This window comes from Labrus bergylta, chromosome 6 (assembly GCF_963930695.1).
Source record: "Labrus bergylta chromosome 6, fLabBer1.1, whole genome shotgun sequence".
NCBI classification, from domain to species: domain Eukaryota; kingdom Metazoa; phylum Chordata; class Actinopteri; order Labriformes; family Labridae; genus Labrus; species Labrus bergylta.
Window position 1 is genome coordinate 28,119,719 of NC_089200.1, and position 215,316 is coordinate 28,335,034.

Here is a 215,316-nt window from a genome sequence, read left to right on the forward strand (position 1 = left end):
TCAACATTTTAGGAAAATGCATGTCATTATTTCAGCATTTCTTATATAAGCGTGGAGCTGCATGTTATCAAAATGTAACATTTTGTGTTTTGCAGTTGCGAAGGAACAACTTTGGTCGCTGCAGGAGGAAACATTAGAGAGAGAAGAATTGGAAACAATGAAACAACATTTTTCATGATAGTGAAACATTTTAACAATTTGTGTTTTGTGAATTGCAAAAGTGCAACCTATGTATTTGCAAAAGATTTGATCAGACATTTAGACGTCTGAGGTGAACAATATAAATGCAGGAGGGAAAATCATCTGAACCTTAAATTAAACATTTGAGTTAATGCTATAAGTTTAACATTTTGTTCAAAATTTCAGGTAAATAAAACAATTTGAGCATAGCTTTATGAAAAGATAATATGCTAATGTGTATTTTTGTATGCTGCAAAGGCAAAACACATTTGTGACTTTTAACATGAAGTCCCTTTCAAGCACATGAATCCATAGTGTAAATGTAAAAAGCAGTGGTATCTGTGAGCACTGGAATCAGTGTGTAATCGTTCCTGACACCTGATGTTGAACTCAGATTAAATGAATACACATGCTGTCTGTGCAGATAAGCTCACCTCAGCGGGTAAGAACTCCCAAAGCTCCTGCTATTAACAGAGCTACATGCTGCACAGCTTTACTGTGTCAGCATCAGGCTCTGTGTTGCTTATGAGCACTGTCATCCGTGCAGAAAAAGAAGACATGAATGCATCAGAATGTGTGTGCTTAATGAAGAAATCAAACCAAACATGGGAGGGAAAATGTTGTGATTGATTGATTGAAAATGAGATACATATAGACAGTATATGTGTGTGTGTGTGTGTGTGTGTGTGTGTGTGTGTGTGTGTGTGTGTGTGTGTGTTTGTGTTTGACAGATCTGTAAAGTATGTTCATACAGCCATGGGATAATCCACTGGATGAGTGGACTAATATTCAGCCAATCCTGCTAAAGCCAAATTAGTCCAACACATTTCCATCATATTTCAAAATAAAGCGGCCTCAACAATCTGAGCTCTCGGGAAAGTGACGGCAAATGACCGGTGAGCCCTCAGATCCCCGTGATCCCGGGATAAACTTCTCATGAAGGAGCTTACATCTCTGAACTAACACACAAATGGAAGCCAACAACAGGTCACACGGCCTCATAGGAAAACTTTGATTACTGTATTGTGCTCTTAATGTCGCTGACGGCCACGGCGAGGCAGAGAGAACCTGTGCAGGAGAGAAATAACAATAAAGACTGACTGGAGTCTGATACATGGATCCCCACCTCTTCTCTGTGGGGCTTATAAAAGGATGGCTTCAGCAGTGTATGAGTGACCTTAATCATCAGAGGGATATTTGGGTTTTATTCGGCAGCAGCGATGCGATGCACGCGGTCATCGCTGTGCTTGACTGGCAGGCATAAAAAATGAGAGGGGGGCAAGGTCGGTTTGCAAAGTGTAATCCATATCATCCCGTTATAGAGGCTGCACTGACGTCGGCCCCCGGCCAAACATTTTGATGTTGATAATGATGTTGGATTATGCTGTCATCTGATGTAATTTCGGCCTGCATCAAATAAACAAAAGAGGGATCATCCAAATTCTTTAAAAGGGACCCTTTTTACACAGCAACCTTCTAGATGCAAAATGGATTTGATTCCTGATGTGTTTATTTTAGTTTGCTCAACTCGACAGACTTATTTCTAGCTCAGTCTTTTCCTTAGAAATGTAAGATCAACTATTCACATTATCCTCGCTCTTTACAGCATGCCTTCCAGTTATTCAGACCAGCAGGGCCTGAAAAGACACATGGTCTGAAAGTTGAGAACATTGACCCCTCGCAGTCTGCACAACACTTACTGTTTTTTTTCCAAGAAAAAGAGAAGCAGTTTGTTCATTATTGAACGGGAACTAGCATACATATTTGCAGCTCTATATTTTTACTCTGGGATTCCACTAGAGTAGCGCAAAATCATTCACAGCGCAAAGAATGTGTCTGTTCTGTAGGCCGTCATGTCTAGCCTCTGAAAGAAACATAAGTTATGTCCCATTTCAGGGGCTGCATTACGTCACAGCGGCGCGTCAAACGCCGGACCATTTCGAAGGCTCCTTCAAATCCAGCCAACAAATGTGTCCTATTTTCCCTGGCCAATGAAGATGCTGACTCTCAAGCGACCAATAGTACAAATTGAAACGTAAGTAATTTGTTTAAAGTCAATTGAATAGCTACAGATAGCTTGAATTATGTGGTGTTAATTAAGTTAGAGTTTGGATGCAGCTATTGAGGTTGCTTGGTAACACGAGCAGTAACAAACGGTAAGAGCGGGGACAGCTGTTGATTCAAACAGGGAATCCACTGAAGACTAGATCACCTCAGCGGTCTATATCACCCCTGAATGGAGATACAGCTATAGACTGTAGTACAATGAACAACAAGTTAGTCCCCCAAAAGTGAAGCCAAAATATTTAGCGCTGCCCCTTGTGACTGGCTGCAGTACACTTCACATCGGGCACTTCACCGAGCCTCCTCCATGTTAACAGACGGGAGTCAAACTACAAAGTTTATTATTTTTTCTGTCATAGTTCTTAAAACCCAGATTAAAGTCAAGGTTTCCATTCTTCTGAGATGTTTACTTTTATTTTGTTTTTAGATGCTAAAAAAAGGGGGAGGGGCATAACATCACAATTGACAGCCCTGCTGAGCTGTTAAGTTTTTTTTATTGTTAATTAAATTCTGAATACATTCAAAGACCTTCTATTAACAATCTGATATATTGTGATGGTACAGTTTCCTGGAGCGTTTCCTGGTTGTCTGTGTGTGTGCGTACGTATACATAAGATAACCTTTCAAAGGCAGGGCACGTCAGGTAATTATCACATCAGTATAGGATAGTGATTGCTTGTCATTTTCACTTGCCTGTTATCAGACAGATCGGTAATCTAACTGCACTATACTATCCATTGTTGTGCCACATGGAGCTCCATGGTATCCATGCTGGCTGCTATCAGCTCTAACAAAGGTCACGACTGCCTAATCTTGTTCTTTGCATTATGGCTGGCATTTATAGAGTGAATATCTGAGAGAGACACGTTACATATAACTGATGATTGACAGTGACAGTTTTGTCATAGACATTCAAGGATTGCCTTTCTTCATGAAACACAAAAACCTCTGAGAATTCAGTGAGTTTCATTTTCAGTATCGTGAATAATTTGAGGCTTGCATGTATGTTTTGTCTCTGTGTCACTTTTCCTCAATACTGATGATGGATCCAAATAACCTAAACTCTAAGAAAGATCAAAGAAATCATATTCGTTTTTAAAAAAAGCCTTTGGTACAAATAAGTCATCTGAGTAGTAAATTCTGGTGTCGACAAAGAAGTCAATGCAGAAGTGCTAAAAAAAAAAAAAAAAAAGTTTACTGGTTGAAAAAACAAATTTGGTCACTATAGCTAATTTCTCTAATGGTTCACACCGAATGGGAGGTTAATGTTTTGAGGGCTCATCCATTTTGATTATATTAATCCTAAAACGTAATATGCTTAAGATAAGCTAAGCTCCACATATTTGCCTGTTTCTAGATTGATGGAAAGTTAGGTCGAGATAGCATTTCCCATATGGCGGCCGCCATCACTGTGCATCGTGACGAACAGTACAGTACAGTAATTTACATTATTTCACACCACTTGCATAAAAAGTAGTGAATCTTTGTAAAGATCAATTTAATTTTGTTCTTCTTTGGAATCATCCTTTATCTTTGATGTATCATTCATGATCATCAATCCGTTCCTGGTTGGTGAAGGTTTAGCCATCATATTTCAACTAAAATAGACTCTAACAATAAACTATCCAGGTGTGGACAAATGCTTCCCATTGATGACACTGCTTCACAATCAGCCTTGTTTCTTTTTCTGAGCCGAAATTACAAGTAAACTTAACTGTGACATAATTCTAAAGCCTTTAGGTATTTTTAGCAGGCAAAACTAACCCATTCATTTTAGACATCATATATTTTACATCTGCTAATATATAGATTAAAAAAAAAGAAGAAGCCTTTTATTATTTAATTTACTAACAAATATCCCTTTGAAATCAATCATTTATTTTTAAAGCTAAGGACGCCACCAATAGCTAACGTTAGCTTTGACCATTTGAAACTTCTCCTGTTCTTCTTTTGGACTTAAACCGACTCAAAGATTCAAACTGGTAAACTGCTAAGACTTGGGACTTCTTTTCATTTTCATCAGTCATCAGGTCCTCCTGTAATTCTAAGAGCCTTGGGTGACAAATATGGTCTCATCAGCAGTTTCCTAATCCTTTGTCTAGTCATACAGTCCTGAATCACCACTTAATATACAGAAAAATGTATATCTAAAACCAGCTGTGTCCGCGTTTATATTTGCTTTTAAGGGCTACCTTTCACAGAACAATTTTACATTTTGACTCACAAAGCATTTTAAAATGTGTCAAAATTCAATGATCAAAATTCACTTTTGGCTTTTTATTTAAAAAGCAGCAAATTGCTTGGTTTCAAATACTTGCAGCTTGTTTTACTGAAGACAAACAACGAATGAATGAATAAGTTATGATGCTGTCTTAACTTCACATTTCACAGGCTTTCCAAGCAAACACAACAAACAAATGGTTACATCTTGTTGGAATACTTGTGTAAATAAACGTTCTTTTGTCTTTTGTTTTAGGTAAGTAATGGCAGTCGTTTAGAAAGACTGAACTCCCACATTATTTTTTATTCATGATTACAAGCTCCTGCACAGAAATCCATGGTCTCTGTGTTTGCATGAGGAGTGCAGTCCCTTAGATTGTAGGAATGTCCTTCTGGTTTGTTTGTAATTTCACAGAGTAGGAATGTTGTTTTATGGTCAGAAGATGATGGTCCACTTGTTCTTTTACCTCATTCAGAAACAGGATACACATCAAGAACATTGTGTCCCAAAAAGAAAAACAAACATTCAGGAACTATAAACCTAATTCAAAGCCTTTGTTTTGATAAATAACAAATAAAGTTGATTTGAAAACATTTAACAAGTGTTTGACTTGTCCTTCCTTCCTCTCTGTATCCTTTTTTTTTCCTGTTTCCATTTATATTATCTTATATGATAACATGTTCTCTGAAGCAGAGATAGTTTCAGGCTCAAAAGGTTTTTCAGTGTTCAACATTGTTAAAGATAATTACTCTCACGTTTTTTAGACAACAAAGATGTTAAGGCCAAAGGAAAAAGGAAAGTTATGAATATCCAAGAAAAAGAGTAAATAGATTGCAAATTATCCATAATATTTTCTTGTCTGATCACTGGTAAAACAAATGGTGGCAGGGCACCAGTGGCCCAGTGGTTCATTTGGGCGCCAAATGTACTTGGCTGGTGTCCTTGAAACTGGCAGTGAGTTGGAATTTGGCCTGCAGCTCTTTTCATGTCAACCACCACTACGTTATCGCTCCCTGATTTCTGACTTGATCTACTGTCCTATTTCTCTTCTGAAGGCATAAAAAGCCAAAAACTATATCTTGACAAACATTTTTTTTTGCAGTTTTATAGAGATTTTTAACCAATTTTCAACATTTTCTTTCCCCATTGAGGGTAAAATATGAACAAGGTTAGCAGTTGTTTTCAATGTTCTCTGTTTCTTCACAATATTGTTATTCTTGTACAAATTCCTTCATTTCACACAGTTGGTGGCCTGGCAGAACTACAGAGGGAGTACAGGCCTCTGACTTGAAAACTAGCAACAAAATTACACCATGAATACCAAAAATGTGCAATCCATTGGATGTTTGATGTATTTATTGAAGTCAAATGCTTCCTTTTATCATTTTCTTACACTCAAGGGTTGTTCTGCAAAAGCATTTTTGGTCTGATTCAGTCTTAGTACCCATTAGCTATTGTCTGACAACTCTATATATGCCTCTGGCCAACGATAGAAAAGGCTTCCGTGTGCTGCATTGTTCGTCGTCCAATTAGAAAGAAGTGAAGTGGAGAAGTGACCATGTGTTCAGATCAAGGGCAAAGAAAATCCAGACCAAAAGGTGTCTGCAAAGTCAACACAATCATTCTTTGGCCCTTTACATCCCTCAGAGGAGCGCCTGTTCATTAGTGTTTGGTGTATTTCAGTTTAAAATGTAAATAATAAGTCACACAGAGGCTTAACTCAAGCTCACTTCAGCAGAATGAGAATGAAATTGATATTCTAATGACTTACCTGCAATTAACAGATACTAAGTTTTGATTGAAGCTTTGTTAGGTCTGTGTTCAAGAAGAGAAGAGAACTACTTTGAAAATGCTAGTTTCATGACTCAGTGTCAAGTGAATTTTGTTGCACAAGTTGATACTTAGGATCTAGAAGGGATTGATAGCTTTACTTGAATGCACATATCTATTTAAAAGACATTGATGAATCGCTGTCAGACCTCTGCAGATGGGAGGCGGGATGTCCATACTGCAGATTGTGTTACACCTTTTTTTACTCTCCTTGCGAACACCATACACCAAAGCCTGCTAAAACATGATTGGTCAATACTACTTGAACTAGAAACATAATACAAATGTAAACAGGAACAAAATGATCATAAAAAGAGAGATTATGTATGTTGTTTATGCTATATGCCAGCAAACATTAGACAACTTTAGGCAGATTGTGTTCTCTAGAGCCGTTTTCACGTGCACTCCTGAAAATATCTAGATAATTTCAGGAGGACTGCTGCGGAGATTCTCCCGACCTGGCTGTTCACGCATGCAGGTTTGCATGTGTTCACACATTTGAATATTTGCCTTTATATCAATGCTATGTGTAATCCAACATAATGACAACATCAACAAAAGAGCAGAGAACAACATACTGGAGAACAGAAAGTGTTATGCAGCGGCTTAATTACGTGCACAGAGATCGTAGTGGTCACATGCAGACACTCTTTAAACCGTGCAGCAGTAACAGTATAGAAACGTCACTCCTCCTTCTATTGGCTAGAGGTGAATTCTCCGGAGAATGTGCTGCAGCGTTCTCACATCAGCTCACTCGGACGTGCTGCGGAAAAAATACTAGTGGTCTGACAGGAGAAACTCCGGGTGAAGACTGAGCAAAATATTCAGCTGTTTGCGTTCACATATACAGCTCCTCCTGGAAATATTCTGAGTTTTTCAGGAGATTTTAGCAAGTGTTAAAGACCTACATCTGAAATGATTGACAACTTATACTGTTCCATCCCTGATGGTGTCCTGGGGTACTGTTGAACTTTTATCCTGATTATCCTGAAAATACCAACTACATTTGCAGCAGGAAACTATTCAGCAGAAACTTTTCCTGCTAAAAAACAAGCTTTAAGTCTCCAAATGCTCTCACATTACACAGCTATAGCAGTTTCAACACCATGGTTATTGATTTTTATTTAAGAAATAAATAAAAATGTTTATTTTTATTTAGATTTTTATTTAGATTTTTATTTAAGAAACACAACTGACCCCTTCTGCATCCAACACTTCAAACATTGTGCCGGCTAAGCCTGTAGGCCTCTGCTTCCTGCAACAAATTCTTATTTTCCACAGTTTTGGTTCAGAAAAGACCAACAGTTTAGTGCTTAATGTTTCTATTTGTTTTAAAGTGTTATTGAAACCATACAGTCCTGATGGCTTCATGTGTTGTCCAGGATTCCAGTCGATAATATCAACCAGACAAAGTGCTTAACTACTCTGTTGTTGCCAAGGAACAGAGCCAGCCGAATCCATAATGCTCATTGAAAGAAAAATAAATGCCATTTAAAATGGCAAAGCACAAAAAAAAACAGATTTTAGGATACAACGACAAAATCCGGATGCTTTAAAAATGCTTCAAAGGTGCAGCTTGAAGCTCACAAGCATGGATCATTTATGCTAAAACCTTTGCTGTAGGCAGGGATTGTCTCCGTCTACCGTTTTAATACATATTTACATGCTAAAACATAGGAATTAGAATTCATTAGTGTAATCTGAGGTCTAGATCTAGATTGGGAGTTGTTTGATTAGTAGCTTTGGGACATTGTTTTTGTAGTGAGCCTGCCTGTCTCCTACTTTTGTTTTTTCCTTATTTGGCATGACTCTCTGTAATATGGTTGTGCTTGAAGACTAATCTCCTCTATCTCAGCTCTAATTAACACAGCATACATAGTTCCCAGACACATTTGTTGTTTTTCCCTTTTTTTTCTGCAGAGATCTCTGTGTTGTTTTTGTGCCAAGCACCTGGACTTGCCTGCCTTCTGACAATGATTTTAGTCAGATACCAAGTGACATTTCCTCTAAATGAACAAAAACATCATTCGACTCATCTTGCTTTCACACGACAGAATGAAACCTGCATGATGTAACGTTGTCATCATCAGGTGTAGATTCCTGAAAGCTGGGCCTTTTTGAAACTCAGAGAGCAGCATTTAGAAGACAATTGCTTTCTCGTTTTCTCTTCAGCATGAAGGTGCCAAACACATGCTTTCACTCGCTGTTTAATGAGGAAGTGCACATCAACTGTGCAGCTGCTGCATTTTGTGTTTGAGGTTTACCTACTGCAGAGGAAGTGGTGTAGGGGAGAAGACAGTGTTACAACCAGCAAATAAAACAGGATATCCGACGCTGGAACAATTGAAACACTTAAAATATGACAAACGAGGTGATCGACTTTCCTTTTGGTGCTATATTTACTGTCTGAAGCTAAAATTAGTGAAGTTAAACATGCCAAAGTTAGATCAAACTTATCACCAATGTCTATCATCTATTGAGCCCGTGCGCTCATTTCTTTTCATATGTTTTGGTACAGTGAGTTAAAAAAATGAAGCCCATGATATCAATGACATGCGTAGCTACACTCCCTAACTGCCGAACATCAAAGAGCTCTTGATTTTCTCTAACCGAGCATGTTAATTGGGGCTTGATTGATAACTTGAGTTCACAGGCGATGGCATGTGTCGTCTAAACTGTTTCAGGGTGTCTTTTTGAAATCAGTGGAAGAGGAATCACTGGCGGGCCCATTAAGAAATTGCCAGTGTGCACACTTGCAAATAAGCTGTCACACATTACAAATGAGATTACCTTTTTCAGAGTGCCCTGGAACCTGGAGGAGAGGGGATGCACGCTATATAAGACACTAAAATAGCTCAAATCGTTTGGTTTTTTTTATCAGCATGCACAATCTGCAAGTGCTGTTTATGCTTCCTTCATGCACGGGGGAAAAAGTATAGTCACAGCTTGGAGCACAATGTAATCAGTTGCAGTAAAGTAAAAGATATCGCTTGAAAAATAGGTCTCTCTGTGACTGATTCTTTTTACATTTTAGTCCCTAAAAAGACTGACAAAGCTTCAATTTCTGTAAATATGTTCATCAAAAGTGTTTGAAGACACAAATCAGTAATTAGATCATTCATTTTTTGAATTTGTAAGAGATAAAGGCAACAATATCTGAACGTATTGGCATATGCAAATACACAGACAAACAGTACCAGTGTTATGAACTGTGATAAAACAATAAGAACCAAATTGGAGGTGAAAAAGCAGTTACTGTATTTGCATGCAATTGTGCGCAAACAGAGTAATTGTCTAGTTTGCATAGCAAAGATCACTGAGGTCAGGTAAAGCCTACATGAGGCAACAGCTTTGTTGGGCATCTGATAGTGGTTTGCATGTGTCAAACATCAGACGCTTTTTGAGCTTTGACATACGAGAAGCGGCAGAACAACTCCACAGTCAAGTGAAGCAGAGGATAACGAGTCGACACAGGAGATCAGTCATTATGAACTCTAGTTGTTCGGCTAAATACTAACCAGGAGAACTTCTTGAAAAAATTGTGACAATCCTATATTGAAAAAAATACTGATTAAGTGAGATATCTGCCACTGGGCCTTAAGCGCAGCACAAATCTTGACATGCAAATCAGAAGAGAAATGTGAAAATATTACCTGAAATGTGAAACTGTTTGCTCTATGTAAAGCATTAATATGGAAAATGGTAATAATCTATGAAGCAGAATACATCTGCTCTGTTCCTGTTTTATCCATCTCAATGTCAAACTACATGCTTAGTCTAGGTTTTGACAAAGTCCAGTCAAGTGAAAAAAAATAAAAAAATAGTGAAATTCTCAGTACTGTTCAAAAAGTTCCTTTTTGTTTGCTTTTTGTAAGTTTAAACAATGATGCACGGAAAAGGAATGCAGTGTCATACAGCATCAAGGAGCTACTTTCCAATGAAAAAATTCCAATCATTTTTCAGATGTTGGTGGTACAACCTTCGACGATTTTGTAGAAACAAACCAAAAAATTGATTAAAACTTCACTCTTCACTTACTTTTTTTGTGTTAACAATAGCTCTCAGAGCAGACTGAATCCACCGCGCTCAGAGTCTTTTCTTAACTTTCAGCTCTTTGTTTTGGTGTCATGGCTGCAACTTTCTTGTTTTTAATTCAGTCTCAACGCTCTCTTTATTCATCTTTATGTCACATCCAAAATATGTTTTCAGCAAAGAAACTGATTAATCCACTGTATGCTACCGAATCCCTAAGCAGACTGCTGACACACGGCAGGCAGCTAGCTGGTGCAAGTCATATTACCATGGCCACATGCCCACTTGAAATTGCATTAAGTTGTTGCGGCATATAATGTGTTAAAATAACTTTCCAGCATGACTGGAACAATTCCAATACAAGGTGCTTATGGGAGATCTATTATGCCTTTCCCATCAAAACTTCATGGTTAGGTTTGAAAAAAGATAGTGGTTTGGATAAAATAAGTGCTTATGTCAGTAAGAAACTATGTTTTGTCACGTCACATAAAGTCAAGTCCTGCACATAGCGGCATGTAGCGTCATGTAATGTCAAGTCATGTCACCATAAATTACAATAAGTTATGTTAAGTTACGTTATGTTACGCTAGTTACGCTACATTAGGCTATGCTAGGAAAGACTACAATACGCTATGCTAGTCTATGTCACTCTGCGACAATACGTAATATCACATGATGTTATCTTACCTTACCTTATATTATAACAAGTGGTCCATGATCCAAACCAGAGAAAATCAACTAACGGAGTAAAAACATCCTTAATCTCACTTTTAAAATGATTTGTGTGTCCACCATGAGGGTTCCTCTGATATTTCCATTCACATTGTTTCTGCTTCACGCAATCTTACATATGAAGCTCTACCACTACTTAATGCAGATTTGTGGTACTATCACCTACTTTAGTGAGACCTTGTTGTATCAAACACACTTTTTAAATCATCATTTATCATATAAGGAAGCAAGATATCAAACTGTCATATCATTGCTTTCCATGTAATGTTTAATGTATTACTGACACCTTGATGGACATTTATCATTTCCTGTCAGTACAATATTGTTAGGTTCATTCCCTGTATATTGATGACAGAAACAGGATACAATAATGAAAGGTAGACTTCAGGTACCGTCAGGTAGACTGGGAACCCCCAACACATACACACAAACAGGCTGCGGAACAGCTTTTTCCCCAGAGCTGTGGACATGCTGCAAACACACACACACACACACACACACACACACACACACACACACACACACACACACACACACACACACACACACACACACACACACACACAGATAGAACTCATCCCCAGAGTCAGTGCAATAACTGAAGTGTTTTAAACCTCATTGCTCCCTATATTTTTATATTCAGAGTATTTATTACATTCTTCAACACATTTTTACGGGTATGTTTGTATGAGCATGAATGTGTTAGGGTATGGGTGAGATGTGCTGGCTTGTGTTTGTGTGCGTGTGCAGGTGTATGTGTATTTACTTTAGATTTTATATGCTGCAGCTGGATTGTTCCAACAGAATCTTGTTGTATAACATTCAATGACAATAAAGATCTATATATCTAAATGAAAGATCTTCACAGAGGACATGTTGACACATCAGGTGTAAATATTACCATTAAGAATGCTTGAAATCCATTGAGCTGTAAGGGCTCCCTGGAACATGTGAACAGAATGGAACTACTGTTAATGTTATCAGTAACAACTTTGATCGTACTGCTGTGAAAGGTCAATATGTCTGCTGTGAAATCAAGTCCATCAGCAGTAAGTACTGCAGGCTACACAGTGCTTTGTAAATACACTGACTCTCTGTAATGATGGAGGCAGACTGGTGTTAGGAGAACGATGATGGAGGCAGACTGGTGTTAGGAGAACGAATAAATACTTACAGTATGAATATTTACTTAATTTATGGATATTGATCCTCTAATTCAAAGCACCCATGATTTGTTTAACCCCCCAAAACCATATTTATTCTGCTTATAAGACAGACAGGAAACACAGAAGTGATACTGTAAAAAAAAAGAAAGGTCTTCCTGTCAGATTATTTCACTCAATAAACTGTGCATCCATCGACATTTAAAAACAAAAATCATGGAGGTTGAAAAACCTTACATTGTTGACATTGTGACAAAAACATATGTGTCCAGGTTCTCATATGCAGTGCATGCATTCAAAGCAAATGTTAATTACCATTACTAAAAGGAAGAAATAAATGAGTCACACCTGACCACATTTCTATTGTGACTCATTTACCTTAATGTGTTTGATGGGTACAAAGACAGTGCATGTCACAAACAGGTGGAAAATAAATCAAATGAAAACAACACAGTCCCCTATGTATAACTGAATATGTGTGCCCAGTATACTAAAGCCAAAATAACCTTTATTATTCTGTCTGTTGTGAAATCTTTGAATATAGCAAGTCATATTTAAGTATTCACTATGGAAACCAGCCTAAAACTCAGATTATAATTTACAAATGAGTCACACTGTAACTCTGAAGTGGAAACCCCAACAAGTATTCACTCTTTCTCACGGTTCCAGGACACAGACCATGACCAGATAACACAACATCACAACACATTGTGGACGTATTTGAATCTGTTCAAATTACAGCATGTGGCAATTCACACGTCATTGGTTGAGTGATTTATGTTAGCTGAGCTGCTTCCTTTTTTCAAAACACACCTTGCATTTTCAAAGCCATTTGTTTAATTATCATGTATCGTGTTTCCGGCAAGATAAAAAAGTCACCCATCCTTATGAAGACGACCTTTTAAGTGTTTAATACAAGTAAGAATGAGCTAAATGCACAACAGTCTGAAGTCTCCCTCTCTGACTGAAATGTATAGTTTTAATTTGTATGTAATGCAGTTTAGAAGCTCATGTGCCTCTACATTTCCAGTACACTAGTCATTACAGCATACAGTGACTCTCATAGGAAATAACTGACAGTCAGAAAAGTGTCCATTAACACATACTGAATCAAGGTTTCAGTATCATAAATGTACAAACTCAAAGATATACAAGTACACGCAGATATAGATACTGATTCTTGTCCCAAGTGGAGCAAATACAGCCATGCTCTTTGTTTTAAAGGCTATATCATTTATTTTGGTAATAGACTTAAAATAATCAGTTCCCCTAATTTTCTGCAGTAATTTAAATTCAATTCATAAATAAAAACAGATAAAGTAACCTCTGCATACACTAAGATACTAAGACAACTCAGCAGTTATGAACAATATAACAACATAAACTGTGAATCGGGCTTCTTTATTTACACCAGGTGAGTGAAATAACAGCATATACAAAGTGTGCATTAATTTATTTAACAGTTATGATATTTGTATGCTAAAAACAGGATCCAAACAAAAAGGACAAAGTTGGCAACATCAAGCAAGCAAGAGCAGCAAAGAAAAACTTCCTTTAAACAGCATTAAAATGATTTGTACAGGACATTATATTGTTTAGAGTTTGTGTTTTGTTATAGCCTACACCAACCAATGAATGGCTCTTCAGTTGAAGACAAGTCTAACTGAGGGTTGATAATTGCACATTGTTAAATGGAAATTAATCACGTTAATGTGGCTCCTTTATATAATCTGTAGAAACAGGAAATATGTCTTGATGTTTCACTTCATGAAATAATGATTCAGATTTTATATACCTGGGTCATATATAGGGTACAGAAGAGGATTAGGGTCAGACATGAGGAATAAATAATGAGAAGAGGAAGATTTTTTTTTTCATTGTGCACTTTGTCAGGATGAAGAGAGAAAAAAAATATCGGTAATAAAGTTGAAATATAAGAAAAAAGTCAAAATACAGATAAAGGAAGTTGAAATGTCCAGAATGAAGTCGAAACGTCGGGAATAAAGTCGAAACACAATTCTGAGGAAAAAAGTCGAAATGTTGAGAATGAAGTTAAAATACTATTTCGTGAAATTTCAGCTAAACTTTATTCTTGACAATTCAACGTTTTTCTGATAGTGCATAATGAAAAAGAACACCTTCATCATCTCCTTATCTATTTCCCATGCTTGGCCCTAATGCTCTTCCGTAAAAAAATAAAAATAATAAAGCAGTACAACTTATATATTCTCCTTCATTTCCTCCCCGGTCCCATACATGTATGTGTGTATAAACAGAGGCAGGGTGAAGTGTTTTGGCTGGGTGACACCGCTGGCCTGCTGCCTTACATGGGCAAACCTCTGAACTGACTGAGACGGCTGGAATTTCAGAGCGTGACGTCACTGCCTACAACTCTCCCAGAATTTTGGATCAAGAAGTTTCACTTTTTTTGGTGGGATTTTCGACCTCCTGTTACATTTCCTAGAAAGCGAGGTAAGCGAAACTATCGAGCTCTCCTCTTTCGCTTTAAACTTTTCTGTGACTGTCGGCTGTGTTGAACTGCTGTAACTTATAAAATATGAGGGATTTCCTCAGTGTTGGAGCAGCTCGTCTTCAATTTGTTCGGCCTTGTTAGGCTATAATATGATCTTTTACTGTAGTTCACTATGAGGGCGTGGACTACCCTCGATAGCCGTGGCTGGTACTAATGCTACATGAGGATACTAACTAACCTAACTTGTCGCCGAGCCAGGCTCAGTCATGCGTTTGAAAATACGATACATTGTGAACAAGTTTTGCCGAGAGGGACTCTGGGCGTCTCTGGTGTTTCTGTTTTTAGCCGAGTGGTCTGCTGCTGCTGAGCAATGCGGAAGACACACTGTCACCGGGGAAACATGAGAGCCCCCATCTGCACAGAAATATGTCGCTGCATGTTACCTTAGCATACAAAGTAACCTACATTTACTAAAGCGTCCCGTTACAGGAAGAACTGGTCGCTGGGTGTTTGACTTTTGGGATAGCCGTCAAAGGTTAGCTCAATAACTGTGTGTCTGGGCTGGTTTACGACAGTGTAGATTCGCCACGTTGTTTAAGTTGTATGAAAGACATGTTTAAATGTTAAACTAGAGAGAAATGTGGGTTTAAACTGTTTGTATGACGATGTGAGTACTTTTAAAACGCTCCAACAGAGCTAACGCAGTGTTGTTGGCATGCTCTTAGAGAAGTGGACTAACATTACAGCACAGGCCTCGTGTACTTTTACCCCAGGTTTAGATTAAAAGATAGAGCAGGAAACCATCACTGCTTTGATTCGTGACACAAAAATGCACAACCAGGCCCCACCCAAGTGAAATAGTAATTTAAAGTCTCTGCAGGGGGCATCACACTCCCTCAACCTGATGCCTTAAACTGACTGGCACAGACACAGTACTGTATCTGTGACAGTGGTGACATCCTTCAAATATCGTCTGTCATGTCATTGCCATTTAGTTGAATGTTCTTTATAAAGTTACCTCACTTCCATGAAATAAAAAGTCACTTTGAATGTTTCATGAAAGAAAACCTGGTGTCCTTTAGTTGCATCCTTTCTGTTGACGAGCGTTATTTTAAAGGGCACTTCGTTAAAGCCTGGCTCAGACTACAGGATAATCCGGCCGATTTGAGGTTCAATTCCCCCTCAGGACAATCGCAGGGATGTTCCCAACTGGTAACCAATTATCTTCCCAGATTATCTTGTAGTGTTAGTGGTATAAAGGTCAAATATTAAGGTCCCTGATTTGCTCAGAGATTGTTGGGGATGACCCGATTTATATCAAATATGTTTGACATTTAGGATTTAAAATCTTGTCCTTCACAGCAGGAAGTTTTCCCTGTCGGCCGGCGAGGGTGGGAGGGCTCTCAGGAGGCAAGGATAACTTAAAAAGAATGATACAAAAGTGGCAGATGAAGCAACATTGCCTTTATATCAGTGCAGTAATAAAGTTTGACAAAATGACAATATCAACCAAGAAAGGAGAAGAACATACTGGCAAATAGAAACTATAATGAAGCATTTTCATTATGTGAAGGGCGATCGCACCTGTCATGTGCATACAGACCATTTCACATACATTTTCCAGAGTATTCCCTGCTGCGATCTCAAATCAGCTCACCCAGACTTTACGCGGATAACTTACTAGAGGGCTGGCATGAAAAAGTGAGGGCAAAGTCTGAGTGAAAAATGTAGCTGTTTGCATTCACACATGCAGCTCAACCTGAAAAACCTGAGTTTTGGACAAATGTGAAAGCACTTTAAAAGACTATTCAATCATCAGAGGGGCATCAAACTCCTGATCTTCTGATTGAAGAATGACCCACACTACCTCTGAGCCACAGCTGCCCATGAACAGAATAGGTCAATAATCAATCATTTTTTGTGAGTGAAAAACAAAACCTTTAACTGTACCTTACATTTTGTTTTCCTGCTATAAAATGTTGCCAACGTGCAAAAATGAGCCTGACTTCCTCTAAAAGACAGAATTCAAACTCTGACTTGTGTTGGGTGTCAAACCAATAACAGCTTCCTCCCCTGAGAGTGCTGTCATCAAACTGAATACATCTGCGTCACTCCGACACATTTTTCACAACATTAAACGGAAGTGTCTTTAAAATCTCTGCCTAAAAAGGACTCATTTGACAGCGTTGATGATGTTAAAGTTAAAAGATGAGTGCTTCTGCTGCCTTTGAGCTCAGGCCCCCCCGGTGTTCTCCGTAGTCATGTTATTCTACTGTTTGTGTTTCTTGGCATATTTTAATGAGGATGTCCCTCTCTGAAAGGGACTGCAGCAATTTCCCAAATTTAAAGTGTACGGTTTAAGAGTAGAGCCTCATGCCGCGACAGTTGGCTTTCAAAAAGTGTCACCTTTTGTAAGCAGCTTCAGCCCAACCAGTAGTTTGCATCTCTATAATGTTGGTACCTTTGATATATTTGTAAGATGTGCATACCTTACAATCCGATTTCATCTGAAAAAAGAAATGCCTGACAAAACTTAAAGCTCCTGTGAAGGTATTTCCAGAATCCTGAAAGACTCCTCTAATTATTTGGATGAAAAAGATTATTCCAGCTGCTGCAAGATAAGACTGGTTTGTAACCTCTGTCCAATCAACAGTGCTTTGTTGAAATGACTGATTTATGTTTTTCCAGGATAAATCTGTCGTACTGGAACTAGAACATAAAAAAAGATTTCCAGTAATGGGAAAATATTTCTGCATCTTTCTAATTATTCATATTTTGATACAAAATAAGTTGCTCGTTACCATTAATTTTCTACATTAGGATTGTCACAATACCAGAATTTGAGACTTTGATACAATAGTACCAATCAATCATGGTTTGGATACCAAGGTAACAAAGATTTTAAGTCATAGGTAGGCAACCACTATTGGGTTATTTCTTGTTTTTAGGACTAGCGTAGGACTGTCCTGAATACCATTTTTTGTTTCTGGCGCGTGCCACCAATGGCATTACGTTTCATATAGCCTACGCTGCAGGTCTATTTTTGCCGGAGTGCACTGCAGGCATGTGTCAAGCTGGAAAGAATATGACAGCCCGGACAGGAAGTCAGACAACGAAAAGCACAGAGCATCCGGTCAATTCCAAAATAAAACACAATATACGGACTCATGATTGTATTTATCAACATTATGTTAAAACAGACACCGAATGAACACCAAATCATCTTCAGAAAGACAAAGCAACATGTTTGCACATTTTTCTCTTTATATGCAGTCACATCTCTGCAAACTGGTATTTCTTCATCTCTGTGACTTGAATCATATGGTTGCGCGTTCAAGGCACACACTAACAAAGGCTCAAGTTGTTCTAGTGAAGGAGGAAATGTGTGTACAGTATATCTCCATCTTCCTCAGAGTCATGTTGATGCTTTATCTCTCCAATGGCAGTGAACTGACCTTTCATGTGCACATGAAAGGAATCAAAAACTGAGGTCTAGTGACAGATCCAAAAAACTCATTAAACTGATTTCATCTATCTTACATATGTTTTTATTTATATATATATATATATATATATATATATATATATATATATATATATAGAACCCAGAGGGAGGTTACATAATCATATTAGAGGAAAACAAACAAAGTGTTTATTCTGACACACAAACATGCATGACCAGACTCATGACACATCACACAGGGCATAGCATGGACGTGTCAGTGCCCGCCTGCTCTGTACTCACATGCACAACAATCCTGTTTTCTGTCGCTTACATTCACATGCATTTGAGAACAATACACTGTCAAACCTGCATCGCACTTATAGGACTCATCTGAAATATTTGTCCATCAGGAGGAGTGTAAAGCCTCACAGTGCTTTCTTTAGTTCTGCACTATACATGCTACTTGCAGCATCAACTCTTCACGCAGCTTGTCCCTTCCTTAAAGAAAACATGGAAGTAAAAAACTTGTGTAGTCTTATGCAATTTGTTTGCATGTTTGTTGCACCAGACGGTATGCTTCGTGTGTTTCTTTAAAAGGGCTTTTGCTGTTGCATCAGAAAAAAACCAAAAAAAACCTCACCATCTACTATCTTCAAGCTCCGTAGAAGAATTTGGGGTTTTTAAATAATGAGAGAGGAAGGATATGCACATCTTATCCAAAGTCTGCAAAACTGGTGCTGTGAAAAAAAACCCAGAATGTAATAGAGATAAGAGTTGTCTCTCAGAGTATGCTGTTGTTTTCACCATCTGGAGAGAGCCTCATCTACTCTAAACTGTTTACTTAATGCAAGTTACAATGCAAACATGATTGTTTATTACTACAGAGTGAAAGGTATCTCACAAGACGAGATCATTCTGAACATGATAATTAGACACACGCTCAATCAGGTAGATTAACGACTGAAACATCTTGTAAAAATGAAACGATTATTAGTGAACTAGTAACGGTTACTCTTTGAAGTAATTCACAACATGAAGCATTGACGCAGCTTTTCAATGCTCAGTCTGTCAGATACACTAAGCCTTTTATGGTACATTTCATAGCACATAAGCTTAATAAAAAGCATCACTTTATGAACAAGCCAACCCATACATTGCTTGTAATTAAATTTTAAACCCCACACACACATTTCAACAAAGAGAGAAAAGAACACGTGAAATGTTTCCCCACTTATCTTTACAGTCATCAGTATGAAATGAAACACTGAATACCACAATGATGTAAAAACATTAAAAACATTTATTTATAGTCTTTATTTTCCTTCTTTTTTTAAAGAGTATTTTTCAGGTTTTATTGACTTTATTGTAGAGGAGGACAGTGGATAGAGTCAGAAACAGTGGGGAGTGAAATACAGTAAATTGTTTAGGGTCGAAGTCGAACCCGGATCACCTGTGTCCTGGACTATAGCCTCTATACATGAAGTGTGCGATATCGCTGCTATAGGCTGTCCAGCAGCGCCTGAAGCTTGTGGTTTATTTTTTTTCAAAGTGTATTTTTGGACCTTTAATGCCTTCATTTTAGAGACAGGGCAGTGAGCAGAGTCAGAAATCGGTTGACAGAGAGAGAGAGAGTAGGTTCGAGGTTCATCTTTTCACTGAACAACTCTGAGTTTATCCTGAGACATGTAATCCTTCACAGTTCAACTACAGCCATGAAATCAATGTGAGTAATACAGACATGTCTATGTTTCTCAATCAACAGATTTCAACACCCAGTGAAGGCTGACGCTTCAACAAACCAGGAAACCCACACATCCAGACAGGAGGAAAGGTAAAGGAACTTTTGCTTGTATGGTTTTATAACTTTACGTGGGTTTTGTTTTGTGTTTTTACATTTCTTTTAAGGGTTATTTTTGGGGCTTTTTTATGCCTTTATTGTAGAGGTAGGAGAGTGGATAGAGTCAGAAATCAGGAGAGAGAGAGTGAGGAATGACATGCAAGAAAGGTGCCAAAGACTATAGCCTCTGTACATGGGGCATGCGCATTAACCACTATGCGACTGATGCCCCATATTATTAGCATATTATTTATTTGAAGTAAAATGAATGAACACGTCACCCTCAAAAGGCCTCACAAGTTAGCCCATCATAATGGTGTTGAACAACTGAGCCAAGAAAGATCTTTTATTCTCCAGTGTGAGGTAGTGTTGGTGAATGTAAGTGTTTGTGGGTAATCTTTAAAGTCATGTTTTGTCTTTTCATCGCTGTAATCTCTGAGGTAGCTCTCTCAAAGCTGGTGTAATGTCACTTCTGTGTTAGGCCAATCAAAACCTGGTCCTACTATTCTACTGCAATGCAAACCAAGTAGTTTAAGGCTTATTGCAGCTCCAGGGGGTTCAGGATATCTGAGAAATTACCTCATTTCATTTCTCTGAAGTTATCCTCAGTTGGGTCTGACTACTATAAAAAGTGTAGTCTATGTGTACTCACTCTGTGGCCCACTGTTCAGTTGTGTTTAAGGCTAGCAACTCAAGGCTACTTTTGTGATCCTTAGGATGCTCTTAAACATGTTTTTTTTTAAATTCATTTAGCTTTGTGTTCAAGCCTTAGAACTAGAAGTGTCATCATGTATCATCAATGAGAGGTAATCACAGGAACAACTCCTGTTTCTACCACAGGTAACCTTTGAATTGCATTAGAGTCACGTAAAAGTTATATTTATTCCTATATGTCTGTCAGGACTTATTGCCAGATGTTGAACTTTAGTAATAGGAAAGGAAAGAGAAGTATTCAAGTTCACTGAATATCTGTGAACATGAATTTCAGTCCTCTAAATGCGCTCTGTCCTTTGGGATTTTTGATGAAGTGCTGTTTAAGGAAACAAGGGCTCTCAAGCCAAATTGCTCTTCAGCATAATTCCCATCCAGGCAGGGTGGTGTAATGTTCTTTCTAAGCGTTTCTTAATGTTACCCTGATCTCCTCTGACCTTCGGCACTTGTGGGGAGTAATCAGACTTTAATTATACCTTCTTAATCATTGGAAGACAATCTGGGTAAAAAGACAGCTTCTCACGATAAACCGGCTGTCTATAATTTCTAATCGGGCAATGACAGAAAAAGATGAAGTAAAAGGTAAATAGTTTATATTTATAGACATTTTTCCAATTTTCCAGCTTCCTTTGAGCAGTTTTAAGCGACCTCTGCTTCGCTTCTCTACAAAGTGGCTGTAAAAACGGAGCTTGCAGTGCAGGCCTGCAGTGTTACCCATCTTAGGTCAGACTGAACCCAAAGCAGTTGTGAAAAGTTCTCTACAGTCATCATTATTATTATTCCCAGTGAAAGGTATGCACCACAGAGCTGGCTGTGTGGAGCGACTCCCACTCTCAGAGTTTGGCATTCCAAGTTAAAAGCAAACCAAACTGATATTGCCCCTCAATACTGGCTTCATATTTTCTCCATATTTGGGAATGTTTACCTCCTCATGATGGTTGACAGAGGTTGGAAGAGGGGATGTGAGTCATTTCAGCTGCATAAGGCTTTCTAAGGGTGAGAGTAGTCTTCCAAAAGATTGCCATTCAGTGAAGCTAGCAGCTTTCTGTGCTTCAGTGATCTAAAGAGCAACTGTGAGTATCGTTCTGTGCAACATGTCTGTTTTTAAATGTTGATTTGATGAGGGCATGTGCGTGTACAATAGGAGCGAGCTGCATAATTATATAATGAGGTTGAAAAAAAGCTCAGTTGTGTATTTTTTTTGTAGCATTATCTAGTGCTTGAACATATATGCTATGAAGGGACATGTGTAATCTTTTATCACTGCACAATCTTCTGGAGCATCTCTGAAATTATGGAAAGAAGGCATGAGTTGATTTTGAATGTTCAGATCTCCAGATAAATATTTTAAAGTTTGGACAAACTCAGCACTGCTGTAAGATTAGTTTTTTTGTCTTTAAGAGTGAGTGTATATGCAGCTGTCTGTGAGTAATATGAGACAAAGAAGAAGTGTGATGTAATCTGTTGTGACTGATTAAATTGGTTGTATTTGTATGAGCGTTTTCCTTTGGATGGTTTGTGATTGTGCCATCAGTGTGTGTTGGGGGAAGCTCGGTTCATTGAAAAATTCAGTTTTTGCACATATCCAGTCTGACTGATCTACAATTCAACAGGTCTCCCTTTACCTTCAGGCTCTTACGTTAACACTTCAAACATGTACCTTCTGGTGTCTGGCATTAGTATTGGAGGGAGGAGGTAAATGACTTGACTCAGTTCTTAGGGCTGGTGCTGCTGACTTTATCGATCATCTGATGACTTTTATCTGTAAATGAAACATATACTTTATTAATATATAACCTCAGAGCTAGTTCCCCTGTTTGCATGCCGCTGTAAATGTACAAAGCGTCTTTCTTATTAGGTAGAAACACACCTTTTTTGTTGAGCTAGGAAAGCATTGTTGTTAAGATTGTTACTTTTTCAATACTTACATTTTTGCCATGCAATTTTTGGTACCAAAACAGTTGACGTTTTTGTGCAATTTTAGACAAAGTGTAGGAGTCTGTCTGAAATTTTTGATAATTGAAAATAAGAAATTACCCAATGTTGTGTGCGTAGGAATTCTACTTTTGTTGCTGTGGCATCCAAACAGTTTTAGTTAAATTTGAACTAGAATCATGTCAAAGCTATTTCTGGAACTTCCAGAAGACAGAGATCTGCTAGTGAAATACAACAAGACTCAAATGAAATGCTTTTTGACTGGTGAATAAATTTAGTATTATCGGCGCATATCTGCGATCAAAAGTAGCCGATAGTCACTTGATATGCTAATATCGTCCGTTATTATTGGCTGGCTTATTAATCGGTCAGGCTCTAAGTGTGACAACTCTAATATGTTCATACATTTCATACAGTTGCTTTATGTTTTCTGTCTGTATAATATGAACAAATAAAGGAGAGAGGTCAAAGTATAGAAGTATATAACAATAGCCATAACTCTTCATATGAACAGCAATGGGCAAGGACAGACTGATGATCATTGAGAATAGATACATTACCTTTGCACCTTGCTCCTTAGTCTGTATCCAGATAATGCATTGTGCTGATGGACACGATCTTAATGTGCTAGCCCCATTCACTCCAGACCAGGCACGATACTTTGTTTAAAAGCCCCTGGAGTACTTTTTATGACCTGATTTCTTTTGAGTAGAGGCTAACAAATGTATAGCACATTTCTATACAACCTGTCATAGACATTGTTTATTGTAAAATTTAAAATTAACCAACAAAAACCCATTACCAGAGATCACTTCCAGTTTTACTTCAAAGTAAATTATGTTGCAGTGCAGAGTCTCTTAACAAATACACTATCAGATGGTGTTATGAGATCGTTCTATTGCGTTCCTGGTTCAACGTGAAGTCAATGATGCTGATTATTGGTTACATCAGTCACTTAATCTGGTCTCATTCTACTTCACCGTCTTTAATTTCAAGATGTTGGCATCCTCAGATTGAGAAAGATTGTCTGTTTTCAGGGCAAGCCATCCAAATGAATCTCGTCAACAAATTAAGGCCTGATTAACAAGAGCAATTACAGCGAGGATCCCACTGAGCTGAGGAGAATCCAAAGTGGAGGAGATTATCTCTCTTATTAAGGAGAATCACTTTAAGGGGTTTGATTACTTTCTGTTTTTGTGTTTAACTCCTGATTACTCTATAACTGAGGATGCTTGTAAACAGCTGTTTTTCTATACCACGGAGAGTTTAAGAGAGTGCAGATTGAACACGAGATTCTATGTAAACAAGGGCTGTGCTGCTTTTAACGCCGTTACACAAAATGTAGCTGAAATGGTGTCAAAAAGGATAGCACTGATATTTTCTGAATGGTTGTATAAGATGGAGTTTTGCTGGTTGATTTTGCTGGATGATTTCTATTCAGATGAAGAAGTATCTGTTATTCTCTTCTGAATTTTGGGATGTTTTACCTCTGTATAGCTATCCAAATGATTTTCCAAGCAATTTCACTGTAGCTATTTTCGCTTTCCTGGCATTGAGCTCAGCAGAACCAGTGATAGTTAAGAAGGAAGGACATGCTTCACTTGCAGCCTGATAGGTAGTAATACCAACTCATCTAGTGGCCTCAATGACCACAGATGACAAACCACTGCACACACCATAGCCCCTTATACACTGCCAGTTCATGACAGGATATTTACACCCCTGTTACCCCTCATTTGCAATGTGTTAACGCATTGAGGGGGAATGGTGAGGCAAGTTTTTCCACCCCTGATCTGCCATCAGAGGTAGTAACAGAGGCCGTAACAGAGGCCGTAACAGAGGCCGTAACACAACGCTCTGTGTGTGCATGCCTCAGTGTGAGTGTGTACATGAAGCTCCTGCTGTTTGTCTCCTGCTGTTTGTCTCCTGCTTCTGGCCACACTGTTTGTTAGTTCACATTGCGTTCCAACATTGACAATGCAATGTAAACATACAAAGGCGTAATGGCGGTGAAGCTTTTACGGCACTGTCGCAGACCAGCTCTTAAAGAGCCCATATTATGCCCTTTTTGGGGTTCATATATTTAATCTATGTACCTACTAAAGTATGTTCACAATAGCTAAAGTTAAAAAAAAGTGTCTGTTTTCATGTACTGCCGCTCCATGCACCGGCTCGCTTCTGACTCTCTCTCTAAGGCTTTGAAGTGCCCACGTTCAGAGTCACCATGTGGGCCAAGTCTGAACTGATTGGTCTGCCTGTCGGCTCTGCCGTAATTGGTAAGTTGCTCAGCACGGTTCTCGGAAATGTCACGCCTCTTTTACCATATTGGGAATGCAGCCACTTTGGCTCCGAGGGGAGCAAAAACATTAGCACCTTAGCACTACTGTGCTACCGCAGGCTACGGCATATCGTGGGCGTGCTACAGAAGTTAATGGGCCTGCAACATGAGCTGCAGGGCTTGCCACAACGAGCCAATGGGCTTAGATCAGTGATCTCACACTGACAATGACGTCGTTGAATTTTTTCACATAGATGTGCCTAAACATGCACAGGACACTTGGAAAACACACTAAAGAGCATATAAAACCAGAAAAAGCAGAATATGGGACATTTAAAGGGCTAATGGTAGCTGTGGCCTGAAGCTGCTTCTTTTCTGTTGTAATGCTTTTGTCCTTGTAATATGTGTAAATTCTACCATGCGCCAGATTGGTAAGAACTTTAGGAGAATCTAGTTGTTTTATTGTTAATAGTAACCCTGAAATATCCAATGTTTGGAAAATCTTAGTCTGTGAATTAACTGTTTAAAAGCTCCTGTGAGGATTTTTAGCTGAATTTAATTCTGATACCTATACATGACCAAGAAAGTAAACAAGAACATCTGCAATGAGGTTGTTCTTTTCTATATATTTATTTGTACTGCGTGTAACTGCTGCTGCAGCATAGGTGTCAGAAAAGTGAGCTACAGCCTTTGGTAAAAAATACCAACAAAGATTTACAGCGAATGATATGTTTGATATGTTTAAAGGAAGCAAAACATTTAACATGTACAGGACGAGATCAGCAAAGAGATAGGGGGTGTGTGTTTCAGTTATTATCCTTGTGAGTCAAACTTAATGGCAAATCTCACATTTGTATTTGTATTATTTTTCAATACATATTGTGCCCTGAGCTTGGTCCCTCAGTTTAATGTTGATTTAGCTGGATGCTGGTTGGCAGCTTTGTGTTTAAACATATATCATCACCTCAGTGTAAGGTCTTCGGCTCTTTGAAGGAGCCTCAAGACTCTGCCTGCATTTATTATTCTCTTTCCAACACAGAAAGTGTCTCAAAATAAAGCTAAATCAAAACTTCCATTGATTATCAATTTAAAACCCTAAAACACTTATGAAAGTTACCTTAGTTCAGCCAAAGTTGCTTCTTCCCTATTAGAAAAACCCACACATTGATGGATTAAGATAAATATATAAATATTAACCACAATGTCGTCGGCCATATTGCATGTCAAACTTGTGTACTTTTCCTTTAAGTTCTGATGTTTTTTTCAGGAATTTTTATTTCTTCTGATTTATTTCTGAGCTTTTTATGGCTCTTTTTTTGAGAGGACATGAGAGGAGGACATTGGTTAGAGTAGAAAATCAGGGAGAGAGAGTGGGTGATGATATGACCACCTACTTTGAGGACTATAGCCTCTGTACATTGGGCACGACCTGACCGCTAGGCCACATGCGCCCCAACTTTAGTGGAACTTTTCTTTTTTCTTTTTGTCGCCTGTGTAGTTGTGTAGTATCAATTTACAAATCGAGTCACTCTGTGTCTTGCTTGTTCTTGTGTTGTTCCTTACATTTCTCTTATAAAATATCTTATCCATTCTTAATGACGTTTTTGGAAATGGACTATACTGCTTAACAGCACCTGGGACGTCAGACGGTCTTAGCTCAGGGACTTTTGAGAAGCATAAACATTAGCCAAGGGACCATAACAAGAACTTTTTGATGGACTACCAGGATCAGGGAAAGTTCAGGTCATTGATACAGTTTGACCTTGCATTGAGTCCCGTTAAACCCTGAGGTGATAAACTGTATTTCTGACATCGGCCCTTTGTCACTTTCTGGTGGGTAAATGATCGTTCATCAACACTTTTTCGTGACCAGTAAACATCAGTAATCTTTAACATTGTCATAATGACAGCGGAGTGATTGTGTGCCAGAAGTGACATTTTACTCCGTGCCCCTATCATTTAGGATCAGATGCCACTAACTGATTAATCTGAGATTAGGCAGAAGCTGGAGGCTAATGGGACACTTTAGTCAAAGTGACTGATACACTTGCTTGGCATGCAGCGACAGATGCCAGCCTCTAAAGACACTCGAATTACTGAAGCATGTTGTCGGCAAAACACAGATCCATTAATGATGTGCCAAAACATATAAACAGCAAGCACATAAATCAGATTAGAATGACAACAAGATGGATGTCAGAGGACGGAGTTATTGTTACAACTTAAAACATTGTTTTACTCTTCAGTGCAACAAGAAGTTATTAAGAAATCAAACTGTGTATTTAACGTGTGAGAGTCATTTAATGTTAACTAAACTGTGAATGTCATAAAAGATTCTTCAGATGAATTTAACATAACTCGTGTCAGATCTGTTTTCCCTCTCACATGAGCGGTGAATATTAAATTTCTTTACTATTCAAACTTTTGAAAGACGGAGGGTGTAATGGCCAGAATCTATCTGAACGATTGGTCGGTACAAACCAATAAAGTGAGATATGCTGCATTTATTCAAATTTAATTTAATTCTATTTTCTCACCTAAATGAAGAAGCTGTTTAAAAATAAAACTTATTTTATTAAGTATTTTGTTTTGCTTAGAATATGTATACTATTAGTATTCTGAACAATTTTAATATAAAATGTAAAAAGTCAACATATGATTTAGCCTTTTTTTCTTCCAAAAATTCAAACAGTATTTTTTAATATGTAACTATCACAAGAGTTAACTTTTATTTATTCATGTTTCTAATCCTTTATTTTTTAAATCTTTTCCTTATTTTTTATTTCTTTTCCTTTTAAAGACCAATCTGTAATATATCTACTAAATTAAATCATACGATGATCTTACTATATGATCAGACATTAAGAAAACATGGTATGTTGTTGCTGACTTCTCTGACAACAACACAGCAGCCAGGATGTCCTCCTCCTAAGTTTAGATTCTGGTCCTGAGTGGTCTGTTTTTGTTTTGACCGGAGAAGGAGGCGGTTTTAAGGCACACCATTCTGCTGTTTTGGACCCCTCAGGTTGCCCGGTAAACGTCAAACAAACAGGTGTTGCAGCGATGGAAGCCGTCAAGCCAACTGGTTCAGATTAAACTGATTCAACCCGACCTAAAAAGCCTCTGCATGTTTCTAATAAGCTCCACGAGCAGAAACGTGGTCAAACTAGCATAAATATTGGAGATGTTTTTGAAAAATGGAGAGAGGTTAGAACACAGAAAGGTTTACAGACCGATGCAGAGCTGGATAAACACTGAAGCTTCCGTGTCCGCAATGTCTTGACGTTAACATTTTAAATGCTAGCGTTACATATTGCTGCTTTTTAAAGACAGTGAATCAACACTTTCTGGTTGGTCTCCCTGTCCACGATTTGTATTAAATTGTATAGAAATATTTTTTTAAAAAAGGAAAGGCATTTAAAAGAAAACCTAAACCTAAATTAAAAGAAACACATGGTTAAATAACGGAAATTAATAAATAAAGACCACTCTTTTGTTTAGCATTTTTTGCGCCTATTATTTTTATTTGATTATTTATTATGTAATGTATTTGACATATTTCCACATTTTTTAACTTTTCTGATTTATCCTTTTTTAGTGCATCATGATCATCTGAGTGTTTGAGATGTTAAGGCACAGCTTAATTAAGTAGGACGAGTTCTGATTTCTAACATCACACTTTTTGTTCTGCTACAATCTTAATGCGTCATTGTAGCTGTGAGCTGCACAAATTATACACCATCACTCTTTGAAAGAGCCATGCTAACAACGCTGCAGTTGTCAGACTACTGGCACGCTGCACGTGTACATATTTCATGTGGCTCATTGGCAGGATTAATTGCCAGCAGGTCTCCTGTGGTCCAGGAACGCAATTACCTACTGACCCAGATCACTCTGCTGGCTGAAAGTCTGAGTTCTGACAGAGTCACACCTGGGACTGAGTCTTCACATTGCCTCTCTCTCACCCGTACATCCAGGAAGTCTATCATTTTTACATTTGTGAGAATGGCAGGATATTTATGAAGGAGCTTTTAGTGCTTTCTATGAGTCATGCTCAGGAACTGAAGATATCCAATAGCGTTCTGATTTAATTCTGTGTTCAGGTTGATCTGTGTCAAATGTGATTTTTTTTAATTAACTGAGCCATTGATTTAAAGTAAAAAAATGTAAAAAGATTAGGGTGTTTTGCTCTGTAGTTTCACTTTTGAAGGTGACATTATAAATATGTCATCCTAGATATGAATGTTTCCCTTTTAATAAACATGAAACACAATATTTCAGAGCAATCTGCCAAATTTACAATGTCATTGCAATGGACATTTTCAAAAAATACATCATAATCAATGAAACAAGACATTGTCTCAAAGGTATCGTGGGTAGCTAGTCAGACAATCAACAATGGTGAGGAGGTCTATGCTAAGTTGTCTAAGTCTAAGTTTGAAATAAATCATTAACAGCTGGTTACACCACAAGCCTGGAAAAGCATGGGGGCCAACATATGGGTGCTAAGAGATAAAGTTAAACTAGATAGACAATGGTCATTAAAACAAAGCTGATCTTTGAAGAATTTGAATTCATTACCAGAATCCTCCTTCATGTTCTTCACAATTTCTTACATCAAAAAGCTCTGGCTCAAGACTTTTTTGTATGATCTTTGGTCTCACGCCGGGTCCACCAGATAGATAGATAGATAGATAGATAGATAGATAGATAGATAGATAGATGGATGGATATATAGATGGATAGATACTTTATTGATCCCAAGGGAAATTCAAAGTCACCAGTCTGAATGTTTAAAACAGGGTTGAGGCGCTGGTGGCGCAGTGGTCAGTGTGCGCGCCCCATGTATGGAGGCTGTCGTCTCAAGCGGGCGTCCCAGGTTCACTTCCCACCTGTGGCTTCCTTCCTGCATGTCATTCCTCACTCTCGCTCCCTGATTTCTGACTCTATCCACTGTCCTAGCTGTACAATAAGGCACAAAAAGCCCAAAAATAAATCTTTAAAAAACAAACAAAAAAAAAACAGGGTTGACAGATACCAGATTTTTAAACTTTGATACAGTTCTATTAAAAAAATGGAACAATACGTATTTCAATACCATGGCAACAAAAATACAAGGCGCCCATTATTGGATCTTTTCTTGTTTTTGATAACCAAAAATAGCCGGTGATCTTCTGCATACTGACTAAATTGCTCAAATATGTTTGAAGCGTTCCAGTATAAAATAGAAATATGAGAGAAGACCCTACGTTTTTTTTAAAGATTTGATACATGATGTTTTCTAAAATTCAAATAACTGGGCTGTTATCACTTTAAAAAGTATCTTTACATTTTGGAAATTGAGTGTCTTGGGCATGATGTTGTACATCAGACTGCTCCCACAGGCTGTACCTTTGGTGTGCTAGTTTATGTGTTATTGAGTGTTATAATAGATCAAGACGAGTCAGCCTGTGGCATCACTGAATGGAATGAACAGGACGTAATGTAAAGGACTCTGAGTAGCCTGAAGAAAGGTGCTGTATAAGTAAAAAGTGTTAAAAGGTGACGTTTATTGTTGAATAGCCTTCAACACTTCACGAGCTCTCTCACCTCAGTCGTATTGTTTGGGTTGATGATGAACCTAAATTGGATTCCACAGTAAAGAGACAAACAAACAAATATCAGAAGCCAAGGCTTAACATATATAATGGTGCTGTCAGGAGCACTAATGCCGTCTTTAGACTTTAAAGCATTGTTAATACTATTTCAAGTGTACAGAAAGAGGCTGCTGGGACTTCTGCTGTACAGATTGTTGGTTTGTCACAGCACGAAGAGAAAAGCTCCTTTGTGTTTTGCATTTACTCTCACTGTTCTCATGTCATATCTGAATACATTAGAGGTTAAAGGTTGGGATCTGTGCTCTAAGTGACTTGCCCCAGAATCTGCTTCATTAACGGATTATCCAATTGTGTAGCGTGTACTGTGGATCAAGTACTACAGTGCAGCCACTCTTAAGCACCTACACTCTGCATGTAATCTATACATTCCCTGCTTGCTATTTGAGCTCCCTGGCTGCTTTTTTAGGTTGCAGAGCGGGTGAAAGCGACCTGACGTGTCAGGTTTGAGGTCACTTGTGTTAATATCAGACAGATCCAGTGCATTAGAAGCACTCTCTAATCTCCTAAATCCCACCACTTGTCCAACTCACATTTGGTGTGGAAGCGCAAAATTAGTAAGAATCACAAAGCAAAGCTCTGCATTTGTTTTGCCACCTTTTAGGGATTGCTTTTGTTTTCCTACAATTGTTAAAGCTTTAAGTAAATATTAGAAGCATTGAGAAGCGAGCCCCAGGCATTTTTCTCCCTCTTGGGAACGGGCTGAAAATCTTTTATAACTTAATCCCAATCATAAACAGATTTTGTTCAGCTTTGGTTTCTGTAAATGTCATTATGCAACAACAATATTATTCACAGAAGTATTTTCTGGTATTTAAAGACGGCAGGGTGATTGTTTTTGCTATTAAAAACTCAAAGTGAGGTGTACTATTTCTTACAAACTCTTTATTTTGAGCAGGGGATGAAAATTCAAATATAGTTCTTCAGAAATGTCTACCACTCACTAAACTGTTTTCTAGAAAACTTCAGTCCCTATTTCAGATGTTCATTTTCTAAAATTAAAAGTTTACATTTTGTATTCTATCCATGAATGTCTGAACAGAGAAGAAAATAATGCTTCCAACGTTCAATCCTCCAGTTAGATCACTCCTTCTACGTAAATGTTGAACGGGACCAGCACAAGAGAGGGACATGTGGAAGTTTGAGACAAAGTGAATAAAATGAATGTGCTGCTGTATGAGCTTTGCAACATTTAACTTTCATGTCATAAAAGTAGTAGCAGTGGATAAGGCTAACAGGCGATCTCTCAACACCTCATTTGTTTGCAGTGTTCTTAAACAAAGAGTATGTGACTTGAAATCTGCTCCGGCTGAGTAAAGGTGAATGCTTTGAGCTGTTGTTGTTTGTTGAGCTGCAGTACAAGCTGCTTTCGTGGAGAACAACAACTACGAGAAAGGCTCATGCACACATTTCTGCTTGTTTTCTTCTTCTTCTTGTAGATTTATGTTGACCTAAACTGCCTGTGATAGTAGGTTCACCTGTTGTGTCTTAAACATTAAAAAAGAAAGGAAAAGGAAACAAAAAGATGCAAATAATAAGAAGCACAGAAATGAATAACACCTCCTGATTTCCAAATCTAAAATAAATCCAATGTTTAATAAGACAAAATAACATCTGTGACTCGAGTGAAACAGTAAGTGCAGCGGTTACTCGGGCTCAATCTCTGTACGCCATTAAAGGGCGCTGGCTCACGTGCACATGATGAGACATTGTAACCAGGCTTAAGCACTTTTAGTAACCACTAGACAGGATCCTCTAGAAATGCATATGCACGCATAGGATTAAAAATGTATTAGCTCCGGTAATGTCTTTGACCCTTTGTCTTTTTTAAAAACAGCGCAGACAAGTTGTTGACGCTTTTTTTTTTTTTTTCATGGTTCTGCCGATCGGCCCCTCTGGGTGCTGCCGTCTTGTTTTCGTTAAAATGGTTGACGTGTTTCCAATAACACACTGCACATAATCCAGAAGTTTCCTCACACAACTGAGTTGAAGATGCAAGCAGGTCTTGTTGCTCTTGAAAAGACTGATGCACCAAACTGTGATGGTTAGGGATGAGTAAAAAATGCTGTTACACCCCGAGCTACAAGTATAGTTCTTCTTCTTCTGTTTCTGCTCGTACTTCTTTTTATGTCTTTCCTCCTTCTTATTATCATCATTATGATTATTAATATGAGTTGAAATGCCCTCCACCTTTTTCACCTGTTTTTATTTTTTTTTACATGTAAGTGTAGTAATCAAACATTCATTCAGGGGTCTGAGTCACTCTGCTGCCTTCCTCCTGGGAGCACACTGTCCTGTGAGAGAGAGACCTGGCTGTACTCTCGGTCAGGGTGACGCTCTTGTGAATGGTTTGCAGGTCAGGTATAAATCAAATGAGCCATATGCTTCCTATCAGAGGTATTTCCTGCACTCCAGTGTGCCCTCAGGCACATTCCTGTAAGCCCAGTGCTTCTTCTGTAATGTACCTGGTGCAGAAAAAGGTAACATGCTGTAATTTAATTCCAACATGCCTTTCACTTTGCTGCCATGCTGTAAAGAAGTGGTTATAAATACACCATAAAGCCTAGGTAAAAGGCCAATGTGTTTCAGGGATATGTATTTTTCATCGTGCTGGACTGCCTTTTCAGGTTGTAAACATTAAGGCCCAATCAAGGCGTCCATTGTAGGAGCACTTAGAAAGCATGTGTCCACACAGGAAATGGACCCGGCACAGTTCAGGAGCGGTGGGTCCGCGTGAAGCCAGGAGACGAGGATGAGCATGGAAAAAAAAAAAAGACTCGTGACGCATGTTCACTTGTTTTTAGTCTCTTTGAATCTGTCCATCATAACCTGACAAATGAAGACCTTTTCAGGGCCTAAATTACATTTCTTTGACAGATTGGGGGTCTTTAGAAATCCTTTAATGGTCTAATGTACTTGGATGATCACTTGTGTTTGATAGCAGATGACTCCATCTGAATGTTAAATGGCTTTGATAATTTGAGTATTTAGCTCATTGTGTGTGTGTTTTTTTCTTCTTGGTCTTAAAGGCTGGAAATCATTTAACCTAAGTTATCATAATGGGTTTGGCATTGAAGGAAATTGGCTCTTATTTGACCGTCAGAAAGAAAAAAAGGTCCGAAAATTTCCAAGGGTCTGCGGTGTGACGGCAGATCTTTATGAAAAAAACTTATTAAACACATTTAATCTGATATCAAAACATGCTCTGTCTGCAGGAGGAGCACGCTTAATTGAGTGCAGTTGTGTAAGGTCACATCCAACAATAGAAAAGTAGTCCAGCTCAGATTGTGGTAGCGTGTGGTATGTGTTTGAACGGGCACAAGATATGCAAGTAGCTTTTCTACGGATAAATTAATAGCAGTTAAGTATATTTTAGCTGTGCACAGAGGGTCATAACATTAGTGCCTTTTACATTTTTAATGTCTGCGTCTCAAACTTTTCTTTGCTCTAAGATGTAATGTGTTGTAAGCCAGAGGTTTGTACACAGTGAGGGTGGGCTGAAGGACAGGGATGTGGGACAAAGATTCTGCATGACATGAAAGTGAAGCAGGTTTTTAAGAAACATCATGAACTTAGTTTTCCATCTGAACTGATGTTTTTTTTCTTCAGAATCAGAAGCTTCATCGTATCATGCGTGGTGTAAAGCTCATGGAAACATTTAAGGCACTTTAAAAAGTCCTTGGAGACTAATAGCTGTCATTTGTTTGAATCATTGTTTTTCATCCATTAACATCTACAGCCCATGATCTGAGCACAGAGACATGACTCACATCTTTTTAAAAGGTTTTATGCAACTTTTAAGCAGGGTTTCTCAACACCAGGACTTTCAAGAACCATCAAGTTTTAGGTTTTCTTCAGCAGCAGTTATATCTATGTCCCATGGAGGCTACAGGTTTGAATCCAACTTCAGCCCTTTGCTGCGCGTCACCCTCAACTGTCTCCTTCCCTCATTTCCTGTCTCTCTTCAGCTGTCCTGTCCAATAAAGGCGAAAATGGCCAAAAACAAAACACCAACAAACACTGGACTAAAGTTGTAGCCCTCCGTGCACCACTACAACTTCTCAGGGAAAGAGACAAAAGAAATCGTGCAGATATCGATGCTACTATTTGCCAAGAAAGATTTTGCTTTTTGCGAGTAGAAAATTACAAACACTGGTTTTAAAAAGTGTTTTTTTTTTCATGATCATGGTGGTTCTGCGGCTGCAGAAAGTGTGTCTTATTGTTTAAAAAAAGAGCTGTTTTTGTCTAGTGTTTGATCCGTGTTGAGTTAATTTTTCTGTGGTTGAAGATCATCCAACCTTTGATCTACATGAAGACACTTACTTTATTTCAAAATAAAAGCACGGTTGAATTCAAACAGCAGGTGAAGTACTCTCATCTTAAAACAGTACAGAAATTCAAAATAAAAGCCTAAAAAAAATTTAGATGGGAAATGATGACATTTCTAATATGCAGTTAAAAACACGATAACTGTGACAAACTATTAAAAATTGATTCAAAAATGTAATATTTATTTTATTATTATATTTTTTGCAGCAATAATATTAAAACATATATGTTCACATTGTTACACTTTCTATTTAATTTATTTGTTTGTCTGACATGGAGATACATATATAACATTTTAACCATGCACAAGTCCCAGCAAACTGCTTTTAGTGTTTATAGCAAGATTCTAAAAGCCGCAGGAGGATTTTAGAAACAAGAAATATTAAAAAAAAGACAAATAATAAAGAGAAGAAAATGAAAACAGTTCAGTTATAAAAGCAAAACAGATCAAATACAGTTGTAATTAGAAGGCAGTAAAAAATAAACTACACACACTACAAATTGTGTTTGTAGTGTGTTATTATTATAGTGTTATAATAACATTTAAAACATACATTTTCCTACAGCACCCTGGTCTATAATAATAATTAAACAATTTTTAAGCTTGATGGCATTTTCTCTGTGGGCAGTTCTCTCAGGATGTCTCATTTCTTACACTGATTTTATACAACCATTCACTTTGACAACTCCCCCAAAAAAGAGCCTTTTATACTTTTTAATAGTGCGTCACACTTTATCATGTTTTTTTTTTTACTTCCAGTAATTAAAAAAATAAAGTCCTTGCGTAGTATTTTTCCACATTAAACTGATAGAAGTAAAGAGAAACATTTTGTTTAAACTTAAACTTAATTTTAAAAGCAGGAAATGAAACTGATTCTTTCTACAATGAACACATTTAAATACCCTGAGTAGACAAGACCATACATTCTGGATAGTATCAACGTGTCAGACTAAGAATAGACACCACAATGGAGTTCATTAACATCATTCTCTACAGTCACACGTCCACAGCATCCCTTCTCCTCTGCGCCCAGCATCACGGCTGCTCGCTGTGGTTGTGGAGAACGCCGCTTCTGTAAATAGGAGGATGTGCTTCAACAAGGAGCACAACTTCAAGTAATACTTGTTCCTTAACATTAGCACGGCGTAAAGAAACTGGAGTGAACTTTAGAAAAGACTTAGTTGTCAGTTGCATGTTCCCAAAACATTGTTTTATATTTAAAAAAAAACAAAACAACGTATGCAGGAGGCCTGGATAACAATCCTGAACTGGCGCCCACCAGTAATTATGATGTGGGTACAAAGAGATTTTTGCCATTCTAAAGGGAGAAGGGGAGTGTAGGTGTATTAATTCCTATTCTTTCCTGCTTCCTCGACTTGGAAGTTCAGATTTAGAAAAATAGACCCCCCCCCCCCCCCCCCCCCTCAAAAGAAAAGAAAAAAACAACTGTCACATTGACTGACGCCGATCATATGTAGCATCTGTGTTCCCACCTCTGTTCCCCATAGTATAAGCCACACACAGCCAATGTGGGAAACTGACAATGTCAATTTATCAGAACAAAAGAATTCCTCAGCAAGAGGAATACACATCTTTGGGCCCTGGAGACGAAAAATCCTTCCACCCCCACCCTTACCTGTATCTAAACAGAATGTAGGACATTCACAACACCCGAAATAGAAAACTCACTCACAATTATCATTTTTGAATGTATCCCCTGCAGTCAAAAGTTAGGATTTCACTTTAGGAGTTAGCGCTGCACTTTAAATGCCAACTTTCTGAAAGTAAACAATCGAAAAGAAAAAAGCACAAGGATGAATTAAAGAACCAAAGAGCTGCTGCAACCCAGGATGGGACAGTTTAGACCAGCTGATCCAGATCCTTTCTGCCCTGAACAATTGTTCTTTTTTAATGACTTTGTTTAACATTTAACATTTGTGCCTCTTCCATTTTGAGCTGTTGTGCTGATAATGTTGTGTCTCTTTTCAGGTGTCAGATCCTGAAGTCCCCGCCATCACTTCAAGTTCATATTTGTAAGTACTCAACCTCATTTTCTTTATTTTCTTTTCTGTAAAAAATCATAATATTCACAGCAGAGCGAACTCGAAATACTAAACCTTACTCCACGCCTGTTTGGCTTCACAATTTCATTTTATTTGTTCAACTTAAATAAATGTGTTTTACAGTACAAAATGACATAGTACACCTGTTATAGCTTTACAGTCTGTCTTTACTTTACACTGATTACCTACAGAACGTTTAAAGTAAAATCCCTTTTAAAAAAAACCAAAACCTGTTACATTTGTTGTGGTAGCATTTGCAAAAAATGGCTTATAATTATTAGCTTTTCGGACATATGACATGCATATTGTCTAGATTGTTGAATGAAGTGTTACCTTTTTCTTGCCATTTTTTTTTTAACCGTTCAACCTCCCTCACAAACTCAATCAAAAACTGAAATGCAGCTCATGGGTTTAACTCCGATCAAATCAGAATGATCACACATTTTACAAATGGTTGGACAATGAGACTTTACGTGGTGCTGAGCAGGATGGTGTGAAGGATGCCCAATTTTTGTTTTTTTGTGAAGCAATATTTTGAGCAACAAGGGCTGCAAAGGTTTTACATAGAATATACCAAGAAATGGTTTAAAAATACAACACTGAGAACATTTTTTTCTATTATTTTTGTATGTGGCTTCCTGTTTCCATCAAGCATTTCTGCATTTGTGATAATTTAACATAAATGTTATTTTTATTTCTGCCTTTAGATTGTGGCACGAAGGAAAATAGTATTTTACATTTAATTAGTTTGATTCTACATAATAGTGTATTTATCTCAGGAATTCTGGAAATGTACGACTACTTATCATATTATACTGAATTAAATTCTTTAGTATATCAGTGATTCTGTTTTGGCATCCATATTTGTTTAAATTCCTCTGCTCAGGAGATGAATATGCATCACAGATGATCTGCAAAGTGTAGACAGTGCACTCCTGACGTACAGTAGGTCTCCTCATGATACATGATTTAATTATACTATTAGACCTGTTGAAGAGAAAAACAAAGTCGCGTGAGTGAGAAGAAAACAACAACGCTCGCTCTATTCAGATGATTTCTTGGTACCCAGCTGAAGCTTTCACCTCCAAAGGAACTTTTTCTATTATCAGATGTGACAGCGTGGTCACATGATGTCATATGGAGAGTCTGCTGGGTTGGTGAACTTGCTTTCTGATGTACTTTACATTTTATACATTTTTGCATGACTTCGGTCTATGTGATACATGAATGCACCTTATATACATTTGATCATCTCTGCACATTGCACATTTCTCTGTGTTTCAAGTTTTGCGCATTGTTCTCTAACACCTCGTTTTCCTTTTTAAAACATTTTTCTAACGTGATAAAACAACAACAAAAACATTAATGCAAACAAAAACGAGGGCATAATTTCTGTGATGTCCGGATTTTTCTTTTTGGAACTAGTCCATGTCTGAAAAGGGGGTAGGATGAGATGAAAAAACTCATCCAATTAGTTTTGGAAAGCTTTTTAAATGAATCCAAGACCCAAGCCTTCAGAATGAAGTCAAAGATTACCAATAACTATCTAAGTAACAAAAGCAACAACATGTTCCATGATCCATGATCTTGTTTATTTTAGGCTCATAAGCTTAACAGCTCTTTACTCACACAAAGAACAGATTTTTGTCTTTTTTTTTCCAGTACCTAACATATTTTGTAGTAGTTACGTCGAATACACCTTTTTTGTTGACCTTTCCTTTCATCATGACACTTGGTGTTAGATCAAGTAGACACAATATAAAAGTGAATCTGTTTCATGAAGTCAGTGCCATGTTTGTGTTTTCATCTCAACATGCTTATGCTCGTGGAACCGTAAGAGGAAGATGCCTTTTCTGATTGTTTTCTTATCCACACTTTTTTTTGTAATTCAAACCATCTATTGCATATTCATTTCTGCTAACTTAAGCCCTGCGTGCTCATAAGTGACGCAAGAGTTGTTTTGATTGGAAAGTGTCCCTTGAACATGTATAAAGGTGAAGTGATTTTACATATGGGCAGACAGACAGAGAACCAAAATATTACTTACTAACAATAAAAGTATAGTGCTAAAGAAATAGTCAACACATGATGAATCCATTTACATATCTGAAAAGGAGCGGGAAGAAGTATAGTTATGCAGTTTTACATAGTGAATGTAGGGCCAAAGAGATGGATAGGTGGATGGATGGATGGATAGATAGATACAGTATATGGATGGATGGATAGAAAGCTTTGTGGATAGATAGATAGATGGCTTGGCAGTTATATTTGATGACTTGCGTTTAAACACTCATTCAGCTTTTGCAGCACCAAAATCATTGCACAATATAGCATCTACATATTTGAAATAATATGGGATTAATTTCTAACATAATGAAACACACAGTGACCTCTTTTGCTTTAACGTTTCTGTTTGCAAAATGACTCCTTAAGACAGTAACTGTGATCATTTACTGTCTTTGTTTGGTTGATGTTATATGAACTGTCTGCTGCTTCTGATAGATGGGGAAAAATCCAAAGAAAGACCTCATCATAAAACCTTAAGTGAATAATGCAAACAGTGCTTGTAGACTTTGCTGCTGCATATTAATGAAGCGTTTTCTACTTTAGTTCAGCCTTCAGTGAGTCTTTGTTTTTATCTGCAGATTAGCGGACTCTCATTATTTTTGATAAGCTGCTGGAAAGTGCCTTAACAGCCACATCCAAATAATGGTTGCATGTCCTGATAACACTAATGGTCCTTGCTTTAATTGATTTCAGATAAAAGTCCATCAGTATTGTAATAATGCTTGAGTGTTTTAAATTTTTAAATAGAATAAAATAATAGTCATGATATGTTTTTTTTTACTTGAGTCTTCTACTTAAACTCCACTCGCCCATCTTCACTTACATTAGGACACAGTCACGTTACTCGAATGAACCAAATAACAAACAGCAGACATATGAAGACAGTATGTAAACTGTGATAAACACACATTGAATTTAGGGAGCTCTGAGGTGTCTGTGTTTAGCAAAGCATGCACCGTGGTTGAATACCAAACTTTGATATATTTTTGAAACAGATGGGAAGGTGCTCATATGGGAACCTGAGCTCTAATTCACTGAATATGAAAATGTTGAACAGGTGGTCGGAGAAGCTTCTTCCCTACGACGGCTTTCATTAACACTTTATTCTTCTAGTGATAATAATAAGTTATGTGTGCCCTCTGAGATATGGAGCACACAAAAGAGATGCTTCATTTATTATAGGGAATAAATGGAAAAACCAAGGACTTTTTTGCTATTATTACACCATTGCAAATCCTGAAAAAAGACATGCACACTACTTGCACAGTGAAAGTTTGTTTAAGGATATGATAAGGGTCCGAATAGATGGGTTTATTAGAGTAAGTGTTGCAATGTTGCAACGGAAATGTAAAACCACCCTGCAAACATATTGGCAGATTGTGTATGCCTAAAAAAAAAGATATCTGTGTCCTTTACAACTAGGGCCTGACCAATATGGGATTTTAACGATATCGCTATTAAGAAGAGAAAAAAATCCGATACCAATAAATCTGCAGATATCTTTCTTTGATTTGATTTCTGAGTGATAATGCTTGTTGTAATCCATATACGTAGCACACTCTGCTGGTGAAAGACAAATGCTAGAGTAATACAATGAAACTCAAACCTAACCCTAACCCATATTGAAAGATAACTGAAGTTTTTGTGACATTGTCACGTGTAACGTTTCAAAGCATTGTTCATGCAACAACTTGGATGAAATACTAACTCTACCAATATTCAGTTATATTCTTGTCTGTCAATGCACTTTGTTATCTTTTGTTTAATTTGATATTAAAATCATTTATTTACATGTTGACCTCAAGAACATCTCATTGGTTAATTAATAATTAACAATAGTCCATATTTCTGTTTATTTCCTCTAGCAAATTTTAAATTAGTCCTTCATTCAAATAATGTTTCAGTTTTGTTGAGTCGCCTTCATCTTTTGGTATTCATGTTGACATTTTCTTAAAAAGAGTTCTTGGTATTGTTTTTCTTGTCTGCCGATTGCATTATAGTAAATCACCATGGAAACTATAGGCAATTGTTGTCAGATAGAATATATATCAGGGTCGTCTGCGACGGTAATATCTTTTTGTCTTTTATACAATCAAAAATCTTCTAGAGTCTTTTGAAATGTTTCTCCTTTTCTTTTTCTTAATAGCAGCACAGCATCACTTCAGTTAAGACTGCAGAATGCATTGCTCAGCAGTCGAGGGATGAGTACCAGGTATAGCTTTATTAAAATGTTGTAACCACCACTGAGATGTCAGTTTACAGAATTTTATCATCAGACAAGGCCGAGCTGAGGGGCTTCCAATGAAATACATTAGACCGTGAAGATTGAGGTCCTTCATCCTTTAAAAACAGGATTATTCATCAAGAGGAACTGTTGAGCATTTCATTTGACAGATACAGCACAGTGTATGAGATCATCCTGTTTTTTAAGTCTTATCTTCATTTGGCAGCTAGTTCAATTTGAATTGACAAATGTAACTGAACTTGTCACGATATGGTCAAAATGAGCAATAACTTGCTGCTGCTGTTGATGTGAAAGTTAAAGATCTCATAGTAAACTAATTCTCACCTTTCATTTTGTCAGTCTGTGAAACCTAAAACATGCTCTGCAGTGCTGGGAGAAGAGAGCCTAGATTTCAACAGCTCAGGTGCGTGTCCAGAAGGAACTGTCGTGTGATTTGCAGAACGAGCACTTTAGAGGCACAGTGCAGATTTATCCTGGGATTACTCCCAACATACATTCACCTCATGATCTGAAACTTTGCTCATGTTTAGTTGTTTAGTTTGGGCATCCAGCGTTGTGACACTATATGTGGGTTTTAAAATAGGGTCCAGAATAATAGGTCAACTTTAAGACAAATGACAAGAAATAGTGGGAGACTTCAGATATTGAGCACCATTGTTGGATTAATTTCTTGGAAAACATCTAAAATAATCAGTGACAACGATGTTTTCACAAGTTTATATCAAGTGGAAAAAAATCCTAATTTTTATCAATAGCTCAGCCTAATAGAATAATGTTTTTCTTTCAGTCTCACTGACCTTTTTATCCACTGCTTCATTCAAATGTATGTGCTGTAACACATACAGTATGCAACCTCTAATTTCTGAGCAAAATAGACGACTCAAGCACGCAGGCTCTTATTTTGTGGTGAATCCATAGAAAAGCCTTCATATTTAAGTCCTGGTTTAAATGCATTCATCCATCCAGACGGTAATGACACTCTATGTGAATCCAACACATTTCTAAGTCCAACAGTAGAGTTGAAGTCAGCATTACACTGTAGCACAGAAGTGGATTGATGGAGACCACCTCACATGCTCGGGCCACAGCGATGCTAAACTCAGACTTGCCAAGGATGCTTCTTGGTTTGTTTGTATTCCTGGCTCACGGTCGGTCTGCTCGGGCCAGGTTCTTGAAGCACACATCAAATCGACGGATGAGTAGCGAGGGGTGTCTGCCAGCTGAATTTCAAGAACAGTTTAGCTTCACTGTAGAATTGAAAACGCTTAACTCTTTGTTGGGAGAGTTATAGATGTTCTACCGCTTTTCCTTGACACATTTCACTATAAAAATGCTTGATAAAGATATAAAATCCTTCATTGATGGCTGTACTCTCAGGGAAGTGATATACATCGTAATATAAAGCTCTTTTCTTACTTTCTTTTTTTTAAACCAAACATTTCATCCCTACCTCATACTTTAAAACTGCATGTAAGCTAAACATCTTTTAGAAATAGAACATGTTTCTCTGATTCATAGTTTTCTATACAGTTTGTAAGAATTTTGTTTTAACGGCTTACAAGACTCAAAGTGAAATCCTTGTAGAGTCTTATTTAAATCTTTGTTTTTGCTTACAATCCAAAATACCATCTGAAAATCCTCTATTTGGCTCCTATCATTTCAAGAAAGTGCATTTATGTAAGGTAACACTGTCAGAGTATCTACAATGTCTCCAAGATTCATATTTACCTTTCAGATGTGTCTAAATCTCAGAAAGGGTTGTCACAGCCAGATTTTTAAACTTTGATCAGGTCTAGTAAAAATCAGTTGATTTGATACTTTTTTTTGATACTACGGCAGTACAAACACAAGTCTTAGGCACCCAATGTTTGGTAATTTCTTGTTTCTAATGACCAAAATGTTGCAAGCAAACTCCTGCATACTGTCCTCATTTCACAAAATACATTATGCAACATTTAGAATTGAGTACAAATTTCTGAAATTTAGACAGTTCTCTCTCTTTTGCCCTTGCAGCAGCTTTTCTTTTTGCCAAAATAGCTCAGTTTAAGTCATTTTTGTGGCCATTTTTGCCTTGTTTAGAAATGGACAGTTGTAGAGAGACAGGGCATGTCAGGAGGAGAGAGAGCTGGGGATGACATGCAGCAAAGAGCCAAGGTCAGATTGGAACCCATGGCCACTGCAGGACTACAGCCTTTTTAAATGAGGTGCTAGGTTATCTTGCGCCCCAAAATAATACAGATTTAATCATTTTTAAAACACATGGTATCGAAAAGTAACTTAAGTATGTAAAATTTGACAACCTTAATGTCATAACATCTTATCTGCCTCTCCAGAACATTTAAATGGTCGTAGCTTTGTGGCCAATGAAACTACAGCATTGCTGGCAAAAGCAAATCTACCTATGTGATGTAACATGAAAAGACAAAGTAGAGCTCTTTATTTTCTGCCATGCAGGACAATGCAAAGGCAAGAGCAGTGGCTGAAGTAACATATGGCCGGCTCCATATCCAACCCATGATGATACACAAAGTGTGCTTCATGAGGTGAAGTACATTCATAGGTTGCTTTGAATGTGGATGAGACAGATGTATAAAGGAACTTGTTTGGTGACTAAAGTCAGTCCAAAAACTTGCCTCATCATCATTAATTTCAGCCTGTTGTTTTTTTTTTTTTTTTTTTTTTAAATAAAAGTGAATATCTCCCTTTTTAACCAGCCCTCACTTCACCGGCCACAATATTGTCAGGACACACTATATCAAGCAACGCCACAAGTAAATATCAAACCTACCAAGAACTTTGTTTTTGGATTCTCTCTGGAAAAACAACATAATGGTTGGATGTTAGAAACTTTCCAAGTAGTTAAAGAAAAACCCCAAAAACTACACTTTACATCACACACATATGACTTCAAATTCTGCTACATTTCAATATGAGACATGATAGTATTGCAGCATTTCTAAGACAGGAACTTTCCCTGTGGGACTCTTTCCCAAGGGACTTTCCAAAATGTTACTGCAGTGGAGGCCTTACTTTCAAAAAGTAGAGTCTTTTGGGGTCAATTGCAGCGAACACATTAACCTGATTGTTTCAGTTCATATGATTGTGGTTAAAACCCAGCTACAGACTCAAGTAACCATTTGGTACTGCAAAAAAGTAATCCCTGGAAGAAAAAAAAAATCATGTATGGTGTGTTGAAATAGTTTTGTGTGTTTTAGTTTTTATACTTTTGACCTTCTAGTCTAATTTGAAGTAATTTGAACCTTTCTTGTATGAACGTTTAAACGTTTGTTGTAAGAACGTTAAACATAACATGTCTACTGTGCTCTGATTGGATAGATCAGAATAAATGGTGTGTAAAACAGTAATATGGAAAAATAAATATGATACTCTTTGCATAAGTGGAAGCTAAAGAGTTTAACATTCAGCAGAACTCCTTAACAAAGATTCACACTGGCTCTCTTATGGCATCTTGTTTTTGGGATTGTGCTCCTAATTAACAGTAAATATAGCAGTTATTGATATATGATGCTGACAGTACAGGCCTGTAATATCACTTCTATCCCTTCTGTCTTTTCTTCCTGCCTGCTCAGCTTTTTAAAATTCTTTCCCTTTTCCTTCTTTACTCCAAAATATACACAGGGTAAGAGTTTCTGTTCAGTCTGGCTCCACGCGATAAGGATCAGTGAGTTATGATGGTTTAGGTGCACATGGCCAAACAGTCCCAGCTTTATTACAAAGCTCCTGAAGTAAATAATCGCCCCTCAATTGCTGTTCTAAAGATGCTATCACAAAGAGATGCACAAAGGGGAGGTACTCTATAAAAGAGTGTCTACTACGGTATCAACACTTAAATATCTGTATGTGCCACTCTTAGGCTAATATTTGACGCAGCATAATTAACCTTTTGTAATGAAAATTAAGAAAACAACTTTGTTCCTGAATGTCTAAGCCTCACAGATTTCTTACTCATGGTTGTACCTGACCCAAAAGCAGGTATATAACATAAAGGTCCTTCACACTTATCAATAAAATACTTGTATGTAATATTTTTATAATCAAAACTGGATGAAGGATTTTTACAATCAGTAAATCTAAATTTTTAAGCTATAAGGTCAGAAAAAGAACGTTTGTGTAAGGCACAGCTTTGCTAAATAGAAACTTTGATTACACTTTATATATTCACACAATATTATATATTCATCACAATATTCAACATTAACTTTTTGGTAATGCTCATTAGTAGCATATTGGCTGCTTATTAGTCATTATGAAGCGCTCATTAGTACTTTTTTCTACATGACCATAGTCTAAAGGCCATTAACTAAGAGTTTGTGCTCAACACTCTCCTAATTACTGCTCATTTGTAGTAAGGAAGTTAGGAAGTTGTTGAACTTGAATTATGATCTTAAAATGCCTTTGTTTACTTTCTAAATCCATTCATACACATTCACGTGCTGCCGACGAAGCAGCGGGAGCAGCTTGGTGTTCAGTGTTTTGCCCAAGGACACATCAACATATTTACTGCAGGAGTTTGAGAGATGACGGACTCTACCACTGAGCCACAGCCACCCCAGTTAGAATTCTGTTTGTCCTCAATGGTTGTTAAATACTCGCCTGGGCCTGGGTTCATCTGCATTCTCATTTAATATTGTTGACAGTTTTCCCATTTGATCAAGAATATTAAACACAAGCTTCTCAAATGATGTAACATAAAAAAAACACTTCACAGTCTGTATGCTCAGTAAGTTGTAAAAAAAAAAGAAATACAGTAAACTCTACTGAATAAGGCTGAAAACACAGCTTGTTGTTAATTTGGTTATAAAGAAGAAATCATAATTTTTAAAAGGTGAGTGTAGTATGTCTCTGAATATTTCTATGAAGTGTGGGATAGTTTGTGAAACACTTTGTTAGATAGCACAGCATTTATATATTTTAAGGATATGTTGTGCTTTTGAATGACTGTCAACTAGATTTAGGCTTTAAACAGATTTGAGAAAGATAAACTTGTTAATATAAACTGATGCTGTAAAATTGTCCTCTCTTGTTCAGCCTCAAAGACCTCATTGTGTTCCTCAGTTAGTTGCAGTTGTCATTTTTAACATATTATTAATTCAATGTCTTGTGCAGGAACACTATAACAGCAGAGGGAATATTTAGAATGCAAACACGGAGCATGAATGCATTGAACTGAATCAATTCTGCGGCTTTGTAGTGGGAGGGACCACACGCCTCAACAATGCAATGGAAAATAATGGTGTATTGAACTGGCATATGATAGAGCAATTGTTCCCTTTGTTCTCAGCTCTGCAGATATGTTTGATGCTCGCTATCAAGCTGCATGTTGATACACTGAGGATGAATGGCTGCTCTTCAACAATAACCGCAGCCCTCCACAGGATGACATTCAGCCGAGCCCCGATCACTTTCTGCACGGAAAGTGAAGAGCACAAAACAAGTAAATAAGACGTGCTTACGATGGGGAGATTAAGACTCCCTCAGAGTGATTAAGAGGGCTGACATAGATACCCCGGCTGGATTTCTATTGCTGTGACCAGTGAGCAGGGGTTTGGATTTAAGCAGCAGGGACATATAAACAGCAACAGCCATCAGTCAATTAAGTTTAAAGCCTTCCAAAAACAACTAGTTTAACTTTGCTTTTCAATTAATCCTCTGTGGGTGTCACCGAGGGTCGGAGCGCTGCAGAGTGAGCAGTGAAGTAACAGATTAAATAAGAGTCCAAACAACCGGGCACAGAGGACTGAGGGTCAAAGCGTTTAACCCGGCCCGCTGATGCTGCACAGATGCTTCTGGACAGGCAGGATTTCAGAGCTTTGTTTTCCTCCTGGAGCTCCACAAAGATCAGATTTTTGTTTTTTGAACAAGTGATCCATGGATAAATCATGGAAAACCCAATTGTGTCCATTTGTGTCCAAGATTTACACAATCGCCTACACTCTCCTGTTTTGTTCAAGGACTTTAAAGAATATGTTCTCACAATAAAAAACACACACATCTGTGGTGTTGTGTGTTTGTCAAAGGGATCTGTAAGAAGCTAAAGTCCTCTTCTGCTCTGTGAAGGACTCTGCTGAGGATCTAAATAATCAAAGCACTTTGTTTACTGAACAAATGTGACAAATCTTATTGACCTTTTTAGAATTTAAGCAACAAGGAGGTGTTTGTCATCTTAACTACACTGAACTGGTATTGTGGATGTTTTTATAGTGTGTGGGACGCGGGTGGTAAGGTTGGCTATCCCCGTGCACCTGCAAAACAGTGTTTTAATATGACATACAGAATAAAAATGGAGCATGGCTCATCTAATTGGGGTCCCTAATTTTGACGGAGTGTTGGGTAGAAACATTTTCGAGTTGCACAAACACATTAGTTAACCTAGTGGCCACATCATGTAACATGGCTGTGACTAACATTTTTAACGAACTAACATCTTTGACAACATTACAGAAAAGATACAAACAGCGGTTCCTTCTCTCCAAGCCACCAGATCCCTTTGACAAAACAGTCATTTTTATCCCACAGAACACAGGAGGTGTTGGTTTACTCTGCCTCTATTTCTCATTTTGAGTCTGTTTCTCTGTTTGTTTTTTTTAAATCGGAGCTAACCCCTCAAAACACATAAAAACAAACAAACAAACCCTGTGAGGCCGCTTTAGACCAGCACTATGTCCTGTGATTAGGTAAAGATGGTGTTTTTGTCAATGGAGTCTTGGGGCTTTGAGGTAACTAATGTTAACAGCTGGATCTGGTAAGAAGGCAAAGCATCAAAACATCCACAGTTCGCAGGATGGTCCCGGAGTGGTTGCCATGGTCACTCTTTCTTCTTTCTGCATTTTGGCAGATTTGCAAACCAACTTTGTGCATACTGCCAACCACTGTATCGGACTGGGTATATACGCTAGTGTACACATGGGTACAGAACAATGTCACTAAAGTGAACGCAGACCAGCGGTGGGGAGGGAAGGGAGGAGCAATTGTGCTCGGGCACGGTATGAAACAATCATGCCTTGCTTATTAATGAGATTGTATTGTTTTAAAACTCATGGATTTCAAAGTATAGAACATGTTGAAAAAGAAGAACCTGTTTTATGCATTCCTAAAATATCAACTTTTAATCAACCTCTTGCTCTTGTCTTTAGAATAATGTGTAGTGAGCTTAACCAGCAGTATTGTGAGAGTTGAAGAGAGTATGAGGAAACCCCGGCTCAGTGTGACATGATGAAGCTGTGGACCTAAAGCTCCTCATTGTTATGTATCTGTGGTCCTGCAGCCCAGCTCTGCAGAATATATGAAGGAAACCTCTCTGTGGCTGCCAACCCAGCGGCCCTTTCTCCGATCCTAAGAAAAGAGAGTACAATTGAAGCAATACCTGCAAGTCAAGAAAAAGGGCTAAAGCACCCTGGTTCTTTGTCGGCCTCTTTCATCGGGGCCAAACCAAATGATTTGTGTACAATTGTGATGTGAAATCTGTGTCTGCTGCAATTGCTTAAACGTCTGCTCAAGTGTTTAAAAAAGCTGAGATGAAATTGTGATGAGCTTACTCTCATTCATGTCTTTATATGGCGCGCTGAGCTAAGGGGATTCCTGAGAAAAGTCATCTGTATGCAGTAAACAAAGTGGTATTGATGAGTTGATTCTATGTGGCTTTGCCAGTGAGCGAGCCGGGGAAGGGATTATGTCCCCAAGCCAAAACCCGATACAAGTTTGAATAAGGGGATAGATGTGGCGTGCTCAATGAAGCAGAGAGGATAAGCTGTGTTCAACATTAAATAACAGCTCAATACCTGCAAAATGAAAAGGTTTTGAAACCCCAGACTCTCTTAAATGGGGGGGGGGGGGGGGGGTACATTTCAGTCTCAGAATTATAAAAGGGTAAAAGTATTTTTGAGAGGGTTCAAACTGCAGTACAGTTTCACTAGATGTGTGTGTTGATAACAGTAGAGCTGGTCAGTAACTGAAGGAGAGTTTTTTTCTCTGCAGACCTTCAATGTTCAATTTACTAAAAGACTTAAGCCGCAGAGTGAGAATGTAAAGGTGTAGCTGCAGCAGCATTTGGATGTGAGGAATCCAGAAATCCACTAATCCACCATCTATACAGTATAGGGATTATAATTCAGTGAGTTTTTTCCCCCCTCCCTCTCTGTTTGTAAGTGTTGCTTTCAATTTGTCTGTGCACAGTTCAGTTTCAGTCAGTCAGCTATGAGTGGTGTTACTTTCTGCTTGATGTTGCATCTGAACGCTGAGTGAGAAACATCTCGTTTTTAACCACTGTAGAAGATTCTTTCCACCAAGCTTTGGATTTTTGCAGCACCTAAACAGTAAGCCTCTCTTTAAATAACCTGAATGGAGTGTGGATAACACTCGTATTTTAGTCTCACTGTTCTATGAACTGGGGCTGGGTATTAGCAAGGGTCTCACGATACTTAACATGATACATAAGTACCAATACTATACTTATTGTGATACTTTGTGAAACTAAGTTGCGCACCCCATGTACAGAGGCTTTAGTTCTTGTCATAGAGGCCTTAAGTTCGAACCCGGCCTCGGCCCTTTGCTGCATGTCATCCTCCACTCTCTCCTCTCCACATTTCCTGTCTCTCCTCTGCTGTCCTATCCAATAAAGGCTAAAATGACCCAAAGAGTATCTTTAAAAGAAGTGGAACTTGGAAGTAAGCTTGCTGTGTTACTGAGTTACAAAATACATGAACTAATACCAGACTACTTGAATCTTAGATTTTAAACAAGTAAAATAAAGCAATATAAATACGTGTTAAGATACCACCTCACAGCCAACACTCTGATTAAAGGAAAACTAAGCAGGTGACATCACCGTCTCTCTCCTGTTCTCTGTCATACTCTCACAGTGACTATTGCATTTGCAGACCTGTGAACCATTTGAACGGTCTGCCCTTGTCCTGTCTGTGTGTGAAACAGGTCTGACTGAGGACGGTGCAGAGACACACACACACACACACACACACACACACACACACACACACACACACACACACACACACACACATACACACAGAGAGCAGGTGTATACAAACTCAATCTAGCGCTACTTGCATGATGAACTCGACCTCCATTGTCAATGTGAAATCTTCGATATTGTTCAGAGGATTAAATATTGACTTCAAGTTTATTTTTTATTTAGGAGAATCATACATTTTACATTGAAAATGTAACATAGCATCAGTTTGACGTGACATTATGCACTCTTATAAAATAAAACATAAAAATTGCAGCACATTGGATAAGATTTTTACAGCCTGCTTCTTCCGGAGGCTTTCCATTATAACATTAGCTTTAATTATTCACAAATAAGCACAGGAAGCTTTCAGCTCAAACGCTATAAAGTGTTGAAAAGGAGAAAAAAAAGAGGAATATTTCAAAGGTGAAACGAAAGAGAAGGCTTTTAGATGTGAGATAATATAAAAAATCAGATCGTATTCCCCTCACTTATTCTTTAAAGTCAGAAAAACTGACCGTCATTGTAGTGCCCCCAAATTTGGGGTAAAAAAAATCTTCCTTCTTGGACTAAATATATTTAAAAAATGATTCCTGTCTGTTCTTACAGAGTGTCCGGCTCTGATTTCAGCCACGTTATTCAGTTATATTACAACCATCAAATAAGTGCCACCAATGATCACTGTGACGTATCTCAAGGGAATGTCCCCTCCAAATATGTTATTCACATGTTTATGAATTTCCTACTAATATCAGCCACAATAACCACTTACTTCCAGGGAATACCATATTCATCTGTTATTTATCACATAGTCCACAAACAGCTGCCTCCACTTCCCCGTTGTTTGTTTTCTAAATTGATTTAGTCCAACAGATTTGTGCTCGTCACTTTTATCCCACAGCCCTCATCAGGAATATTATACTTTCTATTCAAAGGCAAAGCACAGCATCGAACTATAACATGTACCTTATTATTTATGGAGAGTTTCAAACTGTTTCTATCAGTCGTCTCTCTCATGATTGTGTGGGTGTGGTATAATCCCATTTGAATGACAACAACCAACAATCAATGTTAGGGACCAAGCAATAAATCAGGAGACACGGGAGTCATTTTAAAGAAAAGGCTGGTTTTTATTTTACCCAAAATGATGGGACATCCCTCCCCCTGTCGAAAACAATGGTAAAAGACAACACGTCCCCCGTCGAAAACAAAAAACCTACATATATACCTGTACCTGTGGGGGAAAAAAAGAACAAAAAAGAACAAAAACCAAAAAAAATTCGGAAAAAAGACGACAAAAAAAAGAAAAGAAAAGAGAAACATACCTATGTCAAATAAGTAGTCCAATGAGCCGGCTCCAGTATAAGTGCTTGGTCTGCCCTTGGCCACGCCTTTTGCCCAGATCAGGAAGTTCCCTCCTTCAACATCCAGGTTACTCAAAATAAATAAATAATGATGAGTACAACTGGAATGTGTGTTTCATCTTACAATGTATCAACTAATGAAATCAAAGTGTGTAAGCTGTTTGTGTGGATGAGTGCAATAACCATGTGCTGGTGAACAGTGTGGTGAGAGTGTGGGTGGGTGATATTACCCCCGTGTGGTTCTGGTCATCACATTCAGATTTTCATTCAAAGTGTGCTAAATGATGTTTTTATTCTGAGTTGGTAGAAGGTGACTCTTTCTGAGAACGTGTGGTCTTTATGAATACAGTTCCTGGTGAACACCTTCTTAAATGTAATGAACATTCATAATTCAGAGATGCTTCTTTTGTTCCCATATGCAGAGTTATTTCTATAAATATAGAAACAAAAATAAGAGTTGACACGTCTCTGTCACCTCTTAGAAATACAACAAAAGCAGAGCTGACACTCACACAGAAAGCTGCGGAGCAAAACTTGTATTGGAGTCTACACTCAAAGTAAAAGACAATTTATTAAAAGCATTTCTTGCACAATTTCAGAGCCTTCACCCACACATGTTCCCTTTGAGCTTTGTGTTAATTCAGTCTGACTTCTAGAGATCTCTCTGTGTTTGGGATGTTGGAAAAGATTACACTTTGACATCAAAGTTAAGACTTCAAGGCTTTATTGTGTTACAGAAATGGGTTTTCTCCACTTGTTACTGAACCACTGATGATATTTATCTTCTCTTTCGTTACATCGATCCTGAGTTTTTATGGGTGACAGAATTTATTCATCTGTGCATAAAAATGAGGCTGAGAGAGGAGGTGAATTGAACTAAATCACTTGGAGTAGCAGGTAATAAAATTGATAGAATTCAAACGGATGTGTTGTTATCATACGGTTAATCATGATGAGCTTATGCAAAATGGTGAGAACATTGGGGTATGGGGTATTTCCCTTAATAATAGGAAAAATCACATTTAGGAAAGTCAATATATATATATATATATATATATATATATTAATACACACACACACACACACACACACACACACACACACACACACACACACACACACACACACACACACACATATACATAGCCTACTGTAAACCTTCAAGTAAAAGCCCAGCCCATTAAGGCCCAGTCCTTTTTTTCTGGCCTCTTTCTGCACGTTTTGACAAATACAGTCAGGTCTTTAAGTGGCCCCTGTACATGTACTTTGGAAAGAGTTTACACATCAGAAATAAGGAGAAAAGGTAGAAAGATACAGACTTTCTAGCTGCATAAATTCCCATAAAAGACTTGACTTGTGTCCACAATTCTAATCTGTTAAAGATCATAAATAAGAATCCCATTGGATGAAAGGATGCTGGCAACATGATATTAGCTTTCAAACAAAACGCATATTTAGGTCTGTCTACAAGACGCCAACATCTCAAGTCACTTGTTAGTAAGCTAGGAGTTTAAATAACTAGATGGAGGGAGGTATATTAGCGGTGGCTAGCCAGATTAGCCTGTGTCTACATTTCTCAAATGTTATTATAACTTGTTTGATGAAAGGAGTTGTTCAGTTCTACTGTGTGCATGTGAAGCAAATGTACCCCCCTTTGTACACATGAAGTGTACTCCTGAAAATGTGCAGATATTATCCTCTGAGGGGCGAGAATTCAGAAGACCAAAGAGACATATGAAGAAGCCTCCCCGCTCTGAATAACGGGAGTTATACTAAGCAGCAATGTAGATTAGAGTAAAAGTAGAGCAGTTATGAAGGTGAATGTTTAAAAGACATAATGTGTTACAATGAGATCCATAGAGTGTTACAAGTCTTTGTTTAATTAGTGACCTTTGCAAATGCCTTTCAGAAGTCCAAATGAGTAGATCTGGACATTAAAGGAACGTCACCTGCTTTATTTCTTTAAACATGGCAGCGGGCTGATGTACACATTACAGTTGTCATTGGCGATAGTATCTCGCCTGTTCGCCTGTTCACACCAGGACATGGTCCACAAGTCCTGTTGTGGACCAAGTCTGGAAATTGAGTAAAATTGAATTCCCCTTGTGGGATTAATGAAATATATCTTCTTCTTCTTCTTTAGTTAATTGAGCCTTGCCTGCCTCAGCTGCCTGTGTATCATTTATTTACTCTCATGTATTGTGGATACGTCCTTGTACAGGTTGTAGTGATGTTGAGAGAATAACAGTCACAGTATCAGGAGAGTTCTCCTCCTGCTCCATGCTCTGCCCAGACGCTGTCTCTCACTTAAAGCAAACAGAGTATTTCTAATATTTGAAAAGACATGGACAGTCTTCCTATGTGATTTTAATGTGTGAAACAGCAGGTCAGGACAATGTCAGGACCTTAATGTCTCAAGTTAATATTTGGACATGGCTCTAAACTGCAACTTCTGGAACAATCTCACACCATAACGAAAGGATGTGTGGGGTTTTTTTTAGGAGTGATCAATGAAATGATTAGTTAAACATGTTAGAAGTGTAATAGAAAATGATCATAAATACATATTATCAAAAGTCGGTCATCCTGCAGCAATCCTTGGACCCAGAGCCATGTCAGCGTCTAATGGGCATCATACTTATTTTCATTTCATAGAATGGATTTAAACCTGATTAAAACTGCAGTCAGATTTCATATCCATCCCCATCACCAATGGTTTTAAAACAACATGTATTCAAAAGAGATTTACAACTCCTCCACCACACACATAACATTATAAAGATACACACAGCTGACAGTTTGATCCCCCAAATTACACACTTGGCTCCTTTTTGTCATATTTCATCTCCAGTGTCCTCCTCAAGCACAGGCGGTTACAGTCGTACGGCCAGTCGCTCCACTTGTTTGTGAGTTCAGGATCATAATTAACTCTGTCCAAGGCTAAAATGTGAACTCTGCAAGTTCATCCTTTTCTCATGAGAGGAGGAATCCAGTCTGCCTGGGTCTTCATAAATTACTTTTCAGAAAGTTTTTAGAGAGTCTTTGTGTCGACTTAATTATCACCTAGACGCGCATCGTAGACTGTCCATGAAAAACGCCCAGTTTGAATGTATCTCTTCTACAATCCAGAAGTATTTGACTTCCTTATAAATCTGTGTTACGACTGCTTCCAGCACCGAGAACAAATCTTAAGTGTGAGTCCAGCAGCAGACCGCGCTGAGAGTGACTTTTTTTTAACATCAAGTGCTCATTTCGAAATAAAAGGCAGCAATTAACACATCAAGGTTGAAGACCACACATTAATTCTTTTTTTGCAGGTAGCTACAGCAGAAAGTCTCTCAGTAGTTTGATAAGCGTTTCCTGTGCTGTGATAAGAGGCCCTGGGATAATGCCTGTCAGATGAGGCCAATTAATGATGGCTCCATGTGATGTTTTATCGGTTCAAGGCAAGTCTGCAGCTCCTCTCGCTCATTGTTGTTTCCCTCCCAGATAAGCTTTACTTTGTTGACTTTGCCCCGATCCGCTCCGACACCAAAGGCTCTTATTAGCTACCTATCCGAGAGTGACATGTGTAGCTAAAGGCCAGCGTTGGATAATGGTCCTTCATTGTCACGGCTCTAGTTTCTGGATTAACAGTTTAAATTAAATTTTCAGCCATCACAACACGGCTGTTTGACATCTTTGGAGGCAAGGACCAATGATGTCCCTAAAGCTGCTCAGAGGGGAAGTTTGGAAGTTAAATCATGCGTAACACATGTGATGCACTCTGATGAGAACTGGTTGAACAAAAAAGTTTTGCTCATAAGAGGTTTTGCTAAGATAAGGAGACCTCTATAGTCCAATTTAAACAATGAATAGAAAACATGAGGCTTCTAGTATAAAAGCCGCCAATTATTGTGAGATTTCTTTAAAGTTTTTGATATCCACAGTTAAGTTTTATACATCTAAAATATACTTTGAATACTAATTACTGGTTTAAATGTAGTTTTAGCTCTTTAACTCTTAACCTACCCACCTCAATGTCATAACAATAGTCTGTGGACTGTTTGTGAATCCTTGTGGGAGTGCCATCTCTGTTTTTGGAGCTAGAAGGGACTACATTTCCGTAAAGATCTTCAGATGTGTTTCCCTTTTTAAGTATAAAAATGGCTGTGCCCCTCAAAGGCCCACTATAAGGTCCCTCCACTGATGTGATTTTATTGTATCATGCATTGATAAGTAGCATTAGCACTAGCCTCCTGACTACCATTCGCTTTTTCAGCCTGGTATGATGCAACTTGAGGTGGGATTTTTACTAACTTCACTTACTAGAGGTCTCCATGCAGGTAAAGTCCTTAACAAATACATATTCAGTCTGCATGTTTTATTAGTTCATTTGTACAGCCAGTCTATTTTTTTGTAGCATCTTAAGAATGTGGGCTCACATTTCAAATGAAGAATGTGCCGTTTTATTCAAAATAGAGAAACCATCATTTAAAATGTTCCATTTTATTTTAAATGAAGGTTTCTATGTTCTGCTCTTTCATCCCCTGTATGAATACAGTTTTGAAGACCTTCCCCCTTCACAACCTCTTGGAATTGCATTGCTTTGGAATCATGTAACCAATTGAAATCAATTATTTTGTTTGATTTGAGGTTGCTGCAGTCTATCCATTTATTTGTCAATACAAATACAAATATCAATATGTGCACATCATTACCCGCTACAATCAAGTGAAGGTAGTACATCTTCTGTCATCTGCTATTGATTTGCTGAAAATGTGAAATATAAACATCCTTCCTTTGTTTGTTGATGCAAATATCTATATTTTAAAGTGAGCTATCTACCACAGAGGTATGTGGGAGATGGTTAAGGTTGTGTTGTGATATATTTACAGCTGTCACTCACTAACCTCCTGAGACTCAGATAAGATAAACTCCTGAGACGTCGCTTCTTACCACTTGCAGTATCAAGGAGCACATACTCCAGTCATGCAAGCCATCCGATTCTATTTGATACATCCCAAGCCAATAGCAGCTGTCAGTCAGCATTAAAGTCACATTCACATATTTACAGAAAAGTTGTGCTGCTGTCATTAGGGAGCAAAGGCCAACAACTCAAGTAAACTACTCAACAGCCGTGCTGAAGAGTCATGCAGATCTTGTTAGGAAGTTTTCAGGTGTTTATTTTAACAAACACTGTTCTTATCTGGTGGGATAAACGGTGTATTTTATGCCCAAGTGACTCAGGAATCAAGTTCTTGTTTTTTGCTCTAATTCTTGAACCCTGCAGATGAATGAAGACACATCTGAGCACAAGAGAAGCATGAAGCCAAAAGTGTACTGGAGTATTTAAACCTCTCAGACTCTCTGTTTGCTACTCTTTCAGTCTGAACGTTCGCTTTATTAGCATAGATTAAAAAAACGACTCTTAAAGAATCCCCAACTAAAGAAATGACTCAGAATTAGTGAACAAACATTTGGCGAAGTGACTACAGAAAGAGACCCCCTCTGTTGAGATCCTGGAACAAATTAAGCCCTCTGCCCTCTGAAATGAAGAACATGCTCGTACAAATCTAAGAAATGGAAGAACTTGAACTACTGTTTTCACTTCCTGTACCGACAGTAAGGCACTCTAAGACTGAGCTGTGTAGCCATGTCTGTGAATCCTAGAGGTGGGAGAAATAATTGATACAGCATAGTATCGCAATATTTTGGTGGCGATATCATATCGTCTCATTGTCGCCATTTATCTATATTTCATATGAATAGACTGAGACTGAACCGTTCTTGTTTAAGTTACATTTTGTGGACATATGATGTAGTTAAAAAAAAAAAAAAAAACTAATATAGTGTATCGCAATTCTCATCATATCGCAAAATGTTTAAAATCGCAATGATATTGAATCGTGACTCAAGTATCGTGATAATATCGTATCGTGTGGCCTCTGGTGATTCCCACCCCTAGTGAATCAATTTCTGAATATATACAGATAACAATAAAAAATAATCAATAAAGTAACTACAATATGGCAAGAATTCAATTAATCTCTTTGTCGTCTTTTTTTTGTCTTTATGTGTCTCTCTCAGGTTCTGTTGTGTCTCTTTGTTGCTATGGTGGGTCACTTTTTGTTTTATGTTGCGTCTTTGTGACCAAAGTTTTTAAATATTAAACTTAAATTGAATAAACCTATATCAGCATATCAGAGATAACATTAGCTGCTACCGATTGTCACATAGTATGCTAATGTCGGACAATATTATCAGTTGGTCTCTAGTCGGGAACAACATGCAGGGAAGGAGACACAGGTCGGATTCTAACCCGGGTCGCGTGCCTGTAGGACTATAGCCTCTTTACGCTGAGCGCGCACACTAACCACCAGGCTACTGGTGCACTCATTCAGCATATTTCTTATGGATGTTGTAGTGTTGACTCTATGTATTCCCCTGGCTCTGTCTTTTTAAAGATCCATTCAAAAATGGAAACAAACATGCAAATGCTCACTTATGAACAGGCACTAAGTAGGACGATGATTGAAGACTTCAAGGCCTCGATTGTATGAAATGAATTCACAGGCAGAAAATGACTCCTTAAACACTTCTAGTTTCAATCTTTTTTTTTTTCATTTTTTTTTCAGATTTATTTTAAATCACCATTGCGCCACCAGCGTGCCCCTCTAGTTTCAATCTTAATGTAAAGGAGCCTCTGTAATAAATGTAAGCGCTCAGATTTAATGTTGCAGAGTATTTTACACCTTGGAGTTATTTTACTTAAAATCCATCTCATGTGACGTCTAAACAGTTGAATGAAAGAAGCCCGGCCACCTTTTCATTTCTCACTCTCCTCTTTTTTTCTCTCGGCTTTGTTCAGCGAGGTGGTGCCGGGTGGTGGAGGTGGAGGTGGTGGGGTTGCTACTCTTTGTAGTAGTCACAGCTCCAAATCTCATTTGTTATGGTTATCAACTGGTTGGGGTCTTCACAATAGCTAATGGGGAAAACAAATCGGTGTTTGACATGTTTATCATCTGATTAACCTTCGTATTATCCCTCTGTGTAATTAGCCTGATTATGAGAGGCTTTACAGCGGCTGTCTGATGGTGCTTTGTACACATTTTAACAAATTGAGCCCCCCTTGTGTTTTAAAGCTGACTCTGAGCCAAGTAGCTGTAAAACAAGTTTGAACCGCTTTCACATCAGTGATGAAAGATTAATTTGCAATTTAAAACAAACTCAGTGACGGTTTAAAGCTCTGCATCCTGTCAGACCTCATTAAAGCACATCACATTGATCATTTTAAAGGTATGGAAAGGTTTTGTTGGTTCTTATAAAACAAAGAGAGCACTGTTGCGTTGCTGATATAGAAGTGGATAAGTAACCGTTGTTGTCTGTTGCTGCAACCCACCAAACAAGTTTTCTCTCACCTCTGTGGGTGAACACGTGGGCCTGTGTCACACAGAAGGCAGCCCGCTCTCATCGGCTCACCGTCTGAGTGCAGACACGATGAGTTGTGATGGAGACCCTCTTTCTCTCTGAGCTCTCTGTACACCTGCTTTGACACAACAACAAGGTGATTTTGCCTGCTAGCCTGTTGTCACGGCTGCTTTGTGTAAAGTGGCCAGTGCCTGTGCGCAGACTGATGTATAGCAGGTCACTTGCAGACAGAGGTGTTGAAACCACACGGCTTGTTGTTGGTATCAGAGGTGAAGTCACTTCACTGTGGTGTAACAAGAACAAATGTGACCTTTTTTCTCTCCAGGCAGTTTAGCCACTTGTTAAACTTCTCTGTGAAAACTCCTTTTGTTCCCTTGATACAATCTTGAAGACTTCTTTTTCTTAAAAGTTTACCTTTTTTTAACCTGACTTGTTGTGAAAATGTATTTTTCAAGAGTGTCCTAGCCAAGATACAACATAAAAGATAATGCCATTAAATAGCCATACAATAACATGTAAAACCAGCAAATGTCCGTTAAAATGAACCACAATCATAAATATATGAGGGAGAGCACACACCTGAGGGGGAAAACTGGACCCTTACAAAAGATAATATACACAGATGCATGTATGAATTCTTATTCAGTTGAGAGGATCAATTTTCTTAAAAGTTAGAGAAAACAAACTATTCAAATACAACAAGAAAGGATGCGTTATGAACCCTGGACCACCGGCCAAAAAGCCCCCAAATTTGGTGGCCTTTGAACATAGTGTTGTCACGATACCAGATTCTGAACCTTACAATACAATACCTTACCTATACAATTCTAGTCAAAGCTGTACGGGTATGGATACCATGGCTACCAAAATAAAAGTCCTGAGCGGCCAATGTTGGGTCATTTTCTTTTTTTTATATCCAAATATTGCGGGCAAACTTCTGCACACATATATGTTGGCAATGTTATGGTACCGACAAGTTGCACAACACTGTTCTCTCTTTCTCTCGCTGAAGCTTTTACTTTGAAATTTGATTGAAGTTCTATGGTCTTTTCAAGCTTTGGTACATTTACATACTGTTGTCATTAAAATCATGGAGATTTTGTTGCTTTAAACCCCAATACTGCAAGGTATTGAACATTTTAAAACCCTTAAATGTACATTTAGAAAGCCTGAGTTAGAGCTTAATAATAAACATAAAGGAATCATATAACACTTAACACAGCTGTCCCTCCTTTCATTTTGAGCCGATGTGTTTAATCAAGAACTCAACATCTTTAAAAACACTTGATATACTCTCACGTAGTCCTTTAAATCTCTTCACACACTCAAACCTGCAGACAGAAGGTGTCTGCTCTAAGTGTAAAAATCAGTGACCACAAAGAGCTTTATGTTCACACTTGATGTTAAAGCCTTTAGAATTGAAAGATAATGCTCATAAAATCTCACTGCTCAAATAATCATTATGTACATGAGGACAGTAGCAAAAAGCCCGGTACAAAACTCTCAATAACTAAGTTTCAAGTTCTGAAGCGAAATGTATACATATGTCTGATTTTCTACAGAACGGTTTCATTTTGTCTCCCCCTCTTTTTTCCAGCCCAGATTTGTCAGACATGATGAAATGTCCTCACTTTTTTAACCCCCCGGTGACTGACTGAGACCTCTCACTGTGCCGTAACTCCACACTGATGTTTTTACTTCTCATAATCCGAACCCTACACGCTTTATAGGGATAAGTCAAAATAAGTAAGTGTCTCACATTTATGCATAGCCAATCCCAGTCTCAGAGGGATAAAGAAGTCAATTCCTACTTACTTTTTACATTTGTTTGAAATGACTTGCACCTAAATCCTAAATACTTCAACTGGATAATCTGTAGGTCATTGTGTGATTAGGAACAGTCGACAATGTACAGATTACTGAATCAAGAGGCCACTTGTGCAGCAGCAGTCCATGTGTTTGCTCAAAATCATTCTGACACCGATTTCCAGTATTTGTCATTATTTCACGTTTTTAATGTCGATTATTCAGTGATGCTTGGAGCGAGGAAAAAAATACAGACTGAATTATTTGTATTTTATTTTGGCAAAAAAACATGACAGTACATAATGACTAGGAGGAAAAAAGTAAAATATAACTTCCGAAAGAAATGTGCAGGAGAAGCCAAGAAAGAGAGGGGCTTGTCGAGAGGACCTCCTAGTGTTAAACATTTAAACAGAAACCATTACACTAGTCCAAGCAAACACAATATAGTTAAACAGTAAACATACTTAACAAGTGTTAAAACTAAGCAAACAAGAAGAATTTGAAGCAGATGGAAAATGGATTGTCTGCTATTGCGCTGAATCAGTATTTTAATCCTTTGGTCCTCAGCTGGCATGAAGACGGTCTTGTCATGTAGCTGTGCTGTTTGCGGTGGCTATGTTTCAGAACATGATGTTAGACTTGCCCAGTCCTCTGATGCCCTGACACTGGTATTGCACTTCCACTATTAAACTTTTAACACTTGAAAGAGGTCCAAAACAGCTTTCTGCTTTTATTAATACGTCAACAAGGTATGGTGTCAGACTTCCTGCACTTTCAAATATTTACCCCTTTTGCACAAAACATTTCCAGATCCATAATGACCACTTGAACTCTTTGCTCTCGGCTGTTTCCAAACAGCGGAACGTTGGGGAGCGAGCTCTTGTTTGTGTAATGTCGCATTAACCTGTTCAGCCATTCAACCAGCCCTCTAAAGCAGAGCGAGTCCAACGCTGGGAAGACTCGGCAGCAGCCTCATGCAGATGGGAACCTTGAATTTTTAAAGCGTTTTCATCCGCATGGCTGAGCCTCCGCACGTTGCGTCACGAACCGTGAGTGCTAATCCCTGTTGCCTACCATCCCTCTGTTTGGTATGAAAAATCTGCCAGCCAAAGTGTATCTCCATCTTCATCTCCGCAGTGTCTCTTTGAAGCGATGTTTTGATCGGTGCCCATTGAACCAAGGCTTGTGTAGATTTTACTGAACTCCACTCATGGGACTGAGCTGAAGGTGGGGAAAAAAAAACTCCATAATTGCCCTTTAAATGTCAGTGTGCTTTTTCATGTAAACTTAAAGATATACAGAAACACAAACAGGATTATTTGGCAGCTTTTGTGCAAAGAATGCTAGATGTGTAAAGGATTTAATTGGAGGTCACTATTCTCTTCTTCAGTTAAGTCAGTTACGCTAAGTCATTTAGCAGATTGCTATCAAACTTGGATCTAAAGTATCTCAAAAATAATTTGGCATCAAAATATTAAAACTATTTATTATTTTAAGAGGTGCTGCGTGGTGGTGCTGTCGGACAGGGTCTACCTGTGTGGAGTTTGCATGTTGTCTTCATGTAATCCAGTTTACCCCCACAGTCCAAAGACATGCTTCTTAGGTTCATTTGGGACTCTAAATTGGCCGTAGGTGTGAATGTGAGTGTGGCTGGTTGTCTGTCTATATAGCTATATATCTATATATCTATATATCTCTCCTCTTGCCCAATGAAAGCTAGGAGCGACTCCAGCCCCCGCGACCCTGAGTGTAAAAAAGCGCACAAGATAATGGATGGATGATTGAAACCTTTAAGACATCATTTAAAGTATATCTACGTTGAGTTGTACTCTTAAAGGCAGACATTAGTGAACATATAAGTCTTAACAAATAGTAAAGTTGAAAAAGGCCAGACCCCTTGGTCAACCTCGTAACGAGCAAAGAGCTGAAGTTGAGATGGGCCTTAAGCTGTCTGACAAACAGCTGTAATGTCAACCACACCTCTTATTAATAACTCCTTCATTGAGTTATAAAAATACTCACCCCTTGTGGTGTGTGCCCATCAAGAAATGTGGTATTCACAACAAATACATATTTTGAACCAGGCTTTAAAGATGTTTATTTCTGCTGTCTTTTTTTGAATGGGTGTGTGATAGGCTTCTCATTCTTTTGCAGCCAGCCTCGAGTGGACACATGAGGAAATACACTTTTTTGTACATTTTTTTGTAACATTAGCTTAATTTTTTCCAACAGCTTGGGTTGCCTTTTGGACAAACCCCATTAAAAGTCCAAATCAACCAATGAAATGGTCCCTCAAAAATGATCGCCTCATTAGCCATATTGCTGCTTGGTGACATGTTCCTTTAAAACAACAAGACATACTCCTATTTATATGACAACAAATGCACTGTCCTTCTGTAAACACACAAAATGTGTATAAATTCACAGCTTGAATTAGAACCCAACAAATTCTCTATTTACTTTTGTTCTAGTATTTCTTTTCTACTAAAGATTACTTATCTCAGTGGATGTACAGAGTATTGTAAGCTCTCTAGCTTTTACTTAACCTCTGCTAAGTTGTTCATCTTTCACTTGCCTCACATTTTCAGAGTGAACAAAACACTTATGAAGGTAAAATACACTGGAGTCTACTGCAGAAACAGGAGTGTGTCGTGCATAGATCTTTGTGTATTTATCTATGTTTAGAAAGGCAAAAGAAAGAAACTATTGAAGCTACTACAGCTTTTTAGAACACTGCCAGATCAAGTTCTGCGGTTTTGTGTACGTTTTCAACATGTGATTCAGTCTCCCAGCCACAAAAGAAGATTTTCTAGACAGCATGTCATACCCCAAAAAAAAAGAAAACCTGTGAACCCCCTGCCATTTTATGTCAGAATTCTGTACTCTCTGTGGTCCTCTTTGGATGGGTTTGTTTGATAGTTTCCTTGGTGGATATGAAAGATTAATGCAGCAGAAACACCTGCAGCAGTTCCTCAATGACAGCTGTAAAAGTGCAGTGGAACAGCTGTGAGAAGACAGCCCGACTGCTGTGCCCCCATAAAGCAAACTGTTAAAACACGGTGTCACAGCTTTGTGAGTCATCGTGTAACTGCCCCGGCAATCACAATCAACTTTCTTTTCATGAGGCTTCAATACGGATGCAGCCTTTTCATCTGAATACGTGTTACTTTCGACCTGGGCCATATGCCTACACGTCAACCAATATACTGTGTGTATCTCTATGTGGTTGTGCACTGTGCACGTCTTCCTGTGGTGTGTCTTCAGGGAGGGACTTTTCATTTTCATTACAGACACAAGTAAATGTATAAATTCGCTTAGGTAGCAAAAGATCACAAAACACAGAGTCAAAGTTCAAAAAAACAGCAAGCACTTTATTTGAACATACTAATTCATACAATATTATCTGTCCTATTGCAATGGGTTCACATCTGTTGAGCCATTTAATGGGATTTTATAGGCTGTATATATTGTTTCACACATATATATGTGTGTGTGTGTGGATTTCCTCTGGGTGCTCTGGTTTCCTCCCACGGTCCTAAGACACGCAGGGTGAAATGGAAACTACCATGTTTGTGAACGTGCTCATCTGGTGATGACTGTCGTAGGAATACACTGTCACTGCTGTGTGTTAGCTTAATCTCAGACCATGCTGTATAGAAAACAGATGCAAAGAAGACGCTCTGTACTGAACGTTTTCTCTGCTCCCCCAAAGATTTACACCGCACTGTACACAGTACCACTTTTCCTTCCCAGTACAGATTCTGACCTTGAACATGTGCATCAGCAATACAGAGTACCAATATGTTTCCTGTACATTAAAAAAACATGACTCTAACAGCAGGTATATACTTTAACGCTGCAGGGCAACATTCTGTGTAGAATAATGACAACCTTTTGACATTTTGTGAACTTTCTCTTTTCTACTAGCACCACAATAATCTTAGTAGTTATTCTCACGTGTTGAATTGAATTCTGTTTTTCACCACTCGAAAACAGAAGTATGAAGTGGAAGATTAAATAAATCCCCGATGGAAGTAAAGTGAAACTTGCTGTGTAGGTTTTTATTTTTTATTTTGGAGCTGCCAAAAATATTTGCTTTCTTTTTTTTCGGGGGGGGGGGATTTGATCTATCCACACTCTTATTATTGTAGAGATAGGACAGTGGATAGAATCAGGGACAGAAAGAGAGTTGGGAACAACATGTGGAAAGTTGTTGACATGCTGATTTCTTGAGGCTAATAAATAATTGTTATCAGTCACGTTCATGTACTAGCATACCTGCTCATTCTGATTCAACATTTTAGTCAGTCTGATATATTTCAGAATATATATTGGTGAAACGGCTTAACTGGAAACCAAAATCAAAAGGAGTCTTGTACGTACGTACATTACAGTCATGTGCCTTTTATAAATATAAGAAACAAGTTTTAAACCAAATTCAATATAGTTTTTAAGGTTTTTGTATCTTTCTTAATGTTTGAATCAGATGTGGTCAGCTCAGCTCTTAACAGTGTGAGCATCATCTGAAGCTGAATACTTGACAGATGTGTTTCAGATATATTTGTAAGTTCTGTTGGTAAATGTTGGCGGGGGGGGGTTAGTTCCTTAATACAAGTTCAAAGTTGCTAACGCTTCATTTAGCATTTCAGCTGGCATTGCATGCTATGTATGCTCACTGCTTCCAATGATATCGTTGGCAATCAGAACTCGTTGAAATTCTAGTAATTTCATATGTTGCTTTGGATACATATATCTGTAGATTCTTAAAGAGACACTCCATATTTTAGCATTGCATTTCTCCTATTCTTAGCCAATGTAAAGAGCCTATGAATCTGATGTGATTAGACATAAATGATCTGTGAAATCAAAACTGGTATTCTACAAACATGTTTAATGAGAAAATCTTCTAGATGTTCAGACAAAGTTGAAAGTTTCACACAAAAGTTTGATTATAAGTTTATTGGAAGAAATGAAAGACAGCAGACAAAGAATTATGATATTTCCAACCTGCATTGAATGCCAAACAGGAAATCAGTCAGATGATCATAAATACTGCAACTCTTTGAGGAAAATGTTGGCAGTATTTATAATCACTATCATAAATCACAACACAGAGAGCGCTCTTTACAGGAGCCATTGTCAACAACATTTCTCCAGGCTGAAATAGAAGAAGCAAACCATGCTCTATCCTGAAAAAGGTCAGATAGTTTCACTTCCTGTTCTAAAACTGGGTCAGTTTGAGGATACACATATAATCACATGAAAATTCCAAGCGATCTTCTTTTTAAACCTTTAAAATGCATCTATTGTCATGACATGGTCACGCTAGACCAAAAAACTAACTCTGACTCAATCAAGGAGTTCGAAACCTGCCACTTCTCTCACATTTCTAAGCCCTTGAAGGATTCAGTGGAGCTTCCCAATCAGCAGTTTCTGTCAGGAATCTCCAGAATTGTTTGATCCAAGAAAGTCACATTTTTCGACTGAGCCTTTTTTTTAGTTTCTGATAGTGAGCTGGTACTTTTTGTTTAAAATTACATTAAAAAAACTCTACATATGTTGTAAACGAAACAACAGCATTTCTTCGAAGAGACTATTTCCTTGTAACTTACTTACAACTTTAAAGGTTTATTTGTGGGCTTTTTGTGTCTTTATTTTTAGATATGGGACAGTGGATAGAGTTGGAAATCACGGAGAGAGAGTGGGGAATTCACATAAGAGAAAGGTCAGACTTGAACCCGGCTTGCCTGCTTGGAGGACTATGCCTATTGAGCAAGCACACTAACATAAGGCTACCAGTGCCCCCAATTTTCTTGTTTCTCTTAATACTGGACTGTAGAAAAAAAGTGGATGTAGCATGCTTTCAACAACAATGCTAACATGCTGATGTCAAGTGTGTAAAACCAACAGACGGACCCAATCTACCATCTTTAGAGCTTTGCTCTTTGCTGTGGCTAAAACCAATACCTCATTACAGTAAAAAGTCATGGAGCACTAATACCGGTAATAATAATAGTGATACATGAGACTTATAGTGCTTTTCTGAATACTCAAAGAGGCTTAACAAAGAACAAAAAGAAAGAAAACGATAGGCTCATTGGCAGCTGCACAAAAGCTGTCTCAGTCTAACTTTCAGTCAACCAAACGACAGGCTGAGAGCTGGAGCTGAGGCGTGTTTTAAGCCTCCTGATGAACAGTTACATTGCGCCCACTTGTCACTTATGTCAGGTATGTGCCTAACTATCCAGGCTGTAAACGTGTATTTCTGCTGGAAGAACTTGCTTTTTTGAATGTGGTGTGTATGTGACTTCCTGGCTCTCTGAGCCAGCCTCAAGCGGAGCCTTGACGAAATGCAGGATTTTTGCACTTCCGCATTGGCTTCACTTTTCAACACCGGAGGTTGCTGCTTGATCTATATGCTCTTTGTAAACCACAGAACCTTTATTTTTGATAGAGGGTACATGTAATGTATGTTTGTCATTAGTTTACATGAGATTTATTGTGTTAAGTGGAGTTAAACTGAGGTTATCACCATTTCTGGTCCAGGTTTGTGTTCCATAAAACGAGAAATACATTTTATGTTTTGAAGGTTTCTTTCTAAATAACAGAAAATCTAGTTATTGTGGGATTATCGTGCACTTCAGGTCCCAGTGTGCATAAAATGACATCCCACTGGGAAATATTTGCCATCATCAAAGACCGTAACAGCATCCTGAAACATTCAGCATGTCGTGTATGGAGTCTTACTCACACACGCTAAGATCATTTCTTCTTTTTTTCCCCCTTCTCCTTTTAATTCATCTTGTGTTTTGTTAGCCATTTGAGCGACGACAAATGAAAGCATTTGCATTGAAAGGACAGGTGGGTGTGAGACACCAGCGCGCGTCTGAATCGCAGCATTAAGAGCAGGCAGAAGAATATCAAAAGTAGGAAGCATTCAGACGGCAGGAGGAGCAGGGATTTGAGCAGATATTAAAAGATGATTGTGCGTGGGCTTTTCTACAGTGCTCCAGAGAAAGAATGTAAACCCTGTATCAGTCAGACGGAGGATAATAAACAGCCAAAAACATCAGAACACAGCACAACAAACACAAACAAAAAGCAGGATGGGAAGAAGCGCAGCGTATAAATAGTTCAAATATTTCAAGTGATTTCAGAACGCGATGGTGAAACACTAGATTTTTGTGTCCTCAGCCAGTTGTTTTACTCTGTTGTACTGTTCTTCTCACTGTAACTGTATCCAGGTCATAAAAGTCCACAAATTCATACACAACACATAATTAGATTCTATGGTTCCTCAGTAACAGTTTCATTATAACATTAACATTTTACGTCACAATCTCAGTGTAGCAAACTAGGCGAGAATGAAAACAATAATGAAGTCAAAATGATAGGTTACCCATCTTCATGTCTTTTCTTTTAGAGTTCAACACTGATCAGATTAACCTTTTCGACAGCTGCCTCAACACTCAAAAATGATTGCAACAGTTTTCTGTTATTTCGTCTTTTTGTTGTTTTTTGTTGTTCTTTGTCTCAAACATCACTTTTTGATTTGTTATTCTGAGACATAAAGTAAGAAGAGAATGGAGTCAAAAATCTTTATGATATCAAAGTGATTTCCTTTCAACTCTGACGTCTTGTTACTTCATGAAATCGGACATGTTTATTTGTGTCAGAACACAGAGTGAATCACTCCGTCTTTTATTTCACAAAGTAGTTTCTCCAGCTAATAAAAGAAGTTTAATGGTATGTAATGGTAGTGTGAATAAAACCTCTACTCAAATTCATCAGCACATTTCATTCCTGTTTCTATAGTCAGGAAAGAGGCCCACTTCCTCCATTATCATGGAAATTTGTACAAACTGCAGGATGTCTTTGTAGTATACGTATGTGGGGTGATTTGTACAGTAGGTTTGTTCTTACAGAGTATTTTGAACAGTTTGAAGCTTAATAAATTCAGATTGAGTTGGAACAAGTATGACGAGTGTGATGAACAGAAAATAACTCTATGCTGTTACTGTACAGTAAATAATGATTTACAGCTGATGGTTACTCTCTGTTGACAAGGGGACCACAGGGTTTTAAGAAGCTGATAATTTAAAACAGCAAAAATCAAGACTTTGCTGGTACAGGAGTAGCTGAGTTTGGGGGGACCTGGGTTGGGATCTGGATGGTTTGCTGGTTCAAGACCCATCGCCGACCAAGTCTTGAAATTTGTCTGGTTGCCTGAGAGATGACAATTCACTTCCTGAGTTGAAGTTCCCTTAAGCAAGGCACCCACCAACCCCCCCAAATAAAAACAGCAGATTTAGGAAATATAGTTTGCAACTCAACTGGGATCCCACATGCTAAGTGCCAGCCCAGAGCTAGCTACCGGGCTTTAGCCAGGGGGGCCCTTAAAAATTCAATTTGAATCAGAATTATGACCTCATACAACAATGAACGCAAACATTACAACTCCTGATTTTTTGAGACCCTCTGGAGACATTTCTTAAGAGTGTTAGCAAGACATGTAGCAAATTGTTCACTCAGACTATGTTGATGGTGTAACTGGTTTGAGCTCAATGTGGCATTGAGATCTTTAAACGAATGGACAATGTCTTAAGGGGTATTATATGTGACATCCATACTCTGAATAAGCTGTTTTCCTGTTTAGTGAGGCTAGCTATAGAAGTCCAACCCATGCCCATCTGCATCTCGTCCTCCTCACATCTGCAGTTTTTAAGGTGCTTATAGGATGTTCAGAAAATGGTCCAATGCCACCCCTCTTTCTGAATTTTGCCATCACAGAAGGGTGTTTAGACCTTGTTGGAACATTAAATAAGCACTCTGAACAAGCTTTAAAAATCTTCAACCAACAGCAACAACAACTTAGGACTTCTATCTAATCTGGAACTTATCAGTAACTTTGACATCCACTGTTGGAAAAGATAATGTATGCACTATTATGGCTCGTACTCTGTTTAATGAATATCAAGAAGTTAAAAGTCTCAGCACTCCTCTTCTTTAACCACGTCTCTGTTTTAGAACTGTTTCCCCACACCACACCACACACAACCACAACACCTACAGGTGCAACCTGCCCACTCTCCAGTAATGTCATCACATTGACCTGGTGGAAACTTTCTGTAGCAGTACAGCCAGCCAGGTTTCCATCGCTTAGCATCACTTCGTATACAAATAAACAAAACTTTTATTGTTGTTCAAAGGATAGTTGCAGATTGGTTTAGGAAAAACCTCTTAACATTTCTTTTTTTTTTTTATCTTATGACTCTGTTATGTCACAATGCAGTCAAATATTTGGTTAGTTTATTGTTACCTTAGTCCTAAGGGTCTTATTAAGTTTTCAGAGTCTTAATTGCTTTTGTGTACTGACCATGAAGTTGTCAACATGTTCGATACACCAATAATTTTCTTTGCCTTTGGTTGTAAAACAATACAATCTCAGGTTTTTAACTATCAACAGTGTCAAAAAAGTGCTGAAGATGAAAAAGAACACCATAATTTCATCGGATAGGTGCGTATGAGGAAGTGAATCCATCAAAACTGAAGACAAACTCCTCCAAACATTGGCAATGTTTTGGTACCAAACAGTGCCAATGTTTTTGTGCAGTTTTGACAGTGTTCATGAGTTTGCTTGCAATTTCCAATACCTACAAAAATAAATTAGCCAATATTTGGTTCCTAGAAGGACTCCTCTTTGAGTTACCTTGGTATCACAACAGGTATTGATATCATTTGATTCTTATCAGTGTCGTATGAAAGTTTGACCTCTGGTACCATGTCAACCCTAACTGACTAACAGTCACTCTCAGATGTTTTAATCCCTTTAGTTTCTTCTCTTTCAGAACCATGTGGAACTCACCGAACAGTACCGAGCAGACGGGACAAGTGGCAGCCAGGATGGAGACTACTCCGTCTTTGGGAAGCGCCAGCATCTCTGTCTCCCAGCAGCAGGCGCCCAAGAAGTTTGCCCCTGTTGTCGCACCCAAGCCCAAGTTCAACCCTTACAGACAGATGGGAGAAGACCTGCCCTCAGAGCTTGGAGGTAAAAACAAGACACACAGAAAAAACTGTATTTGATTTCTGTGGACAGTTACAGTCTGAACAGAGCAGACCTAAACTGACAAGATGAGAATTGTCAGACTTTACATGAATCAAACTGATTTCAGGTTTCACTCTCAGTATTTTGTAGAAGTCTGCATAGATTCACTTTTGCCTAAATAACTTTTTATTGTATTTTTAGGTACAGTATATTTTTGCAGAGTATGAGACTCAGTCAGGCTGTATACTTAAAAAATCACATCACAGATTAGAGCTGGTTAAGCCTGTAAACTATGAATACATTGGTTAATAAAGACGAATAGTTATGCTACTAAGAATGGTATTATTAATGTGATAAACAGGATTTAACTGTACAAAGTTGTTCACTGACAACAGCTAAATTAGATTTAAGAAGACGCATGAAACATTGTAAAGAGAAGACTGCATCCTGTGGTTGTTAAGGCTCCTGATGTTATCAGTGAAGGAGACCGTGGTGCATGTCTAATTTCTAATAAACAAACAGTGTTAGTGCTTTTGTTTTCAGTCATGTGTGAGCTCAGGAAGCTTTGTGTTCGCTTTGTTTAGATCCCTTGGGGAGCTGAGGGTTGTTTGTGTGAAAGGTTCCTGAAATTAATTTGCAAAAAAACATTTAACTGATAGAGGTTAAGAACTGTAACTTGTACTTTTAACCCATTTAACATTTGTTTATTCCATTACAAGGATGTGACTGTAGGGCTGCTCAATTATTGAGAAAATCTTAATCATGGTTATTTTGACTGATATTGAGATCATGATTATTAAAAGAGCAATGTGTAGCGTTTACTGTAGATGTTCAAAACATGAGAGAGCTGTCTCCCCCTCAGTCCCCTCAGCCCCCTCCTCTCTAGAGTCATTGTGCACGCAGGTTGGCATGTTGTGGACACTGAAGCTTCAGTGTTTAGCCCACTCTGCATCGATCTTAAAACCTTTCTGAGTTCTAACCTCTCTCCATTTTTCAAAAGCATTTATAATATGTTTCCTCCTCCTTTTACCATGTTTCTGCGCTGGACTATTTGAAATGTAAACTCAATGAATTTCCCAGCCCTACATGACAGTCTGCCATTATTAAGAGTTACATTTCAGGTAGAGATGATTTTAAATGATGTGGAAATAAGTTGAGCAAACACAGACCAAAAGCAGAACTGTGTCTGTTTTACGAGACAGAAACAACTCCACTCTTTAAAAAAAAAAACTGCTTTTATGATCATCTTTGATTTGTCTTACCGAGAGAGAGAAAGGCTCACATATAAGATAATATTTAGTTATCTTTAAAGGACTTTTACTGAAGACAGCAGACTCCTGGTAATAAGACATATTGTGTAACTGTTAATGTACAGTATACTTTACAGTATATACTGTTTCAAATATTCACCATTAACTTCACTTATTGTCTATCTTAATGAATCCTTTTAAGTAGACATCCACCGATCCACTTATTTTCTGCTCCGCTCTGATTCTGATACATATGCACAGATACCGATACTGACTCATATTTGTTTTTAATCGTAAGTAATATTGTCATTGTTGTCGTCAGTATTATGTGTAAGGTAACATAAATCTGTAGTAAAGCCAACACTGCATTTCTTTTTTAAATTATTCCCTTTGTGCTGGCTGCACATACAAACAGGAAGCAGCAACAACCGTCAGCTTTTCAAATTCTATATTTAAAGCTGAAATGTAAGAACTGTAATTTTATCTTACAGAATTCAATTATTTTTGTATAGCATGTTTAAAACAGTCTACGCTGACCTAAGGGCTTTACAGACATGCCTTAAAAACAACAACAAAGAAACACACAATTATTTCAAAGGCCAGGGAAAAAAGATGGGCGTTGAGAAGGAGCTGTTGGGTCTTGTCTGAACGTCTTGATGGAGACGATTTGAGGGCACATCAGCCTGAATGTCTTTAAAGCGAGTTAAGAATGTTTAAAGTGCCCAAAGATCTGTCTTGATCGGTGACGTGGATCAGAGGTGTAAGACCGATATGTAAATTGACTTTATTATCGGACCCGATACTGATATAAGATCAGCTCTGTCCCCTCTTTATACTCATAATGCACTTTTTAATATCTCATTCTGCCTGGAAACATTTCTACAACTATGAAGCTGTTGACTAAGAGCAAAATGAAAAAAAAGTTCTAAATACAGATTATTGATGGTAAGTAAGGAAGTTGTTTTGCATGAATTAACCCTTTAAGAATTATTTGTTCAGTATGGACTTATAAGATGATAGAACTACAATACTCAGCGAAGCTTACTTTTCAGAAACAACACATTTCCCACTCCCTCTTATAAAGCAGTAACCAGAAGGTTATCGAGGTGAAACTCAGTTAACGTCCCAGTGTTTGTAGAGCCTGGTCCTGCATAAGAAGCCTATAATAGTTTATTATTAGTGTCTAATATAGAGCAAATATTCAACTGGTTTGTACACTAATTAGAAAGTATTTAGTGTTTATTTGGTCTACCATATTATGCAGTTTTACACAGTTTTCATAACTAATGAGTGTGCTGTTACTTTGGCTGAAGTCTTCAGTGAGGAAGTTATTCTACAGCGAAGGTAAACCATGGCACTTAGAGGATATCATCCAACCATATATCTCCCACCTCCCCATCTGCTGTGTGTTGTAATGTGAACATCATCTAAACCTCTGCCCTCAAACCCCCCTGAGAACCCTCGATTTCCAAAACACGGGAAACGGTTATGAAATTCAGCGAGTGAGCGCACTGACTGGTTAAAAAACACGGCTGCCTGTTGGGGTTTGTGGTTTGAGTTGTGGACCTGTCTGCTTTTCCAGATGTTAGTTTTGTTTTTAAAAAAGTTCTTAGATGGCTTCTGTTTGGGCTCTTACCACCGCCGCCGAGAGAAAAACAACAACATCACCAGTGTAGCATTTGTAGCTCTCCATGATGTGCTTTGTTTTTGACTCCTAATTATGACTCTTGGTGTACTTCTCAAAAATTGTAGGAAGCAAGTCATGTTTGAACGTTTTTTTTTTCAGTAACAAAATTGAAACAGAAAATTCCATTTAAGGCCGGAGACATTCACACAGAAATACCAAGCCTCGGGGCGCCGGTAGAACAATGGTTAGTGTGTGCGCCCAATGTACGTAAGCTACACCTCCAAGTGGACGGGCCGGGTTCGAATCTGACCTGTGGCTCCTTCCCCACATGTCATTACCCACTCTTTCTGTCCGCCTGATTTCTGACTCTTTCCAATGTCCTGTCTCTAAAAAGCACCAAAAAAGCCTAAAAAAATAAATACTAAGTCTTAGTCGTAGTTCTGCACCTATAAGAGGACAGTATGTCAGTCCCCCACCAGGGGGCTCTCAACCAAAACAATAACGAAAAATTACGCCAAGGCTAGCAGAGGATATTTTTAGAGTGATTCTCTCTGCAACGCCACCCCCGCCCCCGATGAAAACAAACTCCAAATTGACTGTTGTCAAGACGACCGGGTGAAACCGACCTGTGGAAGAAAATATGTTTACAGACGAGCTAATGTGTCCGAGTATAATTTACATGACATTTTTTATCACAGAAGCACATACAGCAACAGTTGACAGCTTTCAGCAGCAGTTACCACTTCCTTATGCAGCGGTCTTTGACTTGACATCTGATGTTACCTTGGCAACGATAAACATGTCGTGTCTGTCATGGCGGCGGCCACGAAAGACACGGACCACGACAACTATAAACTAAGGATTTCTCTGTCTTTGATAACTGTTGGACATGTTTGAGTTAATGTAGTTACTCAACTATAAAAACACATATAGCAAAGGTTGAGTTCATTATCAAATAGATAGTTTAGTTTAAAAATTCTACATGTTACTCCTTTAAGGAAATAATAGAAGAAAGGAACCTGGAGTATTGATGTATTAATATTTACCTTTGCTCTTACTCACAGGTTTATTTATTTTTTTAAAGCCTTCTTATTCCAAAAAGAGATTTTCCTACAAAACATTTAATCTGGATTTATTGCCACCTTCTTCTGTTCCTTTATTAATCATTGTCTGGGTGTTAAGAGGATTACAGAAACAACAGAAAGAGGCTGGAGAAGCATGTGTAGATGATATAGTGGTTGTTATGTTGGACTCTTCTTAGTGTAAAACGTTGAACTGTTGTGAGTTCAGTCATAAAAGAGTCGCTTAGTTAAGATCTCCTGACCTCAGCGACGTGCCAATAATCCCTCTCTGTCTGTTTGATCTCTGACACGGTTTCCTTTGACTGTGACTGTCATTATAGAAATCAAGTAATGCTTTGAATATTTCACATTGTAAAGCGTAGTTAGGGTCAACTTCACTGGTGACTGGAATGTAAAATCTGTAGGAAACGTGAATGAATCGATGTTTTATAGTCCCTAGAGCTGCTGTACATTCAGCGTTTTCACATTGCTTGTTACCTGCAGGTTGCACAGCTTGTGAAACTGTAGCCACATGTTCAGACTTTAAGGCTGCTTGAGCATTATTTATTAAAACCACTTTTTAATAAAGACACTGATGACTGCTTGTTGTCAACATTTGGAACATGCACATGTGTAAAGCCATCATCAGACATCTCCACTTGTCAAAAGATAAGACGTCTTTATGAGCAGATTATCTGGGTCTCGCTGTATTTATTTATTTAATATCTTTGATATCAAATGTGGGGAGCGTCTGATGTCAAATTGAGGATTAGCATAAAAAATTAGGGGCGAGTCAGTTTGGCACCGCGCCTCGCTGTCCCTTTGTCTGACAGAGGCCAGCAGCAGGGCTGCACTGCGCGCTCTGAAGACGTGTTTATTGTGCGGACAAAAGAGCCGGAACAGACGGGGCGGTGCACAGTCGGAGAGGTCTGAACTCTGATTTCTTTTAATGGGAGAACTTGTTCTGATTAAAGTCCCAGCAGGAGGAAGCCAGAGACATATAGGACTCAGAGGGTGAGCCGGCACTCTTGAGTTCTTTACAGCAGATCAGACTGTAGGCTTTAAGTTGATCTCGTATGGTACATGTACTGTAGGAGAGAACATTGATGTTAACATGTGGAGCAGCTGGTCGTCCACTTCTGTTAAGTACGCTTTGGAACTTTAAGATCTTTTCTTCTGATGTTTTTTATGGTACAGTGATACTTACTTCGGTTGTCACATTATTAGAATTTGATACGACACCAGTAAAAATAAAACAATATCAATACCAGTTTTGATAACACAGGAACAAACACTGTATTGGTTTGCACCCAAATTTGGGTAACTGTTCTGAATCACCAAACACTGAGGGCGAACACGGGCACACTGTCTTCATTAGCAGCTTATGAGACACAAAAAGGACTTGAGAAGTACTTCAGGTCGTAAAGCGAGGTGATGAATGAGTTTTTTTCAATTTTTTTGAATGTATGGAATATGGGTTCATTTCTTCCAGCCTGAGCTCTCATTGTTCATCTTAATAGGAGAGCTCTCTCAGACTCGTGTAAAATGCTCTACATGAGATAAAATGAAGAGTTTGTTCTCCTCAATTCCCTTTAAGTCTCCTGGAACTAGTTCAGTTTTACAGCAAACTACTGTCTTCTCTACTGTTTGTCTAAAGCAACACAGACATGAAGTGTGTGACACTCCATGTTGCACGAGGCAGTTGTAGTTTTGAAAACTCACTAAATATTAGGCCACTTTAGTCGATTATATCAAATCAAATTTTAAATTCCGTGAAAAAAAACCCCTCAGATTTCATTATGAAGCTGCATCACTGAGTCATAAATTGTTTGATTCAAGTCAGGAGCAGCACTAAAACTTGTGTTGGGAGAAATGGACACAACATTGTGAACACGTGCAAAAAGAAATGCAATCCAGTGCAATAGTCCTGCAATAAAAAAATGAGGTTTTTTCAGCACATTAGGTTCAGTTTTGTTCAAATAATATTGACAACAATCTGTCTTTTACTATATGCCTCTAAATGAGAAAACAATACATGATAAAGCCTTCATGTTATTTTAGTGTCAGATGGAGTTACGCATGTAACTGTTACTGCCGGCTTTCTCTTTACACTTTCTTTTAGGTTTGATTTTGAAAAGCTTCTTTGATAAAATGGTTTTCACTCATGCTATTAGATGGAATTGCAGCTGTCTTCATAGATCAACACACACCGGTGATGAGTTCGAGTGTGCTCGGTGCTCTCAGTGCAGGACTTCTCTGTTTCAGTGTCAGCTACACGTGAGGACGTTCTGGGAGTTTAGAATCTGTGGACGCTGATCAGTCATGTTTGTTTGATTTCACATCTTTTGATTTATTTTGACCTTCTCTTAACACGTGTGCATGACTTCATAATCAACCCTTTGAGAGATTTCTTGAGCTCTTAATGTTTAATTGACTCCTTTTGTTCCTTTTATGAATGATTGAAAGAGCAGCTTCAAATGTTTGTTTATACCGATTTGAGTCGAGCCATGAAACGGGGATTTCTTTTCTTTACTGTATGAAGTTAATATAAACATTGATGGAGCGTCTGACACTGATGAGAATGATTCACACAGGAATGAGTCATTGTGATCGTATCATTCAGAATATTATACTATGAAGTGATTAAAAAGGATAACATTATTAATAACAGGAAAATGAACCCGAAACCACTTGAATAAACACTGAAGTCCCTTTGTTTAGTGACTCTTTTTAGAGTGTCTCATGGCTCCCGTCCGGCTGCTGATCATGAAAGTTGGTACGTTTTTATGCGAGATAATCATATTGAAAGTTCCAAACATCCGAGAAGTGCTCTTTTTTTTAAAAAACAAACTTTTCACATTGAAGTTACCAGAAACGCGCTAATTGTTTGCTCAGAGCAGTTCAAAAGTGTCGAACATGTGCAGAATCTGTTTTTTTTTTTTATTCCTCCCTGCTTGACTGGCCAGAAGCAAACTGACTACCGGTTGTTATGTCAGAGTCCCTCATGGGTGTCACCAGGAGAATTTACAGGAAATGTAGCAGCGCGCGCGTGTCAGTGTCCCCATAGAAACCACAGGCTCCTGCTCTGAGCGTACACAAACGCCACTTTTATCTAAGTAGAGCACATACCTCCACTCTACTTGTTGTATTTTGTCTGCAGTTTATGCAAAGTCTCCATCAGTGAACTCTCTGCTGTGTTTCATCTCTGCTTCAAAGTTTTTTTTCTTCGCTTTGTTCTCACGATGTTTTTTAAAGTGTCAAACTTTTTGTTTAAGATTCAATCTGATCTGAGTCCCGAATAAGACTTTTCACTTCTCTAAATCTAACCACTGTCCTAAAAGGGTCGGAGCATTATGAAAATGTTTTTCTTCATATCCTGTCTGTTATTTCAAAGTGTCCATATAATGATCGGACGTCGAAATGCTGAGTTAGAGTTTAAAGAACGTGTGTGTTGGAAAAAAAAGGATCTTCTTCATTTTGGAAGCATCAACACACTGTTGTTCACATTTTGTAATAAATTATACATAAACTTCAAATTTAAATCATATTTTTAGTTCAACTTTACACAAACTTTGAGGCTTTGATTGAAGAAAGTTTGTAGGGGTTGAAACGATGCCAGAAGAGCAACCTGTTTGTGGTTCTTCCATCCCATTTGCTCTTGGTATTAAAATGTGATCCCTGTCTGCACAAGATTGAAGATTTGGTTTATTTGTCTTTATATACCGTAAAACTCCAAAAAGAAGCCCCAGTCCCTTTTACCAGCCTGGTGATGCCACACGTTTTGCATAATGAAAGCATATCTCAGTAAGGGGCCCTTAGATGCATTGAGTGTTGATTAGATTGTTGATCACAAATATAATAACAGGGCTTTGCTCTCTCCCCAACAGTACAGTAGGTTGGTATAGATGGGCTGTCTTACAAAGTAAGACAAAAACATTGATTTGTAATTTTAAAAAAATTGTCGATATCCTAATTTTGTGCAAATTAAAATATTGTTTTTTGTGTGAATTTTTTTTAAAGATTTACTTTTAGGCTTTTTGTGCCTTTAATGGAGAGATAGGACAGTGGATAGAGTTGGAAATCAGGGAGTGAGAGAGAGGGGAATGACATGCGGTAAAGGAGCCACAGGCTGGATTCAAACCCGGGACCGCCTGCTTGGAGGACTACAGCCTCCATACATGGGGAGGTCCCAAACATCGTCTTTCTGACTTGTCTCATGTCATTTAAAGCAACATTATGTAGGAGTTTGGTTTGTTGTTATTTGATGCCCTCCAAAGTTGAGTGCAACTGCACTGTCATAAGACCCATGTTGTGTGATAAGGGACAGTAATATGACTGGATGTTGTGCAGATATGACTCTGCTAGCATCTACAGCTCGTTGTCGAGAACTTTTGGACGTAAGACGGATTTATTGATTTATTTGTATGTAAGCCTGAGACAAAACTTGGGTTTGGATGACTTTCTGCACCCAGAAAGTCATCCAAACTTTTTATGAGTGATATATACTGCATGCATGGATGTATGTACACACTTCTTTCTCCGTCACTGTCTTAGCTTCATCTGTTACATTCTACTTCTGTCTCTAAGCCTCAGCCATTGTTTCAAACACTATCAAGACCGGCTAGTGCCATAAAACTGAACGTACTCCCCAGAGAAGGCCCGCTGCCAAACTTACAAAGTGTTAAAAATAGGTGACTGGGCTGATCTGTGGACATGGGAGACACCCTATTCTCCATGTTGAAGGTTGTTGTACTATTATATCGACTTTGAAACTTCAATTTTGAGGGTGTACAAGTTGCATACTGTTGCTTTTACATCCTCTTAAAAGCATCCAATGGGACCAGCTCTTTAAGTGTCAGCTCTTTTGCTCCTAGTAAAGGGAGCAGTTCAGTTCTTACCTTTGGAACAGATGGTCAGAAACGTTCCTGGTACCAAAGATTATTAGTTCCCGTACTCCCTCTTGATTGATGTTGGTGAAAAGGTCCAAATGAAGCAGACCTAACAGTCATAATGGTTTTAGCTTTAATACATTACAGCATAGATGAGATACCTAAATGCAATCATTTGACTCACCCTTGTTTTTAATGAATCTGAGAGGTATTTAATAAGGTCGCATAGCGCGGCTAACAAGCCCATCGGAAGTTCTCTCAGTCACATAACTTAAGACACCTAATTAATTACATTAATGACCCGTTAAATGGTAATCATGTTTAAATGTCACGTCTAGATTTACACAGTCAAAGTCTACTTGTTAGCCTGGGAACCCCCTCATAAGTATGTCGTTTTAAAGTGTCATGGAGCCACATGATACAGGTTTAAAGATGATGTATGGCCCGTCTCCTCACATGCCCTCTGAGACGCACTGTAAAGAAGAACTGGCTGTAAGTTTACTGTAGAGTCTCAGCGTGACAGAAGCTGCTTGGTAAGGCTTCATGTGTTTTTTTTTACAGCAGTGACTGACTGACTGCTGTGACATTTGACTGGCTTCATTTACTCTCTCTCCCATTTGTTTAGAGGAAATGACAGCAGCGCTCCTCCTCTCTCCGCCTTTGATGAATCACACTTTCACTCATCTGCAAACCTCACTAACATCACACTAATTCTTCAACACATTCCCTGCTTCTGCGTTGGCTTCAAACTGTTCACCTTTTCACAGAATTTGTTCCTCTGCTTTCATACAAATATCATAATCCGTCTATTGTTCCTGATCCATGTGAATTCTTCTTAAAGCAGCAGCAGCAGCCACTTTTGGTCTGCTACTTTACACTTAAAACACGTCTATCTCCAAAGACCTCAAATCCCTTCCCTGCATCTCTTAAACCGAAATGAAGCCTTAAATCAGTCGTCTATACATATCATGCTAATTAAGAGCAGGGCTCAGCTGCTCCTCTCCAGCGGAAGATGGAATCAAATGGCTCCATAATTATATCCAAAAAATGTGCTCAAACCTCTGGCCCAGAACTGTTGGACCAGTGTCTGTGGAGATAAAACATGTGGACTGACACCCAGGACTTTAACACTTTCTCAGGACGAGATTAAAGAGCCTTGCTTCTGAGCAAAGTTAAGCAACATCTGTGAATGTATTTTTCTTTTTAGTACAGATAAATTCATTTTTTGCACATATGAACAATTAGGATTCTAGAGGACAGGTAAACTGGCTTTGAATTATTTCAGCACTTGAATGCAATTGGATTTGTCAAATGATCCACGTAAACCCTGTAGATCTCACTCCCCTCCCCTTATTTGGGCTTGAGCAGCATGTGTGAATGCAAACAGAGACAAACCACTCAAGCTTTCAGCAATAAATCAAGTTCAGATTTATGTTCTGTGCAGGAATTTTTTTTTTTTATAGTGATGGGAAACAACTCTCTCCTCCCGGAGTTTCTTTACTTTCCTCTCCTCTGCTCTTACTTTTGCAAACACTTTCCCTCCACTTAACTATTGAATGCATTATGCGTATAAAAAAACATCAGTTGTCAGGCTTTGTCCTAAGTCCCTAAGGACCAGATGGCGGGACGCTAACCCACGTGTAACTCTGATAATAGTGTACATATGTAAATCTGTAAACATATGCTCAACCCTCAGCCCCCACAGAATGTACTAATCCATACCACAGAGCAGAACTACTTAAAAAAAACTCATCTGCATCCTTCAATGGGGTTTTTTTCTGACAAAAAAAAACTTCTCTCTATTTCTGCTTCACACATGAACAAAAATCCTGAACATTTTACAGAATTCTCACGATGAGCTGCATCAGAATGCAATGGATTTATTTTTCAACCCTATATTACTATACCCTACCCTGCCCTATATGTTTTTTCCTTCCAGCCCTTAGTGAAAGTAATAATAAAACCACCTGCCACTGGAATAAAACCACTTGATTATGTTTTCTGTTTTTGCCAGCATATTCTCCTGCCCTCTTTCATTGATAGCTCCCATTAATATGTCCCAAGTTCATGTGTCAGACTCTGTTGTTTCGTCCAGCATTTCTGTGTTGTTCTTTTATGTCATGTCTTGCCCTCTGAGACCCCCCATCCCCCCGACAGGGATAGTCCCTCGCTCAGGGGCAGTCTGCCTATATCTTATATACAAAAAAAACTGTACTTCATATGTGAACAGCTTATGCTGGTATTTCTCATATTTGTATTATATTGTAAAAAATAAATAGTTGTGAGGAACTTCAGGTTTGTGTTGATTCTGGCGCCCCCTGTGGACAAAGGAGTTCCTCTTTCATTTTGATGATTTTGTACTGTACATTTGTAAATCATTGTTTTTAAAAAAGAAAATCTCATCCTGCTCTCTTGTGACAGTCAACTGCATCACTCTTAGAGAATCTTTACTGTAGAGAAGAGGCTGTTTTCACTTTATAGCACTTTCTCTGGCCCCTACCCTGCAGCAGCTTTTACAGACATCAAAATTAACTTAATAGAAATAATCACTCTTCCTCTGGATGGTCTTGTTTGTTGTTGGAACTCATTTTGAGGTATCAGTATTCATTTGAGTGTGTTTCATAACCGTTAAAAAAACCCTCACAGAAGCTTTAAATATGGGATGATCTCAGTTGCCAATCATTCATCTTAAGCAGTTTCTAAAGTGTTTATTCTTACCACTCTGAAAAACAAAGTTTAATATTACAACCAGCTGACACAGCTGGATCCATCTCCTCTCTTTTATCTTCCCCTTAACAATACTCCGGTTCCCGATAACCAATTACACCTCTGATAGCCTCTCAAATAACTTTAATCACTGATTAGGATTCCTTGTTCACAAAGAAGCTACTTAAAAGTAATTGCTCAATAAAGAGAGGGGAAGTTGTCGTATTAAGTAGGTCTTCCCGCTGCTTCTCTCATTAGCGCTCACTTGGAGCTTTCAACTCCCCATTGTCACAAATGGAGCCAGCTTCATTCACAGCACAGAGAGCTGCTCTCACTCTGACTGTGTCTAAAGCACGACGGCATCAGCAGTACACAAACCCGAGCGTGTAACAGATAAAACACGTGTCTATTTTAGATACATTAAAAAAGGCGAAAAATATTGTTTTCATGAGTGATGCGGGGGGAAAACGTTTGAGGGGACAGCAGAGGCCAAAGTCTGTAGTCACACATGATCACAGTTTGGTTGTGTTTAATGGTGGGAACCAAGGGAGGGATCTTGTTTAAATCGAAAATAAAATATAATATTTTATTGTCTATTTTTGCATGCAAATGCAGAAATTTGTCTTTGGCTTATATGTGTAAATAGATGCCATTTAAAACACGAGATAACACGTTATAAAAGGTTTATAAAAAACATTTAAACCAACACTCTTAAAAACACAACATTTACAAAAGAAAAAAAAAAATGTTTAAAAAACAGAATAAAAACACAATAGAGCTACATGAAGGCAAGGCACTAGGATCTTAAAGTAGGTATTAAAGGGGTATTTAATTATAGCAGTATATTAATACTACATAACAGTCAGTGCAATGCGTTACTGTATGCATTTGGTTAATGTTTTGCCACATTGGAATTAAGTTTTTCACGATACAGAATTTTGAACTTTAGTGTGATGCGAGTAAAAATCAAATGATATCAAAACTTCGATACCACAGCAACAAACATAGAAGTCCTGGGCACCCAGTATTGGGCACTTTTGTTTTCAATTATCCAAAATAGAATCAAGGTCCTGCACACTGTCGGAAATTTGCACTGGCAACAATGTCAAAGTGTTAGTGCAATTTAGACAGTGCTCCGTCCCGCAGCGTATGGTAAAGACTGTGACTGGAGATCTAAAGTTTGTTTCAAGACTCTGTTTGTGTTCTCCCGATACTATATATTGTATTGTTTTAAAAACAGGTTGTTGAAAGTATTGATAATGTTGCCAACTTTAGGAATTGTAGCGTGTTCAAGGAAATACCAGAAAGACAACAAAATGAAAAAGATTAGTGTGTTTGTAAGATTATAAAAGCAGTAAAGTGTCAATTAAAAGGCTCTGTAGAGATTCTGGCCACTAGGAGTGCTATCGAGTGATGTTTTCATCATGCATGTTTCTGCACGTGGACATGTATTAGCAGACGGGGGGGACATCACATGTTACTGCTGCTGGTTAAACCATATATTGTCACTAGACACTTGGTGGTAATAAGGTAAAAATGCAATAGAGGCCAAAAGTAGTAAAGAAGGAGACTGCAGGCTATAAAACAAGCATGTAAAACTGCTGGATTTGAAATATTTTTAAAATCTTCTTTGCCAATGTTTTATGAAGAAGGAAATTCATTCAGCATGTTTGTCTAACCCTGAGGATACACACAGCATGTTCTGGTCAAATAAAGCACAAAAATCTCCACAGGGCGCCTGTAAGTCGCAGCTTTATGATGATGTTTTTTGCCGTGTGATAATTGTTCAGCCACAGCTATTTAAATGTGTGCATATTATGAGGTATTGTGTTGAACAGGCGTGTTTAATAGCTCTCTGGCTTCAGCACTTTGAGCTCCTAGAGCGCTTCAGTGACAGGTTCCACTTCTCAGTGTTTTGCTTCATGAAGCCAATAAAATTATTATTTGATTAGATGCTGTTATTTTAACGGAGCAGAGAAAGATCTTTTGGCTGTGATGTCTTTTCAAAGCTAGATGATTCCTTTTATAGCCGTAAAAAAAGCGATGTCTTTACTCAACGTTTAATTGAAAAAGAGCTTCTATTTGTTTCTTAGCGGACACTGATTCAGCTGGAAACAACTTCAAGGTTGAGAGCGGGCTTTCTGAGAGAAAATTGTTTTACTTGGAAGGATTACAGGCTACAAAAACACTACAAGTGATCGTGTTTAACATTAGCACATTAACACTTTTCAATCTTTTATGACTGGCATGAAGTCAGGTGCTAGAAAAGAAGGTTAAGGGGGAAGTAACCATAAGATCCTTTCAGCAAAGACGTTTAATATCCTGTGTTTCTGCAGCAAGTCTTGCTTTCCACTGTTCCACATTCAGAACTCTAAGACCTCTTCAATAAAACATGGCCCTCTGAAACATTTACAACCCTTGTGTTTCCTGAAATGATAAACCCAAAACATCTTTGATGTTCGAGAGAAATGTACATGAAACTTAATGTTTTAATTCTCTGTAAGCCACAAGTTACAAGTGACTTATATTCTGGCAAAAAGGATCCGTGCTGGAGCGCGAGGGGAGGGGGGGGGGGCGCACAGCCTTGTTGGACCAGCATATTTTATTTCCTCTCCCAGAGGTTTAGTGAAGCTGTTACACTCTGGAGTTTTAGCGGAGGTCACAAGGTTATTATATTAACAATTCACATGGAGGCCCTCGAGCACCCAGAGGGGAATGTTTAATGCAATGCTCACAATTTCTGAAATGTTGTAATGCTCAAGACGCAGACATGTGTACAATTTTAACCATGCTGCATTATCTCTCTGTCTTCCTTTTCACCCCTCCCCCCTTCCTTTCAGCTGTTTTGTCAAGGCAATGAAAACCACGCTTAATTAATTTGGTCAGCTGCCTTGGATAAACTACATTGATGACATCAATTAGATTCTAATGAAAACAGATAAAAGCCATGGAAAGCAAATAGAATTTCTGAACAGGGCTCATCAAAGTCTTAGCATTGGAACAAATTCCCATTACGTCTCATAAAAGCCTTTAATTTGCAAAGCTCATGTCTGGTTTGGTACTTAGAAGTACATGGTCAAATGATGCAGTCTTAAGTCCTGTGCCAAGAGAGGCCGAATCCCAATTTAATTTGGCACCAAACTCCTTATCCTGTGTGAAACATGTGGATGGATGCAATCCTTGGATTAGCGTGGACTTGTTTCTCGTCCTCTGGCAGAACAAACACCTAGTCCAACCCGTTTGTAACACAGTTTTTACATTTCCAATCTCAGGGAGGGAAAAAAAACACACATGCTTACTCCAGATTAGTGCTTCTTCGTTAACCAAATTGCTGCAATTATGTGTGTCAATCCATTGACGTGCGAAGTCAAGGCTTCATTTCTTTCTCTCTTTTGTAATAACTGCATAACCTCTTTCGAACGTCTGAATTCATTTGACTTTTCAAGACAGACTTAAAAGAAACTTCTTTTCTTCTCAGCATTTTATATAGATATTGGTTTTAGAGAATGGTTCACTTCATCGAGACATGTTATTCAAGTTCTTCTTTACAACACTTTGCCTTTCAAACCAACACACAAGACTTCTGAGTATCTTTCATCACCGTGTGTTTAATTTTGAGATCAGGATGATGCAGCAATCAAAAGACATTAAAGACTGGGGATTCAGCACCTGTATAGGTTAATGAGGTGAGCTCGTTTTGGGGATTTATTTTTGAGATTAGGATACATTTCTTCAAGCCTCTATGTAGCCGTTTTCATTGGCTCTTCTACCAGCACACGACTAGCCCTCCCCTGGCAACCCTGCTGTGTTCTGCCTTCATTGAAAGCTTCCAGAGAGCTGACCAATCAGGCAGTGGGCACGTGAGGAAAGGCCTTAAAGAGACAGCAGCAGAAACGAACAGTTTCACTGACGCCGGTATGAGATAAATAACGAGTTTATTGAGCTGCAAATAACGCTAAGCTACTCTATAGCTTTCACTGACGGACAAAATGAAAGGTGAACATGGTGATAATTTGGGATCTTTAATGTCTAATATTCATGCTTTTTACTCTATCAACTCCTGAGAGAAAACACTTAGCTGTTTCGCTGTTAGATGTCGCTAAAAACTCACACTGATAAAATAAAGAAGAAACAGTTTGAGGCCCAGAACCAAAACAATGAGCTGAAAGATGCTAAAGTGCTCAGGAGAGCTTTGAGAAACTGCAGAGTTGGGTCATTACTTTACTTTTATATACATATAATCATTTGATCCATTGTATTTAAAACATAATCATCATGGCATGGTTAACCTCAAGCATCTGGTGCTATAAAATAGAAATATGTTAACTACAACAAACACGAGTTCTTCCCTTTATAAAGTTCTTTATGTGTCACAACTTCCACTTTTTTTTTTAAATCTACAGTTTACAATAAACTGCTTAGAATAGGGTTGTTTTTTATTTTAATGGATGGACATGATTTCTCAAGAATGTGTGACACACATCGGCTGAGCCACGTCCATTCATATATTCAAAAACAGTCATCTCAGGAAACTTACTGTGTAATCAACATCAAACCCTGACTGTGCAGAGCATCATTGGAACCATCCACTGTCCACATCTTAAATCTTACTGGTGTCCTCATGAAACCCTTATCCAATGTCTTTTTTATAACCCTCCTATTATTTCTTTAAATTAGATTTTTCTATATTTTTGTTGTTTTTTGCTTGAAATGTGAACACAATGCTAAAATGATCTGATATCATTCCTTTCATTCAGTGTCATTATGTCTGTTCTTTTAGGTTTATGACAGTTTGAAAGTAGTAAAAAAAAAGGGGAAGTATTTGATGAGCCGTGTGTGTGTGTGTGTGTGTGTGTGTGTGTGTGTGTGTGTGTGTGTGTGTGTGTGTGTGTGTGTGTGTGTGTGTGTGTGTGTGTGTGTGTGTGTGTGTGTGTGTGTGTGTGTGTGTGTGTGTGTGTGTGTGTGTGTGTGTGTGTGTGTGTGTGTGTGTGTGTGTGTGTGTGTGTGTGTGTGTGTGTGTGTGTGTGTGTGTGTGTGTGTGTGTGTGTGTGTGTGTGTGTGTGTGTGTGTGTGTGTGTGTGTGTGTGTGTGTGTGTGTCCCAGCAGACTACCCTCCCCCTCCACCGCCGGCAGACGACTCGGCTGCTCTCCCTCCATCCTCGGGCTCCTACCCTCCTCCTCCACTGATGAACTCGTACGATTATCAGGTGAGAGAAAAGAGTTGTTGTTTCCAATGTTCTTGGTTGTCAGTAACTCTCTAAGAGTCTGCGCAGAAAGCAAACACAGCCCCGAGCTCTACACTGAGTTCATGCACCGAGTCCAGCAAAACTGTCTGTCCATTTGAGCCGCAGCCAACTGCAGAGACGTCCAGCTGCAGAAGCTGCCCGGAGCCAGACACCCTATAACTCAGGGACCCACACACAGTCTTCACTCTGAGCTCTCCTGCAGGAAGGATAGAAGGCTGACACCTATTGGTGAAGTCTGGTCACTTGTCTCTGCTTTGCCTGTCATACTACCCACAGGCATGTGTCTCTCCGGGGATATCTGGCCTCTCTGCGCTCTCACTGACGCCCTCATCACTTGACCTCTGCCGTGAAATCCTCCGATTGCTTCACATTCCTTTGTTCAATGAGAGAAGGGGAAAACTCCTCCCTCCTCAAGCTCCTTTTTTTGATCTGAAAGGTGTTCCCTAAGAGAATCCTTCCTTTGCTTTGTTTGAATCTTATATAATGTAAATAAGTTCTGCAATGTGTGTATGTTCACCCCTCTGCCCACTCAAACTGTCAGTAAGGAGCTGCAACCTGTCAACGTGATGTTACGACCTCTATGTAAAGTGCGGAGCTTTACAACTACTTTATAAGGCGCGGTTCTGATAACGGTTATAGTTATAAATCATAAATAGTTTCATATAACCGAGGCGATGTCAGTCAAAGCCAATTAACAGAACTTGTTTCACTCAATTGCCTGAGCACGAAGAAACGGGCACAAACAGTAAGACGACAAAAGATCAATGAGGAATCAAATCAAAACTGACAACTCATGTAAGAAATCTTTTCCCCAGTTTTTCAGCAAAGCATTTTATTGAAAAGTTTAACAGACAAATCATTTCATCACAGGTCGATTTAGCCAAATTCTGTGTGCCATACTGAGCAGTCTGTCTTCCATAGTACCAGATCTGTTTCTGGCCTGTATGGAATAATGTATTCCTCACTGTACAGAATCATACATCTGTGTTTATATCAATATGAGCCATTACTACCAGTTCTTTTCTTGGAAACAGTCATACACAAGTCTTCATTTCAGACTTTCACAAGGTTTAATTGAAATGTCCGATAACATTCTGCTGTTAAATTAGGAATGACCCTTAAAAGCAAATTTTACAAATCATCAGTGGAGCAGATCCTGAGAAGACTTGTTATTATACACCGAGCCATGCAGGAGCAGTCGTAGTGGAAGGTGTAAAGTTTACAAAATATCTCTCAAATAACCTGTCAGAGTTGAATCCTTGGCAGTTTTCCTCTTCCAAAGAAAACATATCAGGTGATTAAAACCAGTGCAAACAATGAATAAAGCAGTTCTTATTAAAATCCTGTGGGCTTTAGCCGAGCCTCGGCTAAGCTCAACCCCAAAACATTAGCTGATCAAAATCCTCCGTCCTGTTAAATAAAAAGTTAAAGACATCATTTGTCTGACCTGAAACACTAAAAGAAAGTCAGTTAGACATCTATTCACATCCAGCTGACTAATGAGGCTCAAGTCAGACTGATAATGGCTTCTTCTTCTTCTTCAGGTGAACATGAGACTCGTGTGGTCTGTTGTCAGAGTCGGCTGTGGCCCGGAACTAAAACCAGAATAGTGTGAGAAATAATCTGTCACACCTGTCCTGGTGATGTGTTTGAAGACGTCTGTCTGGTCATGATCGTTCTGTTTTGGGGCTTTTTGATCCTCCACCCAAAACAAATAGGAACTTTCTGTTTGTTTTAATGCGATTTATAATCTATGAACAGTATGTTGATGTGAATGGCTACTTGCAGAGCCTCCATGCACACACATACTGTACCAGACATCACATAAATGGCCTTCTTTATTCCGTATAAGATAACAACAAGTTTCCCTGTTTCATAGGATTGTGCATCATGTAAAATTCAGTTAATTGTCCCTGTCCTGTGCATTGTAATTTCTTCAGGCTAAAAGCAGTGAAAAGGTGTTTTCTATGTATTGGTGAAATGCCCGTACTTTTAAAGGACAAGTCCACAGTTTATCAAGTATGTCTTGAGACAAAGGTTACAATGTGTGCTCTTATGGTCACTGAAACAGGTGATGCCTTCTTTAATCACTTCTCCTGTTCATACTGGTCGTTAAAACATTGACTGCTAATACATTTTAAGTAAAAGGGAGACAATTTCTGGGTGCTTGTAGCGTAGTGGTTAGTCCTTAGTGCAGGAGTATGGAGGCTCTAGTTCTCCAAGCAGGGGACCTGGGTTCAAATCTGACCTGTGGCTCCTTTCCAGCATGGCATTCCCCACTCTCTCTCGCTCCCATTTCTAGCTCTATCCACTGTCCTGTCTCTAAGTGAAGGCATATAGAGCCCAACAATAGACCTTAAAAAAAAAGAGGAACAAATTGACAGTCTGCATTTCCCTCCAAAAGGACCTTCAGAAATGTAAGAAGGAATTTCCCACACTATAAAGACTGTTCTAATGGAAGAGATCCACTTCATCGATCTAACTCGGACTGTGAAGCCTCATGTGAGCCTCAGCTGAACTCTGGAATTTGTATGTTCATAAAACAGTGACTGTGTATTTGTCCCCAAATGACTTACATTTCCAGCAAATAAGAAAGAGATCGTTTATTTAGCAGACGAAAGGGGGCATTTTTCCTGCAGCCAAATATGGTCTGGATGCATTTTATTGACACACAAATGTGATTGATTAAATAAAATGTATCTTGTAAGGGCTAACTATTGGTGTCCCAGTGTGGGGGGGTTTACATTGCAATACTAACCTTATTCAGACTGCCATTTCAAAGCACCATATTTATGCCCCTGGGAAGTTTCTGCTGCAGCATGAATGTAGTGGAGGCGTAACTGGGGGGACACAGTGATCCCCCCCTCTGTATCGTCTTTGGAGGTAGTAACAGAGGAGTCCTAGGGGTGGTGTATGTGTCTTACTGTGTGTGTATGTGGAGCTCCCTCTGTGCCGTGCTCCTCTCGCACTTCCTCAGTGCCGTAACACAATCTTATGTATGTCTTAACACGTGATGACAGCGGAGCTCTGTTGTGGAATTGCACTAAGAAAAGGGCTGCTGTATTGCAGAAGAACAAAGAGGCAAGACACGTAAACAGACAGCAGGAGCTTCACATACACACTCATTAAGTCATGCGCACACACACACACACACACACACACACACACACACACACACACAGCGCAGCTCTGCCCGATCTTTCTCCCTCTGTTACTATCTCAGATGTCAGCTCAGCAGCAGAGCGACTTCACTCCACCATTACACCTAAAAGTGTTTCACATTGTGTAAGAGGCGTAACAGAGGCGTTAAAGTCCCGCCTTGAACTGGCAAAGTAAAAGGGACTAGTAAGAACTATTAGTGTTAGCATAACTGTTGGCTCAACTCTGTACCTTTTTAAATCTTCAGATATTTAATGAAGGAGAATGAATGTCAAAATGCAAAGGGTACAAGGTCTCAAAAGCAAAGTGACCTCCTGGCCGTGGCAACAGGAAACACACTTAACTTCTGTTTAGTCAAATGAACAAAGTAACACCTTGAATATTAAAACAAGGCACTTTTCTTTCTCTGGGTTTGCATCGTTTCCTCAGAACAGCTAGAATATTTTTCTAAGTCTACAGTATAACAGAGACAATCAGGCAAACAATAAAGTTAGTTTACAATTTGTTTCCTTCTGTTTTCACAGCTCCTATCTCCTCATCCGTCCTTTTTCTCCTTAAACTAAAGATCTCTGAGGTCTGAAAATGAAGAGTTCTGTACACTTTTTATCCAAAAGTTATTATCTGTGGAGTAACTCTGTCCAAGCAACATAATTCCTTAATTCCCCTCTGGTATCTTAAGTATGTGTCCTGTTGCCAGAGCTGGACTCTGTAATCGTTCAGAAAAAAAAAGGGGGGTGGATATCAATCAAAATGTCTTCATATCTTCTTCTCTGTGCCATGGTGGAAAACTTTCACACACTGAATGAATAAATCAAGGATGAAATGGTATTTCCGCTGAAGAAAGCAGAAAATATTCTCTTGTCTTTATCACTCTTTAAAGTGGGAGATGTCTGGATTGTGACGTGTTAATGCAGAAGGCAGCTAGTTCTCATCCTGACCGCTTTCTGAAGCTCTACACGGGGAACCAGCAACCATCACAAAGTCTGCAAAGTTTCCTTTCATCCTGCTCGTTATCACCGTGAAACAAGTTTGCCTGTTTTTCTTTGTGTTGATTTGAGACAAGCCATTAGTGTTTTGCTTTGTTTACCCCGCGCTCGTGATTGCTTTAGATGTTTTTAAGCAGTAGCTCGGCTCCAAATGGAGGCAAGCCCTGCCTGTAATAGATTGTGACAGGTAATCCAAACACATAACATTAGAATAAGAAGCAGTCACTGATCCAGCCAACTCAAAAAGCCCCCGCAGGCAAATTGCAAGAAGTCTTCTTGCAGTTGCAGCATAGTTCAGAAGACTAAAAATATATCTGTCATTCCGTGGAGAAATTCCCGGGAATTTTTTGCAGAAAACTGCGTGTCACTAATGGTCAAATCATTTTAACTACTTTCCAGATTTTTGGGCAACAGTTTTCTCCTTCATTTTCTACGATTTTTTTGTGTCTTTTTTTTTTTTTTTTTATAGATTTTGAAGATGTGTTTTCTCTGAGGTGAAAGTAAAAAAAAAAAAAAAAAAAAAGTGGATGAATAAATCAGTGAGAGCTCAGAGTGCTGAAGTGATCCTGTTACTGACGCTTTCAAGCCTCCTCTGACAATAAACTCGTTAAATAAAAATCGCAGCAATTCTTATCATCTTTTATGGAGCACATTTTTAAAATGTAGAATAAAAAAAAATATCTGACTTTAATTTAAAAAAATTGACCTTTTTGTTTGAAATTCTGCTTCAAGAGAGTGTGCTGAATTATGCATGAAGAATGTGATACTGTAAATCCAAGTGCGCTGAAAGGCAGGAGGTGAATAGTGCACAGCGTTATGAAAGTTGTCTCTCAGACAATACATTGCTTCTTCTTTCTCAGAGCATTTCTCGCACACAGAAGTCTCTGCTATTGATGTGTGGCTTTCAAAAGGATTGTCTGAGGTCAAGGTGAAACGTGAACTCAGAAACTGTAATCTAAGGTGTAAGAAGTGTGACAAAAAAAAAAAGCAGAAGAGAATGTCTCAGAGTTACTCTGAGACAGAAATATTTGTCATTGATGATTATCTGTCCTTAACTTTTCAGTGCCACAAGAAGAACTAAAGTTAAAGCGTAATGGCAGGCTGGTTCTGTTGAGTTCTCTCACTGTTCTGCCCTCGTTTGTCCCAGACTAAAGGACCAGAGAAGACTCTGGAGGAGAGGCGCTCCAGCCTGGATGCAGAGATCGACTCCCTCACCAGCATCCTGGCAGACCTGGAGAGTAGCTCGCCCTACAAGCCGAGGAACACACAAGTATGAGACAGACACACACACACACACACACACACACACACACACACACACACACACACACACACACACACCTGTGCAGGCCAACACACACAGACACCTGTGCAGGCCAACACACACAGACACCTGACACATGAACCTAACCTTTATTATCCCCACAGAAGTATTACATTTACTGAAATGAAAGCACTGCACTGTTTCTGGTTAGTTACACTTTAAAGTTGACTTCCACCTATTTTCAAACAAGTTCAGTTTGCTATTACATGAAGATCAACATCCAGTGTGTGAATCCAGCTGTACACAGGACGCTCTCAAAGGCTGTGCTGTGAGGCCGCGACTTGATATTTTTCATCTGTTGTTAGCACTAAAATAACTGTTTTAATGGTTCAGTAATAATAATAGTAAGGCCATGCTTTAAAGGGAAAAAGAAAGTTGACATAATATATTTCTTATTTTGCATTTCTAGAGTTACCTGAACCTTTTTAGAATTTAATCAAAAAAGTTTGCTTTGTGGTTTTCTGGAGGATTTTACATTATATGCACTTTTATTAATTAATCTTTAATTTTATCCATGATTAGTTTATATTCAGATACACACACACACACACACACACAGCTTCCTCTTTTTCCATCCTGTTCGTTTCCCTTGTCCCTCACGCCTTAATGCTCTTTGCATTTTAAACTTACATTGTGTTGTTTTTATAACGGTTAGAAACGGTCCTGTATATATGAAACCATACAGTTATTCCTTAAGAGAGAGAAAGAGAAGGGGAAAGAAGAGTAAAAGCTTAAGTGTCCTTTTTTAGGGGGCTGAGCCCTAAACTGAGGACTGTACGACCTTCATCGTCTGTCCTGAAAACTCTCCACTTTTACATTTGACATTTTGAGTTCCTTTTCTCTGATAATACTGGTTTACGTTTATTAAAGTCGTATGAAGCGTGTTCTTTTTAACTTCATACCAGCAGAAGAAGGTGATGTCTCAGGTTTGCTGAGTGTTTAAAGAAGGGCAGTGAATAAAGCATCTGCAGAAAAAGCATAGCATTGTTGAATTATTTGATATGATTGATCCCAAATGATTTATTGCACTAAATTAGGTTTCTGCATGAAAACAGACCCAGATGTTGCATCCATACAAAATGTTTTGCAGCGAAGACAAAATGAGTCATGACCTATATCATTAGTTGATATTAAACGGTATTAAGAGCAACTTCTAAAAGTCAAAGCCTTGGGCAGTTCACTAAATTGTTTGACACACAATAAATGTAGGACAGACGAATAAAAAAAAAAAACCCGAACCAATTGTGTTTGGAGAGGAGAGGCTCACAGGGGCTTTAAACAGCACGCAGATCCCATCTCTAGTGAGAGATTCGAGAAATCAGCTTTTACCTGAAAGGTTGTTCTCTCTGAGGGAATCAACGGGGAACTCAAGTTCCTAAAGGTTTAACTGTTTTTATTCGCTGAGTTATTTACTGTGTAGGAGCCATGTCTACATGTTGTCTGTGTTATTTATTTATTAAAGGATGCATATGTAAGACTGAAAACAGGGTTAAGATGATGAATTATTGACCAAGTATTCGTTTAGCTCCAGATGAGGGTTAATGCCCTTTTACAAGACGTCCACATTAACATCCACTGACCCATTATGTTACTTTCATTCTTTCATTTATTTCACATCCGTTGCACTCTTTTTTTCTTTTCCAGACTAGAAGAATGCACGTACAGGATGCTACATTTGTGGAATAAATGACACTTGAAACATGCTTATTTTGGTGGAAGTGTGCAGTGTGAAGTAGCTGCATCCTTTGGTTTGGTGTCTCCTGGCTCGCTGGTTAGAGGGAGTGAGATAGGTTTACTTCACACAAAGTGAGAATTATTGCACCACACAGGGGAATCATGGCGGACGCAGGGTGAAAAGAAGAGAACAGTGTGGTTCTTTAATAACAGACTTTAAAGAAAAGCCAGTCACATCTGACTGAATGATTTCTAGCATGTGTATTGTTGTGGTGAGTCAGTGTGTTCATGGCTGCTGATGTGAAATGTGATGCTGTAATAACATAACATTATGGGCTCATAAAATATGATAAATTGTCCCTTTTTTCACCAATCAAGAAGACAGTTTGTAGTAAAACAAATTGATAGAGTTGACCCACGCTGTGCAAAGATCAGGGCCCACACAGGGATGTGTAGGATCTCATACTGTAGATAAAGAACTGGATTCTATTCTATTCCCTGCTGTGACCCCAAAAGATTCCTTGTAGGTCCTCCACCTCATTCACTTAGTAGGTTTACATGCACAGTTAAGTCTAGCTGTTGTTTAACTAGACTACTGTTCTTGTCCCACTATTCAAGCACCGGGGGAGAATCCAAATCCGCTACAGTAGGTGGCGATATGCCCCACACAGCTAGTTACTATTTGAGCTTTTTATGGTTGACACATACCGAAAAATCAAGTCACCATTTCACATTTTCCTACCATTCATGTACTTCAACATTAACTGTCTTCTTGTCTGTCCATTACTGCATGGTTCTTGATAAAGGACTCGCCATGTTGATACTTTTGTCTTACATTTTCCCGACTTTCCTCTACACATTTATGCCGTTCAAAATCTGGGTCAAAGCCTTTTTCATGGGAACTGTGGAGCGTGCTCAGTAGGGTCTGATTGTGGTTTATACATGCAAGAGTAAATCAACCCCCAACCGTGTTATCTAGGTGTGTTAGTCCATTTGGAGACATTCAATTAGTTTTTTACATGTATTTTAAAAGTGCAGTTTTAAACAAGCTAATGCAATAAATCGGCTTTTACTAACTGCATCTCAACAAACTGATTGTTTAGCCACTTGGACTCAAATTGTTATGTGCTCACTTATTCACCTTCAACCAAGCACATCCAGATCTAATGTCTCTATGCACCTTAATAGAAAGACAAACAGTGAAACAATGACAACAATAAACATTGTTGTTTCTTCACATGTTCCCACGAGGCCTCTGCAGAGCCTAGGCCCAGGCAATAAGCCCATTCTTTTCCATGCATTAAAGCGTCAATGCTAATGTCATGTTGCAAAAGTCAGTAGTCTGTCTGAAACATTTTTTGTCCTCTTTTTAAGAAAAGCCTGCAACATATTTGGGGAGCATCTTTGTATTCTTTTTTTTCATAAGTAAGACAAGCCACTCTCAGGTAGATATGTAGACAGAGTTACATTAGCTTAGCTTAGCTTAGTTTATCTTAGTTTATTTTAGCTTAACTTAGCTTAGCTTAGCTTTGGGGGTTTCTTCGTCAGGGCTTTAACAGATAGCAACCAGAAATGTGACCTAATATTTAAAGTAGCAACAGCCAATGGGAAGCAATCACATGACCAAGATTATAGGTGACAGGTAAGATAAATATGCTAGACACCACATGGCATTAGACAAAAATATATTCACATCATGAAGTTGTATTCAAAGACAATTGATGGAAAGGTTGACTGATATGTCACAACACAAAAAAAAAATTCAGTATTCAGAGTATGAAGAGAAAATTTAAAGCAAAATATGAAAGAATTGAGGCGCAGATGGTTTTCTGGGAAAGTCGCTGTACGGCGGCTTTAGTCCTCCAAGTGAGCAGCCTCGGGTCCAAGTCTGACCCGTGTCTCCTTTCCTGCATGTCATTCCCCACTCTCTCCCAATTTTTTACTCTATCCACTGTCCTATCAAATCAAGACAACCCCCCCCCCCCCCCCCCCCCCCCCCCCAAGAAAAAAAGAAAAAAATCTTTAAAAAAAAACAAACCATCTGTTTTACTTTGTTGTTTGCTTGGTGTGTTGATTGTTTTATGTAAACAAACATATACTTTTACATAACAAGTAAACCTGGCCAAGAAGTGTGGATGATAAAGATAAACAAACGTGTTTTCAGGATGTGGTGCTGCCAGCTGATGAATCACATTTTCACCTTCCGTATTGTACCTTTTTGTTGGTATAAAAACATGTGTGCTGTATGTTAGAGCAGCACTATGAAAAGCTTCTGTCAACATGACTTGAAAAATTGATGTGCATGCACCTGTACAGCTGTGTGAGAGCCCAGCTGGCAAACGAACAGTCATACTAAGTAATGCATGGCTGTAGTGCTGCTTTTACCTGTCAGGGCCAGAGCCGCTGCAGGTTTATTTTTATCAAGACCTACTGTAAGCTTCTGGATGTATGGCTGAGGAGCCACACCACCTGTGTCTCAGCAGAGTACACATACATGCTGGGACATGTATTAACCATGAAGTGTTATGTATCAGATTTTTTGTTGACTTTACTCTGTTTCTGCAGTGTAAGGTCTGCATCTCTCTGCTTTCATGTTGCCCTTTCATCGCCACTCTTTCTTCTCTCAGATTTTCTTTCATTTTGTAGTTTTTATTGTCAGTATTGCGAGCACATGCAAACACACACGTTGTTATTCTCTCCTCATCTGACGCTGATTCTCGCTGATTAACTCAGGTTGACCTTTATCCCCCACCCAGCTGCTCCTGTCAGTCCGCACTCCCCTTCCTTCAACCTTTTATTCTAAAAACACAACGCTGTCCCGTGCCACGCTTCTTACTCCAGCTTTGGCAAAGTAATCTTCCGCTTGTATAAGCAAAGAGTAACCAGCAGTTTAGATTTACAGCTTTCTCCGCTCAAGCAATTACAGAGCCGAGTCTCCAAAATCAATAGGCCACCCCACGCTCTCCCTGCAAGTCTCCAGGAGAGGAATCCTCCTCTCCACGTTCAGTTTGGAATCAGCAAAGGGACCTTATGTGTGCTTAGCCTTCCAGATGAAATCGAAATGGACGTTGCTGCTCATTCATAAAAATCTAAGTAGCATTCCTGCAAACATTGAGCCTGCACCGATGCCTCACAGACATCAAAACAATTTAGTTTGCTTTGGTTGGTATTCTCTGTGGCATAACAGTGGGTAATGAAATGTGATCATTATATAATTCCCATTTGTTCTCTCTCCACTTGTATCTTACATGCCATTTGTTGTTTGACACAGGCAGCTAAATCTGTGTTACAGTTTGTTAGCTTCATCCTGCGACAGCAACAATCAAGGCAGACCTGATAACAACACGATGATGCTCTTTATTCTTTCTGGGCATCTTTTATTTATTCTTTAAACCCGTTTGAGTCACACATCTTTAAGTATCTTTGCACTGAATATCACAAATGTGAATTTACTGAAGAGTCTTTCTCCTCGGCAGGAGTGGTGTCAGTAAAAGAGATATAGCATCAGTTTGAAACAGACACCTTTGCATTCTCAGAATTCATGTCACACATGTGCAAGGCTATTCGAGCCATATAAACTCGCACGTTTTGCTAAAGTGATTAACAGGAGCCCTGCAGAGAAGACTTTTCAGCACATCCAAACGTCTTCTACGGCCTTGGAGGTACACATTGTAGACAGTCAGACTAAAATCCTTGTTCTGTCAAAAAGCAGATCTGCCCAGTTCACCTTAGTGTTGGCCTCACAGTCAGTGAAAGACTAAAGCTCTTTTAAGAAAGGTTCAGCCTGCTTCTGAAGTCTTCCTGAGAAAGAGGAGGAGGAGGAGGAGGGGGAGGGTTCAAGAGGCTAGACATGATGTTAAAAAAAGGAGGCATTGGATATCACAGTGTAACCTTCACAACGTATTCAAGATGATGAAGCAAAGATTCCAAGGCTACAGGTTTTTCTTTTATATCAATGCTAAATGTAATTTGCCTGGATACCTGGTTGTATCTGGTTATTAAAAACGCTGAAATGAATAGCGATGTATTTATGAGCTATTTAAACAAGTTGCACCATCAGCACTTCAGCAACCAGATTGATGATTTCTATACATTTGTTTTAATGCATGTTACACTGCTCGGGGTAGGGATCAGGCAGAAACAGCTTGTGTTTACATTTTCCACTGCAAATATTGACAGGGAGTGATGATGAGAAACACTTCTCACACGTGTACAGAACACATACAGCTAACAGGTAAGAGCTTCCGTTTGTTCACAAGAGGCGATAAAATCAACGAACCTGCTTTATTTGGTCGGGATGAAGTTGGGGTCAAAAATCCATCTGTTGCCGTTCACACATGCAGTTTCTTGAAATTTCCAGGTTTTTTATGCACGTATGAAAAGGCAATAAGGGAACTAAAGTAGTCTAAGTGGATCAAGTTTTTGTTGGTTGGTTTACCAGGAAAATCTTTGGTCCGTGGCAGCTCTTACACAGTGTCATATGACAAAGCACTGCGTTGGCCAATCAGATAAGACCAGTTAAAATTTCTTGAATGAAGCAGATTTTTTTTTCTATTTCTTCTGTTAAATTCACGTTCATACAACAAAAGTTGACGTTGATTTCGGCTGTGGTTACTAAATCATTTGGGAAATTTGGGTATCATAAGTAAGAAATAACAGTGCAGCAGTTAGCTCTACTGGTAACCACACATCCGTTTAAAAGGCACAGCTGAATAGTTACCTGTTGTCCTGCCTCAGCCATTACATTTTTTTGTCTCTCATCACTCACAAATCAAAATCTGCTTTTTGGATTTTTTTTTTTAATTCAGTTCAAAGTCTGACTCTGTGATTGGAGGGAACACAAGAGAGCGTGTTTATGCTAAATCCTCCAAGTGTACTGCCGTGCAATCTGAGCCCAACCAGCCCCGCTAACATGCAGCGTAGGCCTGTCTAAGCACATCAGATCTGTTGTGGGGGAGTTAACAAGGAAGCCCAGATGAGTGTCAAAATAGCGCTCACATCAAGCGCACAAGCAGCCGCGCTGCATGGTGGAGGCCAGAGAAGCTTTGGCCATCGTGACCTCTAATTCACACTGACCACTGGTTCATTTCTAGTAATCAAAGGCAACACAAGCTCTCTATCACTGAGTTATATCGTAGTCATGGTCTGCTTTTTAACTTAACATGGTCAAAATAAGTTAAAGGTCAGGATGATCCTTTATTGTGACACATTAAATATGGGCCTTAGAGGCCTTACTAGCAGCTTTAAAACTTAGAGCCACCATTACAACTTAAGTCCATAAGTACATCATAATAGAGGAAATACAACCCGAGCTCTGCATATGAATGTGTCACAATATTTAAATCCTCATTGGCTCTTTCACATCTGATTAGTTTATTTTTATCCTAGTTATATGTCAGGTCCAATGTGGACCTTCTTCATAAACAAAGAATCATTTTGCACATTTCTTTTAGCAGGTAGAGAATTGGTTGGAGTGTTGGATCCAAGTAAACAATCATCTCTACCTTTAAGCAATGTCAAAATACAGGTTCAGATTTCAGTAAATGACAGCAGAACTTGTAAATGTTGGAAAATGTTTTTGTTGTTGGAAGTTTTCTGGTTCTCTGAGTTGTAATGACCAACAGTATTCAGTGCTTTGGTTGTTCACAGAAAAACAGGATGAAGACAAAAGAGGCAGAAGCATCAACTCTAATTGTACATTTGATCTTTTTATAATCTATGAACATAAATCTACACATGAATCCACGAGGAGATGTTTATTACAACTCAATTTTCAGCTCTCCATTGGAGGGTAACACTGTAAACATTTACAGGCTGCTGAAAGAGGAAGTCTTACCCCAGAAATCTGTCATCATTTTTTAAAGATTTCTACTGTCTACACAGGAGGCCAAAACATATTGGCTGTCACTTCCAGAGGATGAATTGTCTTCAGACTACAGCGGGTAGATTCTGAGTTTGTGTTAAGTGTAACTGGGGTTGGTAGTCAATCTCAACATATACCTGATTTAGAGACATTCTGAAAAGAAAAAGTCACATCGAGACACAGTTCAGTCAGGAACACTCACATTTATTGCATTTAAGTATTTATTGCAAAATGGGAACGACTCCATCAATCAATCTTTATTTGTATAGCACCAATTCATAACAAATGAATGACACTTTAAAAAAGAACAGGTGACGGACCTTACTCTTTGTTATATAAGCTACACAGACACAACATTAATCCATGATCAGCACTAAGCAACATTTAGCAAAGTTACAGTGGCAAGGAAAAACTTCCTTAAAGAGACAGACACCTCTAGCAGAACCAGACTCGTGTTGAACAGCTATCTGATGAAACTGTGCTGGGTTTTGAAAGTGGGATAGAGAGAGATACTGGAAGAAGGAGAAGGATAGAAACAAGCAGAGAAACAACAACAACAATCAAGAAGGTAGAGTTCTAGCTACAATGTCAGTTATAATGGTAAAAGTATGTGAAGTATAAGCACTAATATCTAGTAATGATAATAGACTGATCAGTCTAATATTAATGTTTGTAACTGTAATGATGATAAAACAGGGAGAGCTGATTACGTTTACTATAGAGGATTAAATACTGTTACACTTTGCATTGTTAAACTCTGCGCTCAATATTCTCCCTGCGTTAGCCGAGCAGTATGCCACTTCTTTCCAAGGCGCGATGCTAAACCTAAGGTTGAACCAAAAGCTTTGAGGGTTGAAAGGAGGAGTTCGGGCTGGTGGAGGCACAGCTTTGCCAGAAGCAGCGCAGTGTGAGCAGTATTGGTGTAGCAGGGATCGGTGAGGAGGAAGTCGGGGTTAAATGTAACGCCATGTAGTGTGAATGAGCTGTGATTGGTTAGTGAGTGATAAGGAGCAATAATTCAGGTTATCAGCTGATTACAGCTCGGGTGTATGACAAAAACAATATTATTTTCCGTTTGTTTTTCTTCTATTAAACTATGAAGATCACTTAATTATACCACATTGTGTGGTTTATTTCTTGAGATGTATCCACAGTGTGGATTAAACTAGCTTATTGACGTCTATAAAATCAGTTAAGTGACCAAGTTTATAACACGAGCAGGGACAGTTTTGTCCTAATTTAGCTCTAATGCACTGCCTCCGTTAAAGCAACGCCTCATTCTGATCCGATTCCATCTGCTGTGATAAAGATCTGTGCTGAAATTAAAAAGCTCTTCCTGTCTGATTCATCGGCACGCTGCAAAATGATAATGTGCAGCATAATAAATAAAATATTGAGAGCCTCAGCCGCATGCTTGACATACACTTACCACCACGATTAACTTCCCCTGTTGAACTGCACTTCATCAAGAGGTGTGTGTGTGTGTGTGTGTGTGTGTGTGTGTGTGTGTGTGTGTGTGTGTGTGTGTGTGTGTGTGTGTGTGTGTGTGTGTGTGTGTGTGTGTGTGTGTGTGTGTGTGTGTGTGTGTGTGTGTGTGTGTGTGTGTGTGTGTGTGTGTGTGTGTGTGTGTGTGTGTGTGTGTGTGTGTGTGTGTGTGTGTATTCTGCCAGAACTTCTGGGACCTGAGATGTGAGACTCACTTACAGTCATGGTTTCACTTCAATTAACAGTTGGGCAGTGAAGTGCACTGAAGCCGTCTCTTTGTTTGTGTTCATGTTGGGAGCTGAAGTCTGTTTTCACCCTCTAGAAATGTACATGGACGAGCTGTTCGGTGCCTCGGAGGTAAGAGGTTGTGAACCAGTGGCATCAGATGTAGAGTTCATGTGTACATTATTTAAATCTGGTGGTGAACATATGTTGACTGGGGGCTTGACTTGATTATAAAGTTGGTGAGGGCTCGTTTCTTAATCATGCCAGGTCTCATGAAAATTGGCTGATTTTCTCTTTTTAATGAATAGCTACAGAAATGTTTTGACAAAAATTCTTACTGCAACTCAGGAGATTAACTTAGAACGAAGGGCGTATTAAAGCCTAAAAATAATCAGCTCTGCTTGAAATCTTGTTGATTATTTGTACGTTTGTAGAATAATCGTTTTCAGGGTTTTTTTCATACAGATTCTGCAGTCGTGCTATGACAAAGCTGCACCATTTACGCTGTTTTTTTTTCTTTTTAAACTGTCCAGACAACACTGTCATGATGATGTCCCAGTTAGTGTTTTTACACAGAGATATGATTTTGTGATTGCAATAGAAGCGAGGCGTATAGAAAAAAAAACACACTGCAGTCACACACACAACCACAGGCGTCTTTTCACCTCTAATACACCTCTGTTGCCAATTTAACAGTGAAACGACTTTGCGACACCATTTCATCTTTTTTCCTTTTACATAGTAAGGCATTACAGTCCAATGGCAATGTAATGGAATTACAGTCCAAGTTACACAGGCTGTGTAAAAGGAGGCTAATGTTCTCTTGGGTCATTTGCGTGGGACCAAGCTTTGGGACCAATCATTGCAGTTCTACTGTTGTGTTTGAAACAACTCAAAGGAAATGTCCAAGGGAGGAAAATGAACAATAATCTGTTTCAACCAATCAGTTACCTCTGGTGTTGAAAAATAAAAACAAATTGAAATGCAAAAAGTTGCAGTTCCTTGATTGTCCACTTGAGGTTCCCTATTAAACTGCCCATTTTTACAGCAAAATGTCTAAACCCTGGTTCAATGAAAGGTTTTGATCTCTGTAGCTCACTTCTTTGTGCATGAACTGCATGGGTAATCATTTTTTTCACGTTTTTTCACAACAGGTTTTTGGTTATAGCTGTTTGCCAGGAGGAAAACTACTCTAGTGTGACTGAAAGTTAGATGGAATTAGCATTTTCAATAGAGCTCCTGTCATTGTCGTAAGGCCTCTTCAGAAACACAGTGGGTGATGTCACTGAGACGTAATGATGATAAACTGTACTCAGCGGTGCCTTTCAGTCAGGTGAAAAAAGAAGGTAACACGTTTGCTTGGCTCAGTTTCAGATCCGGTCTCTAATACTGGTAATTTCCTTTCACAAAAAAACATTTTAGTTTTTAGAAAAACACACATTCCATGTATTTTTAAATGATTAAAAAACAGAGTTTTGTCCCATTTTGTGAAATGTTGGAACATGCTGCAGAGCAATGTGGGCAGTAGTTGCGTTTACTTTCTAAATACTTTTGATGCAAATCCAGTCTGCTTGTTTTCCTGGACTGTCCCAACACAGCATGAGTGTTTGCATTGAGGTCAGTAGCAGAGGCTCTGTTTGAATCACACTGTATAAAATACTGAGGAGAAGGGAATCATGTTACTGTCACTTTACGGCTACGTCAGCAGACGAGCTGCAGCATTGCACACATCGCTCTGTTTGTATTTTTACTCTGTGTCAAATAGCTTGATGTCTGTGTAATAAATTGTCATGTCCGTTCAGAACAGATGGGCATTATTGAAGTCTGCTGACAGTTTAGCTGAAGCCAAGTGCTTGAAATGCTGCTGAGATGGATCCTTCCACATGAGTGCCCCAAGGAGGCCTCACTTCACACTGTGCCAGTCAAGCCATGCCGTGACACTCCCGTCTCTCAACAGGAAAAGCATTGCAGATGGCACTTGCTGTCACAACATGGCAGAATGATAGGCTCTCGCTGCTCGCTCCCAAATCTCCCACTGATCACGGCGTCTGCTGAGCCGTCACAGAGAGCGCAGACTCCAGACCACCCTGGTGGTGTCTCTGCTCCCTGAGAGTATGATCGGGGTCTGTGACCTTTCCTCTGCTTCCCCTTTGAGGCTGAAACTCTGGAGGCATCTCAAGGGGCATCCGCACCATTTGAATTCATCGTGCCTTCAGGATCGTCATCCTCCCTTACACCTGTGAACTCTGTGTTTCTGCAGTCGAGGGGTTCAGAGATTCTTTGGTATGATTATAATCACTATTTTTTTAGATTAAAGATGCACATCATTAGGGAGCCATTTTATGTCATCACCATTTACCCAAATATTTTCATATTGCTTCAAAGAGTAGTTTGGTGAACCTGGAATACAAATCTTATGATATTGTTAATGAGTTGTGGAGGACTATAGGCTTTCACCCACATCACGTACACAGGTTTCTAAAGCAGGAGCTGGAGGATGATGGAGAAATTAATAAATTAGACCTCACCCATACTGTTTGGAAATGTAAACAAAGATTTTGTCCAAAGATCTCCAAAAACACATTTTTGGGCATTTATTTAGCATATTTCAAGAAATATGTAAACAAGTTCCACAATGATGTGGGTGTAAACATTGGAAACAGTTTTTTTTTTTTTTTTAAACTACTCTCTCCTTTAATTGGTAGAGACTGCAGTTCTGGTTGTTTGTAGCTTCTCTGACATCTCCGAGTTTCTTAAGAGTTCCTTCCTGAAAAAGTGAACATGTCTTAACTACACCTCCTGGTTTGTGTAAACAATCCCCTTGTGATTTTAGAAGGAAAGTTTTAAAATATGGAGGGTTGGTGATTGGTTTGTAAAATGGTAACTTATCTTGGGATTGGGATAATGATTGGAAACATTGGGCAATGTCTTGCCAGGCATCGTTCAAAGTGTGTGTTAGTTGCTTTTTATGAAGTGTACTTCTAAAAAGTATCACTGTTCTTGACCTCTTCTAAGCTTCTTTCTCATCAATGATACCACCTACACTCTCTACCAATGTAATCCTTTAAGCCCCTTTAACAGATAGTTGTTGCTCAAACAATGTCTTGGGTTGTGTTCAAATCAGCCTTTCATGGTTAGGAAGGTTCTTAACTGATGGACGACCCAGAAGTATTCGAGTGTCAGACACAAACTGTTGTTCAAATTCTCTACATGAGGAAAGAAGCTTCACTGCTTCCTTTATTATCTCATCTTTGCACCAACTCTATTGAAAGTTACTCACCTCTCAAACATTCATGAAAATGAGGGATCAACATGATAGTAGTAGATTAAAATGCCATCTTCACTGAATTCAACAATAATTTGGATTCAAACAAACATGTTATTCATGTGGATACGAGAGGGGGGAGGGTTAGTAGAGGAATATTCTCAACCTGTCTACTCTGTCACCTCACTTATGGTCTTTAATATTCACTTTTATTCAATCCAAAACTCCAATCCACCAATCTATCAATAATTAGGGCCCAAGCACACACAGGATGCAAGGACCCTCTTGAAACCCAAATGATTTTTCTTAGGACCCGAGCACTGACCTCGGTGGGAGGAACTTATTTTAAACCAAGGAATTATTCTTATTGTTATTATTCCGCCACTTCATTACGTCTCTAGTTAGACTCTTCCCCTCTGTAGTCCCCCTGTGGTGGGATGAATTGATGGTCACGTTGATAAATATATATATATTTTTTTATAACCACTATGCTTTGCCTCCATGCACCATCTGTCAGTACCTGTGTCAGATCGGATTCAAATCTGTTCTTTAGCACTTACTGATGTTGTTTCCTCATCTATAAATCCTTGTTCGTACTTTCTCCCAGATGCACGTTGCTTTGGACAAAAGTGTTGGCTAACTGAATTGTAGAATTTGGGACATATTAAATTAAATCATATGGCTACGCAGGTTTGCAGGATCAATTCATTTGTTGTTCCTGTCCAATCTAAACTGCATGGTCAAGGCAAGGCACCTTTATACATGCCGCACAATTTAAACACAGAGGGAAGTGTTTGACCAAAAAATATATTGTGAAGAAAATATTGTGTTTTTTAAAACCAAAATTCAGAAACCCAGCTAATCATGCCATCTTTGTTCCAAGACATTTCCAGTATATAACGAAGAAGAAGAAGATTGTAATTTTGACATTTTGGTTCAGTAAGTTCTTGAAATTATTCAAGTATCTGATTGTACTTTTTTACAAGTCCAGTCTGTTTCAAAAAAGAAGAAAAAAATACACTTTCACTCATTGTTTCAATGCACTCACCTGTCCTCTTTGCCCCCTGTGGCCAGTTTTGCAGTGTGTGCATTATGACATGTGTGTCCTCTTTTCCAGTGTATCTCTTTCCACTGTTTCCATGTGTGCTTATGTTGCTGTCCTGCCAGAATGTCAGGGACGTCCTTCATGTGTTTGGGCTGTCACAACACGGAGACATTTGGATTTAAGCTTCTCTTCGGGCTAAATATTTTTGCATCAGTCAGGAGGACATGTAATAAGGTGGATGTGGTGACACATTACGCTTCAGTTATCACCGGTGGCTTGACTTGCACAAAGGTCAGTCATAAGGGCAGCAAAGGGTCGGATACATTTTTGTTTGTGAGGATAAATGTTGCCAAGACAAATGTGATTTCAATTTGGAAATGTCTAGAAGAGTGAGAAAAAGGGGCTTTAACTTTATTGGTGACAGCTGAGGAATATTGGCTTCAATTGTTTCCAGTTATTGCTGCTGTCACAGATATGACACTAGCCAGCATCTTTTATAAAAGGTCAAAGCCATAGGCAGCTATTTGTTGCAATGGATATTCTGCACTTCAGGGCTCTGACTGTGTGTTTCAAACCGCTTATCTCCAACAGCTGCCTGAAACCGCATCAGTATGACACTCCAGCTCTGTAATTACAGGGCTCACTGGTGTTTAACTTCTTCCTCTCTGTTTGTTTTATAAGCTGCGATTCTCTTTGATTGCTTTGTTGCTGCGCGGAGCAGAGATGCTGCCACAGTGCCGGTGGCGCCTGTTGACCTTAAGGTCAATCTGGCAGCAGGTTTGGAGTTTTGACAGGAGCAGCCAACTGTGGAGAGAGGAGCACGCCTTCGGGCGCTCAATGTGTTCCGTCAATGTTTGTTAGTCAAATAAACTCCAATCAGCCCTTTGTCTTTTATTAACAGGGTGAACCAATGACAAATTTAGTTGGAGCCAGGGAGCTGTGACTGTCAATGTAAGCTGCCTCTTTACATCACAAAGTCCTGCTAACAATGCTTCTATAACATGTGCAAGCTTACAGAGGATACACCCCACACACACACACACACACACACACACACACACACACACACACGCATCTTCAGAGGGAGCAGTTACATGTCTCTTAAGATTGATGACATCCGCACACTGTAAGCGGTGGCCATTTTCCGCTGTGCAGTATTTCACCTCTTCGTGGAGGAGCTGGTCACAAGTACATGAAAAGCTCATTACAGGGATGAGTCAGGGGCCGTCCCTCAGTACAGCAGGAGTTGAATGAAACAATTAGTTTCTGCTGTGTGAGAGCGACAAAACACACATTTCCCTCTTTTTGTACAGATAGCCTGCAGAAGAGCCACGATCGCTGACTCTCGGGGACTTCTGTTTCTATCTCTTTTTTTTTTGCACCGCAGCCCAGAAAATGATTTTTTAGTTGCATCAGTGAGTAATACGCCCTACTTTATATGATGTTGTTACATCATACAAGAAATATTACATACTTTTTTTTTCTGAAATCCTTTTTTGAAGGGGATTACATAAGTGAGACTGGTGAAACATGGACTTAATGTTAAACTGCATTGTCTTCAGGTTGTCTCGGTGTTAAGACCAAAGAGTGCACACGTCATGTATTGTATATGTGACTGCTACCAAACGACAAAAATACATCTATGATAACTCTATGTTATGTATCAGATTGAGAGAATAAGCCATTCTGAAGAATCAAAAAGTGAAAGAATGAGCAATACTCTTTTATTCCAAACAAATAAGCAAAGCTGTTTAAAGCTGCAGAAACCAAACCAGAAGGTACAAACCATGCATGGACGTTTGAATTTGAATTGATTTAGTAGGATAGCCAAGACAGTAGGACTGTTACTGGTTATTTTGAATATGATTATGTCCACTGAAAGTTTTCACTGTAGTTTCTTACTTTAAGGGCTACATGGTGGTGCAGTGGATAGTGTTGTCGCCACACAGCAACAAGGTTCCTGGTTTGAACCCGGTCAGACGGGGCCTCTCTGTGTGGAGTTTGCATGTTCTCGCTGTGCATGTTTTCTCTGGCTAGTCCGGCTTCCTTCCACATACGAATACATGCTCTTTAAGTTAAATGGTGACTCGTAATTGTCTGTAGGTGTAACTGGTTGTCCGTCTCTACATGTTAGCCCTATCATTTTTTTTGGACATTAAATGGATGAAGTGTTGTTCTTGTAAATGCACCAGGTCAGTGCAGTATAGGATTACATTGCAGTTCTTTTTAATAATGTTAGCAGGCGAACCTGCGTGGTAAAGATGAACACATTCAAACTAAATAACCAAAGAAAATGTTTTTACACGGATAGTGGGGCGCCAGTAGCCTAGTGGTTAGTGCGTACACTCCATGTACAGAGGCTTAAGTCCTCTTGGCCTGAATTTGAATCCAATCCATGGCTCCTTTCCTGCGTGTCACTGCCCTATCTCTTAAAATGAAGACATAAAAAGCCCCAAAAAACAAGGATAGCAGTCACAGTGGAAGCATATTAGGACAATGTAATAGAGCACTCATTAAACATTTGTTTGAGTTTTTCTGGCGTGGGTGAAAACATCGCTGAAATCCTCATTTGTTAAAGACGACGGTTGTCATGCAGCTATCACTTGAAGGAGCCCAAAAAGAATCAGATATGCAAATATAAGATACGCAGACTGAAAAGCTCCCAATATGTGCAAAACACACATTTTATCTGCAAACTGAGAGATATTGAAAACAGCTAGAGGTCTCGCCATGTTCCACAGAGACATTGTTTAATCACATTGAATGAGCCTTATCTCAAACTATTTTAGGAAGGAAATTGATACCCTCAATGGCAGGATTATATTAAGGCAGAAAGATTGTCGAATGTGACTTTTGTGCCTGATTGTGCAGAGAAACGATGACTAAAAGTGGAGGGCAGATTAGTGAACGCCGAAGTGTTGACTGGGAATTCTTCCATGGTCATTGTGTAAGTGCTGAAGCAGACAGATGCAAATGGACAGAGGAGCCGGCAGTCGTGAGCTCTGTTTGAATAAGGAGCAGGAAAAAGTCAAGTGAGAAATATCCAAGGTCTTAGATGAGTCTGAAAAGATGCAGAACTTCTCTCTCTTTAGGGGTTTTCCCCAAGCTTGCTTATAAAAAAAATCCCCCCACCCTTGTGGTTTGAAATGCAAAGTTAACAGTTTTACTCAGACCCCCCAAGGCCTGTATAGTCTCTCCTAATCTTTTTTAATGTGTCAAAAGGCTTTCTTGAGACTCTCTGTGAAATTTCACACTTAAGTTGTTTGCAAAGTCAGTCTGAATTACAGTGCGGAGTGAGGGTTCACTTTTCTGAAGGCGTGAGGAGAAACTTTTTGAAAAACTGTGTGTTTTGTTTGTGTGTGAGGGGGTGTTGGAAACAACAACAGTGTGCATTCAAACTGACTATATGTAAGGTTGGACATCTAGATTTCACAGTTTGCCTGACAAATATATAAAAAGGTCTTTGTTATTACATTAATATGATTAAATATTGTTGTCTGTGTCAGCCTAAAATAACAAATTAAACTCACCAAATGAGTCTCTCAGGTATTTTTAAATATGTGTGAAGAGTTGTGTGTACCAAACCAGACAGTGGAACAGATTATTGCATTGCACCTCAATTTAATACATTGATTTAGAATTTGTATTCATCGTACATGTTTTATATTTTACATTTGGAGGCAGATTTGTTGCGCAGCAACATATGAGACAGATGGATGGATGGATGGATAGATGGATGGATGATAATTTATTGACCCCGAGGGAAAATTCAAAGCATCCGGTAGCAGCTTACAAAAAAATGTTACAATATGAAACGTATGTTACATCTAAACAACAAGCTCTGTCCTACATCCCATACGTATATATTAACCTGAACAAAGATTTAAAGAAACCCAATAAAAAATGCAATAAAAAATTAGACCTATACCAAGAAAATGTGCATAACCCGTGAAAAAAAAAAGAGCACTAAATTAGTGCTACAGTTTAGTCCAAGAGTCACTGTGTTCTTTCCCCCTGCCATGACAGTGAGGTGTTGGACGGTTGTTTGGCCAGAGGGACGACGATGGAAGTCACAGAAGTAATTTATGGATGTTTTACAAACATACAGAGTCGTTTTTGTTTTAACTACAATTTTTTTTTATTTATCCAAATACACTGACTTGATATTATAAACAAGACATATTTTTAATACTTATTATAACAATGATCTTTATTGACTACAAATATAGAAATCTGTTTTAGATGGCGTTACCTCTTATAGTAAACTGAAGTTCAGACTATACTGAAGACACACAGTGACATGAAACAGTTCAGGCTGTAACTAACATGCTGCCAGGATGAAGCGTGTTAATGCATTTTGTATGCTGTTGGTGGTAAACAAGACTATATTTATTTTCTTAACAAGAAAGGTTAATTGCAAAGTGAATATAATTATAATACAAAGTCACATTTTTAATAATATAATATTACATTTGAATGCCCAGGCTTTAGCTATTAAAATAGTTCCACATAAAGTGCAAACACAAGTTTTTAATTACTCTACAAAACCATGCATTTATTTTAATGTACACCAAAATATAAGAATCTGACAAAAATTAAGGCGAAAAGGCAAGAAGCCATATTTGTGGTTGTGAGTTCGAAACATCTTTTGAATTCTCTGAATTCATCTGAATTCAATCTTTTCTCTTTTACTCAGTAAACTTTTACTTTTTTGTCATGTCTTCTTCAATATCGTTTGGCTGCTGTCGTAACGTTCACACAGTGCTAAGACTACTGTGCTGGATGATTCGTGCCTTTGGGGTATTTTTACCCAGAAAGCTGTGCTGTAAAGCATTATGCACTTCTATACCATGATACATTCTTGCTTAAACCAAGTATCATAGTGCAAGAACATTATGTGTACACTACACATTTACCTTATCTGCTCAGAAGGAATACTGTTGAACGTTACCAGTGGAAGAAGACACACAGGGATGGCACAGGAAGTAATGACTTAATAGCAAGAATTAACATCTTGCTTTATAATATAATCTCAGGCCACACTCATTAACATTAAGAGGTCAAACACAAGCAGCGACTAAAACAGCAGCTTAGTCAAAGTGAAAATCCTCTCCACTACACTCACATTTTGGTTGAGATTGTTCGCATTTGATTAGTTTCATCCTCCTCAAAAAGGACTGAATCCATTCTCTTAATGTAATTTGCGGAAAATGTACCATGACAGTGTAATTATTTAGAGGGGGCCAATTTGCATTTCCACTGCTCTGCTAGCTAAATGCTACTGTAGGTTCTAAGGCCTTCAAGATAAATTAATAATCTAGAGTATTTAAAACCCATGAAACATTTAAATTAAGTAATTTCACTTCCTAAAGGGCATGGTGGAGACTTCTCCATACATATGCACACAGACACACTTTTTAAATAAACATCGGCACTAATCACTGAGACAGAAATCAGACTGAGAGCAGAAAATATCTCGTGGAGCTTTTAATGGTTCCTCAGGGGCTCCCCTCTGACTCAGATTAGATAGGATTTAGACAAAGTTGATGCATGCACCTCTTTTACCAAAACTTGGAGTTCTTTTTTTACCCACGTAAATTATAAGGATCAGAAACTAGATTTCACTGTGTACTTTTTCAAAGATAGAATAACAACACGTTTAATTTCATTACATTAAAGCAAAGATTAAAAAGATGTGCGCCCATGCAGAAAAACAGCTATATGGAGCATTTCTGTGCAGTGGCTTTGATCAACTTTTAAAGGAAATCGATTGGAATTGATGCTCTGCCCCAATTTAGAAGACATCTCATCAAACTGAGTTACTAAGGGTCCAAAGTCTACAAGTGTTCATTTTTGTTCTCTTAGTGCTGCAAATTTAGTAATTGACTCTGATTCTTGGCCTCAGGCAGTAACCTAATAAGGCCATCCAAGGTTAATGATAGACCCTTTTTAGACTGGCTGAACGTCTGACACCGATATGTAGTGGTAGTGAAAAACAATTATTACTTACATGAGAGACACTCGGGGCAGAAGCCTCTGACATCTGAGTGAAACAATGTTATTATCTGTGTTAAGCAACGCTTTATTTGTCATAGCTTGGCCTGTGCATCAAATGAAATGGTTGTTCAGATGCTGTTATTCCCAGCAGTGTTTTTGTGTTGCTGCTTTGCAGTCGGCTCTTCCCAGGAACACCATCACTACAAATCTCAGTGATTTAACATCTTTCCCGTCCAAACAGCCGCAGTCAGCACAAGTGTCATGTGCCATTGCCAATCTGCTGTCATTGCGTCCTCTGCCAAACAATTTACTGCTTCCCCGCTTGCTTTATTAGCCATAGATTATGGCTGGTCGTGGACAGCGTAGAGCCTCTGCTGTCGAGGTAGACTGGTAATTGACTTTATGGAGGCAGGCTGGAAAATCATTTGAACGTAAAGCACATAGTCTGTAAATAGCAGTTGGATATAACTGATACATTTCTACCATTCAGCAGGATTTAATTTATCAAAGTTTTCAGTTTGTCTCATTACCATTACTTGCTAATTGCAATGCGTTTTAGCCATGCTAATGCATTTCTGTCAGTCGTTCCACTGCTTCAGTCCGGACCAAAATATTGTATATCACTTTGGTGATGTCAAGAAACACCTACTTCACATTAGCTTGCTTTTCTGATTTTAGTATTTTGGATGAATTGCCAAAGAACGATTGGTCTTCTTCTTGGTTGTCACTGTTGCAACAATGTTTTTCAATGCCAGAAAGAAATTCAAGATATTTCTTCTGGAGTTTTGGCGTGTTCCCAAATCTATCATTTGTTGGTTATGAAATCCAGTCCAAGCTGACTTTAGTCATTCTTATCTTGTCTTCATGATCTGATACAACCACTGATGTTTAATTTTAATATGACTTTTTAGTTTTGGTTAATAATAATCTTAAAGTTAAATGAAATTTGTAAAAAACCTAAAGGTATGCGCTCTCCACCACCAAACAGGGAAAAGCAAAGTGTGTAAACGTTGAAGGGAATGTGGATAAAGTTGTTTCTGCTCCATTGTTAACTTTCTTCCTTCAGAATTTCTGACAGGAGTGAGTGAATAATCTCAACAAGACTCTTAATTGATGTCATGTAAATACTAACCCTGCAAGATATCCAGTCTTTGTAACGGAGTATGTATCTTACCTAATGACCTAACTATGAGAACCACCTTTTCTGCTGTTTTTCAGAACTCTGGATCTTCAGCAGCCTCCACCCCTAACGCTCCAGTGACTGGCTACAAGCGTATGGTCATTCCAACCCAGCCACCTCTAACTGCCACCAAGAAGTCTACACCCAAACCTCAGTCTCCCGGGGGAGTTTCGTCCATCCCCCCTTCATCTGCCAGCCCCATTGCCAAGCCTCAGAGCCACACGGGCCCTCAGCCTGTCCCAGCCTCCTATGCCACAGCCTCAACCCCAAGCCAGCCAACCTTCAATGTCCAAGTAAGATCAGCCCAACCTGGCCCCCAGCAAGCTCCAGGCGGGCACCAATTTGGTCAGCAGCCCATCCGCAGCCCTGCACAGGTGCATTACATGCCTGCCCAGCCCAAGGGTCCTGACTTTGCCTATGGACCACCACAGCCGGGCTTCTCCCCAATGGCTCAGGGTGCATATCAAGAACAGTACCATCCAGGAGCACCCCAAGTCGGCGGTTTGAGGAGACCTGAGCCAGCCCCTGTCCAAGCATACCAACCACCAGGCCCCAAGAAGACCTACATCACTGATGTGCCACCAAGCTTGACTCCTTACATGTCTGGACCAGCCATACCACCAAAGGTAGGAATGTTGTTATCACACAACAAGACACTAGTTATTCCAAACATGGTTGAAAAATGTATAATAATAGAGAAAATTACAGGACTTTGACAAAAACAATCCACCCATTTATTCATTCACCCATCCGTACAATTTTTATAATTCTGACACTCTTTCGTCTCCGGATTGGTGACACTTGGCCAAGCAGACTGGCACATCCATTTACCCAGCTTTCTCTACCAGCTCCCTGTGGAGAATACCAAAGCAATCCTAGGCCAGCTGGGAGATTTAATCCCTCCAGTGAGTTTGAGGTCTGCCCTGGGGCTTCCTCCCAGTTAGGTAACCCTGGAATACCTCCTCAGGGAGGAAACCGAGAGGTTTCCTGATTGGATGCTTGAACCAAGTCAGCCTGCTTATGTAAAAAAAGAGTCCTTTTTCAAACCTCTCTGGGATCTTTAAGCTTTTCTGAGCCTAGTCTCAAAGTGTAGAATACTAATTTCATCCAAAACTATTTCTTTTTAGTACATCCTAAAATTCCATCACAATAGTTATGAGGAACAAATGGTAGAATCAAAATACAGATAAGGAGCTTCACCAATACGACATCTGCTTGACTCTAATACCTTCAAAGATCAGACTGTTGAAGCCATGCTCCATTGATTGTAAAGAAACTGTTAAACGTGATTTAAGTGTTTCACTCCTTTTGGCAGCTATGGTAGAGGTTTGTTTGTATTAGCCCTCCTTGCATTTATCAAAATTACTGCGGTGAAAGCTAAAACATTCATTCTTTTTGCGTCTTTATTCATCTTGGTTTCATGTTTGATAGTATAAAACTTGGTCAGAATGCATGGTTCCATGGAGCTGCCGTACTCTAGCACCAGGGTGCACCTAGCTGTTGGCATAATCCACAAAACTGATGTAGATAAAAAACCTTAGCTGTATAAAAGATGATTTCTAGCTTTCATAGATAACTTTCATTATTTTAATAACCTGAAGTAGCCAACTTTTGTGGATATGAAGCATTTGAAGAAAATCCAAAAAATGCCATTAAAATGAGCTTAAAAAATGGTGCACTATCCTCTACTCATTACAATGAGAATATATTCCAACAAGCTCAAATAACTGATTGTAAAGACATTTTTTTTATATATATATATATATAAGGAACTAGCTCTATTATTGTTTTTCGAATCAATATGTTCATATGTTTATACTGAAAGATTAGATAAGGATCACCCCTGATATTAGTTTAGTTCTTCTATGTTACATTTTCAAAGCACCATTAGTTTGAATGGTATTGACTTGTATAACATTTTAGCTCAGATTGTACAATTTTTGGAGTTCAAAATGTTTAAAAACTTGGACAATTGTCATCATGAAAACAAAAATACCGTGGTATGCACTGGTAGTCCATTTCTGTCTGAGAGTTCAAAGGGTTAAACTCGTTCAAAGGGTTAAACTCGTTCATGTTGGTCATAAGCTTGCTGCCAGCACTCAGGCATGGCTTTAGATGAGCCCATGTTTCTGTTGAGCCCAAGACCAGAATGAATTTATTTAATACAAAAGAAATGGGTGTGTTTGATTCTCCAAGAATGGAAGTGTGTGTTTAACAATACGTGTGTCAGTGTGCTGCGTACTGTTATGCACAAATCAGAGTAGATTTTGCAGCATCAAATGGTAATGCAATGGGGAGCTGTTTGCAATCTTTCATTGAAAAACTCAACATAACCAGTTGTTTTAACCTTTATACATTTTTAAAAGCTCTTCTCTGTTGGGGGTTTACACTATCTGATTCCATTTGTCTCATAAAACAGAGCTTATATTCGTGTGTGTGTGTGTGTGTGTGTGTGTATATATATATATATATACCTACCTATTGTGCATTTTATATCAAGGGTAAAAGCTTTGTCATACTATTTAAAATATACCATTCAACATACTATTTTAATTGTTCAGAAACTAGGCAGTCTAAAAGTTGTAATAACTGACTCTTTGTTAAACCCCTAAAACAATATTGGCAAATAACAGCTGAGTTGAAACATTAGATTCTCCCACATTGAAAGCAAAGACACAGGAGTAAACGTGTAAGAAATGGATGTAACAGTGGATTGAAGAATGATTGAAATGGAAGTTAAAATCTGAAGAATGTGCGGATAACTCATTCAGCTGACAGCCTGCAGTATCAGGCTGTGGTATAATATGGTCCTTGAAAGATCAAGGACCATATTATAAACTCATTACTTTAGTTCATGGGGTTACAGGTTATGTCAAAGAAGCTCCAGCCCTTCTTACTGCTAGCATATCCACTGTGTACTATTACCCCATTGTATGAAAGCCTATCTTGGGTGCTTTATGTTTATAGGTGAAATAAGCATCTCCAATTAAAACAATCTTGCATTACATACATATTAATCAGTTGGGGGTATTATACTTGAAGCGTGTTAATGTGAACGCTGAACTGAGAACAACAAACCCAGAGGGAGTTTGACATCATTCTCACTTTAGAAAGTAATACTCAATTATTCAAAGATATAATTTTTCATTCTGATATATTTGATATCTGCTGTTTAAATATCCACATATTATACATTGAAGACAGATGTTTTACTTTTCACAAATTAAATGGAAACAGCGTTCTTTCATGGAATAAACATTAGCTTAGTTAGCAAGCTAGCAACAATTGATCAATTCTACTGGAGAATGGAAGTGAAAAACCTGGTCCGTCTACCTTAGTCTAGTATCAAGAATCTTTAGTTTAGAAATATCACAAATCATTTGTATCTCTAAGCCATTTTGCTGGTCTGATGCATATGTGCTATGAGAGAATGAAAAGTGTAATTAGCATGGCTCGTACTTCAACATCGTCATAGCTGTAACATGTATTGCACAAAAAGCAATGACGTGTATAAAATATCACCTTTAATCCAGTAAAGATCAGTATGAGGTCGTATTAGTCTTAGCCACCTGCCTTTAAAAAAACATCATAAGATGTTGTTTTCAGCTTTAGAGCTTTTTATAGAAGAGTACATGACTGAGAAGAATAAGTAAACACAGTCATCTCAGAGAACAGTGTAATCAATGCCACAGAGACAGCTATTCTAATCTTAATATATCCAGCAGTCAACAATCTCTGGAAAGTGAAAGGCCCTTGAGTTTTCCTTAATTCAAGGATTTTATGCTGGTTCAAAATACAAACTGGGCCTCTCAGCCTCTGGGAATAGCTCATCAAGGACTGTACTTTACTAAATACAAATTAGTTTCAACGTTGCAGAGAGAAAAAACTTAAAAATAAGTCTAATTATATTTGTTCAGAACAAAAGTCTACATATTGCTTGAAAAGCCGGCTTTGGTCCCAGTTTGATGCATTATTAAAAAACAAAAGGTGCCGTTTAATAGATTTGTGAGCTTTTCTTTGATTTCAGATAAAAGCAAATCACTAATTTTACAGAGATAGCATGTACGCTGTATATATTGGTCTTCTTTCCCAAGGATATACTGTAGCAGGATAATGGGCTCTGTGCCCACCTCCTCCCTCTCCCATGTGCTTTATTTGTCTGCTTTGAATCATATCAAGAACCTTGATGCTCCATACGTACACTTTCAGTTGGATGATGTGCTGTAAATGACTGTGGTTTCACATCATGTTTGACCCGGCCCTCCACTAAAGCCTTTGTATCCAAACCTTGGCTTTAATCTGAGTTTTGTTTGTGTCTAGTGTAGCAGATATTTCAAGCCAAAATCAACCAGAGACACTATAAAAGCAAGATTAGACTGAATGTAGAATCTGTCTACTATGGTTTTATCATCATCACTCCACTTGACCCAATCTCATGACATGTTCATAACCTTCTACAAATGGTGTTAAATCGCCTTAAAATAAGTGTGTTGCTCCCCTTTTAATCTGTTGTGTAAATAAACCAAAACGCAGTCAATTAAAGGAACTATTTCCATATTTGTCATAATTATCAAAAATGATCTCCACGCTCTTAGAGTTCATGGTTATTTTATGTAATACCCGTTCTCAGTAGGGGGTCTGTGACTTTGATTGAGGACTTTATTCAAGAGATCAAGAGGGTATTCATAGAAGGTCAGTTTCATTAGAAGTCCAAGATGAACTCCTTGGATGAAACACTGTGATCTAGACTTGTTCCGATTAGCTCGCACGCTCTGCGTCCCACTTCACCCTCAGTCAACCCCTGCTGCTACCCAGCACCCAATCCCTCCAATGTGCTCCGCTCACACGTAGACGGAAGGTGTAAGAACAGATTTGCACATCAACAGGCTCCAAGATGCTTAATTACCCAAATCCACCACTGTTTGATCTCCATTGTAGTCCGAAAAATTAACAGATTTCATGGCTGCCGGTTAACATCCCAATTTCCACGAGTCCCTGCGTCTTTCCCGAAATTGGAGGAAAGCTAAGCTGGATGATGACTTGTGTTATTGCTGAGCTTGAGTGACGTTTGACAGGGGGGGATTATTTTGAACCACTCGATCCCTGCAGCCAGTTAAAGCCCCCTCGAAGGTCAATGACGGTTTCAACTGTCACACATGTTAAAATATCTGACATTTCTCTGCCTTCTGGTTCCGGCCACTTTGCCTTTTGACCTGCATGACAAAATTTACATATGGTGCCATCATGACATGTTTTTATATAGTGATTGGCAGAAACCATTATTAATCTCCCTCAATTTTCTTTAAAAATGTCAAAACCCAAAAGAAAGTTATGAAAGCTTATTGAAATAAGCAATTCACAGTCTAAATATAAGCATTATTTGAGAAATACATTTGGCTTTACACTAATAGTGTTTTTAAATATACTTCGATTAAGTATGCATTTTTTACTGATAAAAAAAACCCCAGCAGCACACTGTCTGTTGCTAAATATGTAACATTTCTGTCCAGTGTGCTGAATGACCTAGCGGTTATGGCACACAAAAAAATCCTGACCGAGTTATTTTTGTAGCAAAAATAAATCTAAATTTAAACATTTGAATTAAATTTTAAAAAAGGATAAATGCAAATAAAACATGGGAAAGCTAAAAAAAATAAACGCGTTAACTAAGGTAAGAAAGGTAAGGAAAATACTAATTGAATGAAACAAGACTGAAGAACTTAAGTCAACTAAAATAAATGATGTCTGGATCACAGGCTTTTAGTGTGACTAAATTAGATAAGGCACCCAGACCAGATCAGAGATTATTAATAATGCAAGTGCTGGGACTAGGAGAGGTAATTAAAAGGATCTCTGATTTGGAGTCATTTAAGTGCAAAATCATTTAGACATCCTGTTCCCTATGTCAGCAAGTCAAGATGTAATGCAAAACTCCTGTTTATAATGAAAAGCATGCAGTGCTGTATCATCTGTATATCAATGGTGGTCAATAATACTAAATGTCTGTGGGTGATGTGCCTTGGAGAAAGAATGTTAATTGGGAACGAAAGGGGACCCAGAATATATCCCTGGGGGACTCATCCCACAAATAATTATTTCCCTGACATATTTAGTTTGTTTTCCTACTGAGTGGATTCTCAACCAATCATTCAACAGCTTTCTGTATTCCACATTGAAGTATAATAGCTACTTGTATGCCTGGAAAGACGATCGGGTCAAACACTTGTTGTGTTTACATCATACGTGATGACTTCTCCTGAGGTTATTGACCTCAGCTGCCCTCCTCTCAAGAACTCTGAGCAGCTCTTAAAAAAGCCAGCCGCCTGAGTGCAGGGTTACCAGCTCGGCTGCAGATAACCACAGAGGATTATTCGCTTGGTGCAGCGTTACCAGGTGTAACTACAAAGCGAAAGCCCAGGGCTTCGACAACACGAAGACATGTTATCTGCAGCCCTGTGATCCTTTCTGTGTGCAGAATTGCATTTTAAACAAATTGCACTTTGGTCTAAATCAATTGAACAATATTGTTATTTTAAATAATAAATCATTAGAAAAATGGTTCCATATGTTTTAATGTTTTGAAGTAGCCTTTTTGAAGAAGAGCAGGAAATTGATTCAAACCAGCAAACTGATATTACAAACATTCAAGATTTCTCTTCAGCTGATGCAGTTTGATTTTATTTATAGGGACATTGAACCATCAGATTGAGAGCTCAGACACAAATTGAATATGTTTTGCTTCAGTCCTGTCCACGAAACTTCCCTCTGGCTAGACTAAAAAGACATGAATACCTCCTCAGAATTTCTTACAGCTGCTTTTGCTTTCAATCAACCATACAGTGGTGACTGAACATAATAAAAAGGCAGCCTTTAATTCCCACTTTGTACCTATACACATGTATTTGCTATTCACATGCCATCATGTTTGAAGGACAAAATCATGAGTTCTATTTCTATACAGCAGTTTCTGCCAAATAAATGTACAGTGGTGCTTTCAGAAAAATAACACCACTTAAATAAGCTTTTGCATGTGTGTGGGTGTGATTGTGTTCACATGTATGTGTGTGATTGTGTTTGATGCATGCAATTTAGGTGAAAGGTGCAAGTAATGAAGCTGGGAACATAATTAGAATAAATTCCAGCAGTTTTTCAGACCATGATATTGTCATTACAGCACAATTAAAAGAAAAAATAAACTCTTAATTTTGAAAAAGGACACCCACTCATGTGAGTATAAATACTTCAATTACATCTGTGAGGCGCTCTGCCCTTTAAACAAATGTTCTTCTTCTTCTCAAACTGTTTAACAAATCAAGATCCTACAAAGAAGCACAAATAACAGGCCCTTTGCACTGGCAATGTCAGTGCATTAATAGTACACCTTGATGATGATTATTGCAGATAACCATGTTTTTAGAGTTTATTTGTCTGTTAACTTGTCTTCCTTTGGTTGGAGCTCGTGAGGTCGTATTTTTGTCGTGTGGGAATTAAATGCATAATTGTTCAGGTCACCAAAAGAACTGCAATTAAAATGATCATTCATCATTTATTTTGCAAAGGTGTTTTTTGACACCTTCGTCTGAATTAGAAATACAAAACATTTGTATTTTCACTTATTGTGATGTCAGTTCTTGGAGTGTCTCCTGATGCTTCATAACAGGAATTTGTGCACAACATAAAGGTTATGTAAGTTACGCTTGTGCTACGCTTTTATCTTATATGAATTGAGCAAAAAAGATTATGCAAGCTAAGATCTCCTGCTGCTAGGCTGCAACAAAAAATAAATAAATAGTAAGGTCATCAGCAAATGAACAATGGCATATCTCAAACGATGGAAGTCTCCCGCTGCAAATAGAATGAAGGCTCAAAGTATTCCCTGTTTTTTTAGATAGATTTAAAAGGGATTATGTTCCAAAAGATCTCCTTGTTTCTGTTTATCTTTTGTCTGTATATCCTTGATGCTCCACATTTTTAACTGGCATTTAAAAATCATATGCAAAGGCCAACATTCATTGTTGACACCCCTGTTCACCTGCTCACAGCGTTCTGCTTCTAAGCTATGATAACACGTTTGCTCTGGAATATGGTGGAAAATGCAAACAAGACGAGAAGTAAATAGACAACAATGTGAATAATAGTGTATACTTTTCATTTCTGTGACAGTCAACATTGTGAAGAAGACACCTCTCTGTCTCTTTTTGTCTGAGACACAGGTTTTTAGTTTTTTTTTAACAGGACATATAAGACAAGATGAACCAATCAGGGCATTGCACATTATTGCACACCCCATAAATGCTGCGTCATGTTTTACACATGAAGCTATAGAACATGTTTCACTTTGATAAGAGTCCTTATCAGTCAGTGTGAGTACGCTTATATAACACATGCTGACACAAACTTACAGAGGCAGGAATATGAAACAGAATATGAAAGAGCAAAAACTGAGGAATGATAATGTCTTTGTACTAATTTACTTTAAAAGGGACAATGTTGAAGTAAATGTAATGTCAGAAACGGGGAATGAAGCTGTGATTTGAGCATTTCTGTGTCATTATATCATCAGAAGTTCTTTATAAATAATGGAAAGGTAGCTTCTAGAAGCTCCATACTTTTAGAAAACATAAGTATATGTCATAGGTGTTGATGTCTTATAAAGAATTATCCTCTTTTCCATGTTGTTGATTCCCCAGCAGCGGGTCATTCAAGTTGATTCTTCTTCTAAATACGAGCCTCTCAAAGGCACCATTTTCAATACACATAAACATCTTAGATGTGTTTTTTTACTGAGAGCTGCAAAAGGTGCATCAGGTAGAGAGGTGCATGTCAATATCTTTTTGAAGTTTATGGCAAGGCTGTGAACTGTGTAAGGTTTCAAAATATCAATACTGAGCCAGAGGTATATTTAGGGACAGAATCTGTGAGCCAGAAGACTTTAGAGGGGCCTCAGAAGCTGTTTGTAATGTCATGCAAACACTATGTTATTATACATTCACAGAGCGGATAGAAGAAGAAACCTACGCTTTTCAAGTTAATCAAATCAGAAAAACAACTAAAATAATGACTTTCGTGTGAATAGTAAAATACTCATTAAATATTCGTATTGATTTATAGAGAATTCAATGCAGAAATCATGTCACACATGAACAAACTGTTACTAGGAAAAGCAGACTTTGCTGTAATCATATCAATCCATAGAAAGCAGTCTGGTGAATTTGACATCAGTTTGATTGCTGTTTGTAGCGGTAAGGGAGACAAAAGCAGGGGTGATAAGGGCAAAAACAGTACTCTAAAAAAAACTGAGGAATCAACCAAACTGAAGTTGGTACATGAAGTAACACGTAAATTGACGCGCTATGGGATACGGCAGTGTTTGAATGGAAGTTAAAATGTCAACATGCTCTGACATGACGAGACCGAAAAATTGGAATCAGGAGCTGTTTTATGTGTCCCTGTCCACCTTGTCTCACTTCACCATCAGAGGAAATGTTCCATTTAAAGTGAGTAATAATGGCTCGGTTAGCTAAGATTTGGCTTCAGTTAACTGTTGCTAAATCAGTTAAATCATTTACAAATTAAATATTTTGTGCAATATTGTTGTTTTCTTAAGTAAGCCATGTACTTACATGTCAGTTGACAGACTGATACCTTGTAAGCATGCAGCACACATTCAGGTCAGATGTCATTACACCTCTTATGCAGGTCAGACTGAGGGATTCCTTTAACATTACACACGTTACAAGCTCCTGTGTATATTTAGTTTTGTGCTCACACTCATGTTGTTGGATGACTTGGTGTTTGGAGGTGGTCCACACAGGCTCTGGTTACTGAATGCGCTGTAGACTAAAGGTCAGTTCACAAGAGGTGATCCTTGAAGCCGGTGTGGAAAGTGAGTCTCCTTACGTTTCGTCTTTTCACGCTAACACATCAGAAAGCTTCCTTCCAGTAGCTGCTTTAAAGCTCAACAAGGCTATGACAAACCTCAAATGCAAATCTAGCCAGAGGCGACAAAAAAAGGAAAAGCCCAATTAGCCTAACAGGGCCAGTACTGGTATTGATAAATATATCTGTTACAAGAGATGAATGGGCAAAGCTATGGACTTTTGTTTTTTACCCATAGACCTCAGCAGTTATGTAATGAATTGATTTAAAAGTAAGTTATTGTCAACATATATATGATCAGATAAATGATGTGTCAGTTGGTCCTCAGAATTATTAAAAACAAAAGGAAAGTCACTTGGGGTTTTAAGGTTTTCACCTCATTTAAATGAGACTGATAGAAGACTTTTCAAACACTTCTGAGCACTGCCAAATTAATGAATCACTAAATCACTAAATAATTGATCATCTTAATTATTTACCAGTGTTAATGACAAACTCATGAGTGGACTAAGATCCAGCCATATTGAGGGTTAAGAAGATATATGAGACCATGCAAAACCTCCAGGGCTAAATGAAGCCATCATTTGTAAACTGCAGGTCCTTGAATGACCACTGGAGGCTAGCTCATTGAAGGAGTCATTTCACCTTCAGCTCCATGTTAAAATGTCCAACTCACAGTTTGGTACAAAGATGAAAAAAAGAGACACACATTTCCCCACTCATGACAACAGCATCTTGGGTACATTTGTTTTTTTTATAAAACTAACCTGTTTAAAGCATACTAAGACCTAAAGTTTAAGGGTGTTGATGCTTTGAACGCCTTGTTTCTCCTTAACTAATGTGACTAACTGAATGAAGCCTCTTAGCTGTCTTTGAGGTGTTGGTTTCAGAGAACTGTTTAAACAAATATTCAATAAAGATGGTTTGAGCTGCAGTGAACTGTACTTACAGACTGCCAGTCATAGACTTTAACTGTGTGCACATGTTATTTTTAACCCTCTCTTCTTTTCAGCTTACATGATTGTCTAAATGTGGTCATTTCAAGCTCAGAAAAACAGAAGACAAATGGCAATAATGGCAAACTTGAGGCCTGAAAAGCAAAAGTCCACAAGCCAATAAGTTAGGTGAAGTTGACATGGTTTTGCCCATAGAAGTAAACATATAAAAACCAAGCTGCAACCGACCATTGAAAAATGAAGCCAATGCAGAAGAGTAGAAATCTGCAGTTCCTTCCTTGAGTGTCCATAAAAACAAAGACATTTCCATTAAGCCCCCATATTAAAATGTCCATTACTACAGCAAAAATAAACATGTTTAAAGCCTGGTTCAAACATTTAATTTGGTCTGAATGGCTCATTTCTTTTTAGGTAAAAACTGTGAAGGGGGTGTATTTTTTATATTCCTTTAAGAGTTATTAATAAATTAGCATAATAAGAGACCTGGTTGATTTGACAAGTGGGCACATTGTAGCTGTTTGCCAGGAGGCTTAAGACCCACCTCACCTTGACCTCTTTCCCTGTTATTTGTATATTGAAATAAGTCAGGTGGGGTCAGCATTTCCAACTTGACAACCATTAGAGGTGGGAATCACCAGAGGCCGGACAATACGATATTATCACGATACTTGAGTCAGGATGTGATATTGTTGCGATTTTAAACATTTTGCACTATGCTGAGAATTGCGATAAAATAAATTTTGATTTTACTCTTTGAACTGTGTATTATGTCCACAAAATTAGACTTAAGGAATTAAGGAAAATATCTAAAAAATATCAATACTTGGCAGCCATGAGGCGATGAAATATCGTCACAAAAAATATCGCGATAACATGCTGTATCCATTTTTTCCCCCAACCTCTAGCGACCACCATCATTGGGCTTCAGAAAACCTCTTCAGAAAACAATGGGTCATGTCACTGAGACTATGCCTTGTTTTTATACAGTCTATGATGAAAAGCAACATTTAGAAAATCAAAGCCGCACTGTGAGTTTTCGCCACTAGCAGTTCTAGAGATTAATTTTAATGAGCTCGTCCCTGTTAGGTATCTTGAGACATGTTGGTGATTTGCCAGTTCAAAGATTTAGATAGATAGAAATAAGGAATTTTAGCCCCAAAGATTAGTTTTTCTTCAAGAGAATTCAGCAGTATACCTTTAAACTTAAAATCTATAATACTATGTACCTACCACACCTCCCTCATATGTCATTCATTCATTGCAGTTCACAGTAGAAAATGGGCTGGAACCATATGTGCTGAATTACTGAAGGCTTTAATCTCACAGAGTACATTTTGATCTACACAGTTGTAGCAAATGATGTTACGTAAGGTCTGCAAGTATAAGGACCTCTACAGCATGTATGCGAGTATCCTGGTATGCCTATTTATGCAATGAATTGGAACAGAGCCATTACTAATGTTATTAGTAACATCTGTGCTTCCCCGCTGTGTCAAGGCAGGATGTTTGCTGTGGGAAAAAAGGCCTGCACACTTGTTCACTGAATTCTCCAAATATATATGTTCAAAAAACTCTGAAAGGAATGGCGGTTTCTGGAATAGGCCTCATTTAGCCTCAGATTAAGTAGGGTTAAGTAGGGTTTAAGGTTTTCTCTTGACTGAGAAATCTTTCCCTGGGATTATGGGGATTTTTCGCAATGGATTGGGTTTTATTTATTGACACAGTAAAGGTTCAATTTTTCTAATGTTATTTTTTCATATTTATAAATTTCCGTCATGTGAGATAATATTTCCTGTCAAGATGATGCTATTGAGCATGATGATCTCATCTCATTGTGTTTATATATTCCTGTATGTATTCCAGGTAATTGCATTATTACACAATGTCTGTGGTTTGTTGGTTTACAAAATTTGTGAATGTAAATAACCTTTGTCCACACAGATGGAATGAAAGAAAAAAAAGAAAAAGAAAAATCCCACATTTATCCCAGGAACAGTAGATGACTCTAGCCAGATTTATACCAGGATACTCCTCTGATTTATCCTGACTTAGAGTTTTCAAGCACTGAATGTCACAAATGAAATTCTCCCATTTTCCAAGAAGTGTAAAAATGACCACATGGAGCTTACTACATACAGGGCTTCGATGTGCAGATCTACCGTAAACCCTAGTCATCCACAAGACTGAGTTTAGTTTATTGATTTGAGATGAGAACGAAAACTAGGTCAGCATAAGTACATCTGTTTTTCAAACATTAACTTGTTGGTTTAATATTATAATAAAGGCTTGCATTGTCTCAAGGATTCTGCAAGTGTGATTGGCCGGTTCATTGGGTCACTGCTATCCCCTCAGTATAGATCAGAAGTGTTTGTCACATAAGCGTTCATAAATAAAAGGCCCTGCCACACTCTTGTCCTCTGCTCCCCTTCTGAGAGGAACAGCACGGCTGGTAAATAACTGGCCCGATCGATAGCTGTCATTGCAGTTCAGTGAGCCTCGGCAATCTAAAATGTCTGTGCAGTTTGTTTATTTTCTAGTTGTTGTTTTTTTTCCTCTCCTTGCTGACATGCAGTCAAGGGATGCACATGTAACCTGCAGCACAAAGATTACTCTGTAGATTTAAACATGGTCACATGTGATTCTGTGGCGTGCAGGAGGCTGTGCAGTGTTGGTCATATTAACTCTATTCACATACAGAAGCTATATTCTGTTAGTGTTGTATTTTTTGGTGTTAAAAAAACACTAATAACTTTATTTGCATCAAACAGGAAATCGAGCTCAAGCTGGTTAAGATTGAAATAAATACACGAACAGAGTGCGTCACAAACTAATACTCAGAATAAAGTCAAAGCAAGTTATAGTCCCTTAATAATAATACTAAGAAAAGATGGTTATAATAAGAACAATAAGATAACAAATATAATGAAAAAAGTTGCATAACATCATTGAAACCTACTTGATAAAAATAAGATAAAGGTAAAAACAAATAAATACATTGAAACCTAGCAATCAATCAGAAAGTTAAAATAAAATAGAAATGAAATTCAACATTTAAAGTGAATGACAGCAGTTCTTAAGTAGAGAGTAGCCTAATGTTTTAAGTATTTAACAGACTTACTTGAAATTGTTAGGAACATGAAAGCTATTTAAATTATAAAAAAGACAACACATTTTATTTAGATAATAAAGAAAACATATGGCTACAGTAGATGCAGCTGTTTGAATGCACTCATCTCTATTAAAGCATTTTGAAGTACAGCCTCGATGGAGGTTTGAAGTTGTTCTGGTTTGTTCACACAGCAGGCTGATCAACCACCTGCACAAACAGTGGCCCCTGCTGGCTCCTTCTGGACATGGTCTCCTGTCAGTTTAACAACTCACCCTCTGCACAGAAACACATTTTCTCTGTTTTTTCTTTCTTTTACTGTTGCTAAAACCAGATTCCTCTCTTTAACATCCTCTTCTGTCCACAAACAGCCTCTCATCTGCCCCTGGCTCAGAGTCTGTGAAACGTGTGCACTTTCGAAACATTCTTTCTCATCAAGGCAGCATCCCTGAGCGGATCAGGCTCTGTGTTTTGTTGGCTGCAGTGTTTTATTGTCTGGTCAGCTGATCAGCTTCAGGGTGTCATTCAGATAAACCATGTGGTTGTTAAGGTGGACAGGAGGAGGCTATATTATAGTTTGTTTAGAATGGAAAATTACACAGGAGATGGACACTCTGTGTGTTACAGAAGGGAAGTGCAGGATGCCAGTACATCGATTTGAACACATAACCTGTATGAATCCTCATTATATCCACCACATGGGTTTGAATATAGATCTGTGCTACCACATGAGGAAACAGCAGGGAAATACTTTGAGCTTTGACCAAAACCAGGGAAACCTGCTTCCTGTGTAATATAGTGTTTGCTCCATTCACAGGATTGTAATGATACACAAAGAGACGCCAAATAAGTTTGATCTCCGTCCCAACAATTTGTGCAGTCATTTGTTGTTGTTGTTTTTCCCCATTGCTTGTGGCTCCCCTCTCTACACTCTCAGATTTTCAAATATCTGTTTGCAGGGGGATGTGTCAGTTCCCAACAGATGACCTAGTTTTTACACACGCACAATCTTGCAAACATTGAAAGGCCCCCCTCTACATACATTACATGTCTGTGAACACGCTGAAATTCATCCCTTTATGCGTTTTTCGGTTTACAGCAAAAATTGGAGTGTCTGTGGAAAATGTCAATTACAGAATCTGTTAATTTTTAATTATGTTGGCTGCTCTGTACACAGCTGCTCTACCGTTGACTGTTATTTTTTTCCCAGCATTTAATTGGAGCTGAAACAGCATGACCTATTTTGTTTGTAGAGAATGTATACTTTATCTGTGCCTCCTCAGAAGGTGGCCTTGAGCTCAATATTCAGCACTGAGATGGTTCTTCTTTCTCAAAGTGTGATGCTTTTCAGATTATTCAGAACCTGTTTAAAACACAAGCAGCTCATTCATCACCTGGAATACATCGAGCCATTAAGATGGAGTTCTTTCACAGACTTAACAAAGTTGTCAATTAAACATGCAGCAGCTAGAAAAATGACAAAGCAGCTTTAGCACAAATATTCTGTCTATGTGTTCTTTACACTGTGGATGGATTCAAGGACTGATTAGACAGAAGGTCTGTTTTGCAAGCAGACAGTTGTAACTGAGCATAGTGAATAACAACGTTTTAGACCTGTACTTGGCTCATGCCTCCTCTATATGCATGCAGGCCTTATGCTTTATGTATACCAGGATGGTCTGCATTCGATTTCTCTATCCAATCCAATCCTTTCCGATTCTATTTCTGCAGCACATTTCCTACAAACATCAAATCAACATGCTTTAAAGGTCACACATTATGCAAATACACTACCAAGTTACTCTAACACTAATGTGTGTCTCTAGTCTATCTTGGAGATTTTCCCTTTGTGACATCACAAAGGGAAGTAACCCCTCCCCCCAGGTGGGTGACATCTCCCCAGCTAGGTGTTTGTTCTGTCCTCTGAGTCCGCCTTCTCACTGTAAACAATTGGGCATGGTGCAAGAAAGCCCAAGCCCTTCCAGAGAGGGGGCGTGGTCAGAAACAGCTAGTTTGCATTTAAAGCTACAGACACAGAAACAGCCTGTTCTGAACAGGGCTGAAATAGAGGGGTTTATAGGCATGCATGATCAAATACAGGATCAGAGTGGATTTAGAGCAAGAAACTTAACAGACATGTTTTTGGGACCTCTGAGACTGATTTACACTGGTTGAAAAGGAGGATAATATGTCACCTTTAAAGAGAGACCAAACGTCCATCCACCACGAGTGAGCACTTTGGCAGCAGTCAAAAGGAGAAACTTCCCCATAACAGGCAGAAACCCTAAGCAGAACTAGACTCATTGGAGAACAATTCAGTTTGCATTGTGTGACTCTGTATGGTCTACAAGATGTCAGATATTCAGGTGAACAGGCAAGTCAGGAAGATTTCAGGGGCAGCTTGTCATGAACTCTTCTAGAATTTTTCAGTAGTGTATGTGTGGAAAAAGGCTTGACTTAACAACACATGGGAAAAAAAACTTGACTGTGTCTGCGAACATCAATGTTTGATTCGGTTGACTATTTGAATGCAGCCTTGCTATGGGGCCAATACTTGGAACAAGCGTAACAAGACAGATATGTAAGTATTTCATTGTCATCATCTTGACAGCACCAGGTTTTCTTATTGACCCTCCAACATACTAACCATATCTATTTAAATCAGAATACTTGCTGCATGCTTCCATTGCTCAGAGTGGCATCTTGACATCACCTGTGTAATCAAAACAGAGCAGCTCTTTGTATTATTGTGAACATAACCGTGTCTGGTCAGACTTAACGTGCGAATCACAGTAATGAGGTGCTCTCTGTGGTTCCTGTTGAAGCGCTCTTCTGTGTCACAATGACACAAACAATCTGTGGCTTTTTGAGAAAATGGGTCTTCGCTGTGTGGAATCAAATAAAGCCGTCCATTATAAAGTGATGGCTCTTAAAAACACACATTTACGTAAAAAAAAAAAAAAAAATCATCTTTTAGTGTTTAACCCATATGTTTGATTCCAGACACACGATATACTGTGGTAGCCCCACTCCCCTTAAACACACACACACACACACACACACACACACACATACACACACACATTAACTCTGTGGAAGGATAGTGTGACTGATCCAGCAATCCTTTCATTGTTTCGGTAAAACAGAGTCGCCTAAGCTGCTATAATCACTCGTTTAGTGTTGCAGCTACAAACGCATTTTTTAGATGTTCCAATCCAATAAAAAAACACCAATCCCTCATGAACCCTAACTAATGCAGAGGTCCATTTCCTTTTGTTGTTGTTAATATTGCTATTATTTTAATAAGCCATTTCTCCTTTCAAAGGCTCAATGTCCATTTCAAATAATTCCATTGTGAGTTATTGAGACAAAAGCCAGGATGTCAGATTGAAAGCTGGCTAAAGCCTCTCTTCTAAAAGCCTGACTTAAAGCTTCAGCTCCATTGACACTAAAGAGCATTTGAATAGTGAAGTCCATCATCATTTAATCTGTGGATAAATATGTCTGTGAGTGATTACGTCCTGCTGATCATGCAGGAAATTTGAGCTATTGTAAAAAGAGAGACAATTGCTTTCGGTTTAAGGTGTAATTTTAACAGGAAGTGAAACAGAAGCTGTATGACTGCAGGTTTAGAGACACAGATTAGTGTTGTTTAGCACTTGTCTTTCATTGGGCTGTCTCTCTTTTATGGTGTGTGTACTTTTTCCTTCTGGTTATCACTCGCAGCTTAGTGGTTTGTGCTGTTTATGCCATGGCCCTCAAGCTCATTGTCTTTTTGCATATTGCGTTTGAGCAGTGCAAAAAAAGTGCTGGCCTAAATACAAGCAAACAGCTCCATGATTCCTCAAAAGTTGAACTGAAATTTAAAGTCTTGTCACTTTTTCTGGGAAAGGAAACATCTCTAGCTATTGCACATTTCCAAGTCATTCATTTACAACCCAGTTGAAGAGAACAGAAAGTATCTCATCATGCCTGCTTTTATTGTGAAGGCCCACGAACTGATGCAAGTATGAAATACAATGCCCTACAAATTGTACACTTTCCCTGGACTAATTAGGAAAACTGAGAGGACATGTAAAACATTTAGTAACAGTAACCACAGAAATGAATACTATGTCTTAAGTTATGAATCACATTAAGTCAAGAAGCCAGGCATCACCGCAACAATAAAGAAAATGATTGTAGGTGGTGAGCTTTGATATTTTTTTTATTCCAAGGGGTTTAGAGAAAATTTATCCAGACCCTTAAACTAATTGCAACAAAATGTGTAATGTTGTGGTAGGCTGCTAGGCCAGGTAGTTAGTTCCAACATTAAATTCATATGGCATGTGGTCCAGCATAATACACAGATTGACTTGACATAGTTTAATAGCCTACACTGTGGATCAGTGGTAGAGTCAGTCGCCTCTCAAGAACCAAGAACATGTCCGTCCTAGGGCCAGACATTGGACCCCAAATTGGTCCCGCTGCGGTGACAGCAGTGTGTGAATGTGGTGTGAATGGGTGAATGTGACCTGCGGTGTGAAAGCGCTTTAAGTTGTCAGAAGACTAGAAAATCGCTATACAAGCTCAAGTTCATTAACCATTTAAACTGTGCAGTTTGTTGTGTTTCATCCTGTTGAATGCCTTAACAGTGCCGGCCTGTCAGTTATTGTTCCTTTCATTAGATGAACAGTTTAGATTGGCCCGACCTGAATCAGGGCGGATGGAAATCAGTCTGAAGGCATCTACCTGTGCTAATGACATTTAATGGATAGAATGTTTGTTTTCGTGAGTATTTGGTATTTTGAGCTAAAACAATAAGTACACAAGTTGAAAAACCCAGAACAGACACCGTATGTGGGCTGATTTTGGGAAAAATGCAAATTAATATTAGCTCAACTGTCTCTTTTCTTTCTTTTTTTTCAAAATAAAAAGAAGTTTGTTGCCGTCTCTTTGTCTGGATCCAGACACCAGGAGGAATAGATCCACAAACTATTTGCATCCTTCTTGCGTTAATGTATATCTTCAGTGATGTTGCATCATTATTGTAACAAGGCAGAGTTCAACCATGGGTTGCTCTGCCACTAGATGTCTTGGAGATCTGTACAGTAAGTTCCCCCTGTGCTGTACCAAAGCAGGTGACGATATGTAAATAGTTCCTGCTTTCTGTTCTCCTGCTCTCCTTTGTTCCAGCGGCACTAACAAAGGTTCAGATCTGATCCCTGAGAACAGTTGTCTCTCTCGTTCACTCTCTATCACTGCAGCAGGAGCAGCAGAGACAGAGCCTGAGGTTTGGTTCTTAGCGGGACACGATGCTGTCAGGGCATCAGGTGAGAGTATGTACGGTGCCCCCTCTGCTTACCACCTCTCTAATCCACTCTCCTCACTTAATCAGTCCTGACACAATGCCAATTCCACAGTGGGAGGCGCGCACAGCTTTATTCATAGATGTGGCAGTCAGGCAATGATCAGCTCCCAGACCCTGCTCACCTTTCAGCGTCATGCTGTATCATGTTGCGTTCAAAAAAAAGTAATATTTTTCTTAACCTTTATTGTTTTTTCTGAGATCTAGTGGACCGACAGTTAACAACACCCTGACAATTGTTTGTAATGTGGATTCTCTTTTAATGCTTCCCCATTGTGTATTACTACAGATAGGATTTCTGTCACTAAAAAGCAGATGGTAGTTCACCTGAAACTATAAGCCTCGACATACGGGAAAAACAGAGGAGAATAGGTGCAGCTTTTAACCCAGTCACCGCTGAATTTAAGTGCCAACTTCAATGAAATTGCTGCTAAGTTTCCCGAGGGCAACAGCAAACAATTTACTGAATCGAGCCAGACCTAACTGAAAAATCACGTCTGCAGCACGTATAGCTGCTGTATGATTTCTATTGTTGCCTCTGAAAAGCTGACAAGGAACTGCGAAGCAATCATAAAGCATGCAGAGAAGCAATTTCTTTCTCTTATTCAAGTGAAAAATTATTCCGTGCTGTCACAAAAGACTCCCTAACAAGGTGCTTTAAACTCTCTGGCAGAGCATTGCTGCAGGGTGTCAAAGAGTGGATAAGGTATAAATGAAGCTTAAACTCAAAAGTCTGTTTCTGGTAATAGCAGCATTTCTTCCCCTCTCCAGCGAGCTTTTGATGTGGAGCTAAGATTAACAGTGTTAAATTGTCCTCTTCACTGTCTCAAAGTAACAACACAGGTATAATGAGCTGAATCTTGACAACAAGGGAACTTCTTTTGAGTCTCAGAATACTAAACTGACTTATTGTTTTTACTTGTATGCAGATATTTGTACAATAATTCAACCCCCCTGACATATAATACAAATTCATCATGATTTGTATTCATAAAAAGTCAAATAATTTGAGTTGACAATAGAGGAACCACAAAGGAATGATTCATCTGGTTCTAATGCTCCACAATCCTATCCTGGCTGTTCATGGTCCAGTAGGAGAGGACACACAAGGTGCCAAGAATTCGCAGAGCTCAGACCCAGCTGGCTCTGCAGAGTGCTCCAACAAGGCAGAAAGATTTACACATCGAAAGTGTCGATCCTTCAGAGTTAACGAGGCCTACTGTTTGGACTTCCAGCCGGCTGCATCCTGGGCCGGGCCTAGCAGAAGTCATGCTCCATAAAGTTTCAGGTGCTTTTTGATACATGGTGGACAGTGATCAGAGCTCAGCTTTGGTAAAATGTAGGGTTATATGCTAATTTAAGCACCGACCACAAAGCTCCCAAATTTGTTGGACATACTTATTTGGTGGTAAAATGTAACCTCATGTAAAGACAAGACAGAAAGCAATGTTGCTGAACTTAACACAGCCTTTCTTAACTGTGACTCAACCCTGAGTCATATGGAAAACATTAGATAGGAAACAATTCCCATTAAACATTTCCTGATGTGGACATGAATAGATTTATTTATGAGAGTTTATTTTTTTGCTTTTAAAGATCAATGGCAACCACAATAGAAACAGAGCAGGAGGATACAGAGTACAGTTTCTGTGTGAGTGTCTGCTCAACCTGCTTAAACTCTTTAACTACTGCAGTTCAAGACATACCAAATATAGTGCCCATGATTCAGGATGTTTGTGGAAATGTTATTTCATGTTGGTTAGAGCTAACGGTTAAGAAATAAGCTAACGGCTTTGAAATGACACGTAACATTTAGTATCCACAGTCACTTTTTTAAAGTAATAATTCTATGGCCAATTCCCCCCTATTTATAAATAAACACATTTAAAAATATATTGATTCTATTCAGTTAGTTAGTTGGTTGGTTAGTCTGTTGTTTGGTTGGCTCCTTTGTTATTCTGTTGATTGGTTAGTTTATTGGTTTATTGGTTGGTTGGTTGGTTGGTTGGTTGGTTGGTTGGTCGGTCGAGTGGCCCGTGTTCATTAGTTGGTTTGCTGGATTGAAATCTTACAGGTTGGTTGGTTGGTTTTATATTCTGACAGGGACAAGCATGAAACAAGTAAATCAATGCCACACACTCCAGCACTTGTAACCTCATCTAATTTTCAACGACCATCCCTAGATGAGCCTATAATACACATAAAACTTGACAACAAATACATAAGAGACAGTAAGATATAAACTCAACAATAAAACAGACAGAACAAAGAAGAATGTCAAATATACAATAAAACTCATCAAAGGTGAAGTATGAGATCACACATGATTATTTACTCTCTAAGCTTGACTGACATGTACAGCCAGACAAGTTAATGAGCATCACAAGCATACAAATGTAATCTTTAATGATTCAGGAGGTGTTTGTGACACACTCTATAATTACTGTTTCATACTGAATACAAAAACATTCAACACTCAATTCCATATTGACTAATCTGATTCTTTTATGCGACACAGTAAACCACGGATAAATTACTACAAAACCAAGCCGGTCGCAAACATTCACCCAGCTCCCCGATGTCACAATTAGGAACACCTCAAAGGTCAGCTCCGATCTCAGCCTGTGTTACAATATTGAAAATCAAATCTACTGTAAAGATCCAGACGGCTCCGGATCTAGGGAAGGTCATCCAAGAGTCACTGATTTTGTGAAAAAGCTTCACGGAACAGCACAAAAGAGTGTCAAGTTCAGGCCTCCAGGGTGTCTGCAAAGGACGCACACACCTGTGATGGGATTGGCTGTGAGATGAGGGATTGGAAGATGGGGGAATGGGGATGATTGACAGAAAATGTCAGGCACACCACATCAGCGGTGTACAGACACACAGCAGGCAGGTGTCAGCGACTGCGTGATAAGAGGGGGGGGCATGCTCACAAGGAAAGGATGGAAGTGGCCTCTTCAGAGAGTTATGTCATCCTTCTGAGATCTCTCACAGATGAGGCCTCAACACGAATCACCACTGAAGTCTTTTGTTCTGAGTGTATGACTAAACAGCCATCTCCTGACCTAAACCCCTAATGTGCAACGCTTACAAAAGTAGCTTTCTTTTCATGTGTGCCTCCTCTTTCCCTCCTCTTATCATTTAAAAAAATACAAGGATTAGCCAGGGTCACAGTTTTTTTCCCCATGCTTGTGTTGTACAGAAGGATATGCACAACCTTCTGGGCTGCAGCACCAGCGGGGCCTGAGCCAGGGTCAGATATCTCAGAGGGGAAACCAGACTCAAGATCATCTACTGCATGTTGATTACAGCCAATGCGTTCTTATATGACCTTGAGACAGCCCTACATCCTGATTTATAGAAGTCAGATTTTTTGTAAACCATGAACTCCAACCTAAACATACGCAATACCTTCATTCTCTGCAATTGATGGAGTATTTATTAAAAAATCACAAGTGATGCTCACCATTTACATTTGATCTTATAGCATGTTAAAGCCTTTTCTCCACTTCTGTTGGTCCAAAGATTTAGAACAAAAAAAAAACAGCTTTAAATATGCTGCTCTTTATTCCTGAAATAATGTTGAATATATTAAAGAGAGAGACCCTTGAGATGCAGCATCTCATATTCAAGGGTGTCCTAACACAAATACAAAGTAAAGCACAAATTAAAGTAACAAAACAGCTTTACTGCACAGACATAGACCACCATCACACAGATACAGACAGCTACAGACCATAACTTAAAGAGAAATATCTCAATGCTGATCACATTGAAGCATTTTAAGACCATTTTCAAGGTTAGAAAATTGTACTCTTGTTCAATATTATTGTTTCTAAATTGTAACTGCAACTGTTTAGAGAATGGTACCTTTTTGTAATCGGTTCTTGCCCTAGTATAACATATGAAGTTGATTTAGTGTCCCACTGGTAATTGTGTGTGATGGTTGTATTGATCTGTTTGTATGGTTAATGTTTTTGCTGCAACAGTGTTTGTTATTGTCTTTTGGATGGGTCAAAATAAATAGTTTAAGGCTTTAACCTGGTTCATTAGGAATAATATTTGTATCAGTTGTAAAACAAACTTCTAAAATGTTCTTTCTTTTTCTTTTCACCTCTTTTACTTATACAGTATATATTGACTGTAAATCACAGCTATGTTTCTCATCATGTTTTCAGGGAAGTGCTTCCATGGCTCACCCTGAAGATGAGCTGGAGCGCCTGACCAAGAAGATGCTGTTTGACATGGACAACCCCCCATCTGAGGAGTATTTTGGTAAGCAAGATAACCCACACATCATAAAGACATTTTGACATGTCATAAGAGGAAAATTCCCAGTAGGTATAAATTACAAAGTTAAAGTTGGACAAAATCTATCGTTGCTTACTGGAATTGACCAGTTGTTCTGTCAACATTAACATTAGGAGAGGTCAAACTGTCTACTGGCAAAAAGGCCTCAAGTCTTTATAATAATAATTAATTTATACTTTATTGATCCCACGAGGGGAAATTCATTTTTACACTCTGTCTAGTTAACATGCTACACAAACATAGGCCGAAATACACACACATGCACAAACAGGATGCTACGGACATGTACTAATGGAGAGGTCTCAGAGTGAGGGGGCTGCCCACAGTGGGCGCTCCTGACCTGGTGGGGGGGGTTAGGTGCCTTGCTCAAGGGCACCTCGGTAGTGCTCAGGAAAGTGGACTGGCACCTCTCCAGCTACCAGACCGATTTCCGGACTTGGTCCGTGCCGGGACTTGAAACGGCGACCCTCCAATTCCCAACCCAAGTCCCTACAGACTGAGTTACTGCCGCCCCCATAGCCATAGCATTACTACATAATAGGGATGTTCCGAGGTGAGTCATTTCCCAGTTGGTTAAACAGAAATTAAATTTAGACGACCAGTCGAAAGGTAACAAAACACTCAAACAGTTAAACAGGGTAATTTGGTTTGCAGAGTGTGGATAACGTTCAGTTATTGCACCGCCAGCCTTCAGCCCTTCTACGTTAACATCCACATGGCCGTGCTACATGTGGTTACACTTGCTCCAGTGGGTATGCAAATTTAATCTGACACAGCATACATACATTGTTATCTCCATTCTGGTGTTATCCATTCACTGTGCTTGTTTACATCCATCCAGGTAGTAGAGCACAGAGAGCAGGCCCATTAACTGGAGTTACAGCCTCAACTAGTGGCATTGAAGGCCAAAAAATATTAATAATTGGTCCAGCCGACTGGTAATTCTGATGGCAAATTGCAAGAGTGACGATGTTTAACCTTGAAGTTGATTAAAAGCACACATCTCTCTTTTGTACTGTACATCCACTCACTGTACTGTTTTGACTCACTTTTTAGCATATGAAGGTAACCAAGCAGAAGAGCTTTTCATCTGATGTATTAGCATTGACTAGTTATAGCATGCTAGCCAGACTTGGTTAGACTCTGTTTCATGCCCAGTATTTACAAGCTAGCAAATTTAAAAAGGCAGACTTTGAAAAAAATCTAATATATATGTTTTACTATTTACCACTTGCTGCTAAAAACATTTGTAGCTAGCAATACAAATGTTATAAATAGAATACCACGTACAGCTACTAAGTTGTTAGTGATTAAAACCCAAAGAGAACATTTTGTTACTTTCAAAGCATTATTTTGTTTGTTTTTAAGATATGTTTCTGGCCGTCTTTGCCTCTACGTTGTAGGACAGCTGAAGAGAAAAAGGAAATGTCAGGAGGAGAGAGAAGGGGGTGACATGCAGGACAGGGCCGAGGTTGGATTTGAACCCACAGCCGCTGCGACAAGGACTGTAGCCTCCGTACATGGGGTGTGCAACATAACCACTAGGCTTCCGATGCCCCTTTAGGTAACATGTCTCAGATGTAGAGCTGTATGAGCCAGTAAGACAAAAGATCAAATGGATAGAGCACAATTTTTTTAAACATTTGAACAGAAAACTCCACTATAAAAATAACAGTTTCAATCATCTCTTACTGTTGTCACTTTTTTAACCGGACACATACATATATCTTTATATACATCGTCTTTTTTTCAAAAGAGACATGTCCCAATTTGAGCTACGAGTAGTACCCTCATGAATCAAATATAACAGCAAACACACACAAAATGAAATTGGAACTGTTTTTAGTTTATAGTTTTTTCTCTAGTTTTCCTTATGTTGTGGGGGCTGGGGGTCCTGAATACTTTGCTTCATTTGGGAGTATCCTCATCTATCAGTTCTGCAGTTCGTTTTTTTTTTTTTTTAAAGATTTATTTTTGGGCGTTTTGTGCCTTTATTGTAGAGATAGGACAGTGGATAGAGTTAGAAATCAAGGAGCGACAGAGTGGGGAAGGACATGCAGGAAAGGAGCCACTGGTCGGATTTGAACCTGGGCCGCCCGCTTGGAGGACTACAGCCTCCATACATGGGGGCGCACACTCATCAGTGCGCCACCTGAGCCCCAGTTGTGCAGTTCTTACGTGGTGTTACATCCTGTGATCTGACACACCAGTTACTTCACATTGTAGCACAGGTGAGAGCTGCGAGGGGTGAAAATTAGCCTGTGAGTCCCTGTTTGATTCACATCTTACTCTTAAACCAGGGAAGGCTTTGCACACACATAAAAATACTTTTTAAACCTCATCATGTGGCACTCTGTGACCACATGATAAAATGCTGGCTTCAGATAAAAACAGTGAAGGTAACAGAGGAACTCAAAGAATCAAGAACCCCTGATGTTCTCTCTTTTGTTTATGTTGCAGAGGAATGACCTACACTACATCTCAATCTTATTTGACACTGTGTTTTCGATCCACATGAACTGTTTTTGTCGTTCATTGGGAGTTTCCTTTCCCTCTTTATTTTGATTTAGTTGGAGTGAACCCAGTGTTGGAACCAATCAGCTCTCATCTTACATATCCTTTGGGGGCAATAGCACATTTTCTCAGGGCGTCTGGTGCAGCAGTATGAGACTAAATTTTCTGTCTGTTGCTTTTGTTTACATAATGGATTTAAACTTGAAAAGCAAAAACTGAGGTGGTGTTGAGAACTATGAGTAAGAGCTGATTGCTTGCTGTATTTATAGCAGATACCAAAATTGTTGGAGGTTACAAAGTAACACGTTCCTCCTAACACTGTTCATACACCACGAGGAGTCCCTGTGAAAGACAAATCATTAGTTCATCACTTTGCATACGTCACAGAGCTGTAATAAATTAAATGTGTTGAAATGGCAGCTGCTCTTCATCACATTTCATAAATGTTTAAACTGGATAAAGACAATCAGAAGCCAACAGGTTCCTCAATCCGTCCAGAGAAATCCAAGAGAAAAAACCTAACACCATGTCACACTTCCACTGATAAAGGCTGATTAAAACGATGTGGAATAGTGGGTTAATGAAACAAAACTGTCATAAGGTTTCCTAGATTAGCCAACCCAATGACCCACAAATGAAGTTTTGCATGACAAGCAGCATGTTTTTGGGAAATGGTCTGGAAGATATTGAGTAAAGTGCAGGTGTGAGTGTTACAGACGAGCCTAACCTTGTATTCTTGGTGCTTCTTATCCGTTGATTTCAGAGTGTAGACACAGCAGCAGCATTTCTTACCGTCTGGGAAACAGTCCTCAAGGTAGAGTCTCAAAAATATAAATCAGTGTGATCAAAGGATAAGGCACAACTCCTGCTCCGGAAATAATGAGAATGAGAGATAGAGGCCTCGGACAGATGAAACACACTGATTTTGATAAAACTCTGTTTCTACTTTGATTGTCCAGCGGTGTTTTTTACTGTATTTCTCTGAAGCGCCTGATATTTAATTTTTCTCTCTCTGAAAAAAAATATAAATATAACTGCCAGGATTAAACAAAATAGCAATTTTTAATACTATTTCACCAAATAGGATTTAAAAGGCAAGGATTCTGTGCATTTATATTTCATTTCTATTTTTCCGCCCTCTCTACCCTCTGCTGCCAGCAAGTGCCATCCGCTCTGCTGCTGTCTCTCCTCGAGCCTTTAATCCCCTTTGCCCTGGAATTAGTTCCCATGCCCATTAGATACCTCACTCAATACATTCAATGGCACTCTGGCGCGGGCTTTATATCAGCACATAATCACACAGCACACCACGATAGCATGTGTAGGTGTATTATAGCTACAGGGACATGTATTTAACTGGTATTAAGGGATATTCGGCTCCACGTTTTTGCACACTGATGTAAAGTCCTTAATTGGTTCACATTAGACATAGGTCAAATGGATCTGCTGGCTTAGGCAAAGTGTAGTCATTTTACACAGAGATGGCCCTCCAAAGCCTGGTTGGCCTCATTTTTCGGTGAATGCGTACGCGATGCAAGCCTGGCATGAACTCTGTGTGATGCTATACCATGCGTGCACCTCCTGCTATTCGTGAACCATAATGGCGGCTGGCTGACTGCTGTTAAAACAAGGACATGGGAGTTGAGAAATGGGTCATATGTTAGCCGAGGTAGCCAGGACAAGTTAGGGATAGCGTGTGCGTCCCCAGCTGACAGCGGCTGGCTGTTTCATGGAGCAGTGTGTGGGGGGAGGAGGGGGGGAGGAGGGTCATCTTGTGGTTAAACAAGGCGACAGCTGAATTAACTGAGAGATAGAGAGAGGATGAGGGCAGGGGCCTCGGCTGAGGTGACTGCAGGGACTCATTAGGAGAGAGTTCAAGCGCAGGCACACGCTACTCTGCAAATCCACAGAGCCCCCCCGTCCTCCCCCGCTGAATAATGTACATATAGACACCACACTAATGTTAAAATCGCCTTTAGTCCGGCTTGCTCCTCCCTCTATATCCAGTGGCTGTGGGAGAATCAGTCCCAAAGCAAGAGACTTTTGTAATTACAAAGAATCTAATGGAGCACAATTCTTCCTTTTTGTTGGCTTATGGAGGGGAAGAGGGCTAGCCGTGTTAGAGACCCTAGGGCTAGCAATTAACAAGATTAATCAAAGCGGGGCTGCGATCTGTAGCGCGCTACTGGACTGGATCATTGTCTTCCTATAGCAGACTTTTATTGGTGTCACTAATGTCTTTGATGAGCTTCTAATCTGAAACAGCTATAGAGAGCTTTCATTGGTCCGGAGGGGTTTAATTGAATTGAATTAACGTTACACTCTTGCTCTGTTATGTCACAGGGAAACTTTTCATTAGACTCAACAGAAATTCATCTGTAGCTTCTTAGTTACACAACATTTATTTCTATAGCAACTCCAGTCCTGCAATCACATCAGTCACATCTTGTCAGGCTTTTTTGTAGCACATGAAAAGCAGCCGTTCTCAAATGCAAACTGTAAAAAAACCTGAAAATGATGCACTATAAAAGAACGGCTTTTCTTGTGAGAAACCCACTTTGCCAGCCAAAAATTCCTCCTATGATTGAAGCTTCTTTGAAAAGCAACTGATTAGTCCTGATTTAGAGTTCCAGATTAGATTTGAGTAATCTGAAAGAGCCTTTTCTCCAAGTGTCATCATCCGTCATATTTAATCCACTTAGGTTGTGCGTAGGTGTACTGTGTTTGTGGAAATCTAATAAGACACAGCTACTCAGCTTGCAGTACAGATGCCTTGGCATTTGTGCATCACAGGAACTTACAATATTTTGTCATCACTACATTTCTGTCAACCAAAACCAGGACATAAAGCTGAATAATTGAAAGGATGAGATGCGTTGCATTATTTACAATTAGCAACGATGATACGTATGCAGTGTAGTTCATTCTGCCGCGGAGAATCTACTTTTATTTCCTCTTTAATACCAGAATGACAAGTTGAGAGTTTCTTTATGTGATCTGAGACTACTCCACTGTATGGAATTAAGACAAATGTGCAATTTTAATATGCAATCAATATTTATACAGAGTGATTTTCCAGAGGGGGTTTTGAACAGAGGCATAAATGTTTTGGTAATGTCATTATCAGATGTTAGGGGGGAGAGAAAGTGATTGGAAGTAAGCTGAGAGATTCATCTGGGCATACTGTACTCCACGCAGGACTCTGAGCTGTCGGGAAAGCCTCTCCTCCTGCTTTGAGTTGGCCCTTTGTGTTTGTGATAAGAGCCGGAGAAGAAAAGGCAGGCTTTGCCATTTTTCCTCATAATGTCAGCAGGAGAAGCCCTCATAATTTATAAGACACCTCGCATGAAATGTTCATGAGGAATCTTGGTAGAGACACAAATGACAGTGTAGCTCCAGTAACAGCAGGCCGGAGGAGTCAGAGCAGATCAGCTAAGGTAATTGGGTCAGCGAAAAAAGTTTGGGTTCACACACAGCTGCTGCTGTTTCTTTGCAGCACGCGCGAGCATCATAACTTAGTGTATTAAGCTTCCAGTTTAGACAGCTTTGTGCATTGTCTAAGATACTCCTGTGGAAAATCATTTGCATATTACTGAGGTCGCCCTCAGCAACCTCTTAGGAGTTTGCTTTTAGATGTGTCTCTGCATGTCATAACAAGTGGGATGTGTGTCAGAGAAAAACCTTTCAGCTGGTTTAAAAACACCCCACCCTCACCCCACACATCGTCAACCTACTGCACCCCCTCCTCCACCCCTCAACCCTGTTTCCCCTCCGCCTCCACCAAATGCCTTTGGCCAACCGTCTCCCCTAATAGGGAGCATTTTTTTTTCTATTAAGTCTATGAAGATGTTCAGTTAAAGCTGTCTTCATTTGGAGCGTAGACAGAGGAAACAAATGCTCTTGTTAACATGCAGGAACAGTATGAGCCATTTCAATTATGAATTTTTTCACAAAATAAATGCAGCTTAGAGTTCAAACTATTACATTTTAAAATAAAATATACAGAAAGTTCAAATCTGTTGTTGACCACACAGAGATCTCCTATACTTCCAATGAATGTCCAGACTTCAAGTCACTGCTTATCTGACTCAATCAAGAGTATTTGATTGGATGTCTTTAAACTGATCATAGCATTTCAGACCATTTAAAAATTGACAGCAGTAGAGCCACGCCCCCTTTTTAAAAAGTTTCAAAAGAGTGTTTGGTAAGATGAAACACACAGCACATTTAAATGTGTTATGTTGTTTAAGTACAGATTTTTTGTTGAAACTGCGAGGGCATCAGGAGCTCAGTCTGTATGGACTTGGGTTGGGAACCGGAGGGTCACTGGTTCAAGTCCCTGTGCGTACCAGGTCTGGGAATTGGTCTGGTAGCTGGAGAGGTGCAAGATCACTACCTGAGCACTGGCGAGGTGCCCTTGAGCACTTGCTGGGAGCAGCCCCCCTCCCTCTGACATCTCTCCATTACTTGTCCATAGGATCCTGTTTGTGCATGTGTGTGTATTTCAAAGTGTCAGATTGAAATCCCTCGTGGGATTAATAAAGTACATCTTCTTCATCTTGTTCTTCTTTAAACTTTGAGATCTTAACTTAACATTATCAAAATATCATGTAAAAATAAAACTTTGACTGAAGATTAAAAAGTGAATCATGAAAAAACACCATTGAAATTGTTTAGGGATATAAATGTCACCTGAAGGCAGATAGTTCAATATTGTCTTGTTGTAGTGAGCTTGTGGTGCATTGTTTTAATTATGTCCAAGAATATTCACATTCAGGAGACTCTGAAGTTACTTTTTACCTCAGATAGTATTTTTATTAAAATACTAACTGCATAGAGATGTCTGTATCTAAATGTGTTTGTTAATTTTTAGTCAAGACTCAAAGTAAATCTAGCTTACCCCATGAGTCATATATGTCTATTAAGATGTATTTGTGTTCCTTGTTATGCCTTTAGAGAGACAGGACAGTGGGAAATCAGGGGAAGATCAGAGAGGGTGGGGAATGACATGTGGCAATGTAGCCACAGGTCGGTTTCAAACCCGGGCCACCCGCTTTGAGGACTGTAGCAGTTGTACATGGGGAGCGCAAAATAACCACTAGGCCACTGCTCTTCTGCAGATATGTTTACTAATGAACAGCAGTTCAGGCCTTGTTTTTGGCGTTTTATATCTTTGAATAAGATGTTTATCTTGACTTTTCAGGTGAATGTTGCTAAAAAGAATGTCAATATTTCTGACTCATACATTTGCTTAGATTTGAGTTTTTGCAGCACGCTCAGTTAGTTTTTTAGTGATGCAATTAGGGGTTTAGAGAATTTAACATCAGCACTAACCATAGTGTTTGTTTATAAAAGAGCCTCGACAATACTAAAGCCCGCCCCCTTTAACATAAACAGTTGGGATTGGCCTTACCTGGATGTAACTATGAGATCACAGATTTGTCTGCAGTTCTGAACTGTAAACACTCATCCCAAGTGGCCATCAGTGTCTCCACACCAACAACTGAAACACTGTGGAAATATTATTTATGATTGATTAGACTCCAAAAAAAGAAAAAAACAAAATGGGACAAATCAGTCAAACAAATAAAGTACTGGAGTAAAATAAACAACACCATTTCAATAGTACTACCTCCATAATTCAATTTCTACTTCCCCACAAATATGACCAAATATAATTAAAAGAGTCATTGAACTCAGTTTTAGTCTTTACCTAAAATATGACCACATCCCCTTTTTAAGTCCCAAACTGCCTCATTTTTCTCCTGGCAGTCATCTACTCACTGGCCTTTTAGCTTGAAGGGTCTGTTTCCTGGTTCACTATCACAGGATTTCCTCCAATCACAGGCGCTAAGTGTCGCCTCTTTGTTGTGCTGCGCTCTACTCTGTGTTTATGTGTATGTTTCTGCAATCTCTATGAGGCATAAGAGCATAATGCTGTGGAAGCAGGTCAGCTACCACCCAGGGGCGGAGGGGAGAGAGGGAGTGGGGGGGGGGGGCTCATATGAGGCAGTCTGGTGACATGGCAACTAGTCTAAAGCCCGTACATCACCATACCACCTACAGAGGATTATAATGTGCGACTGCAAAAGACTAGATTATACAGCACAATGGCCACGGATGATCCGTTATAGCTGCCTTTTTTAAAAAGCAAAATGCTGTATGTGTGTCAGTGTGAGGCTGCGGATTTGACTTCCAAGACCCTTTTTCACATGTAAATAATGTTCAAATACAAATTTGTCACATTGGTGAAATTCTACAAAACCTTGCAGCTGTTCAGTGTAAACTGTCTGTAAATCTCTTCTTTTATGAATGAGATCTGAGCAGGTTTTCTGCGATGTCATCATCTAGCTTGTAATTGGTCACGTGGTGTTTTCAATACTTAATTATATTTGTTTTTATTTAAAGCAGTGGGGGCAGTTTCATGAAGCATGAAGTAGTTTTTTCAGCTTAGTTTATGGGTCCTTCTTTGCTTCTTTTTTTTTCTTTCTCATTATCTTGTCCCAGCACTGCAGCTGACCTCGCTGTGCTGCTTTCTAGTTTCTCAGCGGATGCAGAGTGCCAGCATGGGGCTTCTCTTCCCTACGACAGAAGCCCGCTTTTTGGCAGCAGTTCACGTGAGGTGACCAAACCCCCTCCCCCTTCCCTCCCTCCCATCCTCTCCCTCCCCTCCTCTTCCTCCCCCGCCAGGCTCGGCGCTTGCTATCCTGCCTCGTTGAGACAGCTCCACTGAGGCTTGCAAGATCAGCTGCCGTGCGAGCCCAGCTGAGGCTTCCGGGCACTCACGTTGCTAGATTTCATTTGTGAGTGAGCGTTTGACCTCAGGAATGAGTAGACATCCGCATGCTCATGCACGCAAACGCAGACATAGTTGCAAGCACACGGGTGCGCACGGATAAACAGAATATAAACACACAGACATATTTGAACACACAGAGTCTGATGCACACACACTCACCTGTTTCCCCCCCCCCCACCCCCCCCCCCTTCTATCTCTATCTTTCACCCCATTTGGCGGCCTCCTCTCGCTCTCTGGCACCCCTCCATGTCGCTCTTGCCAACCTGCTTCTAAAACATGTAACCTACACTCAGAGCCCCTTGCTCGGCCGCCGCGGGCCCTGACAGGCCGAGCGGTAATGCTTAGTGGCACGGGCACGCCTCTCCTCCATCCTCCACCATCGCCGCAGCAGTTCTGCAGATTGCTATTTGCTGACATTGGGAATGAGATTAAAGGCAGGGGGTTAGGAAAGAGGCATTCAGAGATTGAAATGCAGCGATGACAGCTATTTCTCCCGTCATCCTAAGGCAAGCGAAGGCCACAGCATTGTCAGGCTGCACGGAGGGCAATCTGAAGCAACAAAGTAGATTAACCTAAAGGGGGAGAGATGAAACAGCGCACAAATCGTGGCCTCTGGGTGTTGAGTCGCTGGCAGTAACACTCCTAATGTGTTCCACAGACTTATTTTCTGCTGTTAACCACTCGTTGACCTATTGTTTAAGTCTTTAATTAAGTGTGAAGAACTTATCACAACTTAATACCATTTATTTTTGCACACCTTTTTCAGGCTGTCACAGTGAATAAAAGCTGTATTAGAGGATGGAAACAGTAAGTAGATAAATATGTGAACTAGAGCAAGATCATTTGTTACTGTTAGTTCTGTTAATGCATCTCTTTTAAGCAGCTCTGTGTTGTTAATTTTGAGTAGTTTTAATATCCAGTAGTTGTCTGTGTTTTTTGTGTTTTTACCACCATAACCCATCAGATATTTAAATCCAAGCACAAGAACTTTAGTGGAAGTCCCAGAATGGATTTTCTGCTTCTTTTATTAGTTTTGGATTCGAGCTACAGTTGCCGGCTTTGCCTTTGGGCTTTTGCAAGGGTTGCACCAGCAGAAATGTATTCTTTAGTAACATAGTGTGAAAAGTTTGGTCTCCCACTAAAAAAAACTTCCCTGCGATCCTTCTTTACATGCACGATCTTTGATTTTTGACGATGTAAGATCAAATTGAGCTGCAAGTGTGCTCCCTCTCTGCCTTTCATGCTGCTTCAATATCACGGCATGAAAAAACAAAGAAGGCAAAGACTGAGGGAAATCTGAAGCGTTCTGCCACTCAACATCCCCCATTCCCAAACAACGGCGTCTCACTGCCACTACAAATACATTAGAAATCAATTATTTATGGAACAGAGTCAGGGCCTCTTTAATCTTTTCCTTTTATCCAATTAAATTGTCTAACCACTCTAAGCCTCTCCAGCTCACAGGGAGTGTGCTTCTTTAAAAACAGAGAAGAAGAAAAGACTCTCTCTTCAGTCCTTCTTTTGACTTTCCATGTAACACAGAAGAGACACTTCTGAGGGCTGAGGAATGAAAGGAAAGAAAGTGAGTAAAGTGTAAATGAACTCCCCCCTCCCGCCCCGTCACCATTGCATTGGTTCTACAGGAACTATTTGAAGTTTTGATATTAAGACTCTGGTTCCATTTCCCCGCGCAAAGGGACGCTGGGGAGCCGTGAGGCCTTTCATGATTCCTTTATGCCCAGCTGAAATAGTTCGAAAGTATTTGCGATCATCTCCACGGGGGTAAATACGATGTTGCTTCAATTGCTGTCCTGTATTATTCAAGGAGTCAATTGAAGTAGTGTCTCCAAATTGAAAATGCTCACTTCTGATGCAGACTTGTGAAATAATTGATGTGAATGGTTGTAAAGCACTTCTCTATTATCACACAGTAAGTGTGTTAGAGAAGAAAAGTTACAGACGCACTAAAAAGCTTCACACTTCTACACTTAGAATCATTTCCATATTCAACAATAAAAGTCAGGAAAGAAGAAGTATTCTTCAGAGGAAAATGTGTTGTACTTTATTAAATCAAACCCAAAGATTTAAAGACTGTTTTTTAATTGGATCAGAGATGAGTCAAGACTGGAGTGAATTTACAGTCGACTTGACTGATGAAAAAAAACTTTTTAACAACAAATCAATCATAGATTCATCATTTAAAGTAACGTAACATGATCCTGCTCCACCTTCTCAAATCAGAGAATTTGCTGCTTTTTCAGGTTTTATTTGTCAGTGCAGTCGGTCAAACCAAACATTGTTTGACTGTTTGGCTCATAGAAACCAAGACACCCGGTCACATCATCAACCTGAGCAGCATACTGTAGGTGAATAACTCTTGCTTTTTATTTTGAACATTTAAGCTTCACAATCCAGGAGGGCAACACGGCACAGGAAGTGCTGCAGGTGTCGTTCTCAGGAATAAGAGAGGGCGGTTATCCTTTTTTTGTCTGGGTGATGCCACATGAGCCACATTACACCCCTATCATAGTTTAACGTACGTGTGATGATGTCCACTACGTTGCCATTTAGCACCAGTCTTTCAGACCAAACAAACTGAGAACATGAGATTTGTTTTGCTTTACCAATAGAACTGCTAAAGAGAGAGAGGGAATGTGGGGAGATGAGAGTGGGGTAGACATGCATCAAAGAGCTGTGGACGGAGACTATACTGTAGCCTCCGTATATCAAGCGGCTGCTCTACTGACTGAACTGAATTAGCACTCTTTGTCTTAAGAATTTGCAGCACACACAAATGTAACAAAAATACATGTTTAACAATTGAGCAGCAACTGTTTAACCTTTTCTGTCTGAATGTAGTATTAGAATTTTGTAATCAGTGGACGGTCATCAAAAGACAAAGTCTGTGAAGACAGAGAGGACTAGCAGTGGAAGCAGCATCATTGTCAGAGGATACAGGTGTGCACACTGCAGCAGATCAGCCAGGTAGCTGTTACACACAGTTAGAGGTCGGTCTTATTGAACATATTTTATTTTACCAGGAAGTCCCATTATAATTAAAAATCTCTTTTACACGAGACCCAGCTAAGCTAGTAGCTTTGGTGTTATTGTTATTTGATAATAATAGAAGAATAGCTGTAATAAGAGTTTGACATATGGACCAATAGAAGTCAATGTAGTTAAGACAGCGAGGCATTGTGGGTCAGGAGTCAAGTATAAATGACTGATGTACGTTACACGGTTGTCCCAGTCATATGTGTTCTTCATTGTTTAAAAACACGACAGTAGTCAATCACAAACATGTTAAAAGACACCATAACACAACATGGAAACATTTTTACCATTTTAGACTCCACATTTATCAATTGATTGAATGATAAAGAGGCACTCACAAATATTTAAATTAATATTCATTAGTTATTTTTCAAGAAATGATTATGCAACACTTTGAATAATAGAGTCGATAAGAAGTCTTTCAAAACAGTTCTCTAGATTCAGATGTTTAAAATGAAAATATTTGCTGATGTTTGTAGTATGTAAAGTCAAAAGAGGTCAGACAACGCGATCAATAGCAAGACTCTTTATTTTCAATTAAGTAAATTTGATACATTTGATAATTGTTTGCTTTACAGATTTACAATGAGAGTCAGATTTTACACCAAAAGGACAACAACTATTTGGCTTCTTTATGATTTGATTGTGTGATTGTGATTCAATTCCTTTGTTTTTTATGATAGTAAACTGAAAATCTGTTCCTAATATCCTAAAACGTGTCGTGTCTGATGAGAGATCATCAATGACAGTGTCACTTTTGTAGTCTCTTGAAAAAAATATATTTCATTGAATAATTCCTCTTCATTTTGATTGACATGTATACATAAATAAACATACAACAGTGTAAAGGCTGTAAACCTGCTCAGCTCTGCTGCTCTTTGTAACATGATGATGTGTGGGCTGTGGACGTGTGTGTGAGCAGCCTGCCATGACATGTCTGTGGGAATACATACTGTATGTGATACATGTGTCTATTTGTATATGTACTCGTCTTCATGTGTGGCATGTTTCTGTCTGACGCAAAGACATTTATTTTTTCATTGTGTATGTATTTCTGTGTGTGTATGTATAGGTATGTGTGTGTGAGTGTGTACTGTACACACAGCCGTGCACAAATAGCTCCTGAGGGCCCTCGCGATCACAGACTGCCAAAAGGAAAAGGATTTCCGAGAGGTTTCCTTCTCGCTATTTAAAGTGGGAGCCCTGTGGGACATGTTTGGCATTCTCATCCACTCACTGAAGATGGCCTGTGATCTAAAGCCACTAACAGGCTCGGCATGCTCCGTCTCTGTCTCTCGCTCGCTCTCTCTCCCTTTCTCTTTCCCTCTGGCTCTCTGAAGTGATTACCCTGCTTGTGATTCCACTGACACCCACATGCCCCCCTGAGACGTGCCTTCACCAGTTTGTTTAATCTGCCTCCCTGTACAGTAGGTAACGCAGCCATAATTGAGGTGTGGATGGAGCCGTGGGAACACATGAAACCAATAGCAGGTTTTATGAAAAACCTGTCTGCGCTACAAGTCGCTCTGGATGACAGCAGTCGCTAAATTAGTGAACAAAACGATGTCATGTAATCGCCTTTAACTGCAATCTGACAGTCGTTTGTTCCCTAATGTGTCCCCAGTCAATACACGATGATTCCTGTACTGAAAGAGTCACAAATATTGCTTCTTTAATAAGGATTTTGACATGTTTCTGGAAAAGTTGTATATCAAGTCATTTGTGAAAGAACTTTTCTTCTCAGTTTCCGCCGCGGTTGACAGTGAGATAATGAGTAATCTGAGATTAGAAAACCATTAGCAGGGGCCTCACAGTCAAGCACATATTTGATCTCAACAACATATGAACTCCAAACGTTGTTTCTGATACCTGAGACAGATTCTGCTTTACACTCTGTTTGAATTTTTTGATATGAAAACAGAAAGTGGAACTGTGAAAATGCAAGCATCAGATACTCTATCTCCCCCCGGTTAGTGTCTCGCCTCTGTCTGTAACACGCCTGAACCGCTCTGTTCAGAAACATACAGAGTGTCAATCAATGCCCAAATCAGCCGTTAGATGAAGCACACACAAAAAAAAGAGAAAAGTAACAAAAAACTGATCCGTACAACTGAACTTGAATTAATTAAATAAAACCGTGTATCACGCTTCCTCTGTGAGATTACATCTGTCCTCAGATGTGTTAAAAAATAAAACATTCTCAGATATCTTTTGAAAGCCTATTATTGTAAGATACCAGTAATTAAATTGACAGTGTTATTAATTGGGTTGAAGATAAGTTGCATTGAGTCGAGGACATCTTAAACTCAATTAAAGATATCTCTGAGTCAATTAAAGATATTCAAATGCCATGTCCCGCAGTATGCAATCAGGCTCTTTCTGGCGCAATAATATCAGTTCACTTGTGCCCCTTTTACAAAGACTTTAGTTGTACTTCTAAAGTTTTCTTTTTATCACTTAAAGCCTGATTTTCTTCTCTTTTTTTTTTTTGAAAGATGTCGTCCATGTCACACTTTAGTGATGTCTATAGTTTCTTTAATGTGGCATGATTATAGTATTTAATCCTCCCTTATCCAGTGTTTGAAATAGAAATGAAGATTAGGCACTTCTGACAGCAGGAACTGAAGCTATTAAAGGGGTAGTTCAACATTTTGAGAATCATTTGGTGTGAGTTGAATGATGGACAACAGCTCAGGGGGTTAAAGCTGTGGTTGAACACATCCCAGCAAGCACACAACCCTTCAGGCGGAAATGATCCAAAACATTTAACACAAACATCTTCAACCTTAACACTTGATCTGTCTTAAGCCACTGATTACTTGACATTTGATTATGCTTTAAGTTAGGCTTGTTTATCAATCAAAATCACCAACCGTGAACTGTTTCCAGCCTGTTTAATGTGGTGATTTGCTGATTTTCTCTTCTTGTTTGTGTATTTTTATTATTTATTTAATAAATTTTTTGCCGCCTGCAGAAAAGGCGCAGCACTCATTGTCCTTTTTCTGAGCCGGTTCCTTTTTTGAGCGGCCGCTCCAAGTACTTGTAGTTGTAACTTTTTTAACTGCTGTACAAGGAGATGATATTCTGAAATGTTTGTCTCCTTCAGATAGTGTACCCACTCCTTCTTGCTCCGTGTCCGATCCATGTCATTAAGCTTCTCATCCAAACTAAGAGTGAAGGATCTGTAACATGTTCATTCCTTCTGTCAAAATCAGCTTTTTTAAAAGGGCGTGTATGTGACTTCTGGGGCTTTTGCAGCCAACCTCAAGTGGACACTTTTGATACTGCAGTTTTTTGTTTTCCTGCATTAGCTTGGTTTTTTAACTCAGGAGGTTGCCGCTTGGTTTGTGCTGGAAACCTTTATCTTTTCATACTGTTTTTTTCTCTTTCTTCTTTTGTGCTGTTAAAACAGAGAGCTTTATGGCCAAGCAAATGTTCAAATCACTCCAACTCTTAATCATCCAGTGTGGCAAAGACATCTTCAATGTTTGATTTTAAATTGTCATTTTAAAGCTATCCTCTTAATAAGTAAGTCTTTAATAAGTAATAAGTAAATAAGTCTACGTGCATTGATATTCAAAAATGTAATTTGTGACATTCATTTTTCTTCTCAGATAAAACTATCTAGGTATCAAAAACTATCATAAAACTACCTAGGTAACAAAATATATTTAATTATACACATATGACTTTAAGAAATGTGTTAGCAAGATACATACACAAATGAATTGGACTATCATAGCTTTTTATCGGACTGGGTTCAAGCGGTTGTATCACTGACCTAAAAGGTTGTGACAGATTCACTGCACACTGTACGATGTTTCCTATAAGGTCACACTGCTGCCTTCACCAGAGAATCTGCAAGTATAAGCAAACAAAGTCACGCAGCTCTCTTATGTAACTCTTTACCTGATATGATATTTAATTTTCATCTGTGTTTTTTTTTTTTTTCAGTGACTGGAATGTGACTGTTTCCAGATGAATGTGATCTATTTTTAATATTTGTGGCTTTTTATGATGATTGTGTTCTAACCCTCCCCTCCTCTTCCTCTCCTCAGGGCGCTGTGCCAGCTGTGGAGAGAACGTAGTGGGTGAAGGCACCGGCTGCACCGCCATGGACCAGGTCTTTCATGTCGACTGCTTTGTCTGCATGACCTGCAGCACTAAGCTGCGTGGCAAGCCTTTCTTCGCTGTGGAGAAGAAGGCGTACTGTGAGCCCTGCTATGTTGTGAGTAACTTTTTTTTCTCTCCATCACATCATCTTGCCTCATCGCCTGGTCTTAGCGAACTCTGGTTATTTATGTGTCCATGGTCCATAAGTGCACATAATGATATCAGGGGTGGGTACATTGGCTGCCCTGTGCCAGGAATGTTCATATATATATTCTCTTCAGGCAACCACATTTAATTTCTTCAAAGCCCGCCGTGCTGCCACCCTCACCACACACATCTTTATTTCCCCTCTTTTGTCTTTGTTTTGTTTTTGTTTTTGGTCAAATCATTAAACCGTCTTTCTTCATTTTATGAAAGTGATTTCTTGGAGTTACACAGGGAGAGGAGCATTAGCCTCAATACATTTTTCTCTGACGTCATGCTCATGGTGGCAAGCTCAAGTACTGTTATAATGATGTACTGCTGTATTCCTGCTACAAGTAGTACAAACATACACTGTATGAAACATGGACGTAGTCTCAGTCATTCCACCCATTGATTTCTGAAGAAGCGCTATGAAGCCCAATGATGGCGGCCAACATTATGGAAATTCTATCACAACCTAACTTTTTATCATCTAGCGACAGGCAAAGAGGTGGAGCTATGTCCGGCCTTAAGCGTCCTGACACACAGCTACAACAGGATCACCTGTTAGTCAAGTGAGCCACTCAGCCATTAATATAATCAAAACAGATTTGTTTTTTTAATCACCTCCTGTACAGTTATCACTACAAAGTAAAACATAGCCAAAAACTGTTTGGCATTTACACATTGGGTTTTTTTTTGCAGCCAATCCCAAGTGGATACTTGAAGAACTGCAGGTTTTTTGATACAGGAGGTTTCCGCCTGAGTATGAACAAAAAGAAATCTGACAAACTATAACTATTTCTTCAGTTTTTAATTGATCAGATACTGAAAAGGCAATACATATTCAAAATCCAACGGGATATGAGGCCATATACGTTAGATCAATGTATTTTAGGGCCAATAAGCTTCATTTGGACAATAGCTAACTACATCATTCAAACAATTCCTAGATTATCTTACTGTAAAATAGGAATGTATCTCCTGTATAACTTTTGGAAGTTGCTAAGTGCCAACGTAAGCTTTTGCTTTATTAGCTTATGGGTTGTTTACTTTGAAATATGGCCAAAAGCCTTTCCTGCTATTAATCAATCAGGAAGCAGTTGATAACAATCTATCAGGTTCTCTTTGTTAATTCAAAGTGCAAACCCTAAACACAATAGTATTAAATATTCCTTAACATTACAGCATTTTTGCTCGTTACCCTTAGCATGTCGTCAATGGAAATGGCTTCCATCTGAATATGGTAGATGTGGAAGATGCAGTAAATAATGTTAACTACAAGATCGGTGTTCAGTGGTTTGTGTTTGATATCAACGTTTAGGCATTTTCATGTTTCAGCAGGCGCTACTACAAACTTAAGCAAAAGAGCTAGCCAGCTAGTAACAACTCACTGTTGCACTGTTAGCAGTTAGCTTGTAGCTAGCAAAAGGCACATATTTTCATCCACAGGCAGTAAAGAGAATATTGAACTTAAACTGAATTATGGATGAAAACCTACGTGTCAGAAAAGTTTTTGCTAACAATTTAGCCATGTCGACTTTCATAGAAAACTTGATTGATCTGTTAGGCTGTTATCACTAAGCGGTGATGCATGATACATTATTTTCTGAGGATTATCAGATAAGTCTTGGCTGGTGAATCCGATGATTATATTGTTTCATTTGCATTTCATTCAGAGAGATGTGGCATACAAATCAGTGAATGATAAGATGTCAGACATGTCTAAGTTTACATGAGTGTTAAAATCATGAAGGAACATGGTGTAGATGAGATTAACTCTGAGGTGATTCTGTCTGGTTTCTTTCCTCATTTTTGCTCTTTTTAAATCACTCTTCTGCTCAGAAGTTGACCAGATTGAAGAAAGCACTGACAGTAAGTTATCACAGAAGTTATTTTTTGATTTCTGGTGTTTAGTTCCTACAAAAAAATAAAATAAAATAAACTTTGACCTGTTTTCCGGTCACGATGTTGCGCAACACACAAGTATATCCTTGCACAATATTGTTCCAGAGAGACGCATCATCTCGCAATACCATAAGGAAATCATTTTGCGGAAGTATTTCCCTCATTCAGTTTCATTGGAAAATGGTTAAGAATTGTCTTCAGTCAAGTCCCTGAATATGACCTGTTCAAAGTTTCATATTGTAAGCAATACTCCGGGTAATTTTGTAGGTCATTCATGAAACTGAGACTAGAAGCAGCTGTGGAAGGCAAAAAAAAAAACATTACAGTGGACTTTTTTTGGCAATATCTTTAAGGTATTTCCCTTGTTTAAATTTAGAAGTAATTTTAGACTGTTGGATTCAGTTGTTTGCGGCCAATCTCATCAGATTACCAAATAAAGCCAGACAGAAAACGTCTACATTAAAATGGATCTGGAACACATTTTAATAATTAGTCTGTGCACATATGATTGGAGGTAAAACTCTATATTTGATAAAGTAGGCTTGTGTAAAGTTTGTCTCAAGAGGTAGCCGTGCTAAATCACAAAAACTGCCTTAAGTGATGTCAGTTAAGTCACTGTTGGTTGTGGTTCAAGACTTTAAAGTTACATTGTGGGCAACTCAGGCATATTTTATCGACAAGGATTAATCATATTTCATAGGAAGGACTTTATCACCACTTCTGTTGCTTGATATAATCATTTTGTACAAACCCATGTAAAAAGCTGCTGCTTGCTTACAAAACAGCGACAAAAACAGCCCCTCCTTTACTAAACTCTATCATCCAGGTCTACACATGTCTAATCCAACCTTCACAGGGCCCTAAGTCTCTAGCTAGACTTTTCTCCATTGTCGCCCCCTGGTGGTTGAACGAACTACCAAGCTTCATTTGATCTGCAGAGTCCCTTTGCACCTTTAAGAAAAAGCTAAAGACCCAGTTATTTCATGAATACCTACATGATGATGATGATGATGATTGTTTCGTTGGTGATGATTGTGGTTTGATAATGACGTTGATGATATTTATGATGGTTTTGATGATGATTAGAACTCTAAAGAACAGCTGTTGATGTTGTGCTTCGACTTTGTGCACTGCCTGTTAGCACCCGTGTCCAATGATCGGACTCATATCTGTTAGATTACAATTATTGAACGTTGTTTTCTCATTTCTCGATCCTTGCTTGTGTTGTTCCTACTCTCTGATGTATGTCGCTTTGGATAATAGCGTCTACTAAATTAATTGTAGAATTTAGAGCCTGACTGCGATATGATTGTTGAGACACATGCTGATACAGATTTCAAAGGAAAAAAAAGCCAGAAAATACCCTAAAGCATCTGATGTAGTGGCTTTTTCTTTTCCTTTTCTGTGTATTGTGTACTTAAATTTTGTATTTAAACAAATATGTACATGCAGATGTACTCAAAATGCTTTATGTAAAGATATAACTATATTAAAGGACATCTTACATTAACAACCAACAAGTAGTGTGAACCACTGCCTGTTGAGCTGTGAAGCTCTGCTACATTTGCAGCAGACAGTGCTGAAAGTATTCTCAAGTATGTACAATTTCGAAACCATTTCTAAATTATCCCCCTCGGCACTGTTTACTGCACTAATTGTTTTTTGGTATGATGTCACTTCTCCTCCTGACCATGCCTTCTCAGTGAGACGAGGTGGTAAAACAAGATACCGCTGCCTGGACTAATAACAGAAAAGATGGCACTTTTCCACTGATTTAAAGCCATACTAAACACATTCTTCTGCTGCAAAAACTGGATACAATTCTTTAAAAGAGACTAGAACCGGTACTAATGTTAGGTATTTTGGTTTTTGGTTTTGAAAAAAGTTGACAGTATTTTATATCCTTATAGATTTGAACTCATAAGGTAAATGTAGATTTTTCTGAACCAGAACATATTAACAAGTATGAACTCGTACACTTTGTACAATTTCCCTTCACATGAATAGCAGGAAATGTCTTAATATGCACTTTACCAGTAAAGACTTGAAGCCAAACTACATTACATTTAAACTAGTGGCAGGCCATCTCCTAAATCACCCTTTTCAGAGGCACTCACTGTGATTGTAGTTGTCTTGTCTGGAAGTTCTCCAACTCTGATACATGCGCTAAAGAGAGACGGGATAATTTAAGAACTTTATTTATGCATTTCATCAGCATAAATGTTCTTCTGGCACAAGATCAAAAGGATGGGGGAAATCTGAATTTCTTAATGAAAGTAATTTCTTCTTCTTTTATTCCCATCCTCAGGGTCATACGCCTCTGTACGATTAGAGAATGAACGTGAGGGTTGAGTCTCTGAAGAGAAATGTCATCTCCCAGAGAAAGAGAGAAAAACTTCAAGTTAGCCTTCAAGTCAGTCGGTCTAGGAATCACTGAGAGCAAATGAACATAAATCACACAGTAGAAATATGTTTTTAGACTTATGGCTCCTGTACTGTTCTCCCAACCCAACCTGCCTAATTATAGCTACAGCTAAATAAACCCTGATCAACCCTGTGTTTTCTATTTGATTTTATAGAAATGTTGTGAATGGAATAATGAAATGGGTCTTTAATCAGTAGGAAAGTAAAGAAATGTTTGGTCAGTTTTTTATTTGCTCACTTGCCTGGAGTTGGATGAGATGATTGATACAAGGCTCATGTTTATATACATAATAATGAGCTTAAGCAGGGGGTTAGCTTAGCTTAGCATAAAGACTGGTAGCAAAGAGGAAACAGTTAGCCTGAAATCTTTGAAACATTTGAAAAACTTTTGAACCATATATCCACTTTGAATGTGGCCTTTACAACATGAAGGACAAATGTGCGATTACATTCATGTTATACGGAAAAGAAGCCCGATGCCCGTTTCTGACTTTTTGCTGTTGCTCAAAAACTCAAGGGTATAACTTCTGGGATTCAGGAGGCTTCAAGAGAAGAATGGAGGCGGCAGTAGCTCAGTCTGTAGGGACTTGGGTTGGGGACCGGAGGGCCGCCAGTTTATATTCCAGTGCAGACCAAAGTATGGAAGTTGGTCTGGTTGCTGCAGAGGTGCCAGGTCACTTCCCAGCACTGCCGATGTGGCCTTGAGCAAGGCACTTACCCCAAACTGTTATGGCACGTTCCCTGTGTAGCAGTGTGTAGCAGCCCCACTCTGACATCCCTCAATGAATGCATGTCCACAGGTCATGTTTGTGCAAGTTTGTAACTCTGGCTTATGTGTGAGAGACACGTGTCTCTCAATAAAACCAGAATTTCCCCTCTGGATAAATAAAGTATGTGAAATAGAAATAAAATCATTAAATTCAATTAAATTAAAGAGCAGAGGAGAAGATATATAATACGATAGAGGTAACAGACTTTGTCTTGAGCAATCATCAGAAGGGAGAATGATGAACATTCAGAGCCTGACAGCTGGTACACATATGAAGAGTAGGAACTGGACACAATCCATTTGGAGACAAAAGTTAGAAATGGAGGCTGAGTGGTATCAAAAAATTGTGCAACTCTGACAATGCTACTTTATTATGCATTCAAATGTGTAACTGTGCCATTTAGATAAAAACATGTGGAAATAAAAAAAACATAAAGTCCTAAGCCATAAGGCCTGGAAATGCCTAAATTATATTCTGAAATAACAACAATACGAAATAAAATTTAAAAACCTCACACCTTAATTTCTGTCTCTAAGTAAACTACACTTGATTTGTATAGTTTTAGGGTTCCCCTTTAAATTCACATTTTACCAGTCAGTTTAAAGTGTGTTTTCTTGATTATTTTTTTCTTAAATTCAGTGGTTTATAAACAGATTGAAATGAGTAATAGATTTATTAAAACGAATGAATCAAACTGAACGACAGATCAATGTTAGTTTTCTTAAACAAAGTAGTATTAACCTTGTTGAACCTGGTTTTATATATCCCCCCCTATGTTTTATGTCTCGTGAGTGTGAAATAGATTCTGCTCACACCCTGTGGCGGTGTATTACATTTGATGTAAAACACCTTACAGGTAAAACAGGTCCCTGAGGAAACTCAGTGTGTAGAATCTCTGTAACAGTATGCAAAAATCCATTCATCTCTTTTGCCAGGAATTACAGGAATACATTTTGCACGCCACGCTGATTGCCATCCAATAAAGTTTTCTTCCATGTATCAAAGTAGGCGATCAGCGGCACCCCTTATCTGTCTGAGATTTTACATATTCTGTGGAACAATGCTGGCATTTGCATTAGTAACATCTATCTCTTCCGCTGGCTGATTTGCCTCATTCACACTGTTTGTCTAGATATCGTTAATTCCTTTTAGTAATGTGCAGGAACTCACCCACATCTGTTATCCTCACCCGTCTACTTCCTCATTTTGCAACCTGCTATCTCTCCGTCTAACCAACCTCAGTCACACCACCGGCCCACAAACTGCAGCGAGGCAATCAGCCTTTGTCCCTCGCTGGCTTCCTTCCACACACAACTAATCACTGCTTATTTGAATACACAACCATGCTGATAAACTCCACAGATGCACAATTAAAGCCCCGTTTTGCATGGAGCGCCTGTAATTGTGTTAATATGACAACATTGGATTGCCATTATTCTTGTTCTTGCTCTCACAGCCGGAGGTTTCCCAGCTTCGTGTTTACACACATGAAGAGACTCTAAGTGTGAGTGTGTTTGCAAACACCACCCAGCAGGCCGTCCATCACTGTTACAGAGAAACAGCAGTTTTGAGTTTTAATGCCACAAAGTCTTTTCCAAGAATGCCTTCATGTGAAACATTTTCCCACAGATTCAAAGTATTGCTGACAGTTTCCTTCAAAGTGAAAACAAATGATTCACAGGGCGTTTAAATACACAAACATGAGAGAAATCTACGGGGCTGGACAGCTGGGCAACTGTGCTTCCATTGCAGACAGTTTCTAACAGTTAAAAACCTGATTATGTCATTTGATATATGATGATTTACTGTATGATCGGCACTATAATTCAAAGAGCTATATTAGACGCAATCTGGTTTGGGGGTCTCCCAGATGGAACACAAATGAAATCTTGTGAGATGATTTCCATTGAGTTCAGCAAAGTAAACATGTAGTTTCTGTGCAGCTGTGTAGCTCTTTGTAGTACCATCAGTTTTTGCCATGTGGTTTTTTGTAATCCTGCTAGCTACCGGTACGCTAGTTGAGCTCTCAGCCTACTTAAACGTTGATAGTTGTGAAGTACAGACTCACAGCCCATGAACTATTTACAGAGAGTCGCTCTGCCCACCTCTACTGGTCACTTGTTGCCTTTAATTCAGTTTTTTTTCCATCAAACCAGCACGCCACAAGGTTTTTTTGTCTTATCAGTATACTGTTGAAAGAAATCTGTGCACACCTGAGTGTGACAGGTGAACTTAAAAGACAATGAGAAAGGCTCCCGCACACTGTCTCGCTTGAAGCTGACATATTTATTTGATCATACGACATTTTGGTCTTACTGAACTTCATCAATTAGGATATGTTTTTTTATATATATATATATATATATATATATATATATATTTATATTATATAGTTAGACTTAAATGTTGTATGATGAAATGAATATCTCAGCATAAAGTGAGACCGTGTGTGGGAGCCTGTCTCATTGTCTTATCAGTATAGCTGCATTTAAATACATAATGATGTCATAATGAGGGAGAAAAATTGTTAAAAAGTTTCACAGCCTGGTCCACATCACCATATATCCCAGCATTAGCGAAGCAAAGGAAATGATTGCCATGAACATAAATGGAGGCCTGCACATTTCTGACTATTTATATCTCGTGAAGTGATTAAAAAGCGTGCATGGGGAAGTTTACACTTCTTCTTCTGCAGAGCAATTACAGTGAAGTATAGTCTGAATTGAATTCTTAAATTTAAAAGTGTAAAAAGTAGACCAATTGAAACCAAATCTATTGACAATCTAAAACATAAAAGTGCAACAGACAAATATAGGAAGTACAAATAATGGAGATGAGGTGAAGCTTTGTGGCCTTTTTGTGTTCTTGAAAGATGTGATCTCAGATGAAGCTTACTGAAAGCAGGATATGAGAGTCAATACGTGTAAGAAGAGCACTCCACTTGAGAAGGAAAGTGGCGCCATTTCACAGTCTAGGAGCACACTGAGTGTGTCAGCGTTGTGTGCGAGCTTCAGCGTCATGTGTTCTCAACATGTTCTGCCATGTGATCAAGAGTGGAATGTTATTGTCTTCCATTTTCGCCTGGACCTCTTTCTCTGTTTCTCTAAAATGTGGTTGTAATGGGAAAAAAACGTTTAATCCTCAAGATCTTCATGACATCGAAACCTTTTTTGACACCTTTAATGCGCTGCGATTTTTCTGCAGGAACCATTCAATGTTTATTCTTTATAAACATCTGGACGAAGTACTTTTCATTGTTACTGACTCACTAGATTTGTAATTGGTATAGAGACCCTTTTTTTATACCCCAAAAACCATGCCAGTTTTAGGGTGAAAAATCAGTGCCAGAGTATCTAAGCAAGAGCCTAAACACAAACAAAAAGCCTGTATGACTCTGAAAACATAACATTTCTACAGGTAAGGGCTTATTGTAGCGATATCTCTCCATCAGGGAGAAAAAGATATTTTGACACTTAGTCTTGTCGGCTGTCGTGTTTCTTCTCCTTACGTTTTTTCTTGTACCAATGATCCCACCTAAAGGATCAGATTTTAGCCCCTACAAACGCTGACTCCTAATGACAACACTTGAGGAAATTAATAGGATAAATAGAAGATCCCCTTGTGGCCATGAAGGGCTATACATAACTTTTACAAACAGGCATGAGTAGTCCCCAAGACCTAAGAACATAGCATTATTTAATCAAATCTGTTGACTGTAGAAGACATGGATGCAGTCTCAGTGACGTCGGCCATTGGTTTCTGAAAAGGCGTTATGAAAAAAGGCAGGTAAGAGCTGTTGAAATTCTATGTCCAGCTGACTTTGGATCAATCTACAAACAGGCAAAGATGTGGGATGGCTGGCATTAAGCCCCCTAGCAAACAGACAAAACCACTTTTTAAGAACATTTTTGAATAATTCTCAGGATTAATAAAGTCAAGCTAGACGATTTTCATTTTATAAAAACACCCCGTATAGTTAATACAGAAATGAGGTATAGAGACCAAAACTGTTTCTTAACCCGACTGTAAACATGTTTATTTCAACTGTATAAATTGTGCATTTATGTATGGACTCTATTAGGGTTTCTTGGCTTTTGCAGCCAGCCTCAAGTGGACACTTGAAGAACTGCAGTTTTTTGCACGTTGACATTGACTGCAGCATTTTAACACCAAAGTTGCCTCTTGATCAAATCACAGAGTCAGATCCTCATTTAATAAAAAACAAAACATGCTTGTATTAAAAAGCCTAACCCTGGAGTTACCTCGACAAATTGCTGACGTTCAGGGTGCCACAGTTTTCACATCCTTCCTGCTGAGGCCTAAGATGCTCTTAAAGAGCCCATATTCTGCCCTTTTTGGGGTTCGTATATTTAATCTATGTACCTACTTTTGTACGTTCACAATAGCTAAAGTCCAAAAAAAGTGTCTGTTTTCATGTACTGCTCCTCCTTGCTCCCTCTACGCTCTGAGTCTGTCAGCTACACTCTGTTGAGCCCACACTGTTAGACCCCACGTGGGCCAAGTCTGCTCTGATTGGTCTGCCGATCCGCTCTGTCATTATTGGTCAGTTGCTCAGCACGCTTCTCGGAAATTTCAACATGAGCTGCAGGGCTTGCCACAACGAGCCAATGGGCTTAGATCAGTGATCTCACACTGACAATGACGCCGCATTGACACATTTTTATCGAGGGGTGGCTAGAACCGAGCGTTACATGCAGCTAATGCTACAGCTAACAGGAGGACGTAGGAGAAGCCGCGTTTCTGCAGACTTTGAATTTTTGCACATAGATGTGCCTAAACATGCACAGGACACTTGGAAAACACACTAAAGAGCACATAAAACCAGAAAAAGCAGAATATAAATCTTCATTTCAGGTTCCTTACCCCTCCGCACAGAAACAGTTCGGCATATTTCTGTCATCAGACATATTTCTGTCAAGAGGCAGCTTCATACAATAGAAACACAATGGAGGGTGATGAATTGTTTTCCAATCCTGTGTGGGCAGGATTGAATTTTGCTCTGTCTTTAAACCTCTAAAAAAATGCTTCATGTATTTGAGAATTCACTTAACGATATCAGCCTTACTATTTGTGCGAGAACCACAAGAACTGTATGAATGAACATTATTTGATTACTGGCCGCAATACAAGCTGACTTTTATTTCACTGTAAATTTAAGTCGTGGAAAAGCAGTATTTTCTTTTAATCACTCAATCAAAAGATATATGACAGTAAATAAAGACTCGTATTAAGATGTTGACTCGTCTTGACTAGTCTTTGTACCTCATAAAGAGTTCAAGCTCAAATGGTGTTGGTCAGTTGCATTACAGAAGTCTCAGATCTATTTGGATTGACACTCTAAGAAATGAAAAAGTCATTTCTGTGTCCTTTCAGTGTAACCATGTGAGTATATTGGTTAACTGAGCTGAGAGAAACAGGGACTCTTCTCAGTCTGATAGCTCCTCTGGTCTTTGGAGAAGTTCATGTGAGGGACTCTGTGTCACTGAGGTTAATTGCTTACTCAGAGTACCATGACTACTGTCCTTAAGTCCTTTCTATGTTGTCCATATCTGCAGCCTTATTAGTTCAAATGTAAAGTCCCACTGGCAGGTTTTTGTCCCAGGTAGTTTCCTGTAGAAAGAGCTCATTTGCTGCCCTTTGCTCGGAGCTCTATGATGGTAAGCAGATCCATTCAGTCTCTTTAACTGACACCAGTGGATGGTTAAAGGAGTTCCAGACAATGCTCAGTAGACAATGCTCAGTTGGTTGTTTGAGGCTAAATCACATCCCCACTTTACTGTTTATACCACCACTTCCCATGAATATAGATCATTCGAAGTGCAGCCAGTTTCAGCGTACTGTAATGAGACTGATGTTAGTAACACAAGGTCACTCCAGGAGCTCTGCTTCATATTGAAAGAGCAGTAATAAAGAGATAGGGATTTGCCCACACAAAAAACTTAATCTATTTCCGCCTCTTTTGACAGAATTTCAGTGACCACCAAGGTCACGGACGCACAGTTGCTTGAATGTAATTACGTTCATTATCTGCTGTTGTACTTGGGCTCAGTTATTTAAAATAAATGGGCTTTGGTCTCATTGGCTTCTCTCTCCCGAAGATTTCCTATTGTGCTTTTGTAAAGGAAGACTTTCACACAGCGGCCCTGACCTGCCAGTCACCAGGAAACGTTCATGATTGACTGATGAGCTTTTACCCTCCGAGGCAGTTTGTCTGTCTTGGAAAGTGGTGATGTCAGTCTCGCTGGTCACCCATTCATGCCGCCTGTTTTGTGGTTTAACTCCAGTACCAGGGTGCTTCTTTTAGGTATCATTAATTTTCACAAGCAGATCCACAGTTTGTAGCACAAACTCTTCACATGACTCATGAAGGCAAGGCATGTTTATTTCTACAGCACATTTCAGCAACAAGGCCTTTCAAAGTGATTCACACACAACTTCAAAAGCATCAAGACACAAAGAGAAAAAGAAACGTTAAAATAGAACATTTTAAAATCACCAAAACAACAATAACAATCACGGAGAAGAAAATATAAATACAGAAATATGACATTAAGAGAAATTAAGACATTGAAATCTAAAATGTATACACCATACTTTGTTGGGTCTGTCACTAATAGTGAACGATTACTCTAATAATCAGCTCTGCACTCATTTAAGAATCGATTGCTCTGAAGTCGCTGATCACTGAGTTTTACTGTCCCACCAGACACAGATTCACCTGCTGGTCTCGCCTAATGGAAATCGCTTCTGTTTGACTATCCACCTCAGAACGTCTTCCCGAGGACTTAGGCTCACAGTTTGCTCCGTCTGTGTCAAGTCACAGCTCACAGGCTGGCTCAGATCTTACACAGCCCAACTCTCACCTATTGCAACTTCCAATGCCTAGAATCTTTATAATAATTAATTAGAAATAAAAATTATTGAAATAAAATAAGAAAGAAAGAAGTAAGTAAGAAAAACATTTGCCAGTTTTGACACAATTTTAAAGACAACATGCTGCCTCTTCAGACTCTTGGTAAAGGGCTTTCAGGGTCATTCCTGTATTTTAAAATGTGGGCCCTCAATTTTGGATTTAGATGACTAACAGGTACTAAAAGTTTAATAACTTCTTCAGGAGATCACTTCAGCCTACAGACACAAACAAGACGTAACTGGTGGAACATATTCTTTGAGGCAAATGTGCTCTATCACGATACAGTTCATCCAATAAAAGTGCTGGTTTTATGACTTACAGACCCAGATTGTGTAATAAAAACAAAAACATCAAATGAAAACATTATGGAAAAGGATTTCACAGACCTTTTGGATAACGTGTTAGACCCTTCTTTTGAAACAAGCCACATCTATTATGTTGCTCTCCTCAAAGCCACCACACTCCATGAACAAAAACAATTGTTTTACTTTGCACAACACCACAGTTCATTGTCTACTTTTGGCCCAATGTGTTTGGGTTTTTTGTTTTATGTTGTGTTATGCAATCAGTCTGTTGAATCTGAGTTAACCATATCAAACACCAAAGTCACACAATAACACAAACACTTAACCAGGAAAGGAAGCTGTACACCAGCAACTCTTGTGTTCTTCAAGGAAAAATGATGTTGTTTTTTTTTATAATGGAGTCTGGTGGCCTTACAGAGAGTGACGTTTTAACTACAGACAGACAGGTGAGAGAATTAGCACAAAGTCATGGAATATGGTCGACACATTCAGCTTCTGCCGGTCACAGAGAAGCTGGTATGAATGCAAGCCAATCTAACAATGTCAATTCAAACAGACATTGTAACCTTACCAGCTCTTTAGAGCGTTATTTAAAACCTGCAGTAATCAAACAGTCCATCTAAACATGACGTGAGGTATTGATGGAGGGGTCAGTCTGATAGTGATGTACAGTGTAGGGACACCTTAGGAAACAATGATTGGATAAGGGCTGTCAAACGGATAAAAAATGTAATCTCAATTAATCGCCAAATTTCAATAGTTAATTACAATTAATCACGTCTGTCATTCTGGTCAGCCTTGCACCTAATGGATAACACGTATCATTCAATGTGTTTTAAAAGAATTCCCCTCATTAGGACATTAACTCATCAGATCAATATCTTCTTTTGTACCAGGCTGTAAACATTATAAATTATTATCAGAAATATCATATTAAGACCTGGTGAACAAGCTTTTTGGAATGTGATTTGTATTTGACACCCGGTGCTTCTGCAGCCAGCCTCAAGTGGAAACTCGATGTACTGCAGGATTTTACACGTCCACATCGGGTTCATTTTTCAAAACCGGAGGTTGCAGCTTGGCACAAAAAAAAAATGAAAGCATTCATTTCAGACCTTAATTATTCACGATAAACTAGTCAATGCTGACAGCCCTAGTTGGGATCTACTGTTGTATTTTCTGAATGTTGTTTACTGATTATTTTAGGTAGAGTGAATCCAAACACACAATGCTCTATGATGCAGTTATCAAAGGGAAGTTTCCCAGGGTGGTATAGCACCCAGAGGCGACAGGCATGTTTCCAGCTGTATTGGGGCTCTTGGTGATGAATGTCCTCCACAGCTCATCGTACACAGAATACTCTCCCACCTAACAATCGGGATATCCCCGGGTCCTCCCCTCCAGCCTCTGCTGTCATTGACAGAGGGGATTTACAAAACAATACGTCCAATCACAGTGTGATCTGCTTTCACATGCACTCACAAGTATTTAAACACAACAACACATAATGAATAAAGTTTGTATTGCTGCCTCTCTGACAGTAATAAAGCTCTAATTAGAAATGACTGCACACCACCCACACACCTGTCACTCCTCACTGATGGATATGCAGGTAGTCAGATCAGAGGCAGAGGGATGCAGCCAGCGTGGTGAGTTCAAGGCCCCCTTGTGTGCTCGTGGTTGTGTCGCTGCAGCTCACTGTTGCCAGCGCTGCACTGCATGTCTGCGAGCGGCTGCACAGCTGAGGCTCTCTCTGGGAGAGCTGCCACGCACGCCACGCACGCCACGAGCGGTGACGGCAGGTAAACACACTCCCTGCTTCTTTCCTTGTCGTCTGAGGCACGCTCACCAACACAGAGCAGCTTTTCTGCTGACTGCGTCATCAAATATTCATGGCTGTCTGCATTAGCTCGCAGAGTTCTAATTGAGTTCTGTATATTCAGACGTGATTAACTCGGTCTAATTCCTCAAAGGAGTGAGCCAATTAGATAGCACTTGCATGAATAGGATTTCACATCATAGTATGTCTCCAGACTTGCCAAGACAATTATATGTGTGTGTCTAACTGTGCCGTACAGTGGGTGTGAGCCCACTCAACTCAAGCAGGTCATTATTTCTTACTTATTACTGATCCACAGGAAATGCAGCTGTCCTATCCATTACTAACACCTAAATGAAAAGCAGGAGTGTTGTTATTAGAATACACTGTTTGGACAAGAGAAGAGAGAGCGATTCTAAACACCAGGCCCTCTAAACCACCCTCATGTTTTTTGTCGAAGCACATTTCCTCCCCCCCCCAGGAGCAAGCAGGAGAAAAATATCTGTGACCCAGTGCTGACCCACCACAATGTCATTCTAACTCATGGCATAAGAGAACTACTGCCGGGGTCTTTGTCAGTTTCTCTCTGTAACCAGAGCAGGAGACATTGCCCAAAGTCCAGAGGGGTCACATTCTGCTGCGGAGCTGAATTTAAGGCAGAGAGGCAGACGGGCAGGCCGGCCACTTTGCCCGAGCCGGAGAGAGAGATCAGGGCCCCCGCTGCCACCTTTTATTCTTTAAAGAAAGGCCCGAGCGAGGCATGATCTGTGCGACTCCTGTCCCTTCACGTTGGCTCCAGCCTGATATCATCGTCACTCGGCTAAAATAAGAAACATGCGTGAACAAATAAGGCTGCGCAGCTGAGTGTAATAGAATGTATGAATATTTAAATCTCATTCGACCGTGGCATTTTCTTTGTTATTTGGTCAGATCTCATGTTCTGAGGTGGAGGAGTGAAACCTGCACAGGCGGGGCAGCTTCTGGTGAGGATTTCAGGGTTGGGCTGCTCATAAAGCATCCAGGCAGAGATATAAAGTAAATGTTAAAGAAAACAATCTGGATAGGAGGCTCTGGAAGAACGCCATCCCATTCCTGCACACGCTGGTCATCCATAACACAGAGTGGATTTATTACAGCGACAGACAGACCGAGCTGAGCTGTGTAGACCTGATCTCAGAGGCCGTTCCAGGTCAGAGGCACTGAAACCTTGGCTGCACTCGTCCTGACTGACTGTCGTGCCCACAGATGAGTGTCACAAATGCTCCGTCTGTGAATTACACAGCTGATAGTTTCAAGGTCACTGATCTTCACGAGTTACCAAACCATTATGAGAATCACTTTTGCACTGCGTGACATGCTCGCTCACACCCACACGTAAACAACAACAACAACAAAAAAAAACTTGCACACCTCAGTCATCTGCATCCAGGCAGCGGAAAAGATACGAGTGGGTGATTTACATAACATGCTTATAGATGACAGGGTGTTATAAAGGAGTCAAGTTGTGTTACTACATCTTCATGTGCTCTCACTGTGGATCTGATGCCCACAGACTACACAGACAGGCAGAGTGAGGATGTCCGGGAATCCACTGATATATCAAATTGAATTAAAGCTGGGTGTCAGGGGCCGACGATGGGATCATGTCAGAGGGTGACCACAGGGTGCTGTTCACTTGTTAACCTGCCCAGTAAGAGGTGGGAGACACGATCATGATCGCTGAACCCACCCAGCTGAAAGAAAACTCCTCACAAAAAGTTATACAGAGAGGGAGAGAAAGAGAGAGAGAGAGGAAGAGAGAGACTTCTCCACCTCTGCGGCCTCAGCAGACCACAGATCAGGGTGCTGCTCCCACAATCCCCTTGTTAGTGTGAGATTATTTAAACAAACCCCTTAACCAAAGCAGATTTCTTTAATATTCTGCAGGTCAAGCCCTCCATGATTTGTCTTAAGAATGTGAAAAACAAGATTGTTTTTTTTTTCTTTTAAAGCCACTGAAATCCAAATCCACAATAGCATTCCAACTATGTAATTAAGGGTCTATGTACTTATTAAAAGGCATCCCAAAGTAAAAGTAATAAACTTTGATCCCAAAAACAAAATACTGTTAAGGTGTCTGTAAACATTCCTTAAATATTTTCTTTTCCTCTTTGTCACGGCCCAGGCTCAGTGAGCTGGACAAACAGGGAGTCCACGCTGTTTTAAAGCAGTTTGAACAATCATGTATGGAAAAGTAAGGTAAAACATTTTAATAAATCAGTGATGATTGCAATTGTGTGTGTGTGTGTGTGTGTGTGTGTGTGTGTGTGTGTGTGTGTGTGTGTGTGTGTGTGTGTGTGTGTGTGTGTGTCAGGGGTCGTCACACTCGGGCACAGTTATGTTGAGATATTCTTTACAGAAATGGTGCAAATAAGTCAGAAGATTAATCACACAGTAGTTTATTATCGTTTTAAACAGTGGACTGCTTATACAGCTGCAAAACGCACCTCAACCTCCTCTCATCGGTCAGGGAGTAATTCTAAATATAAAGGGTTAACATGTTGCTCATTCAGACACTGAGTCTATGTATTTCAGGATCAGGAGGAACATGGAGGATGTGGGCTTTATAACATATACATTAAATGTCTCTAAGGAGACCTCTACATATTTTGCCTTCACTTGCGGCTAGGTGTTGTGCTGTCCATTCTTTCTTTAGTCTATAATTAAACCCAGGGTATGCAAGAACATAGTTCACAGCTGAGGTCACAGGGTGTCCAAACCATTTGGTTTTTCTTCTATTTACAGCTTCACAAGTTCATTGCTGTCATTTGATAAACTATTTTCAAGTTCAGAAGCTACTATACCATACCATACCAAATGTGCCACGTGCAAGTGTGAGAAATGATCGCAACAGCAAAATAAACAGTGTTTTTTAACTAGGTGGTTAGATAGTTACAACAGTTTCTTTTGAATTCAGTTTAAAATAAATGTTGAAGCTCCTGTGAGGAGTTTGTTTTACAGTTTAAGAAACCGTCTTAAATTGATGTAAATCTACAAAAGCAAATGAGACCATCAGAGACATCAGGAGAGATATTATTTCTATATTGTTGTTTTTATTTCCTGAAACTGCTGCCGGGGGTAAAATGATTAACAATACCAACAATAACACGCTGTCATAACCGCCTTTTTTAAAATGTCCCATGCCAAAGATTCATTTTGAGTTACATGTTAGATATTTAAAATAAAGAAGGATGAAAACTTTGTCAGAAAATATGACTTAAACATGTACAGGACAAGATCAGCAAAGCCATAAATCATCAACGGGTGTTGCACAAATCAATTAAACCCAAATGTTCCTCACGGTAGCTTTAAAGAGTCTCTCAACTTTGATATTAAACATTTTTAGTGTTTCACTGCCAATTTTCAATGACTTAAACCCTGACCACCATTAAGTTATCTTTTGACAAAAAAGTGTTTTAAGGGACTTTAAGTGGATCCCAAAACCTCCTAATTACAGAAAATCTAAAACATTTACTGAATATTTCCTTGGCTGTGTGGAACCACAATTATGATTCCATTCACAGCATCAGTGTCTGTATACGCTGACACCGGGACACTTTTGCCAAATCTGCTCTTTAAATATTCATGAACAGACGCTTGTGCCAGCTAGTCAGGTGTGACTGAGAAAACTCTGCTTCTTCTTTCAGAAAATCAATTAATAGAAGACTCGCATAAATAAACTGTAGCCTGTTAAAAGCTTTTTAGTCATGACCTTTACCTTCAGAGTTTGCTGCAGAGCAATTTAACCCCGGCATGCTGATTTCAAAGAATGTGATAGATGAAATGAGAGCTTGTAGATAAATAGAATGACATGGGACATGTAGATGGGAAGTCAAACATCTCTCGTGTTATTCAGGTATTTTAATGGAGGTCAGGTGGAGCTGAGCTTGTTTACAGGTAGTCATCTTGATTGTCAGAAAACAGCAGGTGTCATAAGACAAAATACCTTAAAATAAAACTCAACCAAATAAAAGAGCACTAATATATTCAGCCTTTTTAAAGTTCATGAGTTTTTGTTGTTTTTGAGATTGTTGTTGAGTCTTTCAGAGCTGTATTAACTGTCACTTTGTTTAAAGGCAGATTTTTGACATTTTGAGAAATATGCTTTTCACTTCCTTGCCAAGAGCTGGATGAGATGATTGTCACCTCTCTTGTATCTGTGTCAAACGTTCACACGCAGCAACTGGTTTGATTAGCTTAGCATACAGACTGTAAACAGGTGAAAACAGCTGGACCTGCTCTGACCTGCTCAGTCAATCTGAATTTCAGCACAAAGGCTGGCCCATCAATATGTTTAAGGTCACATATTGTGCAAACCACATTACCATGTTTTTCTAACACTAGCATGTCCCCAGTCTGTCTACAAACCCCCCATTATGATTGAAGTCCATCCTCTCTGTCTTTCCCCTGCTCCACTTTTCAGAAAATGTGTTCTCAAACAGGCCGTTTCGAGATTTTCCCTCCATGCAATATCAAGCAAGTGCTGACTTCAACATTCTGCTAAGCTTATGCGTACAAAAGCTTAAAAATGGTTTGATTCATTATATGCATTTTAGTAAAGTGGTTAATCATTGTCCAGTCTGAGACCGCGACAATACAGAGTAAAAATGCTTTCGATGTCGAGAGGAGACCACTACAAAGGGTCTACTACGACACTATTAACAAGTATTTTATACAACCCCACTTCAAAAAAACTGAACCATCCCTTTAGGTCGTGGATACCTTGTGTCTGATAAGTTGGTTCCCTGGCAACCTGAATAATGTCATGTTCAGCATCGGTTTTCCCAAACGACACAGAATATTGGACTGCTCAATTGTTGCTGAAGTAAAGTTTTTTTTCTTTTTAAAGCTTTATTTTCCCGGCCAATATTATCATCAATCAATATCTGAGTTATGGTAACTTCAGTTTCCCCCCTTGCCAAACAAGCTAGAATCCTGTCAGCTCCACAATCATATGGTCACTTCGAAACAGAGCTTAAAAACGTGGGGCTTGGGGTGCTGGTTTAGCTCATTTGGTAGAACAGGCACCCCATGTATAGGAGCTACTGCCCTCGATGCACTGGTTCAGAATCATAATCAGAAATACTTCATTAATCCTGAGGGGGAAATTCAGTCGTTACAGTTTCTCTTAGACACAGTAGAGCAGTAGAAATATAGGAATGTAAATATAAATATTAATAAAATAAGAAATGCAAATAAGGAATAAAGCAATAAGCACAACAATAAAGAGTGTAGAAGAAGCTATGTACCAAGATAGTTGCCGCTGGTTCGACTCCCAATTTACAAGTAATTGGTTCATGTCATCCCCTCTCTCTCCTCCCCACACTTCCTGTCTCTCTTCAGTAGTCCTATCAATAAAGGCAAAACTTGAGCCTTTTAAATTCTAGTTTGATAAACCAGTGGATGACTCCACAGTTTCTATGTACACTTCTATAATGTCTAACTGAGTAAATGACTGTGAGTCAGGTTTGATGTAGTACTAACACTTTATATTGTAACCTCAGGGATTATATTTCTTTCATGTTCACAAGCGACAGACAAGGAGCGGCTGTAAAGAAAATAGACAGATTGAAAAGTCTACAAAGAGTCTGATGATGAAACTATTTTGAACCTTTTCACTTGTGCTCACAGCAGGTCAGGGGGTGGGGTTCTGGAGGATTTACCACTTTATATACTGGAGTACCTATTGTATGAATGAGTATGATGAAGTCAAAGATTCAGTGACAGATTATGAAGAATAAATCACAGGACTTAATTATTTTCAAATATTGTTAGAATGTCAAAAAAAACCCTCTTCCTCTGATGTATTTTTTTTTTTTTACATAAAACACAATTATTATAATAATAACTCATATTATTTCCACAATATGTCTATTCTCCTAATGCCAAATATAAATCATCCTCTTGATTTGATTTTACGTCTGTCAGATCGTACAACTCCTCCACATAGATACCATACTTTAACCAGTATGCTCACACCTAAGTCCCTCCATAGTTACAGTGAGAGGTGTCTGTTCTGCAGCAGGAATAAACCTTTATTTTCTGGGAAATCCTTTAAAGCTGTAGTTAGTATTTTCTGTTGTTTTTTGTTGACCCAAGCAGTTTGTAACTGTCTCACTTTCTCTTCATGCTTAACCTCACTATGAGTCATTGTTTCTTCAGCTCTATATCTCTGTTTCCTAATCCTGGCTTTCTCTCTTCTCTTTGTAACACCTCCTCCTGTAAAACAAGCTACTCCACTTCATAATTACTCATCAAACATTGTTTGTCTTTGTCCTGCTTGATTGAGCCATATTAGGCAATGAAAGGGAGAGAGGCTGCTTGTCGAGGTTCATTAAGTCAGACGACACCTTCCCTGGGGACGGAGGAGGGTCGCTCATTTGACTCATAGTTCACGACCGAGTCAGCGTCTCTTCTTCTCTGCAGACAAAAAACAAACACAGGGACGGACCTTTTCTTTCGAACAAGTTCTCATCTGAGCCACCTCCAGCAGGGTGTAGTTAATTCACACAGCGTGGCCTGGCACCGACCAGCACATTCTGAGAGGCTCTGTACTCTCTCCACACACACACACACACACACACACACACACACACACACACACACACACTCTGAATCAGATCATCTGTGAATTTGGCCCACTCTGAGTTCAGCGTGCCAGGTCATAAATCGCGTGCAGTCTCGCTGAACTCCAGCCTGCCTCCTGACAGCCTGACGTGGTCATGTGAGAAAAAGAAGTGATAGGTGTAAAATTTGTGTTGATACGGTTAGAGGAGATGGTAAACAGCTTAAAGTTAGCGCTACGCCACAGCACTTTTCAGAACGTGTCATCTACAACCACGGAAAACACATCTTTGTTTCTCTTCGTTTGAACCTGTAGCTTTGTACTAACTATAGAACATAGATGAATTTATACTCAGAAAGAACCCTTCACCCCTGAGCGTGTGCACCAATGAGAATGATTAGAATCACAAACAGTTTAAATGTAACAATTCAAATAATGATGACTGCTGCAAAAACTCATTTTTATTCCTGCACAAACATCAACGCTCTTACAGTTACATCAAATACAAATATTGTGAGAATTAAAATCCTCATCTGTCAAATGTTGATATTTTTTCTGGCTTCATTTAGGTGTGAAAAAGCACCAAGGCAGATCCATTATATGTGTAAACTTATAAATAAATAATATAAATCTGAAAATCTAAAATAAATCTGAATATGATTCTCAGAATACTAAATGCTTATATAGCATGTGGTTGTGCTCTATTAATAATAATTTTCAAGCAAAAATAGTCAACTCTTTTTTTTTTTGGTTCCAGTTCCTTAAGTGTGAAAATTAGTTACTTTCATAATCATCAAAAATCATAAAAAAACATCTGACACCACGCGCTCTGAAGCCAATCCATTCATTGAGATATCTATCAGCAAATGAATTTTAAAAAGTGTTATACAATGTATGTGTAAGTCTTATCAGATCTAGTAGGTTTCTGTTTTCAACCCTCATCATACCAACATATTTAAGTCACAAGGATCACCGACTGGGGTCTCTGAGGACCCCAAGTTTGATAGCAAAAGAAAGATGTAAACTTAAATCTTCTCCAAACATACAGAGTTATGTGATACATATCATGTGAAGAACCCAAACAATGACTGTCATAGTTTTAGAAAGTTTGAGAACATTTGAATATTGTGAAAAATTGTAATTGTAAACTTTTTGCAGCAGGTTTTTCATTTACAGCGTGTTTCCCCCCGATGGTGTGTTATACTTTATATAAGCACCCATCGCAAACAGGAACTTCATCATAACCAATCTCATCTATTTAAAAACAATCACAGTCAGATATGTATGTTTTTTGTCTGGGCTAGTTTGTATCACAGTAAACTGTGATGTAAAGTCATCAGGAACAAACTGACCAATGCAGTCATAAATAAATATCAATCAATCAATCTTTATTTGTATAGCATCAACTCATAACAAGTGTTATCTCAAGACACTTTACAAAAAGCAGGTAAAAGACCTTACTCTTTGTTATGTTAAATAGAGCACCTGTGAGATATAAAAAAGCGTTTATGTCTGTGGGTGCACGAGTCAGTCGGGTTTAAAAACAAGTGAAGAACAGAAAAGATGTTGATCTCGAGTATTTTTTTCTCATCTCTAATTTCATCATTTATTTATTTAAATCCTCAGAAAAAACATTGAGGCAGAACCCTCATTCGCAATGGTGCCGAGGTACAGACAATAATAGAAAAGAGGTACGAGATACAAATAAAATAAAAGGGATCAGGTGTAATTTAGTTGTCCTGAAGTTTGATAGCAGCATCATTTGATCCGACAGAGCTCTGAATTACATGAAGCTTACCAGAAATCAGAGACATTAGAAAAGTGATCCCACACATGAATTTTTTTTGGAATATGAGATTCCACCAACTAGGGATGTTTTTATTTTATTTTATTTTATTTATTTTTCTGGTGATCTGTGTCCGTGCCTGTGTCTCTCTCTGCAAGACACTTCTCCTTCTCTCTGCAGAGCACATGGGACCTCTTAACTCACAGTCACATGCTTTTCTGCCATCAAACTCTTCATTCCCACAGACAGCTGTGTCAAACGCTTTTTAGGAGCATGAGGCTAAATAGTGAGAGTCTAGAGTTGGGCTGTTTGTGCACCAGTGTGTTCGGCATGAAGGCCTTGATAGCCCGAAAAACGACCAACAATGAGACAAAAAGGGGCCACAATTGACTCTAACGCTCTCGACTCACCCCTCAGTTCAGCAAGAGGCTGTCTGACCTAAATTCACTTTACCTCATCTGCCTAGACATTTGTTTAGCCTTCTGGGCAAACACTTAGAGAAATGTATGAGGAAGAGGAGGGAAAAAAAGAATACATATGCTTGAATACATCACATTTAGTCAGGGGAAAAGCAAAACCCGGACATCTGCAGACATATACAGCCCTCTAGTGGCAAACTGCAACGGACCTGCATGTCTGACAGAGAGAGGCCGTGAAGGGATTTTAGCAGAATTTTCTAAAACCATCTGTGGAGGTTGTACACGAAAATCAGCAAAAGTCATGAACATCCTCTGTTTTTGGCAACACACAGTAAAATATGTTACCTAATCCCAAATAAAAGGAGTCACGGGTGAGTAAAAAAAACAACACAGGCTGAGCAGAATGAATGAATCGAGGTCATAGAATCTCACCATCAGAGAGAAATTTTGTCTTTTGAGTACTGTACTCATTACAATGGCCCCGAGGAACTGTGTGCTGTGAAATCATATGCTCTAGTTAAGCTAAACAAGGGCAAGGTATTCCCACATGAAGGGCAGATGAGAATAAGTAAGTGGAGATGCAGGCAGATGAGTAAGGTTTGAGGATGGTTTAGCGCTGTTTGGCCGTCGTATCTCACTCACATTCTCAGGTTGCAAACATATCCTCCCTCCCTCCCTCTCTCTCTACCTCTCCATCTCTGTGTCTCTGTGTGCGTGCGTGAGGCAAACCTCAAGGGCTCAGTGCAGCGAGCTCATTAAAGGCTTCATTCCACTTCCAGGATGGAGCAGGATTGCAATATGGACATTGTTTATACACAAATGTTGCCGTGGGAATTATGTTTATTTCTATTACCGTCTTGCAGAAAGAGGAGGGGGGAAGAAGACAAATAAGAATGCAAAGCTTGTCTACACACATTGCTTTTCATGAAATAAAGCCTCTCCAGGAGTGCTTTGAAGAAACGGCCATTTTTTTAACCACCTCTAACGCCTCGAGTGGTACATCAGCAGCTCCCATCTCTGACCCTCCAGTGACACATGATAAAGGGTTTGAGGAGGCCGGAGGAGCAAAAGTCAACTTACAGAATCCCATCCGGAGCGTTTTACATTTAATTCCTCTGATATCCTATAAAGCTGCTCTGCTCACTAGCATGCAGTATATAAATGTCAGCGCATGTGCTCTGCGTTTGGACAGAGGATGGTCAGGAGTTTACCTCGGCTGAGCGGTCACAGAAGTGTCATTTTAAACAGCAGGGCCCGGCGGTGCGTCTGGGAGGCAGCCGATGACGCAGCGCAGTGTTGCTACACACCCCGAGCTGTGTTTGGAAACACTGAGGCAGCTTGCTACTACAGTGGGAGCCAATGGGAACAGCTGAACCGTGCACTCTTTAGCCCAGCCAAGCAGAGAAAGGGGGGGGGGGGCTGAACAGAGACACACAGAGATCCAGGAAATGCCTGAGCGCGAGGCAGCGACAGCGAGGGCCCATCAGCCCGCACATCACACCGCACATTGATCAGCCTCACATGATATATCCACCCCCCTGTAATTGCATTGCTGTTTAGAGAGGCGGTTGTTATTTATGAAATATTGAAATAACAAATGGTGTCTCCCAGCCGATATTAAGAAGAGAGATGCCACAGATCAGTCAGGGGCGGGCGGCCGCCACATCCCCCCGCGGGCTGCCTGCCCGGTCGCCTGGCGGCAGAAAACCTGCAGTCATCACAAAGTGGAAATATTTACTGCTCACACTTGTACATATGGGAGGATGGAGTGTGGGAGAGGGCAGCTGAAAAATGACTGTGTTTGTGTTTGGAGAGGAGTGCTAATCAGATTCCTTCAGCTTCAGAGGCATTCGAGGACAGCCCAGCTAAAGGTCCTCAGTGTGGATTTATTTGTTGCACGGGCACAGATGGGAAGTGTAACACTGGCAGCAGGATGTTAAGAATCAGAAAAAAAGTTTTCCAAATTTGTCACGCTGATTAGAATTTGTCAGCAGACAAGTGCTAATTGTAAACAAGTGCTCAAAGGGCCTCTGGGAGTGAATCATCAGAATCCCTACATTCATCATCAGGTTTGTTGTGTAATCGTGTGGCTGTCTGTGGTTTGTGTGTTTGTGTCTGCAGAACACCCTGGAGACCTGCACCATCTGCAGTAAGCCCATCATGGAGCGCATCCTGCGGGCCACAGGGAAAGCCTACCACCCTCACTGCTTCACCTGCGTGGTGTGCAGCCGCAGCCTGGACGGCGTCCCGTTCACCGTGGACGCGTCCAACCACATCCACTGCATCGAGGACTTCCACAAGTATGTCGGTTTAGATGCCATTCATTTTAAATGATGACATGAAATGAACATGTATCAAATGGATTTAAAGTTCCTCTCAGCTCTAAATAACATTTGAGCTCCTTCCAGCTCTTTGTTTTGGTTCACTGTGTTTCAATGTCATCTTTGTGTTTTAGTATAAGATCTCTGTGGTACATTACCTGGACAGCAGACAAAGTTAGTGACTTGCATGACCAACATAGCAGAACATTTAAAAGCTAAAGTTTGTGGAGGTGAACACAGAGAGTAGAGCAGAATATTTACTGAACACTTTTCACATGATAATCAATACGTCTCTTTTTACAGTGTCTCAAAATCATTTAATGAAATATCTTATTCACACTATTTCAACAACTTACTTGAAGTTTTATGGGGTAAAAAATGAATGTAAGTTACAAAATGTGCAGACTTACAACCAAGTACAGAAACATAAACTGCAGCAATTTGAAGACAAACTGCTATTGGACCATCGTGTCGTTGTCTTCATTTTAAAAAACTGTCATCATTTGAAATGAAAAAAAGAGCGTCCCGGCTGCGTTTAGGGAATTTAAGATGAAAAGTTAAGACAAATCTGTATTCATTCAAAAGAAAAAACGTTCCTCGCCAGACTCATTGTTATTTCACTAAACTTGTATTTTTAAGTTAGTTGTGTTCAGTGAAGGACTCAAACTAAAGACCTTCTTAGTGTGAGGCGCCAGCAGTAACCACGGCTCCGTACAGCCACTCTTTATGATACTATCAACTGTATCATAAAGTATATATCTGTTTGACTTGTTTTCAGTCGAATCATTGATGTGTGTTAGACAACTTTACATTAGTTCAGATGACTCAAAATATCACAACATTCACTCTCACTTCTCGTCACACTGACAAAGAAGAACGTTAAGTTAGCATGACTAACACTTTTTACACAGTTGTTGAATCAACAGGACCTGTTTCATTAAGAAGCTTTGGATACTTTAAAAGAGTTGACCTTGATTTTATTTTATTTTTAAACTAAACACATTTTCTTATCTAACCTACAAAGACATAAAACCTGTGTACCGTGTCCTAGTCTCTTTCACTAGCCTGGTGTTGCTGCACGTTTTGACTAATATGAGCACAAGTTGAAACAGTTTGTGGAGAAAAAGCAGCACGACACAAAAAAGTAAAGATGAACGACAACATCTGTCAAAGAAAGACAAAATAATGCTTGTATGTGTGCAGGCCTAGAGGAGGTGTGCATGCTGCCTAACAAAGAAAGATCATTGAATTTGTTTATTGATACCCTCATTTTGTACACAATAAAATAATTTCTCTCTGGAATAAATTTACACTTTCCCCTCTTTTGTTTGAAAATCATTAAAGGCCTGTCTCGTATTGACGCCTGTTGCAAATAGAGGCAGCGTCATTTCATAGTCTGAAGAAATAAAAGCCCTCATAGAAGTTTTAGGGTATGTCCAAAATCCCAACATTTTCCATAAAGGCTGTATGAATAAATCTGCTGAACATAAGTTAATATAAATGTGTTCATATTTATTGTAATATACATTTAATAACAATAGTGATGTTAAATTTAACATGTGATCAATAGTTCCTTACCGGTCCTCTTATCTTTTAATCAATCTCTTCCTATGATTCGAGGGTAACGTTTCCAAACCTCGTAGTCTCTTGATTTTGTTGACATTTTTGAATAAATGTAGGTTAATAGTTATTATTTTAATTATAATAATTTTTATTGATAGAGAGCTTTTCTAAACTGATGTTACCAAAAGCTTCACCAGAATAAAACAAAGCAGGAAACAAGCCAGGAGGGAAAATCAAGCAAAGCCATAAAATCACCAAGTCACCAACTAAAGGACAAGTCATGAATTGAAGTGACATCAGGAAAAACTGTCCACAAGAAGAGTGTTGATGAAATCTGATGACCAGATATCTTAGTTAACTTCTACTTTTCTTTGATTTAGCTGCAGACTGATGGTGGGTCACACAATGAAGAAAAACATCCTAAAAAACATTGCCCCCCCCCCCCCCCCCCTTTAAACAGACATTGACCAGGCACTGTAACCATCTTCACTGCTGCTGCTGTGAAACATCAGCCCCCCTCATTCAGACAGCATCTTCCTGTTACGTTGAACGTCTTGTAGGAACGTTCCTGCTCTGACAGACTGTGAAAAACTTTAAGTTAAATGTTTAAGGAGCTTATTAGCATGATATTGTTCTCATTCGACGTATTTCCTGCAGGCAGCTGTTTCCAGTAACAGCTCTGATTAACCAATGGTGTGCAATAAAGAAACATAATATCAAATCAGTGCTGTTGTTGCTCTGTGCCTGCCCGAGGTGTAAATATGTAACTGTTTGCATGCACTTCAGCCACAACAAGTGTGGACGCTGATTTTATGTAAGTGTTGTGTTTACAGCGTGTTCGTCTGCTATCCCTCGGGCTAAACTCACCACACATGTTTAACTAACCTTAGAAATCCAGCTCAACTTATCGATACTCTATCTTTGGTTCTTCCCTTTCGGTAAAGAAGTGCAGCCAAATGCCACAAGCCCAATGACCTTACGAGATGAGTCAGTAGACGTGAATGAACAAGTAAATTCCTGTCACTGTGTCACAATCCAGTTATTGCATAACGGCCACCTTACCAGAAATGTTCCTCTGCTCACTGACCAGAAGAGAAACAGAAGTAAACAGCTTGCTCTCGTTGTGTGAGCGCTCAGCTTTCACTTTGTGGAGTCGCAGCGCTCTGCCCATGTTTAATTCCACATGACAAGTGTGACCTCAACAGCGCAGCCCTTTTGTGTCGAGGAATAGTCACGCCCGGGCCTGAGCTGTTTCTCTGCCTAACTGTACGACGACAAACCCCCCCACCTCACTTCACTTCAGCTCCCCGTTCCCAGGCTGGCCCTCGTTCACCTGAAACGACCTGAGATCTCATGCTGCTTTTCAGATCCTCATGGATCCTATTGTTAGACAGACTTTCAAGAATTACAGATTCCACTGGTTTTCAAAAAACGGTACACTGACAGTCAGTTAAAATATTTGTGTATATATATATATATATATATAGCCTTTCCTCAAATATTCTACTTATGTGAAATATTTCAGAGAAGGGCAGATTTAGTCTCGGTGGTTGAGCAGATAAATAATTGAACAGGAACCAGGAAAATTCTCAAGTGTCTTCCTTTTAGTTGACATAATGGTTTCCTAATGTAAAAACACTATTGTTCTTTATCGTTGATTCTATTTTGACACTTTGAGGGAGAACTGAAACCATCGGTTGATCTATTGTTCGGTCATGTGGGTAATTCAGAGAGGAGGGCTGGAAAAAACATTTGTTAAATCTTCTCAAAATAATGTTTACTTGACCCTTTTAGACCTTTGTAAACTATTTTTATGAGGGGCCCCATACCTCACTGAGACCAGAGTACTCTGTCATGGTCTCTTGAAAGAAATTCAAAATACCTCCATGAAAAAGTGTAGAAAAGCTGATCACCTTAGCGTCTTAATAATGACATCTCTTTGGGTTTACTGTTGTTCTGAGCTCATTTCTCTTATTCTGGATTCTCTCACAGGAAGTTTGCTCCACGCTGCTGTGTGTGCTCTGAGCCGATAATGCCGGCGCCGGGTCAGGAGGAGACGGTCCGTATTGTGGCCCTGGACCGGGACTTCCACGTGCAGTGTTACCGCTGTGAGGTACATATGTGTTTTTCTTGTCTGGTACAGTGTATGAGAGCTCTCCATAATTGGACGTATGTATGCACCATTCTGCACAGCTCCAGGTGACAGTCAGTTATTACACAAGCAGGTATAAGAAATAAAGTCCATGCCGTCCCCGGAGTCACCTTTCCATCGAGACGACTCCATCATCCCTCTCTCACCTGCCTGGAAATAGCTCTCCATCTCTCCTTCTGCAAAGTTCACAGACTTACATGGTAACCGATCTGTCAGCCACAGCCAGCCGTCTGATAAGCCGCGCGGAGAGACATATCGTGCCCGGCTAAAAGAGAAGTAACGTGTCACATTGTCGAGGAGCTGAGGCGGTGTGAGTGCACAGAACGTTTGGCAGACATAAAGGTCAAAGGAAAGCAGAGCAGATTAGTTCAGCAGAAAAAGAGCTCAACGAGAGGAGAATATTGTCACCAGGGAGACGAGAGGACGGAGACGCATTTCTCGTGTGTGTGTGTGTGTGTGTGTGTGTGTGTGTGTGTGTGTGTGTGTGTGTGTGTGTGTGTGTGTGTGTGTGTGTGTGTGTGTGTGTGTGTGTGTGTGTGTGTGTGTGTGTGTGTGTGTGTGTGTGTGTGTGTGTGTGTGTGTGTGTGTGTGTGTGTGTGTGTGTGTGTGTGTGTGTGTGTGTGTGTGATATGCTTTGTTTGCTTATTAACCTGTATAAAGAGTGAAGAGAACACATACCTCAAAGATAGATGGACAGGTAAAGATCAAAAATAACCTGAAGGTTGGAGTTTAAAAAAAGATATATATCACGTTATCATCATGACATTTAGATTGAGTTATCGTCTTTAGGCATTTTCAAGTAAACATCACGGAGTGTGGTATTTATATCTGTATGGTCTGCAGAGGGTATTGACTATGTTAAGAAGGGGTTTTCATATTGTTATATTATAGATAGAAGTTGAGGAAATACACAGGGCACTGAGGGAGTAGGTGGAAGCAGGGGCGTGTCCGCAGAGTAGGCCAGGGGTGGCATGGACCCCCTTGAAATCTTATTGGCCACCCCAGGTGCGACCCCAATATTCCTCAACTATGATTGGCTATTTGCCAGAGGTGGGACTTGTGTGTAAATCCGCTACTCAGGCTGGGTTGAGACAGGCCACTCATAGTTCTCAGTGTGCAAATGTTTGTATAAAAACTTGAAATTATGATGGTGATGCATTCAGCTGAATGCACACAAACTTTCAGGCTACTCCTGCACAAGTCAGTGCCCCAGTTGGGCCACCCCAGTCCAGTGAGTCTAGACACGCTCCTGGGGGGAGGGCATGACATGAAACAAAAGTTGCCAGAACTGAGACGAATCCGATATTTTATTTTATTTTAATTAGGCTTTATTTAAACAGGAATACTCCCATTGAGATACTCCATTACAACGGAGTCGTTGCATGGACAGCAGCACAAAAAAAGTTCCATACAAAGAAAAAACAACAGACCCTATCAAACAAGAATCAGTCAATGAATTCAGCAGTAAAACAAAAACACTTTTCAAATGATCCCCATCCTGGTGTCATAATCTTCCAAACTTATACAGCACTGAAGTTAAAGATGACTCAGTAGCTCTGCATGTCAAGAATATCGCTATAGTCAGTTAGTCAACTCTATATGTTGATTAAAAGACATTTTCCACCAGGAGAAACCCCAATATTTATACGTCACCTCATATTTCAAATCTCTGAACACCATCTTTCATTTCTGCCTTAGACCTTGAGAAGCACATGACTTTAGTCTGGTTGCCATAAAGTATGAATCTTCTTGTTTCAATGTTTCTCTACCAAACATAAAACCACAAAGACGATTTGAACACAGACCACATGCACAGTGAATATTGGGCCTATTTTTGAAAGAGACTTCAACGAGACAAAGTCAGAAGAAGAATCGGATAAATTGAAAACATCCTCTCTGTAAATCACATGACATATTTTCATCCTAAATTTGTAAACAAGAAGCAGACATGTATAATCCCTTTTGGAAAAATAGTTTGTTTCATCTGTAAACATTTAGAACCAACCAACTAAAAGGGGATTTAAGGTCATTTAGTTTGTTTTAGGGGGGTTTAGTTTGGTTTCCTCGAGTCGTGTTATGTCACGCATCACTATCTTATATTATTTCATGTTGTGTTTTCTTATTTTATGTTTATGTTTGCTTATTTGTCCATTTTCACATTTTAGGGTCTAAATGACTGCTGAACGAATGTACTGTGTTGTGTCAGATACAAGTTAAAGTTCTTGCTTTTAACAATGGAGTCTACTAGCTTTGTAGCAGTCATTCAACAGCTGCTTTTAGTTTCAAAAAGCCTCAAAATTAAAACAAAAGTTGCATCTCTGTGGCAACCCTGAGCATAGAGTTGTTAGACACTTTGAATTACAATCTGAGCCTCAGTGGGGAAAACAAGCAGTGCAAGGGGACATACTTTGATTTTCACATGTGCTTGTCAGCTGCAGCCATGTTGTAGAGCATTGCCAAAGCTATTTGTCATTTAAGCCTCAAAATATATACAAATAGAAAATAGGGCCTGTTTTCAGAAATACAGTTTTGAGAGAAATGTACCTTACTTATCCAGTCATAACAACTCATTGGCTCTCTAGATTCAGAAGCTGGTAATGAAGCTGAACCTTGTTTCAGCCTCAGAGGATTCTCTGCAGAGAGCCGCCTGTTTCCTGACATTCACTGTCTGAGTTCTTAAACAGCAGAAAATGTCTCATTCAGGCTGTGAGCACAGCGAGGGTGTGAATGTGTCTGATCGGTGAGCATGGAGAATCACTCTGTTTGTGTTGTCTGGACTCACCGAGTATCTGTGTCCTGCAGGACTGTGGCTCTCTGCTCTCAGAGGGGGATAACCAGGGCTGCTACCCTCTGGACGGACACGTCCTCTGCAAAAACTGTAACTCCAGCCGCATCCAGGCCCTCACCGCCAAGGCCACCACTGACCTCTGAACAACCCGCTGCCCGGTCACCTCCACTGTGATAAACACACGCTCTCTCTCTTTCTTCTATTGCAAACATACCCGTTCACAGAAGCTTGCATTCTTCAGCGTATCTTATAATATACCTTCACTTACAATAACAGAAGATCACCTTCACATGCAAACATGCACTGTACGTATTGACTCGGTACAACCACAGCAGAAGAGGTTGTGCATATTTAACTCTGTGGTTAAAACAATAACGCAACATTTAAAAAACACGCTGATACATTTTTATGTTCAGAAAGTTAAATAATTAAAGTCACAGTTAGGGGCCAGTTAGCTTCTCTGCATGAAAACAGTCTCTGTCCAAAGTTAGAAAACTTGACTATAACTTTAAAGCGCCCTGATTACATGTGGGCTCTTTTTGAATGGTTGCACATGGACTAATGTGATGCTACTGGCCCAAAAATGATCCACAACAGAAGTCAGTGTGAGCCACAACGTGTTGTTTTAATCTCTTTTTTTGTGTTTTTTTTAAATATGAGACTAAATGTGTTTAGTACAGAAGCTTTCAGCAGACATGAATCCTTACATTTATTTAAGAGAAACAGATTAAAATCAAACTTTAGATGAGGGCTGTCAGCTTTACGGTGTTAATCACGATGCGATGAAGGTCTGAAATAATCATTCTTTTTTTTTCCCGCGTTAATCACATGCTATTTGTCCTTTTAGTTGAGCAGTATCTCCCTGTAGATACAGTGATACCAAAAGAATGACAACACTGCGCTTTAAAATGTCTCATTTCACTTAAAGAATCTCCCAGACGCCTCAGGTGATGAGTCAGAAGTGATATCCACCTTGTGATATCAAACATTTGACTTTTTAACCTTACCTTTAACTGGTTTTTATTTCCTTTATCCATAACCAGTTCCCTTTTCCGTGGTTAAGTTAATATTGTAACGTCAAAAGTTTCTTATTGTTTTAATCAGGTTTGTATCCAAACAGGAAGTAAAGTAACCTTAGCTTAAGTCAGTTACACATTTCAAAATATAAGCATAAAAAATAAGGCTTTGCAAACATTCGATTACAAATTCACTATTGAAATGTATGTGTTTTTTTATGAATGGTATGACAATCCTATTATTATGGATGTATCTCTGCTGAGAGCTTCTGTAACTAACGGAGTGTTGGAGGAGCGAGTGCACAGTGTTTGATATCTTTGGACAGATTAGCCTCTTTCCAGTCTTGATGCTAAGCTAAGCGTAAAGGTTGGGTATGTGTTCCTGAACAAAGATGAGTGATGTTGTGTGTGTAATGGTCATGTCATTAAAACCATTCAGGACATCTGTATAGAGGAATAGTTATAAAAACACTAAAGTAAACAACAACACAGCAAGTAGTAACTTATGTTAGCTAGCTTAATGAGCCACATTTTGTCTGCTAAGCTAACACTCTAGCTAAGAATCAACTCCAGACAGTGATACTTATTATTCTTTTGCTACTAAAGCTAAATAAAAGCAAATGAATGTCTATCAGAAACTATCATGATCAAATTATAATCAGACATTTCTATAATTTGCCCGTCTGTTTTTTCGATTTGGATTGCATACCCATCTTTTAGCTCCGTGCTGCATCAGTGTTTTCATACACGCCTCATAACGTCTCAATGAGTATGTAAATACAAAATGTCTCAAAATGATAAGAAACTGCTTAAATCCAACCTCAGTAATCGTTAATATAGATCCTCACTCAGTGTTATTATGTTCACAATCATCTGACACCAGCATCTTGTAGCCAGGCTGCTCGTGCATTCAAGCCTAGATGTTTCCCCCTGACTGCTTCATTTCAAACGGCCCATAAATATATTCGAAATGTTTGACGCTTCTGCCCTGCAGGTGAACACATAAAGATGTGTGTGTGTGTGTGTGAGCAGTATTTAGAAAAACTATGATGATCGAAGATTCATTTTACTCCTCAGTGTTTCTCACAATGAGCTGACGGTACAGATATGTGGATAAAATGACACAATCAAGCTCATTATCACGACACCAGCTCCGCTAACTGAACACCAAAGATTTAGATTTTAACTGCCACATTTACTGTCTGCAACTAAAGTAAACGGACCACAGGAGCAACACATGCACAGCTGTTGAATGCACTTCCTCTCAAACATAACACTTTCTTTATACTTTCCATTCAAATGTTTTTATGCACACGATACTTTTTTTTTTCTTTGGTGGCCTGAACGGCACAATCCTGTCATTCCATTCATAGATACAGCTTCATATTTGAGTTGAATTTTAAAGTATTTGAGCATATATATTTATATATCTCTTCTCCTCGTTTAACATGACATAGATTAAATTAGTGATCGTAGTTGAAGCAGTTTGGTAGAGATTACAGATTTCAGATGGCTATGCAATTTTTAATATTAATTGCATCGACACTTTATAAGAAATTTTATGAATAAGGAAATATTTTACCTGTACAGATTCAACATAAGTGTCCTTATAGTAACTTCTTTCATCAGAACGGTTCTGTTGGTACTCTGTGACTGTGCTGTTTGTCAGTATTGATTGTACCACCGACATTTGTCTTTTAGTTTTAGTGTTTGTTCAAAGTTTGAGTTTTGGAGGAAGAAGGGACCGGAAGAGTTTCCCAAAAATGATGACGACGATGATGATGATGATGATGATGATGATGTTGATGTTGATGATGATGATGATTTTATTTGTTCCATCCAAGAGTTTTTTTTAAAGTAGTTTGACCTTTTTGATTTGTTTTATTTTTTCATAACAATAACTTGACCAGCCATTAAGTTTTTTAGGCTTGTGAGTTAAAGGTACCTTGTGGAGTTTTTGAACAGCGGGGGCACTGTGGAGCAATGTTTTTATTGTAATCTTGTTTTTATGAGCAGGTCCCATTTGAAGCTTGTACAGGAGCCTTGACCTTTTATACAGAGGTCATGGTAGTCACCAAATATTGCTCCATCGAGTCATGCAAGACAACAACAAAGAAACACACTACTATCAGAAAGTGAAGCAAAACTTTGTCAATGTTTTCCAAACCAACAGCAAAGACACAAAAACAACCATAAGAGTGAACATGATTGACATTAAGACAAGCAAAAAGATTCATATCTATCATTAAATTCATCAACTATATTTGAAGAGACACAAAACAAATTACAAAGACAAACAAAATGACACAAGGAGCTAGAACAAGGTGTAAAAAGACTGCAAAGAGAAACATATCAACAACAAACACAAGACCCCTCAAAGACTAGTCTTTAAAAAAACAATGTATTTTGTGCCTCTTTAAGTCTACAGAGAACGTAAACACAATATGAATGAGAAAGCTCCACAGTGTACCTTTAAACAAAAGATAGATGGTTTCATAAATGAGTTCTTGTTAGCTTATTTTTGGTTTACACTTTGATGATTTGGTTTATTGCCATCCTCATGAATTAAGACAAAGTATTTCCCAAGCCTCCGTGGCAGATGTCTTGAGCATGTTGATGATTTTATGAACAAAGCAATCAACACTTTAATAGGATTGACTTCTCTTCACTGTTTCCTGACACTCTGAGAGGTGAAAGTGTTAAAATGTCAGAAAGTGATTTTTATAAACAAAGCAACAAAACCCTCTTTGGGCTGTGCCTTCTAATCAGTTTGTCTGCTAACATCAGAGCATTCATGATGTCGTTTAATGTTTTGAAACCATGGCAACACCTTGTAAGCAACTGTGTCAATAAGCCAATTAACTAATTTCAGTGAAAATTGTTTTGACATTCAACAGACCTTTGCCAGGACACAAATTCTACAACTCAAGTGTTTTTACCTTTTTAAAATTTGAAACAGTGTTTTATACTCCACAATGATCTGTAACAGCTCTGCACAGCCGGTCCTCTGGGAGATTAAAGCAACTCACATTTAATAAAAAATGTTGTAGACACGAAGTTCATCATTGAAGGTCAAAAACCAAGAAGAGTTAAAAGCTGATTCAAGTCAAAACTGGCAAGTGCTCTCCTTGAAAGAAAATGTGTTTTAAGTTCCAACTGAATGTTAGCACTGTGCTTTGTGATCCCCATATTTTAACATTTCCTCTCCTAACGAGAAGCTGTGAGGGACTGTTTGCAGATGTTGATTGGAGTTTATGGTCTCAGATGGGCACTGAATGTGACAACAAACAACATGAACATAGTGACGTCCTTCGACTGCTAGTTAGATCTTACCCCATGGAGAGAAGAAACTACATTTTCGTCCCCAAGTTAAGAGGGAGTCATTGAGTGCTCACATGGACTTGAGTATCTCGGTTTTGGATTTTTTGCCCTTATCCCCATTTTAATTAACCCAATTTTGCCACCTAAAGAACCTATAGAAAATGTGTTTCGTGGCATGTGTACGCCTTATCCTAGTTTCTAACAGATGCCGACTACCTGCACAGGCTGACGAAGCAGCTGTTCTTACTTAAAGGTCATATAATATCCTATTTTCAACAAGTTTAAATAAGTCTCAGAGCTCCTCAAAACATGTCTCTCTGTTCCTGTATTTGATCATGCCTATAAACCCCTTTATTTCAGCCCTGCTCAGAACAGGCTGTTTCTGTGTCTGTACCTTTAAATGTAAATGAGCTGTGTCTGACCACACCCCCTCTCTGGAAGGGCTTTGGTGACTACGGCTTTCTTGCACCATGCCCGATGGTTTACGGTGAGAAGGCAGACTCAGAGGGGAGAACAAACACCTAGCTGTGGGAGTATCACCCACCTTTGGGAGGAGTTACTGCCCTTTGTGATGTCACAAAGGGAAAATCTCCAAATGGCCTGTTAAAGCACACATTTTCTGAAAAGTGGAGCAGGGAAAAGACAGACTTTTCTTATAATTCGGGGGTTTGTAGACAGGCTGTAGACACATATTTGTGTTTAAAAAACATGGTGAAGTGTATTCTCATAATACAGTGACCATTAAAGAGCAACAAAGAAACTGACTTCTGTCTTTCGGTAAAGTTGGTATTTAATAGTACCAAGCCCACAATGAGCATAACCATGTTCCTCTGTGTCCGTGTAAACACCATATCCCGAATATGATCCAAACCGGGACAAGGCTCTTAACCGGGATACCCATGTCCATGTAAACGCACTCATTTAAATCTTTTCCAGGACATGACAAACATCTTAAATACCAGTTTTAAAAAAGTGTCACAGAGCTAGAATCAGAATGTAACATCTTCTCTTGTTAATTTATTGCAAACTATCATTACAATCATTTTTAACAAAGGTCAAGCTGCAGGAGTCAAAAACAGTTCAATCCGTGCATCTCTAGAGTCACAGATTACATGTGTTTGTCTTTTTGTTATCACTATACTTAAATATCCATCAATTTGACTGTTAGATTCAGTGAGTGGTGTGACAACTGCTCTTTGTGAAACAACACACCTTATAGATCAGTATGTCACATGTGTTGCTAGGTTTCAGCTCACAGGGATGTTGTTGATCAGGCGTTAGCTTCTCATGGCTGCCTGTTAAAGGTCCATGCAGGGCTTTCTGACATGCTTTCCCAATCAGAAAGCAGAATCTAACTTCTACCAAAGAAAACACACAAAAAAGATTTCTGCAGTTAAACGGTCAGAGACCTACATTTTGAAAGTCGTTTTGGAATAAAAACAGTGCAGTTATGCTCATTTAAAATGATAACTCCTCAACTTTTCATCACAGATTTTCTCTAAACACAACATTACCGTACTAGCTTTGGAAGTTGATGTGAGGACCTTTGTGTTTTGTTGTTTTCCTTCAGTAGTCCACAAGTTTTCTGAAGCCAAAACGGTATCCATTATTCAGATCCGCCTCTGGTTCTCGCTCTACAGGAAAACATTTCATTGCAATACTGCAGCAATATGTAGCAGGAACATTTGCTGTGCTCTGAGGCGTGAACTCTCTGCAGCTGAATCATTCCTGTGCTGTGTTCAAGTGAATCAGTGACAGTGTGAGGAAGAAGTGTACAGTAACTGTGAGCCACAAATATCAACATGTTCATGAAATGAGTTGACATCAGACAAATCAGACGTTCTGTGGGGTGATGTGTAAAAAGAACAGTAAACAATCAAACATTCATTTTATCTGACATATAAAACAGTCAACACAAATAAATGATAAGTGTTCAGTATATTTTCAAACCATGTGCATGCCTGTGAATATATAAGTCAATGTTTTAACCCAATAAAAGACGTTTTGACTGATTATTAAAAAAACAGTGCTGCGTTATTACTTTTTTACATGTTACCTTTGCACAAGATTGGAGGTCATTTAACGCTACAAACCTTTTGAGCATCCATGGCGATTATATTTTGCAACTAAAAACCAGGTATTTCCATCATGATTGTGCAAACTAAACCCCACCATGTACTATATAAGCCTCATATTTGTGGTGGAATGTCAGCTCACACTGTACGACTGAATCGTTTACAACGCACGACCAAAGCTCGAGATGTGTGTGCTCACTGCAAGAGTTAAATCAGGACGGAGCATTCACAATTGGCAATACATCGATGTGTATTTTATTGGTCTCATATACAACACTCAAATACACACACAGGTGTACTCCATGGCTAATGACACGCAATGGGCTGAAATTATTCCCGATTAAAAAATCAGGTCAAATGGGTCGTACAGTATACGTCTGCTTTAAGTTAGAGCTAAAAGGAGAGGGAATTTTGCAACAACTCAAAAAGAAAGCTAATGTTTGCTGACAGCTCTACATCTAAATAAGCTAATGGTTACTAACATGCTTCCAATAAAATCACAATAAGTGAGAATTCAACCTACCTGAGTAGTGTCGGTAAATAAACCCAAACCAGCTGGAACCATTCAGCAGCTTTGAGCATGTTTCAGAATGTATTTATTTTTTCTGTTAGAGCCAGCATCTCATTTTCACTCTTTACATTTCAACGGTTTATATGAAGGTTGTTACGGGGTTCTAGCTTTTCAGATTTCTAAGAAATGTCCATAAAGCGTTCAAACGTATATTGTTTAATAACTGGCTTATTAGCACATGTTTTTACAAAGTGTACGATGGGAGTGCGAGTTAAACCTCTCTGACTGTAGGTTAATGTGCCATAAAATCTGTATTAAACTCCCCTGTTTACATTTTCTTTATAGACAATCTGTGTTGACGTCTTCGGTCTTTGTTGAAGCTTAAATATTCAAACACACATTGATGCTTCAGATAAAAAGAAAAGACGGTTCAATGATATCTATTTGCTCAGAGTATTTGTGTTGTCTACTGTCTTTGTTCTGCCAATGTTTGTCAAAGTGCCTTTGTCGGAGTAGTATCGAATCACTTTACTGTTGCTGTGTGTTGTGTGGTTTGCCCTGCTCACATGTTTACTCATCTTTACCAAAGTACATAAAGTAGATCCCTTAGTCTGGGGTCAATATATCCTCCATACAGTGGATGTTTCCAGCAGCAGCAGCAGCAGCAGCAGCAGCAGCAGTGTCTCAAACAGTGTGAAACTCGCCTGAGCTTAACCCTGTGATGTTCAGGCAGAGCGTCTCATCTGCTCTCAGTCTTTGGAAGGGTCATGTAGTCAACTGTTGTTTTTTTCTCTTCAATAAAAGCTTTGCAGTAGCAGCACGTCTCTGTGTCTTTGTTTGCTTTTATTCATTGAACTATGTAAGAAAATATTAAGTTTCTGTTTCAGGTCATTGCATCCTGCCTGTGCGTGCAGCTCCATCGGCCTTCCGCTGGTTACCTCTCGCTCTTTGGTTGCAGGTCAGTCACACGGGCCCGGGCAGTGACCTCCTTCTCTCATGCAACCCTAAAACCTCCCGGTGACCTCCTGAGAGGCGTACTGTTTTAACCCCGGGCTGCTGCACTCCCTTTAAGAGTCATTTAAAAGCCCTTCAGTGGCAGCGAACGCCCTGTGCTTACACAGCTCCGATTCATTTCCTCCTGTCTCATGCTGCGAGTCCCAGACCGCTCCTCAGCTGAATTGAAATCACCTGCTTAATAGAAATCCTGCGCTTGCAATAGACTTCTGAGTGTACATCTGGGACAGCGGTTTAATTACAGAGATACAGTGTGCAGGATCGTTTTTTTCTTCCTGTGGCCATGATCAGCAAATGCACTCAGCTGTGAAGTCTGCTCACTGCAGAGATCAGCTTGATGGAGTTGTTAGAATAATTTAAAGATCTCCTGAAAGTCTTTTTCTTTTTTTTTTTCTCCGCTGTCACCTTCCAAAGACCCGCTTGATTTAATCCTTTCCATTTGTCATCTTTACTTGTGTGCAGCAGTAAGTCACTGAGCACTTCATTTCCTTCCAGCAGATTGTTAAATTGAAACAGCAGTCTAAAATGTGAGAGTGATCTGTGTGGACAAAACTAGAAAAAACCCCACAACAGCAGCACAGGGTTTGTCATTGTCACTGACACATGGAAACAAACAGATTTATCTCTGACTGACATCATTATTGTGATAAATACAAAGGTTATAAAGGGGACAAACGAGTTGGGCTTTTTAACCCGGACTCAAATCGCTTTTAGAGCAGTCCTCCAGAGGCCACAATGGGAACTGCAGCCTTTGGCATTAGCTGTATTTTCAGCCCCAGAAGTTGCCACTCTGCTGTTATACATGTAGATTCATTTAAAATACAGAAGTCAATCAAACAAAGAAATAAAATCAACATCACAATAGACAACGTAAACTAAAATAACATTAACTGTATTTGTAATGAAACAGTAAAATAAGATACTGAATACAGATATAATGTTCAGTTTGTTCTGAGCAAGCACTTTGACTTTGTTGTTAAAGGTGGAGCCAGTAGTTTTATCCTAAAATATGAAGTATAGACTTTTACTAAAGTAATGACCTCCGTGTGGTGCTGACTGTGTCTGCAGAGAGTCTGTCTTCTGTCTGGATTTTCAGGATTTATTTTGTTTAGGTAGACATGGGATGTTTATGGGCGGGGAGATGGTGTGTTTCCGCCCAGCCAACGACAGCGGGCAGGAGAGTGTTGGAGTGGATACAATTCAGCGATTGGACACTTTCAACCTGGCAAGTATGACTGTGAGTAGACGCAGAGTTAGCCTGATTTCTGTTGGACATGCAGGTGCCAAACACTGTTGGTTAGCTTGTGCTAGTGTGCAGTAGCTCACAGTGAAGGTACAAGCAGTTAACGTACACACTACGTGCTGCAGTGAGTTTATGCTTCTGGTGACGTTGAGAACAGGAGGAGGAGGGGCCTGGATTTGAATGTTGTGTAAACAAGCTTCATTGAACGAAGCTACTGACTCTACCTCTAAGTTTTACACCTGGTTCTTGTGATCTCACCATGTAATGCTCTTCAGAGTCCACGGCCCTTAATGAAGAAAGTTTGTTCACCAAATGTTCATCCATGATGTTGTTTACTCTCCATCCTGCTAGTCACCGTGTCACTGTCTTGTCTTCTGATGTATCTGAAAGAGGCTCTGAGGCTAAACTGCTGATACATCTGAAATGTAATTTAAAAGAACAGAAATGAGTAAAGCTCTCAAAGCTACGAGAACGCATCTTCTCTGTGACAGTGATGCCACAGGACAGGCTTTCTCGATGATATTTTTAGTCTGTGATTGTATAAGGATGTGTTTCTGACGGTAGATGAACATAGAGTGCATAAATAGCCAGGCTGCATGAGTTGGTAGAGAGTGTCTTATTTGTTTAAAACATTGACGGCTGGTCCTCGTGTATTTTAAATATTCTTAACCCTTTTTTTTAATTGCCATGTGGATAACATATTTTTTCCTAACACTTTAATATAACTGGCCCCTTCATTATTTCATTCTGTGTCCTTAGTGGGGCATTACGTTTTCAATCAAGACCCAACAATAATCCTCCATGAGCGAAGCACTTGGCAACATGCACCAAAGTAACAGTGGTGAGGAAAAAATGCATCTTGGGTTTGAAACATCCCGTTCTTGACTCTGCTTAACTTTGAACCATTGTTCAAATCTGTTGTCAATTTATTTAAAATATGATGCCCAAATCTATGAGATTTTCACATTAGCAAGAAGCAGCTCTACTGCTAGTAAATAATTGAGAGATATTAGTTTTGGTCATGCGAAGAGAAAGTGTAAAAGTAAGAAGACAGAGCTCAGCAGGACTTGGTAAGAAACGACCAGTTTACAGGAAATCAAACAGCTCTTGCATGATGCAAAATAATCTTCATTGTTTTTTGTTTTTTTATTCTTTTGTGATACATTTTGAGAATGTTTTTCTCTGTCAGGAGGAGGAAGATCTTAAATGCAATAGAAGAAGACAACTCAGTGAGAAGAAACATGAACAGAAAACAAAGCCTAAGATGTTTCATTGCAGGCTCGCTTCTAGAGCAAAATGACGTAGGGTGCATTGAGATTAAAGGGGGTGCAGCTACCAGCATCAGACATGAAAAATAGCCAATGTGTCATGGGTCCCTTGTGTGGTCCCCGGGGGAACAGAAAGGTCACGTGCACCTGTCATGACCATCAGATCATGGATGTAATGGACACGATCTAAGTCCCTGTTGTCATTTGACAGTCTTGATTATTTTTCACAGACATTCAGTCGAGGGTGCAGAAGTTTAAATTGAGGGTGCAATGCGGTCTTTTGCATCCTTGTAGAAGCGGGCCTGTTTCATTGTCTGCAACATTGTGTTTTCATGGTGGTCTTCAATAAACATTAAGTTTACTGTATATGATTGAAAAATAAGTTTCTGATTTGTTAATATAATATTTTATTATTGCAAATCATAAATGAACTGTATCCCCATATTGAAACATTTTTTTGAGCATTTTGATTTAAATGATAATTCTTAGTTTCATGTCCTGGTTATCGCAAAATACCGAAGACAGTAAAAGAGCATACCATAACGGCTGTTAAATATTCATGTTAGGTTTTTTTTTTTTTTTGCTGATATAAACACACAACCTGTTTTATTAGACATGAACATGAGAGTCGAGTTTCTCTGTTTGTAAACTGTGAATTTAGGAATGGCAGCAATGTGGAGATTTCCTGGTAATTTCATCCTCAATATACTGGAGGCGATGTGTGTGTGTGTGTGTGTGTGTGTGTGTGTGTGTGTGTGTGTGTGTGTTTCAGCCTGCATGAGTGTGTCAGACAGAGAGAGAGAAGGCCTGCAGCAGTTTAGCCGAGGACTTGCTTTACTGCGCATAAATCTGGTGTTTACAAACAAATTGATGAGTGATGGGCCCTCCAGCCAACATGATGTACCCTCCAATTTCTTCCTCTGCATAAAATTCCTGCGCCGAGTCTCCGGGGGCCTTCCTCGGCATTTTTTAATGTCTTCTTCTTCTAATACGCAGAATTATGGCCTGAATTATTTACCGGGAAGCAGAGATAAGCACGAGGGAGCAAAATGGGCCACTATCATGCATAATCTTGCGCACTCGGATTTAAATGAAGCTGTCATATGGTCAGATTTGCATAACATTACAATGTGGGTCGACATCGCAGTGCTCTGAGCTTAATGTTATTAGCTTTAAAGTGAATTCCCACTGTGCATTTGCATCAAGAGCATTGATTTTGTGCGTCCTTGACTTGGCTAAAGGCAGTGATGTAACCACTAAGTCAGTGTTGCTCTCGGAAGAACTTAGATCACTGTGAGACACAAATCCATGCATTCCCATTGTACACGTCGATTGAAACCGTTATTAGCGCCGTTTCTTGTTCTACAACCGGCTGTGAGCGTCCAAGGACTGGCCAAGGTGCCCAAAGAGTTCAAGTTCATCAGCCATCTTTATAACTTACTTTCACAAGAATAACTCCATCAAAGCCGTTTCTGATTGTGAACTTAAGAAAAGATAAACTATTATCTTGCAGATATGAACCAGACTTTATCAGGGCTGTAGACACTGCCACAGGTTGCTAAGTAGGCAAACTTTTCCCTCTGTAAATGTGCCTCTATTACATTACAGACTATTGCAGAAGCCTGAATGTTGCATGACTCATTCACAAATGAACAATACATTTTTCTGAGTGCCATTATCCAAGCTGCGGAGTCTCTCAAACAACGTTGTAAAAAGAAATGTTCTCCTCTGGCGGTCACTCTGCTGTTCATCACGTCGGTTGATCACGTTGATCTTTGAATGTTTTTGTTTCTTTAATATTCTGCAGCTTAACTCCAGAGCATTTTGTTTTGTTCCTTAAACTTTTCAAAATACACAAAAACAATAATTCATTGTTAAATAAACCAATAAAAGAAATCACCATGATTTATTGGATAAAAAATAATTTTCTCTGATAAATCATGACGATTCAAACTTGACTGGAATGAATTTTCTTTAGTAAGACAATCTGCAAAGTCTTGCTCAAATAGATTTAAGTACATTATTTATGTTGTTACTGTTCATCTAAAGGTGACATTTGATCCAAACTACAGATCCAATCAATGTGAGAATGATTTCTTTAAGAACCATTTGGAGCCTTACAGACACATTAGACATGGTTACACACTGTAAGTTATCTCACACTGACGCAGACTGCACTATCTACAGTCTGTCAGAGATTAATAAATGAGTGATAATTGATTTATTATGGAGCGTGTGAGCTGAGCTGTTAACACTTGTTAAACTGACAGTGACAGTGAACGCCTCTGCTCAGCTGAACAGAACGCGGAGCTGTACAACAGAGCTGCTTATAATTTGTCTTCATTTTTTGAAAGAAAAATGTATCTCCAGAAATCAATCGAGAAATAAACCAGGATCAACTTTCAGAGTGCTTTTTTTTTTTTAATAACAGAGATTCATTTCAGACGCTTCAGTATCGTAGTTACCGAAGCTAAAAAAGAAATGTGTCTCCGTGATGTCGCTTCATTCAAACACTCCCACACACAAAGAAAGAGACAATAGGCAGCAGAAATAACACATTGATTCATTTTCTCCTTCAGATTGCTGTCACTGTGATCATATTGGATGCTTTTGTCTCTGGGTTTCACAGTTAGACGCTTTGAAAAACTTAAGCTGTATGAATGAACTCTCAGCAGACCTACCACATGAGCAAGGGGTCCAGAGAGTCACCTGGAATTTAGTGGAGCTAAAATGACGAAGTGAAAACCGATCTTTACTGTCATAACAGCAGCCTGTTACCCTGTTGGTGACAAATGAACAGACAGCACAAGCCGTATAAATGAAGGATGTGCGTGATAAGGCGACCACACGATCACCCTCACTAGTCGGCTCCAGAATTACTAGTCTGTTAAAGACAGTCAGAGGCGCTGCTTTTCAACAGGCAAGGCAGTCAACTGCTTGAGGCCCCAGATCAGTAGTGGGCCCCAGAGGGCTGACAAAATTTGAACCAAAGTAGCAACCCATAATGTGCAAATTTTGCAATGACAGTAGGAAACTTCCCTAAGGGGGCCCCATCCGACAACATTCACTCTCTGCCCTGACAAACGCTGGTTGGAGGGCCCCCCAATTGATTTTTGCCTTGGGCCCCAACGGACTCTAGAATCGCCACTGAAGGCAGTCTATCATGGCCGTAGTTTGATGTATAAAAAGGATTAGCGTTGTAGGTTGTGTCAGGTGAAAGGAATAGTTCAGTGTTTTTGAAGTGTGATTCTTGAAGTACCTGTAAATATCAAGTATATAAGTCACCGCAGGTTTCCGTCAGCTCAGCCTCTTTCTTGAGAAACCGGCAGGAGAGCAGGATGGAAGCTACATTTGCTCCTAGTCATTTTACTAATCATTTGGAGGAAAACTGAGCTAAAAACACTGTCAGTGTAAATGTTTCTATATTCAAGATGTCACAGCGCTTTGCTTTTAGCTAGCAAGCCCCTCTGTTTTAGCCCTACTTCAGAACACCACATAGCCTACGTGTTCTTCCATCGACAGGGCGCTGATCAGCTGTTTGGGTCTAAAGTGTAAGACACTTTAGCAGACTGATCATTATATTGTGAATATTACATTGTTTGAGATCATTTTCAGTAGGCTAACAAATCAAAAACAAAGACTATCATTCTAAAACTGCACAGCACTTTAAACCAGTGTATCAATTAGAGTAATGTATAACCAGCACAGGCAGGTAGAGGTTAACCTGTAAGGACGATCAAAGGCTGAAAGTGCTAGCATTGCTCAAATTAGCCACACTGAGAAAACCAATTTGACATAATTATTATTATAATACCAGCAGACACTGATCATGTGTTTAGCCATAATAAATAAATCGTGTTCAGTTTTGTGTGTTTTCTGAGTGCTGTCTTAACTTTAGAAGAGTCGACTAGTCTTACTTTAAAGTTGCATTTAATCAACTTAAAATGAGTCGCCTATGAACATCCCTATAACACACATTTTAATCCCACAGTGTACTTCTATAATATATGTTCATCAATTCATCATGATAGATAAGATTCAAAGCCCAAAATCCTCTTCACACCCAGCAGTCTTTGTTACAACCTGATGCCTACAATACCCACAATGCATCTCATCTGCTGGCAGTTTAATCAGTGACTTTTGATTCATTCCTCAAGAAGCTTTGCCCCGCAGGTAGTAGGAATATTCACTTCTTTTTTGCTACATTCCTCCAGATTATTTTTATAAATCTCCTCAAGTGACATCACTTGAGGAGATTTATCAGACCTTTCACATCTCCCACTTGTAACACAAAAGGCTTCAAACGACCGATCTTTCTCTGATTCCCCTTTAAGGTTACCCACCTGTCCCCACCATCTTCATCTTCCTTTGTTTTTTCCAACCAGAAGTTCTAACTTGTTAGCGCTAACAGAAAGACATTAACTCCACTGTGAAGCATCAACTTTAGTCTAATTAAAACATTATTGCCAATATAACAACTCTCTGTCCAACATGAACTGAGGTTATTATGAGATAACCTGCAGGTAGCTCTGTGTGTTTATTGTCTTGTGCTTTGGTTAATTTTCCTCAGCTCTGCTTTGTGTTGAGTCTAGTTTGCAAATGTTAGCTTGCTAAGCTGCGTCAGGAGGGTGATTAACGTGGTAAATATTATAAACCATATCATATCTTATATACAATTATGAGCTACTAAGTGTATTTTAGATGATTTGTTGTTCAACCAATTGTAGTTAACATGTTGCTCGTTTCTGTCATTTCTCATTTTACAGGCCGGATGATAAATTTAGATTTGTTTTGTATTCAACACCAGGAAATGTCACCACAAACAGAGCGGTAGAAACAAAGACATTTGACCTAAAATCTAGTTCCACCTCATTGATTTTGCTTTAAATTCCAAAATATCAGGTTTAACCATGTAAATGCTAACTCTATAAAAGGGTAAAAACGCAGAGCTGCCCTCTGCCTCTCCCCACGTCCCAACCAATCGCTCACCCGTCTTCCCCCGGTCTGACTGCCTGGCTCACACAGCACCCACAGAGTCCGACCCAATGAGTGCTGATTTATATGCAACACAGGAGAGGAGTTCAGATCCACATAAATCCACAGACTTTACTGACTTAGTGTAGGTGCGTCTCTGCGGCTGCACTGAAAGGTAAAGCAGTTCTCATGATTTAAGGCGCTCTTTGAGCTGTCACCTCTTGACCTTAGGGTAAGAGGCAGAGAGTCGTCCGTGGATTTAATGCAAAACCTTGTGTCTCATTGTGAACTCTTATTCTCACACTAAAGCAGCCGGCTGATTAAGCCAGCCGAGGATATCTGAATGCTAGAACAGTGTGTGCAAAAGGAATACCACTTTCTTGTTTCCTTGACAGTCGGTGGTATTGTTGAGTGCGACCGAGTACACCTGAACCCCCACAGAGTGATTTTAATAGATCAAGAGCTGAGTGTTTCCATGTGAACCACTCTGCTTTCTATATACAGGAATATCAGAGAGCAAACAAGAACCATAATGAGAAGATGAGACCACGTTTATCTGAAGTACTAGCTGGGGATAAATTGGGTTTTTTCGCTGCTCTTATGTCAGACTAACTGACATTTTGATACACAGATAATTCTCTGGTTATGCGACCTCCGCCGACATAGAGCTTCACAACTTGGTCCTGTTCACCTGGGTCACTGTTGGATTCAAATCCATTGTAAAAACTCACTCACATGGGGGCGCGCTGGTGGCACAATGGTTAGGGCATGCGTCCCATGTATTGAGACTCTCGTCTCGAGCGGTAGGCCCGGGTTCGCCTCCACCCATGGCCCCTTTCCGCATGTCATTCCCCACTCTCTCTCCCTGGTTTCCAACTCTATCCACTGTCCTCCCTCTGAATTAAAGGCACAAAAAAGCCCAAAATAAATCTTTAAAAAAAAAAAAAACTCACTCACGTAATCCCTTACCTATCCCAAGCAGTTTCTCGAGTGTCCACTTAAGGCCGGCTGCAACAGCCAAGAAATCATGAGGACCTTTTTTTAAATGCCCGCTGAAGCTGTTTGCCAGGAGGCCGAGACCCGCTTTACGAGAGTGATCCAAAGTTAGGAAGAGGCAGCATTTTCAATATGGCAAACACAAATTATTCAGGCTTTACAACACCTCTGTAGAAACCAATGGACAGATGATGCAAATAAGAGGCAATTTCTAAAAAAATTAATAACCAAGAGGAGGTCCAAAGAAATGTAGTTCCTCGAGTGCCTGTGCAGCTCATTCAGTGTTTATCATCCATATATTAAATTGTCAGCCAGTGTATAATACTCATAATTATTGTTGGCTCTCGCTGAAGACATTGCAGTACAGTGAAGAGGAGCCACCCGCCGCACTCTCAGGCCCCCCCCCCCTCCACATATGATCACTTCTTATATGGTGATAATAGAAAACACAGAACTCGAGGCTTCATTTACGCGGCCCAGAAACCAATGGGCAAATCGACAGTGGCTACGTCCATTAGAGCCCCATTCACACAGGATTAGAACTACCTGGTGACCTGGGATCATTTGTAATAATTGTATAGACATCTGTGTTTTTAATCCTGTGCAAACCATGTCTGTTATCTGTAAATTTTGAATTCCAGGGAAAATTTACCACTACATTTCAGCAAACACTGAGGTTCTCTAATAAAACATAAACAGTCCTAACCGGCATCTGATGTTGTATGTTGGGCTGTTTAATTTCTTTTAGGTTGTTGCAGCTTTTTCTGCCCCATTTTGTGGTTGAAAATAATGGAGGCTGCATTAGACATTGTAAATAAATGTTTTGGCAGCAAGTTGGGTACAAATTCAGCTAGCTCATCTCACTAAACATGAAGACCCATTCACAGAAAGAGTGAGGGCGGTTATTCCCAATTTTTGAGAGGTCCCCAGGTAATACTAATCCTGTGCAAATAGGGCTTAAGATGGCAATGGTATTATCATTGAAACAACTGTAATGCATTGTTGTAGACATGCAAAGTTAATCGCCCCCCTGATGAAGTGGAAGAGCGTAGACCTACAGTCTGTGCAGGAACTAAACCCTTCACAGCCCAGGTTAAGTTTCCCCCTGCCCACTAGTGGAACTCAGAGTGATGGGATGTGTGTGGTCCGTCAGCTGGTCACCTTCTTTTCAGTTTAAAAATACATAAAATGTAATAACATACATTCTCAATAATAAAAGGTGAGGGCACAACCAAATTAAATCTTAGTTTCCAGTTCTTCAAAATGCTTCTCAGTTTTTCCTGATACCCCGTGGCAACTGATCGGTCATCAGCTTCTTCACATTAACAGAATGATAAAAGCAGACATTTCCTTTTAAACAGGAGATGGGTTGAGTCTTTAGCATGCAGTTCTCATGTTTATTGATGTAAATTGATTCTTCACAATGATGTCAAAGCTCAAGACACATCTGGAAATATCTCAATTTTAATCAAGTGTTTTTTTTCCTTTTTTTTCTGCAGGAGGCCGTATAATTGAAATTTCGCCTCAGGGAAAGTGCCACAGAAGTTACCCTTTCACTGAGGCCCGCCTTCATCCATCCGGTGTTCTTCCTCTTAGCTCATGAGCTTTTAATGAATGCGTGTTTGAGGTGCCTGAATCCTCTCAGAAGCGTCGATTTCAGATAGTGTTTAAAAACCCTTCAGACATCGCAGAGTTCAACTGTTAACCCCAGATGATGAAATGAGACGCCTCTTGATCACTTCAGCTTCATGTTTGTATTTGAATTTCTCTCTTAACATATCACCCATGTGATAATGACTCTTTAAACAAGATAACATCAATTTGCAAAGTTATCTCAAACAGCAGCTCCCAAGCTAAGGTCTTCTTTTCTTTGAACTGAAGAAAACCCCTCTTCTATCTTGGTAGTAAACTTCTGCAGTCGCTGTCATTGTTGCATTTAAATCGTTTTTTAAAGTATAATATATAAAAAGACTGTGCATGAAGATTGCATAAGGATGGATTAGCATATCTTACTTGGACTCAGCTTGGTTTCAGCACACTGTATTGAACAAAGGAGTCTTAAAAGACAGATTAAGAATGAACTTATTGTTGTGCTGGATCCATCTGTTGTTTCCAGTTTAATGTGAACTTTTACCAAAGTAAATGTTTGAATCAATAAATGATTGAACAACTCTGAGGAGTGCACAGTCATTGTTATAGCACAGACACTGTGTGTGTTTTGCAATATTAAAATGAGAGGGTGAAGGGGGGAGAGAAATGGGTTTTACCCATGTGGCCTCAATTACTTACATTGCTCGGGAAAAAAAGAAAAGAAAGAATACTTATTTTTTTAATCCCAGGACTGAGAATTATTTGATCACACATAATAAGTCCAGCCACAAATGCTATTAAAACTTAAAACCCGGATCCTTTGGACCTAGAACAAAGAGAGTGGAAACATCAGTGATAAATTATTCACATCAGACGTGTCGTCTCCCCCCCCCCCCCCCACCCCCCCACCTCCCTCTCCCATCACTGAGTTGCCCAGACGCTCCAAACTAATCCAACTCCGCCTCTTTGGCTGGAAATACTGGAGAAGATACTTCGGATGCCTGAACTTCTGCACCTCGGCTCCGTCGTAAAGTTCACAAGCTGTTCTCTCTGCTTCTCTCTATGCTTTTGTTAGGCTGAGGTAAATCAATCATGCCATGTGTTGCACACTGTGTGTTTATGTTTTTGCTTTTCTGGACACCAGCTTAAACACATTTTCAGTTTATCTTTATAGGTTTAGAGTAGACTCTCTTAGTTTCTTGGTTGGTTCATGACTTTTGGTCCAGACTGAAATATCTCAAATATTTGATAAATTACCATTGAATCTGGAACAGAGATAAATGATGTCCAGAGATCTCTAACTTTTCATGTAGTGCCATCAGAAGCTTGAAGAGTTCACTCATCTAGAGAGATTTATCCAACATTAACTTTATGAAATTATCGGTTCCCAGAGGATGTACCACGACGACTTTGGTGACTTTTGCGCTCTCAGCACCCTGACTTTATTTTTTGATATTTTGAGAGAAATGTCTGCACACAGTTTGGATGGATTACAGTTTAATATGATAAACGCATCTGTTTGATGAATTGTTACAAGTGCTGCTGATAACCTGGATTTAAAATATTTTGTTAGACTGTCTAAACATTTCTGTTCATGCTGAGTCATATTGAGAGTCTTCTGTATTTTTAACACAGAGTAAGTAATTTGTAACGCAGCCTCCATAACTCTCAACCAGTAAAAATGCAGAACTCTTATGAACAGACAAAAAAATTAAAAAAGAAAAAAAAAAGGAAAAAGAATACCATTCTCCAATATTCGACATGACACCTGTGTTTAGAAAATGTAGTTGGTAATTTGCAACAGTTGATATTTTCAAAATGTCAAAGTATTCCTTAAATCAGTGATTCTCAACTGGTCTAGCTTTAGGATCCACCACCAACTCCTTCATGAAAAAAATCATCATAAATCATTCAGATTTATTTAATGAATAATTGTGCAGTTTGGACATCAGACGATACAACACCTGCTAATCCAAAGCTACATCCTGACTTAGCTGTTTTTTTATAATCAAATGTCAGCTATGTTATGATGTTAAACATGGTAAACATTATAATAACCATTCATCATAGGTGAGGGTTGTTAGTGTGACCAGGATTGTTTTGGTTAGCATGTTGACGTTAGCATTTAGCTTAAAACCCAAGAAGAGAATTATAGGGGGGGGGGGCACGCCCCTAAACTAAAATATTTAAACACTGTAATACAAGAAATAAATTTTTTTCCAGTTAACATGTGGTGTCATAATGATAGTGTCCCATCCCTCATTGGTATAGAGTCCAGAGCTCTCATGGACTCACACATACTCTCCTGACGTCATTCAGAATCCATGAGGGTTCAGTGCTCAGATTTAAGGGTGCAGATTGGGATTTGCCCGCTGAAATTTGAAGGCAATATTTCCTGGAGGGAATACAATGCACTCATTTGTGCACCAAAAACAGTGACATAAATATTTTAATGAATAGTCATCGCACAGAACACCCAACCTTTACAGTTCAGAGCAACAGAAGAGTTTCCTTTGGTTTATATTACACACAAACACACGGCAGTAAAACAGAACTGAATTCACCCGCTCTGCCATCGTCCCGCGTCCTCTCTTCATGTCTCCAGTTTATCAAACACTCCTGAGTGAGTTATACACAGTGCTGCGTTCAGGATCAACCAGCTGTGATTAAGGGGATTTGGGGGGGATTTCATGGATTACCCGCTCCAGCATTTGTGTATAAACAGCTGAGTGTCACAGGTTGTGTGTACTGTCATGACCGAGTCCATTCACTGCTCCGAGTGGATTAAATGAATAACACATCACCACAGTAAAACAGCTCCTCTTTCATATCTCTAATTGAATTCTTATACATTTCTCTTTTTTGAAGAGCAGGTTCTTTTGCTTGAGCTGCTAAGAGCATTTCCAGTGACGGTTTGCAGGAATATAATCAATGACAGAGACATCATGTTTGTTCATACAGTGTTGTGATATCACTGTATAGAAATCTTATGATTGTATTTCTAAGCATAAACAGAAGAAGACGCTATTTTCATATAAACAGTGTATTTGTCTCTTTGAAGGTTTTTCCTGCTGTGTGGGACTGTTTTCTTCTTTCCTGGTTCCTCTGTAGTTTATGGTATAATCAACATTATTGATCATGTCTCCAAGGCCGTGTGTGTAGAAGCTGTGCTGTTGATTCACTGTGATTCAGTGAACAGGCGTTTCCTCTCTGGGATCTTTAATGTCGAGCTCCATCGGTTGATTTTTAAATTTAATTTGTCAGTTTTTTTATACGTCATAATTTGAAATCCCAATTTATTGGTGTTTTTGTCTTAAGTAATTGATCAATCAAAATCAATCCATTTTCAACCTTTTCCTCCTATTGACACAAAGACTCCCAGTATATGGAGCAAAAGCAGACTCAGAGGGAATGTTCAAAAATCAGTCCTTTTAATCCAGGCAGGGGTCCAGTACCCAGGTGAGCAAACAACAAACAAATCCAGAGGGCTAGGCAAAAGGCAAGGTCAAAAAGGCAAGCAACAGTCATACACTAGGAGCTGATACAAGAATGCTGGGATGAAGGTAAACTAGGAAACACTACAAACTGGCAACAAGAGGGAGAACACACAGGGGCCCTTTCCGAATATCCACAGTTCAGTATGCAGTACGTACTATTCAGTATGGAGTTTCAGTATACTGAACTCTCGTGGTCATTCAGTATGCATTTTTTGGGTCCACCTCAGTATACTGAACATTTCAGTATGGATACTAACTTCCGGGTTTCATGCAATATGGATCGGATGCGTGCTTTCAGGAAATGAATTGTAGTTTACCACCCACAATGCTGTGCAAAATTTAATGTAAATCGTCACGTCATGTCCGCCTCCAAATCAAATTGATTAATTAATTGAATCAATTTTTAATCTAGAGTTAAAGTCCCATCTGAAATCACTACTTTTGATTAACAACAGAAAATATAACAAATGTCTGCATTATTATAAAACCTTTCCCCCTCTATTTAAATAATGATTTCACTATTTAAATGTGTCTTTATTGGTTTATTTTATATTCTGTATATTACTGTCTTTCATTTGTACTTTTCTTTATGTAGGCTACTGTATGTTATTTAGCTATTTAATCTGTCTTTTACTTGATTTATTAAACCATAGACAATCAGGGAACAAAGAGACACAGGTGATGGTAATCAGGACGGGGCTGACACACAAGGCAGGAACATGAGGAGCAGGATCTGAAAGACAGAGAAAAGGGTGAATACAAAAACACAACATAAACCAGGAAATAATATAAAAAAATGGAAAAACACAAAACATGAACCAATGCAGGTTGCAACCCTTGTCACCTACAGTATATTACTGTATTATCATTAATACGATTTTTTGGGGGGGGCTTTTTGCCTTTATTTAGAGATGCAGGAATGGAGCCAGAGGTCAGACTTGAACCCGACCCGCGGACTTGTAGGGCTTATCCTCTGTACATGGGGTGTGACCTAACCCGCAGACCGTCTGCGCCCCATTACTGCTTCTTTTTTTAAGTCTTCTTGATACAACATTTTTAGAAGTAATATCAGGGGTCTAACAGTGTGGGCTCAACAGAGTGTAGCTGACAGACTCAGAGCGTAGAGGGAGCAAGGAGGAGCAGTACATGAAAACAGACACTTTTTTTGGACTTTAGCTATTGTGAACGTGCAAAAGTAGGTACATAGATTAAATATACAAACCCCAAAAACGGCATAATATGGGCTCTTTAAAGCTTTGTAGGGGAAATATAAATAGCAGACATGATGAGATAAAGAGTTTCCTGGAAATTGCAGATTCCTGTGTTGTAGAAGAGGAGATGTCTGAATTCATGCTGGCAAAATGGCTGTCAGTGTTTCTGCCCAACATCAATCACCTGAAAAGATGTCATGTGAAATATTTAGACTACTTGTCACTGAAGTATCAAAGTGACACCCTCACAGCTGCAACACCACTGTCTTAAAAATTAAATCCTGCTTGTCTGGCTCTTCATCACTCCATCGAGAGATCCATGCGAGAGTGTGAAGCAAAGTTTACTCCCTTCTTCCTACGTAAACACAGCGGCTCCACTGGATGGCCCCGCAGCGCCGCTCTCACAGCAGTGTGTCTCTCACATCGTTACATGTCACTGAGACGGATAAATGACCTGATTTGAATGCACAATCGTACCATATATGACCAGACTTTCACACTGTAGGCCGCCTCGTAGGAGTGATTCATGTGTGAAGACGTCTGCACACGATGAAGATAAAGGACCCAAACAAAAGGTGTGTGGAAGTTGTAGACTTAAGCTGTTTTCACATATGCACAACTGGAAATTTCCAGATAATTTCAGGAGGACTGACCCTGAAATCCCCCGTTATGTGGTTGTTCACACATGCACCTCACAGCGAGACACTATCCAAGTCAGTTCGTTATTAATTTCAGTCTGTTTCATAACATGCTAAAATCTCCTCATGGGAGCTTTAAATAAAAACATGAAACGAAAAATAAATCTGAGCAATTCATCAAAACATATTTGAAAAGCTATTCTTATGGTTTGAATACCATACATATACAATTTAGCAGTCTTGATGCAATATGAAATCAGATTAATCATATTTAATAATTTAAGTGATAAATGTGCATGCATATCAATCACAAGTCCAAACACACCTTGGGGCACTGAGGGCCTATGGTTACATCGCCCAAAGGCTTTAGTCCTCCAGGCGTATGGCCCAGGTTCAAGTCTGACCTGTGGCTGCTTCCTCACATGTTCTTCCCATCCCCCTCTTTTCTGATTTCTTCTGTGCACTTCTTTTCTAAACTAAGGCAAAAGACCCCCCAAAAAACTAGAAAAAAACACTGTTAATCCAGAAGTAGTCCTGAATTAAGAGCTGTGTGGGAGCCACAAAAGACACAACCCCCACCAGTATAGTGGCTGTTGATGCAGACTCTCTGGCTTCTTTAAATCTGACGCTGTTTCAGTGGTTTGCAGAGAGGTCAGTGTGTCTCCAATACATGAAATTTAAACCAGTGTTTATGGAACTTGATTCGGCCTCTAACATCATCATTAGCTGAAACATAATGCTCGAGAGTCAACACAGAGTGACGTTTAGTTTACATCCTGAGTCACAGAAAGCAGAACACCATGACCTGCAGTACAAACTTTGGTTTTAATGAATCTGCTGCAGCGGTTCTCCATCTTTTCTGAATGGTGACTGTTTCCTTCACTGATTGCAGCGATGATGTCATCACGTTAAAAAAAATCCTTAATGCATGCCATGAACAATGTGATACATCATTTTCATACCTTGTTCTCTGCTAAAGGTTAGACTTAATACCTTCCTTCGACTCTTTCTGAAGCCGTCTCCTAGCAACCAGTCGTCCTTTGACAGTCCTTATTCGAGGTAATTACTGTGAACAAGGTGTCTCCTCCTGCACGAAGGTGTCCTCCTGCCCTTTGAATTATAAGAATCCTCTTGCATGTTAGTAAAGCAGATTGGAAACGCTTAATAAAACCGACATCTGTGGAACAAATCAGAAGATTAACTCTTTGCATTGATTCACAGGTTATTCCCTCAAACAGCTTGTCCCATACATCTGTTGACGTTACTCTAAATGTCAGTGTTTGTGGCTCCAGCAGGGAAAAAACTGAACTGTCATCTGAAGGAAAATAAGCATATTTAACCTCAGTTTACCAGCTAGAACTGTTTTCATTTGTGTCTCCTCGCCAAGGTGATGTTCTTCCAGAGATTAAAGATTCTGAAATGATGACTAAACAATTTGATTTTTTTAATTACCTGATACAGTAATATCCCACTCCTACTGCTTGTGTCATCAATGTCTTTCAATTGATTCAAAATTCTCTTTTTTTCACACTTAACTGTAATTTATACTAGTAATCATGCAATTGAGCAGATTATAAACAGTCTGTGACAGAAAAAGGAGATGAATGCATCAAACAATCAAAGACTTTCACCCTGTAGACTGATGAAAGATGAAAAATAAAAAAAATGAAAGAGTCCCTCGTGAGACAGAAAGTCAACAGGGAGCGTCACTCCCTCTACAATCAGGTGAAAACTCCTACATTTATCATATAATTAAATATACTGTGTGGTTGTTGTTTTTTTATGTTTATAAGCTAATGTTTGCTAATGTCACTTTAGTTGAGTTAGTTCTTCACTAAGTATGTTATTTAAAGTGTGTGATTTCTTGTTTCTTCTGTTTGATTATTAATCTTTGTTCTCTCCGAGGTCAACTTCCTGACAGGGGATAGTTTTCTCATGAACACACGCACTTAAACGTATCATGCTCCACCAGGTGTACGCAGTCTTGGATGTACCAAGTTGGACTCTAGGTTGGAGGTTATAATGGTTTCTCTTCTACGGTGGCCGGTAGGGGTCAAATGCTCAGCAACTGATGAAACGACATACATTTAGAAAAACGCGAAGCATATATAGAAACGCTGCACATTCAAAAGCAAATGCAAACTACCAGAACAAATACAAAGGCTGAAACGCACTGCAAAGACACAAACACGCTGCAAATAGGCAAAACAACTGCATAAGCATCAAACGCGCTGCAAGTACAGAAACGAAACTTAAGTCAAAACACACACAACCAGAAAACAACTACAAACACAAAAACGCTGCAAGTTCAGCCTTAAACGGAAGTGCTCCAGGCCTGTAGGGGTGCTGCCGAACTGTTCATTTAGCCTACGGAATAGAGTAAGAGAGACAGCTAGGAACAGAAAGTTATGTTTAGATAGGGAAGTTGTATCGTTGAAAGACACAGGATAACTTCAATGTTACTGAAACGCAGAGATTAAAGCGAGTCCGACCGGGATTTTGACATCAGGGACGAGAGCCGAGTGTGGGTCCGTGGCTGTAGCCCCAGGATACCTGGAGCTAGTGCTAGCTCAGGGGCTATGAGCTCCAGCTGCAACTCATCCCTCTGCACCCGCTTTACCAGCATGACACTTCGTGCTTTCGCCATCCCCGAAGTCCGGGTTGAACTTGCTACTCATCTCTTTGCAACAGTTTAACATTCTCCCTGTCATCAAACACTGACACTTCACCCACGGAGAGAGCCCTCTGCCCCGGGCCTGACAAGTTCAAAATCCTGGCAGACGGAAGTCCCGTAGCCTACTCAAGCTAGGCAACAGTGCCGGTAGCCGGGCAGCCAATTTAGCAAAGCTACTGCTCAACAAGACCTCATTTCTCAAAGTTGTGTTTTTCCCCCCTACATGTTATATAGTTGTGTTTGCGCACAATAGAAAGTGGGGCATAGCCCCGGCGATACGTTGCTTTGCTTTTGAATGTGCAATGTTTCTATATATGCTGCGTGTTTTTCTAAATGTATGTCGTTTCATCAGTTGCTGAGCGTTTGACCCCTACCGGCCACCGTATCTTTCCCACTGTGTCTTAAACCATCTCGAGGTAAGATTATCTTTATCATGATGAACGTTTTGTAGAGTTTTTGTACATTTTAAAGATCAATTGGAAGTGTGGTGTTTGTTATTTTATTAGCTTAAATAGTCTGTAATTTCAACTCTTGCTAGTAGCAATTTAGTTAAAATTTTTTTAACTTTAGTGTTTGGGCAGGCTTAAAAACCAGAGTCCTCCTTCTGATTCATTTCTTATCATATGGTTGTGCATTTTGTAATTTTTTAAATTCAGTTTTCGTTCCCTGTAATATGATTAAATACAAAATAAATTAAATTGGAATTGGTACAGGAAAAAATATTTTGGGGGGCCTGGAAACATGAGAGTATTCCTTCGGACAGATTTTCATGTAGATTAAATCTGTGTGGATTTTAACAATGATCTGGCGAGACCTGACTATGAGGCCTCCAAGTAACTTTTGTTTTAAGGCATTTGATGACATTGCGCAGGTTGTTGTGAATATCTTTTTCTGATGTGTTGTTGGAACAGAAGCACCCTCCCCCTCCACCCCCTCCACCTCCTCCACCTCTTTTTGAATTTTAATAAGTCCTTTTGAGGAGAACCATGCTGTTCGTGTTTTTAGCATTAGCCTCCTCATTGCTCAGTGGCCACGCGGGTTTGGCATGCTCGCCGTCTCTCTAGTAAATGATTCAAAACTACACGATCAAAGTCATTTTGAAGATCTTGTCCGCATGGTTCAGGTTTTGCATGGTCCACTGCACACTCTCATGCTCCTGGCACGCTCCCCCATTCTCATAATATCCACGCACACATCGCCAGCGGAAACCTAATTTGTGGATTAACCTCGGATTTACATCCTGGAATGTGGCACCTTCCGAGGGAAAGTGTGAGTGATACTGCCTTGCATTTGAAGAAATCATTAACAATTAAGGGCAGGAGTAAGGGATGACTCTAAATGGTTGCAGAGCAGCACGGAAGCAGCATCGCCAGCTGAAATAGTAATGTGTTTTCCTGTGTAGCTGTCAGCTCTCTTAACTCGTATCCTTTGAGTGGCAAACACTTGACATGGGTTTCCAACAATGCAGATAATGTTCTGTTTCCGCTCTCAGGAGCTGTTAATGGGAAAAATCCATCTCGACACGGATCTCACATATGTTGTTCCTTTGTGACTCCACATCTGCATCTACATTTTTTAAAGATTTTCCCATTGAATCTGAAAAACAAGGGCATGCCTATCTGATCTGAAGATATATATGTATGTTAAGTAGGTCTGCTGCGTGATTCCAAGGTCCTCTAATGTGTACGTTCATCTCTTAAGATGATCTGAAACTCAAAATGACACATATTTCAGATTCCACATATTCTGCTGCAGCTTTGAATCATCTGGTTAAAAGGTTAAAGGGTCATAAATCAGACATAGATTTTATATTTAGTCTTCTTCTCAGAGGCAGCGGCGCTTCAGTGTTCGCCTCGCTCTCCCAATCTGCTCATGTTTTAAACATGTCGCCCTTCACGCTGCATCTTCATCTCGCGTGTTCCCCAGGCGTACATTGAGAAATCCAGATCTCTGTTTTGTTTCTGTCAAATGTTTTTCTCCCGGGCAGAGTTTGGGCAGCCTGATGATTTGGGATGTGAAGTGGAGAGACGTTAGGTCCTTGAGCACACTTAATAGTGTCTCCGCGGGCCTGTGGTGATGCTGCAGAGGAGATGTGTGGAGTTGAAGACCTGCGAGGAACTCCACGTTTACTAGAGCTGCTGCAGCTTTTCAATATGGCTTGTTGTCTCCCTGCAGAATCAGACAATTGAACTATATGTTGAACTCTTTTTCACAATATTACTTAATGTCAGAGAAAAATAATGTTAAGTAAACCCCCAAAGAGTCGTACATTTGCACACAATAAATGTTATCAAGAAGAAGACGTAAATTCACAATGGATTGCAGCACCATGAATCATACATCACTTGCAAACACTCATCTCATTAGTGTGCTAATGATATTATGGTGCAAACACGTTCTTTGCCCTCGTTATTTGTCTGATTTTGCAGAATATCTGTCAACACTAACACTCGACCCCCACATAGACGATCCACTGAGAGAGAAAGGTTACCGATCTTTTACTGGTTTATTATTAAACCAAGCCTCGCCAGAAGTGCGTCTCTGTAACACATCTATCTCCCTGGAGAAATGTTAGGTCACACAAAGGAGAAAATAATGCAGGAGAAAAAGAACAACTTTCTTATATGTAATCAGTGGTCACAGATTTCAACTTGTACTTGTTTATATAAAGGGGACCACAGTTTAAACACCACATAAGAAGGATCCCTTGTCCAGCAAAGCTGTTTCGCCCCCACAGACATGTCCTGATATGACCCTCTCCAACGCAGATAGCTCAGCATCGTCATCTATTATGACCAGAGTAAACGTTAAGCTACACTATGGCTCTGTGGATGATAATAACTGTCAGTTATTGCCAAAAGAAATACAAAGAAATGTAAATATAACAACCATTGCTTTTCTGTAATAGTTATATTAAAGAAAATTTCTTTTAAATCCCTTCTTAAAACATACTGTCTTTTCTTACTGGTTTTACCATTTTTATCTTCTTTTACTTCTTACTGTTCTTTTATTTATGCTCTTATCTCGTGTTTATGCTCTTATCTTAACTCCTCTTGTGTTTTAACTTGGTAATTTCTTATCTTACTTACTTTGTCTATTTATGTTTCATATTTATAGTTACTTTTTTATTAATATTATAGTTTGGGTTTTTTTGATCCTTTAACCACTTGTTTCTATTTCTTTTACTGCTCTTACCTTTTTATTGCTGTTATCTTTTTATTTATTTATTTCAGCTCTTTTAGTTTCTTATATTTTTTTAAATCGTTGATCCTCTTGGTCTCAGCTCTTGTTGTTGGGTTCTTGTGTTGCCTGGGTTCTTGTGATGGTCGGGTTATATATGTTTGTTGGGTATTGTGCACTTTGGGTTCTTTTCTGTT

At 39.2% G+C, this 215,316-nt stretch overlaps 1 protein-coding gene across 3 annotated transcripts; it reads left to right on the top strand.

The window, feature by feature from the left end:
• Positions 1 to 14,485: 14,485 nt before the first annotated feature.
• Positions 14,486 to 193,651, top strand: lpp (LIM domain containing preferred translocation partner in lipoma). 3 transcript variants are annotated; one of them, XM_020631561.3, is made up of 12 exons: positions 14,486 to 14,694; positions 19,903 to 19,971; positions 36,875 to 36,918; positions 70,675 to 70,874; positions 87,508 to 87,611; positions 92,943 to 93,065; positions 113,892 to 114,479; positions 137,323 to 137,419; positions 153,881 to 154,050; positions 179,209 to 179,387; positions 182,964 to 183,084; positions 185,926 to 193,651. In XM_020631561.3, exons 4-12 carry the CDS (start codon positions 70,679 to 70,681, stop codon positions 186,052 to 186,054), a joined length of 1,707 nt encoding a protein of 568 aa, XP_020487217.1. In that variant the 5' UTR covers positions 14,486 to 14,694; positions 19,903 to 19,971; positions 36,875 to 36,918; positions 70,675 to 70,678; the 3' UTR covers positions 186,055 to 193,651. The 3 variants fall into 3 exon arrangements, with proteins under 3 accessions (XP_020487217.1, XP_020487234.1, XP_020487225.1); XM_020631578.3 differs by having other exon boundaries at positions 87,511 to 87,611; XM_020631569.3 differs by lacking the exons at positions 14,486 to 14,694; positions 19,903 to 19,971 and adding an exon at positions 21,658 to 21,761.
• The last annotated feature ends 21,665 nt before the right edge of the window (positions 193,652 to 215,316 follow it).

Coding starts and splice junctions, on each gene's coding strand:
- lpp (XM_020631561.3), top strand. CDS start 70,679: ATGTGGAACTCACCGAACAGTACCGAGCAGACGGGACAAGTGGCAGCC. Junction 114,480..137,322: donor GACCAGCCATACCACCAAAG/GTAGGAATGTTG, acceptor TCATGTTTTCAG/GGAAGTGCTTCCATGGCTCA. Junction 154,051..179,208: donor ACTGTGAGCCCTGCTATGTT/GTGAGTAACTTT, acceptor TTGTGTCTGCAG/AACACCCTGGAGACCTGCAC.